At 45.1% G+C, this 264,047-nt stretch overlaps 10 protein-coding genes and 1 pseudogene across 13 annotated transcripts; 4 read left to right on the top strand and 7 right to left on the bottom strand.

Moving 5' to 3' along the window:
* Window positions 1-3,886: 3,886 nt before the first annotated feature.
* LOC141106883 (uncharacterized) lies at window positions 3,887-62,843 on the top strand. The gene is made up of 18 exons (XM_073597811.1): window positions 3,887-4,042; window positions 6,697-6,810; window positions 7,229-7,366; window positions 7,453-7,576; window positions 7,693-7,790; window positions 7,926-7,986; window positions 20,234-21,397; window positions 21,504-21,590; window positions 22,171-22,268; window positions 22,404-22,533; window positions 25,962-26,502; window positions 47,828-47,929; window positions 56,497-56,575; window positions 57,214-57,348; window positions 57,435-57,558; window positions 57,675-57,772; window positions 57,891-58,029; window positions 60,294-62,843. Exons 1-18 carry the CDS (start codon window positions 3,911-3,913, stop codon window positions 62,816-62,818), a joined length of 5,889 nt encoding a protein of 1,962 aa, XP_073453912.1. The 5' UTR covers window positions 3,887-3,910; the 3' UTR covers window positions 62,819-62,843.
* LOC141105155 (gastrula zinc finger protein XlCGF66.1-like) lies at window positions 17,036-18,776 on the top strand. Its single transcript, XM_073595044.1, has 5 exons — window positions 17,036-17,113; window positions 17,514-17,627; window positions 18,187-18,324; window positions 18,411-18,536; window positions 18,632-18,776. Exons 2-5 carry the CDS (start codon window positions 17,538-17,540, stop codon window positions 18,641-18,643), a joined length of 366 nt encoding a protein of 121 aa, XP_073451145.1. The 5' UTR covers window positions 17,036-17,113; window positions 17,514-17,537; the 3' UTR covers window positions 18,644-18,776.
* On the top strand, window positions 35,153-43,486 carry LOC141105109 (uncharacterized). Its single transcript, XM_073594975.1, has 7 exons — window positions 35,153-35,255; window positions 35,991-36,110; window positions 36,381-36,515; window positions 36,602-36,725; window positions 36,842-36,939; window positions 37,068-37,188; window positions 40,136-43,486. Exons 2-7 carry the CDS (start codon window positions 36,015-36,017, stop codon window positions 41,365-41,367), a joined length of 1,806 nt encoding a protein of 601 aa, XP_073451076.1. The 5' UTR covers window positions 35,153-35,255; window positions 35,991-36,014; the 3' UTR covers window positions 41,368-43,486.
* A 16,924-nt stretch (window positions 62,844-79,767) lies between the features above and the next one.
* LOC141105061 (uncharacterized) lies at window positions 79,768-92,797 on the bottom strand. The gene is made up of 7 exons (XM_073594894.1): window positions 92,577-92,797; window positions 91,050-91,169; window positions 90,798-90,926; window positions 90,586-90,709; window positions 90,372-90,469; window positions 90,099-90,240; window positions 79,768-85,088 (listed from the first exon to the last, which is right to left on the bottom strand). The coding sequence occupies exons 1-7, from the start codon at window positions 92,664-92,666 to the stop codon at window positions 83,311-83,313; spliced, it is 2,481 nt and encodes an 826-aa protein (XP_073450995.1). The 5' UTR covers window positions 92,667-92,797; the 3' UTR covers window positions 79,768-83,310.
* A 9,017-nt stretch (window positions 92,798-101,814) lies between these two features.
* On the bottom strand, window positions 101,815-261,439 carry LOC141106882 (uncharacterized). The gene is given in 42 exon segments (XM_073597810.1): window positions 101,815-103,604; window positions 106,033-106,168; window positions 106,290-106,387; window positions 106,504-106,624; window positions 106,711-106,815; window positions 112,784-112,845; window positions 112,957-113,016; window positions 113,125-113,181; window positions 140,942-140,986; window positions 142,684-142,782; window positions 142,854-142,915; window positions 159,901-161,335; window positions 169,292-169,427; window positions 169,534-169,631; window positions 169,748-169,871; window positions 169,958-170,080; window positions 170,184-170,387; window positions 170,474-170,647; window positions 170,737-170,851; window positions 171,168-171,208; window positions 180,390-180,490; window positions 180,646-180,723; window positions 180,830-180,956; window positions 181,107-181,141; window positions 181,297-181,374; window positions 181,469-181,546; window positions 181,734-181,793; window positions 182,253-182,723; window positions 182,827-182,886; window positions 203,780-203,816; window positions 222,921-223,070; window positions 231,022-231,467; window positions 241,018-241,083; window positions 248,383-249,648; window positions 251,344-251,485; window positions 251,595-251,692; window positions 256,417-256,558; window positions 256,682-256,779; window positions 256,890-256,959; window positions 257,071-257,232; window positions 257,358-257,469; window positions 259,490-261,439. Coding segments are annotated over 41 exon segments (8,934 nt in total). The 5' UTR covers window positions 257,442-257,469; window positions 259,490-261,439.
* Window positions 113,288-116,835, bottom strand: LOC141105152 (uncharacterized). 2 transcript variants are annotated; one of them, XM_073595040.1, is made up of 4 exons: window positions 116,031-116,835; window positions 115,795-115,924; window positions 115,551-115,678; window positions 115,267-115,405 (listed from the first exon to the last, which is right to left on the bottom strand). In XM_073595040.1, the coding sequence occupies exons 1-3, from the start codon at window positions 116,121-116,123 to the stop codon at window positions 115,581-115,583; spliced, it is 321 nt and encodes a 106-aa protein (XP_073451141.1). In that variant the 5' UTR covers window positions 116,124-116,835; the 3' UTR covers window positions 115,267-115,405; window positions 115,551-115,580. The 2 variants fall into 2 exon arrangements, with proteins under 2 accessions (XP_073451140.1, XP_073451141.1); XM_073595039.1 differs by lacking the exons at window positions 115,551-115,678; window positions 115,795-115,924 and adding an exon at window positions 113,288-113,754 and having other exon boundaries at window positions 115,264-115,405; window positions 116,031-116,388.
* On the bottom strand, window positions 128,764-134,454 carry LOC141105136 (uncharacterized). The gene is made up of 5 exons (XM_073595012.1): window positions 134,299-134,454; window positions 133,329-133,474; window positions 133,115-133,212; window positions 132,850-132,991; window positions 128,764-130,463 (listed from the first exon to the last, which is right to left on the bottom strand). Exons 2-5 carry the CDS (start codon window positions 133,360-133,362, stop codon window positions 129,406-129,408), a joined length of 1,332 nt encoding a protein of 443 aa, XP_073451113.1. The 5' UTR covers window positions 133,363-133,474; window positions 134,299-134,454; the 3' UTR covers window positions 128,764-129,405.
* On the bottom strand, window positions 140,611-148,823 carry LOC141105146 (uncharacterized). Of its 3 annotated transcripts, none has more exons than XM_073595031.1 (6): window positions 148,077-148,823; window positions 147,019-147,235; window positions 146,825-146,939; window positions 146,622-146,719; window positions 146,367-146,505; window positions 140,611-143,664 (listed from the first exon to the last, which is right to left on the bottom strand). In XM_073595031.1, exons 3-6 carry the CDS (start codon window positions 146,856-146,858, stop codon window positions 143,030-143,032), a joined length of 906 nt encoding a protein of 301 aa, XP_073451132.1. In that variant the 5' UTR covers window positions 146,859-146,939; window positions 147,019-147,235; window positions 148,077-148,823; the 3' UTR covers window positions 140,611-143,029. The 3 variants fall into 3 exon arrangements, with proteins under 3 accessions (XP_073451132.1, XP_073451133.1, XP_073451131.1); XM_073595032.1 differs by having other exon boundaries at window positions 147,019-147,117; XM_073595030.1 differs by having other exon boundaries at window positions 147,019-147,103.
* On the bottom strand, window positions 182,141-192,709 carry LOC141105100 (uncharacterized). The gene is made up of 8 exons (XM_073594958.1): window positions 192,609-192,709; window positions 190,817-190,940; window positions 190,514-190,684; window positions 190,316-190,427; window positions 190,000-190,199; window positions 189,748-189,891; window positions 189,480-189,621; window positions 182,141-184,179 (listed from the first exon to the last, which is right to left on the bottom strand). Exons 2-8 carry the CDS (start codon window positions 190,892-190,894, stop codon window positions 183,095-183,097), a joined length of 1,932 nt encoding a protein of 643 aa, XP_073451059.1. The 5' UTR covers window positions 190,895-190,940; window positions 192,609-192,709; the 3' UTR covers window positions 182,141-183,094.
* Window positions 202,241-210,345, top strand: LOC141105064 (uncharacterized; annotated as a pseudogene).
* LOC141105143 (uncharacterized) lies at window positions 216,798-223,056 on the bottom strand. The gene is made up of 3 exons (XM_073595025.1): window positions 222,921-223,056; window positions 222,670-222,838; window positions 216,798-220,715 (listed from the first exon to the last, which is right to left on the bottom strand). Exons 2-3 carry the CDS (start codon window positions 222,731-222,733, stop codon window positions 219,751-219,753), a joined length of 1,029 nt encoding a protein of 342 aa, XP_073451126.1. The 5' UTR covers window positions 222,734-222,838; window positions 222,921-223,056; the 3' UTR covers window positions 216,798-219,750.
* Window positions 261,440-264,047: the final 2,608 nt, after the last annotated feature.

Raw genomic sequence — 264,047 nt, 5'->3', positions numbered from 1 at the left:
TTATTATGGTTACCTTTTGTAGATAACGAGCAAATATATATTCTGCAGTGCTGCACATCACATAATTAAAGAGAAAACATTATGTGTGGCCCTTTGGTGATGTCAGGGGCCCATTTGAGGCCCCCTTTAGCTCATAAGTTGACAACCATTGGTTTAGGAACTGTTTCTAACTGTCTTCATCTCTTATATAAAAAGAACACACAACTTTTCTTTCTTGCACTTTGATCGTTTTTTGTCTTATCTTTCCCCCAGGCTCTGCTCCTCTTACTGTTCTCAGTCTTACTTATCTCATTTCTCCGGTGTCCTCCCTCTTCCTTCTGCATTACAAGCATTACTGTCCTTTCCAGCTCAAACCCACTTTACCAAGCTTTACACCACCGACACCATTGTAGTGTGGGCTCTAAACCACTGACACCAGTATAACATGGGCTCTATACCTCTGACACCAGTATAACATGGGCTCTATACCTCTGACACCAGTATAACATGGGCTCTATACCTCTGACACCAGTATAACATGGGCTCTATACCTCTGACACCAGTATAACATGGGCTCTATACCTCTGACACCAGTATAACATGGGCTCTATACCTCTGACACCAGTATAACATGGGCTCTATACCTCTGACACCAGTATAACATGGGCTCTATACCTCTGACACCAGTATAACGTGGGCTCTATACCTCTGACACCAGTATAACATGGGCTCTATACCTCTGACACCAGTATAACATGGGCTCTATACCTCTGACACCAGTATAACATGGGCTCTATACCTCTGACACCAGTATAACATGGGCTCTATACCTCTGACACCAGTATAACATGGGCTCTATACCTCTGACACCAGTGTAACGTGGGCTCTATACCTTTGACACCAGTGTAACATGGGCTCTATACCTTTGACACCAGTGTAACGTGGGCTCTATACCTTTGACACCAGTGTAACGTGGGCTCTATACCTTTGACACCAGTGTAACGTGGGCTCTATACCTTTGACACCAGTGTAACGTGGGCTCTATACCTTTGACACCAGTGTAACGTGGGCTCTATACCTCTGACACCAGTGTAACGTGGGCTCTATACCTTTGACACCAGTGTAACGTGGGCTCTATACCTTTGACACCAGTGTAACGTGGGCTCTATACCTCTGACACCAATGTAATGTGGGCTTTACAGCACTCACACCATAGTAATGGGGGGGGGGGCTGAAAGGCATGGAAGAAGGGAGGACAAGAGGGGCCCAAGAGATTATGGTAGAAAGGAGAATAGGAGGGGTACTGAGAGGCATGGAAGAAAAGAGGACAGGAGAGGGACAGAGACGTGGAAGAAAGGAGGACGGGAAGGGACTGAGAGACATGGAAGAAAGGAGGACGGGAAGGGACTGAAAGACATGGAAAAAAGGAGGACGGGAGAGGGACTGAGAGACGTGGAAGAAAAGAGGACAGGAGAGGGACTGAGGGACATGGAAGAAAAGAGGACAGGAGAGGGACAGAGACGTGGAAGAAAGGAGGACGGGAAGGGACTGAGAGACATGGAAGAAAGGAGGACGGGAAGGGACTGAAAGACATGGAAAAAAGGAGGACGGGAGAGGGACTGAGAGACATGGAAGAAAGGAGGACGGGAGGGGGACTGAGACGTGGAAGAAAGGAGGACGGGAGGGGGACTGAGACGTGGAAGAAAGGAGGATGGGAGGGGGACTGAGAGACATGGAAGAAAGGAGGACGGGAGGGGGACTGAGAGACATGGAAGAAAGGAGGACGGGAGGGGGACTGAGAGACATGGAAGAAAGGAGGACGGGAGAGGGACTGAGAGACATGGAAGAAAGGAGGACGGGAGGGGGACTGAGAGACGTGGAAGAAAGGAGGACAGGAGGGGGACTGAGAGACGTGGAAGAAAGGAGGACGGGAGGGGGACTGAGAGACATGGAAGAAAGGAGGACGGGAGGGGGACTGAGAGACATGGAAGAAAGGAGGACGGGAGGGGGACTGAGAGACATGGAAGAAAGGAGGACGGGAGAGGGACTGAGAGACATGGAAGAAAGGAGGACGGGAGAGGGACTGAGAGACATGGAAGAAAGGAGGACGGGAAGGGGACTGAGAGACATAGAGAAAGGAGGACGGGAGAGGGACTGAGAGACGTGGAAGAAAAGAGGATGGGAGAGGGACTGAGAGACATGGAAAAAAGGAGGACGGGAGGGGGACTGAGAGACATGGAAGAAAGGAGGACGGGAGAGGGACTGAGAGACGTGGAAGAAAGGAGGACGGGAGGGGGACTGAGAGACATGGAAGAAAGGAGGACGGGAGAGGGACTGAGAGACATGGAAGAAAGGAGGACGGGAAGGGGACTGAGAGACATAGAGAAAGGAGGACGGGAGAGGGACTGAGAGACGTGGAAGAAAAGAGGATGGGAGAGGGACTGAGAGACATGGAAAAAAGGAGGACGGGAAGGGGACTGAGAGACATAGAGAAAGGAGGACGGGAGAGGGACTGAGAGACGTGGAAGAAAAGAGGATGGGAGAGGGACTGAGAGACATGGAAGAAAGGAGGACGGGAAGGGGACTGAGAGACATAGAGAAAGGAGGACGGGAGAGGGACTGAGAGACGTGGAAGAAAGGAGGACGGGAGGGGGACTGAGAGACATGGAAGAAAGGAGGACGGGAGAGGGACTGAGAGACATGGACGGGAGGGGGACTGAGAGACATGGAAGAAAGGAGGACGGGAGAGGGACTGAGAGACGTGGAAGAAAGGAGGACGGGAGGGGGACTGAGAGACATGGAAGAAAGGAGGACGGGAGGGGGACTGAGAGACATGGAAGAAAGGAGGATGGGAGGGGGACTGAGAGACATGGAAGAAAGGAGGACAGGAGGGGGACTGAGAGACGTGGAAGAAAGGAGGATGGGAGAGGGACTGAGAGACATGGAAGAAAGGAGGACGGGAGAGGGACTGAGAGACATGGAAGAAAGGAGGACGGGAAGGGGACTGAGAGACATAGAGAAAGGAGGACGGGAGAGGGACTGAGAGACATGGAAGAAAGGAGGACTGAGAGACATGGAAGAAAGGAGGACGGGAGGGGGACTGAGAGACATGGAAGAAAGGAGGACGGGAGGGGGACTGAGAGACATGGAAGAAAGGAGGACGGGAGGGGGACTGAGAGACATGGAAGAAAGGAGGACAGGAGGGGACTGAGAGACGTGGAAGAAAGGAGGACGGGAAGGGGACTGAGAGACATAGAGAAAGAAGGACGGGAGAGGGACTGAGAGACGTGGAAGAAAGGAGGACGGGAGGGGGACTGAGAGACATGGAAGAAAGGAGGACGGGAGAGGGACTGAGAGACGTGGAAGAAAGGAGGACTGAGAGACATGGAAGAAAGGAGGACGGGAGAGGGACTGAGAGACGTGGAAGAAAGGAGGACAGGAGGGGGACTGAGAGACGTGGAAGAAAGGAGGACGGGAAGGGGACTGAGAGACGTGGAAGAAAGGAGGACGGGAAGGGGACTGAGAGACATAGAGAAAGGAGGACGGGAGAGGGACTGAGAGACGTGGAAGAAAGGAGGACGGGAGGGGGACTGAGAGACATGGAAGAAAGGAGGACGGGAGGGGGACTGAGAGACATGGAAGAAAGGAGGACGGAGGGGGACTGAGAGACATGGAAGAAAGGAGGACGGGAGGGGGACTGAGAGACGTGGAAGAAAGGAGGACAGGAGGGGGACTGAGAGACGTGGAAGAAAGGAGGACAGGAGGGGGACTGAGAGACATATATGGAGGTTTACATTTCCAGTATTTACCAAACACTGAAATGTTTTTTTTTTTGTGGTGGACTAATTATATGATGGCGATTACTAGCAAAATGCATAATGTTCCCCACATACTTCAGATGTAAAGCTGCAATTCCTTAGTTCCACACAAGATGGCACTCTCATCCATACGGAATGGCCCCAACAGACAGGAAGTGAGGTCACATATAAACAGGAAGTTCCGGGTGAGAGGTGAGTTGGTAGGAAGTAGAGAGGAGACATTTCTGGAACTGGCAGAAGAGGAGGTAATAAGATATTATTTTATATTTACACCCAGTAACCACCCCGTCATGTCCGACCTCTTCCTCCATAGTCACTGTGACGTCTTACAAAAAATAACGTATAAATGTAAAGGTACCTTCTCCTCTTAACACTTCATGCCCACAAGTACAATCATTACTTCCCTCATTCAACCCCACCACTATAGACGAGGTTGCTAAACTTATTTCTGATGTCCAGCTAACCACCCGTCCCCTGGACCCTCGCTAATGCTACGTTCACCCTCCGGCTCTGTTCTACACTCTCCAACCCACATCTCCAATCTCTCCCTCTCTTCTGGCATCTTCCCCAACTCTCTAAAACACGCACTAGTCAGACCCATACTTAAAAAGCCCTCACTGGACTCCACCAATCTTAACAACCTACAATCTCCTTGCTCCCCTATTTATCCAAACTCCTCGAACGTCTGGTCTGCAACCGACTGAGGGACCACCTCGCAGAGAATAACCTTCTTGACCCCCTTCAGTCTGGATTTCGCCCTCAACACTCCACAGAAACTGCTCTCCTAAAACTCACAAATGATCCACTAATGGCCAAAACCAAATGGACACTCTTCTGTACTCCTACTCCTGGACCTCTCGGCTGCCTTTGATATGGTTTACCTCCTCCACCCCTTCCAAAAAACTCCACGCCGTTGGTCTTCATGTCTGAACTCTTTGCCAGTTCTCTTCCTACTTATCCAACTGCACCTTTAGCGTTACTTACTATTCTACTTCCTCCCCTCCTCTCCTTTTCTCTGTTGGTGGTTGCCCTAAGGTTCTATTTTTGGACCTCTCCTATTCTCGATCTACACCTCCTCCCTGGTATGGTTGCCACCTCATCCCTTTAAACCTGAACACATACTAATCACACAGGTTCTGAGGCAGATTAAGGTGGTAATTAAACTCACTTGGTGCCTTATCTGCATTTAATTAGCCTCAGAACCTGTGTAATTCATATGTGTTCGGGTTTAAATGGATGAGTTGGCAAATCTACTCCCTGGGCTACCTGATAGCCTCCTGTGGCTTCCAATACCATCTCTACCCTGACGACACTCAAATTTATCTCTCTACCCCTTAGCTCACGCCCTCCGTCTCCTCACGTATCACTAATTTACTATCAGATACATCAGTCTGGATGTCAAACCACTTCCTCAAAACTCAATCTATCCAAAACCAAGCTCATAATTATTCCTCCCCCATGTACCCCTTTCCCTGATCTCTCTTTTAAGATCAATAGCACAACTATCAGCCCATCCCCCCATGCCAAGGTGTAATCCTGGACTCTGATCTATCCTTTAGGCCTCATGTCCAATCACTGTCCAAATTTTGCGACCTCAACCTCTGCAACATCTCCATAATATGCCCCTTCCTAATCAATGACACCACCAAGCTCTTAACTCACTCCCTGGTCATCTCTCGCCTCGACTACTCCACCTCCCTCCTTATTGGCTTACCTTGTCTATCATCCCTTCAGTCCATCATGAATGCTGCTGCCAGACTCATCCACCTTACCAACCGCTCTGTGTCTGCTACTCCTCTCTGTCAATCCCTCCACTGGCTTCCGCTCACCCAACAAATTACATTCAAAATACTAACAACTTACAAAGCCATCCACAATTTAGCCCCCAGCTACATCACTAACCTGGTCTCAAAATACCAACCAAATTTATTTATTTATTTATTTCAGGTACTTATATAGCGCTGTCAATTTTCGCAGCGCTTTACATATACATTGTACATTCACATCAGTCCCTACCCTCAAGGAACTTACAATCTAAGGTCCCTAACTCACATTCATACATACTAGGGACAATTTAGACAGGATCCAATTAACCTACCAGCATGTCTTTGGAGTGTGGGAGGAAACCGGAGTACCCGGAGGAAACCCACGCAGGCACAGGGAGAACATGCAAACTCCAGGCAGGTAGTGTCGTGGTTGGGATTTGAACCAGCGACCCTTCTTACTGCTAGGCGAGAGTGCTACCCACTACACCACTCTTCCTTCCTCCCAAGACCTCCTGCTCTCAAGCTCTCTCATCACCTCCTCCCATTCTTGCCTCCAGGACTTCTCCTGAGCCTCTCCAATCCTATGGAACTCACTACCCCAATCTGTCTGACTATCTCCTACTCCGTTTGCTTCTAGACGATCTCCGAAAATGCTCCTCTTCAGAGAAGCCTATTCTACTTTTATTTCCTCCATCAGCTCATCCCCCACAGTTATTACCTTTTGTATCACTTGACCCTCCCTTCTAGATTGTAAGCTCTAAGGAGCAGAGCCCTCTGATTCCTCCTGTATTACATTGTATTGTAACTGTACCTCATGTTGAGAAGCGCTGCGCAAACTGTTGGTACTATATCAATTCTGTTTAATAATAATAAATAATAAACTCTGCCTTCAAACAGTAGGTAGAATAAATGTATAATCTGTATATAATAATATCCAGATACATATAAAATATAATAATGTAAAGTATGTATATTAATATCTAGCTAGAGGCACTCCTGGTAGATTTGGAGATCCGCAACAATCATTTGCGGAACAATTGGTGATTATAAACTAAAGACAATGTTTAATTGATGTGGGCTGTGTAGTGCAGAGCCCTAAAGTTCAAATATTTCTCAGATTGCACATCCTACAGAAAGGAGAGTCCTGTATAGATCACATGACCACCTCGGTCAAGATGGACGAGGAAAATTTGACTGGGAGGATATTGGACCTCACCCTGGAGATTGTCTATCTACTGACTGGAGAGGTGAGGAGGATTCTGGGAGGTCACATGACATCACTCTTATCTCTATTAATAAAACACAGACCTGACCGGAGAGGTGAGGAGGATTCTGGGAGGTCACATGACATCACTCTTATCTCTATTAATAAAACACGGACCTGACCGGAGAGGTGAGGAGGATTCTGGGAGGTCACATGACATCACTCTTATCTCTATTAATAAAACACAGACCTGACCGGAGAGGTGAGGAGGATTCTGGGAGGTCACATGACATCACTCTTATCTCTATTAATAAAACACAGACCTGACCGGAGAGGTGAGGAGGATTCTGGGAGGTCACATGACATCACTCTTATCTCTATTAATAAAACACAGACCTGACCGGAGAGGTGAGGAGGATTCTAGGAGGTCACTCAACATCTTAATTTCTGTTTCAATACAGGATTTCCCTGCAGTCAAGATGCTTGGTGACCATACGACCATCAGAGTGCCTCCACGTCAATCCCTGACTCCTAAGAGTCACCACAAGTGGAAGATTCTAGAAGTCACCAGAAGGATCACTGAGCTACTGACAGGAGAGGTGAGCAGTGCTGGGAATTCTGGGACATTATCCAGTGACAGACAAGGGATGTGTCTGGATGGTGACTGTATCATTGTGTGTGTCAGGTTCCTATAAGGTGTCAGGATGTCACTGTCTATTTCTCCATGGAGGAGTGGGAGTATTTAGAAGGACACAAGGATCTCTACAAGGACGTCATGATGGAGAATCAGCCGCCCCTCACATCACCGGGTAAGAGGAGACTTTATTGTAAAGGAGAGAGCAGTACGGAGGGTCCACCTAGATCCCCCATCATCTGATAAACACATAGAAACAATGTATTCAGTCAGTGTGTGTGTTTCCTACAGATGGATCCAGTAATGGGAACCCACCAGAGAGATGTCCCCGTCCTCTGTATTCCCGGGATTCCACACAGGAAGATCACACCATCCCCCACCATCATCAGGTAGGTGGGACTGAGCCTTTGAGAAATCCAAACAAATTCTAATCTGTGTGAGATTGTGTTCCTCTTTTGTAGTCCTGGAATAATCTTTCTCAGAATTTGAACATTTTTTTTTTTTCTGTTATTTTGTGATTTTAGGGTGATGAACCAGTTGACATGAAAATTGAAGTTAAAGAGGAAGAACAGACGTTTGTGGGAGGTAATCAGCAGTCTGCAGAGGGGGTTGGAATAACAATTTAAAAAGGGAGTAATGTTGTTGACATATCGGCTTCATTCCCCAATATAATGTCATGTTCCCAACAAACGAGGATGAGATACTGTACACCATATGAAAGGTCCATCTCCATTCCTCAATATAACGTCATGTTCCCAACAAATGAGGAGGAGATACTGTACACCATATGAAAGGTCCATCTCCATTCTTCAATATAATGTTATGTTCCCAATAAATGAGGAGGAGGAGGAAGGTCCATCTCCATTCCTCAATATAATGTCATGTTCCCAACAAATGAGGTGGAGATCCTGTACACCATATGAAAGGTCCATCTCCATTCCTCAATATAATGTCATGTTCCCAACAAATGAGGAGGAGATACTGTACACCATATGAAAGGTCCATCTCCATTCCTCAATATAACATCATGTTCCCAACAAATGAGGAGGAGATACTGTACACCATATGAAAGGTCCATCTCCATTCTTCAATATAATGTTATGTTCCCAATAAATGAGGAGGAGGAGGAAGGTCCATCTCCATTCCTCAATATAATGTCATGTTCCCTACAAATGAGGAGGAGATACTGTACACCATATGAAAGGTCCATCTCCATTCCTCAATATAACGTCATGTTCCCAACAAATGAGGAGGAGATACTGTACACCATATGAAAGGTCCATCTCCATTCCTCAATATAACGTCATGTTCCCAACAAATGAGGAGGAGATACTGTACACCATATGAAAGGTCCATCTCCATTCCTCAATATAACGTCATGCTTTTAATGGTGAACATATTGGTCAGAATACCTCAACCACATATTTTTTTCTTCTCTCTAGAATTTAAAGAAGAGGAAGATGATGTCATAATGCAACATTCTACAGAAGTAAAGCATGTTACTCAAAATATACATCCAGAACTTTACCATGAAAACAGATCAACACATCTGTCTAATACTCAATCATCTCCTAATAAGCCGCCTACTGTTTCCAAAAAAGGACAACCAAGAAATCCCAGTGTGGATAGATCCTCTGATTCCTCTAAACCTCCTGGGATTACTTCTGGTAGTTTAGATAATGATATACTTGGAGAAGATAACAAGTCCCCATCCTCTGAAGCGGATAAATGTCCAATTTCGAATTCGTCGCGTGCTGTAAATCAAAAGACAAACAAACACGAAGTTCCATTTCCATGTTCAGAGTGTGGGGAAGGCTTCACTTCGAAACAGGACCTCCTCAGGCACCAGAAAACTCACACGGGCGAGCACTCTTTTTCCTGTTCAATTTGCAGCAAATCTTTCAGCCGTAAAGTGTACCTTCTTACCCACCAGAGAAGACATACGGGCGAGCGTCCCTTTTCCTGTCCACAGTGCGAGAAATCTTTCGCTGAGAAAGCGTCATTCGTTATTCACCAGAGAAGTCACACGGGGGAACGTCCTTATTCGTGTACGGAGTGCGGCAAATGTTTCACGCAAAAAAAGTTAGTTACTATACACCAGAGGAGTCACACGGGCGAGCGCCCCTTTCCCTGTACAGAGTGCGGGAAATGTTTCACATACAGAGGAGACCTTCTTAGACACCAGAAGCGCCACACGGGGGAGCGTCTTTTTTCGTGTACAACTTGTGACCAGTCTTTCTTTCGGAAAGGGCACCTTCTTACCCACCAGAGAACACACACAGGTGAGCGGCCCTATCCGTGTTCGCTCTGCGAGAAATCGTTCGCCTATAAGACGGCATTTGATGCTCATCAAAGAGTTCACACGGGCGAGCGTCCCTTTTCATGTTCGGAGTGCGGGAAAAGCTTCACTCGGAAAGATAAGCTCCTTACACATCAGAGAAGTCACACGGGCGAACGGCCTTATCTATGTTCGGAGTGCGGGAAATGTTTCACTCAGAAAGAAAACCTTCTAACGCATCTGAGAAGTCACAGTGGTGAGCGTCCATTTTCATGTTCAGAGTGCGGGAAATCTTTTACTCAGAAAATATCCCTTCTTGTACACCAGAAAAAACACTCAGGAGAGGGTCCTTAATGAAGTTCGGTATGAGGAAAATCATTTCACGCTGAAGGAATGTTTTCTTACAGTACCTACCTGAGAGGTTGTACAGGAGAAGCGCCCGTCTTCCTTCTCACAATAGGAGATGAGTTTCTCTTATCCACTTCAATACCGGCCACTTACACCACCTTCCTGCCCAGGCCGATTTTCAGCTTTCAGCGCTGTCGCTTTTAAAATGAGAATTGCGTGGTCATGCAGCGCTGTACCCAAACAGAATTTTTATCATTTTGTTCCCACAAATAGAGCTTTCTTTTGGCGGTATTTGATCACCACTGGGGTTTTTATTATTGGCTTAACAAAAAACAAAAAAAAAGACAAAACATTTTGAAAAATAAAAAAGTTTTTCTTTGTTTTTGTTATAAAATTTTGTAAATAAGTAATTTTTTCCCCTTCACTGATGGGCGCTGATGAGGCTGTACTGACGGGCACTGGTGAGGTGGCACTGATGGGCAATGATGATGAGGCAGTAATAGGCAGCACTAATAGGCGACACTGATGGGCACTCATAGGTGGCACTGATGGGCACTGATAGGCGACACTGATGGGCACTGATATGCAGCACTGATGGGCAATATAGGTGGCACTGATATGCAGCACTGATGGGCATTGATAGGTGGCACTGATATGCAGCACTGATGGGCATTGATAGGCGACACTGATGGACACTCATAGGCGATGCTGATGGGCACTCATAGGTGGCGCTGATGGGCAATGATAGGTAGGTGGCACTGATATGCAGCACTGATAGGCGACACTGATGGGCACTCATAGGTGGCACTGATGGGCAATGATAGGTGGCACTGATGAGCACTAATAGGTGGCACTGATAGGCGACGCTGATGGGCACTCATAGGTGGTGCTGATGGGCAATGATAGGTGGCACTGATATGCAGCACTGATGGGCACTGATAGACGACACTGATGGGCACTCATAGGTGGCACTGATGGGCACTCATAGGTGGCACTGATAGGCGACGCTGATGGGCATTCGGATGGCACTGATGGGCAATGATAGGTGGCACTGATATGCAGCACTGATGGGCATTGATAGGTGGCACTGATGTGCACTCGTAGGCGACACTGATGGGCACTGATAGGCGATGCTGATGGGCACTCATAGGTGGCGCTGATGGGCAATGATAGGTAGGTGGCACTGATATGCAGCACTGATAGGCACTCATAGGTGGCACTGATGGGCAATGATAGGCGGCACTGATGGGCACTAATAGTGGGCATTGAGGCAGCACTGATGGAGGCACTGGCAGGCTTTATTGCTGGGCACTGATTGGCATCTACAATGGGCACTGATTTGGCAACCCTGGTGTCATGGGTGGGCATCCATGATCAGCATCCCTGGTGGTCCTGGGTGGCATCCCTGTTGGGGTGTTTTGGGGGGGCATCCTTTATCATGTTCAGAGTGCGGGAAATGTTTCACTCGGAAAGGAGACCTCCTTCCACTCCACAGAATTCACATGGGTGAGCATCCATTTCAATGTTTCACAATGTACGAAAGCTTTCAAATTATAATCAACTTTTTTTTAAGTAGGCCACAGAGAACCCATACCTGCTGATGTTGTTGACTAAAGGATGGTGGCATCTCTCAAACCTTTCCATCTGTAGGACAATGGTATGATCAATAGGAAGAAATTCTATCACACATACTTTTTTTTTGCACATCCCATAATATAGGAGGGTTGAAATACTTTAAAACTCAACCTGTAGAAGAACAGGAAACGAAAAAAGAAGGGAATCTTCCAAAACGATTCTCCCAACGATGGGTGAAGAGAAGGACCCTGTGAAGCTTTGTTTGGGGCCATTTTACTAATCAAAGAGGTGGAGGGTTTATTCTGTATTTTAGGATCAAAGTATATTTTAAGAAGGACATCCCTGTGGAGGTTTTGATATGTTTCGCCTTCAAAGTCTATTGTTTTTTTAATACAATATCTTAAAAATAAAAAAAACTCCTGAGTTTGGTGTTTTAATAATGAACTTTTCCATATGTTGTAAATACTTCTTATAAGTTGATGCCTGCTGGAAATCCATAAGAAGCATTTAGACTAGGGGTATCAAACTTGATTTCATCATTGGCCCACATCAGCATTCTGGTTGCCCTCAAATGGCCGGTTGTATCTGTAAGACTAGATTTCTAGAGTACCCCGCCTTACATCAGAAGTCAAGAGCATCACCACCATCAGAAGTCAAGAGCAACGCCTCCATCAGAAGTCAAGAGCACCGCCACCATCAGAAGTCAAGAGCGCCACCATCAGAAGTCAAGAGCATCGCCACTATCAGAAGTCAAGAGCACCGCCACCATCAGAAGTCAAGAGCAATGCCACCATCAGAATTCAAGAGCACCGCCACCATCAGAAGTCAAGAGCAAAGCCACCATCAGAAGTCAAGAGCAATGCCACCATCAGAATTCAAGAGCACCGCCACCATCAGAAGTCAAGAGCAAAGCCACCATCAGAAGTCAAGAGCAAAGCCACCATCAGAAGTCAAGGGCATCGCCACCATCAGAAGTCAAGAGCAATGCCACCATCAGAAGTCAAGAGCATCGCCACCATCAGAAGTCAAGAGCATCGCCACCATCAGAAGTCAAGAGCAGCGCCACCATCAAAAGTCAAGAGCAGCGCCACCATCAAAAGTCAAGAGCACCACCACCATCAGAAGTCAAGAGCAAAGCCACCATCAGAAGTCAAGAGCATCCCCACCATCAGAAGTCAAGAGCATCCCCACCATCAGAAGTCAAGAGCAAAGCCACCATCAGAAGTCAAGAGCACCGCCACCATCAGAAGTTAAGAGCAAAGCCACCATCAGAAGTCAAGGGCATCGCCACCATCAGAAGTCAAGAGCAATGCCACCATCAGAAGTCAAGAGCAATGCCACCATCAGAAGTCAAGAGCATCGCCACCATCAGAAGTCAAGAGCATCGCCACCATCAGAAGTCAAGAGCAAAGCCACCATCAGAAGTCAAGAGCAAAGCCACCATCAGAAGTCAAGAGTCCCCCCACCTTTTCTTACCATAACAGTGCACCCTGCTTCCCAGGAAGAATGGGGGGGGGGGGACTGGGAAGCACAAAGTGCAGGATCTAGAGGAGGGCTGGAGTCTGCTGAATGCTGCGACCAGGGGAGGCAGAGACTGGGAGGTGCATCAGCTGCACAGAGAGGCCTAGGATCTGTAGGAACAGGTCTGTCCTCTCTGCAGCCAACTGCTGAGATGGGGGGGGGGGGTTTCCACAGCTGCAGGAGAGGTGCTTGGGCCACATGAAATGGTCTGACATGCCAGATATTAGACATGTGATTTAGACCGTTTAGTCCAATCTATGGCACAATTCAAATGATCAAATTACTTTGAAGCCCTTCCACTATCCAAGCATTTAAAGAGCAGTAATTGGCTGTTCTTGATAGTTATACTTCTAATTTTGGGGTAGAGAGAATGAAAGTGTGTGCATTTTATTTCAGGAAAATAAATCTGAAGAGACATTCAGGATAAACTTCACTCTTTACCTTCTGCTTACCCAACCTGTGGTTGTCCTCATTTCAGATAGTTGGTAACCCAGCGGATCCAGCATTATCCTGCTGTGATCTGCTTCACCACTGCCAGCGCTCAGATCCCGTGGCCCCATCTTGAGAGTGGTCACAACATTTCCGGCCACTTCCAGTTTACAACACTACGGCAGTGGAACGCACGCCGGTCCTACAAGCGGAAGCTGAACGGCTGCATTACACATCTGCCTGGTGACATACGCTATTATCCTCAGTGCCAGGCTAAGGCACCAAATCATGTAAGCGGCTATTTGGCTTTATTTTTTAATCAATATTTTTATTAAATGGTTTTGCACTATGGTTTCCGTGTTTATCTGTTTTTTAATGGGCAACTGTGGTGGAGACAACAAGGTTCCCAGCTATATCCATACCGGTGCATCAGCAAGATTCCTGACCCACAAAACACAGCCTAAACAGACCTTCTTTTTAGTTAAAGAGGTCACAGTGATCTGGTGAGCCTTTCACTCACATCCGCTGGGTGATTTATATGAAGTTTTTGCCATTGGTGACGGTGTAAAGATTGAAGTCATATCACAACTAACATATGGACTTTTGTTTTAATGAAATATTCACTATATTTTCTATTTTTTAAGCACATATGTCATGAATTCTATATGTATTGATTAGCACTATGCACTTTAATTATTGTTGTAGCTAGATTGTTATTAGATGTATAGCGCCCCTCCCCCCCATAACCACATATTCCAAATCAGTTCAAGTTAGCACTGTGCACTTTTAAGGGGAGCTACTTACAAAATCATCACTTAACTCATTAATATAATTTCCATAGCGTGAGGTTCTTTTTATTTTCGGTGTCTGGATAATTAAAATCCCCCATTATGATAACACTTCCCATCCTTGCTGCTAATCCAACTTGTGATAGGAGATCCGTCTCCCCCTCCTCCCTCAGGTTAGGGGGCCTATAGCATACTCCCAGTATTATTTTCCCCTTAGCTTCATCCCTTTGGAGCTCTACCCATAAGGATTCCACCTCCTCCCTAGCTCCCTTAGTGATGTCATCTCTCACATTCACTTGTACATTATTCTTGATATATAGGCAAACCCCTCCCCCTTTTTTACCCTCTCTATCCCTGCAATAAAGGGTATACCCTTTAATTGGGTACCACCCAATCATGAGGGAGAACGAAGATTCGCAGTCCAAGGACCTCGACTATGGAACGCTCTTCCGGCCCACATCCGCATGGAAGAAAACCATCAGGCCTTCAGGAAAAAAACTAAAGACCTTCCTTTTCTAAGAAGCTGACAACAGAGAACACATCTAGTGCCTTGAGGCGATTCAGTTCGCATTTGCAGCGCTTTACAAATCATTCATTCATTCATTCATTCATGAGAGCTGTTGAACCAGGTCTCTGAAATTCCCACAAAATCCAAATCCTTCTCGTACAACAGTATCAGGAGGGATAGATGATGGGATGATAGGAACGTGGTTGAGAGACATGGAAGGTAAGAGGACAAAGAGGGGACTGAGGGACATTAAGGGAAAGAGGATGGAAATGTAGCTAATGGACATGGAAAGAAGAAGTATGACTGAGAGACATGGAAGGAAGGATGGGAGGGGAACTGAGAGACATGGAGGGATGGAGGATAAGAGTGTGACTGAGAGGCAAGGAAGGAAGCAGGGTAGTGAGGGGGAGGCTGAGAGACATGGAAGATGGGAGGGTGGGAACCCCTCATATTGGGCTCATTAGTTGAGTGGACCCAGGAACTCAGCCCTGAGATCTCATCAACAAGTGTCACTAAGAAGGGTCTGAGATATATAAGAAGTGGGTTTAACTCTCCAGCATCCACCAAACACTGAAATGTTTTTAGGTAGACTAGCCATTTCATGGAGATAGATGGACATGTGACTTTGAGACATGGAAGGTAGAGGGACTGAGAGACATGGAAGGAAAGATGATTGGAATGTGGTTGAGAGACATAGAAGGAAGGAGGACAGGAAGGGACAGAGAGAAATGGATGGAGGACAAGAGGGGGGCTGAGGGACATAGAGGGAAAGAGGATGGAAATGTGGCTGAGAGACATAAAGGGAAGGACGATGGGAATGTGGCTGAGTGACATGTAAGAAAGGAGGATGGGGGGGTTGGAACCCCTCATATTGGGCTCATTAGTTGAGTGGACCCAGGAACTCAGCGCTGAGATCTCATCAACAAGTGTCACTAAGAAGTGTCTGAGATATATAATTAGCTGTAAGGGGGTTTAACTCTCCAGCATCCACCAAACACTGAAATGTTTTTAGGTAGACTAGCCATTTCATGGAGATGGATGGACATGTGACTATGAGATACGGAAGGGAGGGGGGGGGGGACTGAGAGACATGGAAGGAAAGATGATTGGAATGTAGTTGAGAGACATGGAAGGAAGGAGGACAGGAGGGGACTGAGAGAAATGGATGGAGGACAAGAGGGGGTCTGAGGGACATAGAGGGAAAGAGGATGGACATGTGGCTGAGAGACATAAAGGGAAGGACAATGGGAATGTAGCGGAGTGACATGGAAAGAAGGAGGATAGGAAGAATGATTGAGAGGCATGGAAGGAAGGAGGATGGGAGCGATGCTGAGAGAAATGAAGGGACGGAGGTTGAGTGTGATTAAGGGACATGGAAGGAGGAAGGGTTGGAGGGTGGGAACCCCTCATAATGTACTCATTAGTTGAGTAGATCCAGGAAAGCGCAGAGATCTCACCAACAAGTGTCAAAAAAAAGTATCTGAGATATATAAGAAGCTGTAAGGGGGTTTAACTCTCCAGCATCTATTAAAGATTTCAACACCCTACCGACAAAGTGCCATATAGTCAAAGCTATGGTATTCCCAGTAGTAACCCATGGCTTTGAAACCATAAGGAAGGCTCAATGCCGAAGAATTGATGCTTTTGAACTATGGTGTTGGAGAAGACTCTTGAAAGTCCCTTGGATGGCAAGAAGACAAAACCAGTCAATCCTGAAAGAGATCAACCCTGAATATTCACTGGAAGGACAGATCCTGAAGCTGAAACTCAAATACTTTGGTCACCTAATGCGAAGAGAGTACTCTTTGGAAAAAGAGCCTAATGCTGGGAAACATGGAAGGAAAAAGGAGAACAGGACGACAGAAAACAAGATGGATAGATAGCATCATCGAAACAATGAACATGAAGTTAAGCAAGCTCCGGGAGGCAGTGGAGGACAGAAAAGCCTGGTGTGCTATGGTCCATGAGTTCACAAAGAGTCGGACACGACTGAACAACAACAATTATTTCACGGCAGCCAATGGGACAATGCATAATGTCCCCCACACACTTCAAAAGCTTGATTGTATAATGTTGTCAAACGAAAGCCGCAATTACTTAGTTCCACACAAGATGGCACTCCTATCCATATGAAATGGCCTGCACAGACAGGAAGTGATTTTGGAAAATGGGAAGTGATGTCACATACAAAATAGGAAGTTCCGGGTCAGAGGTGAGTCAAAAGGAAATAGAGAGGAGACATTGCTGGAACTGGCAGCAGAGGAGGTAATAAGATATTATTTTATATTTACACCCAGTAACCCCCCCCCCCATCATGTTCCGTCCTCTTCCTTCATAGTCACCGTGACGTCTTACAAATATATAAGTAATAAGGTTTAGCTACATATGTAGAATAAATGTATAATCTGTATATACTAATATCCAGACACATATAAAAATATAATATATTATATATATTAATATTTAATATTTAGCTATAGGCACTCCCAAGTGTAATCCTTTATTATTGTGATATTGATGACAATCACCGCAATCATTAGACTTGGAGGTCCATGACAGTCATACACTTGGCAATCAGTCATAATAATCCAAAGACAATTATTAAAAGATGTGGGCTGTATAGTCCAGGGCCCCTAAGAGTTCAAATATTTCGCCCGTCCTACAGAGAGGAGAGTCCTGTATAGATCACATGACCACCTCGATGAAGATGGACGAGGAACTCTTGACTGAGAGGATTTTGGACCTCACCCTGGAGATCATCTACCTACTGACCGGAGAGGTGAGGAGGATTCTGGGAGGTCACATGACATCACTCTTATCTCTATTAATAAAACACAGACCTGACCGGAGAGGTGAGGAGGATTCTGGGAGGTCACATGACATCACTCTTATCTCTATTAATAAAATACAGACCTGACCGGAGAGGTGAGGAGGATTCTGGGAGGTCCCATGACATCACTCTTATCTCTATTAATAAAACACGGACCTGACCGGAGAGGTGAGGAGGATTCTGGGAGGTCACATGACATCACTCTTATCTCTATTAATAAAACACAGACCTGACCGGAGAGGTGAGGAGGATTCTGGGAGGTCACATGACATCACTCTTATCTCTATTAATAAAACACAGACCTGACCGGAGAGGTGAGGAGGATTCTTGGAGGTCACATGACATCACTCTTATCTCTATTAATAAAACACAGACCTGACCGGAGAGGTGAGGAGGATTCTGGGAGGTCACATGACATCACTCTTATCTCTATTAATAAAACACAGACCTGACCCAAGAGGTGAGGAGGATTCTGTCACATGACATCGATATTTTTTTTTCAATATAGAGTTTGCCTGCAGTCAAGAAATTTGGTGACCGTGTGACCATCAACGTGCATCCACCCTACTTCTGGACTCCCAATAGACAGAACAATAGGAAGATTCTAGAAGTCACCAACAAGATCATTGAGCTGCTGACAGGAGAGGTGAGCGGTGCCGGGAATTCTGGGACATTATCCAGTAACAGACAAGGGATGTGTCTGGATGGTGACTGTATCATTGTGTGTGTCAGGTTCCTATAAGGTGTCAGGATGTCACTGTCTATTTCTCCATGGAGGAGTGGGAGTATTTAGAAGGACACAAGGATCTCTACAAGGACGTCATGATGGGGGACCACAAGAACCCTAATGATTCTCAGGTAGAAGCTTAACAATCAATGCGATTTGTGTTTCGACCTGTACACGTGCTGCCTTGTTACTATTGTTTTTCTTTTTTTTTATACATTCAGAGCAGAAGCCTGACTGATTTTAATGTTATTGTTAAAGAAGAGGTTAATGATGAAATAGATGAGGATGATGTTACAAAGGAGTGGAAGAATTTAGAAGGACACAAGGATCTCTACAAGGACGTCATGATGGACAATCAGCCGCCCCTCACATCACCGGGTAAGAGGAGACTTTATTGTAAAGGAGAGAGCAGTACGGAGGATCCACCTAGATCCCCCATCATCTGATAAACACATAGAAACAATGTATTCAGTCAGTGTGTGTGTTTCCTACAGATGGATCCAGTAATGGGAACCCACCAGAGAGATGTCCTCCTCCTCTGTATTCCTGGGATTCCACACAGGAAGATCACATCATCCCTCACCATCATCAGGTAGGTGGGGCGAGGATCTACAACTCTAAAAGTAATTCTGAACCTGGTGAGATTATATTGCACTTTTTTAATAGGGCTATTAATGCCCACATTTTAAAGTTTTCTTTTTTGTTCACACCATCCCTCACCATCATCAGGTAGGTGGGACTGACCATCGGGAACTCAAAAGTAATTCTAATCTGTGTGAGATTGGGTTTCTCTTTGTAGTCTTGGAATATTTACACTCTCAATTTAAACATTTTTCTTTTTCAATTCTTTTGTGATTTTAGAGTGATGAACCAATTGACATGAAAATTGAAGTTAAAGAGGAAGAACAGATGTTTGTGAGAGGTAATCCGCAGTCTGCAGAGGAGGTTGAAATAACAAATTAAAAAGAGAGTAATGTTGAGATATCGGTTTCATTCCTCGATATGACGTCATGTTCCCGACAAATGAGGAGGAGATACTGTACACCATATGAAAGGTCCATCTCCATTCTTCAATATAACGTCATGTTCCCAACAAATGAGGAGGAGATACTGTACACCATATGAAAGGTCCATCTCCATTCCTCAACATAACGTCATGTTCCCAACAAATGAGGTGGAGATACTGTACACCATATGAAAGGTCCATCTCCATTCCTCAATATAAAGTCATGTTCCCAACAAAGGAGGAGGAGATACTGTACACCACATGAAAGGTCCATCTCCATTCCTCAATATAATGTCATGTTCCCAACAAATGAGGAGGAGATACTGTACACCATATGAAAGGTCCATCTCCATTCCTCAATATAACTTCATGTTCCCAACAAATGAGGAGGAGATACTGTACACCATATGAAAGGTCCATCTCCACTCCTCAATATAACGTCATGTTCCCAACAAATGAGGAGGAGATACTGTACACCATATGAAAGGTCCATCTCCATTCCTCAATATAATGTCATGTTCCCAACAAATGAGGAGGAGATACTGTACACCATATGAAAGGTCCATCTCTATTCCTCAATATAATGTCATGTTCCCAACAAATGAGGAGGAGATACTGTACACCATATGAAAGGTCCATCTCCATTCCTCAATATAATGTCATGTTCCCAACAAATGAGGAGGAGATACTGTACACCATATGAAAGGTCCATCTCCATTCCTCAATATAATGTCATGCTTTTATTGATGATAATATCGTTTTGGCCAACAGATGATCATATTGGTCAGAATACCTCAACCACATATTTTATCTTCTCTCCAGAATTTAAAGAAGAAGATGATGTCATAATGCAACATTCTACAGAAGTAAAGCATGTTGCTCAAAATATACATCCAGAACTTTACCATGAAAACAGATCAACACATCTGTCTAATACTCAATCCTCTCCTAATAAGGCACGTACTGTTTCCAAAAAAGTACAACCAAGAAATCCCAGTGTGGATAGATCCTCTGATTCCTCTAAACCTCCTGGGATTACTTCTGGTAGTTTAGATAATGATATACTTGGAGAAGATAACAAGTCCCCATCCTCCGAAATGGATAAATGTGTGATATCAAAATCATCACTTCAAAGGACAAACAAACAGGAAGTTCCATTTCCATGTTCAGAGTGCGGGAAAGGTTTCACATCGAAACAGGACCTCCTTAGGCACCAGAGAAGCCACACGGGCGAGCGACCTTTTCCCTGTCCAGTGTGTGGGAAAGGTTTCGCCCAGAAAGGAGACCTCCTTAGACACCAGAGAACTCACACAGGCGAGCGCCCTTATTCTTGCTCAATTTGCAGCAAATCTTTCAGCCGTAGGGGGCACCTTCTTACCCACCAGAGAGCACATACGGGCGAGCGCCCTTTTTCGTGTTCGCAGTGCGAGAAATCTTTTGCTCAGAAAGCGGCATTCGTTATACACCAGAGAAGTCACACAGGGGAACGTCCTTATTCATGTACGGAGTGCGGGAAATGTTTTGCGCAAAAAAAGCTACTTACTATACACAAGAGAAGTCACACTGGTGAGCGCCCCTTTTCTTGTACAGAGTGCGGGAAACTTTTCACTTACAGAGGAGACCTTCTTAGACACCAGAGGAGTCACACGGGGGAGCGTCTTTTTTCGTGTACAACTTGTGGCCAGTCTTTCTTCCGGAAAGGGCACCTTCTTACCCACCAGAGGAGACACACGGGTGAGCGGCCCTATCCATGTTCGTACTGCGAGAAGTCTTTTGCGTATAAAGCAGCGTTTGATGCTCATCAAAGAGTTCACACGGGCGAGCGTCCTTTTTCGTGTTCAGAGTGCGGGAAATGTTTCACTCAGAAAGGAGTACTTACTGCACACCAGAGAAGACACACAGGCGAGCTCCCTTTTTCCTGTTCGGAGTGCGGGAAAGGTTTTGTAGAGAGAGGACGCTTCCTTAGACACCAGATCAAACACGCAGGTGAGATATCTTTTTCCTTTTAAGAGTGCGGGAAAGGTCTCGCTGAGAGGAGTAGTTGTTGCACACAAGAGAAGTCATGTGATCAAGTGTCCCTCTTGCTTTTTAGAGTCCAGGGAAGGTTTGGTTTTGAAAGGAAACATGGATCCCTTCAAGATTGTAACAATTGAGAATCAGACACTTCTCATATCATCAGGTAAGAGGAGACTTTATTGTAAAGGAGAGAGCAGTACGGAGGGTCCACCTAGATCCCCCATCATCTGATAAACACATAGAAACAATGTATTCAGTCAGTGTGTGTGTTTCCTACAGATGGATCCAGTAATGGGAACCCACCAGAGAGATGTCCCCGTCCTCTGTATTGCCGCTAACAATGGGGCCCAAACTGTAGGGTGGTGCACATGTTACTGTCTCTTTAGAACTGCATGCAGTGAATTACTGTTAGGCAAAGGTAGTCTCTGGTTTTATTGGATTACTAGCAGTGGAACAAAATCACAGCTTAATCTTCTCACTATTCCTTGTATACTGCAAACCGTGTCCTGGACACTTGGTGGTCTGCAGTCATAAGGGTCCTGATCCTTGGTGACTTACCTCTCTGGTGCAGGAACAGACATGTCCGAGCAGCAGCTCTGTACCCTACCGTCTGAAGCACAAAAGGAGCTCTCAGGAGACTTTATTGTAAAGGAGAGAGCAGTACGGAGGGTCCACCTAGATCCCCCATCATCTGATAAACACATAGAAACAATGTATTCAGTCAGTGTGTGTGTTTCCTACAGATGGATCCAGTAATGGGAACCCACCAGAGAGATGTCCCCGTCCTCTGTATTCCCGGGATTCCACACAGGAAGATCACACCATCCCCCACCATCATCAGGTAGGTGGGACCGAGGATCTACAACGCTAAAAGTAATTCTGAACCTGGTGAGATTATATTTCCCTTTTTTTAATAGGGCTATTAATGCCCACATTTTAAAGTTTTCTTTTTCTTTTTTGTTTTGTGTTTTTTTAGGATAAAGAAACCATTGATATAAAAGTTGAGGAAAATGAGACCGATGTCAGAGGTAATCGTGAGTCTACAGCGGAGATAGGAATGAAGGTGACCATTAAGAAGGAAGAATATCCTGTAACCATAGGCACAGGTGAGTAAGGAGGATGAAATAGAGAAATGGTTCATGTCTTTCATTTCCATTTCCATATAGCAAAATGACGTGCGCAAAGTGGTTAAGTTATCCTAACTGGGCGTCATATGATGTCCAACTTGATAAGCCACGATGGGGGGGGGGGGGGGGGTGCAGCGCGATCGTTGGTGTGGTGTGTCAGTCTGACACACCGCAACACCAATCTCAGTAAAGAGCCTCTGACGGAGGTTCTTTACCATGTGATCAGCCGTGTCCAATCACAGCGTAAACAGGAAGAGCCGTGTATAGGCTTTTCCTCCACTTGCGCTGACAGACGTGAGTAGAGGAGAGCCGATCGGCTGCTATCATGACGGGGGGGTCTGCGCTTATGATTATCAGTGCAGCCCCCCGAGGATGCCCACCAGGGATGCCGACCCAGGACCACCAGGAGTGCCCACCCAGGACCACCAGGTATGGCAATCAGTGCCCAATAGCGGTTCCAATCAGTGCCCATCAGTAATGCCTGCCAGTGCCTCCTCATCGGTGCTGCCTATCAGAGCCACCTATAAGTACCCATCAGTGTTGCCTGTCAATGCCCATCAGTGCTGAATATCAGTGCCACCTATCAGTGCCCACCAGTGCTGCATATTAGTGCCACCTCATCAGTGGCGCCTTATCAGTGCCCATCAGTGTGGCCTTTCAGTACCCATCAGTGTTGCCTATCAGTGCTGCATATCAGTGCCACCTATCAGTGCCCAACAGTGCTACATATTAGTGCCTCATCATTAGTGCCACCTCATCAGTGCCGTCTTATCAGTGCCCATCAGTGTGGCCTTTCAGTACCCATCAGTGCTGCCTATCAGTGCTGCATATCAGTGCCACCTATCAGTGCCCAACAGTGCTACATATTAGTGCCTCATCATTAGTGCCACCTCATCAGTGCCGTCTTATCAGTGCCCATCGGTGAAGGAGAAAAATTACTTATTTACAACATTTTATAACAGAAACAAAGAAAAACTTTTTCCTTTTTTTTTCTAAATTTTCGGTCTTTTTAATTTGATTAGCAACAAATAAAAACCCCAGTGCTGATCAAAGACCACCAAAAGAAAGCTCTATTTGTGGGAACAAAATGATAGTAATGTTGTTTGGGTACAGCGTTGCATGACCGCGCAATTGTCATTCAAAGTGTGACAGCGCTGAATATTGGCCTGGGCAGGAAGGGGGGGAAGTGCCCGGTATTGAAGTGGTTAAACTATGCAGTATAACTACCATTTTGGAGAATTGGCAAACCTTCACATCATCAGTTAAGATGAGACTGAATTTGAAGTGTTAGACCAATAATGTTGGAAATGCAGTATGATTTGCAAAAGTGCAGGTATTTGGGTTACTGTTGGAGATGATGTACACCATATGAAAGGTCCATCTCCATTCCTCAATATAATGTCATGTTCCCAACAAATGAGGAGGAGATACTGTACACCATATGAAAGGTCCATCTCCATTCCTCAATATAACGTCATGTTCCCAACAAATGAGGAGGAGATACTGTACACCATATGAAAGGTCCATCTCCATTCCTCAATATAACGTCATGTTCCCAACAAATGAGTTGGAGATATTGTACACCATATGAAAAGTCCACCTCCATTCCTCAATATAACGTCATGTTCCCAACAAATGACTTTGAGATACTGTACACCACATGAAAGGTCCATCTCCATTCCTCAATATAACGTCATGTTCCCAACAAATGAGGTGGAGATACTGTACACCATATGAAAGATCCATCTCCATTCCTCAATATAACGTCATGTTCCCAACAAATGACTTGGAGATACTGTACACCATATGAAAGGTCCATCTCCATTCCTCAATATAATGTCATGTTCCCAACAAATGAGTTGGAGATACTGTACACCATATGAAAGGTCCATCTCCATTCCTCAATATAACGTCATGTTCCCAACAAATGACTTGGAGATACTGTACACCATATGAAAGGTCCATCTCCATTCCTCAATATAATGTCATGTTCCCAACAAATGAGGAGGAGATACTGTACACCATATGAAAGGTCCATCTCCATTCCTCAATATAACGTTATGTTCCCAACAAATGAGGAGGAGATACTGTACACCATATGAAAGGTCCATCTCCATTCCTCAATATAACGTTATGTTCCCAACAAATGAGGAGGAGATACTGTACACCATATGAAAGGTCCACCTCCATTCCTCAATATAACGTCATGTTCCCAACAAATGAGGAGGAGATACTGTACACCATATGAAAGGTCCATCTCCATTCCTCAATATAACGTTATGTTCCCAACAAATGAGGAGGAGATACTGTACACCATATGAAAGGTCCATCTCCATTCCTCAATATAACGTCATGTTCCCAACAAATGAGGAGGAGATACTGTAAACCATATGAAAGGTCCACCTCCATTCCTCAATATAACGTCATGTTCCCAACAAATGAGGAGATACTGTACACCATATGAAAGGTCCATCTCCATTCCTCAATAGAACGTCATGTTCCCAACAAATGAGTTGGAGATACTGTACACCATATGAAAGGTCCATCTCCATTCCTCAATATAACGTCATGTTCCCAACAAATGAGGAGGAGATACTGTACACCATATGAAAGGTCCATCTCCATTCCTCAATATAATGTCATGTTCCCAACAAATGAGGAGGAGATACAGTACACCATATGAAAGGTCCATCTCCATTCCTCAATATAACGTCATGTTCCCAACAAATGAGGAGGAGATACTGTACACCATATGAAAGGTCCATCTCCATTCCTCAATATAATGTCATGTTCCCAATAAATGAGGAGGAGATACTGTACACCATATGAAAGGTCCATCTCCATTCCTCAATATAACGTCATCTTCCCAACAAATGAGGAGGAGATACTGTACACCATATGAAAGGTCCATCTCCATTCCTCAATATAACGTCATGTTCCCAACAAATGAGGAGGAGATACTGTACACCATATGAAAGGTCCATCTCTATTCCTCAATATAATGTCATGTTCCCAACAAATGAGGAGGAGATACTGTACACCATATGAAAGGTCCATCTCCATTCCTCAATATAACGTCATCTTCCCAACAAATGAGGAGGAGATACTGTACACCATATGAAAGGTCCATCTCCATTCCTCAATATAACGTCATGTTCCCAACAAATGAGGAGGAGATACTGTACACCATATGAAAGGTCCATCTCCATTCCTCAATATAACGTCATGTTCCCAACAAATGAGGAGGAGATACTGTACACCATATGAAATGTCCATCTCCATTCCTTAATATAACTTCCAATATTTCTGATGATATCCCAACATGCTTTTAGGAATTATTAGGTATTTCTTTCTCACTGATAGGCACGATGTTCAGAATACCTCAGATACATTTTTTTTATCTTCAGGTTATAAAAAAGAAGACGGCATCATACAATATTCTTCAGAAGTAAACCAGGTCACTCAAAATATACATCTTGCTGTAATTCAAAGGCCACAGAAACCTAGGAATCCATATCTATGTTCAGAGTGCGGGAAATGTTTCTCACAGAAAGGAGACCTTCTTAGACACCAGAGAATCCACACGGGTGTGCGTCCTTTCTCATGCTCAGAGTGCGGGAAATGTTTCACCCAGAAAGGAGACCTTCTTGCACACAAGAGAAGACATACGGGCGAGCGCCCCTTTTCATGCTCGGACTGCGGGAAAAGTTTCACTCAGAACGGAGACCTTACAAGACACCGGAGGATTCACACGGGGGAGCGTCCTTTTTCGTGCTCAGAGTGCGGGAAATGTTTCACTCAGAAAGGAGTCCTTACTGCACATCAGAGACGTCACACGGGCGAGCGTCCTTACGCATGTTCAAAGTGTGGCAAACGTTTTGTCCAAAAGGGACAACTTCTTACCCACCAGAGAACACATGTGGGTGAGGATCCTGCTTTATGTAAGTAGTGCGGGAAATGTGTTTACACAGGAGGGAAGCCACACGGGTGTGCATCTGTACTCTAAATCTTCTGTTTGAGGTCACCACGATAACAAAGTCTTCCTTCACCTTGTATATCTCTCCAGGTGGTTGAATGGGACCTTAAAGGCTGTTAGTACACCCCTTGGGCTCCTATTGTATAATCACACCGATTTAGGGTAGTTTTTATAAAATATCTGCAGATCTGTTCATCCTGTGACTCTGCATACACATTTGTTCTCTGTGGATAGAGACAATAACAAATGTTAGGCAATTTTCTCTCCAGGTTGAATATTATTCCTCATAAAGAATAGGGCGAATTGGGAAAATACCACATTATGGCCACTAGATGGAGCTAATGGTCATAGGAAATCAATACTTGTTTTCTATGATCGTCATCTCCATCTAGTGGCCAAAATGCAGTATTTTCATGATGTTATTTTTTTTGTTTCTTCTTTAATAAATACAACCCTAAAAGTGAACATCATCATGGAACATTTGGAAATCTTTTAACGAACTTGGCCCTATACGTCTACAATGCCAATTATTTTGTAAGACAATGTAACTGGATGTTCAATAAACTCTTTTTTTTTATGGTTTTAAAGGCTTTCATCGAATGCTAACTATGGTTATATGTTATATTTTATACCTAATAATTCGGTATTATGAGACAGTGGTTTGGTTTTGATTAATAAACATAATGTAAAGCAGTTTTGTGGATTTCATTTTGAGTGTTTTTTTTAAATTAATATTCCGGAAGAATAATATGAATAATTTGACGTTCCCAGAAATGAACTTTCCATTTCAATCTGCGGCCACTGTAATTCTCTACTAGCGTTGGGCGAACAGTTCGAGTGAGTATAAGTTCGGCCCAAGCATTGGCCGGCGAACACCCAAATTTTCGGGGCATTCTACCGTTTGTTCGGCCCGCTGCACACCCCACAATGCACTGCACACAGCACAGTGTATTGGAAGCTCTGATTGGCTGAAGCATTGAAGGCTTACCCCAAACAGGGCACAGAGTACTGTCAGAGCCATGATTGGACACAGTCATGATGACTCTCCAATCATGGCTCATTGATTCCTTCATAGAGGAGCCATTTGCAGTGTGATATCGGCATAGAGAGAGATATAACAGGGCTCTGCGAGTTAGCAATTTTATTGTGAGTGTGGAATGCTAGTGTAGTGTGAATATACTGATAGTGCAGCGTCAGTGTAGTGCAACCGTTCATTTTTACTGTAGTGTCAGTGTAGAGTGTCAGATCAGTTTTACTGCAGTATATTGAAGTGCGCTACTGCACTTTAGTGCAGTATATTGAAGTGCGTTAGTGCACTTTTACTGCAGTATATTGAAGTTCGTCAATGCACTTTTATTGCAGCATATTGAAGTGTGTCAGTGCACTTTTACTGTTGTATATTTGAAGTGCATTAGTGCACTTTTACTGCAGTATATTGAAGTGCGTTAGTGCACTTTTACTGCAGTATATTGAAGTGCGTTAGTGCACTTTTACTGCAGTATATTGAAGTGCGTCAGTGCACTTTTACTGCAGTATATTGAAATGCGTCAGTGCACTTTTACTGCAGTATATTGAAGTGCATCAGTGCAGTTTTACTGTAGTATATTGTAGTGCGTCAGTGCAGTTTTACTGCAGTATATTGTAGTGCATCAGTGCAATTTTACTGCAGTATATTGAAGTGCGTCAGGGCACTTTTACTGTAGTATATTGTAGTGCGTCAGTGCAATTTTACTGCAGTATATTGTAGTGCGCCAGTGCAGTTTTACTGCAGTATATTGAAGCGTGTCAGTGCGGTTTTACTGCAGTATATTGAAGCGTGTCAGTGCAGTTTTACTGCAGTATATTGAAGTGCATCAGTGCAGTTTTACTGCAGTATATTGTAGTGCGTCAGTGCAATTTTACTGCAGTATATTGTAGTGCGTCAGTGCAGTTTTACTGCAGTATATTGAAGCGTGTCAGTGCAGTTTTACTGCAGTATATTGAAGTGTGTCAGTGCAGTTTTACTGCAGTATATTGAAGTGCATCAGTGCAGTTTTACTGTAGTATATTGAAGTGCGTCAGTGCAGTTTTACTGCAGTATATTTAAGTGCATCAGTGCAGTTTTACTGCAGTATATTGAAGTGCATCAGTGCAGTTTTACTGCAGTATATTGAAGTGCATCTGTGCAGTTTTACTGCAGTATATTGTAATGTGTCTGTGTAGTGAGTAGTGAGTACTGAAGTTAAAGTGCACCAAACACCACTTTTCATTGATTAAAGTGCATCCAAATACACATTTCCTTGTCTCTATTACATTTCTGTAATAAGCCCCCCCCCCCCCCCCCCCCCCATCATGTCTAGGAGGACAACAAGGCGAGTCAGACGTACCCATGGCACTGTGAGGGGGCCAGGCGCGTATGTGTCCACGGGCAAAGGTGGACGTGGTCAGTCCTCAGGCAGGGCATTATTTCCTCTGTTTAGTGATGTTGCCCATGCTATCCAACCACAGCATGCAGAGGAGGTGGTAGACTGGCTTAGTAAAGCATCCTCATCCTCTATTACCCAAGCAGAGACTAATGCACAGTCCCCTGCAGCTGTCAGATTGGCTAAACCTGCCTCCTTATCCACATCTATCTATAGCCCCAGCATCATGCATAAGCTGAATTATTTGACCACCGCGTCAGCCACTTGCTCCTTGACGATGCACAGCCATTACTTGATTCAGATGTTGGTTCTGAGGTTGAGGAAGGCAGGAACATGAGTCTACAGAGAGGGGAGAACACTAGTACACAAATTGACAGTCATGTTCCCCAAGCCGCAACGAATTGCCAGGTTGTCTCCAGTGATAATGAGGATGGAGGAGATGATGATGATGAGGTCACTGACGCGACTTGGGTGCCGAATAGAGCAGAGGAGGAAAGCTGAGGTGAGAAACAACCCCAACGAAGCAGCCATCATGGAAGAGTAGAGAGCAGCCTCCCTATTCCATCATCAAAACTAAGAAGTGAAAAATGCAGCGCTATGAAAATATTAGAAAATAAACAATAAATCAAGTCCATCAGTGTTAACCTTGGTGGTGAATGATGTGATAAATCATAAAGTCTTAATCAAAGAGGTGAAATAATAAATGTCCACTTGTGTCAACACACTAAAAAGGGCAAAAGTGGATAGTGAAGGTCCAAAAAGGACTGGCAGGGATGGTGTAAATCCGTGGATGAGACGCAACATCAATGGTGCTCAACATCAATAAGTGGGAAGAGATGGGTACTCTTACCGGATAAGGTGGACTCCCCTGTCAGCGACATGGAGTCAGTAAGGCAGTGAGCCCCACTGCGCTAGTAGAAGGATAACCGGAATGCTGGAACTGGCAAGATGGGCTTCAACCAACGAACCTCCAAAGATCATCAGGATGGGTCATCGAGGTAGAAATTCCAAACCCGGAACCTTGAAAGCACAGTGTGCCACAAATGGCCCAGAATGGGCAATCGCTCTCATCAAGGTAATATGTAAAAGAAAATTAAAGCTTCTGCATGGTGCAGGTAAAAAAAGGGATTTTTATTGCTAAAAAAGCCATACAAATAAAATAGTGATCACTGAAAAAACAACAAAGGCAGCATGGAGAGGGGGTAACCGTCCGACGCGTTTCGACCCAATGGTCTTCAACTGGGGCATCATCGAAACTAATAAGTCCTGGATTACCAGCCGCTATCAAGCCCCTGATGCCTGCCTCACCAGGTCTGGGCTTCCCCAAAGTCCCTAGAACTCTTCTTCTCCCCTTTTTTTGCCCCCTGATGCCGATGTCGCCGTTTAAGTGTTTTCTGGATCTGGTATCTCTGCAAGGCTGTCTAGGCTGCCTAGCTTTGTGGGTGTTGATTTTATCTGTAAGACGTTTTTTGGTATAGGTTTCATGGGCACAATTAACACCCAAGGGCCAATGTTTCCACACCTGTTTGGCAGGTGCATATCATTTAAATTTTTGACAGCAGGGCCAATTCTTGCTTTCATCAAGATTACCTCTATAGGGTTACAGTGTGAAGGTGCCACCGACACCCAATTTTTCCTCACCTGTTACTTCTATCCAAAATCTGTGGTAGAGACACCAGAATTTATCCAAAAAATCTCTAATCTTGTTCCCAGTGCACTACATTGTGGCCCCATCAAACAGACTGGCTCTGCAAGCCGTTGTTTATAAAATAAAGAAAGCTTGCAGGGAAAATTTCGTTTGTTTGGCCTTTTATAAATGCAATTGTTGCTGCAGTACAGATGTGCCACTTTACAGGTGGACTAAGGGGACCCCCCAGGCACTATATTGAAAGGAATTTTTCATTTTTATGCTTTCACTTTAACCATCAATAAATCACTGCTCATTTAAACATTTTTTTTTCCTTACAAACTTTTTTTTTAATTTATACATGTCCTCCAGGGCAGTACCCGGACCCCCTTAACCATTGCATGCCCGATTACTTGCATATAAGCCTTCAAAATGGGCACTTTTGATTTTTACAGTTCGGGTCCCATAGACTTTAATGGGGTTCATTGTTTGGCTCTGAACTTTTGCAATGTTTGAAAGTTCTGGCGTGAACATAACCGGGGGAGGGGGGGGGGTGTTGGGCCCATCTCTATTCACTACAAACAACCAATGCAATATGGCAACCTGAGGGCTTTCTGTACACTCTCTGTGTGTTTTTTTTCGACAAAAGTGGAGTTACTTCTCCTACACAGGACAAGAAGTAACACATCTCCAGAATGAACAAACATGTTCTGAAGGGGTTTCAGTATTTGTTTCCACGCTATGTACTGTTTGTGTGTATCCACATCTGCTGGAGATAAGACGTCACAGTGACTATGGAGGAAGAGGACGGACATAACGGAAGATTACCGGGTGTAAATATAAAATAATATCATTCAAAATAATATTTTGAATGCCATGAAATCCATTAAAGCAGTGGTCATCAACCATGTCCTCAGGGCCCACTAACAGGCCAGGTTTTATGTATGACCTTGGGGAGATGCAGACTAGAATACTGCAATCACTGAGCAGAAAATGATGTCACCTGTGATGTATTTCAGTTATCTTGCAAACCCGGTCTGTTAGCGGGTCCTGAGGACAGGGTTGATGACCACTGCATTAGCGGGTATCTAAAAACAGCATGTCATAAAGCCTCTAGCATAGGTCCTAATTGAAGTCATAATCCATTTCGGGACAATCCGTATGGGTAGTCTTGAGTCAAATGACCTCAAACTGCCAGAGCCAAAATCTACACATAATCCATAAATCCTGATAGGATAAAGTTATGCAATATACAGTAATGGGATCGTTGGTGCTACTCCAATGTAGACATATCCTGGTAATTTTGGCTGGCTCGTGGGGTTGTCTTTAGGAGGTCTTCCTTATTCCTGGGGAATTCTACTCATTGATTCCCCCGTTTGTGTCCTCCCTTTTTTCCTTTTTGATCATCACCGTACTCACCTCTACATCCAAAGTCTTTCAGCACCCACCCAATAATACTCTTTAACAAGACGGCCCCCGGACCACCCCCCCATGTGGATGAGTATGGGGTACATTTTACCCCTACCCATTCACCAAAAATGTGTAAAAGTGAATAAAGACAGGAGGCAGTTTTTGACAATTTCTTTATTAAAAAGTAAAAAAAACTGTCCCTCGATGTAGATCCATCATCAATCACAGTGCTTGCGGCACCGCCGCCCCGAAAACAAAAACAAAGATCCGCTCCCACGGTCTACCTGCTTCTCCGTGTGAAACTTCTTATATAGGGAAAGGACGGGGGGCCACACGGCGACATCACCTGGTGGCCCCGCCCCCTTGTGACATCACCAACCGATGCATGTGATAAGCCCCCCTGCCCGCAGACCCCCACAACCACCAGCCAGGGTTGTGGGGATGAGGCCCTTGCCCCAAAGCATGTTGAGGGCGCCTGGTATGGTTAATGGGGTGGGGCGCTCTCTAACCCCCCCTCCTGACCTGCCAGGCTGCATGCTCGGATAAGGGTCTGGTATAGGGTTGCCACCTCATCTCTTTAAACCTGAACACATATTAATTACACAGGTTCTGTGGCTGATTAACCACTTGCTTACTGGGCACTTAAAGCCCCCTCCTGCCCAGACCAATTTTTAGCTTTCAGCGCTGTTGCACTTTGAATGACAATTGCGCGGTCATGCTACACTGTACCCAAATGAAATTTTTATCATTTTTTTCACACAAATAGAGCTTTCTTTTGGTGGTATTTAATCACCACTGGGGTTTTTTTTTATTGCTAAACAAACATAAAAAAGGACAGAAATTTAAAAAAAAAAAAAAAACACGTTTCATAGTTTGTTATAAAATTTTGCAAACAGGTAATTTTTCTCCTTCATTGATATTCGCTGATGGGGCTGCATTGATGGGCACCGATGGGCTGCACTGATAGGCACAGATAAGGTGACACTGATAAGACGGCACTGATGGGCCCTGATGGGTGGCACTGGTAGGTGGCACTGATGGACACTGGTAGGTGGCACTGGTGGGCACTGGTAGGTGGTATTGATAGGCAGCACTGGTGATGAGGCACTGATTGGTGACATTTATAGGTGGCACTGTGGGCACTGGTAGGTGAAACTGTGGGCACTGATAGGTGGCGCTGGTGGGCGGCACCGTTGTGAACTGGTAGGTGGCACAGAAGCCTCTGCAAAGGCTCTCCACGATCGGGGCCGATGTCCCTTTCACAGCCGCCGGTGATCGGCTTTTTTTCTTCTCCTCACGCTACCAATAACCAGCATGAGGAGAACAAATAGGCGATTACCAGCTCTGTTTACATCACATGATCAGCTGTCATTGGCTGACAGCTGATCACGTGGTAAGGGGTCGGGATCGACCCCTTACTCCGATCTGTGATCAGCGGAGTCTGATAGACTCTCTGATCACAGAGTGTGCTGTGCGCGTCCTGCAGGGGGCGTGCAGGCTGCTGCGAGCACGGGAGGACAACCATGGACGCCCTCCCGGCAAAGTAGGTCCACGCTGCAGCCGTCTTTCGGCTATAGCGCGGACAGGAAGTAGTTAAGGTGATAATTAAACTCACTTGTTGCCTTATCTGCATTAAACTAGCCTCAGAACCCGTGTTCAGGTTTAAAGGGATGAGGTGGCAACTCTAGTCTGGTATGGATTTTGGGGCAGACCCCACACCACTTTTTTTTGCTTTTTTTTTTTGTCGTGAAGGGCCTGAGATCAACTTGGGCGGGGGGACCCCACGCTGTTTTTTTTTCATTATTTTTAATTGTCTGCATTTTTTTTTTTACATTCAGCCGTCAGCGGGTTCCCCACAGTGACAGCTGATGAGTCACCCGTTGCTAAGGACACGGCGGGCAGCTTCCCGGGCCTGCTCCTTAGCAATCAGCTTAATGTCAATAAACAGCGTGGGGGACACAGCGTGCGTGTGATCACACACAGCGGAAGCCCAGAGGCGGGTACCGCGGGCTTGATGTGCGCCGGAACCTGCCAATCTTCCAGCAGAGAGGCAGAACGGTGGTCTGCCGATGTAAACAAGGCAGATCGCCGTTCTGACAGGAGGGAGGGCATGGATCCTGTGCCTCTGCAAAGCAGGTACAAGGATCGATCTCCTCCCCCTAGTGAACGCATCTCCCACCCTGTGGTAAAACACTGGCTAGGCACACAGTTAACCCTTTGATCGCCCCTGATGTTTAACCCCTTCCCAGCCAGTGTCATTAGTCCAGTGACAGTGCATATTTTTTTGCACTGATCACTGTATTAGTGTCACTGGTCCCCAAAAAAAGTCAATTAGTGTCAGAATGTCCGCCGCAATGTCGCTGAACGACATTACTAGTAATAAAAAAAAAAATAAATACAACTATCCCATAGATTGTAGACGCGATAAATTTTGTGCAAACCAATATACGCTTTTCGCGATTTTTTTTTTTTTTTTTTACCAAAGATATGTAGCAGAATACATATTGGCCTAAACTGATGAAGAAATCTGATTGTTTACTTTTTTTATTGGATGTTTTATAGCAGAAAGTAAAAAAAAATGTTGTTTCACTTTCCAAAATTGTCAAACTTTTTTGTTTATAGCGCAAAAAAATAAAAACCGCAGAGGTGATCAAATACCACCAAAAGAAAAGCTCTATTTGTGGGGGGGGGGAAAGGACATATATTTTATTTGGGTACAGCATCGCACGACTAATAGGTAAAATAATGCAGTTCCGTATTACCTGGCCATGAAGTGGGGGGGGGGATCTTCCAGGGGTGCAACTTTCTGCGACCGTCCGCTCTGCTCTGGAGGAGTTTTAAAAATAATTTATTTAAAAGTAAAATTATAAAGATGTGTGACCATCATAACCTACAGAAGCCAATTTGACAGCTTGAACCCAACCGGGGTAGGCTGGACTAGGCCATCAAGGTTTATATCACTACTATACTTTACGCCTTCTCAGTTTTTGTATTACAAATGTTGTATAATATATGCAGCAACTTCAATTGATTTCTATTTGTGTGAAAAAATAAATAAAAATTATTGTTGAAAAAAAAAAAGAAGCCAATTTGTCAAATATGAGGAAATGAAGGTGACAGTTTCTGTATTCTCCACAAGGGGGGGGGGGGGAGAGCATGCATGTTGACAGGAAGTGATGTCACATACAGACAGGAAGTGATGTAGGAGTATAACAGGAAGTTCCGGGTCAGAAGTGTTTTGGGAGGAAGTAGAGAGGAGACATTGCTGGAACTGGCAGCAGTGGAGGTAAGTATTGTGTTTACAATTTTTTTTTCAACCCCCTCCTTCGAGGGGTTCAGTGGTGGAGTTCTGCTCACGGCTGGGTTCACTCGTGCAGGCGGTGCGGCTCGCGTTTGCACAGCAGCTCATTCGTTTGAACTGAAAGTTGTACCTGGGGGGGAATGTCCTCGACCCTTTTTAAAAAAAGTGGATATTCATAGTAATATCCAGATAAACACATACAGTATCTCACAAAAGTAAGTACACCCCTCACATTTATGTAAATCTTTTAACACACTTAGGGGTGTACTCACTTTTGTTGCCAGCGGTTTAGACATTAATGGCTGTGTGTCGAGTTATTTTGAGGGGACAACAAATTTACACTGTTATACAAGCTGTACACTCACTACTTTACATTGTAGACAAGTGTCATTTCTTCAGTGTTGTCACATGAAAAGATAGAAGAAAAGATTTACAAAATTGTGAGGGGTGTACTTACTTTTGTGAGATACTGTATAAAGACTAATAATAAAAATGTATAAATAGTAATATCCATTTAGAAGCACTCTGAGTGTAATGCCTATAGTATTGACAACAGTCACCGCCATGGGTAGACTTGTATGATTATTAATTGTTGTGGGCAGCAAAGACAGTTTATGTTTCATTATATATTGATAACAATAAATGAGAAGCTGTCTGTACCACAATGAAAATACATATCATCATACTCCAGATAATTCTCAATGTATTATCACTTTACAGAGAGGGGTGTCCTGTATAGATCACATGACCACATCAATGAAGATGGACAAGGCCTGGAGTCACATGACTGAGAGGATAATAAACCTCACCCTGGAGATCATCTACCTGCTGACCGGAGAGGTGAGGAGGATTCTGGGAGGTCACATGACATCACTCTTATCTCTATTAATAAAACACAGACCTGACCGGAGAGGTGAGGAGGATTCTGGGAGGTCACATGACATCACTCTTATCTCTATTAATAAAACACAGACCTGACCGGAGAGGTGAGGAGGATTCTGGGAGGTCACATGACATCACTCTTATCTCTATTAATAAAACACAGACCTGACCGGAGAGGTGAGGAGGTTTTCGAGGGTCACATGACATAGTGTTCCTCTTTTAAAACAGATTTTTCCTCCGGTGAAGTCTGGTGATCAGGTAATCATTACAGTGCCTTCATCTCACACCTTGACACCTAAGAGAAATAATGAAAAGAAGATTCTAGAAGTCACCAAGAAGATCATTGAGCTGCTGACAGGAGAGGTGAGCGGTGCCGGGAATTCTGGGACATTATCCAGTAACAGACAAGGGATGTGTCTGGATGGTGACTGTATCATTGTGTGTGTCAGGTTCCTATAAGGTGTCAGGATGTCACTGTCTATTTCTCCATGGAGGAGTGGGAGTATTTAGAAGGACACAAGGATCTCTACAAGGACGTCATGATGGAGAATCAGCCGCCCCTCACATCACCGGGTAAGAGGAGACTTTATTGTAAAGGAGAGAGCAGTACGGAGGGTCCACCTAGATCCCCCATCATCTGATAAACACATAGAAACAATTTATTCAGTCAGTGTGTGTGTTTCCTACAGATGGATCCAGTAATGAGAACCCACCAGAGAGATGTCCCCGTCCTCTGTATTCCCGGGATTCCACACAGGAAGATCACACCATCCCTCACCATCATCAGGTAGGTGGAACCAAACATAAGCAACTGAAGGTGATTTTAATTGTATAGGATTTTTTCCTTTTTGTAGTCCCAGGCTAGTAGCTCTGACATTTTGGAGATGTTTTTTCCTATCATTTTGTTGTTTTTAGGGCAATGACCCGATTGATTTGAAAGTTGAGGTTAAAAAGGAAGTAGAGGAGATATCTATGGAGGAGGCTGGAATGACAGTGACAATAAAAGAAGAGGAATCTTTTTTAGATATCAGCACATGTGAGTAATGATGTCCAAATAGAGAAATACTTTTCAGTTTCCTTTTTCATTTCAAGGATTTAAATTATGCAGATTGATGAAAAATTCTTGGTTACAAGCCGATCTTTGCATCATTAGGCAAGCCCGGATTATAAACTGTAAGCAATCAGTTCATCAGCATATCCACCATACTGTCTAATGCAGGCATGTCCAAAGTCCGGCCCGCGGGCCAATTGCGGCCCGCGGTTCGGTTTAGGATGGCCCGCCTGGTAATTTTGACATATATATCTTATGTGGCCCCCAAGGAATCCCCAGCGCTGGGGGCCACAAAAGATAGATATGCTGGCTGCCTTGGAGGGGGCGGGACGAGCGCCGTACAGGATACAGGAGAATTTCCTGTTCACACCGCGTCCTGTGTAAAAGGAAGTCCCGTCTCCTGCGCTGCCATTGGACAGTTGTTTTGTCCATCATAGGAGGCGGGACTTTCAATTAAAGAGGCTGCCGATAAAAACAGGAGTTTCTCCTGTATGTCTGTTGGTGCTCTTCCCGCCCCCTCCCTGTCTCCTCCAAGGCTGCAGATGGACATGAATCAGGCAATGGTGAGTCTGCATTCATGTCAATATGGTGGGGGCTGCATTCATGTCAATGTGGGGGCTGCATTCATGTCAATGTGGTGGGGGCTGCATTCATGACAATGTGGTGGGGGCTGCATTCATGACAATGTGGTGGGGGCTGCATTCATGACAATGTGGTGGGGGCTGCATTCATGTCAATGTGGTGGGGGCTGCATTCATGTCAATGTGGTGGGGGCTGCATTCATGTCAATGTGGTGGGGGCTGCATTCATGTCAATGTGGTGGGGGCTGCATTCATGTCAGTGTGGTGGGGGCTGCATTCATGTCAGTGTGGTGGGGGCTGCATTCATGTCAGTGTGGTGGGGGCTGCATTCATGTCAGTGTGGTGGGGGCTGCATTCATGTCAATGTGGTGGGGGCTGCATTCCTGTCAATGTGGTGGGGGCTGCATTCCTGTCAATGTGGTGGGGGCTGCATTCATGTCAATGTGGTGGAGGCTGCATTCATGTCAATATGGTGGGGGGCTGCATTCATGTCAATATGGTGGAGGCTGCATTCATGTCAATATGGTGGGGGGCTGCATTCATGTCAATATGGTGGAGGCTGCATTCATGTCAATATGGTGGGGGGCTGCATTCATGTCAATATGGTGGGGGCTGCATTCATGTCAATATGGTGGGGGCTGCATTCATGTCAATATGGTGGAGGCTGCATTCATGTCAATATGGTGGAGGCTGCATTCATGTCAATATGGTGGGGGGCTGCATTCATGTCAATATGGTGGGGGCTGCATTCATGTCAATATGGTGGGGGCTGCATTCATGTCAATATGGTGGGGGCTGCATTCATGTCAATATGGTGGGGGCTGCATTCATGTCAATATGGTGGGGGCTGCATTCGTGTCAATGTGGGGGCTGCATTCATGTCAATGTGGGGGCTGCATTCATGTCAATATGGTGGGGGCTGCATTCATGTCAATATGGTGGGGGCTGCATTCATGTCAATATGGTGGGGGCTGCATTCATGTCAATGTGGTGGGGGCTGCATTCATGTCAATGTGGTGGGGGCTGCATTCATGTCAATGTGGTGGGGGCTACATTCATGTCAATGTGGTGGGGGCTGCATTCATGGCAAGATGAGGCTGCAGATGGGCACTGATTAGGCTGCATTGATGGGCACTGACCCTTATTTTGCTTCACAGTTCTTTATTTAAAATTTTAAGATTTTGTTCCTGAAACTTCCTTTTTAAAGTGAAGGTGCGTGTTATAAGCCTATTAAATACGGTATATCCAAATAACACGCCCGAGCTCATCTATTCACCACACACAGCACAAAGGCAAGAGAATTCTTGTTGGGCCGTGTATTAGCGCTCGGACGGACACACTTAGACCAAATTTTAATCATTTAAAGAATGTCAGGCAAAATGGTCGGCCCTCAAGCATGTTCTCTTCATCAAATCTGGCCCTCTTTGAAAAAAGTTTGGACACCCCTGGTCTAATGTGTCTAAAAAAAAAAAAAAAATAAGAGGAATTGTACACTTTACGGTAGGCTAATCTCAAGCACTTGTCAGAAAAAAAATATATGTATCCACTATGTTACCCAATGTGACCAACAAATGGAGGTCCATCTCCATTCCTCAATATAACGTCATGTTCCCAACAAATGATATGGAGATACTGTACACCATATGAAAGGACCATCTCCATTCCTCAATATAATGTCATGTTCCCAACAAATGAGGAGGAGATACTGTACACCATATGAAAGGTCCATCTCCATTCCTCAATATAATGTCATGTTCCCAACAAATGAGGAGGAGATACTGTATACCATATGAAAGGTCCATCTCCATTCCTCAATATAACGTCATGTTCCCAACAAATGAGGAGGAGATACTGTACACCATATGAAAGGTCCATCTCCATTCCTCAATATAATGTCATGTTCCCAACAAATGAGGAGGAGATACTGTACACCATATGAAAGGTCCATCTCCATTCCTCAATATAACGTCATGTTCCCAACAAATGAGGAGGAGATACTGTATACCATATGAAAGGTCCATCTCCATTCCTCAATATAACGTCATGTTCCCAACAAATGAGGAGGAGATACTCTATACCATATGAAAGGTTCATCTCCATTCCTCAATATAACGTCATGTTCCCAACAAATGAGGAGGAGATACTGTACACCATATGAAAGGTCCATCTCCATTCCTCAATATAACGTCATGTTCCCAACAAATGAGGAGGAGATACTGTACACCATATGAAAGGTCCATCTCCATTCCTCAATATAATGTCATGTTCCCAACAAATGAGGTGGAGATACTGTACACCATATGAAAGGTCCATAAATCTGCTTTTATTAATCAAATATTTATTTCTTACAGATGGACATGACGTTCGGAATACCTCAGAGGCACATTTTATGTTCTCTCCAGTACATAACGCCATCATAAAATATTCTTCAGAAGTAAACCACGATACTCAACATATGCACCCCGAACTTTACCATGAAAATAGCTCCACAGATCCCCTTAAACCTGAAGATTTTGATAATAAGCCGCATCCAAGACTTCACAGGGCAGACGGGTCCTCTGATCGATCGAGTCTGCAGGGATCGTCGTCTAGTGGCTTAGACACTGTAACACACGGGGATGAAAAGACGTTCCTCTTGTCTGAAGCTGACAATTGTTTCATATCAAAACCGCCCCTCGCTTTCGATCAAAGAATACACAAACGCGAGGTTTCGTTTCCGTGTTCAGAGTGCGGGAAAAGTTTCACTCAGATGGCAGACCTGCTTAGACATCTGACAACTCACACTGGGGAGCGTCCCTATTCACCACCAAAATGGGAAAAATCTTTTTTCCGGAAAGCAGACCTGCCTACCCACGAGGGAATCCACTCGGTCGAGCGTTCCTTTTCATGTTCCCGGTGCGGGAAATGTTTTGCCCAGCAAGCAGACCTCCTGAACCACGAGATCATCCACACGGGCGAGCTTTCCTTTTCATGTTCCCGGTGCGGGAAATGTTTTGCCCAGCAAGCAGACCTCCTTGCCCACCAGAGAACTCACACAGACGGGCGCCCCTTTATCTGTTCAGAGTGCGGGAAATGTTATACTCAGAAAGGGGCACTGATCGCACACCAGAGAAGACACACGGGCGAGCGGCCGTTCCCCTGCTCGCAGTGCGGGAAATGTTTCATAGAGAAAGGACACCTTCAGAGACACCAGAAAAGGCACACGGCAGATCGCCCTTATTCGTGTCCGGAGTGCGGGAAGCGTTTCTTTCAGAAAGACGAACTGGCCACCCACCAGAGGAGCCACACCGGGGAGCGGCCTTTTTCCTGTCTGGAGTGCGGGAAGTGTTTCACTCAGAGGGGAGTGCTAATTGCACACCAGAGGAGTCACGTGGGGGCGCGCCCCTACTGCTGCTCGGAGTGCGGGAGAGGTTTTACCGTCAAAGGGCATCTGGTTATCCATCAGAGAATCCACACGGGGGAGCGGCCTTTTTCCTGTCTATTGTGCGGGAAACGTTTTATAAGGAAGGAACATCTTGTGAAGCACGAGAAAAGTCGGATATGTTTGAAACCAAAATCAAAGGCAGCTTCACATGCCAGCTAATGCTGGAGAGACGTTTATGGGGGTGGGGGAGGGGGGTTCAGAATCGCTTCTTTGACCTCCATCTAAAGTACTTTGTATGGTTTTTACGCATTTCGTTTGTCTATTGTGATGACGTTTCATTTTAACCACTTCCGGGCTGCCGCTCGCCGATATACGTTGGCATACACATACGTTATGGCAGCAGCTAGCTACCATGACCCCGGTATCCTCTTCTTCAGTGAGCAGTCCGGTATCCAATAATAGTGGTCTCTGCGGCGGATTCGCCGCAAGATCACTTTTATCGGTGGCAGGAGAGGCCACTCCCCCCGCCACTTACCGGAGCCGTCGGTAGCGGTGGAGGTGATCAGTTCCTCTTCCTGGCTTGGTATGGAGACGAGTGAGGGGAAGATGGCCCCCTCTTCTTCAGTGGGTGGTCCGGTATCCAATAATAGTGGTCTCTGCGGCGGATTCGCCGCAAGATCACTTTTATCGGCGGCGGGAGAGGCCCCCCCCGCCGCTTACCGGAGCCGTCGGTAGTGGCGGAGGCGATCGAGTCCTCTTCCTGGCTTGGTATGGAGACGAGTGAGGGGAAGATGGCCCCCTCTTCTTCAGTGGGTGGTCCGGTATCCAATAATAGTGGTCTCTGCGGCGGATTCGCCGCAAGATCACTTTTATCGGCGGCGGGAGAGGCCCCCCCGCCGCTTACCGGAGCCGTCGGTAGTGGCGGAGGCGATCGAGTCCTCTTCCTGGCTTGGTATGGAGACGAGTGAGGGGAAGATGGGCCCCCTCTTCTTCAGTGGGCAGTCCGTTATCCAATAATAGTGGTCTCTGCGGCAGATTCGCCGCAAGATCACTTTTATCGGCGGCGGGAGAGGTCCCCCCCAGCCACTTACCGGAGCCGTCGGTAGCAGAGAAGGCGATCGGGTCCTCTTCCTGGCTTGGTATGGAGACGAGTGAGGGGAAGATGGCCCCCCCACCCCTCTCCATATCATTGCAGGGCGGAAGCGACGTCAAAACATCACTTCCGTCCATAGCTCTTTAAAGCAACATTTATTTTTTATTTATTTTTTAAATTACATTAAATTTTTTTTTTTTTTTTAAATTGCATTTTAGTGTAAATATGAGATGTGAGGTCTTTTTGTCCCCAGATCTCACATTTAAGAGGTCCTGTCATTCTTTTTTTTCTATTACAAGGGATGTTTACATGTAATAGGAATTAAAGTGACACCATTTTTTTAAAAAGAACAATGTAAAATTAAAAAATAAAAGGTAAAATAAATAAGAAAAAAAAAAAAAAATTTTTAAACACGCCCCGTCCCGCCGAGCTCGTGTGCAGAAGCTAACGCAGACGTGAGCAGCGCCCGCATATGAAAACGGTGGTCAGACCACACATGTGAGGTATCGCCGCGATCGGTAGAGCGAAAGCAATAATTCCAGTCCTAGCCCTCCTCTGTAACTCCAAAAATGCAACCTGTAGATTTTTTTTAAACGTCGCCTATGGAGATTTTTAAGGGTAAAAGTTTGTCGCCATTCCACGAGCGGGCGCAATTTTGAAGCGTGACATGTTGGGTATCAATTTACACGGCTTAAGGTTATTATTATTATGGATTAAGAAAATTGGGCTAACTTTACTGTTGTTTTAATTTTTTAGATCAATACAAAATAAAATAAAAAACCTTCATATAGGTATTTTTTTTAATATTTTTCAATTATTATTACTATTATTATTTTTTTCTACGCACACTTTTTTTTTTTCTTCTTCTATCTCTGCAAGGACAGAGAGTGATGGAATGTCTCTCGTCCAATCACAGAGACAGAAAACACAGGGGGCGGGCTTCACATTGGGTGATCACTGTGTAGCCAATCAGAGGCTAACGGGTGGAATCTGACATTTCGGGTCCCGATCGTTTAGATCAAACTTGAAGTAGAATTTTTTTTATTTTTTATTTTTTATTATTTTTTTAAATTATTATTTATTATCTGTCCTCCATTCACAGAGAAAGAAAACACGGGGGCGGGCTTCACAGAAACAATAGTGCGCACTTTGCTTTTTTTTTTTTTTTTTAATCCCACACTGATACTAAAAAAAAAATCCTGTCCAAAAAATACTCACCCTGACCTTGACCCAAACACTAATCCTGGCACTGACCTACATCAATAAAATAAAAATAAAAGGAAAAACCTTGATATAGGTATTTATTTATTCATTTTATATATTTAATTATTATTATTATTTATTTTTACACACACTTTTTTTTTATTTTGTCTCTGCAAGGACAGAGAGTGATGCAATGTCTCTCGTCCAATCACAGAGACAGAAAACACGGGGGGGCGGGGACGGGCTTCACGTTGAGTGATCACTGTGATAGCCAATCCGAGGCTTTTACACCGCTATACGTCGGTACTTTGACGTAGAATACCGGGGTTATGGCAGCAGATAGCTGCCATAACCCCGGTATTTTCTAACACGGCGGGCAGTGCGCTTTCGGATAAAAGTGGTCTCCGCGGCAGATTCGCCGCGAGATCACTTTCATCGGTGGCAGGAGAGGTGCCCACCCCCCCTCCCGCCGCGTTTCGGTCATCCTTACCGGAGCCGTCGGTAGCGGCGGGGACGATCCGGTCCTTTCCCCTCAAAGGGCATGAAGTCGAGTGAGGGAAAGATGGCCCCCCACTCGACTCAATGGTGTTGGATGACGGAAGCAACGTCAAACTTCACTTCTGCCCCAACAGTCTTGAAGGGGGAAAAAAGAAAAATATTGAAAATAATATTTATTTATTATTATTATATATTTATTTATTTTTTAATTAATTGCATTTTAATGTAAATATGAGATGTGAGGTCTTTTTGACCCCAGATCTCATATTTAAGAGGACCTGTCATGCTTTTTTTCTATTACAAGGGATGTTTACATTCCTTGTAAAAGGAATAAAAGTGACCCAATTTTTTTTTTTTTAAAGGGATAGTGTAAAAATAAAAAGTAAAATAAATAAGAACAAAAATTAAAAAATTTAAAGTGCCCAGTCCCGCCGCGCTCGTGCGCAGAAGCGAATGCATATATAAGTCACGACGCACGCACATGTAAACGGTGTTCAAAACCACACATGTGAGGTATCGCCGCAATCGTTAGAGCGAGAGCAATAATTCTAGCCCTAGACCTCCTCTGTAATGCAAAACATGCAACCTGTAGAATTTTTTAAACGTCCCCCATGGAGATTTTTAAGGGTCAAAGTTTGTCGCCATTCCATTGCGGTGCAATTTTGAAGTTTTGAAGCGTGACATGTTGGGTATCAATTTACTCGGCGTAACATTATCTTTCACAATAGAAGAAAAATGGACTAACTTTAATGTTTTCTTATTTTTTAATTTAACCACTTGCCGACCGCCGCACGCCGATGTACGTCCAAATTTTGGCGGCGGTAGCTGCCATAACCCCGGTATCCCCGTTTTCATGCGGCGGTCGGCTTTAAGGTAAAAGTGGTGTCTGTGGCAGATTCGCCGCGAGATCACTTTTATCGGTGGCGGCAGATGGCCCCCCCCCTCCCGCCGCGATCCGGTGTCCTCTGACGCTTACGGAGCCGTCGGTAGCGGCGGAAGCGACCGCATCCTTCTCTGTGCTGTGCCTGGAGACGAGTGAGGCTAAGATGGCGCCCACTCGTCTCCATGACACTGCTGGGCGGAAGCGACGTCAAAACGTCACTTCCGCCCACACGTCTTAAAGGCACAATTTTTTCAATGTCATTTTTTAAATGACTTTTTTTTTTTTATTGCATTTTAGTGTAAATATGTGATCTGAGGACTTTTTGACCCCCCAGATCTCATATTTAAGAGGACCTGTCATGCTTTTTTCTATTACAAGGGATGTTTACATTCCCTTGTAATAGGAATAAAAGTGACACATTTTTTTTTTAACTGTGTAAAAATAAATAAAGTCATGTAAAATAAATAATAAAAATAATTTTTTTTAAAAACCCCCCCGTCCCGACGAGCTTGCGTGCAGAAGCGAACGCATACATGAGTAGCGCCCACATATGAAAACGTTGGTCAAACTACACATGTGAGGTATCACAGCGACCGGTAGAGCGAGAGCAAAAATTCTAGTCCTAGATCTCCTCTTTACCGCAAAACATGCAACCTGTAAAATTTTTTAAACGTCGCCTATGGAGATTTTTGAGGGTAAAAGTTTGATGCCATTCCACGAGCGGGCGCAATTTTGAAGCGTGACATGTTGGGTATCAATTTACTTGGCGTAACATTATATTTCACAATATAAAAAAAAATTGGGCTAACTTTACTGTTGTCTTATTTTTTTTAAAGTGAATTTTTTCCAAAAAAAGTGCGCTTATAAGACAGCTGCGCAAATACGGTGCAAAAAAAAGTATTGCAATGACCGCCATTTTATTCTCTAGGGTGTTAGAACCCCCAAACATTATATATTTTTTTTTCTAAGTAATTTTCTAGCAAAAAAAAAATGTTTTAAACATGTAAACACCTAAAATCCAAAACGAGGCTGGTCCTTAAGTGGTTAAAAAAAGTGTATTTTTTCCAAAAACATTGCGTTTGTTAGACCGCTGCGCAAATACGGTGTGACATAAAGTATTGAAACAACCGCCATTTTATTCTCTAGGGTGTCTGGGAAAAAAATATATATGTTTGGGGGTTCTAAGTAAATTTCTATTAAAAAAAAAACTGATTTTAACTTGTAAACAACAAGTTTGAAAAATAGGCTCGGTCCTTAAGTGGTTAAACAACATAAAATTAAAGTGCAAAAAACGGTGCAAAAAATTTGAGAAAACCTAGAAACTGCTGCAACCACTAATAAGGTAGGTACACTCTCACCGATACAAGATAATAAAGTAAAAGAAAAAGGTGGTGCGCTGTCTAGAAACACAAGCCCTTACCCAACATAAGGGCTCAATGGGTTCAAAAGAAAAAAAAATATATAATAATCACACAGTGTTATGCGTAACAAATCCGTGAAAATACATAAAAAAAAGAAAAGAAATGAAGAAAAATGTATCAAAGACCTGGTATAGCTCTGGTTAAGGATATCTTCCTCTTATGGCGAATTAAAAGTAGATAAACCGAAGGATGTATACTCTGGACAAAGTGGAACAAACTAATAACGCTGAAACAATGTATTAAAAACACTTACATCCAATCCAATAGCTTATAGAGCAAAATACAACAATCCTCAGAACTGTGAATCACCTCCTCACCGCAATACTTCTGTGTCTCTGAAAAAGCGGAAGTGACGTCACCTGCTCCGCCTGGCGCGTTGTGTCGCCTGTCACGTGATTTCCTTGGGGTCCTTCCTGTCTCTGGACTTGTTCTTTCCTATTAATACTTTTTTGTAGGTGAGGTCTCCAGAACTGTAGACAGTATTTTATAAATGAGGTCCAACTAAAGATCTAGAAACGTAGGAGAATCTAAACCTCCTTCTGGATGTTCTAAATGGAGGTCCTTATCACTGCTGATGAAGACCTCCTGGGTTTGTGATTCCAGAAGATACCTTACATTGATGTATGGGTATAGCCACACTTTACGAACAGAAAGAATTAGTGATGCATACGTCAGGTAGAAGAGACACCGCTCTCCCGTCCAGCCATAGTAGCATAGGAATCAAACTTGGCTTCAGTCTCCAAGTCTCCACCAGAAGGCCATGACTACTGACGTGTTTCGCCCTATACCCTACAATTACGCCCTGGTGGGCGGGACTGAAAGCATCAGGGGCGTGGTCTTTTTGCTGAGACATGCAGGCTGATGCCGATCTTGTTTTCCGACCAGCCATCATAACATAGGAATCAAGATAAGCTTCAGCCTGCAAGTCTCGTCTAAAAGGCCACGACCAATGACCCGTTTTGCCCCGTACCCTATGATTGAGCCCTGGTGGGTGGGATGAAAAGCGTCAGGGGGCGTGGTCTTTTGTCTGAGACTTGCAGGCTGATGTCGATCTTGTTTTCCGACCAGTCATAGCATAGGAATCAAGATCAACTTCAGCCTGCAAGGCTCGTCCAAAAGGCCACGACTATTGACCCGTTTTGCCCTGCACCCTATCAATGAGCCCTGGTGGGTGGGATGAAAAGTGTCAGGGGGTGTGGTCTTTTGGCTTGCAGGCTGACGCCGATCTTGTTTTCCGACCAGCCATCAAAGCATAGGAATCAGGAATCAAGATCGACTTCAGTCTGCAAGTCCCTGCCAGAAGGCCACGACCCATGACTTGGGTATAGCCACACTTTACGAACAGAAAGAATTAGTGATGCATACGTCAGGTAGAAGAGACGCCGCTCTCCCGTCCAGCCATAGTAGCATAGGAATCAAACTTGGCTTCAGTCTCCAAGTCTCCACCAGAAGGCCATGACTACTGACGTGTTTCGCCCTGTACCCTACAATTATGCCCTGGTGGGTGGGACAGAAAGCATCAGGGGGCTTGGCCTTTTGGCTGAGACATGCAGGCTGACGCCGATCTTGTTTTCCAACCAGCCATCATAGCATAGGAATCAATATCAGCTTCAGCCTGCAAGTCTCGTCCAAAAGGCCACGACCATTGACTCATTTTGCCCTGTATCCTATGATTGAGCCCTGGTAGGCGGGATGAAAAGTGTCAGGGAGCGTGGTCTTTTGGCTGAGACTTGTAGGCTGATGCCGATCTTGTTTTACGACCAGTCATCATAGCATAGAAATCAAGATCGGCTTCAGCCTGCAAGTCTCATCCAAAAGGCCCACGACCACTGACCCGTTTCGCCCTGTACCCTATGATTAAGCCCTGGTGGGCGGGATGGAAAGTGTCAGGGGGCGTGGTCTTTTGGCTGAGAATTGCAGGCTAACGCCGATCTTGTTTTCCGACCAGCCATCATAGCATAGGAATCAAGATCGGCTTCAGCCTGCAAGTATCATCCAAAAGGCCACGACCACTGACACATTTCGCCCCGTACCCTATGATTAAGCCCTGGTGGGCGGGATGAAAAGTGTCAGAGGGTGTGGCCTTTTGGCAGATACTTGCAGGCTGAAGCCGATCTTGATTCCCGACCAGCCATCGTAGGACACGAATCAAGATCGGCTTCAGCCTGCAAGTCACCCCCAAAAGGCCACAACAGATGACGCATTTCGCCCCATACCCTACCATTAAGCCCTTGGTGGGTGGGATAAAAAGCATCAGGGGGCGTGGCCTTTTGGCAGCAACACAGATCTTGAAGCTGATCTTGATTCCTAATCTATGATGGCTAGCCGGGAAAAAGGCGCCTCTTCTACCTGATGTATGGATGGCCATTTTGGCAGCCTGCACCCCCTTTCTCAGGAATTTTCCTGGCTTTAAGTGGCATTCCAAGTCCAACTTAAGGTCACATAAAGAATTTGTGGTTTCTGGGTCCTCAGGTTAAGGGGGTTGGGTGGGGCAGATGGGGTGGTATTTGTATATTGGGAGATGCATTGTGTATTTGTCTGCTGAGTTATATTTATGTATAGTAAAAAAAAAACTGGAAGTGATGAAGTCTGTCCTTTTTTTTTCATATTTGAAGTGTAGAGCTCGGATAGGGATTGGGAATTACGGGATGCCCAATTAACTTTAACCACTTTCCTTCCTGGGCCAATTCTGGCACTTCGCTCCTACATGTAAAAATCATCATTTTTTTTCTAGAAAATTACTCAGAACCCCTAAACATTATATATATATGGGGTTTTTTTAGCAGAGACCCTAGGGAATAAAATGGCAGTTGTTTCAACTTTTTATGTCAGAGGTAAACGAGAAATCCTGGACAGCCACACTCAAAAGTAATCTCCGATCTTTATTTAAGTATAATCATAAAAATACATGCCACAGCATCACAAAGCAGGAAAGCTGACGCGTTTCACACTGTAGTCACGATTAAGCGGCTGTCCAGGATTTCTCTGCACCTGTTACTTTCAGCATGGAGAAAATGTTTGTTCCTCACAGACCTCCTTCAGAGCGGTGATATTTTTCTCTCTCAACTTTTTATGTCACACGGTATTTGCGCAGCGATTTTTCAAACGTGTTTTTTTTTTTTTAACGGTTTCATGAATTAAAAAAAAACAAAACAGTAAAGCAAGCCCAACTTTTTTGTATAATATGAAAGAGGATGTTACTCCGAGTAAATAGATACCTAACATGTCACGCTTTAAAATTGCGCTCACTTGTGGAATGGCGCCAAACTTCGGTACTTAAAAATCTCCATAGGCGACGCGTACATTTTTTTTTTTTTTTTTTACAAGTTACATGTTTAGAGTTACAGAGAAAGTCTTGGGCTGGAATTGTTGCTTTTCCTCTAACGCACGTGGCGATACCTCACATGTGTGATTTGAACACCGTTTATATATATGTGGGCGCAACTTATGTATGCGTTCTCTTCTGTGTGCGGGCACACGGGGGCGCTTTAAAAAAAAAAAATTTTAAATTCTTGATTTTACTTTTATTTTTTTTATTTTTACACTTTCTCTTTAAAAAAAAAAATTGATCACTTTTATTCCTATGACAAGGAATGTAAACATCCCTTGTCATAGGAATAGTGTGGAACAGGTCCTCTTACCTCATGGTAACTCTGGAGGAGCTGCAGAGATCCACAGCTCAGGTGGGAGAATCTGTCCACAGGACAACTATTAGTCGTGTTCTCCACAAATCTGACCTTTATGGAAGAGTGACAAGAAGAAAGACATTGGTGAAAGAAAGCCATAAGAAGTCCTGTTTGTGAGAAGCCATGTGGAGGACACAACAAACGTGTGGAAGAAGGTGATCTGGTCAGATGAGACCAAAATTGAACTATTTGGCCTAAAAGCAAAATGCTATGTGTGGTGGAAAACTAACACTGCACATCACTCTGAACACACCATCCCCACCGTGAAACATGGTGGTGGCAGCATGATGTGGTGGGGACAGAGATGATGAGAAGCTGGTCAGAGTTGATGGGAAGATGGATGGAGCCAAATACAGGACAATCTTAGAAGAAAACCTGTTAGAGTCTGCAAAAAGAAGACCACTACCTTAAGGGTGCACTCCTGACCCCCCCCCAACGGGGTGCATCTGTCACCTGGTCCCAGGTGACCGGACATAAGAGTCTGCAAAAGACTTGAGACTGGAGCGGAGGTTCACCTTCCAGCAGGACAACGACCCGAAACATACAGCCAGAGCTACAATGGAATGGTTTAGATCAAAGCATATTCATGTGTTAGAATGGCCCAGTCACAGTCCAGACCTAAATCACATTGAGAATCTGTGGCAAGACTTGAAAATTGCTGTTCACAGACGCTCTCCATCCAATCTGACAGAGCTTGAGATATTTTGTGAGGAAGAATGGGCAAAAAATGTCCCTCTCTGGATGTGCAAAGCTGGTAGAGACATCCCCAAAAAGACTTGCAGCTGTAATTGCAGTGAAAGGGGGTTCTACAAAGTATTGACTCCGGGGGGGCGCCATACAAATGTACACCACACTTTTCACATATTTATTTGTAAAAAATGTTGAAAACCATTTATCATTTTCCTTCCACTTCACAATTATGTGACATTTTGTGTTGGTCCATCACATAAAATCCCAATAAAATACATTTACGTTTTTTTGGTTGTAACATGAAAAAATGTGGAAAATTTCAAGGGGTGTGAATACTTTTTCAAGGCACTGTATGTATAGGTAGGGAAAAAAGATGACAGGGAGATCGTGATGATGAGCAGTGAGTAGTATATATATATATATATATATATATATATAATGTATACATGTATAGGATGGACTCGTAGATGACAGTTGTCACATGTTCTGTATGTATACAGAATGGAGGCTGTAATTCAGGGACTGACCACCAGAGGGAGCTTCGTTGTACATAGAGCTACAGACAGGAAGTGATGTCACAGACTGACAGGAAGTTGTCTGTGTGAGGAGGAAGCTGTGAGGTAATGATGGGATTGTATAGACTGTATATAGAGGATGAGGAGAGAAGGAATGGGGTAGAGAAGAGACATTGTGTGTGAGAGAATATTATAGAGGGGGAGGGGATGGTATTATACAGTATAGATAGTATACAGGGGAGGTAATAATATATAGTATACAGATCATATAATGTGGGGGGGGGTAATAGTATATAGTATACAGATCATATAGAGGGGGGAGGGGGAGATAATAGTATATAGTATACAGATCATATAGAGGGGGAGGGGGAGATAATAGTATATAGTATACAGATCATATAGAGGGGGGAGGGGGAGATAATAGTATATAGTATACAGATCATATAGAGGGGGGAGGGGGAGATAATAGTATATAGTATACAGATCATATAGAGGGGGGAGGGGGAGATAATAGTATATAGTATACAGATCATATAATGTGGGGGGGAGGTAATAGTATATAGTATACAGATCATATAGAGGGGGAGGGGGAGATAATAGTATATAGTATACAGATCATATAATGTGGGGGGGGGGTAATAGTATATAGTATACAGATCATATAGAGGGGGGAGGGGGAGATAATAGTATATAGTATACAGATCATATAGAGGGGGAGGGGGGGTAATAGTATATAGTATACAGATCATATAGAGGGGGAGGGGGAGATAATAGTATATAGTATACAGATCATATAGAGGGGGAGGGGGAGATAATAGTATATAGTATACAGATCATATAGAGGGGGGAGGGGGAGATAATAGTATATAGTATACAGATCATATAATGTGGGGGGGAGGTAATAGTATATAGTATACAGATCATATAATGGGGGGGGAGATAATAGTATATAGTATACAGATCATATAATGTGGGGGGGAGGTAATAGTATATAGTATACAGATCATATAGTGGGGGGAGGGGGAGATAATAGTATATAGTATACAGATCATATAGAGGGGGGAGGGGGAGATAATAGTATATAGTATACAGATCATATAATGTGGGGGGGGAGGTAATAATATATAGTATACAGATCATATAGTGTGGGGGGGAGGTAATAGTATATAGTATACAGATCATATAGTGGGGGAGGGGTAGAAGAGATGTTCTGTGATTCTGGTGTTCGGTAAACCTTTCAGTATGAGAAGGTTGTTGTATTTATTGATGGAAGTCATTGAGAAACAACAACAGCAGCAGTAGAGCAGTACACAGTTATCTGTCAGTACCGCCTCCCGGGGAGGGAATTCCATCACAGTCACTGGACAGGGAAGGAGAGGGGGGGGGGGGGAGAGAAATGATGATAAGTGGTGGGGGGGGGTGGAAAAGATAAAGGGGGGGAGAGGAGAAATGATAGAGGGGGGGAGAAGTAATGGGGGGGAAGAGGGAGAAATGATAGAGGAGACAGAGGGAGAAAGGAGAGGGGGGTATAAATGAGGGGAGGAGGGGAGAGGGAGAAATGATGGGGGGGGGGGGGGAATTATAGACAAGGAGAAATGATAGAGCAGGAGAAACAATAGCCGGGGGAGAGAGAGTAGAAATGATAGAGGAGGGAGAAATGACAGAGGGGGGGAGAGAGGAGAACAGAAAGGGGGGGAGAGAGGAGAAATGATAGAGGGGGGGGTAAGGGAGAAATAATAGAGGGGGCGACAAATGATAGAGAAAGGGAGAAATGATAGAGGGGGAGAGGAGAAGTTACGGGGTGGGGGGGGGGAATTATAGAGGGGGGTATAGGGAGAAATGATAGAGGGAGGGAAAGGGAGAAATGATGGTGGGGGAGAGGGAGAAATGATGGTGCGGGGAGGAGGTTAGGGAGGGGTGAGGAAGAAATATTAAGGGGAGAGAGGGAGAAATGATAGAGGAGACAGAGGGAGAAAGGAGAGGGGGGGGTATAAATGAGGGGAGAAGGGTAGGGAGGGGAGAGGGAGAAATGTTGGGGAGACAGAGAAATTATAGAGGAGGGAATTATAGACACGGAGAAATGATAAAGCAGGAGAAACTATAGCGGGGGGAGAGAGAAATAGAAAGAAAAGGGAGGGGCGAGGGAGAAATGTCGGGGGGGGGGGGGGGAGGAAAAAATGATGGAAGTAGGGGGGGGGGTAGAAATGATAATGGGGGAGAGAGAAAGAAAATAGAGGGAAGAGGGAGAAATGTTGAAAGGGGGGGGGGAATTGATAGATGTAGAAGAAGGTGATCTGGTCAGATGAGACCAAAATTGAACTTTTTGCCTTAAAAGCAAAACGTTATGTGTGGGGGAAAACGAACACTGCACATCACCCTGAACACACCATCCCCACCGTGAAACATGGTGGTGGCAGCATCATGTGGTGGGGGTGCTTTTCTTCAGCAGGGACAGGGAAGCTGGTCAGAGTTGATGAGAAGATGGATGGAGACAAATACAGGACATTCTTAGAAGAAAACCTGTTATGCCCTGTACACACGACCGGTTTTGCTGTCAGAATAAACTCCGAATGTTTCTCAGATGGAATTCCGCTCAAGCGGTCTTGCCTATACGCGGTCACACCAAAGTCTGACCATCCAGAACACGGTGACGTACGATGGGACTAGAAAAAGGAAGTTCAATAGCCAATAACCAATAGCTTCCGTCTCGTACTTGCTTCAGAGCATGCGTCGTTTTTGGTCCATCGGACCAGCATACAGACGATCGGTTTTCCCGATAGGAATTGGTTCCGTCAGAAAGATTTAGAACATGTTCCATTTCTAGGTCCCTCAGAATTTTCAAAAAAAAAAAAAGTCAGATGAGGCCTACACACGATCGAAATATACGATGAAAAGCTTCTGACTTTTTATGTTGGACATTCCGCTCGTGTGTACGCAGCATTAGAGTCTGCAAAAGACTTGAGACTGGGGCGGAGGTTCACCTTCCAGCAGGACAACGACCCGAAACATCCAGCCAGAGCTACAATGGAATGGTTTAGATCAAAGCATATTCATGTGTTAGAATGGCCCAGTCACAGTCCAGACCTAAATCACATTGAGAATCTGTGGCAAGACTTGAAAATTACTGTTCACGGACGCTCTCCATCCAATCTGACAGAGCTTGAGATATTTTGCAAAGAATGGGCAAAAATTTCACTCTCTAAAAAAATATTTTCTAGAGATCGTTTACCCCATATGGTGACGTAGAGCTGCACGGTTAGTCGGCAAGAACCGTTATCACAATTTTGACTAAAGTGTTTCCTGATTCTTTCTATGCAAAGAATTCTCTCTGCTCTTCTGAAGCCACAGCCCTCAAAAGAAAAAAAAAACGGGCAGTCTGCCAAGAATCAAAACATTCTTTATCAGTGGAACTTAACCACTTCAATACCGGGCACTTAGACACCTTCCTGCCCAGACCAATTTTCAGCTTTCAGCGCTGTCGCAGTTTGAATGACAATTGCGCGGTCATCCAACACTGTACCCAAACTAAATTTTTTTGATTTTGTTCCCACAAATAGAGCTTTCTTTTGGTGGTATTTGATCACCTCTACGGTTTTTATTTTTTGCGAAACAGATAAAAAAAAGACCGAAAATTCTGAAAAAAATAAAAGTTTTGCTTTTGTTTTTGTTTAAAAATTTTGTAAATAAGTAAGTTTTCTCCTTCACTGATGGGCAGTGATAAGGCGGCACTGACAGGCACTGATAAGGCGGCAGCGATGAGGTGGCACCAATGAGCGGGCACTGACGATGGGCACTGATATGCGGCACTGATGGGCACTGGTAGGCGGCACTGATGGGTGGCACTGATATGCAGCACTGATGGGCATTGATAGGCGGCACTGATGGGCACTTATGGGTGGCACTGATGGCCACTGTTAGGCAACACCTATGGGCACTGAAAGGCTGCACAGATGGGTTCTTATTGGTGGCACTGCTGGGCACTGATAGGCGGCACTACTGGGCACTGATAGGCGGCACTGCTGGGCACTGATAGGCGGCACTGATGGGCACTGATACGTGGCACTGATGGGCATTCCTGGTGGCACTGGCAGTGGTAGGCATGGGAGTGGGCACTGATTGGCAGCTGCCTGGGCATTGATTGGCAGCTGCCTTTGCACAGATCAGTATTTCCCTGGGGGTCTAGGGGGCATACCTGGTGGTCCAGTGTGGCTGGTTTCCCTGGTGGTCCTGGGCGGCTTCCCTGGTGGTCCTGGGCGGCTTCCCTGGTGGTCCTGGGTGGGATCCGAGGGGGGGCTGTGCTGATAAACAATCAGCACAGACCCCCCTGTCAGGAGAGCAGCCGATCGGCTCTCCTCTACTTGCGTCTGTCAGACGCGAGTGATGAAAAGCCGATCACCGGCTCTTCCGAATTACATAGTGATCAGCCGTGATTGGACACGGCTGATCACGTGGTAAAGAGTCTCCGTCAGAGACTCTTTACCTAGATCGGTGTTGCGGGGTGTCAGACTGACACCCCGCAACAACGATCGCCGCGATGCGCGCCCCCGGGGGCGCGCAGCGGCTCAATATCCTGAGGACGTCATATGACGTCCAGTCAGGGTATTGAAACCACTTTGCCGACGTCATTCTGCTATATGGCGGGCGGCAAGTGGTTAAGTATAAACTTTGTAACAATTTGTCAATGGAATAGACTTCTGTGTAAGTGAAAAAAGTTTAAACACGAAACCTTTTTCTGACATTTGTTGGTTTCGAGTTAAAATCATTTTTTTTTTTAGAAAATTAAATAGAACCCACAAACATTATATATATTTTTTTAGTAGACACCCTACAGAATAAAATGGTGGTTGTTGCAATATTTTATGTCACACTGTACTTGCGCAGCGGTCTTTCAAATGCAATTTTTTTGGAAAAAATTACTTTAATGAATTAAAAAAAAAACAAACAAACCAGTAAAGTTCGCCCAATTTTTTTTTGTATAATGTGAAAGATTTTACGTCGCGAGAATTGTGATCTTTTTATTCTAAGCAAAAAAATCGTGATTCTCATTTTGCCCAAAATCGTGCAGCTCTATGGTGACATAACTAAGTATAGTTATGTCACCATAGAGCTGCACGATTTTGGGCAAAATGAGAATCACAGCTTGCCAAATGCTTTGTTGCCATTAATACTTTTTATTTATTTTTTAACAATGCTCTTCAGGAGAGCTCATAGATGGATGTAGCCTGTCCTATGCTGAGTGCACTGTGCAATGTGTCCCCAAAAATTTGAATCCAGAGACCTGCAATCCACATCATCCACATTTTTTTCCCCTTCTACTGAGAGAAGAGGCCGGCCCAGGTCACATGATCACCTAAAGAAGGATGGATGAGGAGCGGAGTGACCGGACCAACAGGATATTAAACCTCACCCTGGAGATCATCTACTTGCTGACCGGAGAGGTGAGGAGGATTCTGGGAGGTCACATGACATCACTCTTATCTCTATTAATAAAACACAGACCTGACCGGAGAGGTGAGGAGGATTCTGGGAGGTCACATGACATCACTCTTATCTCTATTAATAAAACACAGACCTGACCGGACAGGTGAGGAGGATTCTAGGAGGTCACATGACATCACTCTTATCTCTATTAATAAAACACAGACCTGACCGGAGAGGTGAGGAGGATTCTGGGAGGTCACATGACATCACTCTTATCTCTATTAATAAAACACAGACCTGACCGGAGAGGTGAGGAGGATTCTGGGAAGTCACATGACATCACTCTTATCTCTATTAATAAAACACAGACCTGACCGGAGAGGTGAGGAGGATTCTGGGAGGTCACATGACATCACTCTTATCTCTATTAATAAAACACAGACCTGACCGGAGAGGTGAGGAGGATTCTGGGAAGTCACATGACATCACTCTTATCTCTATTAATAGAACACAGACCTGACCGGAGAGGTGAGGAGGATTCTGGGAGGTCACATGACATCACTCTTATCTCTATTAATAAAACACAGACCTGACCGGAGAGGTGAGGAGGATTCTGAGAGTGCTGTGTGACATCATTATTGCCTTTTCTTTGCAGAGTTTTCCTCCATTGAAGTCTGGTGACCATTTAAACATCACAGTACATCCACCTCTCTGCCTTACTCCAGACAGAGTGAATGAGAAGAAGATTCTAGAAGTCACCAAGAAGATGACGGAGCTGCTGACAGGAGAGGTGAGCAGTGCCGGGAATTCTGGGACATTATCCAGTAACAGACAAGGGATGTGTCTGGATGGTGACTGTATCATTGTGTGTGTCAGGTTCCTATAAGGTGTCAGGATGTCACTGTCTATTTCTCCATGGAGGAGTGGGAGTATTTAGAAGGACACAAGGATCTCTACAAGGACGTCATGATGGACAATCAGCCGCCCCTCACATCACCGGGTAAGAGGAGACTTTATTGTAAAGGAGAGAGCAGTACGGAGGGTCCACCTAGATCCCCCATCATCTGATAAACACATAGAAACAATGTATTCAGTCAGTGTGTGTGTTTCCTACAGATGGATCCAGTAATGGGAACCCACCAGAGAGATGTCCCCGTCCTCTGTATTCCCGGGATTCCACACAGGAAGATCACACCATCCCTCACCATCATCAGGTAGATGGAATTGAAGGTCTACAACTCAAAAATAACTCCAATTGATAAGATTATAGTCTTCTATGTAATCTCAGTGGTCACATTTAAAAGATTTATTTTATATCACATATGGTTTTAGGGAGAAGAACAAATTGATATCAAAGTTGAGATAAAAGAAGAAGTGGAGATGTATGTGATTGGTGATCAGCATCCTACGGAGGAGAATAAAATGAGGGTGTTGATTAAACAGGAAGAATCTTCCCTAGATATTTACAAAGGTAAGTAATAGATGCAGACTTTGATATTTCCATTTTAAATATGTTGATTATAATACATGGAGGCCGATTGATAGTGATCAAAATATGGCAGAACTTCATGTCATCATGTCAAAGATTAGACTTCATTATAATTAGTACATCAGAAAAGCAGAAATGCCTTCTATGTTGGTAAAATAGGCTTACCAACCAATCTTACTTTGATCCTGGCGTGTGAACAATTCTGAACATTTTATCTTAAATGATTGTAATTGTGACCCCATGTTAAGCTTTGATTTGAGTGTAATTGTCAGGAGTCAAAGGTCACCCGAAGCCAAACGATATATTCCCAACAAATGAGAAGGACATACTGTACACCATATGAAAGGTCCATCTCCATTCCTCAATATAATGTCATGTTCCCAACAAATGAGGAGGAGATACTGTACACCATATGAAAGGTCCATCTCCATTCCTCTATATGACGTCATGTTCCCAACAAATGAGGTGGAGATACTGTACACCATATGAAAGGTCCATCTCCATTCCTCAATATAATGTCATGTTCCCAACAAATGAGGAGGAGATACTGTACACCATATGAAAGTTCCATCTCCATTCCTCAATATAACATCATGTTCCCAACAAATGAGGAGGAGATACTGTAAACCATATGAAAGGTCCATCTCCATTCCTCAATATAATGTCATGTTCCCAACAAATGAGGTGGAGATACTGTACACCATATGAAAGGTCCATCTCCATTCCTCAATATAATGTCATGTTCCCAACAAATGAGGAGGAGATACTGTACACCATATGAAAGGTCCATCTCTGAATCCAGCTGTGGGCCTTGTTTTTGACATGTAATGTAGTTATTTTCTTGCCTCCTGTGAACCAAATGCCCTCTTTCTTCAAAATGTGCACTTCACTGTCCTCCAGAGTTCTGATCACTTGGCTAGGCGGCTAGGATAAGCTACAAAAACATCCTCAACATTACAGGACACGTTCTAGTGTGTTTAACTGGTTTGGTATACATTATGACTGTGGCACTATAGTGGTCTTAGCATTAGACCTCTTTCACACTGAGGCGGTTTTCAGGCGTTTTGGCGCTAGAAATAGCCTCTAAAAAGCACCTGAAAACTGCCTCCCATTCATTGCAATGAGTGCTTTCACACTCGGGCAGTGCACTTGCGAGACGTTACAAAAAGTCCTGCAAGCGGCATCTTTGGGGGGGCGGCTTGGGAGCGCTATAAACGCCCCTGCCCATTGAAATGAATAGGCAGTGCTTCCAAAGTGCCTTAAAAGCGATTTGAAAGTACCGCAAAATGGGACTTTTTTTTTTTAAGGTCACGTTATCACGTGACCTTAAAAAATCCACCTGCTAGTTCCCCCGAAAAGTGCCGCTAAAGCAGCACAAAAACGACCGGCGCTTTATCAGCGCTGCAGTGTGAAAGGGGTCTTATTGTGGTTGTGTGTCTTAACTACTACTAGCTATACCATGACCTGGACAAATGAAAACCCTGATAGTTAATATTGTGGAATTTTTGCAACAAAGAGATAGACGTAGCCCATCTCCAGGGTCAAGGTGTGCCGTGGTTTCTTCTCCTATGCTGTTTTATCCACTATGTGTTGAAGTCCAGTTAAACCACTAACTTCTAGGACGGGGGTCCTCAAAATTTTAAAACAAAGTGCCAGTTGACTGCCCTTTAGACTTTAGGGGGGCCGGACTGTGACCAGTGGGAGTAGAAAATATCCTGGCATCGGTATGAGTAAAAAATGCCATAGGCTTGGTGGTCAGTGGGTGTAAAAAAATTGCATCTTAGTGTCAATGGGAGGAATAGTGCTCTATCATTGGTATCTATGGGAGGAATAGTACCTCATCATTGGTATCAATTGGAGGAATAGTGCCCCATCATTACTGTCAGTGGCAGGAATAGTGCCCCATCATTGGTGTCAGTGGGAGGAATAGTGCCCCATCATTGGTGTCAGTGGCAGGAATAGTGCCCCATCATTGGTGTCAGTGGGAGGAATAGTGCCCCATCATTGGTGTCAGTGGAAGGAATAGTGCCCCATCATTGGTGTCAGTGGAAGGAATAGTGCCCCATCATTGGTGTCAGTGGGAGGAGTAGTGCCCCGTCATTGGTGTCAGTGGAAGGAATAGTGCCCCAAGGGCCGGATAAAGGCAAGCAAAGGGCCACAGTTTGGAGACCACTGTTCTAGAACAACATACATGGCTCCTGACCACAAAACTAACAATTAACTTGTTTCTTATATATTTCCAATAGATGAATGCGATGAGCTCCTCTGTGCGGGAGACTTCCTTTTATCCCTGGATTATAATACAGAAGACAATGACGACATTATACAGTTTTCAACAGAATCAAACCCTGTTCCTTCAGATATACACCAAAGGCTGTCCTGCGGAGATATACCAATGGAATCCACTTCTACTGACCCGCATACTTTTACCAGCATAGTCCATACAAGTCCTGAAGGTGCAGACAGATCTTCTGATCCTTTTAATTACCTGGGAACCTCTTCCAGAGATTTAGAAACTGTTCTACCAAGACATGATAACATATCCATATCTTCTGATCCTTCTTCTCTCCCAGGAACCTCCTCCAGGGATTTAGTAGCTGTTCTACCAAGAGATGATAACCTACCCATATCTTCTGATCCTTCTTCTCTCCCGGGAACCTCCTTCAGGTATTCAGATACAGTTCTACCAAGAGATGGGAACATATCCATATCTTCTGATCCTTCTTCTCTCCCGGGAACCTCCTTCAGGTATTCAGATACAGTTCTACCAAGAGATGAGAACATATCCATATCTTCTGATCCTTCTTCTCTCCCGGGAACCTCCTTCAGGTATTCAGATACAGTTCTACCAAGAGATGAGAACATATCCATATCTTCTGATCCTTCTTCTTTCCCAGGAACCTCCTCCAGGGATTTAGAAACTGTTCTACCAAGAGATGATAACCTACCCATATCTTCTGATCCCTTTTCTCTCCCGGGAACCTCCTTCAGGTATTTAGATACAGTTCTACCAAGAGATGATAGCCTACCTATATCTTCTGATCCTTCTTCTCTCGCGGGAACCTCCTCCAGGTATCTAGAAACTGTTCTACCAAGAGATGATAACCTACCCATATCTTCTGATCCTTCTTCTCTCCCGGGAACCTCCTCCAGGTATCTAGAAACTGTTCTACCAAGAGATGAAAACCTACCCATATCTTCTGACGTTGATAAAGGTTCAATATTAGAATCACCTCTTGTTGTAGACCATAGATCAAAAACACAAGAGCGTCCATTTCCATGTGCTGAGTGCGGTAAAGGCTTTTCTCAGAAAACGGACCTCCTTCGTCATCAGAGGACCCACACGGGCGAGCGTCCTTTTTCATGTCCGGAGTGCGGGAAGAGTTTCACTTGTAAAAAGGTGCTTCTTGCGCACGAAAGGAGCCACACGGGCGAGCGTCCTTTTACCTGCCCAGAGTGCTGGAAGTGTTTCATAAGGAAAGGAGACCTTCTTAGGCACCTGAGAAGCCACACAGGCGAGCGTCCTTATACTTGCCCCGAGTGTGGGAAATGTTTCGCTCAGAAAGGAGAACTGCTCCATCACCAGAGAATCCACACTGGCGAGCGTCCTTATTCGTGCTCACAGTGCGGGAAATGTTTTACTCAGAAAGGGATACTTGTCGCGCACCAAAGAAGTCACATAGGCGAGCGTCCCTTTTCTTGCCCAGACTGTGGGAAGACCTTCACTCAGAAAGGAGGACTTCTTAGACACCAGAGAATCCACACGGGAGACCGTCCGTTTTCCTGTTCAGAGTGCGGGAAGTCTTTCTTTCAAAAAGGAGAGCTGCTCACACACCAGAGAGTCCACACGGGCGAGCGCCCTTTCTCCTGCTCAGAGTGCGGGAAACGATTTACTCAGAAAGGGGTGCTCCTTGCACACCAGCGAAGCCACGTGGGCGAGCGACCGTTTTCCTGTTCGGAGTGCGGGAAATGTTTCACTCAAAAAGGACATCTTCTTTCCCACCAGAGAAGTCACACGGGGGAGCGTCCCTTTTCGTGTAACGAGTGCGGGAAACGTTTCACGCGGAAGGGGTATCTTCTGAAGCACCAGATCATTCACATGAGCGAGCGTCCTTTTATATGTTCTGAGAGCGGTAAGTATTTACTTCCGGGAGGGGAGCTTCTCAGGCCGACAAAGGAGCGCCCCTTTTCCTGCCTAGAGTGCGGGAAACGCTTCACTCACAAAGGGGTACTTATTGCCCACCAGAGGAGTCACACGGGCGAGCGCCCCTTTTCCTGTTCCGAGTGCAGGAAATGTTTTACGCAGAAGGGGCACCTCCTTTCGCACCAGAAAAGTCACACGGGGGAGCGTCCTTTTTCCTGTTCGGAGTGCGGGAAGTGTTTCATCCGGAAGGAAGCTCTTTTCAGGCACCAGAGGAGCCACACGGGCGAGCGACCGTTTTCCTGCCCGGAGTGCGGGAAGCGCTTCTTGCGGAAAGCGCATCTTGCGGCGCACCAGAGGAGCCACACGGGCGAGCGTCCTTATTCCTGTACGGACTGCGGGAAAAGTTTCCTGGAGAAAAGAAAGCTTCTCGCGCACGTGAGAGTTCACACGGGCGAGCGTCCTTTTCCGTGCGTGGAGTGCGGGAAATGTTTCATGTTGAAGTCACATCTAATTACACATCGAAGGAGCCCCTGCCAGCTGACACCTGCAACAAACGTGCGTGGTGTGGTGTCATCACACGAACTTAATATCGACTTGGGTTTGAGTTGTGTTATTAAGGATGAATAAATATCTTGACGTTTTTTTATATGGATTTATTTTTTATGTTTTTTTGTGTTTATTTTTTTTTTTGTGTTGATGGACTATGATCATGGGTTGTTTGGGAATGCACGGGTTAATGTTTAGCAACATGGCTCATTGTAAAGAGGAATAAGAGATACACTATATTACCAAAAGTATTGGGACGCCTGCCTTTACACACACACATGAACTTTAACCGCTTCCCACCCGCGGTACGTCATAAGACGTCCTTAACCGCTGAAGGACCGAGCCTCTTTCTGAGATTTGTTGTTTACAAGTTAAAAACAGGTTTTTTTTTGCTAGAAAATTACTTAGAACCCCCAAACATTATACTTTTTTTTTTTTCTAACACTCTAGAGAATAAAATGGCGGTCGTTGCGATACTTTCTGTCACACCGTATTTGCGCAGCGGTCTTACAAGCTCACTTTTTTTGGAAAAAATACACTTTTTTGAATTAAAAAATAAGGACACAGTAAACTTAGCCCAATTTTTTTTAAATATATTGTGAAAGATAATGTTACGCCGAGTAAATTGATACCCAGCACGTCACGCTTCAAAATTGCGCCCGCTCGTGGAATGGCGACAAACTTTTTACCCTTAACCCTGTCATGCCTAAGCCTATTTTTGGTGTTTACAAGTTAAAATCTGTATTTTTTGCTAGAAAATTACTTAGAGCCCCCAAACATTATATATATATATATATATATATGTAATTTTTTTAGCGGAGAATCTAGAGAATAAAATGGCGATTGTTGCAATATTTTACGTCACATGGTATTTATACAGCAATGTTTTAAACGCAACTTTTTGGGAAAAGGGACTCCTTCATGAGTTTAAAAAAAAACGAAACAGTAAAGTTACCCCAATTTTTTTGTATAATGTGAAAGATGATGTTACGCCGAATAAATAGATACCAAACATGTCACGCTTTATAATTGCACGCACTCGTGGAATGGCGACAAGCTGCGGTACCTAAAAATCTCCATAGGTGACGCTTTAAAATTTTTTTTTACGGTTACCAGGTTAGAGTTACAGAGAAGGGCTAGTGCTAGAATTATTGCTCTCGCTCTGACGATCGAGGAGATACTTCACATGTGTGATTTGAACACTGTTTACATATACAGGCGCGACTTCCCTATGTGTTCTCTTTGCTGCGCGAGCTCGTGGGGACAGGGGCGCTTTAAAAAAACATTTTTTTTCTTATTTATTTTATTTATTTTTATATTAATAAATTGTGTTTAAAAAAAAAAAATTTTGATCACATATAGAACCCCCGAAAGCCGAGGCCGCACATCTGCGTACGCTTGGCGGGAAGGGGTTAAAAAAATCTCCATAGGCGACGTTTAAAAATCTCTACAGGCTGCATGTTTTTAGTTACAGAGGAGGTCTTGTGCTAGAATTATTGCTCTCACTCTACCGATCGTGGCGATACCTCACATGTGTGGTTTGAACACCGTTTTCATATGTGGGTGCTACTCACGTATGCGTTCGCTTCTGCGCGCGAGCTCGGCGGGACGGGGCGCGTTTAAAAATGTTATTTTTTTTTCTTATTTATTTTACCTTTTATTTTTTATTTTTACACTGTTCTTTTAAAAATATGGTGTCACTTTTATTCCTATTACAAGGAATGTAAACATCCCTTGTAATAGAAAAAAGCATGACAGGACCTCTTAAATATGAGATCTGGGGGTCAAAAATACCTCACATCTCATTTACACTAAAATGCAATAAAAAAACAAAACAATTTTGTCATAAAAAAAAAAAGGCCCTTTAAGAGCTATGGGCGGAAGTGACGTTTTGACATCACTTCCGCCCTGCAATGGTATGGAGACGGGTGGGGGCCATCTTCTCCTTACTCATTTCCATGCCCAGCAAGGGGTAACATCCGATCGCCGCTGCCGATGGCTCTGGTAAGCGGCGGAGGGCACCAGAGCGCGGTGGGAGGGAGGGCCCTCTCCCACCGCCGATAAAAGTGATCTTGCGGCGAATCTGCCGCAGAGACCACTCTTATCGGAAAGCGATAACATCCGATCGCCTCCGCCGCTGCCGACGGCTCCGGTAAGCGGCGGAGGGCACTGGAGCGCGGTGGGAGGGGTGGCCCTCTCCTACTGCCGATAAAAGTGATCTTGCAAATCTGCCGCAGAGACCAATCTTATCGGAAAGCGGACCGCCGGCCGAAGAAGAGGATAACGGGGTTATGGCATCTATCTGCTGCCATAACAACGATATTCCTCTTCAAACTTAGAACGTGTATCGGCGTGTGGCGGTCCGTAAGTGATTAACCGCTTCCCGCCCGCCGGCCGTCATATGACGTCCTTAACTTTAAGCGGTAATATCTGAATGATGGGTGCAGCTACAGGCCTCATTCAGATATCCTCTTTTAGAACCGACAATTCCCTACACCATAAGAACGATCATGGTGGCTGTTCAGCCACTTGATTGTTCTTACGGGCAGCGAGACGGGACGCCCCCCCCCTCCCGCTGCCCCCCAGGGCTTCTCCGGGCTCGCCGCTGCCATCGGCGAACCGGAGAAGGGATCCGCCGCCCCTCTGATGCGGATCATAGAGATTTTTGGCGGACCAGATGGTCCCCGGAGTCTCTATGATCGTTCGGAGGCCGGGCGCAATGTTAGGACGACACTCCCATCCTCTGCATTCCAAAAAAAAAATGGCGCCGCCTCGGCTGGGAAGCTGAGATCGTTTATTTTTTTGTTTTTTAGGCATCCCAGCCTAGAGGTGGGATGTGGGGACTTATTGACCCCCAAACAAAGTAAAGGGGACTTGTCCTGCCATATTCCTATTACAAGGGATGTTTACATTCCTTGTAATAGGAATAAAGTGATAAAAAAAAACTATAATAATAATAAATGTAAAATAACAATAAAAATGTAACACGCCCCTGTCCCCGTCTGCACGAACGCATACGTAAGTCCCGCCCACATATGTAAACGGTGTTCAAACCACACATGTGAGATATCGCCGCAAACGTTAGAGCGAGAGCAATAATTCTAGCCCTAGACCTCCTCTGTAACTTAAAACATGCAACCTGTAAAAAACTTTAAAACGTCACCTATGGGGATTTTTAAGTACCAAAGTTTGGCGCCATTTCCCGAGTGTTTTGGTAGCGTGACATGTTAGGTATCTATTTACTCGGCGTAACATCATCTTTCACATTATGCAAAAAAAGTGGGCTAACTTTACTGTTTTGTTATTTTTTAATTCATAAAAAAAAAAAAAGGCGTTTGAAAAATTATTGTGCAAGATAAAAAGTTGCAATGACCGCCATTTTATTCCCCAGGGTGTCTGCTAAAAAAAAATATATAATGTTTGGGGGTTCTGAGTAAAAAATTGGGCTAACCTTACTGTTTATTTTTTTTTTTTTTAAGCATGAAACATTTTTTTTTTTTTCCCAAAAAAAAATAGTTTGAAAAATTGCTGCGCAAATACCGTGCGAGATAAAAAGTTGCAGTGACCACCATTTTATTCTCCAGGTCTCTGGTAAAAAAAAAACATATATAATGTTTGGGGGTTCCATGTAAATTTTGTAGCAAAAAAATGATGATTTTTACATGTAGGAGAGAAATGTCAGACCTGGCCTGGTTGGTAGGCAAGTGGTTAATGGCATCACAGTCTTAAGCCTCGTACACACGATCGGATTTTCGGCAGGGAATTGTGTGATGACAGACTGTTTGCCGAAAATCCGACCGTTAGTACGCTCCATCAGACGATTTTTGTCCAACTTTCCGCCAACAAATGTTGGATGGCAGGCTAGTAAATTTTCGGTGGTCTGTTTCAGATTTTCGTATCGTGTGTACACAAGTCTGTCACACAAAAGTTCAAAGTACAAACACGCATGCTCGCAATCAATGCTCACCAAACATGACATTAGCGGAAGGAGCCCAAAGGGTGGCGCTCAAGAGCTGAAATTCCACGTAGTACGTCACTACGTTCGTGTTTGTTGGCCGACAATTGTGTACCATTTGTATGCAAGTCAAGTTCCCGGGACACGCCCTTCGGACAAAAGCCTGATGCTCTGTTGGCCAACAATCCGATCGTGTGTACGAGGCTTTAGTCCCAAGGGTCTCAAACTGGCGGCCCTCCAGCTGTTGCAAAACTACAAGTACCATCACGTCTCTGCCTGTGGGAGTCGTGCTTGTTACTGTCAGCCTTGCAATGCCTCATGGGACTTGTAGTCTCGCAACAGCTGGAGGGCCGCCAGTTTGAGACCCCTGCTTTAGTCCGTAGGGTTCAATATTGAGTTGGCCCACCCTTTGCAGCTATAACAGCTTCAACTCTTCTGGGAAGGCCGTCCACAAGGTTTAGGAGGGTGTCTATGGGAATGTTTGACCATTCTTCCAGAAGTGCATTTGTGAGGTCAGGGACTGATGTTGGGACGAGAAGGCCTGGATCACAGTCTCCGCTCTAATTCATCCCAAAGGTGTTCTATTGGGTTGAGGTCAGGACAAGTCAGTCAAGTTCCTCCAGCCCAAACTCGCTCATCCATGTCTTTATGGACCTTGCTTTGTGCATTGGTCCAAATCATTTTGTGGAGGGGGGGGATTATGGAGAGAGGTTGTTTTTCAGGGGTTGGGCTTGGCCCCCCCCTTTTTATTTTTTATGGAAAACTTTTCTTATTGACAAGGAAGAAAAAAAAGTGCTTGTACATTATAAAGTTGGAAGACATAGATGTCAACCATCAACACTTGCATTGAACATGGAATACAGGACCAGGTACAGAGCATAACATCATATGTAAAGCATATCCAAAACTTTATTTAAAAAAAACACAAAACCAGTAAAAAAAAGAAAAACATAGAGCAAAACAAAATAAGACAAAACAGCCCGAGTTTATTGTGGGACGTTTAGCAGAAGTCTCCTTTGTCTACTCTCAGATGCGCAACAGAGAAGTTCCCAAACTCGGGCTATAACCATGATAACTCTAATGCCCCGTATACATGGTTGGACTTTCCGACGGGAAATGTTGGATGTGAGCTTGTTGTCAGAAAGTCTGACCGTCTGTAGGCTCCATCGAACATTTGCTGCCAGAATTTCCGGCCACAAATGTTTGAGAGCAGGTTCCCAAATTTTCCGCCAACTTCACTTGTTGTTGGAAAGTCCAATCGTGTGTACACAAGTCCGTCGCACAAAAGCTCAAGCATGCACGGAATCAAGCAGAAGGAGCCGCACTGGCTATTGAACTTCCATTTTCTTGGCTGGTCGTACGAGTTGTACGTCACCACGTTTGGAATTTCCAACAACATTTGTGTATGCACGACAAGTTTGAGCCAACACCCTTCGGAAAAAAATCCACGGTTTTGTTGTCGGAATGTCCGCTCATGTGTACGCGGCATCAGTGGTCTTATAATTGTAATAACCTATCCATCACTAATTGTGGTGGGGCAAGACGTGTGTTACCAAGCCAACTTTGCCGAATGAGGTTAAATTTGTTTAGCGACGATAAGCCAACTGCTCTCTAAGTATAAAAGAATTAACGTAGGCGATCAAGAAGGCACAGTGGGCGCCAACCAAAAATCGGGCGATTAGCTTTCTAGCTAGGTATAATGACCTGGACACCGTAATATAAATGGGCTTGGCCCCTTAGTTCCAGTGAAGGGAACTCTTGAGGTGTCAGCATACTAAGATATTTTGGACAATTTCATCCTCCCAACTTTGTGGGAACATTTTGGGGATGGCCTCTTCCTGTTCCAACATGACTGCCCACCAGTGCACAAAAGCAAGGTCCATAAAGACATGGACTGAGCGAGTTTGCGGGTGGAGGAACTTCCGAAAACTTGGAATGGCAGGACGGCAAAGCCCTTTGTATGAGGTTGGAACTGTGTAGTCACCCTTTGAAAGGAAGCAGGTGGGGCATAAGCGTGACCTTTACACGGATTGGCAATCTTAGGGCTTGTCATTCCACACTAGCCTCTGATCACAGGCATGCCCGCTGCGACGTACCCGCACCCCAAACTCGAGTGGCACAACGCAAAGGCTGACAGTGAAGCCCCTTTATGTTGTTGGTGCTGCATAGTCATCCTACTAAAGGGTGTAGATCGGCAAGTAATCAGATGCCGGGATCCTGAGTGCATAACAGACATCGCTTGCCCCATTTATACAAACAAGTACTGCCGATTTTAACAAGTGTTGGGTTTTCATTGCATGGCCTGTTTTCATTGTTGACCGTAGTTCTACCTCAATGTTAACTCCTCTGCGGAAGCTGGGAAGGTATAACCTGGGTCAGATGGTGTAAGTGTTTGTCACGTCTGTAACATTTATTATTACTATGTACATAGGATTAATAAATTGCTTTGCCATGACCTCTGCTGTCCTTTCAGACTATCTATGGGAAAAACATGACAGAGAATATCCCCCCTGAGCTCCCTGTGGCATGGTTATCTGATGGATTTTGGGGTACACATGAATAGGATAGAGATTCTCACCAGAACATTACTTTAGACCGTCGTTAAGGTTACACACTGGATGAAGGTTGTAGAAGTTTCCTCTCAATCATATCAGGGGTTTCCAAACTTTTCAGGGCGGCTGCACTGTAGATTTTGCAAAAAATCATGTTCGGAAAAGGATACCCATTAGGGTCCCCTTTACATCTGGGTCCCTATCAGAATCGCCCTTATATCAGAGTGACCCACCCTAAATTACAGTGGCCCACTCATCACGGTCCCCATCATAGTCCTCCCTATACATCATAGTCCCCCCTACATTAGGGTCCTCTTCAGAGCCCCCTTACAGCAGAGTCTGCCTTAGAAGTCCCCCTTACATCATGGTCCCCATCAGAGTCCTCCCTTACATTAGGGTCCCCTTCGGAGCCCCCTTACATCAAAGTCTGCCTTAGACATCCCCCCTTACATCAGGGTCTCCATCAAAGTCCACCTTTACATTAGAGTCCCCTTCAGAGCCTCCTCACATCAAAGTCTGTCTTGGACATCCCCCTTACATCAGGGTCCCCATCAGAGTCCCCCCTTACATTAGGGTCCCCTTCACATTAGAGTCTGCCATAGGAGGCCTCCCTTACATCAGATTCCCCATCAGAGTCCACCCTTACATTAAGCTAACCCTTCAGAGCACCCTACATAAAAGTCTGCCTTAGACAACCTCTCTTACATGAGTGTCCTTATCAGAGTCCACCCTTACATTAGGGTCCCTTTCAGAGCCCCCTTACATAAGAGTCTGTCATAGGAGCCCTCCCTTACATCAGATTCCCCATCAGAGTCAACCCTTACATTTAGTCTTCTCTTCAGAGCACCCTTACATTAAAGTCTGCCTTAGACATCTCCTCTTACATCAAGGTCCCCATCAGAGTCTACCCTTCAGAGCACCTCTTACATCAAAGCCTACCCTCAATGTCCCCCCTTACATCAGGGTCTCCATCAGAACTCCCTCCCCTTACATCAGGAGTATAGACCATAGGCAGTCTCTGCTGACCTGATCCCTAATCAGGATATGCCACTGACACTAGCTGCAGGCAGGATATGGCCCTTAGTTTGGAGACCCCTGCCTTATATGATTAGACTAGTTAGTGCCTATACTGGGTCTTTGGGTTACAGTTTAGACCAGCAATTTTCAACCAGGGTTCAGTTGCCTGGGGTTCGTTGAGAAACTTCTGTCTCTCAGTTAAGTAACCACTGGCAGCAGTGATCTGGCTAGCTATCTGTGAGGTGGGGGGGATTCCTCCCAAAGACCACAAAGATAAGGATCCTTCTCCCAAGTGGCCATTTCTCCCAGTGGCCATCACACTAATATATTGTGCACTTTAGATATGGTAATTATTAGCAGAAGTTGCCTAGGCCCTTTGGAAGGAAGATGAGTCCAGTGGTGGGCAACCGAGAGGTTTAAGCCCTTTGGAAGGAAGATGAGTCCAGTGGTGGGCAACCGAGAGGTTTAAGCCCTTTGGAAGGAAGATGAGTCCAGTGGTGGGCAACCAGGAGGTCTAAGCTCTTGGGAAGGAAGACAACACCAGTGGTGGGCGACCGGGAGGTCTAAGCTCTTGAGAAGGAAGACCATTCCAGTGGTGGGCAACAGAGAGGTCTAAGCCCTTGGGAATTAAGATGACTCCAGTGGTGGGCCACCAAGAGGTCTAAGCCCTTTGGAAGGAAGATGAGTCAAGTGGTGGGCAACAGAGAGGTCTACGCTTTTGGAAAAGAAGACGATTCAAGTGGTGGGCAACAGGGAGATCTAAGCTCTTGGGAAGGAAGAAGACTCCAGTGGCGGGTTCGAGATTTGCAGGAAGATCGGAAACAGGCTCTTAGAATGGATCTTGAGATATGTTTTCAGTTACTGAAGCTTCTGTTGTATCAAATGAAGGTTCAAGATCTCCAAGCAAAAACAATAAACTTAGGATCTCCTGAGGTTATAGGAAGGAGTTAGGCAATAACAGATACAGATCAGATGCCAGATCTGAAGAATCATAAACCTCACATGTGCACACTCAGACACTTCCCAGATTGGGTGGAAACCCCCCTATATCCCACCACCCCCCCTTCTCTCACTATCCACCCTCTCCACCTACCCTTCCCCTTCTCTCATCACACCTGAAGACCCTTTCTCTCAATGGCTACTGCCCCTGCAACCCCTCTCTCACCATTACTGCACCTGCATCCCCCCTTTTTTCACTACCCACTGCATCTGCACCCCCCCTTCTCTTTCGACCCACCACACCTGCACTTCCAACTCTCACCACTCACTGCACCGGCACCCCCTCTTCTCTCACCATACCTGCACCACCTATTCTCTTTACACCCACCACACATGCAACCCCCCCTCCTCTTACAATCCACCTACTCCTCTCCTTCTCTCATCACACTTCTCTTGCGCCTACAACACCTTCGCTCCCCACCACTGCACCTGCGCTTTTACTTTTCACAACACCCACTACACCTAAAGCACCCTTCTTGGCTGCCTACTGTGCCTATAACCCCTCTTATCCCACCACTGTATCTGCCCCCCCCCTTTTTTCTTCTCAACACTCACCATACTTGAATCCCCCTTCACCTACTGCGCCTGTAACCCCTCCCTCACCACCATTGTAAGGGGTACAATGGTGGCAAAGGGAGGGGTTGCACCCCCCCCTCACCACCCCCCACAACTGCACCCCACCTTCTCTCATCACACCTGCATCCCCCACCTCTCACCACCCACCACACATGCACCCCCCTTTCTCTCACCACCCTTCCACTCCACCTACACCTCCACTTCTCTTATCACACCTGGAGCCCACTTCTCTCGCTGCCTACTGCGCCTGTAACCCCTCTCACCACCCTCTGCATCTGCACCCCCTTCTCCTACAACTTTCAACACCTGCACACCCATCTCTCAACACCTACAGCAGCCTTTTCTCGCCATTGCACCTGCATCTCCACCTTCTCTTACCAGCCACCTATTCGCCTACATCCTCCTTCTCAGATCATCATTCGCTCTTGAATCCCTTACCCCATCCCTCAGCATCCACCACACTTTCAACTCTTATTTCAGCACCAACTGCACCTGCAGCTCTACGTCTCTCTGCACCCACTCTGCCTTCCACCTCTATTCTCTCAGCATGCTCTGAGCCTGCAGCCCCTCTTCTTGTAGTACCCATTACACCTACACCCTCCTGATTTTTCATCACCCAAGGTGCCTTCAGCCCCCCTTCCCTCAACATCCACCGCACCTGCAGCCCCCCTTACTGCCTGCACCCAACCACCCACTGTGCCTGCAGCCCACCTTCTCTCAGTATCCATTACACCTACAGGCTCCCTGTTTTTCAGCATGCAAGCTGCCTGCAGCCATCTTTCCCTCAATGCCCACCACACCTGCAGCCCCCCTTCCTGCCTGCACCCCACTTCTTTCACCACCCAAGGTGCCTGCAGCCTCCCTTCCCTCAATACCCACCACACCTGCAGCCCCTCTTCCCTCCTACACCTCACTTCTCTCACTGTGCCTGCAGCCCACCTTCTTTGTGTACCCATTACACCTACATCCCCCCCTGTTTTCACCACCCAAGGTGCCTGCAGCTCCCCATCCCTCAACACCCACCACACCCACAGCCCACTTCTCCAAAAACCCACTGTGTCTGCAGCCAAACTTCCCTCGCCATACAACTTGCCTGCAGCCTACCTTTTCTGCAAAGCAATGGTATTTGCACTTCTCCCTCCACCATTGCTTTTGTACCCTGCCTCTTACTACTTTACCTGTGCATGCTTCTCCCCCAAACGTATCTACATGCTTGCACCACACTCCTCTTATCACTGCACCCGTGCATGCTCGCACACCTGCATGGCACCACCCCAACTCTTTCTACAGGGTGGGAGGGCAAATACTATGTATATTTTTGTACCAGAGGGTGGGGGTTCTAGACTGTATATGTGGCTTTTATGGGCCATGGTTGGCAGGGACTCTGTATATGTGGCTTTTATAAGGTGTGGGAGGGAATGTGCAAATGTGGGTGCTATGAGAGGGGGGAAGCAACTGTATATTTCGGTGCTATACGATGGAAGGTCAGTTACTCAGTGGCGGCCCATAAATTAGGTGTGCTGGAGCGCCACCCCCTCTATCCACGACCGTCACCCCCATGCTCTGTCCACGACACCGCCAGCCCCTATTCATGCATCTGGCCCCTTTCAGGACGCCGGGCGCGTGCATTACAGCGGCGGGGGTGTTTTTTTTTTTAAGCACCTGATTAGAGGCTCTAATAGGCTTCAAAATAGGGTGGGCTCGTGGCGCAGAGCATTGCGCCAGGAGCCCACCCAGGTGTTACAACAGCGAATGAATATTCGCTATTGAAACACTGATCCTCAAGCCGGCCAATCAGAAGCAGGTCTGAGACCCGTTTTCCGATCGGCCGAAAAGAGAAGAGTCTCAATTGCCCCGCCGAGGAGGAAAGAGGAAACGGAAGATGCTGCGATGCCCGTGGAGAGCAGGAGAAGGGAAAGCTGTCGCCGAGCAAGAGAAGCCGCTGGGGAAGCCCAGGAGAAGTGCTGCCCATCATAGATGGGGTAAGTGCACCATACCCCGCCGACCGACCAGAGGGGGGTTACTGTTTGCTGCCCCCCCAAAATAATTACCACTGTCCGCCACTGAAGATGCTACGTATGTTTTTGTACCATTGGGAAGGGGTTAGAGGCTATGTATATGTGGCATTTATGGGCCATGGTGGACAGGGACTCCAATATACATCTGGGTGGAGGAAATATGCTGAACGGGCTCAGCCAGCACATGTGCAAGGTCCCTTTGCTATTTGAACATTCTTATCCTTACCTCAGATGTTGATTTGACTTCTGACTGACGCAGTGCTGGATGAGTCCGGACTTTCACCTAAAACGTCCTTTCAGATATGAGAATGGCCCCATAGCTCGTCTTTGTTGGACAAGGTTTCACGAAATGTTTTCAGTTTGGTGAAGTGGAAAGTTTATAAAGCAGGGGTCTTAAAACTACGGCCCTCCAGTTGTTCAGGAACTACAATCCCCATCATGCCTAGTGATGTCTGTGAATGTCAGAATTTTACAACGCCTCTTGGGATGTGTATTTCCACAACAGCTGGAGAGCCGTAGTTTGAAGATTCCTGGTATAAAGCAACCGGGGATGGCAGGTGGACCGGAGTTCAGAGAGGCATTTTCTCTTTCCCTGAACCATTATATCTCCCTTCCTTACCTTAGACCAGGGGTAGGCAACCTTAAAGAGGTGTGAGAATTATTAGTAAGCCCTGGCGCCCAACCAAAAATGACGATATGCTAAAAAAATGTGAAGCTGCCCGTTTAAGTGAATGTACCACCTCTGGAAAACAAAACAACGAAAAGCAAGGTGCTAAATGCATGTGAACAAAGGATGAAAAAACAATCCAAATATACAAAGGTGAAAAAAAAAATAATTGTAGGAATTATTAATAAATATTGCACAGTTCAAAAAAAGTTCCTAAATCTTGCTGAAGAAAGCTCCAATCACCGTGCTCCTGGTCTTTAAAGGTGCCTCAGATACTCCTCATATAAGTGGTCCACCACAAAGTGTGCAAAAAACGCACGCTTACCAACAGCATCTATGATATGTGCCTTTGGTGTCATAGGTGCCCACCCTTTGTGCACATTGTTTTCACAATGTCCCACCTTAAGAATGGTATATGGGAAACTACCACCAGCTGATCTCCTCAAACATCAATAAAGCAACACCTAGGGAGAGATGATCAATAAAACAAGACCCAGGGAGAGATAATAAACCAGGATAGTGTGATACCATTTTATTAAAAGTCAAAACAAGGATTAACCACTTCAGCCCCGGAAGAATTTACCCCCCCCCACCCCCCTTAACGACCAGGCCATTTTTTGCGATACGGCACTGAGCCGCTTTAACTGACAATTGCGCGGCTGTGTGTCGTTGTACCCAAACAAAATGTATGTCCTTTTTTCCCCACAAATAAATCTTTCTTTTGGTGGTATTTTATCACCTCTGCGGTTTTTATTTTTTGAGCTATAAACAGAAAAAGAGCGACAATTTTGAAAAAAACACAATAATTTGTACTTTTTGCTATAATAAATATCCAAAAATTAAATTAAATTTAAAAGAACAAATTTCTTCATCAGTTTAGGCCGATATGTATTCTTCTACATATTCTTGGTGAAAAAAAAAACGCAATAAGCGTATATTGATTGGTTTCCAACATAGGGGATAGTTTTATGGCATTTTTATTATTATTATTTTATTTTTTACTAGTAATGGCGGTGATCTGCCATTTTTATCGGGATTGCGGCGGACACATCGGACACTTTTGACATTTTTTTTTCGGGACCAGTGACATTTATAGAGCGATCAGAGCTAAAAATAGCCACTGATTACTGTATAAATGTCACTGTCAGAGAAGGGGTTAACACTAGGGGGCGATCAAGGGGTGTGGCTCATATGTGTTCTAACTGTGGGGGGGAGAATGTGGCTGACTAGAGGAGGAGAGAGATCGTTGTTCCTACTTAGTAGGAACACGCGATCTCTCTCCTCTCCCCTGACAGAACTGGGATTTGTGTGTTTACACACACAGATCCCGGTTCTCGCTCTGTCATGAGCGATCGCGGGTGCCCCGCGGGCACACGCGTCAGCTCCGGGGACATGCTCCGGGCGCGCCTGCTGCAGCGTCTTAAAGAGCCGACTTACAGCTAAAGAGCCATCCTGCTACAGTATAACTGCGGCGCCTGGTCGGGAAGGGGTTAAAAATATAAATTTGCCACTCACATTGAGGGCTCATTTACACTTGCTTCGGCTTCAACACATATTAATGGCTAGTTTACACTTGCTTCAAAACATGGACTCGGACAGGCTTTGTTAAAGCTCCCTGAACGCCAGTCAAAGCTCCTGTTACTAAATAAAATGGTTAGCTTACAGTCCTGTTTACACCTTGCTTTTTGCTTTGGTTCAAAAATTATACCCCATGTAGTTTTAGTGATGCTTCAAAGCCTCCATAGAAGTCTATGGCAAAGCTCGCTTGAAGCCTCATCGAAGCTCTACCAAAGCCTCATCGAAGCTCCACCAAAGCCTCATCGAAGCCCTACCAAAGCCTCATCGAAGCCCCAATGAAGCCTCACCAAAGCCTCATCGAAGCTCCACCAAAGCCTCATTGAAGCCCCACCAAAGCCTCATCGAAGCTCCACCGAAGCCTCATCGAAGCACCAAGCAAAAGCAAGGTGTAAACAGGACTGTGAGCTAACCATTTTATTTAGTGACAGTAGCTTTAACTGGCGTTCAGAGAGCTTTAACAAAGCCTGTCCGAAGCCTTGTTTTGAAGCAAGTGTTAACTAGCCCTGAAAGGTGCTATAGTCAGCACCAACACAACCAGCCTGTTCGATTGTCCTGCCCAGCGCTCGGTCCGAGCCGAGGTGCGTACCAAACGGCTGAATGTTCAAACCAGATCAGAAACCAGAAATTACGTCATGAATGGTGGATGCGCAGCCTCAATCCCTTTTGCATACCAGCATCATCAGGAAGCTCACTGGTGGCAGGTCAGCAAGCCCAGACCGCAATCTACCAGTCCCCTGTCCGCGATCTATTGGTTGCTGACCCCCCCGCCTTAGACTGCGAACTTGTTAGGTAGTGGTCCTCTTCTTCTAAGTGGTTATATTGTGCCCCACCCGAAAGTGGTATGTCAAGGTAGATGGATGAGAGAGTGAAAATCACTTGAAGATCAAAGGAAATTGGACCCCCCCAATTGTGTCTGGGACACCACACCTTAGAGCCCCCCTCCCCCTTCCCCAATGCACAGCCCTTTTTAATTCATTCCACAGATTTTCAATGGGATTCAGGTCTGGGCTCTGGCTAGGTCATTCCAAAACTTGAATCTTCTTCTGGTGAAGCCATTCCTTTGTTGATTTGGATATATGCGTTGGGTCGTTGTCATGCTGAAAGATGGAGTTCCTCTTCATGTTCAGCTTTCTAGCAGAAGCCTGAAGGTTTTGTGCCAATATTGACTGGTATTTGGAACTGTTCATAACTCCCTCTACCTTGATTAGGGCCCCTCTTCCAGCTGAAGAAAAACAGCCCCAAAGCACGATGCTGCCACCACCATGCTTCACGGTGGGTATGGTGTTCTTTTGGTGATGTGCAGTGTTGTTTTTGCACCAAACATATCTTTTGGAATTATGGCCAAAAAGTTCAACCCTGGTTCCATCAGACCACAACACGTTTTCCCACATGCTTTTGAGAGACTTCAGGTGTGTTTTTGCAAAATTTAGCCGGCCTGGGATGTTTTTCTTCCATCTTCCCACTCTACCCCATAGCCCAGACATATGAAGAATACGGGAGATTGTTGTCACATGTACCACACAGCCAGTACTTGCCAGATATTCCTGCAGCTTATTTATTGTTGCTGTAGGCCTCTTGGCAGCCTCCCTGACCAGTTTTCTTCTCGTCTTTTCATCAGTTTTGGAGGGACGTCCAGTTCTTGGTAATGTCACTGTTGTGCCATATTGTCTTCACTTGATGATGGTCTTCACTGTGTTTCATGGTATATCTAATGCCTTGGAAAAACTTTTGTACCCTTCTCCTGACTGATACCTTCTAACAATGAGATCCCTCTGATGCTTTGGCAGCTCTCTGCGGACCATGGCTTTTGCTGTAGGATGCGACTAAGAAAATGTCAAGAAAGACCTACTAGAACAGCTGAACTTTATTAGGGGTTAATCAGAGGCACTTTAAATGATGGCAGGTGTGTACCGACTCCTATTTAACATGCGTTTGAACGTGATTGCTTTATTCCGAACACAGTTACATCCCCAGTTACAAGAGGGTGTGAACACTTATGCAACCACATTATTATAGTTTTTTTTATTTTTACACCCCCCCTAAAAGATTTCAGTTTATTTTTCAACTGAATTGTACAGTTTATAGGTCATAAATTATTTATCTTTGTCTCATTTTTTTTTTTACGCCACAAAAACCTGACATTTTAACAGGGGTGTGTAGACTTTTTATATCCACTGTATATACCTTGTATTCCTAAGGTCCTTGGTCCGGACACATAACAGGTCCTTTTCCTACTCTTCTGTTTCTCGGCAGTGGGCCGGTTCTGAACGCTGCAGAGAACAGTACACCAAGTGCTGGAGCACTGTCCCCTACTGCATCCTCCTGGGAGTTCGGGGTGACTTGATTAGGCACCCCTAGTTGGTAGGTGGTGAAAGCATGGGTCCATCCTGCCTTGTATCAACACTTTAGGCTGGTGGTGGTGGTGTAATGGTGTGGGGGGGGGAATTTTCTTGGCACACTTTGGGCCCCTTAGTACCAACTGAGCATGGTTTAAACACCACGGCCTACCTGAGTATTGTTGGCGACCATGTCCATCCCTTTATGACTACAGCGTCCCCATCTTCTGAAGGCTCCTTCCAGCAGGATAATAATGCACCATGTCACCAACCTCCAATCATCTCACCACTGGACAATGAGGTCCCTGTACTCCAATGGCCTCCACACTTACCACATCTCAGTCCAATAGAGCACCTTTTTGTGTGGAGGAACGAGAGATTCCCCATCATGGATGTGCAGCCAACAAATCTGCAGCAACTGCGTAATGCTATCATGTCATTATGGACCAAAATCGCTGAGGAATGTTACCAACACCTTGTATCTATGCCACGAAGGATGAAGGCAGTTCTGAAGGCAACAGGGGATCCAACCCGGTACTAGCAGGGTGTACCTAATAATGTGGTTGATGAGTGTATACTCTCAGCTGCTGTGCTTGGACTATCTAAAGTGAAACTTTAAAAGATACAGATATATTTTATATATGTACTGCTACAGGCTGCAACCCCCCCCTCCGGACCATGGGGGGGTTGACTTTCGCACGGCCGATCCCTGGTGCCGGGGAGGTTGAGGACCACTGCCTTACAGGATATATGTATCAGGCTCATGGGAATGCTAGCCGCAGCACCAATCCTCCTCACATATTCTGTACACACCTGCGTAGAGTGTGGTGAGTTTTGATTGTAGAACATTAAAATAGCTGATACAGTGGAACCTTGGATTACGAGCATAATCCGTTCCAGGAGAATGCTTGTAATGCAAAGCACTCGCATATCAAAGCGAGTTTCCCCATAGAAGTCAATGGAAACTAAGATAATTTGTTCCACATTGACTTCTATTGCATGCAATACCGCATGTGGCCAGAGGTGGGGGGGGTGCCGGAGAGCCTCAGAAATACTCGGCTGAAGTCGGAAACACTCGGAATGGAGTATTTCCGAACCGTTCCGAGTGTCCCCGGCGCCCCCGCACCTCTGGCCTAATGCGGTACTGCACACCCCATTAGCTTGAATTCTGCTCGTTTTGCGAGACAACACTCGCAAACCGTGTCAGAATTTAAAAAATAAAAATTACTCATCTTTCAAAACGCTCATTAACCGCATTACTCGTAAACCAAGGTTCCACTGTACATACAAAAGAAAAAAAAAGTCTTACTCTAAATACATTTTTGCTTCAAATAAAGTAAAAAGATCAAATATAGATTTTATTTAATAATTATACGAGTCAACCAATGACGAGCCGACTTCTTCAGTAACTCAAAAGACAGAACAATTGAAAACAGCCAATAGCAACCGTGCAAAAGATAAGATTAGTAAGGGCTCCTTCACATTTGCTTCAAAACACGGCCTTGGACACGCTTTTTTTTAAAGCTCTCTGTCACTAAATAAAATGGTGAGCCCACAGTCCCGTTCACACCTTGCGTTTTGCTTTCTTCGCTTCAAAAATTATACCCCATGTCGCTTTAGTGTTGCTTCAAGGTGTCTTCAAAGCCTCCATAGAAGTCTATGACAAACGCTCTGCTTGAAGCACCTGCAGCTTTTTTGAGAGGCTTTTATTTCAGCTTTAGCTCTGCTTTCATTTGAAGATATTGCAGGTATAAGATATCCATACACAGTGTATATGGATATCTTATACCTGCAATATCTTCAAAGCAAAGCTAAAGCTGAAATAAAGCCTCTCAAAAGGGTACACAAACAGGGCATCTGCCAAGCTCCATTAAAGCTTCAAAAAAGCACCACTGAAGCATCATCGAAGCACCACCGAAGCATCAAAAACACATAAAAAAAGCAGGTTGAAGCGGTAGGCACTTTACAGGCATACCCCACTTTTAAGTACACAATGGGACCAGAGCATGTAGGTAAAACTAAAGTGTACTCAAAGTGAAGCAATACATTTTTTCACTTCTCAATGCAGGTAAATACACTATCTCTATGGGAAATCTTGGTCAGCTTGACCTGGCACTGCTCCCGAACCATAAGTGACAGGGACACCAAACTTGGGAAACACGCTAAGGGGACCCCCATGAAGACGACATGGTAGATTACCTAGGCAAGCTGGCCGTCCCCAAAATCGGATATGTTGTAGTCCTGAGTCACCTCTCGGTGCTCCCCATGTTTGGTATCCCTGTTTAGTTGTGTTTCAAAGCGTCTTCAAAGCCTCCATAGAAGTCTATGACAAAGCTCGCTTGTAACACCTTAAGCTTTTGAGAGGCTTTAATTCAGCTTCTCTTTGTTTTGGAGAAATTGCAGGTATGGGTTATCCACACACACACACACAGGGCATCTGCCAAGCTTCATTAGAGCTTCAAAAAAAAGCACCACCGAAGCATCACCGAAGCACCACCAAAGCATCAAAAAAGCATGTTGAAGCTTTAGGCGCTAGAATGTGTGTTGAAGTCGAAGCAAGTACATTTGCTTCAAAACAAGGCTTCAGACAGGCTTTTTTAAAAGCTCTCTGAACGCCAGTCAAAGCTCCTGTCACTAAATAAAATGGCGAGCTCGCAGTCCTGATTACACCTTGTGTTTGCTTTGCTTCAAAAATTATATCCCATGTCGTGTTTCAAAGCCTCCCTGGAAGTCTATGACAACGCTGGCTTGAAGCACCTGAAGCTTTTGAGAGGCTTTATTTCAGCTTTAGCTGTTTTGGAGAAATTGCAGGTAGGGCTCATTTACACTTGCTTCGGCTTCAATACACATTAGCGGCTAGATTACACTTGCTTGAAAACAAGGCTTCGGACAGGCTTTGAAAGCTCTCTGAACTCTGTCACTAAATAAAATGGTAAACTTACAGTCCTGTTTACATTTTGCTTTGCTTCAAACATTATACCCCATGTAGCTTTAGTGGTGCTTCAAAGCCTCCATAGAAGTCTATGGCGAAGCCCCACTGAAGCCTCATCGAAGCCTCACTGAAGCCCCATCAAAGCTCCACCACAGCCTCATCAAAGCACCCAGCAAAAGCAAGGTGTAAACAGGACTGTAAGCTAACCATTTTATTTAGTGACAGGGGTTTTGACTGCCATTCAGAGAACTTTAACAGAGCCTGTCCGAAGCCTTGTTTTCAAGCAAGTGTAAACCAGCCGTATGAGATATCCACACACACACACAGCATCTGAAAAACTTTATTAAAGCTTCAAAAATGCACCATCGAAGCCCCACCAAAGCATCATCAAAGCTCCACCAAATCATCAAAGCACCACGGAAGCATCATCGAAGCCCCACCAAAGCACCACGGAAGTATGATCGAAGCCTTACCAAAGCACCACGGAAGCATCATCGAAGCCCCACCAAAGCACCACGGAAGCATCATCGAAGCCCCACCAAAGCATCATCAAAGCATCATCAAAGCACCACCAAAGCATCATCAAAGCACCACGGAAGCATCATCAAAGCACAACGGAAGCATCATCGAAGCACCATCAAAGCATCATTGAAGCACCCTCAAAGCACCACCAAAGCATCATCGAAGCACCACCAAAGCATAATCGAAGCACCACAGAAGCATCATCAAAGCACCACGGAAGCATCATCGAAGTCGCATCAAAGCATCATCGAAGCCCCACCAAAGCACCACGGAAGCATCATCGAAGCCCCACCAAAGCATCATCAAAGCACCACCAAAGCATCATCAAAGCACCACCAAAGCATCATCAAAGCACCACGGAAGCATCATCAAAGCACCACAGAAGCATCATCGAAGCACCATCAAAGCATCATCGAAGCCGCATCAAAGTACCACGGAAGCATCATTAAAGCCCCACCGAAGCATCATCAAAGCACCACGGAAGCATCATCAAAGCACCATCAAAGCACCACGGAAGCATCATCGAAGCACCATTGGAGCATCATCGAAGCACCATCAAAGCACCACGGAAGCATCCTCAAAGCACCACCAAAGCATCAAAGCACCACTGAAGCACCATCAAAACACCACCAAAGCATCATCGAAGCACCACCAAAGCATCATTGAAGCACCAGCGATGCATCAAAGCACCACCAAAGCATCATCGAAGCACCACCAAAGCATCATCAAAGCACCACCAAAGCATCATCAAAGCACCACCAAAGCATCATCGAAGCACCAGCGAAGCATCATCGAAGCACCACCAAAGCATCATCAAAGCACCCAGCACCGAAGCATCAAAAAAGCATGTTGAAGCAGTAGGCCCTTTGATGTGTGTTGAAGTCGAAGCAAGTGTAAATGAGCCCTTAAAAAAGGCAGATTTTAATTGGATCGTACCCCATTTAATTTAATGATCATGATTGCACCCATTAAGCCGGATACATAGGGGACATTTCTTCAGGAAATATTACCAACACATCATCTATTCGTCATAAATCTGTAAATCAGCAAGTGAAACATTAGCTTACAATGGACAGCCCCGCCCCATCGACTGAAGAGCTTTGCCGGGGTTAGATCTCAAAACCCGCGACCTTCCATCGCCTAAAAACGTTGAAAAATTGGATTCCTTCGTTTCAAAATCTTCGACATCAGATATTCGATCCGGTATTTGAAGATGCCGGAGAGAGTGAAACCATCCAACGCTACTCCCCCTATCCATCCGAGATGGACAGAAGCTGAAGCAGGCAGATCTCACCAGTCGATTCTCCATGATTGTGACTTTTATAGGGACATAGCCCTTTAGAAAGTCTTTTTTTTTTATATCAGACGGTTGTTCAATGGATGGAGCCGTTTCCACCTGTTAAATAACAATAGTACATTTGTCAACTTTGACAACGGGCGTGTGTTTTCTGGTGTGTATTTAGATTGCTTTTAAGTGTAAAACATTTCCCGCACTCTGCACATGAATAGGGACGTTCTCCCGTGTGACTCCTCTGGTGTCTAATAAGTTTCCCCTTTTGGTCGAAGCGCTTCCCGCACTCTGAACACGAATAAGGCCGCTCACCTGTGTGAACCCTCTGGTGTGCCGTAAGCTTTCCCTTGTCGGGAAAGCATTTCTCGCACTCCGAACACTTAAAAGGGCGCTCGCCCGTGTGAATTCTCTGGTGTATGACAAGGTTGGCCTTTTGGGTGAAACTTTTCCCGCACTCGGTGCAAGAAAAAGGGCGCTCCCCCGTGTGAACTCTCTGATGTCTGGTGAAATCCCCTTTCAGAGTGAACGATTTCCCGCACTCGGTGCACGAGTAAGGGTTGTAACTTTTCTGGTGGGCGAGGAGCTCGCTCTTCTCGGTGAAAGATTTCCCGCACTCTGAACAGGTGTAGGTCACTTTGGTGTGAGACCTGAGATGCGCAAGGAGCTCGGGCCTGGTCGTGAAAGATTTCCCGCACCCCAAACACGACAGCGGGTTCTCCCCCGCGTGAGAGGAAGCTTTCTCCCCCGTGTGGATTTTCTGATGAGAGCGAAGTTCGCTTTTCTCGCTGAAAGGCTTCCCGCACTCCGAACAAGTGTAGGTCACGCTGGTGTGAGAGCGAAGGTGTAGAAGAAGTTCGGACTGCACCGTGAACGTTTTCCCGCACCCCAAGCACGACATTACACCCTCGCTTGAGGGAACTGCTTCATGGCTTATGGAACATTCCTTGGGATTAGATGGATCGGTTGACCTCTCCGCACTCTGAGATCTTAGATGTTTATCTGGAGTAACGGTATGCGAGTTCTCTGATGATGTTATGGGTTGGGATGGATCTGTTGACTGATCCGCATTCTGAGATCTCAGATGTATATTTGGAGTAACAGTAGGTGATGTATCGGAAGAATTCTCTGGATTGGATGGATCTGTTGATGTATCCATACGTTGAGATTCTAGATCTAGATCTGGAGTAACAGTATGGGATTGATCAGAGGATTTCTTGGGATTAGATGGACCTGTTGATGGACCCATACTCCGAGACCTCAGATGTATATCTGGAGTAGCAGTATGGGATTGATCAGAGGATTTCTTGGGATTAGATGGACCTGTTGATGGACCCATACTCCGAGACCTCAGATGTATATCTGGAGTAGCAGTATGGGATTGATCAGAGGATTTCTTGGGATTAGATGGACCTGTTGATGGACCCATACTCTGAGACCTCAGATGTATATCTGGAGTAGCAGTATGGGATTGATCAGAGGATTTCTTGGGATTAGATGGACCTGTTGATGGATCCATACTCCGAGACCTCAGATGTTTATCTATAGTAGCAGTATGGGATTGATCAGAGGATTTCTTGGGATTAGATGGACCTGTTGATGGACCCATACTCTGAGACCTCAGATGTATATCTGGAGTAGCAGTATGGGATTGATGAGATAACGTCTCGGGATTTGAGGGATCCATCGATGTAGCTGAACTGTGAGACCTCAGATGTAGATCTGAAGGAACGATATGTGATCCACCAGTAGATTCTTCAGAATCAGAAGGATCCATTGATCTCTCCAAAGGGTAAGGACTGTGAGTAATGGGATTCATTCCTGGAAAATGTTCTACATTGCCACCATCTTCCAATTTAAGTCCAGGTATTAAAAGAGGTCTTTCTGAGATAGTCCCGAAATAGCGTCCATCTGTTGGAAAACAGGTTTTAGATACATTTTTTCATGTTTTACATTTAAAGTGTATGGAAACTCAAAACTATATTTTTTGGGGGGCAGCAAACCACCACCCATACCCCCCCCAGCAGAACCTGTGGCACCCCCCCCCCCCCACCCCACTGTTTGCCGGTCGGTCTGGCACTTACCCCATCGTGGTGGGTGGCAGGTAGCAACTCGGCTCCTAATGTCCTCTCCTACATGGCGGCTTCCAGCTCCTCCCCTCCTCCTTCTAGGCATCCAATAGGATCGCCTGTCCTTTCAGCCAATGGGGTAACCAGTGTCAAACCCCCGCTTCCCGATTGGCCGGGAGGAGGATCAGTGTTACAACACTGAATATTGATTCGCTGTTGTAACACACCTGGGTGGGCTCGGAGCACACTCTCTGCGCGAGCCCACCCTATATTGAAGCCTATTGAGGCCTATTGGAGCCTCTGGCTCTAATCGGCGTTTCAAAAAAACAGCCCCTCCGCAATCTAATCCATGCACCGTGTCCTGAAAGGGGCCGGATGCATGGATAGCGGAGGCGGTGATGGATGGGGGGGGGGGGCGCCCTTAATGGACGGGCTGCTCCGGACAACATCCCAAATGATACCTATGATATTGTTTTGTAATCCTATGATGATTATTTCTAACCACTTACAGCCCAGGCCAATTCTGGCATTTCTCTCCTACATGTAAATATAAAAATTTTTTTGCTAGAAAGTTACTCAGAACCCCCAAACGTTATATATATTTTTTAGCAGAGACCCTAGAGAATCAAATGGCGGTCGTTACAATTTTTTTTAGGTCACACAGTATTTGTGCACTGATTTTTTAAAAGCAATTTTTTTGGGGAAAAATACACATTAACCACATCCCACCCAGCCAATGTACATAAATGGCCGCACGGGAGCTTCCCTATTCTAAAGGGGACGTACCCGTACGCCCCCTCAGAACGGGTGCACAGCCGCAGCAGCGCGATTCTGTGGTGGCTGTGTCCCTCGGACAGAGCACATTACAGATCGGCATATGGGCTCTCTGACTGGCCCTCTCGATCACATGGTGTCCAATCACAGCCATCACGAAATGTAAACAGAGACAGGTATCTCTGTAGCAGTTCTCCCCGTGGAGCTTAGTGAGAGCTCAGTGTGCGGTGGGGTGACGTGGGGGTGGGGGGTTTGCTGCAGCCTGTGACAGCTTATCTCTGTGTAGCTGATGATTTTTTGTTGTTCAGCTACACAGACTGCAGCCATCCCACACAGTACACCAAGCAACACTTTCCCTGTCCGCAGTGCACATCAACATCTGTCACAGTGTCCCGTCAACATCTGTCACAGTGTCCCGTCAACATCTGTCACAGTGTCCCATCAACATCTGTCACAGTGTCCCGTCAACATCTGTCACAGTGTCCCATCAACATCTGTCACAGTGTCCCATCAACATCTGTCACAGTGTCCCATCAACATCTGTCACAGTGTCCCGTCAACATCTGTCACAGTGTCCCATCAACATCTGTCACAGTGTCCCGTCAACATCTGTCACAGTGTCCCATCAACATCTGTCACAGTGTCCCATCAACATCTGTCACAGTGTCCCATCAACATCTGTCACAGTGTCCCATCAACATCTGTCACAGTGTCCCGTCAACATCTGTCATAGTGTCCCATCAACATCTGTCACAGTGTCCCATCAACATCTGTCACAGTGTCCCATCAACATCTGTCACAGTGTCCCGTCAACATCTGTCACAGTGTCCCATCAACATCTGTCACAGTGTTCCAACAATATCTGTCACAGTGTCCCGTCAACATCTGTCACAGTGTACCATCAACATCTGTCACAGTGTCCCATCAACATCTGTCACAGTGTCCCGTCAACATCTGTCACAGTGTCCCATCAACATCTGTCACAGTGTCCCGTCAACATCTGTCACAGTGTCCCATCAACATCTGTCACAGTGTCCCAACAATATCTGTCACAGTGTCCCGTCAACATCTGTCACAGTGTCCCGTCAACATCTGTCACAGTGTCCCAACAATATCTGTCACAGTGTCCCGTCAACATCTGTCGCAGTGTACCATCAACATCTGTCACAGTGTACCATCAACATCTGTCACAGTGTACCAGTGCACAAAAACATCTGTCACAGTGTCCCGTCAACATCTGTCACAGTGTCCCAACAATATCTGTCACAGTGTACCAGTGCACAAAAACATCTGTCACAGTGTCCCATGTCATGACGTCACTTCTGGTTTACACCAGATTAAAAAAAAAAAAATCAGTATTCAAAACATCCAAACTTTTAAGTGAAAAGGAGGGATTTGGGGTCTTAGAGACCCAAGATCCCTCCAAAAAAATACCTGACACAAGGGATGCTTGTCACATAGGGATGTTTGCATTCCTTGTAATAGGAATAAAAGTGATAAAAAAAAAAAATGTTTTTAAAGGGGACAGTGTAAAAAAAATGAAATAAATAAATAAATAACAAAGAAAATGAAAGTGCCCTGTCCCTCCATGCTTGAGCGCAAAAGCAAACGCATACGTAAGTCGCGCCCCCAAATGTAAACAGTGTTCAAACCACACATGTGAGGTATCGGCGCGATCTTTAGAACAAGAGCAATAATACTAGACCTCCTCTGTAACTCTAAACTGGTAACCGTTAAAAATTTTTTAAAGCGTCGCCTATGGAGGTTTTTAGGTACCGTAGTTTGTCGCCATTCCACGAGCGTGTGCAATTTTAAAGCGTGACATGTTAGGTATCTATTTACTCGGTGTAACATCATCTTTTATACCATTAAAAAAAAAAAAAAGGCTAACTTTACTGTTTTGTTTTGAAATTCATGAAAGTGTATTTTTTCCTCAAAAAAATGAGTTTAAAAAAAGCTGCGCAAATACTGTGAGACACAAAATATTGCAACGACCATTTTATTCTCTAGGGTCTCTGTTAAAATATATATATGTGTGTGTGTGTGTGTGTATATATGTTTTTATATATATATATATATATATATATATATATATATATATATATATATATAATGTTTGGGGGTTCTAAGTAATTTTTTAGCAAAAAATACTGATTTTAACTTGTAAGCAACACATGTCAGAAAAAGCCTTAGTCTTCAAGGGTTTAATTTATTTTTATTTATTTTTTTATCAACTTTATTGCTTTCACAAGGGACGAACAACATCCCTTGTGATAGCATGGGCCGTGACAGGTCCTCTTTATGGAGAGATCTGGCCTCCAATGCAGCCAATCAGACACAGATCGGGGTGATTGGCTGATTTCCTGGCAGCAGTTTCCTTTCTCTCACCCTGTGTAGTGCCGTTGTTGCGTCGCTCCGAGCCTCCGTGATCAGACTAGAGAGCAACGGGGAAAGCGGGAGGAGGGGGTCCACTTTCCGCCTCTCCGCAGAAGTGATTGAGTGGCTGTTTAGCCAATCGAATCACTTCTGCTGAAGAGGGAAATGTCAGGTGTTGGCGTCATCCCAGGTATAACTCAATGACGTCCTATGGGCGAGAAGTGGATATACAACATCCCAAATGATACCTATAATATTGTGTTATAACACTATGATGGTTATTTTTAAAGAAAATCTCCCAAGACAAATACTGGGATATGTGGATACATGGTTATAAACTGAGACAGACACTGTAGCACCTCCAGGTTGAAAGGAACATTCACTACAATACACATATGTGAGTCCCAATTGCCCAACCAACCGCCAACTTTCCGTCCTGGTGAGCAGCTGGAGGAGACTCCGGAGAGTACTGACAGACAGTACGTATATTAATGAGAAGACGGTAAAGGAAGGGAGGAGCTTTATGTGGTTTTATATTAGACTGCTAATTCTCAAGAACTTTTGGTCAAACTCCATACCTTATATTTAACCACCTCAATACCGGGAACTTACAACCCCCTTCCTGCCCAGGCCATTTATCAGCTTTCAGCGCTCTCGCACTTTGAATGACAATTGCGCGGTCGTGCTACACTGTAACCATGTGAAATTTTTTTTTTATTTTCTTCACATAAATAGAGCTTTCTTCTGGTGGTATTTAATCACTTCTGGGTTTTTTATTTTAAAAAAAAGAACGGAAATTTTGAAAAAAATAAAAGTTTTTCTTAGTTTCTGTCAGTAAATTTTGTAAATAAGTAATTTTTTTCCTTCACTGATGGGCACTAATATGCCGCACTTATGGGCACTGATAGGCAGCAATGATGGGTGGCACTGATATGCAGCACTGGTGGGCACTGATGGGTGGCATTGATAGGCAGCAGTGATAGCCAGCACTGACTGGCATCACTAATGGCCACTGATTGCTGGCATTTGTGGGCATTGAATTCTGGCATTTGTGGGCATTGAATTCTGGCACTTGTGGGCACTGATTGCTGGCACTTGTGGGCATTGATTTCTGGCACTTGTGGGCACTGATTTCTGGCACTTGTGGGCATTGATTTCTGGCACTTGTGGGCACTGATTTCTGGCACTTGTGGGCATTGATTTCTGGCACTTGTGGGCACTGATTTCTGGCACTTGTGGGCATTGATTTCTGGCACTTGTGGGCACTGATTTCTGGCAGTGGTGGGCACACAATGCTGGCACTGGTGGGCACTTAATTGTAATCAGGGCACCGATGATCAGTGCCTTATTGCATCCCTAGGTTTCCTCTGTGAGGAGATGTCGCTGATCAGCTCTCCTCTCCTCTCCTCTCACTCTGTCAGTGTGAGGCGAGGAGCGCCGATTACCGGCATCTCCGTGTTTACATCTGACCGGCTGTGATTGGACACAACCAATCACATGGTTAAAGTGCTGCGGCTCTTTACAGAGATCGGGGTCGCGCCGTGTCCTAGCTACACGGCGCGAGAGCAGTCCTTCTGGGAGGCCGTCATATGACGTCCACCCAGAACGAGAGCCGCACCGCCCAGCCGTCATTGGACGGTGGGCGGGCGGCAAGTGGTTAAAGAAGAAAAATTACAACTTTTTCAGCCTTAATGTTCATTACCTGTGCCGATATCGAGAGCAGATTGTCCCAGTTTATTTTTCGTAGTCATCTCCAGCTTCTCCGTAGGCTGCTGATCACCCATCACATACATCTCCTCTTCTTCCTCTTTTATCTCAGTTTTTATATGAATCAGGTCTCCACTCTAAACCCCCAAAAATGATTCAAATTGATGTTTGTGAGAATGATGTATTATTAACAAGATACTACATTAAATAATGTCATCTCACAAAGTTTAGAATCACGGTGACGTTCTAGACACTCAGGTCCACCTACCTGATGATGGTGGGGGATGGTGTGATCATCCTGTATGGAATCCCGGGAATACAGAGGATGGGGACATCTCTCTGGTGGGTTCCCATTACTGGATCCATCTGTAGGAAACACACACACTGACTGAATACATTGTTTCTATGTGTTTATCAGATGATGGGGGATCTAGGTGGACCCTCCGTACTGCTCTCTCCTTTACAATAAAGTCTCCTCTTACCCGGTGATGTGAGGGGCGGCTGATTGTCCATCATGACGTCCTTGTAGAGATCCTTGTGTCCTTCTAAATACTCCCACTCCTCCATGGAGAAATAGACAGTGACATCCTGACACCTTATAGGAACCTGACACACACAATGATACAGTCACCATCCAGACACATCCCTTGTCTGTTACTGGATAATGTCCCAGAATTCCCAGAATCCTCCTCACCTCTCCTGTCAGCAGCTCAATGATCTCGTTGGTGACTTCTAGAACCTTCTTGTTTCTCTCAATTGTCAGGGAAAGAGGTGGAGGCACCTTAATGGTCACCTGGCCAGTAGACTTTACAGGAGGCAGTATCTTTAAAAAAAAGACCAACAATGATGTCATAACATTACCAGAATTTTGTTCACCTCTCCAGCAGGTCTGTTCTACTAATAGAGATAAGAGTGATGTCATGTGACCTCCCAGAATCCTCCTCACCTCTCCGGTCAGCAGGTAGATGATCTCCAGGGTGAGGTCCAATATCCTTTCCTCCATCTGAATCTGGTCCTCGTCCATCCTCATTGAGGTGGTCATGTGGTCAATGCGGAAAGCCCTTCTCTTTAAGCAGATGATAAATTGAGGTTATATGCCCAACAGGGGCTCAGAGAGAAAAAAAAAAACTCCACAAAGGTTGTAACCGCCCCCCACTCTGTCCAGACCTAAAATAAAACATTTGGTTTAATTGAGTTTCAAAAAGTGACTCTGTCACCAGGATATTCAACAGACCCATGTAAAATCAAAAGTGTTCATTCTTACCTAATCGGGGTGGCACTGAATAAATGGTCTCTTTGCTCAAGATCTACAGACTTTGAAAACCCATCAACATTCAACCAGCTTGGACAGTTGGATAAACGGCTCTATATTTAGGATGTATCCGGTCTATAAACCAGAGGCTCTGGATGGACAGTTGGATAATTGGTTCTATATTTAGAATGTATCTGGTCTATAAACCAGAGGCTCTGGATGGACAGTTGGATAAATGGTTCTATATTTAGGATGTATCCGGTCTATAAACCAGAGGCTCTGGATGGACAGTTGGATAAATGGCTCTATATTTAGGATGTATCCGGTCTATAAACCAGAGGCTCTGGATGGACAGTTGGATAAATGGTTTTATATTTAGGATGTATCCGGTCTATAAACCAGAGGCTCTGGATGGACAGTTGGATAATTGGTTCTATATTTAGAATGTATCTGGTCTATAAACCAGAGGCTCTGGATGGACAGTTGGATAAATGGCTCTATATTTAGGATGTATCCGGTCTATAAACCAGAGGCTCTGGATGGACAGTTGGATAAATGGTTCTATATTTAGGATGTATCTGGTCTATAAACCAGAGGCTCTGGATGGACAGTTGGATAAATGGCTCTATATTTAGGATGTATCTCATCTATAAACCAGAGGCTCTGGATGAACTGTTGGATAAATGGTTCTATATTTAGGATGTATCTGGTCTATAAACCAGAGGCTCTGGATGAACAGTTGGATAAATGGTTCTATATTTAGGATGTATCCGGTCTATAAACCAGAGGCTCTGGATGAACAGTTGGATAAATGGTTCTATATTTAGGATGTATCTGGTCTATAAACCAGAGGCTCTGGATGGACAGTTGGATAAACGGTTCTATATTTAGGATGTATCCGGTCTATAAACCAGAGGCTCTGGATGGACAGTTGGATAAATGGTTCTATATTTAGAATGTATCTGATCTATAAACCAGAGGCTCTGGATGGACAGTTGGATAAATGGTTCTATATTTAGAATGTATCTGATCTATAAACCAGAGGCTCTGGATGGACAGTTGGATAAATGGTTCTATATTTAGGATGTATCCGGTCTATAAACCAGAGGCTCTGGATAGACAGTTGGATATTTGTGCACATACCATCACAGTGACTATGGAGGAAGAGGACGGACATGACGGGGGATTACTGGGTGTAAATATAAAATAAGATCTTATTACCTCCTCTACTGCCAGTTCCAGCAATGTCTCCTCTCTACTTCCTCCTGACTCACCTCTCACCCAGAACTTCCTGTTTCCTCCAAACATCATTTCCTGTCTGTGCTTTCCACTTGCATTAGGTGAAATTGCCACCTTGTGGACAATAAAACCCCCAACAACCACAGTTGCTGCCCAATACACCCTACCACAGTGATGGAGAACCTTGGCACCCCAGATTTTTTGCAACTACATTTCCCATAATGCTCTGTTACACTGCAGAGTGCCAGAGCATCATGGGAAATGTAGTTCCAAAACATCTGGGGTGCCAAGGTTCGCCATCACTGCCCTACCAGTACCCCGTTTCCTCCTGCTGCACCTATCCTGCCTTTAACCCTCCTGCTTCTTCTCGGCTGCCTTCATCAGCTCCACTAAATCCCCCTTCAAAATCTTCTTCCTCTGTTTTACCATCCTTCCGCTATTCACTTCTACCAGCTGCATCCACTACCTACAGCCCTGTATCCACATACAAATCTTCAGTGGCTAAAACCAAAAAGAAGCGGACGTTTTCCCCCACCCATACCATCATGCCAGTATCCAATGCTGCCCCCACACCAGCTGATCCGCTCTAGTCTGAAGTTCCGGTGCCCGTTTCCCAGCCTGTATAGCCAGTGCCCGTTACCCACCCTATGGAGCCGATGCCTGTTACCCAGCCTGCGGAGCCAGTGCCCATTACCCAGTCTGTGGAGCCGATGCCTGCTACCCAGCCTGCTGAACCGGTGCCCATCACCCGGTCTATTGAGCCAGTATCCTTCATCCGGCTTGCTGAGCCGGTGCCTGTTGCCCAGCTTGTTGAGCCGGTACCCGTTACCTAGCCTGCTGATACAGTGCTCACTGCCCAGCATGATATTTGTGTCTGCTGTACAGCCAGATGACCCGAAGCCTGCTACCCAACCAGATGACCCAGAGTCTGCTGCCCAGCCTGATGTGCCTCTGTTTGCTGCCCAGCCTGATGTGCCTCTGTCTGCTGCCCAGCTTGATGTGCCTCTGCCCACTGCCCAGCTTGATGTGCCTCTGCCCGCTGACCAGCTTGATGTGCCTCTGCCCGCTGCCCAGTTTGATGTGCCTCTGCCCGCTGCCCAATTTGATGTGCCTGTGCCTGCTGCCCAGCTTGATGTGCCTGCTGCCCAGTTGATGTGCCTGTGCCCGCTGCCCAGATTGATGTGCCCGCTGCCCAGCTTGATGTGCCTGTGTCTGCTGCCCAGTTGATGTGCCTGTGCCCGCTGCCCAGATTGATGTGCCCGCTGCCCAGCATGATGTGCCTGTGTCTGCTGCCCAGCTTGATGTGCCTGGGCCGCTGCCCAGCTTGATGTGCCGCTGCCCAGCTTGATGTGCCTCTGCTTGTTGCCCAGCCTGATGACCTGGGGCCTGCTGCCCAGCCTGATGACCCAGGGCTTTCTGCCCAGCCTGATGATCCAGAGCTTGCTGCCCAGCCTGATGACCCAGGGCCTTCTGCCCAGCCTGATGACCCAGGGCCTTCTGCCCAGCCTGATGACCCAGAGCCTGCTGCCCAGCCTGATGACCCGGAGCCTGCTGTCCAGCCTGATGACCCGGAGCCTGCTGCCCAGCCAGATGACCCAGTGCCCTTTGCCCAGCCAGATGACCCAGTGCCCTTTGCCCAGCCTGATGACCCAGTGCCCTTTGCCCTGATGACATGGTGTCTGCTAAACCTGTTCTTGATGCCCAAGCTTGCTGCTGTTTTCCTGACTGATGCCCATCTTGCCGCTGTTTCAATCCTGCTTGTCGCCCAGCCTGAATGTAATGCCCCTGTGTGGTCCGCCTCCGATGGGTTATTGCCCGCTGCCCTGCTAATTTTCATTTCCGGATCCAAAATTCCTGACCCTGGTGGTGGGGTGCGTGTCCTATTTTCAGACTCTGGTGGCAGGTCCCCCAGTGAACTAAAGGACTCTGGCCTTGGAAGTGCGAAGAAGTCCGCAGACTCAGTAGGGAAACTTTTTAGGGTGTTTCTGCACCCACTCGGACTGTCGAACCTAGGGCTGAATGGAGCGTCCGTTGGCCACTCATTAAGGAGGGGGAACTGTCAGGAATGGTGTCATTACTGGTTTCACCTGCAGGTGGCCGCTCCGCTCAGCACCAAAGGGTGTAATTCTGGTGGCCACCAGCGGGTGTCTCCCTGCCAGGACTACCGACAAGCTATCAAGCATACCTGTTGTGGGTCGGCTGGTCTATATAAACCTGCCCTGAACCAAAGCATTAAGAATTCTCTCTGCTAGCCTTGTCCCTGCCTGTACCTGTTTTGTTCCTGATTGGACCCTGTTCCGTGAATCCTGTCCCTGAGACCTGTTCCCTATTACCTGCTCCCTTTATGGTCTGCTTCCTTATACCTGGCTTCTGTTCCCCTTTTGCTTTTGTCCCTGCCTTGTTTATTTCATGTTTGTTCCTGTACCTGTGTATATATATTAGTTAGATAGTTAGTTAGGTGTTTTTGGGGTTTTCTGTGTCTTGCAGTTTCTTGTTTATGGTTTGCTGTTTGGTTTGCACGTGTGTCCTTATCTTTAATAAACATACTTTTTTCATTTACTCATTTTGTCCCTGATTCCTTGGTGCAGCCCAATGATCTGATCACCTGTATTGGATGTCTGTGTATAGCATCCCTGACACCGGCCTATAAACCAGAGGCTCTGGATAGACAGTTGGATAAATGGTTCTATATTTAGGATGTATCTGGTCTATAAACCAGAGGCTCTGGATGGACAGTTGGATAAATGGTTCTATATTTAGGATGTATCTGGTCTATAAACCAGAGGCTCTGGATGGACAGTTGGATAAATGGTTCTATATTTAGGATGTATCTGGTCTATAAACCAGAGGCTCTGGATGAACAGTTGGATAAATGTCTCTATATTTAGGATGTATCTGGTCTATAAACCAGAGGCTCTGGATGGACAGTTGGATAAATGGTTCTATATTTAGCATGTATCTGGTCTATAAACCAGAGGCTCTGGATGAACAGTTGGATAAATGGTTCTATATTTAAGATGTATCCGGTCAATAAACCAGAGGCTCTGGATGGACAGTTGGATAAATGGTTCTATATTTAGGATGTATCTGGTCTATAAACCAGAGGCTCTGGATGGACAGTTGGATAAATGGTTCTATATTTAAGATGTATCCGGTCTATAAACCAGAGGCTCTGGATGGACAGTTGGGTAAATGATTCTATATTTAGGATGCATGCGATCTATAAACCAGAGGTTCTGCATGGACAGTTGGATGAATGGCCTTATATATATTTGTGCACATACCATCCAACTGGATAAGGAGGAAGAGACACACTGGTTGGGGGGGGGGGGGGGGTTACTGGGTGTAAATAGAAGATTATTACCTCCTCTGCTGCCAGTTTCAGCAATGTCTCCTCTCTACTTCCAACCTGACTCATCTCTCATCCAGGACTTGCTGTCTGTGCGTTCCATTTGCGATATGTGGGACTGCCATCTTGTGGTCAACAGATTGCAACCCATGTTTTTTTGAACAGTTGGACCTCTTGCATACAGTGCATTTTTCCTTTGTCTTGCTTACATTGCATACCTGAACAGTCAATATACACACATATAGAAAGTAGATCTCTTCTTGATGCAACACTTCTATGGGCAAAGCTATGGAAGAAGGGGACTTATGGGCAAGTTTGAGCTGTCGACACAGAGAGAGGGGTTGCCAGGGAGGCCTGATGAATGTCCAACTCAGAAGCCAAGGACTGTTTGATGAAGTTCTCAGAATCAATTCATGTGGCGAGTTGATAAGAGTTCATGTCCTCCTAATAAAAAAGGGTAAGGTAACACCAGGAAAGATAACTGTGATAGGTAGTAAGCCTAGACCACCTCCATGTAGATGAACTAGAGCGGAGAGTTTCTTGAAAAGACAAGGCAGTTTTTCAACAGGTGGCTACTTGCACCACAGTAGAGGCATAACCCCAGATTGTGATAATGTGTGCGGTGTGAGGAGTGTTCTCCCTAGTTCCCTAGCATAGATTTTTTCTGTAGTTGGTGGAAGGCGGAGAAGGGTTGAGAGCCTTTCAGAAAATGGGGCAATATAGCCAGAAGAAGGGCAGGGTAGTCGAGATCTTTCAATGGCCTGATCTTGGAAATGGACATAAATCTTTTTTAAGGAGCAAGTGATCTGTCCAGGGTATTAGGGATGGATCTTCTGGCCATTTCATCCTGTATGCATTCGGAAAATCCCTGCCCGCAAGTAGCAGTAAGGGCTTTGTTCTTCCGCAAGCGGCCAAGGTGTAAAATTGGAGCAAATTTTGGCTTTTTCAGATACTATCCCGGTCCATTTTTGGGATACTGTCCCCCTTGGTGGCTTCTGCCTCCCTGGCTGTTCCTGGGTGGACTAGTGTGGATAAGGTGGGGCCAACTACACACCCCAGTGTCTTCTTTGCTTCCTGGGGGGTTCGTATGACGCGGCCGCTGCTGCGGTTTCGGCAGTGAGACTCCAATTGTGATTTGTCTGGGTATGTTTTCTGATCATGTATTTGCATTTCCAAATGGTGTTTTTAATGTTAGAGCAATTTTGCTATATATTTATGCAACAAATCTTTGATATAACTCTTTTCTAACCCAAATAGTGTGACTCTTCTCCACAATTTTTCCCTGCTGAAGGGACGACATACATAGTCCCGAAACGCGTAGAGCTGTGTGGAAGACTTCATTGATCACTTCACACCATTGTTTTTAGTGGTTTGAATATTATATGCTTTTCTACATTATTATATACTTGTACTTTGAATTTGTTTCTGTATATTTGTTTTTGTACTCAATAAAACTGTCTTTTTAACTACTTTGTTGCCTTTAAAGTCCCATTCTCGCTGCTGGGGGTATTCTTATTCCTATATTTAGGGATGGTGGCAACATATATGGTCCATCTATGGTCTCCTTCTTTTCTAAATTTTGGCCTATGGTCATATCCTCCTGACAAAACCAAAGGAGTTTGCTAGCAGCAGTATTTCTCTTAACCTCCCTGAGAGTATTCCCGAGTGTGGCTCGGGGTGGATTTTCAGCACCAAAAGCGGTAACCCCGAGCCACACTCGGGATTGCATCGCAGGATCCATGTACAGCAAACTTACCTTGTCCCCAGGATCCTGCGATGTCCTCTCCGCTCTGTGTGCGAGCCGTCCTCCGCTCGATCTATCACAGAGCCGAGCTCCGTTCCCTGCGAGCGTTGCGACGCACGGGGACGGAGAACGGCGCCAAATTCAAAAAGTTAAAAACACAGAACACATACAGTACACTAATCTTACAGATTACATTACTGTATCAATTTATTTCACATCCCTTTTGTCCATAGTGCTTTGTCCAGTGCCCTGCATGCAGTTTTATATTATAAATACTGTTCTTTCTGCCTAGAAACTGGAGATTGTCCATAGCAACCAAAACCGTCCCTTTACATCAAAAGTGGTTTTACACCAGCTATAAAACAGTGATAATACATTATAATCACTTGCAGAATTAAGCGATAGTGATTCGTGGGGAAATCCGTCATCAAACACTGAAAGTAATGACAGCGACAATTCTGCAGCTGAGCAAATTTCTGTGTTTTTGATTTGATTACATTATTGAATAATTTTTATTTTATTCTATTATAATTTATGATTTCGTTTTTCAAACTTTATCATACCCGGGATGTCTACTAGACTCTTGTTTGGACAGATTTAAGTGAGTTATTCCTAAGAATTACAGGCCTACAATATAAAGCGCCAAATTTCCGTGAAAAATAATTGTACCGCTTTCAGCATCAAAAATCTGAAATAATCATAACGCCAGGGAGGTTAAGACTCATCAAAAGACTTGTAAAATGTGTCCAGGAAGCAGGTGAGCTTGGAGGTCCTGATGCCTTCACAGTGGAGCGATCCATTCCAAGACTTTACCCAAAGAAAGTGAAAGCATATACTGTAGGCTTGCTTTAAGCAAAGTGGCGGGCCAAAAGTTAAACTTGAATAGAGTGCTGTTTTATGAGTCAACGACATGCTTTATGGTTACCAGAAATGGAGATGAAGGTGCCAGGATAATAGTGGCTTGCAGCTGGTTGAGGTAGGCGGAAAGGTCCTGCATGATACACTCTTGATTGGCCTGCTAGGAGTCAATCCTCTAAGCCATCGGTTGCATTTGACTGTTGCCCAAAAGCAGGGAATCCGATGAGCCCATAACCTATCACGAAATTGAATTTAGTGAACTCATGTGTAAGGAGGTGAAGTTGGATCCTGCAGGGTGTGGTGTCAGCTGGTGTTCCACCAGGGACCCCCCACACGGAGGTTTGGACTTAGCTATATTCTGATCCCAGGTGGCAGCCCCTAGACTCCCCCTGTTCTAACATATGGAGACTATCCCACACTGGCAGAAGCGGATGCACACGGGATGATTCTTGTGTGAGCGGCTTGGACAGGAACTTTGCTGCAGAGAGGAACTGTGAAGCACATTGGAACAGACTGGAAGAAGGTGGAGACGAAGAACTAGAACACAGGCCAGGAATAGGGGCAGGTGGCAGACGGGGCAATCTGAGGTCTTGTGATGGTCTGCGGGGGAGGAGCTCTGAGGCAAGTGGAAGCTTTGCTCGGATATTGGACATATGGGTTCCCATTAAGAGACATGTGCCTACAATGTCATCTTCCACAGCATTACATGAGAAAGGCAGAAGCACCCCAGACTGAGGGAGAAGGGGAATTGTTGTAGAAATATGTAAGAAAGAAACATATTTGTAATAAAAAAAAAAGGACGAGAATATAAGTGTAGAAGTTTCTTGTTTATCTAAAAAAATTAAAATAATTGATTACCGCACAATAAAACTAATCGCTGACGTGAAATTAAATATTTGTGGAAGTAAAATTCTAAATACACCAAATGTAATAATTATTTTTCATTGGACTAACAACAAGCCACCATCTTTTGTAAAGCAAAATAAAGATCAATGACAAGCATCATACGACTAAAAGTTTCATTGGTGAAGGACAAATTCTGATTGGCTACTGTAGGTTTATGCATTTTATTACATTGAGCTTCTGTGCAACTAGCAAAATACATACACATTCATTTATTTATTCAGTAAAATACCAAAATAATATTAACATTCTATTTGATCACCAGAATTGTTAAATCAAAAGAAGAGAGAACCATCTGCTTGTTCTGCTACCAACGTATAGTAAATGTTACAGATTAAAATCTGCGTTTCCCAAAAACAGAGTTTAGAAAAACAAAATTTTTTAACACAGGGTCATCCCATCCAAAAGCAGGATTTCTGTGTTTGGTAGATGCCAGAGAACTAAAGGACCTGGCAGTGTCCTATATCTCACAGGTGGCAAGATCTCTGCACTCTGTTTCTGGGTTATCCCAACTGTGCCCATATAAAAAATAAAAATAAAATTACTGGGAATCTGATATATTTTATATATGCATTGGAGTGCCACCCATCAATAGGGGCAGGGTGTATTCACAGGGCATAGTTATTGAAAAATAAAAAAATAGAAATAAAATTTAAAAAAAGATCATCAGAGATAGTGGGGGTCGCTTGTTCCCAGCTCACTCTCCTTAGTGCTCTGAGGGATCACGGACGAGCCCCCACATGTAGTGCACTCCTGTAGAAGCTGCAGTAAAAAAGTCATCACAGTTGGGATAATTGAAAAATAAAAAATGTAATTAAAGGAAAAGAAAAACGTGAACACCCAGCGGCTAACTCTCAAAAATTAGTTAGGCCCAACCCACCTCTAAAAGCAATACCCCCCTAAAAATGAATAACCCACCCCCACTAATTGCCTAACCCCCCAAAGGTCCTACCTAAAATCTCCCCTAGGACCTGGGACAGCATAGCTAAGACCACTACCACGGGCAGACTCCCTAGATGTTACCCCTGTATTGCACCTGCATCATTCCAATGATTCAACCTAAATGGGAAGCAATAAGAATGAATCCCTCCCCTAGCCATGCTGTCCCAGCTCCTAGGGGAGGTTTTAGGTAGGACATTTGGGGGTTAGGCAATTAGTGGGGGTGGGATAGTCATTTTCAGGGGGGTATTGCTTTTAGAGGTGGGTTGTGCCTTGGAATTTAGAGGGTGTTTGTATTCCAAGGGGGACATTGCATTTTACTGGAGACGGCCACATGTATACCACATGCATACCATAATGCTGTTTTATTAAAAAAATAATTTTTGAGAGTTAGCCTCTGGATGTTCACGTTTTTTTTTCTTTTTATTTCCATTTTTTATTTCCGAATTATCCCAACTGTGATGACCTTTTTTACTGCAGCTTCTAGAGGGGTGCACTACTTGTGGGGGCTCATCCGGGATCCCTCTGAGCACTAAGGTGAGTGAGCAGTGAACGAGCGACTCCCACTGTCTCTGATGATCTTTTCAATTCTTACAACAACATGTTATCTGTCACCGGTATATGTCAACAGCATCAACAGCCATGTGTTTTATGATGTCTAACCCAATTACTTTGCATGTAATAGTTTTCCCACACTCTGAAATGAAAAAGGATGTTCACACGTATGAATTCTCTGAGGTTTAAAAAGCTTTGTTTCCTCAACAAATTGTTTCCCACACTCTAAACATAAAAAAAGAATGCTCCAATGTGTGACTTCTCTGATGTATAATAGATTTTGCTTCCTCAGTGAATTTTTTTTCCTTCTTTAAGTGTGTGGCCTTCTTACTTGTTAGTGAAACTTTTTCCGCACTCTGAACAAAACCAAGAACATTCTCCTTGTGAATTGCCTGGTGTTTTTTAAAGCGGTAGTAAACCCGCTGACTTTTTTTTTTCCCTACACCTGTAAGGGAAAAGGCATAATGAGCTAGTATGCACTGCATACTAGCTCGTTATGAGATACTTACCTTACAACGAGGCGCCGGCATCTCACCCGGTCCACGCCGAGGGAGCTGACATTTCCCCTCGGCGTGTCTTCCGGGTATCGCGGCTCCGGCGCTGTGAGTGGCCGGAGCCGCAATGTCGTCACTCCCGCACATGCGCGCGGGAGACTTCTTTCCGGCAAGGTCCGGCGTCTGCCGGGCTTTCAGACGAGAATCCCCTGTGCGCATGCGCCGCTGCAGTCAGCGGCTCATTACGAGGGGAATATCTCCTATCTCCTTATTATAGGCTTACCTGTAGGTAAAAGTTTTAAAAAATAAGTATACAACCGCTTTAAGGTCTGACCAAAACATTTTTCGCACTATAGACAGTAAACAAAAAAAAACAGCTCAACAAGTCTGCTGTTGGCCTGTTTTCTGATTGCAACATTGCCCGCACTCTGAACATGACTAAGAGCGTTCACTCATGTGAATCTTCTGGTGTGTAAGTAGACTTCCTTTTTGAGTGAAACTTTTTCCACAATCTGTACACAAAAAAGGACGCTCACCCGTATGAATTCTCTGGTGTCTAAGAAAGTTTTGCTTCATAGTGAAACATTTCCCACACTCTTGACATGAGAAAGGACGCTCACCTGTGTGAATTCTCTGGTGTATAATAAGGTTTTCTTTCTCACTGAAACATTTCCCGCACTCTGGACACGAGAAAGGTCGCTCACCTGTGTGAATTCTCTGGTGTTTAAGAAAGTGTTGCTTCATAGTGAAACACTGCCCGCACTCTGAACATGAAAAAGGACGCTCGCCCGTGTGAATTTTCTGGTGAGTAAGAAGGCTTCCTTTTTGAGTGAAACTCTTCCCACAATCTGAACATAAATAAGGACGCTCACCCGTGTGAATTCTCAGGTGTCTAAGAAGGTCTACTTTCTGAGTGTAGCATTTCCCGCACTCTGAACATGGGAAAGGTCGCTCCCCTGTGTGAATTCTCTGGTGTTTAAGAAACTGTTGTTTCATAGTGAAACATTTCCCACACTCTAAGCATGAGAAAGGACGCTCACCAACGTGAATTCTCTGGTGTATAAGAAGGTTTCCTTTCTCACTGAAACTTTTCTCACACTCAGAACACTGATAAGGACGCTCACCTGTGTGAATTCTCTGGTGTCTAAGAAGGTTTCCTTTCTGAATGAAACATTTCCCGCACTCCGAGCATGTATAAGGACGGTCGCCCGTGTGAATTCTCTGGTGTCTACGAAGGTCTTCTCCATGAGAAAAACATTTCCCACACTCTGGACAGGAAAAAGGGCGTTCACCTGTATGAGTTCTTTGGTGATGAAGAAGTTGTCCCTTAAAAATAAAACTTTTTCCGCACTCTGGACAGGAAAAAGGATGCACGCCCGTGTGAATTTTCTGGTGTCTCAGAAGATCTGCTTTCTGAGTGCAAGATTTCCCGCACTCTGAACACGAATAGGGACGCTCACCTGTGTGAATTTTCTGGTGTGTATGTAGACTTCCTTTCTGAGTGAAACTTTTTCCACAGTCTGAACATAAATAAGGACGCTCACCCGTGTGAATTCTCAGGTGTCTAAGAAGGTCTACTTTCTGAGTGTAGCATTTCCCACACTCTGAACATTCATAAGGACGTTCACCTGTGTGAATCCTCTGATGTTTAATAAGTTTTTCTTTCCGAGCGAAAGCTTTCCCGCACTCTGAACAAGAGAAAGGTCGCTCACCCGTGTGGATTCTCTGGTGCATAACAAGTACTTTTTTCTTACCAAAACATTTCCCGCACTCTAAACACGAGAAAGGGCGCTCTTCTGTGTGACTTCTCTGGTGTATAAGGAGGTCTCTGTTTTCCGTGAAACTTTTCCCACAAACTGCACATGAAAATGAACTCTCCTCTGTGTGAACTCCTTCAAGACTTAAAGAAGATTCCTGGGGATTAGATGGATCTGTTGATCTGTCAGCACTGTGAGATCTCAGATGGATTTCGGAAGAACAAGGATGTGATTTATCAGAGGACTCCTCGGGGATGGAGGAATCCATTGATCTCTCCAATGGGGAAGGTCTGTGATGTATATTTTGGGTGATGAGATTCATTCCTGGAGAATATTGCGTGATGTCATTATCTTCCACATAATCTTGAGATATTAGATGTCTTTCTGAAGTATTATTGATATAACGTCCATCTGTTGGAAAACAATTTAAAAAAAATGTTAATACTCATTATTCATGTTTTACATTTAGGAGTCATCTATATTGGTCTATCAGTCAACAGTTCCCCAGGGCTCTGCCAACGAAATAGGTACCATTGTAGCACCAGAGTAGAAATACAAAACAGATCAAGTTTATTATACACTCAAAATATGTGACGGTTAACGGTTAACAGTGTTTGTATATTGATGACATTGTTATGGTGAGGAATGCTCACTCTTTGCTGGAAATAATGTTATATTATGAGGAATGAAGAAGAACCTTTCATATGGTGTACAGTATCTCCTCCTCATTTGTTGGGAACATGACGTTATATTGAGGAATGGAGATGGACCTTTCATGTGGTGTACAGTATCTCCTCCTCATTTAAAGGAAACATGACGTTATATTGAGGAATGGAGATGGACCTTTCATATGGTGTACAGTATCTCCTCCTCATTTGTTGGGAACATGACATTATATTGAGGAATGGAGATGGACCTTTCATATGGTGTACAGTATCTCCTCCTCATTTGTTGGGAACATGACGTTATATTGAGGAATGGAGATGGACCTTTCATATGGTGTACAGTATCTCCTCCTCATTTGTTGGGAACATGACGTTATATTGAGGAATGGAGATGGATCTTTCATATGGTGTACAGTATCTCCTCCTCATTTGTTGGGAACATGACATTATATTGAGGAATGGAGATGGACCTTTCATATGGTGTACAGTATCTCCACCTCATTTGTTGGGAACATGACATTATATTGAGGAATGGAGATGGACCTTTCATATGGTGTACAGTATCTCCTCCTCATTTAAAGGAAACATGACGTTATATTGAGGAATGGAGATGGACCTTTCATATGGTCTTCAGTGTATCCTCATTTGTTGGGAACGTGACGTTATATTGAGGAATGGAGATGGACCTTTCATATGGTGTACAGTATCTTCTCTTCATTTGTTGGGAACATGACATTATATTGAGGAATGGAGATGGACCTTTCATATGGTGTACAGTATCTCCTCCTCATTTAAAGGAAACATGACGTTATATTGAGGAATGGAGATGGACCTTTTATATGGTCTTCAGTGTCTCCTCATTTGTTGGGAACATGATGTTATATTGAGGAATGGAGATGGTCCTTTCATATGGTGTACAGTATCTCCTCCTCATTTGTTGGGAACATGACATTATATTGAGAAATGGAGAAGAACCTTTCATATGGTGTACAGTATCTTCACCTCATTTGTTGGGAACATGACGTTATATTGAGGAATGGAGATGGACCTTTCATATGGTGTACAGTATCTCCTCCTCATTTGTTGGGAACATGACATTATATTGAGGAATGGAGATGAACCTTTCATATAGTGTACAGTATCTTCACCTCATTTGTTGGGAACATGACATTATATTGAGGAATGGAGATGGACCTTTCATATGGTGTACAGTATCTCCTCCTCATTTGTTGGGAACATGACATTATATTGAGGAATGGAGATGAACCTTTCATATGGTGTACAGTATCTTCACCTCATTTGTTGGGAACATGACATTATATTGAGGAATGGAGATGGACCTTTCATATGGTGTACAGTATCTCCTCCTCATTTGTTTATACATTAATCTGAAGAAGATTGGTCTACCTTACTGGTCCCTGTAAGTACTTACTAGAAGCTATAGTTCCATCACTGCCATGTACTATTAAGCACTGCTGGGCTTGTAGTTCTGTATTGAATTTAAGGTGCTATCTGGACACTGGAAATGGTGCTGCTCCAGGCATTGTGCGGGACTTAAAACTGTCTAATTTACATAGAATGGGATTGTCATGGTGTCGGCTGATATGACAGACCTGTTTGAATCCTATGACTTTGCCCTCTGCCTGGTTTAGCCACCTTTAACATCCTGCTCCCTCCTGCCCTATTTTGTGCTAAAACCACCTCAGTAAGCCCCCTGCACATCGGGTCCAGTGTACTTAACCTGCATTCTCTCTCTCTGCACTCCTAGTTTGCCACAGCCTATGTCCAAGTTTGCTTGCAACAGAACTGCTTCTCTCTCTCCATACAAGTCGATTGGAGTTTTAAAAGTAGCTCAAAGCAGGTTGATGCAGCTTAGAAGCAGGTCAGATGCGCCTGTGAATGAACTATGACTGATAACAGAAGCGTCTGAAACTGATCTCAAAATCAAATCCAGAACTGTTTTTCCTATCTACTTTAGCTTGTTATAGATATGGTGACTTTTACAAATTAAACCGTCTTCTAAACTTTGGTGTCTTTCCATTTTTAATTCAATCTCATCTTACTGGATGATGTGAAAGTCCGCTTATTCCCAAGAACTTTGGGCCAAACTCCATACCTCCCACATCGGGAAGGAAAATTAAAATGTGAACTATTTCAGCCTCAATGTTCATTACCTGTGCCGATATCTAGGGAAGATTGCCCCGGTTCATTTTCCATCTCCACCTTCTCCGTAGGCTGGTGATCTCCCATCACATACGTCTCTTCTTCTTCCTCTTTTATCTCAGCTTTTATATCAATCAGATCTTTGCCCTAAACATTATTGAAAATTATGTCTGTAAAATGTATTAATACCAAGAGCCTACATCAAAGAATGTTATTTTATAAACAGTTTAGAAACTCTTTAAAGTTCTAGGTGCCCCATTCTATCTACCTGATCATGGTGAGGGATGGTGTGACCTTCCTGTGTGGAGTCCCATAAATACAGAAGACGGGGACATCTCTCTGGTGGGTTCCCAATACTGGATCCATCTGTAGGAAACACACACACTGACTGAATACATTGTTTCTATGTGTTTATCAGATGATGGGGGATCTAGGTGGACCCTCCGTACTGCTCTCTCCTTTACAATAAAGTCTCTTCTTACCCGGTGATGTGAGGGGCGGCTGATTGTCCATCATGACGTCCTTGTAGAGATCCTTGTGTCCTAAATACTCCCACTCCTCCATGGAGAAATAGACAGTGACATCCTGACACCTTATAGGAACCTGACACACACAATGATACAGTCACCATCCAGACACATCCCTTGTCTGTTACTGGATATTGTCCCAGAATTCCCGGCACCGCTCACCTCTCCTGTCAGCAGCTCAATGATCTTCTTGGTGGCTTCTAGAATCTTCTTGGTACAGGTTACCTCTGTTGTCAGGCAGTGAGGTGGAGGCACTGTTAGCTCTATATTTAGGATGTATCTGATCTAAAAACCAGAGGCTCTGGATGGACAGTTGGATAAATGGCGGCTCTATATTTAGGATGTATCCAGTCTATAAACCAGAGGCTCTGGATGAACAGTTGGATAAATGGCTCTATATTTAGGATGTATCTGATCTAAAAACCTGAGGCTCTGGATAGACAGTTGGATAAATGGTTCTATATTTAGGATGTATCTGGTCTATAAACCAGAGGCTCTGAATGGACAGTTGGATAAATGGTTCTATATTTAGGATGTATCTGGTCTATAAACCAGAGGCTCTGGATGGACAGTTGGATAAATGGCTCTATATTTAGGATGTATCTGGACTATAAACCAGAGGCTCTGGATGGACAGTTGGATAAGTGGCTCTATATTTCGAAAGCATGTGGACTATCAACCACAGCAGACATCACAGTGACTATGGAGGAAGAGGACCGACATGACGGGGGATTACTGGGTGTAAATATAAAATAATATCTTATTACCTCCTCTTCTGCCAGGTTCAGCAATGTCTCCTCTCTACTTCCTCCTGACTCACCTCTAACCCGGAACATCCTGTCTGGATCTGACATCACTTTCTTTCCTTGCGTTCCACGAACGATAAGTCAAACTGCCACCTTGTGGGCAACAAAAATAAATTGCATCCTTTGTTGGAAAATTGGGGCACTTCCCTTTGGTGCATGTATTATTTTACTTGCATGTTATACAGTGCCTTGAAAAAGTATTCATACCCCTTGAAATTTTCCACATTTTGTCATGTTACAACCAAAAACGTAAATGTATTTTATTGAGATTTTATGTGATAGACCATCACAAAGGGACACATAGTTGTGAAGTGGAAGGAAAATTATAAATGGTTTTCAAAACTTTTTTACAAATAAATATGTGAAAAATGTGGCGTGCATTTGTATTCAGCCCCCTTTACTCTAACTAGAATCTTGTGGAACCAATTGCCTTCAGAAGTCACCTGATTAGTAAATAGAGTCCACCTGTGTGTAATTTAATCTCAGTATAATAACAGTTGTTCTGTGAAGTCCTCAGAGGTTTGTTAGAGAACCTTAGTGAACAAACAGCATCATGAAGGCCAGGGGGCACAAACCAGACAGGTCAGGGATAAAGTTGTGGAGAAGGTTAAAGCAGGGTTAGGTTATAAAAAAATATGTGTTTTTACAAGCTGTGAACATATCACGGAGCTCTGTTCAATCCATCATCTGAAAATAGAAAGAGTATGGGATAACTGCAAACCTACCAAGACATGGCCGTCCACCTAAACTGACAGGTCAGGCAAGGAGAGCATTCATCAGAGAAGCAGCCAAGAGGTCCATGGTAACTGTGGAGGAGCTGCAGAGATCCACATCTCAGGTGGGAGAATCTGTCCACAGGACAACTATTAGTCGTGTTCTCCACAAATCTGCCCTTTATGGAAGAGTGACAAGAAGAAAGACATTGGTGAAAGAAAGACATAAGAAGTCCCGTTTGGAGTTTGTGAGAAGCCATGTGGAGGACACAGCAAACATGTGGAAGAAGGTGCTCTGGTCAGATGAGACCAGGGTTGCTACCTTTTCTTCAAACTTAACAGGGGGGGTGAGAGAGGAGCGACAGACAAAGGGGGTCAAAGAGAGAGGGGTGACAGAGAGAGGGGGTGAGAAAGAGAGAGGGGCAGAGAGGGGTGACTGAGAGAGGGAGGCTGAGATGTCTTCTTCCTCCCGGGCTATTGGGCTTGCCCCGCCCACACTGCTCTCCTTTCCCGCGGCCTCCGTCTCATGGGGTGCCCATTCGTACTGTGGAGATGGCAGCTGGAACCAGGATGTCATCTTGCCTGCACCTTGTGGTCCTCGCTGTCCCGCTCCTTGCACCTGCTCTCACTGGACCAGGCCCATCCACGACCGGGCCTTCATGCAGTGCCCTGCAGCTTCCTGAGCCCCCACATTAATCCAGCCATGGCGAAGGGACGTTTTACCACCTCCCTTCCCAGCCGGGCACCCTAAGGCGGCTGCTTGTGCAGCCTTATGGTGGCGCCAGCCCTGTGTCTGGGTTTCAGCAGAACAGAAACCCAAGCACAAGTGTCAAAACCCAGGACTGCCCAGGTAATTCCCATACAGGTGGCAACCCTAGATGAGACCAAAATTTTACTTTTTGGCCTAAAAGCAAAACCCTATGTGTGGCGGAAAACTAAGACTGCACATCACCCTGAACACACCATTCCCACTGTGAAACATGGTGGTGGCAGCATCATGTGGTGGGGATGCATTTATTCAACAGGGACAGGGAAGCTGGTCAGAGTTGATGGGAAGATGGATGGAGCCAAATACAGGGCAATCTTAGAAGAAAAACTGTTAGAGTCTGCAAAAGACTTGAGACTGGGGCGGAGGTTCACCTTCCAGCAGGACAACGACCCTAAACATACAGCCAGAGCTACAATGGAATGGTTTATATCAAAGCATATTCATGTGTTAGAATGGCCCAGTCACAGTCCAGACTTAAAGTGTAAGTTCACCTTTAAAGAAAAATCTGTAAGGTGTATTTACACAGGACCCCTCCACGCCCCGCCCCCGGTCCTGCTAACTTGGACCGTGGCAATCTCTGGTTCTAAGCCCCGGTATATCCGCGCCAAGAGCCCGGGGCTTAGAAATCCTTTCTGCAGCCACGCGTCTTCTCCATAGCTGACAGGACGGGCTATGCGGCTGCTGATCGCTCAGCGTCGCCCATGTGATGGCGCTGACCAATTACAATGCTCAGGGGATTTCAAGGGGTATGAATACTTCTTCAAGGCACTGTAGCTAGCTTTCAGAACAGGCTGTGTATGGAGGGGTTTCCTGTTTGATTTTGAATAATGCTGTGATCCATGAGGAGAGACTTGGGAGGTTCAGAAGCCTCCTGTAGGTGTGACTGGGCTGGAATGAATGCTAATTAGGATGCATGCCATCTCACCCACCATCAGAGCTGTGAAGGAAGTTACATCATTTGCACATGTAGTCTCAAGGACTACAGAGGGGTTTTCTAGGCTAGAGGTACAGCAGGAAGTGGCTATGGAAGGGTCTCAGTCTACAGCAGGCCATACAGAGTGTCACATGGTACAAAGCCACAACTAAACCCAGAATATTAGAGGATCTGCAGACAACAGAGCAACGTGGTACAGAGGTCTGATCTATGCTGGGACTGATCATTCCATTCAGTTCTAGTGAAAAGAAGGTTGGCGTTTAGCTTTAAGGAACTGTGTGTTGGTCTGAGGAGCCAACCTAAGGCCTAAGCTTGAGGCCTGAAGCAGCCGTGTGGTAAGAAAGTGATCCAGGAGGTTGAAGTATTTTGTTGCACAATTTACAGTGATGGTGGAAACCCCTGCGTGGGCAACTGATGTCTTTTGTGAATGTTTTCATTCTTTTTTTAACGACTTGCCTGGGCACTTATACCCTCTTCCTGCCCAGGCTAATTTTTAGCTTTCAGCGCTGTCGCACTTTGAATGACAATTGCGCGGTCATGCAACACTGTACCAAAATTACATTTTCATCTTTTTTTTCACGCAAATAGAGCTTTCTTTTGGTGGCATTTAATCACCACTGGGTTTTTATTTTTTTGCTAAAGAAACAAAAAAGCCCGAAAACATTTTTCATTGCTTGTTATAAAATTTTGTAAACCGGTGATTTTTCTCCTTCACTGATGTGCGCTGATGAGGCTGCACTGATAGGTGGCACTGATGGGCTCTGATAGAAGGTACCAAGAGGTAGCACTGATAGGCGGCACTGATGAGACAGCACTGGTGGACACTTATAGGTGGCATTGATGGGCACTGATGGGCTCTGATAGGCAGCACTGAGAGGTAGCACTGATAGGTGGCACTAATGAAGTGGCACTGGTGGGCACTTATGAGGAGGCACTGATGAGGCTGCACTGATAGGTGGCATTGATGGGCACTGATGAGGCGGCACTGGTGGGCACTTTTGAGGAGGCACTGATAGGTGGCATTGATGGGCACTGATGAGGTAGCAGTGATGAGGCGGCACTGGTGGGCACTTATAAGGAGGCACTGATAGGTCGCATTGATGGGCACTGATGAGGTGACAGTGATGAGGCGGCACTGGTGGGCACTTATGAGGAAACACTGATAGGTGGAACTGATGGGCTCTGATAGGCGGCACTGAGAGGTAGCATGAATAAGTGGCACTGATGGGCTCTGATAGACGGCACTAAGAGGTAGCACTGATAGGTGGCATTGATGGGCACTGATAGTATAGGTGCAATGAAAAATCTGGACTGCCGCACTCCGGATTGGAATAATAAAGGTAAAATCTTCTTTATTGAAAAAATGACATGGTATAAAATGCGTACATTGCTCTGTTGAAGTGATACAGCATAACCGCTGATGCGTTTCACGCTCCCATAGAGCGCTTACTCATAGTGATGGGCACTGATAGGTGGCACTGATGAGGCGGCACTTGTGGGCACTTTTTAGGAGGCACTGATGAGGCTGCACTGATAGGTGGCATTGATAGGCACTGCTAGGTGGCACTGATGGGCTCTGATAGGCAGCACTGATAGGTGACACTGATGGCAGTACTGGTGGGCACTGATTAGCAGCACTACAATAGGGAAAGGGATGGTCGGCAGTGTACTCAGAATAACATCCAAAATGGTATTTCTTTATTAAATACATGTACAAAGCTGTAAAACATCCTACGCGTTTCAGACGTTAGTCCTTAACCATGACTAAGGACTAATGTCCGAAACGCGTAGGCTGTTTTACAGTTTTGTACATGTATTTAATGAAGAAATATAATTTTGGATGTCATCCTGAGTGCCGACCATCCCTTTCCTTACTCTGGTACGTTGGAGGTGTCAGCAGCCTCAAGGTCTGATCACCGGGCGGAGCTTTAATCTAGGAAGGTTGCAGCACCTATACACCTGTTTTCCTTGATTAGCAGCACTGGTGGGCACTGATAGGGGGCACTGGTTTGCACTGATTAGCAGCACTGATGGGCACTGTGAGGGACCGATGTCCCTGTAACAGAAGCAGATTAAAGCTTTAAGCCTGAGCGGATAACCTGTTTCTGTTTACTTCTGTGATCTTCTGTCATTGGCTGACAGCTGATCACGTGGTAAAGGGCCATGATGTGATTGGCCCTTTACCCTGTTCTGTGATCAGCCGAGTCGAGAAGGATTCGACGATCACAGAGCAGGCTGCACGTGCGCCGCAGGGGGCGCACGAGCAGCTCGATCACAGGAGGACATCTATGGACACCCTCCCGGCACTGGAAGCCCGCGCTGTAGCCGTCTTTTCGCTATGTCGCGGGTGGAAAGTGGATAATAAAAATGGGCTACCAAGCCCTCAAACAGAGTTGCTGAAGTGGACTGAGCTCATTGTTATGCACTACCATTGAGCCAAGAAACTCCTCAATGTCACAGTGTGAACCCACCGAGGAGTTGCCGGACACCATCTTTGGTTGGGAAGTTTGTGCACGGGAGTGTTGGAAGATTCAAAGAAACAAAGAAGATACGCAGTCACACGTGTCGGTTTCAAAGACTTTATTTGGATACAGTTTGTGGAGTGCTATTTGGATTTATTTGTATATAACCGTTCAACGCAAAATCGTGTCCCATAGACTTCAATGCAGAAACGCCCCCTATTGACTTAAATGCCAAATCGCGTCCCATTGACTTCAATGCAAAATCGCATCTCGTTGACTTCAATGCAAAAACGCGTCCCGTTGACTTCAGTGCAAAAACGCGTCCCATGACTTCAGTGCAAAAACGCATCCGGTTGACTTCAGTACAAAAAACGCGTCCCATTAACTTCAATACAAAAAACGCGTCCCATTAACTTCAATACAAAAAACGCCAGGCACATTATTACATTTGAAAACTTTTTTTTTTTAAATGTCTATTTCGGTTTTCACACCTTCCAAAAATGAGAAAAGACGAGAAAATTTCAGATGTCTAAGAAGCTGTTCAAAAAGACCTCAAGTGTATTCTCTATCCTTTTAAGAAGATCACTTTCTGACAGCAACATTTCCCCGCACTCTGAAGATGAAAAAAGGGGTCACTCGTCTGTGTGAATTCTCTGGTGCACATTAAGTTTTCCTTTCTCTCTGGAACATTTCCCGCACTCTAAACATGGGAAAGGTCGCTGACCTGTGTGAATTCTCTGGCGTATAAGAAGGCTTCCTTTCGCACTGAAACTTTTCCCGCACTCTGAACATGAATAAGGACGCTCACCTGTGTGAATTTTCTGGTGTGTAAGTAGATTTCCCTTTTGAGTGAAATTTTTCCCGCACTCTGTACATAAAAAGGGACGCTCACCCGTGTGAATTTTCTGGTGTCTAAGGTTTACTTTCTCAGTGTAACATTTCCCACACTCTGAACAGGAAAAAGGGGCGCTCACCTGTGTGAGTTCTCTGGTGCTGAAGAAGTTGTCCTTTAAAAATTAAAAAAACTTTTTCTGCACTCTAGATAGGAAAAAGGACGCTCGCCCGTGTGAATCCTCTGATGTTTATGAAGTTTTTCTTTCCGAGCGGAAAGCTTTCCCGCACTCTGAACACGAGAAAGGGCGCTCTACTGCGTGACTTCTCTGGTGTATAAGGAGGTCTCTGTTTTCCATTAAACTTTTCCCACACACTGCACATGAAAATGAACTCTCCTCTGTGTGAACTCCTTCAAAACTTAAAGAAGATTCCTGGGGATTAGATGGATCTGTTGATCTGTCAGCACTGGGAGATCTCAGATGGATTTTGGAAGAACAAGGATGTGATTTATCAGAGGACTCCTCGGGGATGGAGGAATCCATTGATCTCTCCAATGGGGAAGGTCTGTGATGTATATTTTGGATGATGAGATCCACTCCTGGAGAATATTGTGTGATGTCATTATCTTCCACATAATCTTGAGATAATAGAAGTTGCCTTTCTAAAGTATTACTGTCATAGTGTCCATCTGTTGGAAAACAATAAAAAAAAAAAATATCAATAGTCTTTTTTCATGTTTTACATTTAAGAGACAGTTTATATTGGAGATGGACCTCTCATATGGTGTACAGTATCTCCTCATTTGTTGGCAACATGACGTTATATTGAGGAATGGAGATGGACCTTTCATATGATGAACAGTATCTCCTCCTCATTTGTTGGGAACATGACGTTATATTGAGGAATGGAGATGGACCTTTCATATGGTGTACAGTATCTCCTCCTCATTTGTTGGGAACATGACGTTATATTGAGGAATGGAGATGGACCTTTCATATGGTGTACAGTATCTCCTCCTCATTTGTTGGGAACATGACGTTATATTGAGGAATGGAGATGGACCTTTCATATGGTGTACAGTATCTCCTCCTCATTTGTTGGAAACATGACGTTATATTGAGGAATGGAGATGGTCCTTTCATATGGTGTACAGTATCTCCTCCTCATTTGTTGGGAACATGACGTTATATTGAGGAATGGAGATGGACCTTTCATATGGTGTACAGTATCTCCTCCTCATTTGTTGGGAACATGACGTTATATTGAGGAATGGAGATGGACCTTTCATATGGTGTACAGTATCTCCACCTCATTTGTTGGGAACATGACGTTATAATGAGGAATGGAGATGGACCTTTCATATGGTGTACAGTATCTCCCCCTCATTTGTTGGAAACATGACGTTATATTGAGGAATGGAGATGGACCTTTCATATGGTGTACAGTATCTCCTCCTCATTTGTTGGAAACATGACGTTATATTGAGGAATGGAGATGGTCCTTTCATATGGTGTACAGTATCTCCTCCTCATTTGTTGGGAACATGACATTATATTGAGGAATGGAGATGGACCTTTCATATGGTGTACAGTATCTCCACCTCATTTGTTGGGAACATGACGTTATAATGAGGAATGGAGATGGACCTTTCATATGGTGTACAGTATCTCCTCATTTGTTGGGAACATGACGTTATATTGAGGAATGGAGATGGACCTTTCATATGGTGTACAGTATCTCCTCATTTGTTGGGAACATGACGTTATATTGAGGAATGGAGATGGTCCTTTCATATGGTGTACAGTATCTCCTCCTCATTTGTTGGGAACATGACATTATATTGAGGAATGGAGATGGTCCTTTCATATGGTGTACAGTATCTCCTCAGCTCACAGGAAGCGTCCCCAGGAGTTTTTGGACCATGTGACCGTCGTGACAGCCAATCACGGCAGTCACATGGCCATAAGCATAGGTCAGAACACCCATGCGATCTGATTTCAACGTGGGGGGAAAAAAGCCCCTGCACTTTTTTTTCTGTGAATCGAATGCAAGTTCAGCCATACAACTATATGGTTGAACTTGCATAACACAGACATCGCATGTGATCGGCACCTGCGGTGCAGGTACGAATCACACGCAATGTCTGAGATCGCATATTTCTGAGATCGTATTTCTCTATTTGGACATCATTACTCACATGTGCTGATATTTAAAGAAGGTTCCTCCTCTTTTATTGTCACTGTCATTCCATCCTCCTCCATTGATAGCTGATCATTTCTCATATATGTCTCATCTACTTCCTTTTTAACCTCAACTTTCATATCAATTGGGTCAATGATCTAAAAACAACAAAATGATAGAAAAAACATCTCTAAAATGTTAGTGCTACTAGCTTGAGATAACAATGAGAAAAATAAACTTATTTTTTTTTTTTTGTCACAAAAAAAAAAAGAAGAAAAATAAACTTATAAAAATTAGAATCACCTTCATTTGCATATGATCGGTTCCATCTACCTAAAGATGGTGAGGGATGGTGTGATCTTCCTGTGTAGAATACCAGGAATACAGAGGAGGAGGACATCTCTCTGGTGGGTTCCCATTACTGGATCCATCTGTAGGAAACACACACACTGACTGAATATATTGTTTCTATGTGTTTATCAGATGATGGGGGGTCTAGGTGGACCCTCCGTACTGCTCTCTCCTTTACAATAAAGTCTCCTCTTACCCGGTGATGTGAGGGGCGGCTGATTGTCCATCATGACGTCCTTGTAGAGATCCTTGTGTCCTTCTAAATACTCCCACTCCTCCATGGAGAAATAGACAAGGTAGGCAAACTTTAAGAGATGGAGATTTATCTGGACAACATTGAAGAGATTAAAGATCACCGGTGAAAGAAACTACACCTGATACACAAGTTATATTGTATGTTACATATCCTACTTCCTCTTGTTTTATACTGACCTTTGCCGGCACTCTTCGTTCCATACGCTTACCAAAAATCAAGATCTCGGGAGTAATACAATCAGACACACACAATTGGTCTGCATTACTCATTTTATTTCCTTATTCAGCATCTTAAGTAGAGTATACAAAACAGGATATGATGGGGCAATTTTTCCATTAAGCCAATAGATGATGTCCACCCATAGTTTACCACCAATAAGGAACATACCTATCCAATTGGGTGTGGTCTATATACCCCAAGCATATTCATTATTCAATCATAAAATACACTAACTAGTACATATACTTATTTATTCATGATTACTATGAAAGCCGTGCTTAATAACGCACTAGTAGAACATAAAATATTCCATTACAAGCAACTTCCTCTTTCCTATAGCGGTTCTGGGCTTAGCGCCAAATATATTTCTGAAGGCTTGGTTCCTGTTCTTCGCTATAGCAGTTTCTATATTGCAACATAAGTCTATAAATATAAGCCATAACAAAGTACACGCTAAAACATATTAAAAGGGGACTCTTACACTCTAAAACAGATGATAAAAAGGACTTACTCCCAACCGGGGTCCAGCGCCTTTTCCTTTTTTTTTTTTTAATTAACTAGAAGCCCCCAATAAAAAAGTAAAGACACCATTAAGAAAACCTAGAAAAACCTACTAAAAAGAATGTCACTGTAAAAATATAAACTTAGCCTACCTTAAAGGATCTCGGCATTCACTTTCATTCACATTTTCTTTTCATGCCTGGGGAGTTGATCACCCCCACAAGTCTGATGCCGGAGTTTATCATGAGAGTAGTATGTAGAGCAGTGTACAGAGGTCAGTAGTATGTAGGGCAGTGTACAGAGATCAGTAGTATGTAGAGCAGTGTACAGAGGTCAGTAGTATGTAGAGCAGTGTACAGAGGTCAGTAGTATGTAGAGCAGTGTACAGAGGTCAGTAGTATGTAGAGCAGTGTACAGAGATCAGTAGTATGTAGAGCAGTGTACAGAGGTCAGTAGTATGTAGAGCAGTGTACAGAGGTCAGTAGTATGTAGAGCAGTGTACAGAGGTCAGTAGTATGTAGGGCAGTGTACAGAGATCAGTAGTATGTAGAGCAGTGTACAGAAGTCAGTAGTATGTAGAGCAGTGTACAGAGGTCAGTAGTATGTAGAGCAGTGTACAGAGGTCAGTAGTATGTAGGGCAGTGTACAGAGATCAGTAGGATGTAGAGCAGTGTACAGAGGTCAGTAGTATGTAGAGCAGTGTACAGAGGTCAGTAGTATGTAGAGCAGTGTACAGAGATCAGTAGTATGTAGGACAGTGTACAGAGGTCAGTAGTATGTAGGGCAGTGTACAGAGATCAGTAGTATGTAGGGCAGTGTACAGAGATCAGTAGTATGTAGAGCAGTGTACAGAGATCAGTAGTATGTAGAGCAGTGTACAGAGGTCAGTAGTATGTAGGGCAGTGTACAGAGATCAGTAGTATGTAGGGCAGTGTACAGAGATCAGTAGTATGTAGGGCAGTGTACAGAGATCAGTAGTATGTAGAGCAGTGTACAGAGATCAGTAGTATGTAGAGCAGTGTACAGAGGTCAGTAGTATGTAGGGCAGTGTACAGAGGTCAGTAGTATGTAGAGCAGTGTACAGAGATCAGTAGTATGTAGAGCAGTGTACAGAGGTCAGTAGTATGTAGAGCAGTGTACAGAGGTCAGTAGTATGTAGAGCAGTGTACAGAGATCAGTAGTATGTAGAGCAGTGTACAGAGATCAGTAGTAGGTAGGGCAGTGTACAGAGGTCAGTAGTATGTAGAACAGTGTACAGAGGTCAGTAGTATGTAGAACAGTGTACAGAGGTCAGTAGTATGTAGAGCAGTGTACAGAGGTCAGTAGTATGTAGAGCAGTGTACAGAGGTCAGTAGTATGTAGAGCAGTGTACAGAGGTCAGTAGTATGTAGAGCAGTGTACAGAGGTCAGTAATAGGTAGAGCAGTGTACAGAGGTCAGTAGTATGTAGAACAGTGTACAGAGATCAGTAGTAGGTAGGGCAGTGTACAGAGGTCAGTAGTATGTAGAACAGTGTACAGAGGTCAGTAGTATGTAGAACAGTGTACAGAGGTCAGTAGTATGTAGAACAGTGTACAGAGATCAGTAGTATGTAGAACAGTGTACAGAGATCAGTAGTATGTAGAACAGTGTACAGAGATCAGTAGTATGTAGAACAGTGTACAGAGATCAGTAGTATGTAGAACAGTGTACAGAGGTCAGTAGTATGTAGAACAGTGTACAGAGATCAGTAGTATGTAGAGCAGTGTACAGAGGTCAGTAATAGGTAGAGCAGTGTACAGAGGTCAGTAGTATGTAGAGCAGTGTACAGAGGTCAGTAGTATGTAGGGCAGTGTACAGAGGTCAGTAGTATGTAGGGCAGTGTACAGAGGTCAGTAGTATGTAGGGCAGTGTACAGAGGTCAGTAGTATGTAGGGCAGTGTACAGAGATCAGTAGTATGTAGAGCAGTGTACAGAGGTCAGTAGTATGTAGAGCAGTGTACAGAGGTCAGTAGTATGTAGAGCAGTGTACAGAGGTCAGTAGTATGTAGGGCAGTGTACAGAGGTCAGTAGTATGTAGAGCAGTGTACAGAGGTCAGTAATAGGTAGAGCAGTGTACAGAGATCAGTAGTATGTAGAGCAGTGTACAGAGGTCAGTAGTATGTAGAGCAGTGTACAGAGGTCAGTAGTATGTAGAGCAGTGTACAGAGGTCAGTAGTATGTAGAGCAGTGTACAGAGATCAGTAGGATGTAGAGCAGTGTACAGAGATCAGTAGTATGTAGAGCAGTGTACAGAGGTCAGTAGTATGTAGAGCAGTGTACAGAGATCAGTAGGATGTAAAGCAGTGTACAGAGATCAGTAGGATGTAAAGCAGTGTACAGAGGTCAGTAGTATGTAGAGCAGTGTACAGAGGTCAGTAGGATGTAAAGCAGTGTACAGAGATCAGTAGTATGTAGAGCAGTGTACAGAGGTCAGTAGTATGTAGGGCAGTGTACAGAGGTCAGTAGTATGTAGGGCAGTGTACAGAGGTCAGTAGTATGTAGGGCAGTGTACAGAGGTCAGTAGTATGTAGGGCAGTGTACAGAGGTCAGTAGTATGTAGTGCAGTGTACAGAGATCAGTAGTATGTAGAGCAGTGTACAGAGATCAGTAGTATGTAGGGCAGTGTACAGAGATCAGTAGTATGTAGGGCAGTGTACAGAGGTCAGTAGTATGTAGAGCAGTGTACAGAGGTCAGTAGTATGTAGGGCAGTGTACAGAGATCAGTAGTATGTAGGGCAGTGTACAGAGGTCAGTAGTATGTAGGGCAGTGTACAGAGATCAGTAGTATGTAGGGCAGTGTACAGAGATCAGTAGTATGTAGAGCAGTGTACAGAGATCAGTAGTATGTAGGGCAGTGTACAGAGGTCAGTAGTATGTAGGGCAGTGTACAGAGGTCAGTAGTATGTAGGGCAGTGTACAGAGGTCAGTAGTATGTAGAGCAGTGTACAGAGATCAGTAGTATGTAGAGCAGTGTACAGAGGTCAGTAGTATGTAGAGCAGTGTACAGAGGTCAGTAGTATGTAGGGCAGTGTACAGAGGTCAGTAGTATGTAGGGCAGTGTACAGAGGTCAGTAGTATGTAGAGCAGTGTACAGGGGTCAGTAGTATGTAGAGCAGTGTACAGAGGTCAGTAGTATGTAGTGCAGTGTACAGAGGTCAGTAGTATGTAGAGCAGTGTACAGAGGTCAGTAGTATGTAGAGCAGTGTACAGAGGTCAGTAGTATGTAGAGCAGTGTACAGAGGTCAGTAGTATGTAGGGCAGTGTACAGAGGTCAGTAGTATGTAGGGCAGTGTACAGAGGTCAGTAGTATGTAGGGCAGTGTACAGAGGTCAGTAGTATGTAGTGCAGTGTACAGAGGTCAGTAGTATGTAGAGCAGTGTACAGAGGTCAGTAGTATGTAGGGCAGTGTACAGAGATCAGTAGTATGTAGAGCAGTGTACAGAGGTCAGTAGTATGTAGAGCAGTGTACAGAGATCAGTAGTATGTAGAGCAGTGTACAGAGATCAGTAGTATGTAGGGCAGTGTACAGAGGTCAGTAGTATGTAGAGCAGTGTACAGAGGTCAGTAGTATGTAGGGCAGTGTACAGAGGTCAGTAGTATGTAGGGCAGTGTACAGAGGTCAGTAGTATGTAGTGCAGTGTACAGAGGTCAGTAGTATGTAGAGCAGTGTACAGAGGTCAGTAGTATGTAGAGCAGTGTACAGAGGTCAGTAGTATGTAGGGCAGTGTACAGAGGTCAGTAGTATGTAGGGCAGTGTACAGAGGTCAGTAGTATGTAGAGCAGTGTACAGAGGTCAGTAATATGTAGAGCAGTGTACAGAGATCAGTAGTATGTAGAGCAGTGTACAGAGGTCAGTAGTATGTAGTGCAGTGTACAGAGATCAGTAGTATGTAGGGCAGTGTACAGAGGTCAGTAGTATGTAGAGCAGTGTACAGAGGTCAGTAGTATGTAGGGCAGTGTACAGAGATCAGTAGTATGTAGAGCAGTGTACAGAGATCAGTAGTATGTAGAGCAGTGTACAGAGATCAGTAGTATGTAGGGCAGTGTACAGAGGTCAGTAGTATGTAGTGCAGTGTACAGAGGTCAGTAGTATGTAGAGCAGTGTACAGAGGTCAGTAGTATGTAGAGCAGTGTACAGAGATCAGTAGTATGTAGAGCAGTGTACAGAGATCAGTAGTATGTAGGGCAGTGTACAGAGATCAGTAGTATGTAGGGCAGTGTACAGAGGTCAGTAGTATGTAGGGCAGTGTACAGAGGTCAGTAGTATGTAGTGCAGTGTACAGAGATCAGTAGTATGTAGAGCAGTGTACAGAGGTCAGTAGTATGTAGAGCAGTGTACAGAGATCAGTAGTATGTAGGGCAGTGTACAGAGGTCAGTAGTATGTAGAGCAGTGTACAGAGGTCAGTAGTATGTAGAGCAGTGTACAGAGGTCAGTAGTATGTAGAGCAGTGTACAGAGGTCAGTAGTATGTAGAGCAGTGTACAGAGATCAGTAGTATGTAGAGCAGTGTACAGAGGTCAGTAGTATGTAGAGCAGTGTACAGAGGTCAGTAGTATGTAGAGCAGTGTACAGAGGTCAGTAGTATGTAGAGCAGTGTACAGAGGTCAGTAGTATGTAGAGCAGTGTACAGAGATCAGTAGTATGTAGGGCAGTGTACAGAGATCAGTAGTATGTAGAGCAGTGTACAGAGATCAGTAGTATGTAGAGCAGTGTACAGAGGTCAGTAGTATGTAGAGCAGTGTACAGAGATCAGTAGTATGTAGAGCAGTGTACAGAGGTCAGTAGTATGTAGAGCAGTGTACAGAGATCAGTAGTATGTAGAGCAGTGTACAGAGGTCAGTAGTATGTAGAGCAGTGTACAGAGGTCAGTAGTATGTAGAGCAGTGTACAGAGGTCAGTAGTATGTAGGGCAGTGTACAGAGATCAGTAGTATGTAGAGCAGTGTATAGAGGTCGGTAGTATGTAGAGCAGTGTACAGAGGTCAGTAGTATGTAGAGCAGTGTACAGAGATCAGTAGTATGTAGAGCAGTGTACAGAGGTCAGTAGTATGTAGGGCAGTGTACAGAGATCAGTAGTATGTAGAGCAGTGTACAGAGGTCAGTAGTATGTAGGGCAGTGTACAGAGGTCAGTAGTATGTAGAGCAGTGTACAGAGGTCAGTAGTAGGTAGAGCAGTGTACAGAGGTCAGTAGCATTTAAGGCAGGGGTCAAGAGGGCAAGGTATAGGGGGGTCAGGAGAGCTGGGGTGTCAGAGGGACATGGTTCTTGGGGCGCAGGAGGACATGGTGATGGGGATCAGGAGGGCATGATGGGGGGTTGGTGCTACAGATCAGATGGTCATGGTGCTGGGGATCAGGAGGGCATGGTTCTGGGGGTTAGTGCTGGGGGTCAGGAGGGCATGGTGATGGGGATCAGGAGGGCATGATGCTGGGGGTTGGTGCTACAGATCAGACGGGCATGGTGCTGGGGGTCAGGAGGGTATGGTTCTGGGGGTTGGTGCTGGGGGTCAGGAGGGCATGGTGCTGGGGATCAGGAGGGCATGGTGCTGGGGGTCAGGAGGGCATGATTCTGGGGGTTGGTGCTGGGGGTCAGGAGGGCATGGTGCTGGGGGTCGGTGCTGGGGGTCAGGAGGGCATGGTGCTGGGGGTCGGTGCTGGGGATCAGAAGGGCATGGTGCTGGAGGTTGGTGCTGAAGATCAGGCAGGCATGGTTTTAGTTTATCAAGGAGCAGGGGCTGCATGGAGTTAAGCCCGACCTGTGGAAGCCAAAGACTATCTACCAATTGATCCGAGGCATGGACACTGTGGAGACTGTTCCAGGCCTACGCTCAGCCACTTGCAAAGTGGTCTGGAGGAATGTTTCTTCAAAGGGACTCACCAACAGGCACAAAGACCTAGCATGGATATCTATCCAGGGGGGGTTGCCGCTCAGGACATTTATGCATGCCAGGAACCTGTGCAGATACAGGCACTGCCCATTTTGCATCATCCAGGAGGAAACAGCTTTGCACATTTTCTGGGAGTGCTCCTTTGCACAGGACCTGTTGAGGGCCTTGGAACCAGAACTCTGCGCCACAGACTGCCATCACACACTTCGGTCTCTTTTGTGGGACTTTTTCTCAGGAGGACATTGTCAGCGCCTGGCTGGGATGCTTTAAGAATGCTTTGTGGTGCACCAGAAAGCACCTCATCCACCAGCAGGAGAGGATGTCCATTGAGGACCGTCGCAGACTGGTCCACAGTCTGCTCAGAGACTATAACTTGATGGACTTTAAAGAGGAAGAGGAGGTCTAAAGAGTTCCCCTTCCCCCCAGCTCTCCCTTGTGTGTCTTTGTCCTTTCAATAAAGCTTCAGGCCTGAGATCTCCTTCTCCTCCCTTATCCCTCTTCAATCCCTACCCCCCCCCCCATCACACCCATTTCCTATTGAACTGTATGGTACAATGTTTTGCATGCTTTGACTTCAGTATCAGTAATATATTTGGGTAACGCTTTCGGGGTAATCGGCGTCATGCATGATGTGATGTTTTCGGGGTATTTTGACTCCGCGCGACACGTTAAGCATCATTCCGCAGGGTGAATATATTTATTGTATGATTGGAACTCTATTGCTATGTAGTGTATACATGCGCTGTGTCGCAGTACAGGATGGAATGTACCCCGATTAAAGTATTCGTTTTTTGTATATTTTATTATGCAAAATAAAGTATAACTTTTCAACCAAAAAAAAAAAAACCCATTGGTTTGTGATCGGGAGAAGAATGCCGGAACCCAACAAGAGGATTCCTTCAGGATGGTAAGCAGAGGATTGGTAAATATGTTTCTCATAATTACCGATCCTTGGCTTGTCCCGAACGAACTCAGTAGCATTAAATGCTGAGCCTGGCTGTTTTCATTAATAACGGAGGAGATGGTAAACATGAAAGATATATTTACTATCTTTTCTGTACGTGAATGAATAAGAAGTGTTCTGTACAGAGCACTTCCTGTTCAGTATTAGTGAGTGTAGCTGCGGCTTCAGAGAAAGAGGATATTGAGGTCTCCATATCCCCTCCCCCCACATACAAATCACACGCATTGTGCTAAAACACATTATGTGTGTTGGTGCACTGCACAAATGTATACGCATTATAAACCAGAGGCTCTGGATGAACAGTTGGATAAATGGTTCTATATTTAGGATGTATCTGGTCTATAAAACAGTTTCTGGATGGACAGTTGGATAAATGGTTCTATATTTAGGATGTATCCGGTCTATAAACCAGAGGCTCTGGATGGACAGTTGGATAAATGGTTCTATATTTAGGATGTATCCGGTCTATAAACCAGAGGCTCTGGATGGACAGTTGGATAAATGGTTCTATATTTAGGATGTATCCGGTCTATAAACCAGAGGCTCTGGATGGACCATTGGATAAATGGTTCTATATTTAGGATGTATCCGGTCTATAAACCAGAGGCTCTGGATGGACAGTTGGATAAATGGTTCTATATTTAGGATGTATCCGGTCTATAAACCAGAGGCTCTGGATGGACAGTTGGATAAATGGCTCTATATTTAGGATGTATCCGGTCTATAAACCAGAGGCTCTGGATGGACAGTTGGATAAATGGCTCTATATTTAGGATGTATCCGGTCTATAAACCAGAGGCTCTGGATGGACAGTTGGATAAATGGTTCTATATTTGGGATGTATCCGGTCTATAAACCAGAGGCTCTGGATGGACAGTTGGATAAATGGTTCTATATTTAGGATGTATCTGGTCTATAAACCAGAGGCTCTGGATGGACAGTTGATAAATGGTTCTATATTTAGGATGTATCCGGTCTATAAACCAGAGGCTCTGGATGGACAGTTGGATAAATGGTTCTATATTTAGGATGTATCCGGTCTATAAACCAGAGGCTCTGGATGGATAGTTGGATAAATGGCTCTATATTTAGGATAAATGGATAAAAAAAGAGCTGCGCTCAAACACAAATATGAATAAAGAAAAAAATGTGAAAAATAAAATGGTGAAATCAGTCCAAAAATACCTAATCAATAGTCCATAAATTGATCAGGTAGCCACCAAAGTGACTTCACACAAATCAGAAAGTGCCCGACCACCATACGGATTGCCTGCTTACCGAATAGCAGGAGGCAAGAAGCAATCGACTGTAACCCAGCCACGGCCTTTGACTTCCAAGGACGGCTGCTGGACTGACACGGGACTGCCCCTAGTCATAGGTCTGATAATAACAACCCCCTAGGCGTCCCACTGGATCGAAGCTGCACTGGAATGTACTCCGGGGAAGCTCAAAAAAGGGAGAAACTGGTCTGCCTCAAGGCTGATACACCTGGTATGACACGACAGTCGTACCACTTTGGATCCAACTTTGCCCTGCGACTTGAAGTCCGACATGCATCCGACTTCAATTAACAGGGATCCGACTTTGATCCCCGACAATACTAGGTACTGTGTCTGGTGTGAATCTTTAGATAGAACTTCATGCAAAGTGAAAAAAAAAAAAAAAAAAACACGGCATGGGTCCCCCCTCAAGGAGAATACCAGGCCCTTCGGTCCTGGTATACCTACCAGGCTGCATGGGGGTGTGGGTGCTTTGGGGTGGGGGGCCCTGCGCCCCACCACCCCAAAGCACCTTGTCCCCATTTTGATGAGGACAAGGGCCTCTTCCCGACAACCTTGGCTGTTGGTTGTCGGGGTCTGCGGGCGGGGAGCTTTTCCGAATCTGGAAGCCCACTTTAACAAGGGGGCCCCCAGATCCCGGTCCCCCACCCTATGTGAATAAGTATGAGGTACATTGTACCCCTACCCATTCACAAAAAAAAAAAAAAAGTGTCAAAAATAAAACACATTAAAAACATGTGTAAAGTAATTTATTAAGGCAGCTCCGTCGTCTCTTCCAATCTCTTTTGTCTCCTCTGCTGACGTCTTCTGCCTCTGCCGGTTCTTCTCCGCTATCTTCTCGCTTTTTGCCGGGTCTTCTCCCTCTGTTCTTCTTCCGATGTTGACTCAGCGCTCTCTCCCCCTCTAATGTCGGGTGCGCGGTGTGCTACTACTTATATTGGCATGCGGCGGGGTCACCGGAGGCCCGCCCCCTATGACGTCACAGCGTGGGGCATGATGGGCGGTGATGTCATAGGGGGACGGCCTCCGGTGACCCCGCCCAATGCCAATATAAGTAGTGGTACACCGCGCAACCAGCATTAGAAGAACATTGGAAGAAGAGCAGAGGGAGAAGCCCCAAAGCACCCCCCCATGTTGAGGGCATGCGGCCTGGTATGGTTCAGGAGGGGGCACTCGCTCGTCCCCACCCCCTTTCCTGACCTGCTGTGTGCTCGGATAAGGGTCTGGTATGGATTCTGGGGGGACCCCCATGCCGTTTTTTCAGCTTGGGAGTTTCCCTTAAAATCCATACCAGACCAAAGAGCCTGGTAAGCTCTTGGAGGGGGAACCCATGCCGTTTTTTTTTTTTTTTTTAATTTGGCATGGAATTCCCCTTCAAGTTCATCAGCACACAAGTTGCATGCCAAAGTCGGATCACTTAATACGGTGATCCGACTTTTATCAGACTTCAGTAATATTCAATGGGCTGAAGTAGGATCAAAGTCAGACCAAAGTAGTGCAGGGAGAATTTTCAAAGCCGGACCGACTTGTGTCGGACCAGTTAGGACGGCTCCCATAGAGAAACATTGATTTTCACACGTCATGAGCTCCCAATGTCGGAGCGTTTGTCGTACCAGTGTGAACCTGGCCTGATACCCCTAACTAAAATCTAGTGGAACCAATTGCCTTCAGAAGTCTCCTAATTAGAAAAAAGAGTCCACCTGTGTGTAATTTAATCTCAGTATAAATACAGCTGTTCTGTGAAGCCCTCAGGAGGTTTGTTAGAGAACCTTAGTGAACAAAGAGCATCATGAAAGCCAGGGGGCACAACCAGACAGGTCAGGGATAAAGTTGTGGAGAAGTATAAAGCAGGGTTAGGTTATAAAAAAAATCTCCCAAGCTTTGAACATCTCACGGAGCTCTGTTCAATCCATCATCGGAAAATGGAAAGAGTATGGCGCAACTGCCAATCTACCAAGACATGGCCGTCCACTTAAACTGACCGGCCGGGCAAGGAGAACATTCATCAGAGAAGCAGCCAAGAGGTCCATGGTAACTCTGGAGGAGCTGCAGAGATCCACAGCTCAGGTGGGAGAATCTGTCCACAGGACAACTATTAGTCGTGTTCTCCACAAATCTGCCCTTTATGGACGAGTGACAAGAAGAAAGCCATGCACATCGTTGTTGCATTCTGCGACTTTTCCCAGTCGGGGGCCACCAGGCTTGTGAATTGCTGAACTTAAAACATTACTACTGCAGATTTACCCCCCTTAATAACCAGGCAATTTTTTGTGATACGGCACTGCATTACTTTAAATGACAATTGCGCAGTCGTGCGATGCTGCACACGAACAAAATTTGCGTCCTTTTTTCCCCACAAATAGAGCTTTCTTTTGTTGGCATTTGATCACCTCTGCGGTTTTTATTTTTTGCGCTATACACAAAAAGAAAAAAAAACAAAAACAAAACAAAAACATTTTTTTTACTTTCTGCTATAAAACATATCCAATAATTAAAAAAAAAAAATCGAATTTCTTCAATTTAGGCCAATATGTATTCGGCTACATATTTTTCGTAAACAAAAATCCCAATAAGCGTAGATTGATTGGTTTGCTGAAGTGGACTGCTATGCACTACCATTGAGCTAAGAAACTCCTCAATGTCGCAGTGTGAACCCACCTCGGAGCGCGGTTGCTGGACACGATCTTTGGTTTTGAAGTTTGTGCACAGGGGTGTCGGAAGGTTCAAAGAAACAAAGAAGATACGCAGTCACACGTGTCGGTTTTAAAAACTTTATTTAGATACAGTTTGTGGAGTGCTATTTGGATTTATTTGTATATAACCGTTCAATGCAAAATGACGTCCCTGTGACTTCAATGCAGGATCAGGGCCGGTGCTACCACTAGGCAAACTAGGCAGCCTCCTAGGGCACCCGGCCACTGGTGTTCCTACTCTCTTCAGCAAGCAACTAAGTCTCAGCATCAGCAGGCAGCCGCTGCTCCGTTCACACATAGTGTCAGAGGCGCAGCAGCGGCGGAGGACTGTGTCGCGAATGAATGGAAGCAAGCAAACATTTATTGATGGGCGCTGGTGAGGCTGCATTTGATGGTCGCTGATGAGTTTGTATTTGATGGACGCTTCATTAAAAAGGTGGGGTATACATAGGCAGGGCAAAGGGGGTGCAGCCAGGGGGGGGCGGCAAAATGAAGTTTTGCCTAGGGTGTCAAAAATCCTTGCACCAGCCCTGTGCAGCATCATGTCTCTGTGACGTCAATGCGCGGCCCCGTCCCATTGACGTCAATGCGCGGCCCCGTCCCATTGACGTCAATGCGCGGCCCCGTCCCATTGACGTCAATGCGCGGCCCCGTCTCATTGACATCAATTGGCGACCACATCAATGCAGGATCACGTCTCTGTGACGTCAATGCGCGACCCCGTCACATTGACGTCAATGTGCGGCCCCGTCTCAATGACGTCAATGCGCGGCCCCGTCTCATTGACGTCAATGCGCGACCACGTCAATGCAGGTTTACGTCTCTGTGACGTCAATGCGCGATCCCATCTCATTGACGTCAATGCGCGACCCCGTCTCATTGACATCAATGCGCGACCACATCAATGCAGGATCACGTCTCTGTGACGTCAATGCGCGACCCCGTCTCATTGACGTCAATGCGCGACCCCGTCTCATTGACGTCAATGCGTGACCCCGTCTCATTGACGTCAATGCGTGACCCCGTCTCATTGACGTCAATGCAGGTTTACGTCTCTGTGACGTCAATGCGCGATCCCGTCTCATTGACATCAATGCGCGACCCCGTCTCATTGACATCATTGCGCGACCACATCAATGCAGGATCACGTCTCTGTGACGTCAATGCGCGATCCCATCTCACTGACGTCAATGCGCGATCCCGTCAATGCAGGATCACGTCCCCTCTGACGTCAATGCAGGATCCCGTCCCCGTGACGTCAATGCAGGATCACGTCCCCTCTGACGTCAATGCAGGATCACGTCCCCGTGAGGTCAATGCAAAAACGCCAGCCATGTTAATTAAATTTAAAAACTTTTATTAAAAAAAACTGTCCATTTCGGTTTCATGCCAAGATCATCCTGAATTTTTCGGATCGGTCCAGAATTTCCATTTTGGTGCACCACCGGTACTTACCGATCTATTGTCAATGCAGTATAACAGATCTGTATGTTAAAATGATAAGTAGCTACCCACCAAAACATTCATTGGTGAAAGACAAACTCTGATTGGCTGCTGTAGGCTTCTGCATTCTGTTAGGTTTGTCAACAGGATCGGCAGGCGTGTGTTTTCTAAGTCTAATCGGATTTTTACCATGTTTAAAAAGTTTCCCGCACTCCGATTATAAAATTATATATATATATATATATATATATATATATATATATAAAAAGGACTTTCAGACCTAGGTCTTCCCCGTTTAATAAATTGTCCTTCCTTAGCCTAACTTTTCCCGCACTTTGAACATGAACACTCACATGTGTGACTTCCTTGATGTGTAACAAGTTTCGCTTCCTCTGTGAATTTTTTTTTTATGCATTCCGAACATGAGAAAGGACCAGAAAATTTCAGATGTCTAAGAAAGAGTACAAAAAAAAGTGTCGTCTGTTCCTTAAGGAGATTACTTTCTGAGTGCAACATTTCCCGCACTCTGAGCATGACAAAATGGTCACTCAGCCATGTGAATTCTCTGGTGTTTACTCAGGTGTTGTTTTATAGTGAAACATTTCCCGCACTCTAAGCATGAGAAAGGGCGCTCGCCCGTGTGAATTCTCTGGTGCACGTTAAGTTTTCCTTTCTCTCTGAAACATTTCCCGCACGCGGAGCATGCATAAGGACGCTCGCCGGTGTGAATTCTCTGGTGCGTGCGGAGGTTGTCTCTCCCACTGAAACTTTTTCCACACTCTGAACATACGAAAGGGCGCTCGCCGGTGTGAATTCTCTGGTGTAAAATAAATTTTTCTTTCCGCACGAAGCGTTTCCCGCACTCCGAACATGCAAAAGGATAATCACCCGCGTGCTTTCTCTGGTGATAAGTAAGACTGATCTTATGACTGAAAGATTTCCCGCACTCTGAACACGAATAAGGACGCTCACCCGTGTGACTTCTCTGGTGGCAAAGAAGTTTGACTTTCCGAGAGAAACATTTGCCGCACTCGGAACATGGGAAAGGACGCTCTCTAGTGTGAACTATCAGATGTTTATGGAGGTCTCCTTTAAAGGTGAAACACTTCCCGCACTCTGAACATGAGAAAGGACGCTCGCCGGTGTGAATTAACAGATGTTTACGGAGGTCCCCTTTATAGATGAAACATTTCCCACACTCTGAACATGAGAAAGGACGCTCTCCAGTGTGGACTATCAGATGTCTATGGAGCCCTGCTTTACTGGTGAAACATTTCCCGCACTCTGCACAGGAGAAAGGACGTTCTGCGGTGTGAAGTGTTTGTTGTGTCAGAAGGTCTGCTTTCTGAGTAATACATTTCTTGGGACGAGACGTAGATGTTGATCGATCTGCACTGTGAGAACTTGGATAGAGATCTGAAGTCATAGTATGGGATTTATGAGAAGATCCCTCAGGTTTACGGGGAACCCCTGATCTGTGATGTATATTTTGAGGAATGCGATTCACTCCTGGAGAATATTGTGAGATGCCTTTGTCTTCTGCATTATATTCCTGAGATAAAATATGATGTCCCTTTGACGTACTTCGGACATAGTGTCCATCTGTGGAGAGAAAATGATTTATTGCATGTATTCGGTATTTTTCTTAGATGTTCTAGTCTACCAGTCACAACACTTCACATCCAAATATTAGTAACAAGCAGAAGTATAAAATAAACCCAAAACAAACGTAGCACATGGTGTAACCGTGTTTATGCATTATTGATATTGTTATATTGAGGAATGGAGATGGACCTTTCATATGGTGTACAGTATCTCCTCCTCATTTGTTGGGAACATGACATTATATTGAGGAATGGAGATGGACCTTTCATATGGTGTACAGTATCTCCTCCTCATTTGTTGGGAACATGACATTATATTGAGGAATGGAGATGGATCTTTCATATGGTGTACAGTATCTCCTCCTCATTTGTTGGGAACATGACGTTATATTGAGGAACGGAGATGGACCTTTCATATGGTGTACAGTATCTCCTCCTCATTTGTTGGGAACATGAGGTTATATTGAGGAACGGAGATGGACCTTTCATATGGTGTACAGTATCTCCATCTCATTTGTTGGGAACATGACGTTATATTGAGGAATGGAGATGGACCTTTCATATGGTGTACAGTATCTCCTCCTCATTTGTTGGGAACATGACGTTATATTGAGGAATGGAGATGGACCTTTCATATGGTGTACAGTATCTCCTCCTCATTTGTTGGGAACATGACATTATATTGAGGAATGGAGATGGACCTTTCATATGGTGTACAGTATCTCCTCCTCATTTGTTGGGAACATGACATTATATTGAGGAATGGAGATGGACCTTTCATATGATGTACAGTATCTCCTCCTCATTTGTTGGGAACATGACGTTATATTGAGGGATGGAGATGGACCTTTCATATGGTGTACAGTATCTCCTCCTCATTTGTTGGGAACATGACGTTATATTGAGGAATGGAGATGGACCTTTCATATGGTGTACAGTATCTCCTCATTTGTTGGGAACATGACATTATATTGAGGAATGGAGATGGATCTTTCATATGGTGTACAGTATCTCCTCCTCATTTGTTGGGAACATGACATTATATTGAGGAATGGAGATGGACCTTTCATATGGTGTACAGTATCTCCTCCTCATTTGTTGGGAACATGACATTATATTGAGGAATGGAGATGGACCTTTCATATGGTGTACAGTATCTCCTCCTCATTTGTTGGGAATATGACATTATATTGAGGAATGGGGATGGACCTTTCATATGGTGTACAGTATCTCCTCCTCATTTGTTGGGCACATGACATTATATTGAGGAATGGAGATGGACCTTTCATATGGTGTACAGTATCTCCTCCTCATTTGTTGGGAACATGACATTATATTGAGGAATGGAGATGGACCTTTCATATGGTGTACAGTATCTCCTCCTCATTTGTTGGGAACATGACGTTATATTGAGGAACGGAGATGGACCTTTCGTATGGTGTACAGTATCTCCTCCTCATTTGTTGGGAACATGACATTATATTGAGGAATGGAGATGGACCTTTCATATGATGTACAGTATCTCCTCCTCATTTGTTGGGAACATGACGTTATATTGAGGGATGGAGATGGACCTTTCATATGGTGTACAGTATCTCCTCCTCATTTGTTGGGAACATGACATTATATTGAGGAATGGAGATGGACCTTTCATATGATGTACAGTATCTCCTCCTCATTTGTTGGGAACATGACGTTATATTGAGGGATGGAGATGGACCTTTCATATGGTGTACAGTATCTCCTCCTCATTTGTTGGGAACATGACGTTATATTGAGGAATGGAGATGGACCTTTCATATGGTGTACAGTATCTCCTCATTTGTTGGGAACATGACATTATATTGAGGAATGGAGATGGACCTTTCATATGATGTACAGTATCTCCTCCTCATTTGTTGGGAACATGACGTTATATTGAGGGATGGAGATGGACCTTTCATATGGTGTACAGTATCTCCTCCTCATTTGTTGGGAACATGACGTTATATTGAGGAATGGAGATGGACCTTTCATATGGTGTACAGTATCTCCTCCTCATTTGTTGGGAACATGACGTTATATTGAGGGATAGAGATGGACCTTTCATATGGTGTACAATAACTCCTCATTTTTTGGGAACATTGGGTAGTGTGGAAAATCGGATTGCCTTCTCCTGATGAAGACTAGATATGATGCTTTCATATATAGGGAGGTGGGGGTAGGTAAATCAATGATATTCTTACTGTTAGTGGTTAAGGATCAACTGCTGCTTTGAATTTTCTTTTTCTTTTGGAGGAGTTTGACAGACATATACCCTTTCTCAACCGATGTAGCAATACATACTCAATACAGAAGTAAAATGAATATATAAATGGTTTCTGCATATAATATTTATCACTTACGTATGCCAATGTAAAGGGAAGATTCCTCCTGTTTACATTCCATAATCATCTCCCCCTCCTCCACAGACTGCTGATCTCCACTCACGAGCGTCTCTTCTTCTTCCTCTTTAACCACAAGTTTGAGGTCTTTTAGCGCTTCACACTGAACCGCAAAGATGATGGAATACATTTGTAAAAAAAAAACTCAAGAAGCTACATAGTAGAATGTCATCTTAAAGCTTGGAATACAGTACATTGTTAGGTCTACATGCTCAGTCCCACCTACCTGATGATGGTGAGGGATGGTGTGACCTTCCTGTGTGGAATCCCGGGAATACAGAGGACGGGGACATCTCTCTGGTGGGTTCCCATTACTGGATCCATCTGTAGGAAACACACACACTGACTGAATACATTGTTTCTATGTGTTTATCAGATGATGGGGTATCTAGGTGGACCCTCCGTACTGCTCTCTACTTTACAATAAAGTCTCCTCTTACCCGGTGATGTGAGGGGCGGCTGATTCTCCATCATGACGTCCTTGTAGAGATCCTTGTGTCCTTCTAAGTGCAAGATTGGCAATATACTCTCTAAAAACAAAAAGCCGTGTCGCGATAAAAAAAATGGTCCAGGTTGTGATTTGGTTCTGCGAGAAAAGAACACCTCAATTTAAGATGCGACAACTATATACTATAAAATATATATATTATTATAAAAATTAAGAAAGAAAAATGTGTATATAAATATTCCCCAGTGAGCTCCTTATCTAAAAGTGATGACACTGTTTGACACAGAGATGAATAAATGGTTCTATATTTAGGATGTATCCGGTCTATAAACCAGAGGCTCTGGATGGACAGTTGGATAAATGGCTCTATATTTAGGATGTATCCGGTCTATAAACCAGAGGCTCTGGATGGACAGTTGGATAAATGGTTCTATATTTAGGATGTATCTGGTCTATAAACCAGAGGGCCTGGATGGACAGTTGGATAAATGGTTCTATATTTAGGATGTATCTGGTCTATAAACCAGAGGCTCTGGATGGACAGTTGGATAAATGGCTCTATATTTAGGATGTATCCGGTCTATAAACCAGAGGCTCTGGATGGACAGTTGGATAAATGGCTCTATATTTAGGATGTATCCGGTCTATAAACCAGAGGCTCTGGATGGACAGTTGGATAAATGGTTCTATATTTAGGATGTATCTGGTCTATAAACCAGAGGCTCTGGATGGACAGTTGGATAAATGGCTCTATATTTAGGATGTATCCGGTCTATAAACCAGAGGCTCTGGATGGACAGTTGGATAAATGGTTCTATATTTAGGATGTATCCGGTCTATAAACCAGAGGCTCTGGATGGACAGTTGGATAAATGGCTCTATATTTAGGATGTATCTGGTCTAAAAACCAGAGGCTCTGGATGGACAGTTGGATAAATGGCTCTATAATTAGGATGTATTACCTCCTCTTGTGCCAGTTTCAGCAATGTCTCCTCTCTACTTCCTTGCATCTCACCTCTCACCCAGAAGTTCTTCTGTATCCATTACATCACTTCCTGTTTGTACCATAGATTACATCCTGTCTGAACATGAGATCACTTCCTGTCCCTGTTGTCACCAGACAACAAGTTTGATACCATCTAGTGGTGAATGTTAAAGCTGCAGCTGATGTTATTTTTTTGTGGTGCCTTCTTTCACGTAGGCATCCAGGTGCCCGAGTTGCCTTGGCTCTCTTTCTTCTGTACAATTCCCATGGTCATGGTGGAAGATGAAGGAATTCCAGATCTGATCCCAAAGAGTATGGGAGAGATTCATAAATTCAACTGCGGCAATGTCCTTCGAGCATTCTTTGACCCTAGAAGTTAATAAAGGTTCTAGGTTTTCTACAAGATAGGTCTGGAAGAAGGCCTGAAAGGCAATTCATTAACCACTTGAGCTCGGGAAGGTTTTACCCCCCTTCATGACTAGAGCATTTTTTTGCTATTTAGCACTGGGCTACTTTAACTGGTAATTGGCGGTCATGCAATGCTGTACACAAATGAAATTTATATACAATATTTCACAAAAGTAAGTACACCCCTCACATTTTTGTAAATATTTTCTTCTATTTTTTCTTGTGACAACACTGAAGAAATGACACTTGTCTACAATGTAAAGTAGTGAGTGTACAGCTTGTATAACAGTGTAAATTTGCTGTCCCCTCAAAATAACTCAACACACAGCCTTTAATGTCTAAACCGCTGGCAACAAAAGTGAGTACACCCCTAAGTGAAAATGTCTAAATTGGACCCAAAGTGTCAATATTTTGTGTGGCCACCATTATTTTCCAGCACTGCCTTAACCCTCTTGGGCATGGAGGTCACCAGAGCTTCACAGGTTACCACTGGAGTCCTCTTCCACTCCTCCATGACGACATCACAGATCTGGTGGATGTTAGAGACCTTATGCTCCTCCACCTTCCGTTTGAGGATGTCCCACAGATGCTCAATAGGGTTTAGGTCTGGAGACATGCTTGGCCAGTCCATCACCTTTACCCTCAGCTTCTTTAGCAAGGCAATGGTGGTCTTGGAGGTGTGTTTGGGGTGGTTATCATGTTGGAATACTGCCCTACGGCCCAGTCTCTGAAGGGAGGGGATCATGCTCTGCTTCAGTATGTCTCAGTACATGTTGGCATTCATGGTTCCCTCAATGATCTGTAGCTCCCCAGTGCCGGCAGCATTCATACAGCCCCAGACCATGACACTCCCACCACCATGCTTGACTGTAGGCAAGACACACTTGTCTTTGTTCTCCTCACCTGGTTGCCGCCACACACGCTTGTCACCATCTGAACCAAATAAGTTTATCTTGGTCTCATCAGACCACAGGACAAGGTTCCAGTAATCCATGTCCTTAATCTGCTTGTCAAAATTGTTTGTGGGCTTTCTTGTGCATCCTCTTTAGAAGAGGCTTCCTTCTGGGACGACAGCCATGCAGACAGATTGGATGCAGTGTGCGGCGTATGGTCTGAGCACTGACAGCCTGACCCCCCCACCCCTACAACCTCTGCAGCAATGCTGGCAGCACTCATACGTCTATTTCCCAAAGACAACCTCTGGATATGACGCTGAGCACGTGACCTCAACTTCTTTGGTAGACCATGGCAAAGCCTGTTCTGAGTGGATCTGTAAGGGCTTACCTAGGTTGGAGTCCATGGCGCAGAGATGTACGCTCACCCTTGCAAATACACACAGCCCACGGTAACAAAGAGATAAGCTACCTGGGCTGTGAATCTGTGCACGGGGGGCTAGACAGGAATAGCCAAGGGATAATCAAGTTAAATCCGCAGTCAGGGACTTCAGAAGTCAGGATAACGATAAACAAAGCCAGGGTCAGTCTTGGAACACATAAGAAAGACAATGAACCTAGAAAAGCCCTCAGAGTGAGGCAGTGTTTTATACCCAGCTGATTAGGTAACCTGCCTCAGCTGATCCTGGAGTGACAGGTACTGATTGCAAGGAAAGATTCAGAGAAAAGCCCTCAGTACTCCCTACTTTTCCTCTGCCTCCTCAGCTACCGAGCCGGGTGCTCATTACTGCTCTGGGTATTCAGCATTTGGTAGTCTGATCCAGCCTCTGGTGAGTATAGGGCCATGCGTTTTGGACCCTCTTGATTGTCACGATACCATCTCTGTGTTGATACTTATTTGGTTTATTATACCCCCTACAGATGTACTACCCACGCATCTACCCCTGACGAAGCGAGCATGGTCTTGCGAAACGCGTTGGGATTACTTTTCATGCCTGCGTACTTTGCAATTTACATTTTATACTATGATACGTGTATTGACATTTTTTTTACTGTATGTATCATTTCAGTGGCTTGGCTATGATTCATGTTTGTTTATGTTTGCATGACAATTTTAACCACTTTGGCCCCGGGAAGATTTGACCCCCTTCCTGACCAGAGCCCTTTTTGCGGTTCGGCACTGCGTCACTTTAACTGACAATTGCGTGGTTGTGCGACGTTGCACCCAAAATTGAGGTCCTTTTTTCCCTACAAATAGAGCTTTCTTTTGGTGGTATTTGATCACCTCTGCGGTTTTTATTTTTTGCGCTATAAACAAAAAAAGAGCAACAATTTTGAAAAAAATGCATTATTTTTTACTTTTTGCTATAATATTTTTTTCAAAAAACTATTTTCTCAGTTTAGGCCGATATATATTCTTCTACATATTTTTGGTAAAAAAAAAAAAATCGCAATAAGCGTATATTGATTGGTTTTCGCAAAAGTTATAGCGTCTACAAAATAGGGGATAGATTTAGAGCATTTTTATTATTATTTTTTTTTTTTACTAGTAATGGAGGCGATCTGCGATTTTTATCGTGACTGCGACATTATGGCGGACGCGTCGGACAATTTGGACACATTTTTGGGACCATTGGCATTAATACAGCGATCAGTGCGAATAAAAATGCACTGATTACTGTAAAAATGTCACTGGCAGGGAAAGGGTTAACACTAGGGGGCGATCAAGGGGTTAAATGTGTTCTCTAATGTGTGTTCTAACTGAAGGGGGGAGGGGACTGACTAGGGGAGATGACAGATCGCTGTTCATACTCTGTATGAACAGACGATCTGTCACATCTCCCCTCAGAGAACCGGGAGCTCTGTGTGCAAACTCGCCGTGTTCCGAGCGATCGCGGGAGCCCGGCGGTCATCGAGATCCGCCGGGCACTCACACCGGCTCCGGGGGGTGAGCGTCGGGCCTAGTGGCCGCCTTTGGAGCCGACGTAACATGACGGCGATTCGCCTGCCGTGCCATTCTGCCGCAGTAGAACTGCGGCGGCTGGTCAGCAAGCGGTTAATAAATTTAAAGTCCCGGGGGGGGGGGGGGGGGGGCGATTTCCTATATTTTGTTACCTTTATCAACCTCAAACATATCGATCCAGCTGTTCTTAGGGATCACGAAAGGGAAATTGGACCCGTCAAGAACCATTACTTCTAGGCTAGTGAAGCGCATTGAGAAATCACAAATAATAAGGGAGCTTCATGAACCAGAGGAGGTACGGGCACACTCAACTAGAGAGATAGGCGTCATGGGCAGCATTCTCCAGGTGTTCGGTCTGGACCACCTGCAAAGCCGTTACCTGGCCTTCAAGGAGCGCCTTGATCAACAACGTCCTTATTGATCCAGCTGTTCTTACTACAGTTGATTTTGGGAGTGTCACGGATTGAGAACCCCCTTCCACAGTGGCTAAATGGTTAGCAATTCCTCCTGGAAGTCCGAGGGGGCCCATTGTTCGAATCCCAACCATGACTCTACCTGGCTGGAATTTTCATGTTCTTCTAGTGCCTGTGTGGGCTTCCCCTGGGTACTCCGGTTTCCTCTCACACTCCAAAGACATGCTGGTAGGTTAATTGGCTGCTGTATAAACTGGCCCTAGTACAGGGATCCTCAAACTACGGCCCTCCAGCTGTTGCAGAACTACACGTCCCATGAGGCATTGTAAAGCTCGGACATTCACAGACATGACTAGGCATGGTGGAGTTCCTGAACAACTGGAGGGCCGTAGTTTGAAGACCCCTGCCCTAGTATTAATGTGAGTTAAGGACCTTAGACTGTAAGCTCCTTGGGGGCAGGGACTGATGTGAATGTACAATATATATATATATAAAGTGCTGCGTAAATTGACGGCGCTATACAAGTACCTGTAATAAAATAAAATACCTGGTCCTTGCCTCCTGCTTGAGCACCAGCATCCTGTTGCCAGGCAGCCAAGCACCTGCCAGTCCTCTACCAGCCAGCTCTGGCCCTGCTGCATCTGTCTTCTGGTTCGTCCTGGTGGAGCATTGGCTACCTACCTTCACAGGACTTACTCAGGCACTCATACCTCACAGTGCTCTCGCAGCCACCGTCTCACTCCCAGTGGTTCCCGAGTCGGAGCTGTAAGGGAGGCCTTCCTCTTCAAGTCAGGCTTTAGAACCAGGTACGTGACAGATTGACAAGCTCCGATTGGCTGCTGTAGGTATCTACATTTTGTACATTGAACATTTGCGCACAGGGCACCCAGTACACATTTTGGAGCCGTTTACACAGCTATAGGCCAGGGCCCCCTGGGCCTGACCACCAACATTTCCAAGGGCCCACCCACTGGCCATCCCACAGAGTCCCATACTATGTCCTCCTCCTCCAGTCCCATCTCATGTCCTCCTCTTCTAGTCTCATCTCCCCATCCCATGCCCTATTCCTTCTCCAATCCTATATGTCCTCTTCCTCCTCCAGTCCCATTTCCTCCATGCCATATCCTCCTCTTGTCCCATCTCCTCCATCCCATGTCCTCCTCCTCCACCAGTCACATCTCCTCCATCCCATGTCCTCCTCCTCCAGTCCCATGTTCTCCTCCCCCATCCCATGACCTCCTCCTCCTCCTCCAGTCCCATCTCCTCCATCACATGGCCTCCTCCTCCTCCAGAGTCCCATGCTCTCTTCCTCTAGTCCCATCTCCTCCATCCCATGTCCTCCTCCTCCAGTCCCATGTTCTCCTCCCCCATCCCATGACCTCCTTCTCCTCCATCCCATGTCCTTCTCCTCCTTCATTCCATGTTCTCCTCCTCCTCCAGTCACATCTCCTCCATCCCATGTCCTCCTCCTCCAGTCCCATGTTCTCCTCCCTCATCCCATGACCTCCTTCTCCTCCATCCCATGTCCTTCTCCTCTTTCATTCCATGTTCTCCTCCTCCTCCAGTCCCATCTCCTCCATCCCATGTCCTCCATCACGTCCTCCTCCATCCCATGTCCTCTTCCCTCTCCTCCAGTCCCATCTACTCCATCCCATGTCATGTTCTCCTCCTCCTCCATCCCATGTCCTCCTCCTCCGGTCCCATCTCCTCCATCCCATGTACTCCTCCTCCATCCCATGTCCTCCTTCTCCTCCATCCCATGTCCTTCTCCTCCTTCATTCCATGTCCTCCTCCACCAGTCCCATCTCCTCCATCATGTCCTCCTCCATCCCATGTCCTCTTCCCTCTCCTCCAGTCCCATCTACTCCATCCCATGTCATGTTCTCCTCCTCCTCCATCCCATGTCCTCCTCCTCCATCACATGGCCTCCTCCTCCAGAGTCCCAGGCCCTCTTCCTCTAGTCCCATCTCCTCCATCCCATGACCTCCTTCTCCTCCATCCCATGTCCTTCTCCTCCTTCTTTCCATGTTCTCCTCCTCCAGTCCCATCCCCTCCATCCCGTGTCCTCCATCACGTCCTCCTCCATCCCATGTCCTCTTCCCTCTCCTCCAGTCCCATCTACTCCATCCCATGTCATGTTCTCCTCCTCCTCCATCCCATGTCCTCCTCCTCCAGTCCCATCTCCTCCATCCCATGTACTCCTCCTCCATCCCATGTCCTCCTTCTCCTCCATCTCATGTACTCCTCCTCCATCCCATGTCCTCCTTCTCCTCCATCCCATGCCCCCCTGTTCTTGCACTTGGAATACATTATAAAAAAAATTAGAGAACTACTGGGGGGGAGGGGGGACGCCAAGCTCACGTCTCACAGGCGTCGCCTATTGGATGCCTCGGGATGCGCTCCTGCTGCGATTTGCGGGGATGAGTAGCTACCATGACAGTCAATCATCCAGCCTTCAGGCAGCAGATAAAAATACCTCCGGGGGCCCCGAGCCCCTCAGGATGCCCTGGCCCCTTGGGGCGCCCCGGCCCCCCCCTACACATGTGTGGGCTGCCCCCCCCTCCCAATGGCGGCTCTGTTTGTGCATCCCGTTTAATAAATACATACACACGTTTATTCGGTAAAATACCAAAACAATATTCACGTTTTATTTCATCAACAGAATTGTTCAACTAAAAAGAAATTGCATGAGACTGGTGGGCTTGTTCCGCACATTCATTTGCAAACCACGACGGAAGGACTACACAAAGCATTAGCAGAGCAGAAGTCCCTCAACTAAAGTAAACGTTACAGATCGAAATCTGCGTCCCCTGGAAATAGAGATTAAAAAAACACAGGGTCACCCCCATGTTTGTTGACTGCAGTGGCAGGCGTGTGTTTTCAAAGTCCAATCAGTCCAAAGTTTCCCGCACTCTGATCACAAAATCGAACGGTCATACCCACGTCTTCTCTGATGTTCACCACCCTCATTAAAACTTTTCCCGCACTCTGAACATGAAAAAAAGAACATGACAAAGGATGTTCACCTACCTTAACCACTTCCCACAAATTAACGTACCCGTACGTCGGTACTTCCACGCTAAATACCGGGGTTATGGCAGCAGTATTTTCACGGAATGGCGTGTGGTTCTTTTTAAAGGTAAAAGTGGTCTCTGCGGCGGATTCGCCGCAAGATCAATTTTAATCGGGGGGCAGGAGAGAGGGCCCCTTCGCGCCGCGATCCGGTCGTCCCCGCCGCTTATCAGAGCCGTCGGTAGCGGCAGAGCCAATCGTGTGTTTTCCCTTCACTGCCTGGATGCCGAGTGAGGGAAAAGATGGCCCCCCTGCTGGGCTCCATTACATTGAAGGGCGGAAGCGACGGCAAAACATCACTTCCGCCCAATGCTCTTAAAAGGGGAATTTTTTTTCTTTTTTTTTTTTTTTAAATTACATTTAATTTTTTTTTTTTTTTTTTAATTGTATTTTAGTGTAAATATGAGATTTGAGGTCTTTTTGACCCCCCAGATCTCATATTTAATAGGTCCTGTCATGCTTTTTTCTTATTACAAGGGATGTTTAGATTCCTTGTAATGGGAATAAAAGTGACACCATTTTTTTTTTTAAAAAGGACAGTAAAAATAAAAAATAAAAAATAAAATAAGAAAAATTTTTATTTTTTTTTTTAAAAGCGCCCCATCCCGCCGAGCTCGCGCGCAGAAGCGAACGCATACGTAAGTCGCCCCCCGCACATGTAAACAGTGTTCACACCACACATGTGAGGTATCGCCGCGATCGTTAGAGCGAGAGCAACAATTCTAGCCCTAGACCTCCTCTCTGTAACTCAAAACTGGTAGAAATTTTTAAACATCGCCAATGGAGATTTTTATGTGCCAAAGTTTGTCGCCATTCCACGAGCGGGCGCAATTTTGAAGCGTGACATGTTGGGTATCGCTTTACTCGGCGTAACATTATCTTTCATAATATAAAAAAAAAAATTGGGCTAACTTTACTGTTGTCTTATTTTTTAACTAAAAAAAAAAAGTGTATTTTTTCCCCAAATAAAATGGCGCTTGCAAGACCGTTGCGCAAAAACGGTGTGACGGAAAGTATTGCAACGACCGCCATTTTATTCTGTAGGGTGTCTAAAAAATATATATAATATTTGGGGGTTCTAAGTAATTTTCTAGCAAAAAAAAAACTGATTTTAACTTGTAAACAACAAGTCCCAAAAAGAGGCTCAGTCCCTAAGTGGTTAATGAAACATTTCCCGCACTCTGGACATGAATAAGAACGCTGACGTGTGCTACTTCTCTGATGTGTAACAATTTTTGCTTCCTGATTTTTTTTTTTTTTTTTTCTTTACACATTCCGAACGTGAGAAAGGACGAGAAGGCTTTCGAATGTCTAAGAAGGTTTTCAAAAAAAGAAAAAACAAATCTTTTCCAACAATTACAACATAAAAAAAAAAAAAAAAAAAAAAGAAGAGCTCATTTGAGTAAAAATTCTCCGGCGTTTAAGAAGATCCGATTTATGGGTGCAACGTTTCCCGCACTCTTAACATGAAAATATGGCCTATAATCTGTGAGAAGTTTCTGCAGGTTTTAAAAGTGAAAAAATTTCCCGCACTCGAAGCATGGGAAAGCACGCTCACAAGTGTAAGAAGGTTTATCTTTCCCATTGAAGCCTTTACCGCACATTTAACCTACCAAAAGGATGCTTGCCGGTGTGAGTTTCTTGAGGTTTTCCCGCAAGAAACAACTCCCGCACGCTGAACATGAATAAGGAAAACTGTCCATGTGCAATCTCTGTTGGTAAATAAGGCTTATTTTACGAGTGAAAGGTTTCCCACACTCTGGACACGAATAAGGACGCTAACCTGTGAGATTTTTCTGGTGTGAAAGAAGAAGTCCTTTCTGAGAGAAACATTTCCCACACTCCCTGAACGTGAAAAAAAAAAAAAAAGGATAATTGTCCATGTGCCATCTCTGGTGAAGAAGTAAGGCTTGCTTTATGAATGAAAGGTTTCCCACACTCTGAACGTGAATAAGGACGCTAACCTGTGTGAACTTTCTGGTGTGAAAGTAGTAGTCCTTTCTGAGAGAAACATTTCCCGCACTCTGGACATCGGTGAGCACCCTCACCGGTGTGAACTTTCATATGCTTATTGAGGTATCTTTTGTTGGTGTAACATACTCCACACTCGGAACATCTGAAAGGACGCACCCCGGTGTGAACTCTATGGTGCGTGAGAAGGTCTGCATTCGTGGTAAAACTTTTCCCGCACTCAGAACACGAATGGGAGCCTTCCTGGAAGTGACTTTTCTGGTGCGCAAGAAGGGCGCTTCTATTGGTGAAAGAGTGATCACACACTACACAGGAGTATGAAAAGGAACTTTCACCCTTGTGAGCATCTTCCTGGCTTGAAGAAGATTTCTTGGGATGAGACGTCGATCGATCCGCACTGCGAGAACTGAGGTGGACCTCCGAGGTCATAGTGTGGGATTTATCAGAGGACTTCCCAGGATTACGGGGACCCGCTGAGGTCTGTAAAAGGCGAGGTCTGTAAACCAGATTTTCAGGAATGCGGTTCAGTTTTGGAGAATATTGTTTGAGGACTTTGCCTTTTGGTTTAAAATCTTGAGATATAATCTGATGTCCCTTCATAACATTTTGGACATAGTGTCCATCTGTGGAAAGGAATTTTTATTGCATGCATTAGGAATACAATAAGTATACAATAAACCTACAGTATTTGTTGGGAACATGACGTTATATTGAGGAATGGAGATGGACCTTTCATATGGTGTACAGTATCTCCTCCTCATTTGTTGGGAACATGACATTATATTGAGGAATGGAGATGGACCTTTCATATGGTGTACAGTATCTCCTCCTCATTGGTTGGGAACATGACATTATATTGAGGAATGGAGATGGACCTTTCATATGGTGTACAGTATCTCCACCTCATTTGTTGAGAACATGACGTTATATTGAGGAATGGAGATGGACCTTTCATATGGTGTACAGTATCTCCTCCTCATTTGTTGGGAACATGACATTATATTGAGGAATGGAGATGGACCTTTCATATGGTGTACAGTATCTCCTCATTTGTTGGGAACATGACGTTATATTGAGGAATGGAGATGGACCTTTCATATGGTGTACAGTATCTCCTCCTCATTTGTTGGGAACATGACATTATATTGAGGAATGGAGATGGACCTTTCATATGGTGTACAGTATCTCCTCCTCATTTGTTGGGAACATGACGTCATATTGAGGAATGGAGATGGACCTTTCATATGGTGTACAGTATCTCCTCCTCATTTGTTGGGAACATGATGTTCTATTGAGGAATGGAGATGGACCTTTCATATGGTGTCCAGTATCTCCTCCTCATTTGTTGGGAACATGACATTATATTGAGGAATGGAGATGGACCTTTCATATGGTGTACAGTATCTCCTCCTCATTTGTTGGGAACATGACGTTATATTGAGGAATGGAGATGGACCTTTCATATGGTGTACAGTATCTCCACCTCATTTGTTGGAAACATGACATTATATTGAGGAATGGAGATGGACCTTTCATATGGTGTACATAATCTCCTCCTCATTTGTTGGGAACATGACATTATATTGAGGAATGGAGATGGACCTTTCATATGGTGTACAGTATCTCCTCCTCATTGGTTGGGAACATGACATTATATTGAGGAATGGAGATGGACCTTTCATATGGTGTACAGTATCTCCACCTCATTTGTTGAGAACATGACGTTATATTGAGGAATGGAGATGGACCTTTCATATGGTGTACAGTATCTCCTCCTCATTTGTTGGGAACATGACATTATATTGAGGAATGGAGATGGACCTTTCATATGGTGTACAGTATCTCCTCATTTGTTGGGAACATGACGTTATATTGAGGAATGGAGATGGACCTTTCATATGGTGTACAGTATCTCCTCCTCATTTGTTGGGAACATGACATTATATTCAGGGATGGAGATGGACCTTTCATATGGTGTACAGTATCTCCACCTCATTTGTTGGGAACATGACATTATATTGAGGAATGGAGATGGACCTTTCATATGGTGTACAGTATCTCCTCCTCATTTGTTGGGAACATGACATTATATTGAGGAATGGAGATGGACCTTTCATATGGTGTACAGTATCTCCTCCTCATTTGTTGGGAACATGACATTATATTGAGGAATGGAGATGGACCTTTCATATGGTGTACAGTATCTCCACCTCATTTGTTGGGAACATGACATTATATTGAGGAATGGAGATGGATCTTTCATATGGTGTACAGTATCTCCTCCTCATTTGTTGGGAACATGACATTATATTGAGGAATGGAGATGGACCTTTCATATGGTGTACAGTATCTCCTCCTCATTTGTTGGGAACATGACGTTCTATTGAGGAATGGAGATGGACCTTTCATATGGTGTCCAGTATCTCCTCCTCATTTGTTGGGAACATGACATTATATTGAGGAATGGAGATGGACCTTTCATATGGTGTACAGTATCTCCTCATTTGGTGGGAACATGACGTTATATTGAGGAATGGAGATGGACCTTTCATATGGTGTGCAGTATCTCCTCCTCATTTGTTGGGAACATGACATTATATTGAGGAATGGAGATGGACCTTTCATATGGTGTACAGTATCTCCTCCTCATTTGTTGGGAACATGACGTTATATTGAGGAATGGAGATGGACCTTTCATATGGTGTACAGTATCTCCTCCTCATTTGTTGGGAACATTAGGTAATGTGGTAAATATGATTGCCGTCTTCTGATGACTAGAAATGATCTTTTCATATAGAATACAATACACACAATACGATGGGTGGTGGGGTAGGTACATCGATGACGTTTTTGACGTTAGCAGTTAAGGTTTCTCAGTGTTTCCTTTATAGGAGGATTTCACACTCAATATTTTTAATTTTTTTTTTTCATATTTACATCTGTAGGGATGAGGAATACTTTGATTCTCAATGACTCTGTATATTAGTTAAAAAATAACTGGATGTCTTTCTTATTACAAAACAGATATCTGGCTACTAATATTAGTAGGTAAAAACATTGTAGAATGTTGCTCCTGTTTGCTTTGTTGGATCAGGAAGGAATTCTATTAACCTGAAGAAAATTGGGCCGAGCTTTATATGGCTATTCTGTCTTCCTCTGGATCAAATGCTGCTTTGAATTTTTTGTAATTTTTTTTTTTTTTTTAAGGTGAGTTTAATAGACATATACTATTTCTTAACTGATGCAGCAAAACATACATTATACTCCTAGAAGTAAAATAAAAAAAACTGTATATGATTTTTGCATTTAAATGTTTATGACTTACTGATGTCAATATAAAGGGGAGGTTCCTCCTGTTTACTCTCCATAGTCATCGGCCCCTCCTCCACAGACTGCTGAGTTCCACTCGCCAACCTTTCTTCTTCTTCCTCATCATCATCTTTAATCTCAATGATCTCTTCACTCTAAACCCCCAAAGAGGACACACACAGACATTTGTAAAAAAGAAGTTACAAAAGAACAACATCACCTCATGGACTTGGAATACATTTTTTATTTCGAATGGCTCAGTCCCACCTACCTGATGACGGTGGGGGATGGTGTGACCTTCCTTGGTGGAATCCCGGGAATACAGAGGACGGGGAGCTCTCTTCGGTGGGTTCCCATTACTGGATCCATCTGTAGGAAACACAAATACATTGTTTCTATGTATTTATCAGATGATGGGGGATCTAAGTGGAGCCTCCGTACTGCTCTCTCCTTTACAATAAAGTCTCCTCTTACCCGGTGATGTGAGGGATGACCGATTCTCCATCATGACGTCCTTCTAGAGATCCTTCTAAATACTTCCACTCCTCCCCGGAAAATAAAAACGATATCTGGACCACCTTATAGGAACCTGACACACACAATGATACAGTCACCATCCAGACACATCCCTTGTCTGTTACTGGATAATGTCCCAGAATCCTCCTCACCTCTCCTGTCAGCAGATCTTCTGGGTGACTTCTAGAATCTTCTGGACACCGGTTACCTCTGTTGTCAGGCAGTGAGGTGGAGGGGCTGTAAAAGCATCACTTCCGTAAAAATTAAAACCGTAGAGTTTCGATGGCTTCTGCAGACTTTATTGTAACATGTGCTAATGTTTACTTTGGTATTCTGTACAATATGCTCCAGAGAATATAAATTAATATTCTTTATATGGCCATTAAAAAGAAAAAAAAAAACGTATCATAATCAAAAACAGTGCAGCACAATTGTGATTCGATTCTGTGACAAAAGAGCACATAAATCTAAGATCTGAAAACTAAATAAAACAATAAAAAAAAAACAAACAAAAAAAGAACACAAGTGCATTCATAAATATCCCTCCAGTGTTTTCCTCATCTGTGATAGGAGCCCAAAACCCAGAGACTACAGAAGATGGAGAAATGGTTCTATATTTAGGATGTATCCGGTCTATAAACCAGAGGCTCTGGATGGACAGTTGGATAAATGGCTCAATATTTAGGATGTATCTGGTCTATAAACCAGAGGCTCTGGATGGACAGTTGGATAAATGGTTCTATATTTAGGATGTATCTGGTCTATAAACCAGAGGCTCTGGATGGACAGTTGGATAAATGGCTCTATATTTAGGATGTATCTGGTCTATAAACCAGAGGCTCTGGATGGACAGTTGGATAAATGGCTCTATATTTAGGATGTATCCAGTCTATAAACCAGAGGCTCTGGATGGACAGTTGGATAAATGGTTCTATATTTAGGATGTATCCGGTCTATAAACCAGAGGCTCTGGATAGACAGTTGGATAAATGGCTCTATATTTAGGATGTATCCGGTCTATAAACCAGAGGCTCTGGATGGACAGTTGGATAAATGGCTCTATATTTAGGATGTATCTATATAAATATCACAATGCTCTCTATATATGTTCATCATCATCTGAAATAAAAGACGTCACAGTGACTATGGAGGAAGAGGACGGACATGACGGGGGGTTACTGGATGTAAATATAAAATAAGATCTTATTACCTCCTCTACTGCCAGTTTCAACAATGTCTCCTCTCTACTTCCAGGAAACTCCCCTCTCATCCAGAACTTCCTGTCGAAAACCTTACATCACTTCCTGTGTTTACCCCGCCTACATCCTGTCTTTTCATTAGATCACTTCCTGCCTGTGTTTCCCTCCTCCCATAGAATAAGTTAGGCTCCACCTAGTGGAGATTGTTAAATCTGCAGCCCTTGTTATGTTTCTTTTTTTTTTTTTTTTTTTAACAATAATTTTTATTTATTTTATCAAACAAATACAAATCAATTGAAGTTGCTGCATATATTATACATTTGTAATACAAAAGCTGAGAAGGCATAAAGTATAGTAGTGATATAAACCTTGATGGCCTAGTCCAGCCTACCCCCGGTTGGACTGGAAGCTCTTGTTACGTTTCGTGGTGCCTCTGTTCTATCAGAAAGCCGCTACCGCCCATCAGAAAGTGCAACCGAAGTGACGTAGCCTGTCGCGGCCATCTTGGTACACCCCGGACTCGGCCACACTCAGCCTACAGTCTGAAGTCACGAAGCGGACATCTTTTTACACCCACCAGAGCCTTGCATATCATACCGATTTTTACAAGTAAACCCTGCTTATATCGTGAAATGCAGGATTTTGAAATCCGTCAAGCTGTATTGATGTTGAACCTTAAAAGCAGAGCGGTGTTCTGTCAGATTAGCAAGCTCTGTGAGATCAGCAGGCTTGCTGCTGCTTTTGAAATTCAACATCAAAACAGGGTCACCTATTTAAAAAAAATACAGTATTTCACTATATACGCTCAGTTTACTGGTAAAAAAAAAAATTTGTGTGAAATGCAAGACTTTGGTGGGTGTAAAAAGATGTCCGCTTGCCGTCTTCTGACTGTAGGCGAACTGCTGGCGAGTGCGGGTGTACCAAGATGGCCGCGACGGATCGTCACTTCCGTTACATTTTCTGATGGGTAGCAGCTTTCTGACAGGACAAGTCCTTCCATTATGTTGCATGTATGCAGATTACACCTACTTCCTTTTTGAATCCGATCGCCCACCTCTAGTTCCCTTCCACATCAATACCTGCTTAGTGAGCAAAAACTATTGAGCATCTGTTTTTTTCCTCTTAGTGTTACGAGTTGTTTATTTGATCTCATTCGTCCCTTACTATTCGTGTAACACCTCCACAATAAATTAGACCCAATGAAAAAAATATCCTCTGTTAATTAGAGGCGCACCAAAATTTCGGCTGCCGAAAACTATCGGCCGAAAACTGGGGTTTTTTCATTCGGCCGAATGAAAAAAACAGCCGATACCGAAAGGTGTGCCGCCCTATATGGGAGTGTCATCCTGGCGCGCCCAGTCCTCCTCTCCTTCCCCCCTCACCGCGATCTCCCTGTGTCACGGAGCTGAATTGCCTGGCCGTAGTAACAGTGCCCCGCCTCCTGTGATAGACGGCACACTGATCCAATGGTGGGACGTTAAATCAGCGTGATGTGATCACAGGAGGCGGGACATTGTTACTGGGCACTGGCAAGCTGCATATGACGGGCACTGGTGGGCTGCATATGATGGGCACTGGTGAGGCTGCATATGATGGCACTGGCCATGCTGCATATGACGGGAATTGGTGAGGCTGCTGGGCACAGGCAGGCTGCATATGACGGGCACTGGTGGGGCTGCATATGATGGGCACTGGCAGGCTGCATATGATGGGCACTGGTGAGGCTGCATATGATGGCACTGGCCATGCTGCATATGACGGGAATTGGTGAGGCTGCTGGGCACAGGCAGGCTGCATATGATGGGTACTGGTGAGGCTGCTGGGCACAGGCACTAGTGAGGCTGCTTGGCACTGGTGAGGCTGCATGTGACGGGCACTGGTGAGGCTGCATGTGATGGGCACTGTTGAGACTTCATGTGATGGACACTGGCGAGGCTGCATATGACGGGAATTGGTGAGGCTGCTGGGCACAGGCAGGCTGCATATGATGGGTACTGGTGAGGCTGCTGGGCACAGGCACTAGTGAGGCTGCTGGGCACTGGTGAGGCTGCATGTGACGGGCACTGGCAGGCTGCATATGACGGGCACTGGTGGGGCTGCATATGATGGGCACTGGCAGGCTGCATATGATGGGCACTGGTGAGGCTGCATATGATGGCACTGGCCATGCTGCATATGACGGGAATTGGTGAGGCTGCTGGGCACAGGCAGGCTGCATATGATGGGTACTGGTGAGGCTGCTGGGCACAGGCACTAGTGAGGCTGCTGGGCACTGGTGAGGCTGCATGTGACGGGCACTGGCAGGCTGCATATGACGGGCACTGGTGGGGCTGCATATGATGGGCACTGGCAGGCTGCATATGATGGGCACTGGTGAGGCTGCATATGATGGCACTGGCCATGCTGCATATGATGGGAATTGGTGAGGCTGCTGGGCACAGGCAGGCTGCATATGATGGGTACTGGTGAGGCTGCTGGGCACAGGCACTAGTGAGGCTGCTTGGCACTGGTGAGGCTGCATGTGACGGGCACTGGTGAGGCTGCATGTGATGGGCACTGGTGAGACTTCATGTGATGGACACTGGCGAGGCTGCATATGACGGGAACTGGTGAGGCTGCTGGGCACAGGCAGGCTGCATATGACGGGCACTGGTGGGGCTGCTGGGCACTGGCAGGCTGCATATGACGGGCACTGGTGGGGCTGCTGGGCACTGGCAGGCTGCATAGGATGGGCACTGGCAGGCTGCATATGACGGGCACTGGTGGGCTGCATATGATGGGCACTGGTGAGGCTGCATATGATGGCACTGGCCATGCTGCATATGACGGGAATTGGTGAGGCTGCTGGGCACAGGCAGGCTGCATATGATGGGTACTGGTGAGGCTGCTGGGCACAGGCACTAGTGAGGCTGCTGGGCACTGGTGAGGCTGCATGTGACGGGCACTGGCAGGCTGCATATGACGGGCACTGGTGGGGCTGCATATGATGGGCACTGGCAGGCTGCATATGATGGGCACTGGTGAGGCTGCATATGATGGCACTGGCCATGCTGCATATGATGGGAATTGGTGAGGCTGCTGGGCACAGGCAGGCTGCATATGATGGGTACTGGTGAGGCTGCTGGGCACAGGCACTAGTGAGGCTGCTTGGCACTGGTGAGGCTGCATGTGACGGGCACTGGTGAGGCTGCATGTGATGGGCACTGGTGAGACTTCATGTGATGGACACTGGCGAGGCTGCATATGACGGGAACTGGTGAGGCTGCTGGGCACAGGCAGGCTGCATATGACGGGCACTGGTGGGGCTGCTGGGCACTGGCAGGCTGCATATGACGGGCACTGGTGGGGCTGCTGGGCACTGGCAGGCTGCATAGGATGGGCACTGGCAGGCTGCATATGACGGGCACTGGTGTGGCTGCATATGATGGCACTGGTGACACTGTATATGACAGTAACTGGGGCTGCATGTGACGGGCACTGGTGAGGCTGCATTGATCTCTTGTATCATGTTTGCTAGAGGTGCACTGAATGGAAATTTTGCTAATACTATTAGCAGTGTGTTTAAGTTTAAGTAACAGATTTCAGACATGATACAAGAGATGGTCAGAGACTGAGGACATGATACAAGAGATGGTCAGAGACCGAGGACATGATACAAGAAATGGTCAGAGACTGTGGACATGATACAAGAGAAGGTCAGAGACTGAGGACAGGATACAAGAGATGGTCAGAGACTGAGGACAGGATACAAGAGATGGTCAGAGACTGAAGACATGATACAGGAGATGGTCAGAGACTGAAGACATGATACAGGAGATGGTCAGAGACTGAGGACTGCATTTTTCTTGACCTTTCTTGCACTAAAGGTGCCCAATAATGGCCAAAAATAAATTCATATTAATTTAATCTGATGATATTAAATTGTAAAGTTGAATATAATAATTATATATAAAAATATAAATATTTTTTAAAATAATGTCATTTTCGGTATCGGTTTTCGGCCTAGTGCAGCCTTCATTTTCGGTTTCAGTTTCAGCACAAAAATTTCCATTCCGTGCACCCCTCCCTGCTGGATCCCTACCTTGGCGCTCACAGATACTCCTCAAGTGTCACCCCCCTGGCCTGCTCGGTCCCTGGCTTGGCACACAAGACTGCTCTGCAAATGTCACCTCCGCTGGTTGGGTCCCTGGCTTGACAGCTGCTAAAGTTTCCCGATTCTTCACCGTCCCCGGTTTGCGAGAATACTGCTCTTGTACTTGCTACTCACTGTGGTCCCTGGTAACAGGATGGATATTCCCTTAGTGGCGACAGCTTCCCCTCTACCTCCGACCACGACAGGTTCTCCGGCCGGCAGAACCTTCACCTCTAGTTGAACTGCAAGCTGCAATCCCAACCCTACGCTGCTCTCTTGCTTCTGGATAGGCCCTCAGACAGCCTAGCAGCCAGATGTGCCCAGGATAGGCCTAATCTCCGACCTAGCAGTCCGGGCAGTACAACACACGTCCACCCAGACAGCTGTGCAGGTGGCACAGAACCCCAATCATCTGACCTCACCCAAATAGATAGGCTCTCCCAGCAGGCCAAGGGACCCAAGACGATCCTTGCCCATTGGCTGAGACACCCCATCTATTCTTAATCTGTCCTTGCAATGACCTTGTCTTATTTAATGCCACCAGACAGGTAAACGAGAAATCCTGGACAGCCGCACTCAAAAGTAATCTTCGATCTTTATTTAGGTATAATCATAAAAATACATGCCACAGCATCACAAAGCAGGAAACTGACGCGTTTCACACTGTAGTCATAGCTATGATTAAGCACTGACTACAGTGTGAAACGCGTCAGCTTTCCTGCTTTGTGATGCTGTGGCATGTATTTTTATGATTATATCTAAAGATTGAAGATTACTTTGAGTGCGGCTGTCCAGGATTTCTCGTTTACCTCTCAATTACCAGCATTGCCTGCACCTGTTACTTCCAGCATGGAGAAAATGTTTGTTCCTCACAGACCTCTTTCAGAGCGGTGATATTTTTCTCTCTAATGCCACCAGAGACCCGGCCATCTAGTGACAGAAGAGAGAAGTGCAGCGATTCCAGAATTAGGGTGGAATCAATTGATCTCCTATCAATTAGTCAATGCAACTATACTTGGCAGGTAAATACTAGCCTATTATGTGACACTTACCTGCAAACGAAGCCCGCGCTGTCCCCTGTGCAGGCTGCGTCCATCTTCGCCCCTCTTCCTTCCAGGGCTGCGGACCCTGGCTCTGTGACTGGCCGGAGCCGCGTGACGTCGCTCCCGCATCAGTCACGTCACACGCTGGGGAAGAAATGGTACGGAGGCCCGTTTCTTCACAGCGCATGCGCCGATGACGACATCGGCGCACTACGGGTGAAATATCTCCTAAACGGCGCACGTTTAGGAGATATTTCCACTACCTATAGGTAAGCCTTATTCTAGGCTTACCTATAGATAAAAGACAGACACAAGGGTTTACAACCACTTTAAGATAAAGGAAATAATCACTGAAGAGTGCAAAAAAATTGAGAAGGAACCCTGCCCTAACAACGGACCTTCCAACCTCAACTCTCTCAGAGTGCAAGATCATCAACATCAGTACTCCTCCGCTCATAGATACCTCAGTGATAAGATCAGCCCCACACGTTGCCCTTCTTATGGAAGATTCAGTCCTATTCAAAGGCCCAATGGATAAGTGGACCTTAATCTGAGGAAGACTTACCTAGGGGAGCACGCCATTTTCCATTATCCCTTACGTCAGTCAGCTATTTCTCCATGGACCAACAGTGTTGAAAGCACTTTAAAGGCCAATGAGGACAGAGATCATGTCATCAATGATCCCCCCCAACAGCTAAAAAATAGTGGGTGACATTGAAGGTAAGTCCACTGTTGGTGTCATCAGATGTTCCTCCAGGGCAATGCTGGCCACAGTCACTGCAAAGAACTCTGCAGCTGAAGGCACAGTCAGCATATTCTTTCTCCAAGACTACGTGGTGTGGAATACCTTATAATGACTAGACTTTGCCATTTCGAAGGTGACAGGAGTTTATTCTGGCTTGCAACCCCAAAATAGAAGCCAGAACAAACTCCTGTCACCTTCGCAAGGTTTCCTTGTCATCAGAGAAATCCAACAGAGAGAAGACCGTAGTGATAGATTTTGAGATTTTTGTTTAAACAAGCCTGGAAAAAGATTTTCATAGAAGCAACAGAGGCACCTATTTGTCACTTCTGAAGATGTCCATATAGAGCTCCACCTCTACTCCTTAGGAAACAAAAAAAGCCATTTTGATTATGTGCCCATCCTCCCCTGTAGGCACACACACATCTATTGTTTTCTCGTGTGTAAATACTTTTGAAGATCCATGGGTGACTTTTAAGATTACAAAAGGCCATTGATGGACCTTCAAGTCCTGGCCACCTCAGAATTGTTTTGTACAAACAAACCTTCCTCTGTCTCAATAAATGTTTTTGCTTTTCATGCAGTACATTCAAACCCTACTCCAGAAGAAAGCTATTGGTCCGGAATCTCCAACAGACAGGCTGTCCGGTTTCTACTCACCCTTATTCTGAGTAAAGAAGAGGACAGGCAATCTGAAGTCATTTTTGGATCTAAACTCCCTAAACAAATGCATTCAAATCTGATCCTTTCGTATGGAATGCCTCCAATCCATAATGCATAGCTAGATGGGGGACTGGATGTTATCAGTGGATCTTTTCAATCAACACAGACTCCAGTACATTCATAATTCCAAATGTATCTACATTTTTAGATTCTGGGATGTCACTTTAAGTTCGTGTGTCTCCCATTCTGAACTTCCATGGCTCCAAGAACTTTCATGAACTTGCTGCTTCCATTCATCATACATGTGAGTTTGAAAGGCTTCAGACTGGAGCATTGCTTGGATGACACTATATGATAGGCACTGAGAAATACTATACTCGAAACTCCAAGATGTATTATTTGCACTATGGGATTTTCAATAACCTTTGGTGGATATATACAGTAAAAAAAGCGCTGCATTTAATATTTTGTTTAAGTCCAATCTTAACCCAGCCTAACATCTGGTTTTCCTAGGGGCTCTTCTGTTGAGAGTAAACAATTTGATACAGTTGCTGGAGAAGAGAGCTGCCAACTTCGAAGACAAATTTGGATCATCCATGGTAGAAGAACACAGAACACCAGAGAGGGGAGTAGAATACTTCTTCTATTACAGGTAATGGAGGGGAGGTAGGAGACACAGAACACCAGAGAGTGGAGTAGAATATCTCTTCTATTACATGGAATGGAGGGCAGGTAGGAGACACTGGACATCGGAGAGGGGTATCTATGAGCGGAGGAGTACTGATGTTGATGGTCTTGCACTCTGAGAGGGTTGAGCTTGGAAGGTCTGTTGTTAGAGCTGGGTTTCTTCTCAATTTTTTTGTACTCTTCAGTGATTATTTCCTTTATACGGGGAGTATAATACCTCTTCTATTACAGGGAATGGAGGGGAGGTAGGAGACACAGGTCACCCGAGAGGGGGGTATAATACCTCTTCTATTACAGGGAATGGAGGGGAGGTAGGAGACACAGGACACCGGAGAGGGGAGTAGAATATCTCTTCTATTACAGGTAATGGAGGGGAGGTAGAAGACACAGGACACCGGAGAGGGGGGTATAATATCTCTTCTATTACAGGTAATGGAGGGGAGGTAGAAGACACAGGACACCGGAGAGGGGAGTATAATATCTCTTCTATTACAGGTAATGGAGGGGAGGTAGAAGACACAGGACACCGGAGAGGGGGTATAATATCTTTTCTATTACAGGGAATGGAGGGGACGTTGGATACACAGGACACCGGAGAGGGGGGTATAATACCTCTTCTATTACATGGAATGGAGGGGAGGTAGGAGACACAGAACACCGGAGAGGGGGGTATAATATCTTTTCTATTACAGGGAATGGAGGGGAGGTAGAAGACATGGGACACTGGAGAGGGGGGTATAATACCTCTTCTATCACAGGGAATGGAGGGGAGGTAGAAGACATGGGACACTGGAGAGGGGGGTATAATACCTCTTCTATTACAGAGAATGGAGGGGAGGTAGAAGACACAGGACACCGGAGAGGGGGGTATAATACCTCTTCTATTACAGAGAATGGAGGGGAGGTAGAAGACACAGGACACCGGAGAGGGGGGTATAATACCTCTTCTATTACAGAGAATGGAGGGGAGGTAGAAGACACAGGACACCGGAGAGGGGGGTTTAATACCTCTTCTATTACAGAGAATGGAGGGGAGGTAGAAGACAAGGGACACCGGAGAGGGGGGTATAATACCTCTTCTATTACAGAGAATGGAGGGGAGGTAGAAGACACAGGACACCGGAGAGGGGGGTATAATACCTCTTCTATTACAGAGAATGGAGGGGAGGTAGAAGACAAGGGACACCGGAGAGGGGGGTATAATACCTCTTCTATTACAGAGAATGGAGGGGAGGTAGAAGACAAGGGACACCGGAGAGGGGGGTATAATACCTCTTCTATTACAGAGAATGGAGGGGAGGTAGAAGACAAGGGACACCGGAGAGGGGGGTATAATACCTCTTCTATTACAGAGAATGGAGGGGAGGTAGAAGACAAGGGACACCGGAGAGGGGGGTATAATATCTTTTCTATTACAGAGAATGGAGGGGAGGTAGGAGACACGGAACACCAGAGAAGGGGGTATAATACCTCTTCTATTACAGAGAATGGAGGGGAGGTAGAAGACAAGGGACGCCGGAGACAGTGGTATAATACCTCTTCGATTACAGAGAATAGAGGGGAGGTAGAAGACACGGGACACCGGAGAGGGGGGTATAATACCTCTTCTATTACAGGGAATGGAGGGGAGGTAGGAGAGTACTGCCAATTTCCCTCTCCTGCAGCAAAGAGAAGACAAAGCCAGGCTATCGAGCTTAGCCCAGCAGTCAGACACCTCTGCCACCTGCATAAGATAGTGGCCAAAGGGCATGCACTGGTCATTTTGTGAAAAGAAGAAGACATGATGGCAATGATGGAAAAACGTTTGACAATAAGCATTCATTTCCTATCATCATCAGCTCCATCTAGTGTCCATAATGTGGTATTTTCCTGGTTCTTGCTTTTCTTATGAAGAACATTCGACCTGGAGGGAAAATAGCCTACTAACATTCAATTTTGCACAGAACCAAATGTACATGCAGTTCTGCTGCCAGATTAGCTCTGCAAATATATTTTTTATACATACACCCCTTAGTGTTATGGACATATAAAACAAAAAAAAAGCAACAGTGAACAGTGCAGATCTTTATTATTCATTTTATTAAGATCGTGATTGGCACACAATAAAACCAAGTTCAACCTTAAATAATTAAAGTGAACACTAAAAATATATCAATCATATTAATTATCCATTGGGGCCAATAAGCAATAAGGAGCAGCAACCTAAAGGTTCATGGGTAAAAAAACTCATTCTGATTGGGTGTTATGGGCTTAGTGCATTTTTCTGTTGGTCCTCCACCAGACATCGGTCTCCTGACCCAGAATCTGGAGGTTCAGCACTCAGTACAGGTCCGGAAGACGCAACACGACCCTGCAGTACATAGGAGGGTAGCCTGCAATGTTCATAGCCCAACACGGACGGTCTCATCGGTCACAGAGACCTGAAACGTTATCAGTGCACCAAGCCACTCCTCCAGACGTTTAGCACTAAAAATGGCGCATGCACGCTAAATGGTTTTCATGTGCTCTTTGCAAACAGTTGGCACCCCCTGTGGTCAAGTTGAAAATGGTCCCCCCATCAGATGTGACAAAACGCGTAGGGCGGAGCCTTCTGTGACATCATTGCGCCATCGGAAGTCATTTTGTTTACCGGCCGGAGATTGTTTACAAGCGCTATAAGTTATGTGTACTCCCAACCATCACAGAAGGTGCGTTACTCCTCAAACGTACATCCATCCATGTGTTTTCATAACAAAGATAAAAGCAGAATGCGCCACATAGTCTATACCAGTAAAAAAGACGTCATTATTGTAAACAGTAAAACACTCACATTTAAAAGATGCTATAGCGCTCGTAAACAATCTCCGGCTGGTGTTTCGTCAGATTACGCGACCCGTCAGAATGTGTAACGGAAGTCACGTTCCGTCGCCGCCATCTTTCTACACCCCGCACTCCTCCATAGCAAGGGTACACTGAGAAGGGGGAAAGCGGACATCTTGTTACACCCACCGGAGTTTTGCATTTTGCACTTATTTTTAACATTAAAGTGAGGTTATATAGTGAAATACAGTACTTAGAACTCCATCTGACTGGTTAGATGTTGAATTTTAAAAGCAGCGGCAAGCCTGCTGATCTCACAGGTTTGCTAATCTGACAGACGTTTGCTGCTTTTAAAATTCAACATCTAAACATTCATATGGAGTTCTAAGTACTGTATTTCACGATATAACCTCAGTTTACTGTTAAAAATTAAGTGAAAAATTCAAAACTCCGTTGGGTGTAACAAGATGTCCGCTTTCCCCCTTCTCAGTGTATCCTTACTATGGAGGAGTGCGGGGGTGTGGCAAGATGGCGGCGACGAAACGTCACACATTCAGATTTGGCGACATTCTGGGTCGGCAAATCTGACAAAACACCGGTAAACGTAATGACGCGATGATGTAACAGTAGGCTCCGCCCTACGTGTTTGGTCACACCTGACGTCTTATTAGGGACACCATTTTCAACTTGACTAAGGTGGGTGGGGTGGGGGGTACCAACTGTTTGCAAAGAGCGCATGAAAGACGTATAGCGCGCATGCGCCATTTTCGGCGCTAAAGCTCTGGAAGGGAGGCTTGGTGCAGTGATAAATTTTCAGGTCTGTGTGGTTACTCCTTCCGTGTCAGGCCAGACTACCCTTGTAGAAACAAGTCCCAGGAGAGGAGGGTAGGGTGATGTCTAGGAAGGTGCAGCATTGTGTGTACATATAGTGGTGGACATGCTAACACGCCTTGACTCCACTACCACTGTCACTTAGGCCCCGCCCCCTTCCGTGGCACTGGGTTCGTTATAGCTCTTATTATCACCAATGTTCACATCTGTAGCAACACTCTCTTCGTCAATGGCGTCCTTAAGTGTGTGTTTTTTGTTGCCTAATTAGATTTCCTTCATGTGTGAAACACATAATGGTTACATGTTGAATCTTAGGCAGCGGCAAGCCTGCGGATCTCACAGGTTTGCTAATCTGACAGACGTTCGCTGCTTTTAGAATTCAACATCTAAACATTCATACGGAGTTCTAAGTACTGTATTACATGATATAACCTCAGTTTACTGTTAAAAACTAAGTGAAAAATGCAAAACTCCGTTGGGTGTAACAAGATGTCCGCTTTCCCCCTTCTCAGTGTATCCTTACTATGGAGGAGTGCGGGGGGTGTAGCAAGATGGCGGCAACGAAACATCACACATTAATATTTGGCAAATCTGACAAAACACCGGTAAACGTACTGACACAATGATGTTACAGTAGGCTCCGCCCTACGTGTTTGGTCACACCTGACGTCTTATTAGGGACACCATTTTCAACTTGACTAAGGTGGAGGGGGGTACCAACTGTTTGCAAAGAGCGCATTAAGGACGTATAGCGCACATGCGCCATTTTTTCGGCGCTAAAGCTCTGGAAGAGAGGCTTGGCGCAGCGATAACGTTTCAGGTCTGTGTGGTCACTCCTTCCGTGTCAGTATAGCGCTGGGATTGGTTATAGCTCTTATTATCACCGGAGTTCACATCTGTAGCAACGCTCTCTTCGTCAATGGCGTCCTTAAGTGTGTGTTTTTTGGTGCCTTATTAGATTTCCTTTATGTGTGAAACATTTCCCGCACTCTGAACATGGAAAAGGGCCCTCGCGGGTGTGAATTCTCTGGTGGTAAATAAGGTTCCTTTTCTCCAGAAAAGATCTCCCGCACTCCGAACACGAAAAGGGGCGCTCGCCCGTGTGCCGCCTCTGGTGTAAAAGAAGGGCGCTTTTTTCAGTGAAACTCTTCCCGCACTCCGAGCATGAAAAGGGACGCTCGCCAGTGTGCCTTCTTTGGTGAGTGACGAGCTTTCCTTTCTCGGCGAAGCATTTGCCACACTCCGAGCAGGAGTAAGGGCGCTCGCCCGTGTGAATTCTCTGGTGTTTCAGGAGGTGCACCTTCTGAGTGAAACATTTCCCGCACTCTGGACACGAGAAAGGAAATTCGCCTGTGTGGATTCTCTGGTGGGTAATTAAGTTTCCTTTGTGGGTAAAACATTTGCCGCAATCTGCGCAGGAGAAAGGACGCTCGCCCTTGTGGCTTTTCTGGTGTCTAAGGAGGTGCGCTTTCTGCGTGAACCTTTTCTCGCACTCCGAACAGGAGAAAGGATATTCACCCGTGTGAACTCTCTGGTGTATCAGTAGCGCTCTTTTCTCTGTGAAACTTTTCCCGCACTCTGAACACGAAAAAGGACGCTCGTCCGAGTGGCTTTTCTGGTGCCTTAAAAGTTTTCCTTTCTCGTTGAAGCACTTCCCGCACTCTGAGCACGAGAAAGGAAATTCGCCCGTGTGGCTTCTCTGGTGCGCAAGGAGCTTTCCTTTCTCGGCAAAACACTTCCCGCACTCCGAGCAGGAATAAGGACGCTCACCCGTGTGAATTCTTTGGTGGGTAACGAGGGCGCCTTTCTGAATGAAACACTTCCCGCACTCCGAACACGAAAAGGGGCGCTCCCCCGTGTGGATTCTCTGGTGCGTGAGAAGCACGCTTTTCTCTGTGAAGCTTTTCCCGCACTCTGAACACGAATAAGGTCGCTCGCCCCTGTGGCCTTTCTGGTGGGTCTGAAATTCGCTTTTTTCGGAGAAAGATTTCCCGCACTCTGGACACGTAAAAGTCACTGTGGTGTGAGATCGGAGGTGTAAAAGAAGTTCAGATCTCAGCTTGAAGGATTTCCCGCACCCCAGACACGACATTTTATCCTCGCCTGTGGGAACGTCTTCATTTCTTACAATCTTTGGATGAGATGTAGTTGTTGATGTGTCCGCACTGTGAGATGTCAGAGGGGTGTGTGATGTCATAGTGCGGGATTTATCGGAGGATTGTCCACAGCTATCCATCGATCTCTCCCAATGGTGAGCTCTGTGATTGACATTTTGAGTAATGGGATCTCCTCCTGGAGAACGTTGTCTGGTTCCATCATCTTCTGGAGATAAAACAAGATGTCCCACCGAGGAGTTCTGGGCACAGAGTCCATCTGGTAGAAGGCAACATAAAAACAGACATTAACCCCTCCAATACAATTGGATGACAATTGCGCGGTCATGCTACACGGCACCCAGATGACATTTGTATTATTTTTTGGAGACAGATAGAGCTTTCCTTTACTGGTATTTAATCACCACTGGGGGTTTTATTTTTTTGCTAAACAAATTAAAAGAAAAAAACAACGAAAAATTTTGAGAAAAAAAAAAAAAGTTTTTTTTTTCGTTTCTGTTATAAAATTTTTCAAATAACTAATTTTTCTCCTTCACCGATGTGCGCTAATGAGTTGGCACTGACGGGCACTGAGAGACTGCACTGATAAGGCAGCACTGATGAGCACTGATGAGGCCACACTGATGAGGCAGCACTGATGAGGCCACACTGATGGGCACTGATGAGGCAGCACTGATGAGCACTGATGGGGCCACACTGATGAGGCAGCACTGATGGGCACTGATGAGGCCACACTGATGAGGCCGTACTGATGGGCACTGATGAGGCCACACTGATGAGGCCGCACTGATGAGGCAGCACTGATGAGGCCGCACTGATGAGGCAGCACTGATGGGCACTGATGAGGCCACACTGATGAGGCCGCACTGATGAGGCAGCACTGATGGGCACTGATGAGGCCGCACTGATGAGGCAGCACTGATGAGCACTGATGAGGCCACACTGATGAGGCAGCACTGATGAGGCCACACTGATGAGGCCGCACTGATGGGCACTGATGAGGCCACATTGATGAGGCCGCACTGATGAGGCAGCACTGATGGGCACTGATGAGGCCGCACTGATGAGGCTGCACTGATGAGGCAGCACTGATGAGGCAGCACTGATGAGGCCGCACTGATGAGGCAGCACTGATGAGGCCACACTGATGAGGCCACACTGATGAGGCCGCACTGATGAGGCAGCACTGATGAGGCCACACTGATGGGCACTGATGAGGCAGCACTGATGAGCACTGATGGGGCCACACTGATGAGGCAGCACTGATGGGCACTGATGAGGCCACACTGATGAGGCCGTACTGATGGGCACTGATGAGGCCACACTGATGAGGCCGCACTGATGAGGCAGCACTGATGGGCACTGATGAGGCCGCACTGATGAGGCAGCACTGATGAGCACTGATGAGGCCACACTGATGAGGCCGCACTGATGAGGCCACACTGATGAGGCCGCACTGATGGGCACTGATGAGGCCGCACTGATGAGCACTGATGAGGCCACACTGATGAGGCAGCACTGATGAGGCCGCACTGATGGGCACTGATGAGGCCACATTGATGAGGCCGCACTGATGAGGCAGCACTGATGGGCACTGATGAGGCCGCACTGATGAGGCTGCACTGATGAGGCAGCACTGATGAGGCAGCACTGATGAGGCCACACTGATGAGGCAGCACTGATGAGGCCACACTGATGAGGCAGCACTGATGGGCACTGATGAGGCCACACTGATGAGGCCGCACTGATGAGGCAGCACTGATGAAGCCGCACTGATGAGGCAGCACTGATGAGGCCGCACTGATGAGGCAGAACTGATGGGCACTGATGAGGCTGCACAGCAGTGTAACAGAGATAAGTCCCAGAGGTGACATGCACCTAACTGGACTTAACTCATAGTGTACCTGCAATTTTTTGCAAAGCTGCTGAAGTTCCTGGACTTCATCTTTAAAGTGGTTGTAAACCCCAAAACACCGTTCTTTTGCAGTTTAGTAGAGAATGTTGTTATAACCTGATTCACATTGTGTGTACTTCTCAAAAAGTCATCCTCATTCGGTTGTAGCCCTTAGATATCTGCTGATCTGTGGGTGTGGCATAGCACCAAAGTATGGGGGGAGGGGCGGAGAGCTAACATCACACTATTCCCCTCCCACCTAAGTCTCTCTCTCTCTCTCTGATGTATCTCTCTCCTATGTCTCTTTCTCTCTCTCTCTCTCTGATGTATCTCTCTCCTATGTCTCTTTCTCTCTCTCTCTCTCTCTGATGTATCTCTCTCCTATGTCTCTTTCTCTCTCTCTGATGTATCTCTCTCCTATGTCTCTTTCTCTCTCTCTCTCTCTGATGTATCTCTCTCCTATGTCTCTTTCTCTCTCTCTCTCTCTGATGTATCTCTCTCCTATGTCTCTTTCTCTCTCTCTCTATGATGTATCTCTCCCCTATGTCTCTTTCTCTCTCTCTCTGATGTATCTCTCTCCTATGTCTCTTTCTCTCTCTCTCTCTCTCTCTGATGTATCTCTCTCCTATGTCTCTTTCTCTCTCTCTCTCTGATGTATCTCTCTCCTATGTCTCTTTCTCTCTCTCTCTCTCTGATGTATCTCTCTCCTATGTCTCTTTCTCTCTCTCTCTCTCTGATGTATCTCTCTCCTATGTCTCTTTCTCTCTCTCTCTCTGATGTATCTCTCTCCTATGTCTCTTTCTCTCTCTCTCTCTGATGTATCTCTCTCCTATGTCTCTTTCTCTCTCTCTCTCTGATGTATCTCTCTCCTGTCTCTTTCTCTCTCTCTCTGATGTATCTCTCCCCTATGTCTCTTTCTCTCTCTCTCTCTGATGTATCTCTCTCCTATGTCTCTTTCTCTCTCTCTCTCTCTGATGTATCTCTCTCCTATGTCTCTTTCTCTCTCTCTCTCTCTCTGATGTATCTCTCTCCTATGTCTCTCTCTCTCTGATGTATCTCTCTCCTATGTCTCTTTCTCTCTCTCTCTCTCTGATGTATCTCTCTCCTATGTCTCTTTCTCTCTCTCTCTCTGATGTATCTCTCTCCTATGTCTCTTTCTCTCTCTCTCTCTGATGTATCTCTCTCCTATGTCTCTTTCTCTCTCTCTGATGTATCTCTCTCCTATGTCTCTTTCTCTCTGATGTATCTCTCTCCTATGTCTCTTTCTCTCTCTCTGATGTATCTCTCTCCTATGTCTCGTTCTCTCTCTCTCTCTGATGTATCTCTCTCCTATGTCTCGTTCTCTCTCTCTCTCTGATGTATCTCTCCCCTATGTCTCTTTCTCTCTCTCTCTCTCTGATGTATCTCTCCCCTATGTCTCTTTCTCTCTCTCTCTCTGATGTATCTCTCTCCTATGTCTCTTTCTCTCTCTCTCTCTCTGATGTATCTCTCTCCTATGTCTCTTTCTCTCTCTCTCTCTCTGATGTATCTCTCTCCTATGTCTCTTTCTCTCTCTCTCTGATGTATCTCTCTCCTATGTCTCTTTCTCTCTCTCTCTCTGATGTATCTCTCTCCTATGTCTCTTTCTCTCTGATGTATCTCTCTCCTATGTCTCTTTCTCTCTCTCTGATGTATCTCTCTCCTATGTCTCTTTCTCTCTCTCTCTCTCTGATGTATCTCTCTCCTATGTCTCTTTCTCTCTCTCTCTGATGTATCTCTCTCCTATGTCTCTTTCTCTCTCTCTCTCTGATGTATCTCTCTCCTATGTCTCTTTCTCTCTGATGTATCTCTCTCCTATGTCTCTTTCTCTCTCTCTGATGTATCTCTCTCCTATGTCTCGTTCTCTCTCTCTCTCTGATGTATCTCTCTCCTATGTCTCGTTCTCTCTCTCTCTCTGATGTATCTCTCCCCTATGTCTCTTTCTCTCTCTCTCTCTCTGATGTATCTCTCCCCTATGTCTCTTTCTCTCTCTCTCTCTGATGTATCTCTCTCCTATGTCTCTTTCTCTCTCTCTCTCTCTGATGTATCTCTCTCCTATGTCTCTTTCTCTCTCTCTCTCTCTGATGTATCTCTCTCCTATGTCTCTTTCTCTCTCTCTCTCTCTGATGTATCTCTCTCCTATGTCTCTTTCTCTCTCTCTGATGTATCTCTCTCCTATGTCTCTTTCTCTCTCTCTCTGATGTATCTCTCTCCTATGTCTCTTTCTCTCTCTCTGATGTATCTCTCTCCTATGTCTCTTTCTCTCTCTCTCTGATGTATCTCTCTCCTATGTCTCTTTCTCTCTCTCTGATGTATCTCTCCTATGTCTCTTTCTCTCTCTCATGTCTCTCTCTGATGGCTCTCTCTGTATGCTCTTCTAACTCAGTGAATTTTGTACCCGGATCTCGGAGGAGAGGTGATAGGAAAGTGAAAGTAAACTCGGATCTGATCTCAGTCCCAGCGAGGTACAGAGCAGCAGCAGACATGCCCACTTCAATCAGGCCTGTGTCTCATTACACAGGCGATCAATCAAAAGAGAAAGGGGCCTGGCGCCATCATTTTTTTCATGGTGTTGTTTTTTTTTTAATAATCTTTATTTGTTTTCTGTTTGTATTTGACTTTCCAGGTTTACAACCACTTTAAGAATTCCGTGCAAAAGTTCGAGGTCTAGCCCTCCCACCCAGGAGATTTTAACTGGGACCTATTATGCCTCTAATACATGAAGATAACGTAACTTCCCGGTGGCACTTTAAAGCGGAGTTCCACACAAAAATGGAACTTCTGCTTTTCGGAACCCTCCCCCCCTCCGGTGTCACATTTGGCACCTTTCAGGGGGGAGGGGGGTGCAGATACCTGTCTAAGACAGGTATTTGCACCCACTTCCGGCATAGACTCCCATGGGAGTCTATGCCTCTTCCCGTCCCCACCGCGCTGTCTGCTGGGAACACACAGCTCCCAGGAGAGAGCGGGGACCACTTGGGACGCGCAGCGCGACTCGTGCATGCGCATTAGGGAACCGGGAAGTGAAGCCGCAATGCTTCACTTCCTGATTCCCTCACCCAGGATGGCGGCGGCAGCTGCCGAGAACCGAGCGGGTTCTCGGCGTCGCTGGACCCTGGACAGGTAAGTGGCCATGTATTAAAGTCAGCAGCTGCAGTATTTGTAGCTGCTGGCTTTTAATATTTTTTTTTTTTTGGCGGTGTGGGTGGACCCCCGCTTTAAGTAGGCTTTAATGTCTAGGGCAGTGATGGCGAACCTTGACACCCCAGATGTTTTGGAACTACATTTCCCATGATGCTCGTGCATTCTTCAGTGTAGTTGAGCATCATGGGAAATGTAGTTCCAAAACATCTGGGGTGCCAAGGTTCACCATCACTGGTATCACTGGTCTAAGACACGACGCAGACTCTGCATTATGTGACTGCTGTGATTGGCTCACACAGTGGTCCCATGTTTGGGAGCCATCCTGTTGGCTCCTGATCGGAAGCCTTAACCGGAAGCTGTTGGTGACCGCTCGGTCGGTGTGCTGGGAAGGCCCAAAGCTTACCTCTTTTGCTGCGGCATATATGCGTTACACTGTCGGCAAAAGTTTAAGAGCTAGTCTGTATAAGTACATGCGTTTGCATGGATCAATCCCCTGCCTGCATTCCAGTGCCGGGACAAGATCATCTAGAGCCCAGGGAGAACATGCCAGACTGTACTCCCCACAAATCCCCTATAATGTTCCCTTCTAGTACACATCTGCTCCCCCCTCCACTTCAAATCCCCTCCTCCCAGCACGAATCCCCCTAAATCATCACGCCTAGCACTCCCCCTTCCGAAATTTCCCCTTGTAAAAAGATACCCTCTGCCGCCCCCCAAATTCCCCTTCCAACAACAATCCCCTGCCCACCCCTTGTCCCGGCCCTTACATATCTTGTTGCATTCTTTATAAAGTCTGAATGGTGATGATGATCCCTCAACCTTGTGTTTTTATTTGAAGGCCTTCTCCTTTGCTTTTATATGCATTTTTATATTGGAGTTAAGCCATCCAGGACTTTTGTTCACTCTTTTAAATTTATTACCCAATAGGATACATTGGCTAATGCCCTTATTTAATATGCTCTTAAAGCAAACCCATCTCTCCTCCGTGTTCTTTGTTCCTAAGATTTTATCCCAATTTTTTGCCTTCTGGCAAGGTTGGTAGTTTAGGGAAGTTGTCTCTTTTGGAATGGAGGCACCATAATGGGTGATGTCCCATGAAGACAGCTTTTGGGTGTTAGTGGCTCACCAGTGTCTTTCCCTTATGTTTCCTATTTGTGTTATTTATATATATATATATATATATATATATATATATATATATATATAGTTACATAGTTACATAGTTAGTCAGGTTGAAAAAAGACACAAGTCCATCCAGTCCAACCATAAAAAAAAAAAAAAAAAAAAAACGTACAATCCAATATACCCAATACTATACCCACAGTTGATCCAGAGGAAGGCAAAAAACCCCAGCAGAGCATGCTCCAATTTGCTACAGCAGGGGAAAAAATTCCTTCCTGATCCCAGAGAGGCAATATATATATATATATATATATATATACTGTATATATATTTTATACTGAAGCCAATTGACCTGTGATTGCTGTTACCTAAATTGCCCCATATTTCCACATCCGTGATCAGGTCTGTATTGTTGGTAATCAGTAGATCTAGTAACGCTTTATTCCTACTTAGTGCGTCTACCATCTGACCAATAAGCACGAATCCCCCTAAATCATCATGCTTAGCACTCCCCCTTCCCATATTTCTCCTTCCAAAAAAAATACTTACCCTCTGCGGCCCCCCAAATTCCCCCTTCTAACACAAATCCCCTCTCCGCCCAATTTCCTTGTGGCCCCCCCCCCACAGTCCCCTGGGTAGTTACTCCTCCTGCCCACCCCTTACATTTCTTGTTGCATTCTTTATAAAGTCTGAATGCTGACGATGATCCCTCAACCTTGTATTTCCTTGTATTTTTTTGAAGGCCTTCTCTTTTGCTTTTATATGCATTTTTACATTGGAGTTAAGCCATCCAGGACTTTTGTTCGCTCTTTTAAATTTATTACCCAATGGGATGCATTGGCTAATGCCCTTATTTAATATGCTCTTAAAGCGAACCCATCTCTCCTCCTTGTTCTTTGTTCCTAAGATTTTATCCCAATTTATGCCTTCTAGTAAGGTTCGTAGTTTAGGGAAGTTGGCTCTTTTGAAATTAAGTGTCTTTGTATTTCCCTTATGTTTCCTTGTTGTGTGATTTATACTGAAGCCAATTGACCTGTGATCGCTGTTACCTAAATTGCCCCCTATTTCCACATCCGTGATCAGGGCTGTAATGTTGGTAATCAGTAAATCTAGTAACGCTTTATTCCTAGTTGGTGCATTTACCATCTGACCAATAAGCACGAATCCCCCTAAATCATCACGCTTAGCACTCCCCCTTCCCAAATCTAACCTTCTAAAAAAAATACTTACCCTCTTCCGCCCCCCAAATTCCCCCTTCCAACACAAATCCCTTCCCCCCACAATTTCCTTGTGGCTCCCCCCCCCCCACAGTCCCCAGGGCAGCTACTCCTCCTGCCCACCCCTTGTCCCGGCCCTGCCCGCGTCCTCCCTTCCCTATAACTCAACCTATTTGAGTTAAAAAAAATGTCCGCTTCCATTTGTGCTGACCAGATTGGAGGTAGTGGAGTCCCTTTACTCCCGTCCACCCATAAAGCAGAGCGGGGTCTGTCCGTGTCCACTCTGCATTACCTGAGCCGACACGGACCTGTCATCCACCCCGCTCTGATCAGGAGGGGGATCAGCAGACAGATAACCCACTGATCGAACAGGAGGCGCCCGTGTGAAAGGGGCCTAACCCCAAAAAGAGCCACTTAGATGCTCTGCCCTATCTAACACATGTAGCTGAGTCAAGAAAATCCTGATGCCTACCACCTACCAAAAGGGTTGGAGATCCTGGGGCCCAGATAGTCTGGAGATGTACTTTATGAGTTTATGTAACTTGTTTTAACAATTCTGTACCTTTGAAAATTTTCCATAAAACATTAATTGAAAGAGAAAATGGACTGGTATTCGAGAGTTTGTCATATCTTGGACATGGGATTGGGTTTGACCATGCCATCAAAATATGAATACAAACCAAAGAAAAATATTACATCATATCCAAACCACGCAGGGTAACGCTGCATTTATTTTAATTTCAACCCAACAAAATAAATGTATACTATGTACTAATAAAAAGAAGGTGAACTGTTTCTGTATTTAGTGTCTATTACTTACTTGTGTCCATTTCTAGAGAAGATCCCTCCTGTTTACTTCTCACAATCATCTCCCCCTCCTCCATAGACTGCTGATCTCCATTCACCATCCTCTCTTCTTCTTCCTCTTTAACTTTGATGTCTTTCAGTTCTTCACCCTAAACCACAAAGATGACAGGATAAAGGGAACAAAATATTACATAAAAAATGTCCGATCGTGGTTCAAAAATACATTTTGAGTTCTAGTTGCTCAGTCCCACCTACCTGATGATGGTGGGGGATGGTGTGATCTTCCTGTGTGGAATCTCGGGAATACAGAGGACGGGGACATCTCTCTGGTGGGTTCCCATTACTGGATCCATCTGTAGGAAACACACACACTGACTGAATACATTGTTTCTATGTGTTTATCAGATGATGGGGGATCTAGGTGGACCCTCCGTACTGCTCTCTCCTTTACAATAAAGTCTCCTCTTACCCGGTGATGTGAGGGGCAGCTGATTCTCCATTATGACGTCCTTGTAGAGATCCTTGTGTCCTTCTAAATACTCCCACTCCTCCATGGAGAAATAGACAGTGACATCCTGACACCTTATAGGAACCTGACACACACAATGATACAGTCACCATCCAGACACATCCCTTGTCTGTTACTGGATAATGTCCCAGAATTCCCGGCACCGCTCACCTCTCCTGTCAGCAGCTCCATCATCTTCTTGGAGAGATCTAGAACCCTCTGCTTATTATTTCTCTTAAGAGTCACAGCAGGAGGTGAAGGTTGATTAGATGTCTTCATAATTACTGCACAATCCTGAGTTATACATAAAAGATGACATTTATCCTCACCTATTTAGTCAAGCCTGAAATGCATTATTTGAGAAATAGGTGGTGTGACACAACCGGGACATTCTCACCTCTCCAGTCAGCAGGTAGATGATCTCCAGGGTGAAGTTCAGCATCATCTCTTTGACACACAATATATTTTTTTGCATTGGTACATAAATAAAATTCTGTTGATTGTCCATCATGACGTCCTTGTAGAGATCCTTGTGTCCTTCTAAATACTCCCACTCCTCCATGGAGAAATAGACAGTGACATCCTGACACCTTATAGGAACCTGACACACACAATGATACAGTCACCATCCAGACACATCCCTTGTCTGTTACTGGATAATGTCCCAGAATTCCCGGCACCGCTCACCTCTCCTGTCAGCAGCTCCATCATCTTCTTGGTGACTTCTAGAATCTTCCTGCCATTGTTTCTGGTGTTAGATGTCAGGCAGTGAGCTGGAGGCACCATAATGGGTAATGTCCCATGAAGACGGCTTTTGGGTGTTAGTGGCTCACCAGATATTTTCTTCACTATTTTACAATCCTGTTTATTGAGACCAAGAAATGGTCACCATACATGTTTGAATCAGACCATACAATCATTGCCATGTGACCTCCCAGAATTCTTCTTACCTCTCCGGTCAGCAGGTAGACGATCTCCAGGGTGAGGTCCAATATCCTCTCAGTCACGTGATTTTGATCTTCATCCATCCTCATCGAGCTGGCCACGTGATCTATACAGGGTGCTCTTCCACGTACAAGGAAAAAACAAAGAAACTGAGCTGAATGTTGGCTATAGACTAGAGGCTCTGGATGGACAGTTGGATAAATGGTTCTATATTTAGGATGTATCCGGTCTATAAACCAGAGGCTCTGGATGGACAGTTGGATAAATGGTTCCATATTTAGGATGTATCTGGTCTATAAACCAGAGGCTCTGGATGGACAGTTGGATAAATGGTTCTATATTTAGGATGTATCACGAAGACTATAGGAATACATTGTAAGAGGACGGACATGACGGGGGGATTACTGGGTGTAAATATAAAATAATATCTTATTACCTCCTCTGCTGCCAGTTCCAGCAATGTCTCCTCTCTACTTCCTACAACTGACCTCTAACCCCGAATGTTGCATGACATCACTTCCTGTCTACACTTGGTATCACTTCCTGTTTGTGCGTTCCACTGTGTCAATAATCACCACCTACTGGAGAATGTAAAAACTGCTGCACCCGTTCCTTTTTTAATTCTTCGAATCAGTTACACACATTATACTAATTTCAAAAATAAATGAAATAAAATATGATGCAAATCCAACTCTCGAAAAAAACTGTATTTTTTACATCCCTCCCCCACTAGTACCATACCTCCCAACTGTCCCGGATTTCGAGGGACTGTCCCTGATTTGGAACAAAGTCCCTCTGTCCCTCTTTCCTCCTCATCTGTCCCTCATTTTGGTCTGATCCATATAATTGTATAAAAAAATACACTTTTTATCTTTTAAAAAGTGTTTCCCAGCGCTAAACCTTTCATCCAGTTTCTAAATTGCTGCATTTGTACATTTCCAAATCCAGTATAAAGGAATAGTAGTGGTAAAAAAAAAAGCACTTGTGGGTTTAACTAATCATTTATCAAAATGATTAATTTTATTATTAATCATTATTAATCATTTAATCAAAAATTTTTGGGGGGGCACAAACAAAATGAAAATTTCTGAAAAAAACCCATCATTTGCAGCCTCACTGTGCCCCATAAAATGCAGCCTCTGTGCCCATCATATGCAGCCACTGTGCCCATCATATGCAGCCTCTGTGCCCATCATATGCTGTCTATGCCCATCATATGCAGCCTCTGTGCCCATCATATGCAGCCTGTGCCCATCATACAACCTCTATGCCAATCATACAGCCTCTGTGCCCATCATATTCAGCCTCTGCCCATCATACATCCACTGTGCCCATCATATTCAGCCTGTGCCCATCATACAGCCACTGTGCCCATCATATGCAGCCTCTATGCCCATCATATGCAGCCTCTGTGCCAATCATAGAGCCCCTGTGCCCATCATACAGCCACTGTGTCCATCATATGCAGCCTCTGTGCCCATCATACAGCCTCTGTGCCCATCATATGCAGCCTCTGTGTCAATCATACAGCCTCTGTGCCCATCATATGCAGCCTCTGTGCCCATGATATGCAGCCTCTATGCCCATCATATGCAGCCTGTGCCCATATGTGCTGGGGGCGCTTGAGGGGGTCAGATATGTCCTGGGGAGTGGGCTAGTGCTAGCAGGGGGGTGGGGAGAGTAGATTTGTGCTGGGGGGGGGGGGCAGTGGCGGCTGGTGCTCAAAAATTTTGGGGGGCACAAACAAACTGAAAAATTCTGAAAAAAAACACATCATTTGCAGCCTCACTGTGCCCCATAAAATGCAGCCTCTGTGCCCATCATATGCAGCCACTGTGCCCATAAAATGCAGCCTCTGTGCCCATCATATGCAACCTCTGTGCTCATCATATGCAGCCTCTGTGCCCATCATATGCAACCTCTGTGCTCATCATATGCAGCCTCTGTGCCCATCATATGCAACCTCTGTGCTCATCATATGCAGCCTCTGTGCCCATCATATGCAGCCTCTGTGCGAATCATATGCAGCCTCTGTGCCCATCATATGCAGCCTGTGCCCATCATACAACCTCTAAGCCAATCATACAGCCTCTGTGCCCATCGTATGCAGCCTGTGCCCATCATACAGCCTCTGTGCCCATCATATGCAGCCTGTGCCCATCATACAACCTCTATGCCAATCATACAGCCTCTGTGCCCATCATATGCAGCCTGTGCCCATCATACAGCCTCTGTGCCCATCATATGCAGCCTGTGCCCATCATACAGCCACTGTGCCCATCATATTCAGCCTGTGCCCATCATACAGCCACTGTGCCCATCATATGCAGCCTCTATGCCCATCGTATGCAGCCTCTGTGCCAATCATAGAGCCCCTGTGCCCATCATACAGTTACTGTGTCCATCATATGCAGCCTCTGTGCCCATCATACAGCCTCTGTGTCCATCATATGCAGCCTCTGTGTCAATCATACAGCCTCTGTGCCTATCATATGCAGCCTCTATGCCCATCATATGCAGCCTGTGCCCATATGTGCTGGGGGAGCTTGAGGGGGTCATATATGTCCTGGGGAGTGGGCTAGTGCTAGCAGGGGGTGGGGAGAGTAGATATGTGCTGGGGGGGGGGCAGTGGCGGCTGGTGCTCAAAAATTTGGGGGGGGGCACAAACAAACTGAAAAATTCTGAAAAAAACCCATCATTTGCAGCCTCACTGTGCCCCATAAAATGCAGCCTCTGTGCCCATCATATGCAGCCACTGTGCCCTTAAAATGCAGCCTCTGTGCCCATCATATGCAGCCTCTGTGCCCATCATATGCAGCCTCTGTGCCTATCATATGCAGCCTCTGTGCGAATCATATGCAACCTCTGTGCCCATCATATGCAGCCTGTGCCCATCATACAACCTCTATGCCAATCATACAGCCTCTGTGCCCATCATATGCAGCCTGTGCCCATCATACAGCCTCTGTGACCATCATATGCAGCCTCTATGCCCATCGTATGCAGCCTCTGTGCCAATCACAGAGCCTCTGTGCCCATCATATGCAGCCTGTGCCCATCATACAGCCACTGTGCCCATCATATTCAGCCTGTGCCCATCATACAGCCACTGTGCCCATCATATGCAGCCTCTATGCCCATCGTATGCAGCCTCTGTGCCAATCATAGAGCCCCTGTGCCCATCATACAGTTACTGTGTCCATCATATGCAGCCTCTGTGCCCATCATACAGCCTCTGTGTCCATCATATGCAGCCTCTGTGTCAATCATACAGCCTCTGTGCCTATCATATGCAGCCTCTATGCCCATCATATGCAGCCTGTGCCCATATGTGCTGGGGGAGCTTGAGGGGGTCATATATGTCCTGGGGAGTGGGCTAGTGCTAGCAGGGGGTGGGGAGAGTAGATATGTGCTGGGGGGGGGCAGTGGCGGCTGGTGCTCAAAAATTTGGGGGGGGGCACAAACAAACTGAAAAATTCTGAAAAAAACCCATCATTTGCAGCCTCACTGTGCCCCATAAAATGCAGCCTCTGTGCCCATCATATGCAGCCACTGTGCCCTTAAAATGCAGCCTCTGTGCCCATCATATGCAGCCTCTGTGCCCATCATATGCAGCCTCTGTGCCTATCATATGCAGCCTCTGTGCGAATCATATGCAACCTCTGTGCCCATCATATGCAGCCTGTGCCCATCATACAACCTCTATGCCAATCATACAGCCTCTGTGCCCATCATATGCAGCCTGTGCCCATCATACAGCCTCTGTGCCCATCATATGCAGCCTCTATGCCCATCGTATGCAGCCTCTGTGCCAATCACAGAGCCTCTGTGCCCATCATATGCAGCCTGTGCCCATCATACAGCCACTGTGCCCATCATATTCAGCCTGTGCCCATCATATTCAGCCACTGTGCCCATCATATGCAGCCTCTATGCCCATCGTATGCAGCCTCTGTGCCAATCATAGAGCCTCTGTGCCCATCATACAGCCTCTGTGCCCATCATATGCAGCCTGTGTCAATCATACAGCCTCTGTGCCCATCATATGCAGCCTCTGTGCCCATCATATGCAGCCTGTGCCCATATGTGCTGGGGGTGCTTGAGGGGGTCAGATATGTGCTGGGGGGGGGGCTCTTTGTGAGAGAAGAGGGCCAGTGCAAGGGGGGTAGGATATGTGCTGGACGGTTGCTTTTGGAAGGAAGAGAGATAGTACAAGGAGAGGGTTGTCAGATTTCAAATCCAATCCACACTTCTAGCATATCTTCCCCCTGCCAAAGCCCCCCAAGCACATATCCTTCTAACCCCTCGATCACTCCACATATTTTCTACCTTGTCCTCCTTTCCAGCCGCTCTCTCCCCCTCCCTCCTCCATCTACAGAGCATAATAAAAACTTTCTACAGACCTGATATCAGTGCATCCCTGCTCCCCTCCTCCTCCTCCTTGTGTGTGTACAGAACGAGAAAGAGGAGGAGGGGAGGAGCTTTGATACACTGACACTCTGCTCTGCTGAACCAAGCTGCTGTCAGGGAGAGGGGAGACATGTCACTCTCAGTGCAGTCCATGTGAATGATGTGTCCAGGTCTGGGGCAGATGTAAACCTGAACACATCATTCAAAAACCTGGAATGTCTGGGAGAAAACTGTACAGGTGGTAACCCTACAGCTAACCGTAATAGTCTACCTCAGGCAGGCAGTGGGGTGGACACCTGGAAGAAGGACCCATCCAGGAAGTAAACAGAGAGGAGAAGGACCTGGAGCTGGACAATCACTGGACCATGTGGATGTAAACCTCAGACATGAAATATGAACAAAGCATATCCCTCTATACTGTGTACTTTGTGTCATTACTGTCTGCTGCCTCCTTCCTCTGCTATCTGTATAGGTCACTTCCGACAAGTTTTCCTGACACCAAGAGAAAAAAGGCATACAACCTCCCAACATTTTGAAATGGGGATGAGGGACACTAACTAGCAAACGTATGTAGGCATAGGACACGCCCCCTGCCACACCCCCTTAACCACTACCTGGCACTTATCCCCCTTCCTGCCCAAGCCAATTTTCGGCTTTCAGTGCTGTTGAACACCAACGTAAGGATCATTCCTCCCACTAACCACCAATGTAAGGAACATTCTTCCCACTGACCACCAATGTAAGAGTCATTCCTCCCACTAACCACCAATGTAAGGGTCATTCCTCCCACTAACCACCAATGTAAGGGTCATTCCTCCCGTTAACCATCAATGTAAGGGACATTGTTCCCACTGAACACCAACGTAAGGGGACATTCTTCCCACTGACCACCAATGTAGGGGGCTTTCTTCCCACTGATCACCAATGTAAGGGGCATTCTTTCCACTGACCACCAACGTAAGGGGATATTCTTCCCACTGACCACCAATGTAAGGGACATTCTTTCCACTGGCCACCAATATAAGGGACATTCTTTCCACTGACCACCAATGTAAGGGACATTCTTCCCACCGACCACCAATGTAAGGGACATTCTTTCCACTGAACACCAATGTAAGGGACATTCTTCCCACTGACCACCAATGTAAGGGACATTCTTCCCACTGAACACCAACGTAAGGGGATATTCTTCCCACTGACCTCCAATGTGAGGAGCATTCTTCCCACTGACCTCCAATGTAAGGGACATTCTTCCCACTGACCTCCAATGTAAGGGACATTCTTCCCACTGAATACCAATGTAGGGGGCTTTCTGACCACCAATATAAGGAACATTCTTCCCACTGACCACCAAGGTAAGGGGCATTCTTCCCACTAACCACCAATGTAGGGGGCTTTCTTCTCATTGACCACCAATGTAAGGGACATTCTTTCCACTGGCCACCAATGTAAAGGGGACATTCTTCCCACTGACCACCAACGTAAGGGACATTCTTCCCACTGACCACCAATGTAAGGGACATTCTTCCCACTGACCACCAACGTAAGGGACATTCTTCCCACTGACCACCAATGTAAGGGACATTCTTTCCACTGGCCACCAATGTAAAGGGGACATTCTTCCCACTGACCACCAATGTAAGGAACATTCTTTCCACTGAACATCAATGTAGAGGACATTCTTCTCACTGACCACCAATGTAGGGGTGGTCTGCATTTTACTTTGTCAGGCCATTATCATCTACTCAATGTCTGGTCTCTCCATCTCACTAATAAAAGCGCCAAAGGATGACTCTAAGGACTGAGCACATTCCAACCACCAATAATCTAAAAATGTTGGTCGATTGTACAAAAAAGGGACTCAGAACAGAATATTTTAGAGGTTTTTTATTATTATTATTGTTGTTGACTTTAGAAAAAGCAGAATAACTGCTCAACACACAATACAACTGAGCCTGAAAATTGAAATGCAACTTTGTATAGCTGAAGGAAAAGGAGAAATCTGGGCAATAAAATGATACATGGAAAGTACCATGAAAAGTCCAATTTCTCCAGTTTAGCAAAAAAAAAGGAGAGGAAAAAAAGAGCAATGGTATGGAGCAACCAATGGCAACTTTGAAGAATGTCCATTGTTGGAAGATTGGATGGTATGGGTTGGATCCTTTTCATAGTGGCCTTTCTTCATCCACTATCCTTACATAGTTACATAGTTGGTGAGGTCGAAAAAAGACACAAGTCCTTCAAGTCCAACCCTTGTGTGTGATTATATGTCAGTATTACATTGTATATCCCTGTATGTTGAGGTCCTTCAGGAGCTTATCTAATAGTTTCTTGAAACCATCCTTGATTCATACAAATATTTATCAGTAAAACACACAATTACCAGGTAGTCGGGGCTACCTACTCAACTCGCCCATGCATTGCCGTATTCGGCTGTGTATTACCACAGTTCATGGTGACCATTCTGAAAGTTTGAGACCAAGTCAGTGCTCTTTGTTCTGAAGGCCACGTTGGCCCGTAATTGGCATGTTATGCCCCTGAAAGCTCCAATAGTTCCACCACATCATCGAAATGCCAAGGATTGTATATGGAACTGCTTGGACCTATCCCAGTCTTAGTCCGTAGGGTTCAATATTGAGTTGACCCACCCTTTGCAGCTATAACAGCTTCAACTCTTCTGGGAAGGCTGTCCACAAGGTTTAGGAGTGTGTCTATGGGAATGTTTGACCATTCTTCCAGAAGAGTAGTTTGGACGAGAAGGTCTGGCTCACAATCTGCGTTCTAATTCATCCCAATGGTGTTCTATTGGGTTGAGGTCAGGACTCTGTGAAGGCCAGTAAAGTTCCTCCACCCCAAACTCGCTCATCCATGTCTTTATGGACCTTGCTTTGTGCACTTGTCCAAATCATTTGGTAGAGGGGGGATTATGGTGTGGGGGTTGCTTTTCAGGAGTTGGGCTTGGCCCCTTAGTTTCCGTGAAGGGAACTCTTAAGGTGTCAGCATACCAAGACTTTTTGGACAATTTCATGCTCCCAACTTTGTGGCAACAGTTTGGAGATGACCCCTTTGTGTAGGCCAGTCAAGTTCCTCCACCCCAAACTCGCTCATCCATGTCTTTATGGACCTTGATTTGTGCACTCATGTTGGAACAGGAAGGGTCCACCCCCAAACTGTTCCCACAAAGTTGGGAGCATGAAATTGTCCAAAAAGTCTTGGTATGCTGACACCTTAAGAGTTCCCTTCACTGGAACTAAGGAGCCAAACCCAACCCCTGAAAAACACCCCCACACCAGAATCCCCCCTCCACCAGGGCCTGGATCACAGTCTCCGCTCTAATTCATCCCAAAGGAGTTCTATCGGGTTGAGGTTGGGACTCTGTGTAGGCCAATCAAATTCCTCCACCCCAAACTCACTCACCCATGTCTTTATGGACCTTGCTTTGTGCACTGGTCCAAATCATTTGGTGGAGGGGGATTATGGTGTGGGGTTGTTTTTTAGGGGTTGGGTTTGGCCCCTTAGTTCCAGTGAAGGGAACTCTTAAGACATCAGCATACCAAGACATTTTGGACAATTTCATGCTCTCAACGCGCAATTGTGAGGTCAGGCACTGATGTTGGACGAGAAGGCCTGGCTCACAGTCTCCGCTCTAATTCATCCTAAAGGTGTTCTATCAGGTTGAGGTCAGGACTCCATGCAGACCAGTCAAGTTCCTCCACCACAAACGCGCTCATCCATGTCTTTATGGACCTTGCTTTGTACACTGGTGAGCAGTCATGTTGGAATAGGAAGGGGCCATCCCCAAACTGTTCCCACAAAGTTGGGAGCATGAAATTGTCCAAAAAGTCTTGGTATGCTGATGTCTTAAGAGTTCCCTTTACTGGAACTAAGGGGCCAAGTCCAACCCCTGAAAAACAACCCCCCACCATAATCCCCCCTCCACCAAGGCCTGGATCGCAGTCTCCACTCTAATTCATCCCAAAGGTGTTCTATCGGGTTGAGGTTGGGACTCTGTGCAGGCCAGTCAAGTCCCTCCCAAACTCGCTCATCCATGTCTATATGGACCTTGCTTTGTGCACTGGTCCAAGTCATTTGGTGGAGGGGGATTATGGTGTGGGGTTGTTTTTCAGGGGTTGGGCTTGGCCCCTTAGTTCCAGTGAAGGGAACTCTTAAGGTGTCAGCATACCAAGACATTTTGGACAATTTCATCCATAAAGACCTGGAGGAGCGAGTTTGGGGTGAAGGAACTTGACTGGACTTGGACAAGAAGGCCTGGCTCGCAGTCTCCGCTCTAATTCATCCCAAAGGTGTTCTATCGGGTTGAGGTCAGGACAAGTTCCTCCACCCCAAACTCACTCATCCATGTCTTTATGAACCCTGCTTTGTGCACTGGTCCAAATCATTTGGTGGAGGGGGGATTATGGTGTGGGGTTGTTTTTTAGGGGTTGGGTTTGGCCCCTTAGTTCCAGTGAAGGGAACTCTTAAGGCGTCAGCATACCAAGACATTTTGGACAATTTCATGCTCCCAACTTTGTGGGAACAGTTTGGGGATGGCCCCTTCCTGTTCCAACATGACTGCCCACCAGTGCACAAAGCAAGGTCCATAAAGACATGGATGAGCGAGTTTGGGGTGGAGGAACTTGACTGTCCTACACAGAGTCCTGACCTCAACCCAATAGAACACCTTTGGGATGAATTAGAGAGGAGGCCTTCTTGTCCAACATCAGTGCCTGTCCTCACAAATGCTCTTCTGGAAGAATGGTCAAACGTTCCCATAGACACACTCCTAAACCTTGTGGACGGCCTTCCCAGAAGAGTTGAAGCTGTTATAGCTGCAAAGGCTGGGCCAACTCAATATTGAACCCTACGGACTAAGACTGGGATGCCATTAAAGTTCATGTCTGTGTAAAGGCAGGTGTCCCAATACTTTTGACAATATAGTGTATATCTTGAGTCCCTGTGGTTCTTGTGTCCTGCATGCCCCACCCCACCTCCCGCACCTCCCGAACCTCCCGCACTCTCCATACTGGACCTTTTTGGTTTTATATTTTTGGAGAACGTAAAAAAAAAGAGGAATTGGGACAACAGAATGGTGGACAGAACAGAACGGCGGAGAGAAGATCAGAAGATCTCACCATTGTGGTCTCCAAATAATAATAATAGACGGCAAAATGCCGATCGCCGAACTGTCACTTTTGGCAACTTACATCCCCTTATACAACGAATGATAACTCTATATCGGTCTACGGACCAAACAGTTCAATAGGATGAATGGCACTGTACATTTATCAAGAGCATCAGCTGCTGAGGGTTTCCCCAGACTTCTTTTATGTTTAAAACATTTCCCGCACTCTAAACACCAATAAGGAAGCCACAGCTTGTATGGAGTCTCCGGTGTGAAATAAGTGCTGTTGTGTGAACTAAACATTTCCCGCACTCTAAACATAAGGAAGCCAGCTTGTACGAAGTGCTGTTTTGTAAATGAAACATTTCCCGCACTCAGTCACGAATAAGGAAGCCACAGCTTGTATGGAGTCTCCGGTGTGAATTAAGTGCTGTTGTGTGAGCTAAACATTTCCCGCACTCTAAACACCAATAAGGAAGCCACAGCTTGTGCGATGTCTCTGGTGTGAATTAAGTGCTGTTGTGTGAACTAAACTTTTCCCGCACTCTAAACATAAGGAAGCTAACTTGTTCGAAGTCTCTGATGTGAAAAAAGTGCTGTTGTGTATATGAAACATTTCCCGCACTCAGTCACAAATAAGGAAGCCACAGCTTGTGTGAGGTCTCTGGTGTGAATTAAGTGCTGTTGTGTGAACTAAACATTTCCCGCACTCTAAACACGAATAAGGAAGCCACGGCTTGTATCATGTCGCCGTTGTAAAACAAGTGCTGTTCTGTAAATGAAACATTTCCCGCACTCTAAATACAAAGGAAGCCAACTGGTTTGGAGTCTCTGATGTCAAACAAGTGCTGTTGTGTATATGAAACATTTCCCGCACTCTAAACACCAATAAGGAAGCCACAGCTTGTATGGAGTCTCCGGTGTGAAATAAGTGCTGTTGTGTGAACTAAACATTTCCCGCACTCTAAACATAAGGAAGCCAGCTTGTACGAAGTGCTGTTTTGTAAATGAAACATTTCCCGCACTCAGTCACGAATAAGGAAGCCACAGCTTGTGTGAGGTCTCTGGTGTGAATTAAGTGCTGTTGTGTGAACTAAACATTTCCCGCACTCTAAACACGAATAAGGAAGCCACGGCTTGTATCATGTCGCTGTTGTAAAAGAAGTGCTGTTGTGTATAGGAAACATTTCCCGCACTCTAAACACCAATAAGGAAGCCACAGCTTGTATGGAGTCTCCGGTGTGAAATAAGTGCTGTTGTGTGAACTAAACATTTCCCGCACTCTAAACATAAGGAAGCCACGGCTTGTGTGATGCCTCTGCTGTGAAAGAAGCGCTGTTGTGTAAAATTAAACTTTTCCCGCACTCAGTCACGAATAAGGAAGCTAGCTTGATTGATGTCTCTGGTGTGAAAGAAGCGCTGTTGTGTAAAATTAAACTTTTCCCGCACTCTAAACATAAGGAAGCTAACTTGTTCGAAGTCTCTGGTGTGAAAGAAGTGCTGTTGTGTAAATGAAACATTTCCCGCACTCTAAAAACAAATAAGGAAGCCAGCTCCTGTGATGTCTCTGGTGTGTGCTGTTGTGCGAACTAAACATTTGCCGCACTCTAAACTCAAGGAAGCTAACTTGTATTGTGAAATACGTGCTGTTGTGTAAATGAGACATTTCCCGCACTCAGTCACGAATAAGGAAGCCAGCTTGAATCATGTCGCTCCTATTGTGTAAATAAAACAGCTTCCTTATGTTTAGAGTGCGGGAAATGTTTAGTTCACAACAGCAAAATGATACAAGCTGGCTTCCTTATTCGTGACTGAGTGCGGGAAATGTTTCATTTACACAACCGCACTTATTTCACAACAGAGACTTCAAACCAGTTAGCTTCCTTATGTTTAGAGTGCGGGAAATAACTGGTTTGAAGTCTCTGATGTGAAATAAGTGCGGTTGTGTAAATTAAACTTTTCCCGCACTCTAAACATAAGGGAGCTAACTTGTTTGAAGTCTCTGGTGTGAAAGAAGTGCTGTTCTGTAAATGAAACATTTCCCGCACTCAGTCACGAATAAGGAAGCCAGCTTGATTGCTGTCTCTGGTGTGAAATAAGTGCTGTTGTGTAAATTAAAAATTTTCCCGCACTCTAAACATAAGGAAGCCAGCTTGTAGTGATGTCGCTGTTGTGAAATAAGTGCTGTTGTGTAAATGAAACATTTCCCGCACTCGGTCACGAATAAGGAAGCTAACTGGCTTGAAGTCTCTGATGTGAAAAGAGTGCTGTTGTGTAAAACAAACTTTTCCCGCACTCTAAACATAAGGAAGCGAACTGGCTTGAAGTCTCTGATGTGAAATAAGTGCTGTTGTGTAAATGAAACATTTCCCGCACTCAGGCACGAATAAGGAATCCAGCAGTAGTGATGTCTCTGGTGTGAAATAAATGCTGTTGTGTGAACTAAACATTTCCCGCACTCTAAACGTAAGGAAGCCAGCTTGTATCATGTCGCTGTTGTGAAATAAGTGCTGTTGTGTAAATGAAACATTTCCCGCACTTGGTCACGAATGAGGAAGCTAACTGGTTTGAAGTCTCTGATGTGAAAAGAGTGCTGTTGTGTAAATGAAACATTTCCCGCACTCTAAACAATAAGGAAGCCAGCTTGTATGAAAGTCTCTGGTGTGAAAGAAGAGCTGTTCTGTAAACGAAACATTTCCCGCACTTGGTCACGAATAAGGAAGCCAGCTTGATTGAAGTCTCTGGTGTGAAATAAATGCTGTTGTGTAAATGAAACATTTCCCGCACTCTAAACGCGAGGGGCCCTACCCTGTACTCATTTTCTAATTTCTTTACGCGGACCCTTGGTGCTCCCCTCTGTGAGTTTTCTGATGTTTTAGAAGGTTTCCTTTCTGAACGAAACATTTCCCGCACACCGAGCACGAGAAGGGGCGCTCGCCCGTGTGAATTCTGTGGTGTTTGAGGAGGTCGGCTTTCTGATTGAAACGTTTCCCGCACTCCGAACACTTGAAAGGGCTGTCGCCCGTGTGGCTCCTTTGGTGGGCAATGAGTTTTCCCTTCCCGGAATAACACTTCCCGCACTCGGGACAAGAAAAGGGGCGCTCGCCCGTGTGACTTCTCTTGTGTATAACGAGCTTCCCTCTAACAGCGAAGCACTTCCCGCACTCCGAGCACGAGAAGGGATACTCGCGCGTGTGGATCCTCTGGTGGGTAACGAGCGTGCCTTTCTCGGTAAAACTTTTCCCGCACTCCGAGCAGGAATACGGACGCTCGCCCGTGTGAATCCTTTGGTGTTTGAGCAGGTCGCCTTTGTGCATGAAACTCTTCCCGCACTCCAAACACGAGAAAGGCCGCTCGCCCGTGTGGATCCTTTGATGCCTGCGAAGGTCTCCTTTGTGAATGAAGCATTTCCCGCACTCCGGACAGGAAAACGGACGTTCTCCCATGTGAATGCGCTCGTGCCGGAGGAGGTCTCCTTTGTGAATGAAACACTTCCCGCACTGCGCGCACGAGAAGGGGCGCTCGCCCGTGTGGCCTCGAAGGTGTTTAAGAAGTATTTTCTTCTCGGTGAAACATTTCCCGCACTCGGAACAGGCGTAGGGGCGCTCGGCCGTGTGAGTTCTCTCGTGTAGAAGGAGGTCCCTGGTTTCGGCAAAGGTTTTCCCGCACACCGAGCAGGACATGGAGCGTTCTCCCGCGTGGGCTCCTTCGTGGCTTGAGGGAGGCGCCTGGGAGTTGGATGGAGGGGCGGATCTGGCCGCACGGAGCGAGCTCATTGGATGGATGTTTGAAGTGGTGGCGTGTGATTGGTCGGAGGGTTCCTTGGGAGTCGCATCGGGAGAATATTGTATAATGTGAAGATCTTCTGAAGATAAAGTGAGATTTCCCTCCGAGGAACTCCAAACATACCGACCACCTAGGAAAAAAATAATAATCTTCATACAGGGTCTGGGAAAAAGTATTCATACCCCTTGAACGTTTCCACATTTTGTCACCGTTACAACTAAAAACGTTAATGTATTTTATTGGGAATTTTTTTTTGCTTTTTTCGGAAATTCTAAAATTTTAAAATACGGAGATTTGAAAATTCGAAAATACGGAAATTCGAATTTTCAAATTTCCGTATTTTCAAATTTCCGTATTTTCAAATTTTCGGATTTTCGAATTTTCAAATTTTTGGATTTTCAAATTTTCAGATTTTCAAATTTTCGGATTTTCCAATTATCAGAGTTTTGAATTTCCGTATTTTCGAATTTTTGAATTTCCGTATTTTCGAATTTTCGGATTTTCAAATTTTCAAATTTTCGGATTTTCCAATTTTCCAATTTCCGGATTTTCCAATTTTCGAATTTTTGAATTTCCGTATTTTCGAATTTTCAGATTTTCAAATTTTCAAATTTTGGGATTTTCGAATTTTCAAATTTTTGGATTTTCAAATTTTCAGATTTTTGGATTTTCAAATTTTTGGATTTTCAAATTTTCAGATTTTTGGATTTTCAAATTTTCGGATTTTCGAATTTTCAAATTTTCGGATTTTCCAATTTTCAAATTTTCGGATTTGTTTTGAATTTCCGTATTTTCGAATTTTTGAATTTCCGTATTTTCGAATTTCCATATTTTCGAATTTTTGAATTTCCGTATTTTCGAATTTTTGAATTTCCATATTTTCGAATTTTTGAATTTCCGTATTTTCGAATTTTCAAATTTCCGTATTTTCGAATTTTCGAATTTTCAAATTTTCAAATTTTCGGATTTTCCAATTTTCAAATTTTTGGATTTTCCAATTTTCAGAGTTTTGAATTTCCGTATTTTCGAATTTTTGAATTTCCGTATTTTCGAATTTTTGAATTTCCGTATTTTCGAATTTTTGAATTTCCGTATTTTCGGATTTTCAAATTTCCGTATTTTCGAATTTTCAAATTTTCAAATTTTCGGATTTTCCAATTTTCAAATTTTTGGATTTTCCAATTTTCAGAGTTTTGAATTTCCGTATTTTCGAATTTTTGAATTTCCGTATTTTCGAATTTTTGAATTTCCGTATTTTCGAATTTTTGAATTTCCGTATTTTCGAATTTTCGGATTTTCAAATTTCCGTATTTTCGAATTTTCAAATTTTCAAATTTTCGGATTTTCGAATTTTCAAATTTTTGGATTTTCAAATTTTCAGATTTTTGGATTTTCAAATTTTCAGAGTTTTGAATTTCCGTATTTTCGAATTTTTGAATTTCCATATTTTCGAATTTTTGAATTTCCGTATTTTCGAATTTTCAAATTTTCGGATTTTCGAAGTTTCGATTTTTTCGAATTTCCATATTTTAGAATTTTAACCACTTCAATACCCAGCCATAGTCATATGACGTCCACAGATGGGATCTCCCATCCTGGGTGGACGTCATATGACGTCCTGGGATTCCCGGCCGTCTAGGGGGCGCGCGCGCGCCTGCCGCGTTCCTCGGGACCCGGCGGCCGCGATGTCCGTTAACCGGGCCGGCATGTGGATCTGTGTGTGTAAATATACAGATCCACAGCCTGTCAGCTCTGAGGAGAGCGATCTGTGTTCTCAGAACGGAGGAACAGTGATCGGTCTCCTCCCCTTGTGTGTCCCCTCCCCCTACAGTTAGAAGCATTCCCTAGGAAACATATTAACCCCTCCCCGCCCCCTAGTGGTTAACCCCTTCACTGCCTGTCACATTTACACAGTAATCAATGCAATTTTATAGCATTGATCGCTGTATAAATGTGAATGGTCCCAAAAATGTGTCAAAAGTGTCCGATGTGTCCGCCATAATGTTGCAGTCACCAAAAAAAAAATCGCGATCGCCGCTAAAAAAATAAAAAAATATTTTTTTTTAAAAAATGCCATAAATCTATCCCGTATTTTGTAGACGCTATAACTTTTGCGCAAACCAATCAATATACGGTTATTGCGATTTTTTTTACCAAAAATATGTAGAAGAATACGTATCGGCCAAAACTGAGGAAAAAATGTGTTTTTAAAAAAAAAAATTGGGATATTTATTATAGCAAAAAGTAAAAAATATTGTGTTTTTTTCAAAATTGTCGCTCTTCTTTTGTTTATAGCGCAAAAAATAAAAACCGCAGAGGCGATCAAATACCACCAAAAAAAAGCTCTATTTGTGGTGAAAAAAGGACGTCAATTTTTTTTTGGGTACAGCGTCGCACGACCGCGCAATTGACGTTTAAAGTGCGACAGCGCTGAAAACTAAAAATTGGCCTGGGAAGGAAGGGGGTGAAATTGCCCGGTATTGAACCGGTTAAAATTTCCGTATTTTCAAATTTTCGGATTTTCAAATTTTTGGATTTTCAAATTTTCGGATTTTCAAATTTTTGGATTTTTGAATTTTCGAATTTTTGAATTTTCGAATTTTTGAATTTTCAAATTTTTTAATTTTCGAATTTTCGGATTTTCGGATTTTTGAATTTCCGTATTCAAAAAAAATCAAAAATTCAAAAATGCAAAAATCTGAAAATTTGAAAATCCAAAAATTTGAAAATCTGAAAAAAAGAAAGAAAATCAGTAAAATTCGAAATAACAACTAATAATAACTATTACATTCTAGGTATTGGAATTTCCTTTCAAATTTGGCTTGTGAACATAACGAATACAAATATATCTGAAGTTACGAATTATCTGAAATTACGAATGCCGCATCTAAACAAATTGGAATGGAACAAATTAATAATAAATAATAATAATAATAAGGTTTTATTATTATTAATATTTTTTATTATTAGATCGTTACGTTCCATTCTTTTAGATGCGGCATTCGTAATTTTGGATAATTCATAACTTTGGATAAATTCGTACTCTACATTCACAAACAGACAAATTTGAAAGGAAATTCCAATACCTATAAATTTAATAGTTATTATTAGTCAGTCATTTTAGATTTTCGAGTTTTCGTTCTTTTGAATTTTCAGGTTTTCATTCTTATTTTCAGATTTGCAAATTTCCGAAATTTCGAATTTCCTCATTTCCGAAATTTTCCAATTTACGAAATTTTGAAATGTACGAGTTGTGGAATTTTTCAAAATTGGAAAATACGGAAATTCAAAAACTCGAAAATTCTAAAATCCGAAAATCTGAAAAAAAGAAAGAAAATCAGTAAAATTCGAAATAATAACTATTAAATTCTAGGTATTGGAATTTCCTTTCAAATTTGGCTTCTGAACATAACGAATACAAATATATCTGAAGTTACAAATTATCCGAAATAACGAATGTCACATCTAAACAAATGGAGTGGAACAAATAAATAATAATAATAAAAAGTTTTTATTATTATTATTATTTATTATTATTAGATCGTTACGTTCCATTCTTTTAGATTGGTTATTTCAGATGATTCGTAACTTCGGATAAATTCGTATTCGTTATGTTCACAAGCCAAACTTGAAAGGAAATTCCAATACCTAGAATTTAATAGTTATTATTAGTTAGTTTTTTCAGATTTTCGAGTTTTTGAATTTTCATTCTTTTGAATTTTTAGATTTTCATTCTTATTTTCGGATTTTTCACATTTCCAATTTTCCAAATTTTCAAATTTCCGAAATTCCGAATTCCTGAATTTCCTCATTTCAGTTTTGCCTAAAAGCAAAACGCTATGTGTGACGGAAAACTAACACTGCACATCACCCTGAACACACCATCCCCACCGTGAAACATGGTGGTGGCAGCATCATGTTGTGGGGGTGCTTTTCTTCAGCAGGGACAGGGAAGCTGGTCAGAGTTGAGGGGAAGATGGATGGAGACAAATACAGGACAATCTTAGAAGAAAACCTGTTGGAGTGTCATGAGTCTATAGTAATACTTTCATGTCCTGTCTGCTTACCTCTGGTCTGTGTATCAGCCTTAGGGCCTGCACTCTCACACCTGCATGGTTACCTAATCTTCCCTCAGCATGGCTCCACCCTAACCTCTACAGGATACACTATTTAACACCGTGCTGTTCAAGCCTGCCTTGCCCGAGCAATATTGTGTGTTTAGCTTCCTGTCGTGTGCTCTACGTCTGATCCTGCTTACAGACCTTGGCTTGTTCTTGACTGTCTCAGTCTTCTTCACATCCCGACCTTTGGCGTGTTCTTTGACTATCCCTGTCTGCTTGTTGCCCCAACCTTTTGGCTTATCTCCTGACTATCCCTTGTTGTCCCGGTCTGCTGCTTCCTCTCTATCCCCCAGTAGCCTACCCTGAGTGTGAGTTGGGAGACCCTGGGGGCCGCGACCCGGAGCCAGTTGCAGCGAAGCCCATCCCCCAACATCAGGGGCTCTGGTGAACACCTGCCGGCTCTTAGGTTCCGCACGACCTGGGGAATCTCATGCTCTAGCTCCCAGTGTGATCCTTGTTGGTGCTCCAGAGGACCTGCTCCAGAGGACCCAGAGCTCCATCCGCAGCAGTCAGCCGTAGGGTCCACTACTTTAGCGGTGCACTCCTGAACCCAACGGGGTGCATCCATCACCTGGTCCCAGGTGACCGGACATAAGAGTCTGCAAAAGACTTGAGACTGGGGCGGAGGTTCACCACCTTCCAGCAGGACAACGACCCGAAACATCCAGCCAGAGCTACAATGGAATGGTTTAGATCAAAACATATTCATGTGTTAGAATGGCCCAGTCACAGTCCAGACCTAAATCCAATTGAGAATCTGTGGCGAGCCTTGAAAATTGCTGTTCACAGACGCTCTCCATCCAATCTGACAGAGCTTGAGATATTTTTGCAAAGAAGAATGGGCAAAAATGTCCCTCTCTAGATGTGCAAAGCTGGTAGAGACATCCCCAAAAAGACTTGCAGCTGTAATTGCAGAGAAAGGCGGTTCTACAACTTTGCTTCTTCTTCAGCCTTCTTCAGGGCTGAAGAACCAAGGTTGCTTTGAAGCACGTTCCAGCCCCAGCATGTTCCTCCTACATAAGGTGGCTCCATACTCTGGGCCCCGTGTTCCATCCTTTGGCTTTGGCTTCCCTGCATCCAATCCACCTCCGCTCCCTTGCCGGTGGCCAAGGCAAGGCATCCTGGTTGTGATCTCTGATCTCTGTCCCAGAGGCTACCTGACTGTCCTGCTGAGCTCTATTTTATCTTTGTGAGTGCTTTTTTTAGACTCTCCAATAAAATTACACTTTACATGCTACACTATGGTTGTTGCGCTCCCAAATTTTTGTAAAATTAAAATGCGAATGTCTATTTAGCATTTATGACTTACTTGTATCAATATGTAGAGAAGTTTCCTCCGGTTTACTTTTCATAATCATCTCCCCCTCCTCCATAGACTGCTGATCTCCACTCACCAACGTCTCCTCTTCTTCCTCTTTAACCTCAATTTTGAGGTCTTTCAGTTCTTTACCCTAAATCCAAAAATGATCAGGTAAAACATCTTAAAAAACGGATTCCTGATACTGAGATCAGACAGAAGAATGTCATCTCGAAGTGTAAAACTATTTTTAAGGTTCTAGTGGCTCAGTCCCGTCTACCTGATCATGGTGAGGGATGGTGTGATCTTCCTGTGTTGAATCCTGGCTATAGAGAAGAACACCCTCCTTCATAGACTGCTGAGCTCCAAACGTCTTTTCTTCTTCCACTTTAATCTCAACTTTGATGTCTTTCAGATCTTCAGCCTGAATCACAAACACAATAGAATAGATTTGTAAAATGAAACAAAAGATTACATAGAAGATGTCCTCTCATAGCTTAGAATTCTGTTCTAGTTGCTCAGGCCCTCCTACCTGATGATGGTGAGGGATGGTGTGATCTTCCTGTGTGGAATCCCGGGAATACAGAGGACGGGGACATCTCTCTGGTGGGTTCACGTTACTGGATCCATCTATCTGATGATGGTGAGGGATGGTGTGACCTTCCTGTGTGGAATCCCGAGAATACAGAGGATGAGGACATCTCTCTGGTGGGTTCCCGTTACTGGATCCATCTGTAGGAAACACACACACTGACTGAATACATTGTTTCTATGTGTTTATCAGATGATGGGGGATCTAGGTGGACCCTCCGTACTGCTCTCTCTTTTACAATAAAGTCTCCTCTTACCTGGTAATGTGAGGGGCGGCTGATTCTCCATCATGACGTCCTTGTGTCCTTCTCGATACTCCCACTCCTTCATGGAGAAATAGACAGTGACATCCTGACACCTTATAGGAACCTGACACACACAATGATACAGTCACCATCCAGACACATCCCTTGTCTGTTACTGGATAATGTCCCAGAATTCCCGGCACCGCTCACCTCTCCTGTCAGCAGATCAATGATCTTCTTGGTGAGATTTAGAATCTTCTTGGCACTGGTTGCCTCTGTTGTCAGGCAGTGAGGTGGAGGCACTGTGATGGGTGATGTCCCTTGAAGACCACTGCTGGGTACTAAAGGCTCACCAGATTTTTTCTTCACTACATTATAATCCTGTGTAAAGAGTAGAAAGTAACAATGGTCACTACAGACCTTCCAGAATCCTCCTCACCTCTCCAGTGTGGTCGGTCTTTTTTTATAGAGATACTTCTGATGTCTTGTGACCCTCCCAGAATCCCCCCTCACCTCTCCGGTCAGCAAGTAGATTATCTCCAGGGTGAGGTTTAATATAGTCTCAGTTATGTGAGTCCGATCCTTCTCCATCCTCCCTAAGGTGATCTCATGTAATCTATACAGGACGCTCCTCTCTCTGCAGACAAATAAATTGATGATTATCTAGGACATTCTGGGATCAATAACGTCTGCACAGCGTTCCTTCGTAGTTCTGACACCTTAGACTGCATCTAATACTACACTACAGGTCTTCTGGTCAACAACCTCACTCAAAGGAAACCAGAAATGTCCTTTAAAGGTCAACTGTAATCAAAATCTTTTCGCTACGGTTTGGTTTGACTTGTGGGTGTCCCCAGTTCCCTGTTTACTTTCTACCCAAGTAAAGGGTGTCAGAATGTCAAGTATGTGAGGGGCAATCAGGGGTCTAAGGCTCCCTTTTACAATCTAAATAGCTTTTGGTTCTAGATGAGCTTTAAAGGTAGGTGATACCTGATAAATATTGGGAATCTGTGCTTACTGATTCGCACTGACCATAAATAATGGAGGATCTGTAGACATGACATTGCTCTGTGTGCACAGTGGTCGGGAATGTCTATATTGTGAGCCCCGTCCTATTAGTGTCACTGGACACGGCATGTACTGTACACATTGATGTCACCCTGACAGCCAACTCCACCAAAATAGGTCTGGAGGCATCTGTGCTGTGATGGGTGCTCAGGATCACATGACAGAGACAGGACAACCAGTCAGGATATGGTGAGGGGTCAAAGAAAACCAAGAATCCTCCACCAACATACTGCGTGGTACAGAATACCATCAAACCACAAAAATCAGGAGCTTCATCCCTTATTCTATGTACTGTAGGGATGTTCATTCCTTCTGCTGCCTTCATTAGAACTTGTACTGTAGTTCAGTCTTCTTCCTCCCCATATCCTGATCCAGAGAAGACATGGGGAGGGGGTTATTTACTAAAATTGGTGCAGCTGTGCATGGTAGCTAATCACCTTCTATCTGTAGCTTGTTTAATTAAGCTTTGGCAATAAAACCTGGAAGCGGATTGGTTTCTATACAGAGTTGAACCAGATTTTGCACTATCCGGGTTTAGTAAACAACCCCTATGGTGTCCAATATCTCACAGTGATGAGGGCCAACAACTAGAGTTGCCACCTCATCCCTTTAAACCCGAACACATATGAATTACACGGGTTCTGAGGCTAATTAAATGCAGATAAGGCACCAAGTGAGTTTAATTACCACCTTAATCAGCCACAGAACCTGTGTAATTAATATGTGTTCGGGTTTAAAGGGATGAGGTGGCAACCATACCAACAACCCCGAAACAGCCCTACGGAGGATAGATAATTGGCTCCATATTTAGGATGTATCTGGTCTATAAACCAGAAGCTCTGGATGGACAGTTGGATAAATGGTTCTATATTTAGGATGTATCTGGTCTATAAACCAGAGGCTCTGGATGGACAGTTGGATAAATGGCTCTATATTTAGGATGTATCCGGTCTATAAACCAGAGGCTCTGGATGGACAGTTGGATAAATGGTTCTATATTTAGGATGTATCAGGTCTATAAACCAGAGGCTCTGGATGGACAGTTGGATAAATGGTTCTATATTTAGGATGTATCTGGTCTATAAACCAGAGGCTCTGGATGGACAGTTGGATAAATGGCTTTATATTTTGAAAGCATGTGGACTGCCAACCATAAATGACGTCACAGTGACTATGGAGGAAGAGGACGGACATGACGGGGGATACTTGGTATAAATATAAAATAAGATCTTATTACCTCCTAAGCTGCCAGTTCCAGCAATGTCTCCTCTCTACTTCCTCCCAAATCACCTCTCACCTGGAACTTCCTGTCTGTACGTTACATCACTTCCTGTCTGTGCTAAGGTTGCCATCTTGTGGAGAATATAAATATTGCATCCTACGTTATGTTTCAAAATTTGTGCCTTATGCTCAGTGGTGTCCTTACTTTGCATTCTTTATTCTCATTATTATTATTATTATAATACAGAATTTTTATGGTGCTAACGGTTTCTGGTTCTTTCCTCCCCTGCCTCTGGGGGGGGTCTCTCTTCGGGAGAGCTCCCCTTACTTAGTATTGGGGGATGGCTTCAGCTGTCCCAAAAGAACGGGATCTGTCAGACCTTCTGGCTAGGCAGACCATGTAAACCTATGTCCCTGTCAGGAGTCTTGTGCCCCGGGGTTCGGGGGACGAGTCCTAGCCCTTTGATGGGGGGGGGGTGGTGGACAAAAGCGCACCCTTGAGTGCACTTTTTTGTGTGTGTTCTCATATACATTTTTTGTACACTTACGGGTTTATTCAGTACAGAATTTTGCACCACCGTGGAATTTTTTTTTTTTACTTCCACCACTAGAGGATTCTACCACCAGTAATGTATTTCCCCGCAAGGGCTGCTGGTAAGAGTCTCCCCGATTCCTGCACAGCCAGGCAACGCGCATTTTCTACATGTATCCTGACACAAGAAGTCATCCTCTGAGCTTGTTTTTGTAGTTTTTATTAGGGATAACATCTGGAAAGGGGTCTGCAAAACAGAAAAAGATAGCCCGACCGCCGCGCACCTCACCCGACCCGAGTGGTAAGCAAGGAAGTAAAAGCAGCCCGGGCTCGATTCATCCAGACCACAACACCAACATGTTTCACCCCACACCCCCCAGGGCTTCATCATGGAGAACTTGGATGGGGTAGAGTAAGGTGACCAGATTTTTAAGATGAAATCCGGGGATATTTTAATTATTTACAAATGGTAAACTATTTTTAAAGCATGTTTACCTCAAATTATATATGCAGAGTATGTGGTATGTGTGTATGGAAAGATTGTATAACATATCGTTATTTCTCACATTTCGATAAAAAAAAAGTTACCTTGTAGAATTATTTAGGATATGACAACCAAATGTTATGAAGATCAGATAGAGAAAAAACTTTAAAATGCTTATTTTGTTTCTCGAATGGTTTAACCCCAAAGTCTGTGCTCCGGCGTCGATCTCCCAGCAGACCCCTCAGTAGTAGAACCCCCCTTTCTCCTGGTGCAGACCCCTCAGTAGTAGAACCCCCCTTTCTCCGGTGCAGACCCCTCAGTAGTAGAACCCCCCTTTCTCCCGGTGAAGACCCCTCAGTTGTAGAACCCCCATTTCTCCCAGTGCAGACCCCTCAGTAGTAGAACCCCCCTTTCTCCCAGTGCAGACCCTTCAGTAGTAGATACCCCCTTTCTCCCGGTGCAGACCCCTCAGTAGTAGAACCCCCCTTTCTCCCGGTGAAGACCCCTCAGTTGTAGAACCCCCATTTCTCCCAGTGCAGACCCCTCAGTAGTAGAACCCCCCTTTCTCCCAGTGCAGACCCTTCAGTAGTAGAACCCTCCTTTCTCCCAGTGCAGACCCTTCAGTAGTAGAACCTTCCTTTCTCCCAGTGCAGACCCCTCAGTAGTAGAACCCTCCTTTCTCCCAGTGCAGACCCCTCAGTAGTAGAACCCTCCTTTCTCCCTGTGCAGACGCCTCAGTAGTAGAACCCTCCTTTCTCCCAGTGCAGACCCCTCAGTAGTAGAACCCCCCTTTCTCCCGGTGAAGGCCCCTCAGTTGTAGAACCCTCCTTTCTCCCAGTGCAGACCCCTCAGTAGTAGAACCCCCCTTTCTCCCAGTGCAGACCCCTCAGTAGTAGAACCCCCATTTCTCCCAGTGCAGACCTCTCAGTAGTAGAACCCCCCTTTCTCCCAGTGCAGACCCCTCAGTAGTAGAACCCCCCTTTCTCCAGGTGCAGACCCCTCAGTAGTAGAACCCCCCTTTCTCCCAGTGCAGAACCCTCAGTAGTAGAACCCCCCTTTCTCCCAGTGCAGACCCCTCAGTAGTAGAACCCCCCTTTCTCCCAGTGCAGACCCCTAAGTAGTAGAGCTCCCCTTTCTCCCAGTGCAGACCCCTCAGTAGTAGAACCCCCCTTTCTCCCAGTGCAGACGCCTCAGTAGTAGAACCCCGTGTCTCCCAGTGCAGACCCCTCAGTAGTAAAACCCCCCTTTCTCCCAGTGCAGACGCCTCAGTAGTAGAACCCCATGTCTCCCAGTGCAGACCCCTCAGTAGTAAAACCCCCCTTTCTCCCAGTGCAGACCCTTTGGTAGTAGAACCCTCCTTTCTCTCGGTGCAGACTCCTCAGTAGTAGAACCCCCGTTTCTCCCAGTGCAGACCCCTTAGTAGTAAACCCCCCCTTTCTCCCAGTGCAGACCCCTTAGTAGTAGAACCCCTCTTTATCCCAGTGCAGACGCCTCAGTAGTAGAACCCCGTGTCTCCCAGTGCAGACGCCTCAGTAGTAGAACCCTGTGTCTCCCAGTGCAGACCCCTCAGTAGTAGAACCCCACTTTCTCCCAGTGCAGACCCCTCAGTAATAGAATCCCCCATTTCACCCAGTGCAGACCCCTTAGTAGTAGAACCCTCCTTTCTCCCAGTGCAGACCCCTCAGTAGTAAAACCCCCCTTTTTCCCAGTGCAGACCCCTCAGTAGTAAAACCCCCCTTTTTCCCAGTGCAGACCCCTCAGTAGTAAAACCCTCCTTTCTCCCAGTGCAGACCCCTCAGTAGTAAAACCCCCCTTTTTCCCAGTGCAGACCCCTCAGTAGTAAAACCCTCCTTTCTCCCAGTGCAGACCCCTCAGTAGTAAAACCCCCCTTTTTCCCAGTGCAGACCCCTCAGTAGTAAAACCCCCCTTTTTCCCAGTGCAGACCCCTCAGTAGTAAAACCCCCCTTTCTCCCAATTCATTCAAAGAGTGACAGCGCTCAAAGCTGCAAATTCATCTGGGAAGGGAGAGGGTTTAAGTGCCCGCTAAGCAAATGGTTAATGAGGGTAATAACTTGGATAGGGGTGAGAGCTTATGGGTTGCCCATTTGACTTCAACAACTTCAGGGATGACTTTTCCTATACTGTATACAGTCTCTATAAACAGCAACTCTTCTTCGCTCCAGCACACGCTTGCTTTCAGAACTTAGCTGGAACACTGAGAGGACCTGACAGGTGATGCAATGGCCCTTTACAGGCAGGAACCCGAGGCCCCTTAGTTGTGCAGCAGAATGTCAGTGTCCAGCTAGCATCACTTCTGTGGCTACTGATCCCAGCACCACCTCTCCAAGCATTGCCAACCCATCCAGCCACAGCTGCCTCCCTGCACTTCAGGCTATCCTCTCCCCAACGTCCTCCAGATTGACACTTACCAGCCCACCCAGCTGATTCTCATGAGATCTCCCAGATGTGCTGACCTGCTCCAGCTGTTCTCTCTGTTTGCTCCTGTAACTACAGCACCCAAGCCCCAGGCAAGGTCAACCCCACCCCCAACTAGGGGGAACTCTCAAGTGTCACCAACAGCCTCCTCAGCATGCCATCTCCATCCTCTGCCTGACTGCCAGCTCTGGCATGACTCATGCCTATTTATAAGGTGGCCTGCCCCCTACTAGCCCTTCACATGAATATTCCAAGTAGCTACTCCTAACTTTCACCCACTAGGTCCAAAACATTCTCCAATGTCCCAGAAAACAGGGTGAGGCACCGGAAAAGCTCTCTACATTCTCAGAGGCTCTCCTCCACTATCCACTCTACATTTCCTGACAGCTCTCCCCCATAAGAGCAAGAGAATGTAAGAGAATGTAATGTGGATGGGGGGGGGGGGGGAGCTGTCGGAGAATGTAATGTGGATGGTGGAGGAGATCTGTCGGAGAATGTAGTGTGGATGGTGGAGGAGATCTGTCGGAGAATGTAGTGTGGATGGTGGAGGAGAGCTGTCGGAGAATGTAATGTGGATGGTGGAGGAGATCTGTCGGAGAATGTAGTGTGGATGGTGGAGGAGAGCTGTCGGAGAATGTAGTGTGGATGGTGGGAGGAGATCTGTCGGAGAATGTAGTGTGGATGGTGGGAGGAGATCTGTCGGAGAATGTAGTGTGGATGGTAGAGGAGATCTGTCAGAGAATGTAGTGTGGATGGTGGAGGAGATCTGTCAGAGAATGTAGTGTGGATGGTGGAGGAGAGCTGTCGGAGAATGTAGTGTGGATGGTAGAGGAGGTCTGTCGGAGAATGTAGTGTGGATGATGGGAGGAGATCTGTCGGAGAATGTAGTGTGGATGGTAGAGGAGGTCTGTCGGAGAATGTAGTGTGGATGATGGGAGGAGATCTGTCGGAGAATGTAGTGTGGATGGTGGAGGAGAGCTGTCGGAGAATGTAATGTGGATGGTGGAGGAGATCTGTCGGAGAATGTAGTGTGGATGGTGGAGGAGAGCTGTCGGAGAATGTAGTGTGGATGGTGGGAGGAGATCTGTCGGAGAATGTAGTGTGGATGGTGGGAGGAGATCTGTCGGAGAATGTAGTGTGGATGGTAGAGGAGATCTGTCAGAGAATGTAGTGTGGATGGTGGAGGAGATCTGTCAGAGAATGTAGTGTGGATGGTGGAGGAGAGCTGTCGGAGAATGTAGTGTGGATGGTAGAGGAGGTCTGTCGGAGAATGTAGTGTGGATGATGGGAGGAGATCTGTCGGAGAATGTAGTGTGGATGGTAGAGGAGGTCTGTCGGAGAATGTAGTGTGGATGATGGGAGGAGATCTGTCGGAGAATGTAGTGTGGATGGTGGAGAACTGTCAGAGAATGTAGTGTGGATGGTGGGAGGAGATCTGTCGGGGAATGTAGTGTGGAGGGTGGGAGGAGATCTGTCGGAGAATGTAGTGTGGAGGGTGGGAGGAGAGCTGTCAGAGAATGTAGTGTGGATGGTGGAGGAGAGCTGTCGGAGAATGTAGTGTGGATGGTGGAGGAGATCTGTCGGAGAATGTAGTGTAGATGGTGGAGGAGAGCTGTCGGAGAATGTAGTGTGGATAGTGGGGGGAGAGCTGTCAGAGAATGTAGTGTGGATGGTGGAGGAGAGCTGTCGGAGAATGTAGTGTGGATGGTGGAGGAGAGCTGTCGGAGAATGTAGTGTGGATGGTGGAGGAGATCTGTCGGAGAATGTAGTGTGGATGGTGGAGGAGATCTGTCGGAGAATGTAGTGTGGATGGTGGAGGAGATCTGTCAGAGAATGTAGTGTGGATGGTGGAGGAGAGCTGTCGGAGAATGTAGTGTGGATGGTGGAGGAGATCTGTCGGAGAATGTAGTGTGGATGGTGGAGGAGAGCTGTCGGAGAATGTAGTGTGGATGGTGGAGGAGAACTGTCGGAGAATGTAGTGTGGATGGTGGAGGAGATCTGTCGGAGAATGTAGTGTGGATGGTGGAGGAGATCTGTCGGAGAATGTAATGTGGATGGTGGAGGAGATCTGTCGGAGAATGTAATGTGGATGGTGGAGGAGAGCTGTCGGAGAATGTAGTGTGGATGGTGGAGGAGAGCTGTCGGAGAATGCAGTGTGGATGGTGGAGATCTGTCGGAGAATGTAGTGTGGATGGTGGAGGAGATCTGTCGGAGAATGTAATGTGGATGGTGGAGGAGATCTGTCGGAGAATGTAGTGTGGATGGTGGAGGAGAGCTGTCGGAGAATGTAGTGTGGATGGTGGGAGGAGATCTGTCGGAGAATGTAGTGTGGATGGTGGGAGGAGATCTGTCGGAGAATGTAGTGTGGATGATAGAGGAGATCTGTCAGAGAATGTAGTGTGGATGGTGGAGGAGATCTGTCAGAGAATGTAGTGTGGATGGTGGAGGAGAGCTGTCGGAGAATGTAGTGTGGATGGTGGAGGAGATCTGTCGGAGAATGTAGTGTGGATGGTAGAGGAGGTCTGTCGGAGAATGTAGTGTGGATGATGGGAGGAGATCTGTCGGAGAATGTAGTGTGGATGGTGGAGGAGATCTGTCAGAGAATGTAGTGTGGATGGTGGGAGGAGATCTGTCGGAGAATGTAGTGTGGATGGTGGAGAACTGTCAGAGAATGTAGTGTGGATGGTGGGAGGAGATCTGTCGGGGAATGTAGTGTGGAGGGTGGGAGGAGATCTGTCGGAGAATGTAGTGTGGAGGGTGGGAGGAGAGCTGTCGGAGAATGTAGTGTGGATAGTGGGGGGAGAGCTGTCAGAGAATGTAGTGTGGATGGTGGAGGAGAGCTGTCGGAGAATGTAGTGTGGATGGTGGAGGAGATCTGTCAGAGAATGTAGTGTGGAGGGTGGGAGGAGAGCTGTCGGAGAATGTAGTGTGGATAGTGGGGGGAGATCTGTCGGAGAATGTAGTGTGGATGGTGGAGGAGAGCTGTCGGAGAATGTAGTGTGGATGGTGGAGGAGATCTGTCAGAGAATGTAGTGTGGATGGTGGAGGAGATCTGTCGGAGAATGTAGTGTGGATGGTGGAGGAGAACTGTCGGAGAATGTAGTGTGGATGGTGGAGGAGATCTGTCGGAGAATGTAGTGTGGATGGTGGAGGAGAGCTGTCGGAGAATGTAGTGTGGATGGTGGAGGAGATCTGTCGGAGAATGTAGTGTGGATGGTGGAGGAGATCTGTCGGAGAATGTAGTGTGGATGGTGGAGGAGATCTGTCAGAGAATGTAGTGTGGATGGTGGAGGAGATCTGTCGGAGAATGTAGTGTGGATGGTGGAGGAGAACTGTCGGAGAATGTAGTGTGGATGGTGGAGGAGATCTGTCGGAGAATGTAGTGTGGATGGTGGAGGAGATCTGTCGGAGAATGTAGTGTGGATGGTGGAGGAGATCTGTCGGAGAATGTAGTGTAGATGGTGGAGGAGATCTGTCGGAGAATGTAATGTGGATGGTGGGAGGAGATCTGTCGGAGAATGTAGTGTGGATGGTGGAGGAGATCTGTCGGAGAATGTAGTGTGGATGGTGGAGGAGAGCTGTCGGAGAATGTAGTGTGGATGGTGGGAGGAGATCTGTCGGAGAATGTAGTGTGGATGGTGGAGGAGATCTGTCGGAGAATGTAGTGTGGATGGTGGAGGAGAGCTGTCGGAGAATGTAGTGTGGAGGGTGGGAGGAGATCTGTCAGAGAATGTAGTGTGGATGGTGGGAGGAGATCTGTCGGAGAATGTAGTGTGGATGGTGGAGGAGATCTGTCGGAGAATGTAGTGTGGATGGTGGAGGAGAGCTGTCGGAGAATGTAATGTGGATGGTGGGAGGAGATCTGTCGGAGAATGTAGTGTGGATGGTGGAGGAGATCTGTCGGAGAATGTAGTGTGGATGGTGGAGGAGAGCTGTCGGAGAATGTAGTGTGGAGGGTGGGAGGAGATCTGTCAGAGAATGTAGTGTGGATGGTGGGAGGAGATCTGTCGGAGAATGTAGTGTGGATGGTGGAGGAGATCTGTCGGAGAATGTAGTGTGGATGGTGGAGGAGAGCTGTTGGAGAATGTAGTGTGGATGGTGTAGGAGAGCTGTCGGAGAATGTAGTGTGGATGGTGGGGGAGAGCTGTCGGAGAATGTAGTGTGGAGGGTGGGAGGAGATCTGTCGGAGAATGTAGTGTGGATGGTGGGAGGAGATCTGTCGGAGAATGTAGTGTGGATGGTGGAGGAGATCTGTCGGAGAATGTAATGTGGATGGTGGAGAACTGTCAGAGAATGTAGTGTGGATGGTGGGAGGAGATCTGTCGGAGAATGTAGTGTGGATGGTGGAGGAGAACTGTCGGAGAATGTAGTGTGGATGGTGGGAGGAGATCTTTCGGAGAATGTAGTGTGGATGGTGGAGGAGATCTGTCGGAGAATGTAATGTGGATGGTGGAAAACTGTCAGAGAATGTAGTGTGGATGGTGGAGGAGATCTGTCGGAGAATGTAGTGTGGATGGTGGAGGAGAGCTGTCGGAGAATGTAGTGTGGATGGTGGAGGAGATCTGTTGGAGAATGTAGTGTGGATGGTGGAGGAGAGCTGTCGGAGAATGTAGTGTGGATGGTGGGAGGAGATCTGTTGGAGAATGTAGTGTGGATGGTGGAGGAGAGCTGTCGGAGAATGTAGTGTGGATGGTGGAGGAGATCTGTCGGAGAATGTAGTGTGGATGGTGGGAGGAGAGCTGTTGCAGAATGTAGTGTGGATGGTGGAGGAGATCTGTCGGAGAATGTAGTGTGGATGGTGGAGGAGATCTGTCGGAGAATGTAGTGTGGATGGTAGAGGAGAGCTGTTGCAGAATGTAGTGTGGATGGTGGAGGAGAGCTGTCGGAGAATGTAGTGTGGATGGTAGAGGAGAGCTGTCGGAGAATGTAGTGTGGATGGTAGAGGAGAGCTGTCGGAGAATGTAGTGTGGATGGTGGAGGAGATCTGTCGGAGAATGTAGTGTGGATGGTGGAGGAGAGCTGTTGCAGAATGTAGTGTGGATGGTGGAGGAGAGCTGTCGGAGAATGTAGTGTGGATGGTAGAGGAGAGCTGTCGGAGAATGTAGTGTGGATGGTGGGAGGAGAGATGTCGGAGAATGTAGTGTGGATGATGGGAGGAGATCTGTCGGAGAATGTAGTGTGGATGGTGGGAGGAGATCTGTCGGAGAATGTAGTGTGGATGGTAGAGGAGAGCTGTTGCAGAATGTAGTGTGGATGGTGGAGGAGAGCTGTCGGAGAATGTAGTGTGGATGGTAGAGGAGAGCTGTCGGAGAATGTAGTGTGGATGGTGGGAGGAGAGATGTCGGAGAATGTAGTGTGGATGATGGGAGGAGATCTGTCGGAGAATGTAGTGTGGATGGTGGGGGGAGATCTGTCGGAGAATGTAGTGTGGATGGTGGGAGGAGAGGTGTCGGAGAATGTAGTGTGGATGGTGGAGGAGATCTGTCGGAGAATGTAGTGTGGATGATGGGTGGAGAGCTGTCGGAGAATGTAGTGTGGATGGTGGAGGAGAGCTGTCGGAGAATGTAGTGTGGATGGTGGAGGAGAGCTGTCGGAGAATGTAGTGTGGAGGGTGGGAGGAGAGCTGTCGGAGAATGTAGTGTAGATGGTGGAGGAGATCTGTCGGAGAATGTAGTGTGGATGGTGGAGGAGAGCTGTCGGAGAATGTAGTGTGGATGGTGGAGGAGATCTGTCGGAGAATGTAGTGTGGATGGTGGAGGAGATCTGTCGGAGTATGTAGTGTGGATGGTGGAGGAGATCTGTCGGAGAATGTAGTATAGATGGTGGAGGAGATCTGTCGGAGAATGTAGTGTGGATGGTGGAGGAGATCTGTCGGAGAATGTAGTATAGATGGTGGAGGAGATCTGTCGGAGAATGTAGTGTGGATGGTGGAGGAGAGCTGTTGGAGAATGTAGTGTGGATGGTGGGAGGAGAGTTGGATATGGAGGGACTTTAAATGGTGTGTTTTTAAATGTGTTATATTTTCGGTTATGAAATAGAAGAATGCAACAAGTGGCATTGATGAAGAAAAAAACAGAAGAAGTAGTTCTTTTATCCTCCATAAGATGGCGGTCTCAGCTATTGGTGGAACGCACAGACAGGAAGTATTGTATAGACTGGAAGTGATGTAAAGGTCAGATAGGAAGTAATTTAAAGTACACAAATCAGTTCTTGGTCTCATAGTAATTTGGCAGGAAGTAGAGAGGAGACATTGCTGGAACTGGCAGCAGAGGAGGTAATCAGATATTATTTTCTATTTACACCCAGTAACCCCCCCCCCCCCCCCCGTCATGTCCGTCCTCTTCCTCCATTGATTCTGCAATGTATTTTTAAATCCAGGGGAGTTTTTGACTACAACAACTTGCAAAAAAATGTTCTGGGGGAGAGTTGTCAGAAAATATAGTTTGGATGGTAGCGACGGGGAATTTAATTGTTCGAGCTTTAAATTTGTCCTGGAAATGTGCCTGTTTTAGAAAGAGAAAGGTTGTCGGTATTATGAATTTTTATAAAGAGTTGTTTAGTGAATAGTAAGTGAATGGGAGGAGAGAGGAGCAGGGATTATGACATTATGTGTAGGAGAGTTGTGAAGAGTATGACATGACAAATCGTGCAAGATAGGTCTTGTCTCTGCAATTAAAATGCAAACCTGACCGGAGAGGTGAGGAGGATTCTGGGAGGTCACATGACATCACTCTTATCTCTATTAATAAAACACAGACCTGACCAAAGAGGTGAGGAGGATTCTGGGAGATCTGTAGTGTAAATTGTTACTTTCTCTCTTTACACAGGATTATAAAGTAGTGAAGGAAAAATCTGGTGAGCCTTTAGTACCCAGCAGTGGTCTTCAAGGGACATCACCCATCACAGCGCCTTCACCTCACTGCCTGACAACAGAGGTAACCAGTGCCAAGAAGATTCTAGAAATCAGCAATGAGATCTTTGATCTGCTGACAGGAGAGGTGAGCGGTGCCGGGAATTCTGGGACATTATCCAGTAACAGACAAGGGATGTGTCTGGATGGTGACTGTATCATTGTGTGTGTCAGGTTCCTATAAGGTGTCAGGATGTCACTGTCTATTTCTCCATGGAGGAGTGGGAGTATTTAGAAGGACACAAGGATCTCTACAAGGACATCATGATGGACAATCAGCCGCCCCTCACATCACCGGGTAAGAGGAGACTTTATTGTAAAGGAGAGAGCAGTACGGAGGGTCCACCTAGATCCCCCATCATCTGATAAACACATAGAAACAATGTATTCAGTCAGTGTGTGTGTTTCCTACAGATGGATCCAGTAATGGGAACCCACCAGAGAGATGTCCCCGTCCTCTGTATTCCACACAGGGAGGTCACACCATCCCTCACCATCATCAGGTAGGTGGAATGAGCAAGCATAAAGACCTAAAACATATTCTAATCTATGGGACGATTTTCTATGTAATCTCTTGTTCCTTTTTACAAATGTATCTTATCATCTTTGGGATTTAGGGTGAAGAACTGAAAGACATCAAAGCTGAAATTAAAAAAGAAGAACCAATATTTGTGAGGGAAGATAAGCAATCTATGACGGAGGGTGGTCCTCTCTGTTCCTTTTATTCTTTGAAAGATCAGAGCCTCCCTCACCATGATCAGGTAGATGGAACTGAGCAGCTAGAACTTGCATGATAAGCTATGAGAGGGCATTCTTCTATGTTACTTCTTGTTCTATGAACTTTGGGGTTTAGGGTGAAGAACTGGAAGACATCAAAGTTGAGATTAAAGTGGAGGAACAGATGTTGGTGAGTGGAGATCAGCAGTCTATGGAGGAGGGGGAGATGATTATGAAAAGTAAACAGGAGGAATCTTCTCTACATACGGACACAAGTAAGTCATAAACTGTAAATATATAGCGACAGTTCTCATTTTTATTTATGAGTATAAATAATGTATTTAGATTTTTACAAGGTTTTAAAAAAGGACATATGAGGTTTACTCACAGAAAAAATATAAACCACCAGATAAAGAAAGAAAACCTGTATAAAGTTCGATCTAACTTCTCCCAATTTGGATAAAAGAATTGCTTCCTGATTTGATCCGATATATGATGACACTTCAGATCAACATATTACAATGACTTTGACCAGACTGATACTTCGCATGATAAGAGAGGTCAATCTCCATTCCTCTATATAATGTCATGTTCCCACAAATGAGGTGGAGATACAGTACACCATATGAAAGGTCCATCTCCATTCCTCAATATAATGTCATGTTCCCAACAAAGGAGGAGGAGATACTGTACACCATATGAAAGGTCCATCTCCATTCCTCAATATAACGTCATGTTCCCAACAAATGAGGAGGAGATACTGTACACCATATGAAAGGTCCATCTCCATTCCTCAATATAATGTCATGTTCCCAACAAATGAGGAGGAGATACTGTACACCATATGAAAGGTCCATCTCCATTCCTCAATATAATGTCATGTTCCCAACAAATGAGGAGGAGATACTGTACACCATATGAAAGGTCCATCTCCATTCCTCAATATAAGGTCATGTTCCCAACAAATGAGGAGGAGATACTGTACACCATATGAAAGGTCCATCTCCATTCCTCAATATAATGTCATGTTCCCAACAAATGAGGAGGAGATACTGTACACCATATGAAAGGTCCATCTCCATTCCTCAATATAACGTCATGTTCCCAACAAATGAGGAGGAGATACTGTACACCATATGAAAGGTCCATCTCCATTCCTCAATATAATGTCATGTTCCTAGTCTCTGTCTAGGTTTTGTATGTAACGATATCCCTCAAAGGATATATTGCTGGTACACTTGATTTTTCTAAGTATATATATTATTTTTTTAGGGTAGGATAAATAAGCTAGTGTTAGATAACACAATGGTCACTATGTCTGGTATAATCCCATTATTACAGTATGTCTATAGCTTGCCTCGGTGGTTGGGTGGGTAGGTGCTGTCCTGCTTGACCCCTCTGCCGAATGTACAAAGTTGGCCTGATGTAAGGCCCATGGGTTGTTTGGCCTATTTGTGGACTAAAAACTAATATGTTTCTCAATACCAGTCTTCTTATAGTTGACCACTCTGTCACAGTTCCTAATACCCTTTGGTGGATCTCCATGGATTTATGTCTTAATTTTGATTGATGACTTCTTATTTACTGTTTATGTTGACAGAACCATTTTGCACTCTTTTGTATTACATTAAAATGTTTTTTGTCATTCTGAAAATTGAATAAAGAGATTGAAACAGAAAGGTCCATCTCCATTACTCAATATAATGTCATGTTCCCACAAATGAGGAGGAGATACTGTACACCATATGAAAGGTCCATCTCCATTCCTCCATATAACGTCATGTTCCCAACAAATGAGGAGGAGATACTGTACACCATATGAAAGGTCCATCTCCATTCCTCAATATAACGTCATGTTCCCAACAAATGAGGAGGAGATACTGTACACCATATGAAAGGTCCATCTCCATTCCTCAATATAACGTCATGTTCCCACCAAATGAGATGGAGATACTGTACACCATATGAAAGGTCCATCTCCATTCCTCATTATAACGTCATGTTCTCAACAAATGAGATGGAGATACTGTATTCCATATAAAAGGTCCATCTCCATTCCTCAATATAACTTCATGTTCTCAACAAATGAGATGGAGATACTGTATTCCATATAAAAGGTCCATCTCCATTCCTCAATATAACGTCATGTTCCCAACAAATGAGGTGGAGATACTGTACACCATATGAAAGGTCCATCTCCATTCCTCAATATAACGTCATGTTCCCAACAAATGAGGAGGAGATACTGTACACCATATAAAAGGTCCATCTCCATTCCTCAATATAATGTCATGTTCCCAACAAATGAGGAGGAGATACTGTACACCATATGAAAGGTCCATCTCCATTCCTCAATATAACGTCATGTTCCCAACAAATGAGGAAGAAATACATATGGTTACAGTAAGGTCCATCTCCGTTCCTCAATATAACGTCATGTTCCCAACAAATGAGGAGGAGATACTGTACACCATATGAAAGCTCCATCTCAATTCTTCAGTGTGTTGTCATGTTTCCATGAAATAAGGCGGAGGAAGGTCCATCTCTGGTCTCACAATCGCAACATCATCAATGTACCCCAGTGTGATCTGAGTGCATTGCATCCTTTTATCTGGTTTATATTCATATTTTTGCGTTCTAATTGCCCCCAATTCCACGCCAAAGCTCTTAGAAAATATTTAGTGCTAGACCAACATATATAACATCTACAGTAAATGCAAGGTTCGGAAAATACTTGTGACGTTTATTGTAACATTGCTTGTCAACAGGTGGACACCATGTCCGGAATACCTCTGAGGAACATCTTCTTTTGTCTCCAGATTATAATACAGAAGATAATAACATTGTACAATATTCTCCAGGAGGAAATCCCGATACTAAATATGTATATCCCAGACCTTCCCAATTGGGGAGATCAATGGACCCCTCTAATCCTGAGGAACCTTCTGATCAATCCCACACAATGACTTCAGAAATCCACGGTGCGGAGAGATCCACGGATACATCCAATCCCCAGGAATCTTCTTTAAGCTGTGAAGGAGTTCACACAGGAGAGAGTTCCTTGTCATGTTCGGTGTGTCAGAAATCCTTCTCCCACAGAAAAGCACTTCTAACGCACGTTAGAAATCACAAGCGCGAGCGACCCTTTTCATGCCCAGAGTGCGGGAAATGCTTCCCCGAGAAAAACCTACTTATTATCCACCACAGAATTCATACTGGAGAGCGTCCTTTCTCATGTTCAGAGTGCGGGAAACGTTTCATTAAGGTAGGAGATCTCCATAAACATCAGAAAACCCACACGGGTGAACGCCCTTTTTCATGTTCAGAGTGCGGGAAAAGTTTTACTCAGAAAAGCTCACTTCTTACACACCTGAAAAGTCACACAGGCGAGCGGCCTTTCTCGTGTTCAGACTGCGGAAAATGTTTCAGCCTGAAACACGTACTCCTATATCACCAGAGAATTCACACGGGCGAGCGTCCTTATTCGTGCTCGGAGTGCGGGAAAAGCTTCACCCAAAAAGGACACTTTCTTTCACACCAGAGAATTCATACAGGTGAGCGTCCTTATTCATGTTCAGAGTGCGGGAAATGTTTTACTCAGAAAGAAACCCTTCATAAACACCAGCGATGTCACACGGGTGAACGTCCCTATTCGTGTTCAGAGTGCGGGAAATGTTTCACTCAGATACAAGCCCTTCGTAAACATCAGAGATGTCACACAGGTGAGCGACCCTATTCGTGCTCCGAGTGCGGGAAAAGTTTTACAGAGAAAAAAGTACTTCACGCACACCAGAAAAGTCATACGGGGGAGCGTCCTTTCTCATGTTCAGAGTGCGGGAAACGTTTCAGTGAGAAAGGAAGCCTTCATAAACACCAGAGAACTCACACAGGCGAGCGTCCTTTTTCATGTTTAGAGTGTGGGAAATGTTTTAGTGAGAAAGGAAACCTTCTTATCCACCAGAGAATTCACACGGGTGAGCGTCCTTTTTCATGTCCAGAGTGCGGGAAATGTTTTACTATTAAACAACACTTCCTTAAACACCAGAGAAGTCACACAGGCGAGCGCCCGTTTACTTGTGCAGAGTGCGGAAAATGTTTTAGTCAGAAAGGAAACCTTAATAAACACCAGAGAATTCACACGGGTGAGGGTCCCTATACATGTTTAGAGTGCGGGAAATGTTACACTCAAAAAGAAAGCCTTCAAAAACATCAGAGCTGTCACACAGGTGAACAGCCTTATTCATGCTCAGAGTGCGGGAAATGCTTTACAGGGGAAAGAGGACTTCTTGCACACCAGAAAATTCACACGGGAGAGCTGTCTTTCTCATGTTCAGAGTGCGGGAAATGTTTTAGTGAGAAAGGAAACTTTCTTAGACATCAGAGAACTCACACAGGTGAGCGTCCTTTTTCATGTTCAGAGTGCGGGAAGTGTTTCGGCGATCAAGCAAACCTTCTCAAACACAAAAGAATTCACACAGGTGAGCGTCCTTTCTCATGTTCAGAGTGCGGGAAATCTTTCACTTTAAAGCAGCACCTTCTTACACACCAGAGAATTCACACGGGGGAGCGTCCTTTCTCATGCTCAGTGTGCGGAGAATGTTTCACATTAAAACAACACCTTATTAAACACCAGAAAAGTCACACGGGTTAGCGTCCTTTCTGGTGTTTAGATTGTGGGAAATGTCAAAGTGTGAAAGCAAAACTTTTTGCGCTCTGTGCCACATGAGGGCGCACCATTTTTCATGTTCAGAGTGTGGGAAACAACATTGGAACACAGTGTTTGGGATTTTTCAGGTGCTTTACATCAGACGACACCTAATTCATTAAAAATTCATCATTCGTTCAAACATAAATTAAATTTAGGTTCCAAATAAAAAGGTTTGAAAACATATAAAATAAATGTCTGGTGTCACCCCAACCTCACCTCCATCCCCAATACGATACATATATACAAAGGATTCGCCCTGGGACTTTAAATGAGGTGAGTATGGTTAACCTGTTTTGAATAATTCAAGTGATATATCAAAAAAAATGTGGGAATGACCAGTAGTGGACAATATATATATATATATATATATATATATATATATATATATATGCCCTGAAGAAGCTCAGTGGGTGAAACACGTCGGGATTCTGTCATCATACCACCACCTTGAAAAACAGGAACTATATGAAATGATACTAAACATTTTTATTTGTATACAAAGGATTTGCCCTGGGACCTTAAATAAGGTGGGTATGGTTAACCTGTTTTGAATAATTCAAGTGATATATCAAAAAAATGTGGGAATGCTATGACCAGTAGTGGACAATATATATATTCCCTGAAGAAGCCCAGTGGGCGAAACACATCGGGATTCTGTCATCATGCCACCGCCTTGAAAAACAGGAACTATATGAAATGATACTAAATGTTTTTATTTGTATACAAAGGATTTTCCCTGGGACCTTAAATGAGGTGAGTATGGTTAACCTGTTTTGAATAATTCAAGTGATATATCAAAAAAAATGTGGGAATGACCAGTAGTGGACAATATATATATATATGCCCTGAAGAAGCTCAGGGGGCGAAACACGTCGGGATTCTGTCATCATACCACCGCCTTAAAAAACAGGAACTATATGAAATTAGACTAAACGTTTTTATTTGTATACAAAGGATTTGCCCTGGGACCTTAAATGAGGTGAATATGGTTAACCTGTTTTGAATAATTCAAGTGATATATCAAAAAAATGTGGGAATGCTATGACCAGTAGCGGACAATATATATATATGCCCTGAAGAAGCCCAGTGGGCGAAACACGTCGGGATTCTGTCATCGTACCACTGCCTTGAAAAACAGGAACTATATGAAATGATACTTAACGTTTTTATTTGTATACAAAGGATTTGCCTTGGGACTTTAAATGAGGCGAATATGGTTAACCTGTTTTGAATAATTCAAGTGATATATCAAAAAAATGTGGGAGTGCTATGAACAGTAGCGGACAATATATATATATATCCCCTGAAGAAACCCAGTGGGCGAAACACGTCGGGATTCTGTCATCCTACCACCGCACTACCAGACACTTTTGGCGCTATTTTGGCACCATTCACATTTATACAGCGATCAGTGCGATTAAAAATGCATTGATTACTGTGTAAATGTGACTGGCAGTGAAGGGGTTAACCACTAGGGGGCAGTGAAGGGGTTAAGTGTGTCCTAGGGAGTGATTCTAACTGTGGGGGGGCTGGGATGTGTGACACGACACTGATCACCGCTCCTGATTACAGGGAGCTGTGATCACTGTCCTGTCACTAGGGAATGGGGAAATGCTTGCTTATATCAGCATTTCCCCGTTCTTCCTCTCCGTGAGACGATCGCGGGTATCCCCGCGGACATCGAGTCCGTGGGACACGTGATCATACTCACAGAGCTCACAGGAAAGTGCAGCGTTCAATAGCAGATGTGTGCTGCATGTTGATCCCACATACTGTGAGGATCCCTCGCCCCCCCGTGTTGTCTTCACTAGTTGTTCACTTTCCGGGCCCACATAAGCCACCTGTGGTCATACATAATCCAATCTGGTTGGACGATAGCAGGAACACCTGTTTTGAATAATTCAAGCTATCTGTTCAAGTGATATATCAAAAAAATGTGGGCATGCTATTAACAGTAGTGGACAATCTATCCCCTGAAGAAGCCCACTGGGTGAAACACGTCAGGTTTCTGTCATTATAACACCACCTTGAAAAACAGGAACTACACTATATTACCAAAAGTATTGGGACACCTACCTTTACACGCACATGAACTTTAATGGCAACCCAGTCTTAGTCCGTAGGGTTCAATATTGAGTTGGCCCACCCTTTGCAGCTATAATAGCTTCAACTCTTCTAGGAAGGCTGTCCACAAGGTGTAGGAGGGTGTCTATGAGAATATTTGACCATTCTTCCAGAAGCGCATTTGTAAGGTCAGGCACTGATGTTGGACAAGAAGGCCTGGCTCGCAGTCTCCGCTCTAATTCATCCCATAGCTGTTCTACCGGGTTGAGGTCAGGACTAAGAAGGCCAGTCAAGTTCCTCCACAAACTCGCTCATCCATGTCTTTATGGACCTTGCTTTGTGCACTGGTGCGCAGTCATGTTGGAACAGGAAGGGGCCATCCCCAAACTGTTCCCACAAAGTTGGGAGCATGAAATTGTCCAAAATGTCTTGGTATGCTGATGCCTTAAGGGTTCCCTTCACTGGAACTAAAGGGCCAAGCCCAACTCCTGAAAAACAACCCCACACCATAATCCCCCCTCCACCAAATGATTTGGACCAGTGCACAAAGCAAGGACCATAAAGACATGGATGAATTTGGGGGTGGAGGAGCTTGACTGGCCTTCAAAGTCCTGACCTCAACCCAATAGAGCACTTTTGGGATGAATTAGAGCAGAGGCTGCGAGCCAGGCCTTCTCATCCAACATCAGTGCCTGACCTCACAAATGCTCTTCTGGAAGAATGGTCAAACATTCCCATAGACACCCTCCTAAACCTTGTGGTCAACCTTTCCAGAAGAGTTGAAACTGTAATAGCTGCAAAGGGTGGGCCAACTCAATATTGAACCCTACGGACTTAGACTGAGATATAGTGTATATCTGTATCTATTATGGCCAGAAAAAGAACATTTCTTGAATCAAAGTAGTCAAGAAACTTCCATGTCTAGAATGTCTTGAGAAGGGCACACTAGGACAACAGTTTCACTCTTCTCCTTGTCCTTCTATCCCTGTGCAGCTGCTCTTTTCGATTTCTATATAGTATATGCCTCCTGTGGTCATACATAATCCAATCTTGTTGGACAATAGTAGGAACACCTGTTTTGAATAACTCAAGCTATCTGTTCAAGTCGTATATCAAAAAAAAAATGTGGGAATGCTATGACCAGTAGCGGACAATAAATATATCCCCTGAAGAAGCCCAGTGGGCGAAACACGTCGGGATTCTGTCATCATAACACCGCCTTGAAAAACAGGAACTATATGAAATGATACTTAAGTGTAAACATTTTTATTTGGAACCTACATTTTAATTATTTTTGAATAAATTAGGAATTTTTAATGAATTAAATGTCATCTGATGTAAAGCACCTGAAAAATCCCAAACGCACGTTTCCAAGTTTGCCTAATTATATGGGACATGGTGCTGTAATTCTGTGGCGATTCACCCACGCTCTCTTCTACCAGAGTACAACATCTGCCGATGCTCTTGGAAAAATGTACTGTAGCATTTAACAGGTAGGACTAATTAGTCTTTAGAACAATTGTATAATTAAAGTTAGCAAACAGCAATCCTGTGGGGAAGCCCCTCATAATGAAGAGGGCAAGAGCGCAGACCCAGGAACCCAGGAGATGCATGCAAGGGAAATTTTGTACGTAGCATAATGAACCTCTAACTTTTTTTTTTTTTTTTTGGAGGAAGGGGAGGATGAGCCCAAGTGGGATGTTATGCATGCGTTGGCATGTTGGAAATATTGGAGTTTTTAGGGACATACTTGAGTTATAGACCTTTAGGGAATACATTCTAGGTATACGACCTTCTCAATAAACAGTGTTGACTTGACCACACACAGATGACACTATAACGGCGCCATAGGACTAAACTGTGGTAATACATGGGCAAATCTTGCTATACATGGACAACCTGTTGGCAGCGGTGACAATGCGTATGGTAAAGAAACAACAAGCAATTGTGACATTAGGTGGACAACCATACCAATACGGGGGGAAGAAATGAGCCCATGGCCACCACGAAGATGCAGGAACAACGCCTGGAGCCCGGTCTGCTTATTATTTGTTTTTGTGGTTCCTCTGGACTGAGGAGGAGATGCATCACCTGGAACCTGAGAAATCTTCACATCTTATACGGTGCCAAAGGGTGATCTTGTTGGGAGAACATCTGGACCTGGAGAAAGGCCTTGGCTGGGCTAAAGCCACAAGCGCTCACAATCCCTTGTAATGAGGGATCAATAGGAGCTGGTAAGCGAGCCTTTCAGCTGTTGGTGGAGGCACTGATATTTAAGATCACTACGGTGGTGGATGGTGGAGATTGACATCAGGATTTATTTTGACATCACTTGTGGATCATCTATAATATATATATTATACATGATTGAATAGCGCGACCTTTATCTATTTTATGCTTATTATTTGTGTGTATACCCACAACATCCATTCAGTATTATCTGTCACCTTTCTTAATAGATTACTATTGGTCGCACATCATTGTTTTTTGTTTTTTTTTGCTCCACCGAAGAAGCTGGCCTTTCATGGTCCAGCCAATGTGCTGTATGATTATTCCAATTTTATTTTTTTATTTCAATTTAGTTTCCTACTTGGTTTTATTGCTGTTATTGTGATTTTGTAAAATAAACTTATACACTTAAAAAAAACATTCTGTTCCGAGTCCCTTTTTTTTAATTTTATTTAAACAATAACTATAATTTTTTGTGTCAAGCTGGCTACGGCAGGCTTGACAAAGGGGCATGTTCAACCCCCCCCGAAACGCGTAGCCACGCGTATGCTGCAGGCATCACCCCGGTACAACCACTTGACGTACAGGTACGTGATTTTGCGTTAAGTAGGACTTACAATTTTTACCATACTATCCCTGTGTTTGTTTCACTCACATTAAATTAGATCATGATCTTGTGGTTTTTTTTTGTTGCTTTTTTAGTTACATATGGAAAATGTACATCAGTTAACCACTTCCGGACTGCCCACCGTCGTTATACGTTGGCTGTTTGAAGAGGAGTTTCGTTGTTATGGCAGCAGCTGCCCTGTTTCCCCGAAAATAAGACCTAGTGTGATTGTCGGTGATGGCTGCAATATAAGCCCTACTCTCCAAATCAGCCCTAGTTAAAGTCCTTGTAGGTCTTATTTTCAGGGTAGGGCTTATTTTTGGGGAAAAAGGGTAGGGCTTATTTGGGGGGGTAGGGCTTATATTACAGCCATCACCGACAATCACGCTAGGTCTTATTTTGGGGGAAACAGGGTAGCTGCCATAACCCCGTTAACCTCTTCTTCAGTGAGCAGTCCGGTTTAACATAAAAGTGGTCTCTGCAGCGGATCCGCCGCGAGATCACTTTTATCGGCAGTGGGAGAGAGCCCCCCCCCTCCCGCCGCGCTCTGGTGCCCTCCGCCGCTTACCAGAACCGTCGACAGCGGCGGAGGTGATCAGATGTTCTTCTTGTGGCCTGACATGGAGACGAGTGAGGAGAAGATGGCCCCCCACCCGTCTCCATATCATTGCAGGGCGGAAGCGATGTTGAAAGGTCACTTCAGCTCTTTTTTTTTTAAATGACTTTTTTTTTTTAAATGACTTTTTTTTTTTTTTTTTTTTTAAATGACTTTTTTTTTATTGCATTTTAGGGTAAATATGAGATCTGAGGTCTTTTTGACCCCAGATCTCATATTTAAGAGGACCTGTCATGCTTTTTTTCTATTACAAGGGATGTATATACATTCCTTGTAGTAGAAATAAAAGTGACACAATAATAAAAAGTAAAATAAATAAGAAAAAAAAAAAAATGTAAACGATCCCGTCCCGATGAGCTCGCGCTCAGAAGCGAACGCATACGTGAGTAGCGCCCGCATATGAAAACAGTGTTCAAACCACACATGTGAGGTATCGCCGCGATCGGTAGAGCGAGAGCAATAATTCTAGCTCTAGAACTCCTCTGTAACTGAAAACATGCAACCTGTAGAATTTTTTAAACGTCGCCTATGGAGATTTTTAAGGGTGAAAGTTTGTCACCATTCCACGAGCGGGCGCAATTTTGAAGCGTAACATGTTGGGTATCAATTTACTCGGTGTAACATTATCTTTCACAATATAAAAAAAAATTGGGCTAACTTTACTGTTGTCTTATTATTTAATTCAAAAAAGTGTATTTTTTCCAAAAAAAAAGTGCGCTTGTAAGACCGCTGCGCAATTACGGTGTGACAGAAAGTATCGAAATGACCATTTTATTCTCTAAGGTGTTAGGAAAAAAATGTATAATGTTTGGGGGTTCTAAGTAAATTTTCTAGCAAAAAAAAAGTTTTTAACTTGAAAACAACAAATCTCAAAAAGAGGATCGGTCCTTAAGTGGTTAAAATGCAAACAATAAAAAAAAACACAATCATTTGATAGTTTTTAATATTCATAAATGTGTGAAAATAAAGAAAAATATATACAGTACTAAATTATTTCTCCATATTTTTACATATTTCATCAGTATAAACAGGAATTGTTCGTTTTGTATCACATCTTCGCCATCTTAATTCACACCTTTGACATTGCTGCTAAATTTTGTTGTACAGTTTACGGATTCAATGCCAAACCTTCCGTCAGTCCTGGGTTCTGCGAAGATGTTCCAGATTGCGACACAAATCCTGCGGGGGGAGGGGGGGTGCAGTCTTTTGCATTGTTCTGCGGCACCCACCGCTGCGATTTTCTTGCACAGCAGGAGCAGTACAGGAGAAATGGCAGCCACAATTAAACAGCATCGGTTCTGCAGTTCAGCAAATGTGCTCTGTCAGTGTAATGTACAGTATCTCACAAAAGTAAGTACACCCCTCACATTTTTGTAAATCTTTTCATGTGACAACACTGAAGAAATGACACTGTTACAATGTAAAGTAGTGAGTGTACAGCTTGTATAACAGTGTAAATTTGCTGCCCCCTCAAAATAACACAACACACAGCCACTAATGTCTGAATCGCTGGCGACAAAAGTGAGTACACCCCTAAGTGAAAATGTCCAAATTGGTCCCAATTAGCCATTTTCCCTCCCCGGTGTCATGTGACTCGTTAGTGTTACAAGGTCTCAGGTGTGAATGGGGAGCAGGTGTGTTAAACTTGGTGTTATCGCTCTCACTCTCTCATACTGGTCACTGGAAGTTCAGCATGGCACCTCATGACAAAGAACTGTCTGGGGATCGGAAGAAAAGAATTGTTGCTCTACATAAAGACGGCCTAGGCTATAAGAAGATTGCCAAGACCCTGAAACTGAGCTGCAGCATGGTGGCCAAGACCATACAGCGGTATAACAGGACAGGTTCCACTCAGAACAGGCCTCACCATGGTCCACCAAGGAAGTTGAGATCATGTGCTCAGCGTCATATCCAGAGGTTGTCTTTGGGAAATAGACGTATGAGTGCTGTCAGCATTGCTGCAGAGGTTGTAGGGGGGGGGGGTCAGCCTGTCAGTGCTCAGACCATACACCGCACACTGCATCAAATTGGTCTGCATGGCTGTCATCCCAGAAGGAAGCCTCTTCTAAAGATGATGCACAAGAAAGTCCACAAACAGTTTGCTGAAGACAAGCAGACTAAGGACATGGATTACTGGAACCATGTCCTGTGGTCTGAGGAGACCAAGATAAGCTTATTTGGTTCAGATGGTGACAAGTGTGTGTGGGGACAACCAGGTGAGGAGGACAAAGACAAGTGTGTCTTGTCTACAGTCAAGCATGGTGGTGGGAGTGTCATGGTCTGGGGCTGCATGAGTGCTGCCGGCACTGGGGGGCTACAGATCATTGAGGGAACCATGAATGCCAACATGTACTGTGACATACTGAATCAGAGCATGATCCCCTCCCTTCAGAGACTGGGCCGCAGGGCAGTATTCCAACATGATAACGACCCCAAACACACCTCCAAGATGACCATTGCCTTGCTAAAGAAGCTGAGGGTAAAGGTGATGGACTGGCCAAGCATGTCTCCAGACCTAAACCCTATTGATCATCTGTGGAGCATCCTCAAATGGAAGGTGGAGGAGCACAAGGTCTCTAACATCCACCAGCTCCATGATGACGTCATGGAGGAGTGGAAGAGGACTCCAGTGACAACCTGTGAAGCTCTGGTGAACTCCATGCCTAAGAGGGTTAAGGCAGTGCTGGAAAATAATGGCGGCCACACAAAATATTGACACTTTGGGCCCAATTTGGACATTTTCACTTAGGGGTGTACTGACTTTTGTTGTCAGCGGTTTAGACATTAATGGCTGTGTGTTGAGTTATTTTGAGGGGACAGCAAATTTACACTGTTATACAAGCTGTACACTCACTACTTTACATTGTAGACAAGTGTCATTTCTTCAGTGTTGTCACATGAAAAGATAGAAGAAAAGATTTACAGAAATGTGAGGGGTGTACTTACTTTTGTGAGATAATGTATACCTAATCAAATACGGACCTGATTCTGTTATAAGACATTACCAGACATTTCCTGATTGGCTGCAGAATCTCTGAATTGTTACAAATGAGAATGCTGGAGTATACTTTATGAACTGTGTGGCTGATGCTGTTTACTTCATTTTGGCTGTCATTTATTTACATGTATACCAGATAAAGTGAGGCTGCAGGCTCAGATAAACAAAAAAAATACAAGATCCCATGCAAGACTGGGGAAAGGAGGGAGAGCAGGGGAGGAAGAGGCATAGAAATCAGGAAGAACAATGGGGGAAGGAAGAACAAATGTACACACTTCACTCCAAAGATGTATTATTGGCAACAAAATGTTGTATAAATAGTAGTGGTAAAAAAAAGCACTTGTGGGTTTAACCAATCATTTTCTTTGTATAATTCTCCTTTAAGGGTGCGAAGCAGAGGGTGTGTCCTATGCCTACATACTTTTGCTAATAGGTGTCCCTCATTCACATTTCAAAAAGATGGGAAATATGCATCAGAATTTAGCCACGCCCACCTATGCCATAGAAGGGGTCTCATGCTTGATGAAGCAGGACCACTCCTATGGATCGCTAACTATGATGTGACTGCTGAATAAAGCTTTGGACCCGTTCTGGAGATCCTTGGAGTGCCAGTGACATACTTTTTGCCATCTATGCTGCAGCACAAAACACGTGTCTTCTTCATCCCAGGGTGTCCATCATTCTCCAATTCCAAAGTTGGGAGGTATGGTAAAGCGAACTTCATCCAGAGCTTGTGAAGAGATTCTCCTCCACCATCCACATTACATTCTCCGACAGATCTCCTCCCATCATCCAAACTACGTTCTCCGACAGATCTCCTCCACCATCCACACTACATTCTCCGACAGATCTCCTCCACCATCCACACTACATTCTCCGACAGATCTCCTCCACCATCCACACTACATTCTCCGACAGATCTCCTCCACCATCCACACTACATTCTCCGACAGATCTCCTCCACCATCCACACTACATTCTCTGACAGCTCTCCTCCCACCATCCACACTACATTCTCCGACAGCTCTCCTCCCACCATCCACACTACATTCTCCGACAGATCTCCTCCACCATCCACACTACATTCTCCGACAGATCTCCTCCACCATCCATACTACATTCTCCGACAGCTCTCCTCCTCCATCCACACTACATTCTCCGACAGCTCTCCTCCACCATCCACACTACATTCTCCGACAGATCTCCTCCACCATCCACACTACATTCTCCGACAGCTCTCCTCCACCATCCACGTTACATTCTCTGACAGCTCTCCTCCACCATCCACACTACATTCTCCTACAGATCTCCTCCACCATCCACACTACATTCTCCTACAGATCTCCTCCACCATCCACACTACATTCTCCGACAGCTCTCCTCCACCATCCACACTACATTCTCCTACAGATCTCCTCCACCATCCACACTACATTCTCCGACAGATCTCCTCCACCATCCACACTACATTCTCCTACAGATCTCCTCCACCATCCACACTACATTCTCTGACAGCTCTCCTCCACCATCCACACTACATTCTCCGAAAGATCTCCTCCCACCATCCACACTACATTCTCCGAAAGATCTCCTCCCACCATCCACACTACATTCTCCGATAGATCTCCTCCACCATCCACACTACATTCTCCGAAAGATCTCCTCCCACCATCCACACTACATTCTCCGATAGATCTCCTCCACCATCCACACTACATTCTCCGACAGCTCTCCTCCACCATCCACACTACATTCTCCGAAAGATCTCCTCCCACCATCCACACTACATTCTCCGATAGATCTCCTCCACCATCCACACTACATTCTCCGACAGATCTCCTCCCACCATCCACATTACATTCTCCGACAGATCTCCTCCCACCATCCACACTACATTCTCCGACAGCTCTCCTCCCACCATCCACACTACATTCTCCGACAGCTCTCCTCCACCATCCACACTACATTCTCCAACATCTCTCCTCCACCATCTACACTACATTCTCCGACAGCTCTCCACCATCCACACTACATTCTCCAACAGCTCTCCTCCACCATCCACACTACATTCTCCGACAGCTCTCCACCATCCACACTACATTCTCCGACATCTCTCCTCCACTATCCACACTACATTCTCCAACAGCTCTCTTCCCACCATCCACACTACATTCTCCGACAGATCTCCTCCACCATCCACACTACATTCTCCGACAGCTCTCCACCATCCACACTACATTCTCCGACAGCTCTCCACCATCCACACTACATTCTCCGACATCTCTCCTCCACTATCCACACTACATTCTCCAACAGCTCTCTTCCCACCATCCACACTACATTCTCCGACAGATCTCCTCCACCATCCACACTACATTCTCCGACAGCTCTCCCCCACCATCCACACTACATTCTCCGACAGATCTCCTCCACCATCCACACTACATTCTCCGACAGATCTCCTCCACCATCCACACTACATTCTCCGACAGATCTCTTCCACCATCCACACTACATTCTCTGACAGCTCTCCTCCACCATCCACACTACATTCTCCGACAGATCTCCTCCACCATCCACACTACATTCTCCGACAGCTCTCCTCCACCATCCACACTACATTCTCCGACAGATCTCCTCCCACCATCCACACTACATTCTCTGACAGATCTCCTCCACCATCCACACTACATTCTCCGACAGCTCTCCTCCACCATCCACACTACATTCTCCGACAGATCTGCACCATCCACACTACATTCTCCGACAGCTCTCCTCCACCATCCACACTACATTCTCTAACAGCTCTCCTCCCACCAATCGCATAAATTTGTCAACATTATCAGCAGATATGTTTTTACTGACAGGATACGGGAACCTTAGCACTGTGAGTTCTCTGGTGTCTAAGGAGTTTTGCATTTGCGATGAAACACTTCCCACACTCTGAACAGGAGAATGGAAGCTCACCTGTGTGAATTCTTTGGTGTATAAGAAGTTTTCCTTTCTCAATGAAAGACTTTCCACACTCTGAGCATGTGAAAGGGCGCTCACGCGTGTGAATTATCTGGTGTTTATGAAGGGCTCCTTTCTGAGTGAAACATTTCCCGCACTCTGAACAGGAGAAAGGACGTTCACCAGTGTGAGTTCTCTGGTGTCTAACAAGTTCACTTTTAAGAATGAATGATTTCCCGCACTCCGAACATGAGAAAGGACGCTCTCCTGTGTGATACTTCTGGTGTGTAAGAAGAACTTTTTTATCCGTAAAACATTTCCCACACTCTGAGCATGAGTAGGGCCGTTCACCTGTGTGGATTCTCTGGTGTATATGAAGGTCTCCTTTCTGTGTGAAACATTTCCCGCACTCTGCACATGAAAAAGGACGCTCCCCCGTGTGAATTCTCTCATGTCTGAGAAGATGTCCTTTGTCAATAAAACATTTATGGCATTCTGAACATGAATAGAGATGCTCACCCGTATGCAATCTCTGGTGTTCACGATGAGTTCTTTTTCGAGTAAAAGATTTCCCACACACTGAGCATGTAAATAAACTCTTCACTTTGTGAACTCCTTCATCAGTTAAAGAAAATTCCTTGGGATTAGATGGATTTGTTGAACTATCTGCACTATCTAGACAAACTCTCTGTGATTTATCAGATGGTTCCTCAGGATTAGAGCGATCCATTGAGGTGTAAGGCAGGTGATGTATAATTTGAGGAATGCTATTATCTTCTTGAGCATTTTTTACAATGCCATGGTCTTCTCCATTAACATTTGTACGTAAAATAGTATTTCTCTCCTTGCTAATCCAGGTATAAAGTCCATCTGTTGGAAAACAATTCAATAGTTAATAACAAAAAATTCCGCGCTAGAAGCATATAAGGTAAGCAGCAGTAAACAGTGCGACAATACCAATCAGAACAAAAAGTTAATAAACTGCGCTAAACAAAAAATCTTATGTTTGAAATAAAGTGATAGTATAACCTAACACCATTGAGAACGTCCTTTTGATGACGAAACGCGTCTGGGTACGCATGCAGCGACGCTACCACGAGACCAGGAAGTAGGACGAGCTTCGCTTCCATGTTTGTATGCCGGCCGGCGACTTATATTTTATGCGATACAAGTGTTTTTATTTTGTAAGTGCATTACTTTACTTATTAAAACTTGATTTTATACGTACTTCACCATGGAAAGCTTATCATTTGTATTCTGGGTGGTGTACTGATGATGTGAACTTCGGGCCAATGTGGATGAATCTAAGTGTTCCTTGCCAACTTTTGTTCCGCTTCCAACTCATTTAGAGCCTGCTTATCACCTTGAGCCGGTAAGCACAATCTACAGCCACGGTGGTGGGGTTTTTTTCACTTCCCTCCCCCCCCCCTTTTTTTTGGTTGTTGTTATGTGCACACCAGGGTGTTTGGTATGTCTGTCTGTCCATGCCTAACATTTAAAATACTACACTATGGCCAGTTTTCTTTTGTTTGTTTTTTCTCCTGCATCCACTGAGGTGTTTTTGATTTGAAAACGGACGGTGCTGACTGGTCTATCATTCCAAAGGCCCTGGCAGGGTTTTTTGCCATCCGCTCATATCACTGGTATTTCTGGTAAGAGCAATCATAGCTCATTTTGATTACTATTTACGTTCAAACTGAACATCCTACTACTGTGAAGATTTGGACTTTATATTATTTTCTAAATATTTGTTGGTGTTAGGTTATACTATCACTTTATTTCAAACATAAGATTTTTTGTTTAGCGCAGTTTATTAACTTTTTGTTTTAATTCAATAGTTAACATTGTAAGTATTTCTCATATGTTGCTTCGAGGTGTTATATTTTCTGTACGTTGGTCCAGCAAATGACACTTTATGCAATCAGTGTTTGTGCATTGATGACATTGTTACTGTGATAATGGAGATGGACCTTTCATATGGTGTACAGTATCTCCTCCTCATTTGTTGGGAACATGACATTATATTGAGGAATGGAGATGGACCTTTCATATGGTGTACAGTATCTCCTCCTCATTTGTTGAGAACATGACATTATATTGAGGAATGGAGATGGACCTTTCATATGGTGTACAGTATCTCCTCCTCATTTGTTGAGAACATGACGTTATATTGAGGAATGGAGATGGACCTTTCATATGGTGTACAGTATCTCCTCCTCATTTGTTGAGAACATGACATTATATTGAGGAATGGAGATGGACATTTCATATGGTGTACAGTATCTCCTCCTCATTTGTTGGGAATATGACATTATATTGAGGAATGGAGATGGACCTTTCATATGGTGTACAGTATCTCCTCCTCATTTGTTGGGAACATGACATTATATTGAGGAATGGAGATGGACCTTTCATATGGTGTACAGTATCTCCACCTTATTTGATAGGAACATGACATTATATTGAGGAGAAGATATGGGCTATCTGATTGCCTTTACATTATTTGGAAATGATTGGATCAATCCTTATATGTGTTTTTTTATTTTTGAGGGAACTTGATAGACAAGTTTTTAGCCGTGTAAGAAGGTAAATACATATTTATTTTTTTTTAACTCTTTTTATTGAAAGAGGTACATGACAATGACAGTTTTCAAATGTACTCAACAAGAGCGAACAAAACACTGCGGTACATCTTACAGTGCAAAAATTTCAATGTCTTTGCTGCATTTCTTAGCATATTGATCCCGATAGTAAATACATATTTTATACTCATAAAAGTAAAATGAAATGTGAGCTGTTTCTGTATTTGGTGTTTATTACTTACTTGCGTCGATGTGTAGAGACAATTCTTCCCGTTTACTTTTCATAATCATCTCCCCCTCCTCCATAGACTGCTGATCTCCACTCACCAACCTCTCTTCTTCTTCTTCTTTAACCTCAACTTTTAAGTATTTCAGTTCTTCATCCTAAACCCCAAAGATGATAGAATAGATCTAAAAATATAAAACAATTACATAAAGGAAGCTTCCCTCAGCTTAGAATCATTTTTGAATCTTGTTGCTCGGTCCCATCTACCTGATCATGGCGAAAGATGCTATAATCTTTTTGTGTGGAATCCCCGGAATACAGTTGACCACCCTCCTTCGTAGACTGTTGATCTCCACTCACGAACGTCTCATCTTCTTCCTCTTTAATCTTAATTTTGATGTCTTGCAGTTTTGCAGCCTAATGCCCAAAAATAATAGAATACATTTATAAAAAAAGTAACAAGAGATTACATAGAAAAATGCCTTCTCATAGCTTAGAATTCTTTTTTAAGGTTCCACCTACCTGATGATGGTGGGGGATGGTGTGATCTTCCTGTGTGGAATCCCGGGAATACAGAGGACAGGGACATCTCTCTGGTGGGTTCCCATTACTGGATCCATCTGTAGGAAACACACACACTGACTGAATACATTGTTTCTATGTGTTTATCAGATGATGGGGGATCTAGGTGGACCCTCCGTACTGCTCCCTCCTTTACAATAAAGTCTCCTCTTACCCGGTGATGTGAGGGGCGGCTGATTCTCCATCATGACGTCCTTGTAGAGATCCTTGTGTCCTTCTAAATACTCCCACTCCTCCATGGAGAAATAGACAGTGACATCCTGACACCTTATAGGAACCTGACACACACAATGATACAGTCACCATCCAGACACATCCCTTGTCTGTTACTGGATAATGTCCCAGAATTCCCGGCACCGCTCACCTCTCCTTTACATACTGCCCACTGTCATACCCTCCACATTCCTCTTCTGTACATACTGCCCACTGTCATACCCTCCACACTTCTTCACTGTCATACATTTTGCACTCCTCACTTATATACTAAACCCTTTAAAATATTATATTTATTAATCTCAACCTTGCCTACTCAGCAACATGCACACAATTGGTAATGTAAATAAAAAATAATATCTTTTTACCTCCTCTGCTGCCAGTCCCAGCAGCGTCTCCTCTCTACTTCCTCTCAACTCACCTTTGACCCCAAACTTCCTGTCTGCTACATCACTTCCTGTCTTTGTAAGCCACTCACAGTGGGAGCCATCTTGTGGCAATCTTAAAAATGGCATCCTTTATTAGGATTCAACATTTTATTTTCCATTTAATCCTTTATTTTTAAATCAAAAGAACAAAATATATTCCATACACATCAAACATTATATGGTAGCCATCTCTATCTACTAGATGACCTACCGTAGTATCTTATACGATCTATTACTTGATAGTCTCCTTCTCTCTAGAACCTTACTCATATAATTTCGAATCAAAAGCATTATTCCTTCTCAAACATAAAGATGGATAACCAGCCCCCCTCCACCTCCCCTCCTCCTAGGCTCTCATCTTGTCCCTGGATCCAGGGAGATCCTCATTTATATTCGCCCTATATCCGGACAGTACTCAATTTTCTCCGCCCTATATCCAAAACAGAAAACAAAAACAAAAAAAACAACCCCATCTCTCCTCATTTTCCTCATCTCCTCATTTTCCTCATCAAACCTCATCTCCTCATCTTCTCCCCTCTCTCCCACCCTCCAACAAAACAAACAACCCCCCCCCAAAAAAAAAACGGGGAGGGAATAAATAACCTCCTCCCTCTCTCCCCCACCAGATTCCACAGAGACCATGTTTCCAGATAGACCCCCCCCCCCCCCCCGTTTCTGCCGAGATGTCCAAACCAAGTCTTCCATTATGTTCAACTGTTCTACCCTTTTAAGCCACATCCCTACTGATGGAGGTTGTGTCTGTTTCCACAGAGCTGGGATACATGCTCTCAATGCATTCAGGAGATGACAAAGAACCGATCTTTTATAAAGGTTAACCGGAATGTCAGTATCTTGTAGTAAAAAAAAAAGGTCGGGTCTCCCGGAATCTCCTGCTCACTAAACCTTTGGGCAATTTTCCAGAAATCCTTTATACTGGGGCAGGACCAAAAAATATGGACTAGCGTCCCTCCTTTTTCGACACATCGCCAACAGTTATCTGGTGTGTCAGGGTAGCATCTATGTAGAAAAGCCGGGGTGCGGTACCATTGTGATAAGATCTTAAAACTTGTCTCTTGTATTCTTATACTAACTGAGGATTCAAATGTGTTATGTTATATCTTATTCCGTTGCTCCCCCGAGAAAACCCTGCCTACCTCCATCTCCCACCTCCTAAAAAAGGGCAACTGAAAGTCCTCAGAGGGTGCACTCAACAATACATTTATTTTAGAAAGAGTTTGATTCAATATACCACTCCCCGTACAGTATTCCTCAAACTTTGTTAGCGGTCGCTCATATCTACTTGGTAAAGTCAGAGTATCCAAGAAATGCCTCAACTGCACTGCCCTCCAGAGATCCAGTTGGAAAGATATACAACCTGTTATCATCTCCTGGATTGTTGGCCATGTTCCTGAACTTACAAACTGAGAAGCTTGGAAAAAAACCCTGGTCTGTCAACTTACCAAAAGGTCCCTTCTTCAAGCCCGGACCAAACTGAGGGTTCCCTAAAATGGGGAATAGAGGTGAATCCCTTGTTGATAATTTACCTTTAGAGAAGAGCCCGTGTCCCATCCGTAGAGTAGGTCCTATCAAAGGATGCCTCTTCATACCATTCGGAAGGTCCCTAAAACACCAAGCCGCTCGTTGCAATAAAACACTGCACTGAGCCTGTTCTAAGTCGGGCCAGTTTTTCCATTGTCTATGTCGGTTCCAATCGATCAAGGGGCTCAACAAAGCCGCCTGGTAATATTTATACAAATCTGGCACCTCCAGTCCTCCAAATCGTTTAGGTAAAGACAACAGGGATCTCCTAATTCTTGGATGTTTATTTGCCCATATGAATCCAATGAACAGGGAGTGTAGTTGTTTGAAAAAAAAATTGGGTATGGCAATGGGAAGTGTCTGAAATAAATACAAAAATTTTGGTAAAATATTCATTTTAATAATATTACACCTCCCAAACCAAGAGTGAAACCCCCTCTGCCATCTTTCTAAAAGAATCCTTACTCTGGATAGTAGTGGTGGAAAATTAAGCCTATATATGTGTGTGTGAGAGATCAGCCGGAATAAAAGTTCCCAAATAATACAATGCTTGGCCTGTCCATTTAAATTTATAACTAGACTTCAATACTCTCAGCACCTCTTCGGAGATCGCGACCCCCATCGCTTCAGATTCAACATTTTATTTTGACTACCTTGTGGTGCATTCTTCCAATGTATTGCATGTACGTGCACACTTTATGTCCAAAAAAAAAAGGAAAACAACAATAATTTTATAGTATAAATGTTTGTAAATATGTGAAAAATGTAAATTAGAATAAAACAATCCTCCCTATTTATAGAGCTCATTTACATGGGGCGTACTCCACCATACAGCGGTGCAGGACTGTCTTTTCCTGCACAGAGATGAGCACAGGCGTTCCGTGCAGCCCCGTACAGACAGTCCCATTGATGTCAATTAATAATATGACATCTATGTGGATGCAGGTCCCCAAATGCAGACAGTCTGAGTTCGGGAAAACTCAGGGTAGAGTTTGGATCTGAGTCGTCACAGCACAGATTAACCTCTTCATGACCGCGCTATATCCGAATGACGGCTACAACACCATCGCACATTGCCGGAGGGATGCCAGTAGACACCTTCCCGCGCACACCCCCTGCGGCACACATTGGCAATAATCTGTGATTGCTGTGTGCTTTGTACACAGCTGATCACGGCTCAGGGTAAAGAGCCAATCACAGCTGCTCTTTTACCGTGTGACCAGCTGTGTCCAATCACAGTGTACGCAGGATTTGCTGTTATCGGCAGTCCCCTCCTTGCGCTGACAGCGTGTGAGGAGAGGAGAGCCGGGAAGCAGCAATCCACAAAGGTGACATCTACACTGATTACCAGGGCAATTGTTATCAGTGCAGCCCCAACAGTGCCCACTAGTGCTGCCAATCAGTGCCTCCTCAATGCCGCATATCAGTGCCACATTACAGTGCAGCCTTATCAGTGTCTCCTCATCAGTGCAGCCTATCAGTGTCCATCAGTGCAGCCTATCAGTGCAGCCTATCAGTGTCCATCAGTGCAGCCTATCAGTGCCCACAAGTGCAGCCTATCAGTGTCCATCAGTGCAGCCTATCAGTGCAGCCTATCAGTGTCCATCAGTGCAGCCTATCAGTGTCCATCAGTGCAGCCTATCAGTGTCCATCAGTGCAGCCTATCAGTGCCCATCAGTGCAGCCTATCAGTGTCCATCCATGCAGCCTATCAGTGCAGCCTATTAGTGTCCATCAGTGCAGCCTAACTGTATCCATCAGTGCAGCCTATCAGTGTCCATCAGTGCAGCCTATCAGTGCAGCCTATCAGTGTCCATCAGTGCAGCCTATCAGTGCCCACAAGTGCAGCCTATCAGTGCAGCCTATCAGTGTCCATCAGTGCAGCCTATCAGTGCAGCCTATCAGTGTCCATCAGTGCAGCCTATCAGTGTCCATCAGTGCAGCCTATCAGTGCAGCCTATCAGTGTCCATCAGTGCAGCCTATCAGTGTCCATCAGTGCAGCCTATCAGTGCAGCCTATTAGTGTCCATCAGTGCAGCCTATCAGTGTCCATCAGTGCAGCCTATCAGTGCAGCCTATTAGTGTCCATCAGTGCAGCCTAACTGTATCCATCAGTGCAGCCTATCAGTGTCCATCAGTGCAGCCTATCAGTGTCCATCAGTGCAGCCTATCAGTGCAGCCTATCAGTGTCCATCAGTGCAGCCTATCAGTGCCCACAAGTGCAGCCTATCAGTGTCCATCAGTGCAGCCTATCAGTGCAGCCTATCAGTGTCCATCAGTGCAGCCTATCAGTGTCCATCAGTGCAGCCTATCAGTGCAGCCTATCAGTGTCCATCAGTGCAGCCTATCAGTGTCCATCAGTGCAGCCTATCAGTGCAGCCTATTAGTGTCCATCAGTGCAGCCTAACTGTATCCATCAGTGCAGCCTATCAGTGTCCATCAGTGCAGCCTATCAGTGTCCATCAGTGCAGCCTATCAGTGTCCATCAGTGCAGCCTATCAGTGCAGCCTATCAGTGCCCACAAGTGCAGCCTATCAGTGTCCATCAGTGCAGCCTATCAGTGTCCATCAGTGCAGCCTATCAGTGTCCATCAGTGCAGCCTATCAGTGCAGCCTATCAGTGCCCACAAGTGCAGCCTATCAGTGTCCATCAGTGCAGCCTATCAGTGTCCATCAGTGCAGCCTATTAGTGTCCATCAGTGCAGCATATCAGTGAAGGGAAAAAAAAAGACTTTTTTTCAAAATGTTATAACAAAATTTTCTGTCTTTTATTGGTGGTTTAACAATAAATAAGAAACACATGACCGCGCAATTGTCACTTGTGACAGCGATAAAAGCTGAAAATTGGTGGCACTGATAAGGTTACACTAATATGCAGCACTGATAGGCGACAAGGATGGGCGGACTGATAGACAGCACTGATGAGGAGGCACTGACAGGCACTGGCAGGTATTACTGGTGGGAACTATCAGGCATCACTGGTGGGCAAGTCTTTATGCTTAGAAAACTACCCCCCTTTCTTGCCGTGGCCATCTTGAGTAAGGGCAGATGAGTCATGTAGCATTTACTTCCTGGAATCCATCTGCCCTTAGATCAAGCATGCATGCACGAGTGTGCTTAGCAGAGAAAACCCCTCCTCCCTTCCTGAACACTCCTGGGATGTGTGACATCATTTGCCTAGGCAAGAAACCAGGAAGTAACTGAAGAAATGTAAAAAAAAGGTATAAAACAAGTAAATATGATATACCTTCCTATCTATTTACTAATGCTGGCAGCATGAGGATTAATATAATGGAGAGTGAATTCCCATTTTTAAATGTAGATGTTACAGCCCTAGTGGGGTGGTAAGAGTTTCTACAGTCCTTCTCCCCTCTCACAGTTGGTACAGTCCTCTGGCAAAACTCTCTCCCCCTAACACTGCAAATGGCTGAGCTCACGGCAGAATCAGGTCACACGGCCTTCCTCCGCCAATCACCAACTTTTCCCTTAGCTATCACTACTACAACACCTGTGTCCTAGGGGCGGAGCCATGTTCCCGAGGTCAGAACCGTTGCTGTGAATGGGAAAGTTATCTTCAACAAAATGGCTGCCAGCTCCCAGCGATATCCCCGAACTGGAGACACTTTTCTGAGGAGAGCACAGTGCAGGGCGGCTCTCTATGAGAGGAGCTGAGAGAGCCTGAGCTCTGTGTGAGAGAAGTGACTGGAGACTGTAGGCGACATTCCCTCTGCATTAACCCCTCACTGCCCTGCTATAGTCACTGTACATTAACCCTTCATGGTGAGTATGTGAATATTAACCCCTCATTGTCCTTTCTATAGTCTCTGTACATTAACTCATTCATAGTAATTATATATATATATATATATATATATATACCTAAGACTCTCCCTTTTCTTCTATAGTCACTGTACATTAACCCTTCATTATCAGATCAATAATCTATACATTAACCCCTCACTAACTGATCAATAATCTATACATTAATCCCTCACTGTCCGATCAATAATCTGTACATTAACCCTTCATTATCCGATCAATAATCTATACATTAATCCCTCACTATCCGATCAATAATCTGTACATTAATCCTTCATTATCCGATCAATAATCTGTACATTAATCCCTCACTATCCGATCAATAATCTGTACATTAACACTTTATTATCCGATCAATAATCTATACATTAATCCCTCACTATCCGATCAATAATCTATACATTAATCCCTCAGTATCCAATCAATAATCTATACATTAACCCTTCACTATCCGATCAATAATCTATACATTAATCCCTCACTATCCGATCAATAATCTGTACATTAACACTTTATTATCCGATCAATAATCTATACATTAATCCCTCACTATCCGATCAATAATCTATACATTAATCCCTCACTATCCGATCAATAATCTATACATTAATCCCTCACTATCCGATCAATAATCTATACATTAATCCCTCACTATCCGATCAATAATCTATACATTAATCCTTTATTATCCGATCAATAATCTATACATTAATCCCTCACTATCCGATCAATAATCTATACATTAATCCCTCACTATCCGATCAATAATCTGTACATTAACACTTTATTATCCGATCAATAATCTATACATTAATCCCTCACTATCCGATCAATAATCTATACATTAATCCCTCACTATCCGATCAATAATCTATACATTAATCCCTCACTATCCGATCAATAATCTATACATTAATCCCTCAGTATCCAATCAATAATCTATACATTAACCCTTCACTATCCGATCAATAATCTATACATTAATCCCTCACTATCCGATCAATAATCTGTACATTAACACTTTATTATCCGATCAATAATCTATACATTAATCCCTCACTATCCGATCAATAATCTATACATTAATCCCTCACTATCCGATCAATAATCTATACATTAATCCCTCACTATCCGATCAATAATCTGTACATTAATCCCTCACTATCCGATCAATAATCTATACATTAATCCCTCACTATCCGATCAATAATCTATACATTAATCCCTCACTATCCGATCAATAATCTATACATTAATCCCTCACTATCCGATCAATAATCTATACATTAATCCCTCACTATCCGATCAATAATCTGTACATTAATCCCTCACTATCCGATCAATAATCTATACATTAATCCCTCACTATCCGATCAATAATCTATACATTAATCCCTCACTATCCGATCAATAATCTGTACATTAACACTTTATTATCTGATCAATAATCTGTACTATTCGATAAATAATCTGTACATTAACACTTTTCACGACCTCCGGAAGGTTTTACCCCCCTTCATGACCAGGCCATATTTTGTGATACAGCACTGCGTTACTTTAACTGAAAATGAAGGGGGTAAATCTTCTGGAGGTGAAGTGGTTAAAGCAGACCTGGCACTACAATACATTTCCACCCATCAAAATCACCGTATAATAATAGTACCGTAATATTGTACTCCTGGACAGATTTCTGGAGAAAGATAAATACGGTGGAACCTCAGATTGCGAGTAATGCGCTTTACGAGCGTTTTTGCAGTACGAGCTATTTAAAAAAACAAAAAATCCTGACTCGGTTTGCGAGCGTTGTCTTGCAAGAAGAGCAGGATTCAGTACCGCATTTGCCCAGAGGTGCGGGGGCGCCGGTGAAGCTCGGAGACACCCGGAAACACTCCTTTCCAGAGTGTCGCCGAGCATCTCCGAGTGACGCCGAGCGTCTCCGTGTGGTCTCCGAGGGTCCCCAAGTGTTTCCGAGCATCTCCGAGTGGTCTCTGAGCGTCCCAGAGTGGTCTTCAAGCATCCCTGAGCGTCTCTGAGTGTCTTTGAGCGTCCCCAAGTGGTCTCCGAGCATCCCTGAGTGTTTCCGAGTGTCCCCAAGCGTCTTCGAGTGTCTCCGAGTTGTCTCTGAGCGTCCCCGAGTGGTCTCTGAGCGTCTCCAAGCGTCCCTGTGTGGTCTCCGAGCATCCCCAAGTGGTCTCTGAGCGTTTCTGAGTGTCTCTGAGCGTCCCCGAATGGTCTCTTGAGTGTTTCCGAGTGTTTTTGAGTGTCTCAGAGCATCTCCGAGTGTCTCCGAGCGGTCTCCAAGCGTCTCCAAGTGTCTCCAAGCGCCCCAGAGTGGTCTCCGAGCATCCCCGGGTGTCTCTGAGCATCTCCAAGTGTCTCCAAGCATCTCAGAGTGTCTCTGAGCATCTCAGATTGTTTCCGAGTGTCTCTGAGCATCTCTGCGCGTCTCAGAGTGGTCTCCAAGCATCCCTGAGTGTTTCCAAGCGTCTCCGAGTGATTTCTGAGCGTCCCCAAGCGGTCTCCGAGCGTCCCGAGTGTCTACGTGTGTCTCCGAGCTTCCCGAGTGGTCTCTGATCGGTCTCCGAGCGTCCCTGAGTGTCTCTGAGAGTCTCTGTGTGTTTCCAAGTGTATCCAAGCATCTCAGAGTGTCTCTGAGCGTCTCCGCATGTCTCAGAGTGGTCTCCGAGCGTCCCCGAGTGTTTTCGAGTGTCCCCAAGTGGTCTCTGAGTGTCTCCGTGTGTCTCTGAGCGTCCCCAATCATCCCGGTGGTCTCCAATCAGTCCCCGAGCGTCCAGAGTGTCTCCGTGTGTCTCCAAGTGTGTCTCTGAGCGTCTCTGTGTGTTTCCGAGTGTCTCTGAGCGTCTCTGTGTGTTTCCAAGTGTCTCTGAGCGTCTCTGTGTGTTTCCGAGTGTCTCTGAGCATCTCTGTGTGTTTCCAAGTGTCTCTGAGCGTCTCTGTGTGTTTCCGAGTGTCTCTGAGCATCTCTGTGTGTTTCCGAGTGTCTCCGAGCGTCTCCGTGTGTTTCCGAGTGTCTCTGAGCATCTCTGTGTGTTTCCGAGTGTTTCCGAGCGTCTCCATGTGTTTCCGAGTGTCTCTGAGCATCTCTGTGTGTTTCCAAGTGTCTCCGAGCATCTCAGAGTGGTCTCTGAGCGTCCCCGAGTGTTTCCGAGCCTCTCCAAGTGGTCTCTGAGCGTTCTCGGGTGGTCTCTGAGTGTCTCCGAGTGTTTCCGAGTGTCTCAGAGCATGTCCTGAGTGGTCTCTGAGCGTTCTCGGGTGGTCTCTGAGTGTTTCCAAGCGTCTCCGAGTGATTTCTGAGCGTCCCCAAGCGGTCTCCGAGCGTCCCGAGTGTCTACGTGTGTCTCCGAGCTTCCCGAGTGGTCTCTGATCGGTCTCCGAGCGTCCCCGAGTGTCTCCGAGAGTCTCTGTGTGTTTCCAAGTGTATGCAAGCATCTCAGAGTGTCTCTGAGCGTCTCAGAGTGTTTCAGAGTGTCTCTGAGCGTCTCCGCATGTCTCAGAGTGGTCTCCGAGCGTCCCCGAGTGTTTTCGAGTGTCCCCAAGTGGTCTCTGAGTGTCTCCGTGTGTCTCTGAGCGTCCTAAATCATCCCGGTGGTCTCCAATCGGTCCCCGAGCGTCCAGAGTGTCTCCGTGTGTCTCCAAGTGTGTCTCTGAGCGTCTCCGTGTGTTTCCGAGTGTCTCTGAGCGTCTCTGTGTGTTTCCGAGTGTCTCCGAGCATCTCCGTGTGTTTCCGAGTGTCTCTGAGCGTCTCTGTGTGTTTCCGAGTGTCTCTGAGCATCTCCGTGTGTTTCCGAGTGTCTCTGAGCGTCTCTGTGTGTTTCCGAGTGTCTCTGAGCGTCTCTGTGTGTTTCCGAGTGTCTCTGAGCGTCTCTGTGTGTTTCCGAGTGTCTCTGAGCGTCTCTGTGTGTTTCTGAGTGTCTCTGAGCGTCTCTGTGTGTTTCCGAGTGTCTCTGAGCGTCTCTGTGTGTTTCCGAGTGTCTCCGAGCGTCTCTGTGTGTTTCCGAGTGTCTCTGAGCGTCTCCGTGTGTTTCCGAGTGTCTCTGAGCATCTCTGTGTGTTTCCGAGTGTCTCCGAGCGTCTCTGTGTGTTTCTGAGTGTCTCTGAGCATCTCTGTGTGTTTCCGAGTGTCTCCGAGCGTCTCTGTGTGTTTCCGAGTGTCTCTGAGCATCTCTGTGTGTTTCCGAGTGTCTCCGAGCGTCTCTGTGTGTTTCCGAGTGTCTCCGAGCGTCTCTGTGTGTTTCCGAGTGTCTCTGTGTGTTTCCGAGTGTCTCTGAGCGTCTCTGTGTGTTTCCGAGTGTCTCTGAGCATCTCTGTGTGTTTCCGAGTGTCTCTGAGCGTCTCTGTGTGTTTCCGAGTGTCTCCGAGCGTCTCTGAGCGTCTCTGTGTGTTTCCGAGTGTCTCTGAGCATCTCTGTGTGTTTCCAAGTGTCTCCGAGCGTCTCAGAGTGGTCTCTGAGTGTCCCCGAGTGTTTCCGAGCCTCTCCAAGTGGTCTCTGAGCGTTCTCGGGTGGTCTCTGAGTGTCTCCGAGTGTTTCCGAGTGTCTCAGAGCATGTCCTGAGTGGTCTCTGAGCGTTCTCGGGTGGTCTCTGAGTGTTTCCAAGCGTCTCCGAGTGATTTCTGAGCGTCCCCAAGCAGTCTCCGAGCGTCCCGAGTGTCTACGTGTGTCTCCGAGCTTCCCGAGTGGTCTCTGATCGGTCTCCGAGCGTCCCCGAGTGTCTCCGAGAGTCTCTGTGTGTTTCCAAGTGTATGCAAGCATCTCAGAGTGTCTCTGAGCGTCTCAGAGTGTTTCAGAGTGTCTCTGAGCGTCTCCGCATGTCTCAGAGTGGTCTCCGAGCGTCCCCGAGTGTTTTCGAGTGTCCCCAAGTGGTCTCTGAGTGTCTCCGTGTGTCTCTGAGCGTCCTAAATCATCCCGGTGGTCTCCAATCGGTCCCCGAGCGTCCAGAGTGTCTCCGTGTGTTTCCGAGTGTCTCTGAGCGTCTCTGTGTGTTTCCGAGTGTCTCTGAGCGTCTCTGTGTGTTTCCGAGTGTCTCTGAGCGTCTCCGTGTGTTTCCGAGTGTCTCTGAGCGTCTCTGTGTGTTTCCGAGTGTCTCTGAGCGTCTCTGTGTGTTTCTGAGTGTCTCTGAGCGTCTCTGTGTGTTTCCGAGTGTCTCTGAGCGTCTCTGTGTGTTTCCGAGTGTCTCCGAGCGTCTCTGTGTGTTTCCGAGTGTCTCTGAGCGTCTCCGTGTGTTTCCGAGTGTCTCCGAGCATCTCTGTGTGTTTCCGAGTGTCTCCGAGCGTCTCTGTGTGTTTCTGAGTGTCTCCGAGCGTCTCTGTGTGTTTCCGAGTGTCTCTGAGCGTCTCTGTGTGTTTCCGAGTGTCTCTGAGCGTCTCTGTGTGTTTCCGAGTGTCTCTGAGCGTCTCTGTGTGTTTCCGAGTGTCTCTGAGCGTCTCCGTGTGTTTCCGAGTGTCTCTGAGCGTCTCTGTGTGTTTCCGAGTGTCTCTGAGCGTCTCTGTGTGTTTCTGAGTGTCTCTGAGCGTCTCTGTGTGTTTCCGAGTGTCTCTGAGCGTCTCTGTGTGTTTCCGAGTGTCTCCGAGCGTCTCTGTGTGTTTCCGAGTGTCTCTGAGCGTCTCCGTGTGTTTCCGAGTGTCTCCGAGCATCTCTGTGTGTTTCCGAGTGTCTCCGAGCGTCTCTGTGTGTTTCTGAGTGTCTCCGAGCATCTCTGTGTGTTTCCGAGTGTCTCCGAGCGTCTCTGTGTGTTTCCGAGTGTCTCTGAGCGTCTCTGTGTGTTTCCGAGCGTCTCCATGTGTTTGCGAGTGTCTCTGAGCATCTCAGTGTGTTTCCAAGTGGTCTCTGAGCGTTCTCGGGTGGTCTCTGAGCGCCCCCGAGTGTTTCCGAGCCTCTCCAAGTGGTCTCTGAGCGTTCTCGGGTGGTCTCTGAGTGTCTCCGAGTGTTTCCGAGTGTCTCAGGTCATGTCCTGAGTGGTGTCTGAGCGTTTCCAAGTGTCTCCGGTGCCCCCGCACCTCTGGCCACATGCGGTACTGCATAGACAACCAGTCGCCGTGGAACGGATTAGCTGAGTTTCCATTGTTCTCTATGGGGAAACTGGCTTTGATATACGAGTGCTTTGGATTACAAGCATTCTTCTGGAAGGAATTATACTCGTATTCCAAGGTGTTTCTGTACCCAATTCCCGGGAGATGACGGTCCAACACGGTCCTGGAGACTTTGTTTTTTTTTTTAGAGATTTTATATTTCTAGGACCTCTCCAGAAGGATCTCAGTGACTTTGTTGCCTACGTGCCGTGGATAAAAGTCAGGGGTTCCGGTAATGAACTGCTTGCTGACCGCCTCACGTAAGAGTACGAGGCAAAGAGGCTCTCCTGCACTGGATCACACACTAGATATGTGGTCCAGCACCCCCCCGGGTCAAGTGGTTGACCACTTCCCGCCCAAGGTGCGTCCTATAACGTCCTGCACTTTGAATGATGGGCGATGATCATCTTTTTAAGCCGGCGATTCTGTGCACCGTAAGAACAATCATAGCGGCAATTCAACCACTTGACCGTTTGAGGGGACGTCCCCTCCAGCTGCCCTCCGGTGCTTCTCCCGGCTCGCCCCTGCGATTGTACGAGTCGGAGAACGAATCGGTGGCCGCCGGAAGTTTACCATAGAGATGACTGGGGACCAGATGGTCCCCAGTCATCTCTATGACCCTTGGAGGCCCGGACGTGACGTCATAACGGGAAGTAAGCAAAGCTGGGGACTTGGCTGGAAAGGCCGAGAGAGTTTATTTTTATTTATTTTTTTATCTCAGCCTTTCCAGCCTGGAGGAGAGATCTTATTGACCCCACATCTCTCTCGGATGGGAAGTGGTTGAACAAGGGCTGTACAAAAAGTGGGCATCACTTTTTTTTTATTATTAACTTACATAGGTCCTTCAAATTTCACATATTTGTAGAGTAATTCTTCTCCTCTATGGTAACTCTTCTTCTTTTCCAATGCAGGTCAATCATGGATCCCAAGCAGAAGCAACGTGCCGTCATCGAGTTCTTGATGAAGGAGGGGTGTAAGCTGTCGGAAATTCACAGAAGGCTACGAAACGTTTACGGAGATGAAGCCATCAACAAGAGCAATGTGCACCGATGGATGAAGAAGTTTAAAGTCGGGGAAACCAGCATTGAAGACAAACCGCGCAGCGGGCGACCGTCAACTGCGACCACCGACGCGAATCTTCAGCGGGTAGACGAACTGATTCGCGCGGACAGGCAAGTCACAATCCGCGAACTTGCTGCCCAACTGGACTGTGGTCACAATGCCATACAGAAGATGGTGGAAGACTTAGGGTATCGGAAAGTAGGTGCAAAGTGGGTGCCTGAATCTAAAGATGATCCACATTCACCATGACGGGGCGTGACCAACACAGCAAATGTGACTGGTCAGTGGTCCTCCATCCACTGTACAGCCCAGATTTAGCACCCTCTGACTTCCACTTGTTCGGTCCAACAAAGGACAGTCAACAATTTGATGACACAGACGAGGTGAAAACTGGATGAAGTGGTGGGTACAACAGTGCCCACCTGTGTTTTTTTCAAAGAGGTTTTGAGGGTTGGGTTCAACGATGGTGTAAATGCATTAATTGCGATGGGGACTATGTTGAGTAGGACCTTTGTATAAAGGAAGAGTTAGCACCATCTGACATTCCACTAGTTTGGTCCAATAAAGAACAGTCAACGATTTGATGACACAGACGAGGTGAAAAGTGGATGAAGTGGTGGGTGCAACAGTGCCCACCTGAGTTTTTTTCAAAGAGGTTTTGAGAGTTGGGTTCAACGATGGTGTAAATGCATTGATTGCGATGGGGACTATGTTGAGGAGGACCTTTGTATAAAGGAAGAGTTAGCACCATCTGACATTCCACTAGTTTGGTCCAATAAAGAACAGTCAACGATTCGATGACACAGACGAGGTGAAAAGTGGATGAAGTGGTGGGTGCAACAGTGCCCACCTGAGTTTTTTTCAAAGAGGTTTTGAGAGTTGGGTTCAACGATGGTGTAAATGCATTGATTGCGATGGAGACTATGCTGAGTAGGACCTTTAGAGGAAGAGTTGCTCTACCAACGTGTGAAATTTGCATAGCTTACACCTAGTAACATTTAATCTCAAAATATTCTTATAGCAGAAGGAAACTATTGCTGGTATAAAGTTCCGGCCCCTAGAGGTGCAAAAACCCCTGAAGACATCTTCTTTTTATCTGCCCAATGGCCAATCATTTTGGACTATACAGCTCAGATGTAATTTGGATGGCACGGAGACAGGCAACTACTTCTGGTGTCACAGGCAACAGGTACTCTTTCAGCACCGCCCAGAGTTCTATCTCGTGTTGGTCACCTTCCATTCTTCAAAGAATAAACTTTATTTACTAATATTTCTTTTATTTTGTTTCAGTTTTCTGCACTTTCAGCCTTCAGAAGGTGATTCAGGATTACAGGAAAAGGAGAAGCTAAGTCACAGATTAATAAAAAATTAGCAGTTAGCAAGATCTTCAGGGTTTTCGTGTGAACTCAGAGGTAGGTCGTACTCACATTTTGTCCAGAGCTCTGTAGGTTGCTAATAGTTACTCCCCCGGCCACCGTACTGTGCATTTGGATGGCTATCTAGATTGTTTGGAAAACAAGAGACAGGTCCTAGAATCTTATAAACTGCTCTCTGGTTCCCCCAGATACAGGTGGTCAACATTAATGCCCCCTACCTCCCAAGTTGGCCTGGCCTTTCTGGACTTTTATAAATTTTTCCTGGCCACCCAACTGATCACTGTTGCTTGGTGGCTGTTGTCCAGTATGTCCAGGGTGTCCAGTGTGCCCTTGTGCCTTTAAGGAGGACTGGGCTACCTCCAGGCCCCTTATCTATTCATTAGAATGCATGTGCTTCCACTGTGGAGATGCTCATAAATTCAGTAGTGTTAGGACTGCAAGCTATACACAGGGTGCCGTGAAGAGGCCTTGCAGCTTACGCATGCGTTTTCAAATGCGTGCTAACCCCCGTTTTTAACGCAGACTGTTGGGCAGGTTAATTCGGTTGGTCAGCAGACTGGTTGGTGGGTTGAGCTGGGAAGTTCTCTGGTTTTGTATTTGACTCCTGATATTACCAACTCCTCTACGTTCCTTGAGGCAGCAGTGGTAAACTCTTTGGAGGCAAATAAAGCTTCTGTTGTTTAGTGGCCCCCATGCTCCATATGCACTGACTCCATCTATACTCACCACTGTCCATGGGGGGCTGGACTTACACATGAACAGTACCCCAGACGAGCAGTGTCCCCTAATGCTCCATTATGATGCAATCCCAATCTTGATCATTTTTTTAAGTTGCCAGAGCCTTATGCCTGGACTAAATTCAATATTGTAACAAAACGTCCCACACTCCGCTTGAGAGCTTTCGTCATATATTGCTTCTTTCCAGTCTGAATATAGATATCAGATCTTCCAACCGCTTGCAACCAAGAACTAGGCAGTACTCGTTTTGGCTGCTGAACATGAACTGTTTATTTGAACACAGGCACACAGAGATATTCAAACTTCTCATCAGTAGACTGTCCAATCAGCAGGGAGACCCCCCTCCCTCCTCACAGCAAATACACAGACATATACATCCCATAATAGGTTGCTCCCAAGGCAGACAGACACAATAGAACAATGGGATACAGCCACACCTAACAAACACATAGCAACCCCCACCCCACCTCAAACCGTCTAGAAATGGTCTCTGATGAACATGTGGACTTTATCTTCATATATTCTTGAGGTAAGACTGGGGTTCTCAGTCACCCTGTGCCCCTAATAGACACAGGGTCACTTACACATAGGAGGGGCTGGGGGAGCTGTACAAGGAGCTTCCAGTGCTCTCCAAGGTAACCTGGGATCCCCAAGCCCCCCGCCCAAGTGACTCCCGTCACAATTATCAAGACACTTTGCCAAATAGTGGATAATCGCTCCTTGACTCCCTTATCTCACCTGATATCCAACTTTAATATCCCAGGGTCCTATTTTTTCGCTATCTCCAACTCTCCCATGCCTTTGGCAACCAATTTTCCCACTCTGCCCCCCCCCACATTATACAATCCTCTTTAGAGTATGTTCTCTGGTTTGACCCCGCCCCATGCCAATATAAGAAGTGGCACACCGCGCACCCAGCATTAGAGCGGGAGAGAGTGTCAAGTCAACATTGGAAGAAGAACAGAGGGAGAAGACCCAGCAAAAGAGCGAAAAGATAGCGGAGTAGACCTGGCAGAGGGAGGAGAATCGGAGAGGGCTAGAAGACATCAGCGGAGAAGACCCGGAGAAGGGAGAAGAACCGGCAGAGGCAGAAGACATCAGCGGAGGAAGCAGAAGAGCCGGAGAGGGGAGAAGAGATCAGAAGAGACCCCGGAGCTGCCTAATAAATTACTTTAAAAACATGTCCTGTGTTTTATTTTTGACACTTTCTTTAGGTGAATGGGAAAGGGGTACAATGTACCCGATACTCATTCACATAGGGTGGGGGGCCGGGATCTGGGAGCCCCCTTGTTAAAGGGGGCTTCCAGATTCCGATAAGCTCCCCGCCCACAGACCCCGACAACCAACAGCCAGGGTTGTCGGGAAGAGGCCCTTGTTCTCATCAACATGGGGACAAGGTGCTTTGGGATGGGGGGCGCAGGCCCCCCTGCCTCAAAGCACCCACCCCCCCATGTTGAGGGCATGCGGCCTGGTACGGTTCAGGAGGGGCGCTTGCTCGTCCCCAGCCCCTTTCCTGACCTGCCGGACTTTGTGCTTGGATAGGGGGCTGGTATGGATTTTGGGGGGGACCCCCACGCTGTTTTATAAGACTAACAAGACAGTCATACATTTTTTCGGAGTGGGGGTTCCCCTTAAAACCCATACCAGACTGAAGGGCCTGGTATGCTCTTGGAGGGGAAACCCATGTGTTTTTTTTTTTTAATTTGGCGTGGAGTTCCCCTTCAAGATCATCAGAGCACAAGTCGCATACCAAAGTCAGATCCGTTAATACGGCGATCAGACTTCAGTGATATTCAATGGGCTGAAGTAGGATCAAAGTCAGACCAAAGTAGTGCAGGGACTACTTTGAAGTCGGCACAACTTGAAGTCGTACTAATATGAATGGTAGTCATTGGAAATCATGGGGAACGACTTGTCATACGCTTCACTAGAAGAAATCAATTGCCCCGCCTACAACCTTCTGGAAACAGCTGGTCAACGATAGCCTACCACTTTATAAAGATACCTACGCTAATAGAGGCTGTCCTGAGAAATAGGACAAGATTTGGTCCAAGTGGTTAGCAGAACCGTCAACGACCTAACAATGTTTATAGTTTGCTGTGCCGCTTTTTAACCATCTTACCTTGGTAACGTCACTTATACTGTCGGGTTCCACGTTGTTAGCTATCCAGACCACGTGAGTTACTATGGCTTTGCTAGTCCTGATATATGATGACTTACAGGGGCCTCACCTATCTCTTTCCTAAAAATGTCCCACACTGCATATCACTGTTTGACTTTATTGACATGTGAATTATTATAGCACCCATGTGTGGGTCACTGAGCTTTTCATTTTTTATGTTTGTACGTTTCGTTATTTGTCTGTGACATTAAAACCAATAAAAAGATTTAAAAAAGAAACAAAAAACAAACTGCTCTCTGGTTAAAGCTAAACTCAATGTGCATAAAAAGCTGTCCCTTGCAGTGCGTTTATGTCTAGGGGAAAGATAAAAGCGTGCCCTAGTAGTCTTGAGGTCACTCACCCCAGAGCAGTGTCTGGATGTGAGGACGCCAGGAACAGTCCACTGCCAGATTGTGGGGGGTACCATCTGCCAAAAGAGCAAAGGATCAGGTAAGTATAAGGGTTTCTCCTCTCCCCTGGACAAAACAAACTATTAACCTTTGCAGTGTGGGCACAGCCCCATTTCAAGGGGCCATCATTTTTTTAGAGTAGTGAGGAAGGATACACTGTGAGTACTGATCTCCTAGTACAAGGGAGAAGAGGGGGGGTTAAAAATTTGGGAGCATAGGGACACCTGATGTAAAGAGGGACTCTACTGGGGCACCCAGTGTAAAGGGGGACTCTATTAGAGGCACCTGATGTAAAGGGGGACTTTACTGGAGACAACTGATGTAAAGGGGGACTTTACTGGGGGGCAACTGATGTAAAGGGGGACTTTACTGGGGGCAACTGATGTAAAGGGGGACTTTATTGGGGACAACTGATGTAAAGGGGGACTTTATTGGGGACAACTGATGTAAAGGGGGACTTTACTGGGGGGCAACTGATGTAAAGGGGGACTTTACTGGGGGCAACTGATGTAAAGGGGGACTTTATTGGGGACAACTGATGTAAAGGGGGACTTTATTGGGGACAACTGATGTAAAGGGGGACTTTACTGGGGGCAACTGATGTAAAGGGGGACTTTACTGAGGGCAACTGATGTAAAGGGGGACTTTACTGGGGGCGCCTGATGTAAAACGGGACTCTATGAGGTAAAGATGTAAAGGGGAACTGGCTGGCCTAGCAAACTCAGCCCAAGAGTTGTTTTTTCAGTATGGGATGGCTCCCCCAAGGTTTTTTTTTAGCAGTAAATTATATTGATGAGAAAGGAATAACTATTGATAAAAAATTCTTTATTGTGCCAAGATAAATTTCAATAACATGTATTTTGTTAAAATATGAGCTCTGGTTATAGAACAGAAACACATTTCAGGGTATATTGCAATGTTGACACAGTGGAGCAAAACATTACATCACAAGATGCCAGCCACATGAGTACTCCATCGCGTTTCGACCCGTACAGTCAGAGTAAATAATTCCCCCCGAGGAAGACAATGACTGTATGGGTCGAAACGCGATGGAGTACTCATGTGGCTGGCATCATGTGATGTAATGTTTTGCTCCACTGTGTCAACATTGCCATATATCATGGAATGTGTTTTCTATTCTATAACCAGAGCTCTTATTTGAACAAAATACATGTTATTGAAATTTATCTTGGCACAATAAAGATTTTTTTTATCAATAGTTATTCCTTTCTCATCATTTTCTGCTAAAAAACCCCTTGGGGGAACCATTCCATACTGCAATTTTCTCTCACTTGTGCGTTTTCTCCTTTTAAGAGTTGACTTTTTGGTACTTAAAGAGGTCTCCAAGAAGAACCCCAAAATGTCATCAAGGGAAGTGCAGGTAACTCCAGCAACAGTTGAGGTCAAAGTGCATGCACCTACATTGACAAGGAGGTTGCACCTATGTAATCTGTTTGGGGGATGTGCCAGAAAAAACACTGCTGTCCATAAAGAATATTAACCACTTAAGGACCAGCCTCGTTTTGGATTTTAGGTGTTTACATGTTTAAAACAGGTTTTTCTGCTAGAAAATTACTTAGAACCCCCAAACATTATATATGGTTTTTCTTCTAACACCCTAGAGAATACAATGGCGGTCATTGCAATACTTTTTTTTGCACCGTATTTGCGCAGCGGTCTTATAAGCGCACTTTTTTTGGAAAAAATTCACTTTTTTGAATAAAAAAATAAAACAACAGTAAAGTTATCCCAATTTTTTTTTATATTGTGAAATATAATGTTACGCCAAGTAAATTGATACCCAACATGTCATGCTTGAAAATTGCGCCCGCTCGTGGAATGGCGTCAAACTTTTACCCTCAAAAATCTCCATAGGCGACGTTTAAAAAATTCTACAGGTTGCATATTTTGCGTTACAGAGGAGGTCTAGGGCTAGAATTATTGCTCTCGCTCTACCGGTCGCGGCAATACCTCACATGTGTGGTTTGACCACCGTTTTCATATGCGGGCGCTACTCACGTTTGCGTTCGCTTCTGCGCGCGAGCTCGTCGGGACAGGGGGGTTTTAAAAATTTTTTTTTTTTATTTTTATTATTTATTTTACAATATTTTATTTATTTTTACACTGTTTGAAAAAAAAAAAAAAATTGTGTCACTTTTATTCCTATTACAAGGAATGTAAACATCCCTTGTAATAGAAAAAAGCATGACAGGTCCTCTTAAATATGAGATCTGGGGTCAAAAAGACCTCAGATCTCATACTTACACTAAAATGCAATAAAAAAAAAAAAAAAAAAGTCATTTAGAAAAATTACATTTGAAAAAATATGCCTTTAAGAGGCGTGGACGGAAGTGACGTTTTGACGTCGCTTCCGCCCAGCAGTGTCATGGAGACGAGTGAGCGCCATCTTGGCCTCACTCGTCTCCAGACACACTACGGCACAGAACGCGATCGCCTCCGCCGCTACCGACGGCTCCGGTAAGCGGCGGAGGGCACCGGATCGCGGCGGGAGGGGGGGGCCCTCTCCCGCCACCGATAAAAGTGATCTTGCGGCGAATCCGCCGCAGGGACCACTTTTATCTGAAAGCCGGCCGCCGCACGAAAACGGGGATACCGGGGTTATGGCAGCTAGCTGCTGCCATAACAACGATATCCCCGTTCAAACTTAGGACGTACATCGTTGTGCGGCGGTCGGGAAGTGGTTAAAGCAAGATTGCAGTTCTCCATTAATCATGTAGAGCAGTGGTTCTCAGCCCTGTCCTCAAGTACCCACAACAGGCCATGTTTGCAGGTTTTCCTTTATCTTGCACAGGTGCTTTAAATCAGTCAATTACATGGTATTTTGGACAGCTATTTTATCTAATGCCGCGTACACACGAGCAGACTTTTCAACCGGACTGGTCCGACGGACCGAGTCAGGCGGACAATTCGACCGCGTGTGGGCTTTATCGGACCTGCAGCGGACTTTTTCGGTTGAAAATCTGACGGACTTTAGATTTGGAACATGTTTCAAATCTTTACGTCGGAACTCCGCCGGACCCAGTTCCTATAGAAAAGTCCGCTCGTCTGTATGCTAGTCCGGATGAAAACCGACGCTAGGGCAGCTATTGGCTACTGGCTATCAACTTCCTTATTTTAGTCCGGTCGTACGTCATCACGTACAAATCCATCGGACTGTGGTGTGATCGTGTGTAGGCACGTCCGTTCATTGGGAAAGTCCACCGAAAGTCCGTCGGACCAGTCCGGACGAAAATTCCACTCGTGTGTACGCGGCTTAAGAGAAATTCCCAAAACATGGTCTGTTGGGGGTACTTAAGGACAGGGTTGAGAACCACTGATGTAGACAAAGACCAGGCCTTCTCCAACAATGTTCTGTAGATTGCAGAGTTATAAATTAAGAGTTTTTGGCCTTAGTAATAGAAAATAGGTTTGGCTCAAATCAAAGACAGCATTGCAGAAGAATCTCACACCAACTGTGAAACATGGTGGTGGAAATGTTATGAATTAGGGTGGTCAGATGAAAACCTCATCATAGAATTAAGAATTAAATAACAATAGCTGTATCTATTAGTGACAACCTGACTATGTGTGGCCCCAGGGGAGGGAAGGATAAGGGAAAAGGAATAGGGAAGAGGGTCAGCTGGTGTTAATGAGAATTCTAAAAAAGCTTAAGCAGCTCAATAGTTCCACATGAAATGAAAAAATAGACAAGATAGTCCCAGTTTGTTCATCAAGGTAAAGTTGCCTTGGAGACCCGTAGATCTAAATATGTCCAGTATCAACTTAGCGTATTCACATAGAGCAGCTCATACTAGTCATAGTACTTTGGAGTGTATAGTAGTGGCTGGGACAGATCCTCTTATAGGAGACTATACATTCATGGTGCTATGGGAACCATAGCCGAAACACGTTTAAGTTCCGGTGGCCTGGTATGCTTGGAAGTGGTGTCAGCAACCGCTTTTTGGATGTGACAGTTGGATGGACAGTTGGATAAATGGTTCTATATTTAGAATGTATCTGGTCTATAAACCAGAAGCTCTGGATAGACAGTTGGATAAATGGCTCTATGTAGCAGTAGGGGTAGCTTGATTTAAAATACATCACAATGACTATGGAGGAAGAGGACAGACTGCCCAAGCTCACAGTAAATTAGATCGTCATCTTGTGTAAAATATAAATACTTCGTCCTTTGTTATGTTTTAATGTTTTGCCCGCTGCCTTAGTTTTATTCTTTCTTTACGTTGCATACATTATTACACATGGAAATGATACATCAGGTAAAACATAATCAATTTAAAAAACTATGAAAAATGACAATTTATTATTTATAAACATGTGAAACTTAAAAAAATATATACAAAGTGCTTCATTACATGATTTTTTTACATTGTTATTAATTTTCGTTATCAATATAAACTGGAATCGTTTAATTTTATACCCAAATCTGAGTCATCATCCTTGCTCACAGCACACAGACTTGCAGCTTTTTATGAATACAGCTGGAATATTATATCACCTGTAATGTATAAACCATGAAAGGATATGCAGAGGCCAAGTCTCTTTTGATGTCTTTCACTGTAATTTTGAAGAATTCTTAATTCTTGGAAAAGAGATATGTTAGCTCAATAGTAACCACATCCTGGTAGAGACATGCTTTTATCACCGATGTCTACATCAGACATTGTTCCCTCAGCAGTGTCCATATCACTAAACTCTCTGCACCCCTGAGTGGGCTCTTTTCCCCTAATTTTCCATACTATTTTCTATAGCAGCACCATGTACCAAGCTCTCTGACAGCTCTTCACCCACCATCCACACTACATTCTCCAACAGCTCTCCTCCACCATCTACACTACATTCTCCGACAGATCTCCTCCACCATCCACACTACATTCTCCGACAGCTCTCCTCCACCATCCACACTACATTCTCCGACAGATCTCCTCCACCATCCACACTACATTCTCCGACAGATCTCCACCATCCACACTACATTCTCCGACAGATCTCCTCCACCATCCACACTACATTCTCCGACAGCTCTCCTCCACCATCCACACTACATTCTCCGACAGATCTCCTCCACCATCCACACTACATTCTCCGACAGATCTCCTCCACCATCCACACTACATTCTCCGACAGATCTCCTCCACCATCCACACTACATTCTCCGACAGATCTCCTCCACCATCCACACTACATTCTCCGACAGATCTCCTCCACCATCCACACTACATTCTCCGACAGATCTCCTCCACCATCCACACTACATTCTCAGACAGATCTCCTCCACCATCCACACTACATTCTCTGACAGCTCTCGTCCACCATCCACACTACATTCTCCGACAGCTCTCCTCCACCATCTACACTACATTCTCCGACAGCTCTCCTCCCCCATCCACACTACATTCTCCGACAGCTCTCCTACACCATCCACACTACATTCTCCGACAGATCTCCTCCACCATCCACACTACATTCTCCGACAGCTCTCCTCCACCATCCACACTACATTCTCAGACAGATCTCCTCCACCATCCACACTACATTCTCTGACAGCTCTCCTCCACCACCATCCACACTACATTCTCCGACAGTTCTCCTCCACCATCCACACTACATTCTCTGACAGATCTCCCCCACCATCCACACTACATTCTCCGACAGATCTCCTCCACCATCCATACTACATTCTCCGACAGATCTCCTCCACTATCCACACTACATTCTCCGACAGCTCTCCTCCACCATCCATACTACATTCTCCGACAGTTCTCCTCCACCATCCACACTACATTCTCTGACAGATCTCCCCCACCATCCACACTACATTCTCCGACAGATCTCCTCCACCATCCATACTACATTCTCCGACAGATCTCCTCCACCATCCCCACTACATTCTCCGACAGCTCTCCTCCACCATCCACACTACATTCTCAGACAGCTCTCCTCCACACTACATTCTCCGACAGCTCTCCTCCACCATCCACACTACATTCTCCGACATCTCTCCTCCCACCATCCACACTACATTCTCCAACAGATCTCCTCCACCATCCACACTACATTCTCCGACATCTCTCCTCCACAATCCACACTACATTCTCCAACAGTTCTCCTCCACCATCCACACTACATTCTCCGACATCTCTCCTCCACAATCCACACTACATTCTCCGACATATCTCCTCCACCATCCACACTACATTCTCCGACAGCTCTCCCCCACCATCCACACAACATTCACCGACAGCTCTCCTCCACCATCCACACTACATTCTCCAACAGATCTCCTCCACCATCCACACTACATTCTCCGACAGATCTCCTCCACCATCCACACTACATTCTCCGACATCTCTCCTCCACCATCCACACTACATTCTCCGACAGCTCTCCACCATCCACACTACATTCTCCGACAGATCTCCTCCACCATCCACACTACATTCTCCGACAGATCTCCTCCACCATCCACACTACATTCCCTGACAGATCTCCTCCCACCATCCACACTACATTCTCCGACAGCTCTCCTCCACCATCTACACTACATTCTCCGACAGATCTCCCCCACCATCCACACTACATTCTCCGACAGCTCTCCCCCCACCATCCACACTACATTCTCAGACAGCTCTCCTCCACCATCCACACTACATTCTCCGACAGATCTCCTCCACCATCCACACTACATTCTCCAAAAGCTCTCCCCCACCATCCACACTACATTCTCCGACAGCTCTCCCCCCACCATCCACACTACATTCTCCGACAGATCTCCTCCCACCATCCACACTACATTCTCCGACAGATCTCCTCCACCATCCACACTACATTCTCCGACAGATCTCCTCCACCATCCACACTACATTCTCCGACAGATCTCCTCCACATCCACACTACATTCTCCGACAGATCTCCTCCACCATCCACACTACATTCTCCGACAGATCTCCTCCACCATCCACACTACATTCTCCGACATCTCTCCTCCACCATCTACACTACATCCTCCGACAGATCTCCTCCCACCATCCACACTACATTCTCCGACAGATCTCCTCCCACCATCCACACTACATTCTCCGACAGATCTCCTCCACCATCCACACTACATTCTCCGACAGATCTCCTCCCACCATCCACACTACATTCTCCGACAGCTCTCCTCCACCATCCACACTACATTCTCCGACAGCTCTCCTCCACCATCCACACTACATTCTCCGACAGATCTCCTCCACCATCCACACTACATTCTCCGACAGATCTCCTCCACCATCCACACTACATTGGTCAACATCAGGAGCTGTCTGTACTCTGATGTCTAATTCGATTTTTTTTACGAGCAGGAATAGGACCCTCACTGTTGTGAATTCTCTGGTGTTTAAAAAGTGCTCCTTTTTCATTAAAAGATTTCTTGCACAGAGAACATGAATAGGGACGCTCCCCTGTGTGAATTCTCTGGTGTATAAGAAGTTTTACATTCTCGTTGAAACCCTTCCCGCACACTGTACAGGAAAATGGATGCTTACCCGTGTGATAATTCTGGTGTGCAAGAAGTTTTCTTTTCTCAATGAAGGATTTTCCACACTCTGAACATGAATAAGGACGTACACCTGAGTGAATCTTCTGGTGTGAAACCAGTGCACCTTTCTGAATGAAACATTTCCCACACTCTGAACATGCAAAAGGGCGCTCACCCGTGTGAGTTCTCTGGTGTGCAACAAGTTTTTCTTTCTGAATGAAACGTTTCCCGCACTCTGAACATGCATAAGGACGGTCACCTGTGTGAATTCTCAGGTGTTTATTAAGAGCTCCTTTCTGAATAAAACATTTCCCGCACTCTGAACATGCAAAAGGACGCTCGCCTGTATGAATTCTCAGATGTCTAACAAGCCCATTTTTAAGAATGAAACCTTTTCCACACTCTGAACATGAGAAAGGACGCTCTCCGGTGTGAGACTTCTGGTGTGCAAGAAGTAATTTGTTCTCTGAAAAACTTTTCCCGCACTCTGAACAGGAATAGGGCCGTTCACCCGTGTGAATTCTCTGGTGTTTATGAAGGTCTCCTTTTTGAATGAAACATTTTTCACACTCTGAACATGGAAAAGGACGCTCCCCCGTGTGAATTCTCTTATGGATAACAAGGTATCCTCTGTCACTGAAACATTTCTTGCACTCTGAACATGAATAGGGGCGCTCGTCTGTGTGACTGATCAGGTGGTTATGAAGGTCTTTTTTATCAGTGAAAGATTTGTCACACACCGAACATGAAAATGAACTCTCCTCCTTGTGAACTCCATCATTACCTAAAGAAGATTTCTTGGCATTAGACTGATCGGTTGAAAGATATGCCCCATCCGGAGTAACACTATGTGCCATATCAGAAGATGCCGCAGGATTAGAGGGATCCATTGAGGTATGAAAAGTGTAAGGTAGGTGATGAATATTTTGAGTAATGATATTAACTCCTGGAGCATATTGTACAATGCCGATTCCTTGTGGATTCAAATTTGTACATAAAATAAGATATCCCTTGTTGGTATTCAAGGCATTGAGTCCACCTGCTAAAAAAGCAATTTAAGAATAAATGAGGTATGAATTCCAGGCGTCATAAATGTTCATCTAGCACTCTACAGTTTCACAAGGAATAACATATTTTGCCATCACAACAGAAAAATATGAATTTTCATGTCGTAAGAATGTATATAAATATTTTAAATTTATAGACGTAAAATGATATTGTGAGAGGTTTCTCCTTTTGGAGTTTATGACTTACTTGTATCTTCTCCTCATTTGTTGGGAACATGACGTTCTATTGAGGAATGGAGATGGACCTTTCATATGGTGTACAGTATCTCCTCCTCATTTGTTGGGAACATGACGTTATATTGAGGAATGGAGATGGACCTTTCATATGGTGTACAGTATCTCCTCCTCATTTGTTGGGAACATGACGTTATATTGAGGAATGGAGATGGACCTTTCATACGGTGTACAGTATCTCCACCTCATTTGTTGGGAACATGACGTTATATTGAGGAATGGAGATGGACCTTTCATATGGTGTACAGTATCTCCTCCTCATTTGTTGTGAACATGATGTTATATTGAGGAATGGAGATGGACCTTTCATATGGTGTACAGTATCTCCACCTCATTTGTTGGGAACATGACGTTATATTGAGGAACGGAGATGGACCTTTCATATGGTGTACAGTATCTCCTCCTCATTTGTTGTGAACATGACGTTATATTGAGGAACGGAGATGGACCTTTCATATGGTGTACAGTATCTCCTCCTCATTTGTTGGGAACATGACGTTATATTGAGGAACGGAGATGGACCTTACTGTAACCATATGTATTTCTTCCTCATTTGTTGGGAACATGATGTTATATTGAGGAATGGAGATGGACCTTACATATGGTGTACAACAGTGGTCATCAACCCTGTCCTCAGGGCCCACTAACAGGCTGGGTTTTATTTATGACCTTGGGGAGATGCAGACTAGAATACTGCAATCACTGAGCAGCAAATGATATCACCTGTGATGTATTTCAGTTATCTTGCAAACCTGGCCTGTTAGTAGGCCCTGAGGATAGGGTTGATGACCACTGGTGTACAGTATCTCCTCCTCATTTGTTGGGAACATGACATTATATTGAGAAACTGAGCTGGACCTTTCATATGGTGTACAGTATCTCTACCTCATTTGTTAGGAACATGATATTGGGGAATGGAGATGAACCTTTCGTATGGTGTACAGTATCTCCATCTCATTTGTTGGGAACATGACATTATATTGAGGAATGGAGATGGACCTTTCATATGGTGTACAGTATCTCCTCCTCCTTTGTTGGGAACATGACGTTATATTGAGGAATGGAGATGGACCTTTCATATGGTGTACAGTATCTCCTCCTCATTTGTTGGGAACATGACATTATATTGAGGAATGGAAATGGACCTTTCATATGGTATACAGTATCAGTCTGGTCAAAGTCATTGTAATATGTTGATCTAGAGTGTCATCATATATCGGAACGAATCAGGAAGGAATTCTTTTATCCAAATTGGTTCAAACTTTATACAGGTTTTCTTTCTTTATCTACATAAACTGCTGGTTTATATTTTTTCTGTGGGTAAACCTCATATGTCCTTTTTTAAAACCTTGTAAAAATGTAAATACATTTTTTTATACTCATAGAAGTTAAATAAAATGTGAACTGTCGCTATATATTTACAGTTTATGACTTACTTGTGTCCGTATGTACAGAAGATTCGTCCTGTTTACTTTTCATAATTGTCTCCCCCTCCTCCATAGACTGCTGATCTCCACTCACCAACCTCTCTTCTTCTTCCTCTTTAATCTCAACTTTTATGTCTTTCAGCTCTGCAGCCTAAACCCCAAAATGATAGAATATAGTGGGGGAAAAAAGGAACAAGAGATTACATAGTAGAATGTCATTTTATAGCTTGGAATTGTTCTGTTTGATCAGTCCCACCTACCCGATGATGGTGAGGAATGGTGTGACCTTCCTGTGTGGAATCCTGCGAATCCAGAGGACGGGGACATCTCTCCGGTGGGTTCCCATTACTGGATCCATCTGTAGGAAACACATACACTGACTGAATACATTGTTTCTATGTGTTTATCGGATGATGGGGGATCTAGGTGGACCCTCCGTATTGCTCTCTCCTTTACAATAAAGTCTCCTGAGAGCCTCTTGTGCTTCAGACTGTGGAATACAGACCTGCTGCTTGGACCTGTCTGTTCCTGCACCAAAAAGGTAAGCCACCAGGGATCAGGACCCTAAAGACTGCAGACCACCACACGCCCAGGACAAAGGTTTGCAGTATACCAAGACTAGTGAGCGGATTCAGCTGTGTTTTTGTTCCACTGCTAGTGATCCAATGCAACCATAGACTACCTTTGCCTAACAGCCCTAAAAGTAGTTCATTGCAAGCAGTTCTAAAGAGATGGTAACATGTGCACCACAGTACAGTTTGGGCCCCACTATTAGCTGGGAATAAAGGACACGGAGAAAACATCTCTCTGGTGGGTTACCATTACGGGATCTATCTGTAGGAAACACACACACTGACTGAATACATTGTTTCTATGTGTTGATCAGATGATGGGGGATCTAGGTGAAACCTCCGTACTGCTCTCTCCTTTACAATTTAAACTATAAACACTTAATTTTAAGAGAGCAGATTTTCCAAGGCTGATGGCTTCTCTCCAAGACTTAGATTAGGAGGATATATTGTCATCAAGGACAGAGAACAGAAATGGGAATGTTTCAAATCGACTGTATGCAACACACTGCAAGATACTGTATACTCCCATGGGCAATTCGTTTATGTGACTCCTGTCCTGTATGTTATGTAGCTCACATTCTTAGGTTAAAAAAAAATGCCATAAACAATAGGAAAAAGGCATTTAGAAAATATAAAATTGAAAAAACACTATCATCTTTTTAAACGTTACGAAGAATATAACATGATATGAAAAAAGGAAATGAAGGCCGTTCAAAATGAACGAGAGAATCCAAAAGAGAGGAGGAAAAACCCCCAAGAATTCTTTAAAAGCATAAATAGTAAAAAGGTCAGGTCTGAGCAAGTAGGTCCTTTATGTGATAATTTAGGTTTAGTAATTGGGAACAAAGAGAAGCCAAATTAAATACCATCTTCAGCTCTGTGTATACAAACGAAAGTAGGGGAGCTCAAGTCCATAATAGGAATAGTGTTGACATAGCTTTAAATGATTCACAGTGGCTCAAAATTGACATGGTACAGAAACATTTAGACAAAAAAAAAGGTGAATGAAGCACCCGGACCAGAAGGCATACACCCACACGTGGTCAAAGAGTTGACCTCTATTCTCGAACACATTGGCCTTCGGTCGTCAATGCTCAGCTGGATCCTATCACTCTACTCTAGCCCCACAGCTGCGGTCAGGGTCAACGAAACCAGGTCCGGCTATTTCGACATTCGGAATGGTACCAGACAGGGTTGTCCCCTGTCTCCCCTAATCTTCATTCTCACCTTAGAACCCCTGCTCTGTAAGATACGGGCCAATCCCCACATAGAGGGCTTCCGTAAAACATCTGGAACCCACAAGGTCGCCGCATTCGCAGATGACCTTATCTTCTTCTTGGCTGACCCCATTGCCTCACTCCCCATCTTGCTTCATTCTCTGAGGGAATACGGGGCTCTGTCCCTATTTAAAATAAATATGTCTAAATCCTCCATGCTCAATATCACACTGAGCTTGCAAAATACCCGACAATTGCGCCTGAACCACCAGTTCCACTGGGCAACCGATTCCATTCCGTACCTAGGTGTGGTCATCACCGCGGACCCCGCCGACCTGTACCAAGCAAATTTTGCCACTCTCCTACACAGACTTAAAACAGACCTGCAGCATTGGCACGCCCTCACTTTAACGTGGTTTGGACGCTGTAATGCCATCAAGATGACAGCCCTCCCAAGGATACTTTATCTTCTACAGGCCCTCCCCATACATCTCCCGCCCTCCTTCTTCAAGCGAATCGACGCACTCCTCCGAGAATTTGTCTGGTCACACAAGCCGCCACGCATAAAATTACAACTACTTTACTTGGCAAAACGCAGGGGAGGGGTGGGTTTACCAGACATAAAAGCCTACTACAGGGCAACGCATCTTACCAGATTGATAGACTGGTACTGTCACCTAGAGGCCAAACAATGGGTCACCATGGAGATGGAGGACTCAGACGGTACGGCCAGGAGTTGGCCGTGGCTTACCACTCCGATCCCGAAATCCATTGCCGAACACCCAACTTTGGGAAACACATTGAGAGTGATCAGAGAAACCTTTCGCAAAACCCAGATCTCACCTATCCCTTCCCCTATGGTGCCGATCCTGGGTAACCCTGACTTCATGCCGGGCTGCCAGGGGCCGATCTTTAGAGCCTTATCAGCGGGAGATAGATGGCCACACCTCCATGACTTCCTGGATCCCGGTGGCCAGCTCAAGACAACCGCGGGAATAGAAATCCTAGACAGGCCATTGGACTTCCTGAGTGGTCTCCAACTGCGTAACTTTTTGCGCCGAAGCGCCCGAACTCTAGGTCCCCCACGCCCACTTACGGAATTGGAACGTATCTGCCACCGCAGAGAACCCATACGCCACTCTTTATCCCTGATCTACCTCTCTTTGATCGCCCCGGCTGAAGGTTTTGTCCCCCCCTTCCTTACTAAATGGGAGACGGAACTGGGAGCGCATTTTGATGAAACACAAAGGGAAAAGATCTTACACTTTGCCCAAAAATCATCTCTGGCCACAAGGGTCCAGGAGACTTGCTACAAGATTGTGACCAGATGGTACAGAGTACCATCCACTCTTCACAGGTTTCTCCCGCAGGTGCCGGATCTATGTTGGCGTTGTGGAGCAGGAGAGGGAACAATGTTGCACATTTTCTGGGACTGTCCCAAGATTAAACCGTTCTGGAAAGAGGTGACGGATACGGTCGAACATCTGACGGGTGTCGCACTGGGGGGAGACCCCGGGGCCTGTTTACTGCACCTTTCTAGAAGTTCAATTAAGAAATATAAAGCCTCACTCACCATACATCTGCTTAATGCGGCCAAGGCCTGCATCCCTCTATTTTGGAGATCGGTAATCCCACCAACGAAGATTCAGTGGTATGCAAGGGTCAATGATATGCGGGACATGGAAGATCTTACGGCCACCCTGCATGACAGGGAGGAAGCCTTTCGGGAGACCTGGCGCCCCTGGCAACACTTCATCTACACCGAGGCCTACCTCCGGGAGATGACTTAATGCGGACACTCCTTGATACGAGGACCCTGCCTGGCTGGAGGGTGACACCGCCACCCTCCTCTCTTTACCTCTCTTTTCCACTCCCCCTCCACTTCGCCTCTCATTCTCTCTGGCCTCTCCCCCCTTACTGTTTCCCGCTTTTCTCCCCTTCCCTCCCCTCCCCCTCCTCCTCTCTCCCTAGGTTCTCACACAACCCCCTATATTTTTTCGGTTAAGGGAAGATTAGATCAGATATGTTGAATATCATGGTATTCATTACTCTACGTTAGTTGCCCCTTGCCGGACTCTACTGATCGGCAGGGAATATCTCCACCCCCGGTCAGTGGAGAGCTTCTCAAGAGAAAAATCTTTGTTATCCTGTTTATCTATATGCCTGTTGTCTAAGGATAAATACACGAGCCTTTAGTTTAAACGAGACATATCTCAGGGAACTGCTTGCAAACGGATAGTATGATAATCATAACATCAGACTTTCCCATACACTCAGGCTCTGTTTTCTTTATGCAGACCGTGTAAACTAGAGGAATGAATATGTGTTCACGTCTTTAGTCGACGGTAGTTTTCTGTTAAAGTCCTCTTCATGCCTCTGTTTTATCTTTTTTTTTTTTTTATCACTCACTAAATGTTATAGATCTTGATAACATGTATATCACACTGTAACAAGCATTGTTGAAATAAAATAAAGGAATTTAAAAAAAAAGAGTTGACCTCTGTAAAGGTGAATAAAGCACCTGGACCAGATGGTTTACACCCATGTGTGCTCAAAGAGTTGAGCTTTGTTAAAGGCAAATAAAGCACCTGGACCAGATGGCTAACACCCATGTGTGCTCAAAGAGTTGAGCTCTGTGAAAGGTGAATAAAGCACCTGGACCAGATGGTTTACACCCATGCGTTCTGAAAGAGTTGAGCTCTGTTAAAGACAAAGTAGCTGGACCAGAAGGCCAACACCCATGTATGCTCGAAGAGTTGAACTCTGTTAAAGGTGAATAAAGCACCTGGGCCAGATGGCTTACACCCATGTGTGCTCAAAAAGTTGAGCTCTGTTAAAGGTGAATGAAGCACCTGGACCAGAAGGCTTACACCCATGTGTGCTGCAAGAGTTGTGCTTTGTTAAAGGTGAATGAAGCACCTGGACCAGAAGGCTTACACCCATGTGTGCTGCAAGAGTTGTGTTTTGTTAAAGGTGAATGAAGCACCTGGACCAGATGGCTTACACCCATGTGTGCTTAAAGAGTTGAGCCCTGTTAAAGGTGAATGAAGCACCTGGACCAGGGGTTCGGCAGCAATTTTCTTTATCCTGAAGAAAATTAGGCCAAGCTATTTATTGTTATTCTGCTATCCTCTGGATCAACTGCTGCTTTGAATTTTTCATTTTCTTTTTGGGTGAATTTGATAAGACATAGACTTTTCTCAATTGATGTAACATTGTAAATAATCACTTTTATACTCATAGACGTAACATGAAAACGAGAAATGTTTTTGTATGTAGTGTTTATTACTCACTTGTGTTCCTGTGTAGAGAAGATTTCTCCTGTTTACTTTGCATAATCATCTCCCCCTCCTCCATAGACTGCTGATCCCCACTCACCAACTTCTCTTCTTCTTCCTCTTTATCCTCAACTTTAATGTTATTCCTCTCTACGCCCTAAACCCCAAAAATGAGAGCAGATATTTGTAAAAAAAAAGAACAAGAGAATAAATAGAAGAATGTCATATCATAAAGTTTAAAATACAGTATTAGGTTTTAATGCTCAGGCCCACCACCTACCTGATGATGGTGAGGGATGGTGTGACCTTCCTGTGTAGAATCCCGGGAATACAGAGAACGGGGACATCTCTCTGGTGGGTTCCCATTACTGGATCCATCTGTAGGAAACACACACACTGACTGAATACATTGTTTCTATGTGTTTATCAGATGATGTGGGATCTAGGTGGACGCTCCATACTGCTCTCTCCTTAAAGTCTCCTCTTACCCGGTGATATGAAGCTTTGGCAATTCTCTGTCTTCGCATCCTTAGAAAGGTCTTCTAAATACCTCCAACCCTATCAAGAAACAGACAGTGACATCCTGACACACACAATGATACAGTCACCATCCAGACACATCCCTTGTCTGTTACTGGATAATATCCCAGAATTCCCGGCACCGCTCACCTCTCCTGACAGCAGCTCAGTGATCTTGTTGGTGACCTCCAGAATCTTGGTGTATTTTCTCTCAACTGTCAGACATTGAGGTGGAGGCCCTGTTGTGGTCTCTTGAAGACAGCTGCTAATTTTTAATGACTCGCCATATATATTCTTCACTATGTCATAACGCTGTGTAAAGAGAGATATTAACAATTCTCGATTCATGCATTCCACAATACTCATTACCACTCCAGATGTGTCTTATTAATAGGAGATAAGTGTGATTCCATGTGATCTCCCAGGATCTTCCTCACCTCTCCAGTCAGCAGGTAGATGATCTCCAGGGTGAGGTCTAATATCCTCTCAGTCATGTTACTTGGGTCCTCCTCCATCCTCATTGATGTGATTTATACAGGACTCTCCTCTCTGTAGACGGATAATAAACTGAGAATGATCTGGACTGTACTGGGATGAATAATGTCTGCATAGAGTTCCTCCATAGTTCTGACATCTCAGACTGTTACTGTATTAGAAGACTTGTAAATCTGCTTCTATTTAGCCTTTTAAACATTCCTTGTCCCCATTCATCATTTAAACCAAACTTTTCTGTTGTTATGACATACATTAGCCTAGACCAGTAATGGCGAACCTTGGCACCCCAGATGTTTTGGAACGAAATTTGCCATGATGCTCAACTACACTGCAGAGTACATGAGCATCATGGGAAATGTAGTTTCAAAACATCTGGGGTGCCAAGGTTCGCCATCACTGGTTTAGACCCGGTAGTGATGACATCACTGGATCTTGGTGCTTGCCTATACAATGCAGGCAGAACAATGACTGGTGGAAGGGGCGGTACATAGCTTCCCCAAAAGAGCAGATTGACCTAGGATAATGTCCACATGTGATGCCGAGCTTCCGTGACTGAAATCCAAAAGATGAGTCAGGGACAATCAGACTGGGAAGAAAAAAAAAGCTAGATGATGCTGGAGGCCCTCCAGCCAAGAAGTGAGATGGGCTCTATCAGGGTCCTGTTGTACTGGGCCAAGGCCTTATCAGCTAAACAGGGCAGGGCAGCTTTATTGTTCATTTCTGACCTAAATGAATAAATTGGTTTTACAAGACCACAACCCCGCTTCCTACAGGCTTACCAGGGATTTAATAAAATTTTCTATGTCAACAGAGGGGCCCAGGAGGTGGGAGCAGAGGAGGAACTTTTTTTTAATTTTCCAGGCGCAGGCGGAGAAAGTCAGTGTGCCGCTGTTCCACTGCACCTGGGAGGTGGGGGGGGGGCATCAGGAAGAATGTACGGGGCCCTATGATTTCTATCAGCAGTCCTGGGCTCTGCATACAGTGTGAAGTGAACGTAAACCAAGCAGTTCTGGTGCTGGAGAGAACAACTCCATACAAACCCTTTTGTTTACATTTGTATTGACTGGATTGTAATTAAGCAAATTTTTCTCTGTGTGTCCTTGCTGGAAAGAGTTCCTCTAACTTTCTGTCCGGCTGAGGATCAAAATTCAAAGGGTCATCAACCCAATAGGTACAAAGACAAAGGGTAATCTGAGAATTATAGTGGCTCCTGCCTCCATCTAAAACTATATAAAGAAAGGTTATAGTAAGGAGCCAGTATCCCTTCCATCAAATCATGAAAATCAGGAGCTTCATCCCTTATTCTATGTACTGTAGGGATGTTCATTACTTATGGTGCCTTCATTAGAACTTGTACTGTAGTTCAGTCTTCTTCCTCCCCATCGCCTGATCCAGAGAAGACATGGGGGGTTATTTACTAAAGACAAATCCACTTTGCACTACAAGTGCAAACTACAATGCAAAGTGCACCTGAAATTGCACTTGGAAGTGCAGTCGCTGTAGATCCGAGGGGGGCATGCAAGGAGAATAAAAAACAGCATTTTATCTTGCACATGATTGTATGATAAAAGCAGCAGAGCTTCCCCTCGTTTTAGATCTACCCCTCAGATTTACAGTGCACTTCCATGTGCAATTTCAAGTACACTTTGCACTTGTAGTGCAAAGTGGATTTGCCTTTCGTAAATAACCCCCATGGTGTCCATTATGTCACAGTAATGAGAGCCAACAACCCCGAGACAGTTTTATGGAGAATGGATAAATGGTTCTATATTTAGGAAGTATCTGGTCTATAAACCAGAGGCTCTGGATGGACAGTTGGATAAATAGCTCTATATTTAGGATGTATCCAGTCTATAAACCAGAGGCTCTGGATACACAGTTGGATAAATGGTTCTATATTTAGGATGTATCCGGTCTATAAACCAGGGGCTCTGGATACACAGTTGGATAAATGGCTCTATAGTTAGGATGTATCTGGTCTATAAACCAGAGGCTCTGGATAGACAGTTGGCTAATTGTGCACATACAATCACAGTGACTTTGGAGGATGGACATGAAAATAATATCTTATTACCTCCTCTGCTGCCTGTTCCAGCAATTTCTCCTCTCTACTTCCTCCTGACTGACCTCTCACCTGAAACCTCCTGTCTGTATGTTACATCATTTCCTGTCTGTACGAACCACTTACGAGTTACTCATCATAGAGAATTTAAGAACAGTGGAGAATGTTTCAGCATTCTCCGGCAGCTCTCCTTCACCATCCACACTACATTCTCCGACAGATCTCCTCCACCATCCACACTACATTCTCCGACAGATCTCCTCCACCATCCACACTACATTCTCCGACAGCTCTCCTCCACCATCCACACTACATTCTCCGACAGATCTCCTCCACCATCCACACTACATTCTCCGACAGCTCTCCTCCACCATCCACACTACATTCTCCGACAGATCTCCTCCACCATCCACACTACATTCTCCGACAGATCTCCTCCACCATCAACACTACATTCTCCGACAGCTCTCCTCCACCATCCACACTACATTCTCCGACAGATCTCCTCCACCATCCACACTACATTCTCCGACAGCTCTCCTCCACCATCCACACTACATTCTCCGACAGATCTCCTCCACCATCCACACTACATTCTCCGACAGATCTCCTCCACCATCCACACTACATTCTCCGACAGCTCTCCTCCACCATCCACACTACATTCTCCGACAGCTCTCCTCCACCATCCACACTACATTCTCCGACAGATCTCCTCCACCATCCACACTACATTCTCCGACAGATCTCCTCCACCATCAACACTACATTCTCCGACAGCTCTCCTCCACCATCCACACTACATTCTCCGACAGATCTCCTCCACCATCCACACTACATTCTCCGACAGCTCTCCTCCACCATCCACACTACATTACCTCTCACTTTCTTTTCTTCAGTACTCTTAACATTTTCTAATAATTCCTTTGTCGTGATGTTTTTAACTGTTTATAATTGTACTTTTTTTTCCTACTGACCATTATTGTAAGTGTAGCAAGGTCTCTGATCTTGTCCAGTGAGAACTTCCGTGGCCAAAGATAGCTGACATCCTCCTGTATGTGGTGGGTTGTGAGGCATAGTGGGTGCAAGGTGGACAAAGCTATTGGGCGCCAGACACTTTTTGGATGTAAAAGAGTTTTTATTTCTTCTAATAGTCCTTTTTGTATTTTTGGGAAAAGAGGGTTAGGGCTAGGACACCCTTAGGTAGTTGCAAATTCAATTGGCAGACTCGGAGACTTCAATAAGAGAACAGCCGTACAGGGAAAGGCCCCAGCAAGAAGCCACATCTGCATTTGCAGGTAAACTGTCTCCTATAGTAACAGTCTTTAACAGTTCCTAACTCAAACTTAACAGTCCTTTCAGCTTCACTACAACTGCCTCTTGTAGTTCTTCAACACTGACCTCCCAGTCTCTCACTAGGCCCACTGATTCACTGACTCTGAATCCCTTGAGCTAATCCAAGGTTTGTGGTGGTATCCCCTCAAGTGTCTCCCACGCTTCCCTGCTTTGTCCCTAGCTTGGCACTCAAGATACTTCTTAAGCTTCACCCCTGCTAACCAGCGAGGTCCCTGACTTGAGTCACAAGGCTGCTCTGCAAGCATCTCCATGGGTTGGGTCCCTGACTTGAACACCACCGGAAGTTTCCCGATTCTCCACCGTGCCCTTTCGGTGAGAATGTGGTTCCTGTACTTGCTTCAGTTACTCACTGTGTTCCCTGGTAAAGGTGGTTGGTCCCTTTGTGGCGACAGCTTTCCTTATACCTACGACCACGGACAGGTTCTCCGGCCAATAGAACCGTCACTTTTGGTTGGACTGTGAGCCGCAGTCCCAACCCTGTGCTGCTCTCCTGCTTCTGGAAAGGCTCTCAGACAGCCTAGCAGCCAGATGTGCCCAGGATAGGCCCAATCTCCAGCCTAGCAGCCCGGGCAATACAACACATTTCCACTCAGACAACCGCCCGGGTGGCGCAGCACTGAGATCACCTGACCTCACCCGAATATATAGGTTCTCCCAGCAGGCCGAGGGACCCAAGAAAACCCCTGCCCATTGGCTGAGATACCCCATATACTCATAACCTGACCTTGGGTTGTCCTTCTCATGTCTAGTACAGTGAAACCTCGGATTGCGAGTAACGCAGTTAATGAGTGTTTCGCAATACGAGCACTGTATTTTTAAAAATCACAACTCGGTTTGCGAGTGTTGTCTCACAAAAAGAGCACGATTCAGGCCAAAGCGGTGTGCAGTACCCCTTTTGGCCTGAGGTGGGGGGGGGGCGCCGGAGTCGAGCAGAGTCGAAGGTCTGTTCGGAAATGCACGGAAAGGCCCGAGTACAGAACGGCCGACCTCGGCAAATCTCCGGTAGGAAGTCTTTTCAAGGTCAGCCGAAGTGTCCTCGGGCCGTTTCGGCCGTTTCCGAGGCTCTCCGGCGCCTCCCCGCCTCTGGCTGCATGCGGTATTGCATCCTATTGAGGTCAATGCGGAACAAATTATTTTCGTTTCCATTGACTTCAATGGGAAAACTTGCTTTGATATGCGAGTACTTTGGATTACGAGCATACTCCTGGAACGGATTATGCTCGTAATCCGAGGTTCCACTGTACCACCAAGTACCCGGCCACCTAGTGGTAGAAGAGAAAAGTGCAACAAGGCCAAACTTAGGGAGAAATCAATAGATCTCTATCAATCAACCAGGATAAGTACTCCTGGCAAGTAAATTTGTGGGGAGCTCCCTGACTAAACCCCTAGGTGCTACATCAGGACCATTCTCCCCTTCGACCACCAGTCTAAGGAGGCCATCTTCTCCTCTGATGACCAATGTTAGGAAGCCCCGTCTAAGCAATCATCAGTTTTAATGGGCCCCTACCATACCACCTATTTAAGGGACTAAATCTTGATCAGATGCTGCATGTCCATTTATTTTTGCATCCAGTAGACTAGATTCATATACAGTATCTCACAAAAGTGAGTACACCCCTTACATTTTTGTAAATATTGTATTTTATATCTTTTCATGTGAAAAAAAAGAAATTACACTTTGTTACAATGTAAAGTAGTGAGTGTACAGTTTGTATAACAGTTTAAATTTGCTGTCCCCTTAAAATAACTCAACACACAGCCATTAATGTCTAAACCGTTGGCAACAAAAGTGAGTACACCCCTAAGTGAAAATGTCATGCAGCCCCAGACCATGACACTCCCACTACCAAGCCCTGCCAGGTAGCTTGGTAGTCCAGGAATTGAAGTTGACAGTGGTCCTCCTGGGGGAAGCTTCTGTCGACCTGTTCCGCCAGTTGGTCCAGACTGTGCTGTCCTCAGTCATGGCTAGGCGCTTACCCCAGGATGGACTTCTGCTAGGCCAGAAGAGGCCCCAGCGAAGAAGATGCACTACTGAGTGTTCAAGAGAAGCATGATTTTACAGGCCCAGTCGGGGTTTCAGAAAGAATTGGAACAGAAGTCAGACATCCTTCCAAAGCCCGCTAAGAGCCAGGTGTCCAGTGGACGTGAACCGGCTAAAGTTGTGGTGAGATTGGGCCCGGCAGGCGAGTCGGGTGGGGGCGTATTTGCTTCTCTTCCGGCATGTCTGGGTGGCGAAAATCTCGGTCTACTGGACCATAGAGGCGGTCTCTTCAGGCCACGCATGGTCCTTTACCAGTACTCATTCCCCCAGTTTGGTTCCTACTCTGCTACCACGGTTAGAAGAAAAGAAGCAGGTGTCACTGTCCTATGCGGTTTCACTGCTGGTACAGGGAGCCAAGGGCGCCTGTCCCGAAGGGGGAAGAATTCCAAGGGGTACATTCAAAAGGAAATTTTGGACTTTAAATGAAGCAGTTGAAATGCAGAGGTGAGAGTAAAAAATGTTTTATTCATAACAAATATATAATGGAGGAGTCATTTCATATATATACATATAATTAGCACAAGGTATAGGCATGATAGTACAAAGGTATATATACCGTATATACTCGAGTATAAGTCGAGTTTTTCAGCACATTTTTTTGTGCTGAAAGTGCCCCCCTCGACTTATACTCGAGTCAAGCACTTTTCTGCAGCAAAAAATTTCATTTTCCGAACCGAATTTTGGGCCCCGTATCTCAGGGCCACTTGGTGCTAGGAACCCCAAATTTGGTATGCAAACCCAGTAGAACTGGTACCATAACATATCCAAAGCTGGAGGTCCTAGCGCCAAGTGGCACTGAGATATGGGGCCCCAAATTCAGTTCGGAAAATGTCATTCTCTGCTGCAGAAAAGTGCTTGACATTTTCTGAACCGAATTTGGGGCCCCGTATCTCAGGGCCAGTTGGTGCTAGGAACCCCAAATTTGGTGTGCAAACCCAGTGGGCCTGGTTCCATAACAAATCCAAAGCCGGGGTTCCTAGCACCAAGTGGCCCCGAGATACGGGGCCCCAAAATAGGTTCGGAAAATGTCATTCTCTGCTGCAGAAAAGTGCTTGACATTTTCTGAACCGATATTTGGGGCCCTGTATCTCGGGGCCATTTGGTGCTAGAAATCCCAGCTTTGGATATTTTATGGAGCTAGTTCCACTGGGTTTGCCCACCAAATGTGGGGTT

This window comes from Aquarana catesbeiana, linkage group LG08 (assembly GCF_042186555.1).
Source record: "Aquarana catesbeiana isolate 2022-GZ linkage group LG08, ASM4218655v1, whole genome shotgun sequence".
Classification (NCBI taxonomy): domain Eukaryota; kingdom Metazoa; phylum Chordata; class Amphibia; order Anura; family Ranidae; genus Aquarana; species Aquarana catesbeiana.
This window is presented reverse-complemented; position numbering and strand designations above follow the sequence as displayed.

Excerpts from the sequence above, each read along its gene's own strand:
- LOC141105152 (XM_073595039.1), bottom strand. The coding sequence starts at position 116,123 with ATGAGTAATGCAGACCAATTGTGTGTGTCTGATTGTATTACTCCCGAG. Across the intron at positions 115,406-116,030 it reads AACGAAGAGTGCCGGCAAAG|ATCATTGACCCAATTGATAT; the intron begins GTCAGTATAAAA and ends TGTTGTTTTTAG. Across the intron at positions 113,755-115,263 it reads TTCTTTAAATATCAGCACAT|ATGGACACTATGACAGTAAT; the intron begins GTGAGTAATGAT and ends GTTTTCCAACAG.
- LOC141105143 (XM_073595025.1), bottom strand. The coding sequence starts at position 222,733 with ATGGAGGAGGGGGAGATGATTATGAAAAGTAAACGGGAAGAATTGTCT. Across the intron at positions 220,716-222,669 it reads GTCTCTACACATCGACGCAA|ATGGACTTTATACCTGGATT; the intron begins GTAAGTAATAAA and ends GTTTTCCAACAG.
- LOC141105155 (XM_073595044.1), top strand. The coding sequence starts at position 17,538 with ATGACCACCTCGATGAAGATGGACGAGGAACTCTTGACTGAGAGGATT. Across the intron at positions 17,628-18,186 it reads TCTACCTACTGACCGGAGAG|AGTTTGCCTGCAGTCAAGAA; the intron begins GTGAGGAGGATT and ends TTTTCAATATAG. Across the intron at positions 18,325-18,410 it reads TTGAGCTGCTGACAGGAGAG|GTTCCTATAAGGTGTCAGGA; the intron begins GTGAGCGGTGCC and ends TGTGTGTGTCAG.
- LOC141105136 (XM_073595012.1), bottom strand. The coding sequence starts at position 133,362 with ATGATGGAGAATCAGCCGCCCCTCACATCACCGG. Across the intron at positions 133,213-133,328 it reads GCCGCCCCTCACATCACCGG|ATGGATCCAGTAATGGGAAC; the intron begins GTAAGAGGAGAC and ends TGTTTCCTACAG. Across the intron at positions 130,464-132,849 it reads TTCCCTTTACATTGGCATAC|ATGGACACTATGTCCGAAGT; the intron begins GTAAGTGATAAA and ends TTCTCTCCACAG.
- LOC141105100 (XM_073594958.1), bottom strand. The coding sequence starts at position 190,894 with ATGGAGAAGGATCGGACTCACATAACTGAGACTATATTAAACCTCACC. Across the intron at positions 190,200-190,315 it reads GCCGCCCCTCACATTACCAG|ATGGATCCAGTAACGGGAAC; the intron begins GTAAGAGGAGAC and ends TGTTTCCTACAG. Across the intron at positions 189,892-189,999 it reads CCATCCCTCACCATCATCAG|GCTGAAGATCTGAAAGACAT; the intron begins GTAGGAGGGCCT and ends TTTGTGATTCAG.
- LOC141106883 (XM_073597811.1), top strand. The coding sequence starts at position 3,911 with ATGGCACTCTCATCCATACGGAATGGCCCCAACAGACAGGAAGTGAGG. Across the intron at positions 57,349-57,434 it reads CGGAGCTGCTGACAGGAGAG|GTTCCTATAAGGTGTCAGGA; the intron begins GTGAGCAGTGCC and ends TGTGTGTGTCAG. Across the intron at positions 58,030-60,293 it reads TTCCCTAGATATTTACAAAG|ATGAATGCGATGAGCTCCTC; the intron begins GTAAGTAATAGA and ends TATTTCCAATAG.
- LOC141105061 (XM_073594894.1), bottom strand. The coding sequence starts at position 92,666 with ATGATGTTTGGAGGAAACAGGAAGTTCTGGGTGAGAGGTGAGTCAGGA. Across the intron at positions 90,241-90,371 it reads CCATCCCCCACCATCATCAG|AGTGGAGACCTGATTCATAT; the intron begins GTAGGTGGACCT and ends TTGGGGGTTTAG. Across the intron at positions 85,089-90,098 it reads TGCTCTCGATATCGGCACAG|ATGGACGCTATTTCGGGACT; the intron begins GTAATGAACATT and ends GTTTTCCAACAG.
- LOC141105146 (XM_073595031.1), bottom strand. The coding sequence starts at position 146,858 with ATGATGGAGAATCGGTCATCCCTCACATCACCGG. Across the intron at positions 146,720-146,824 it reads GTCATCCCTCACATCACCGG|ATGGATCCAGTAATGGGAAC; the intron begins GTAAGAGGAGAC and ends TGTTTCCTACAG. Across the intron at positions 146,506-146,621 it reads CCATCCCCCACCGTCATCAG|AGTGAAGAGATCATTGAGAT; the intron begins GTAGGTGGGACT and ends TTGGGGGTTTAG.
- LOC141105109 (XM_073594975.1), top strand. The coding sequence starts at position 36,015 with ATGACCACATCAATGAAGATGGACAAGGCCTGGAGTCACATGACTGAG. Across the intron at positions 36,111-36,380 it reads TCTACCTGCTGACCGGAGAG|ATTTTTCCTCCGGTGAAGTC; the intron begins GTGAGGAGGATT and ends CTTTTAAAACAG. Across the intron at positions 36,516-36,601 it reads TTGAGCTGCTGACAGGAGAG|GTTCCTATAAGGTGTCAGGA; the intron begins GTGAGCGGTGCC and ends TGTGTGTGTCAG.